This window comes from Parasteatoda tepidariorum, chromosome 12, assembly GCF_982258835.1.
Source record: "Parasteatoda tepidariorum strain Cologne lab strain chromosome 12, Ptep-v5.0, whole genome shotgun sequence".
Classification (NCBI taxonomy): domain Eukaryota; kingdom Metazoa; phylum Arthropoda; class Arachnida; order Araneae; family Theridiidae; genus Parasteatoda; species Parasteatoda tepidariorum.
Window position 1 is genome coordinate 9,550,559 of NC_141766.1, and position 288,358 is coordinate 9,838,916.

At 29.6% G+C, this 288,358-nt stretch overlaps 5 protein-coding genes, 2 long non-coding RNA genes and 2 other non-coding genes across 11 annotated transcripts; 4 read left to right on the forward strand and 5 right to left on the reverse strand.

Annotated features, from left to right (window-relative positions):
- Positions 1 to 17,014: 17,014 nt before the first annotated feature.
- On the forward strand, positions 17,015 to 38,743 carry Mgat2 (alpha-1,6-mannosyl-glycoprotein 2-beta-N-acetylglucosaminyltransferase). Its single transcript, XM_016069278.4, has 9 exons — positions 17,015 to 17,421; positions 20,315 to 20,808; positions 22,519 to 22,616; positions 24,871 to 24,970; positions 25,999 to 26,129; positions 28,507 to 28,582; positions 29,419 to 29,508; positions 31,505 to 31,629; positions 38,385 to 38,743. The coding sequence occupies exons 2-9, from the start codon at positions 20,326 to 20,328 to the stop codon at positions 38,605 to 38,607; spliced, it is 1,326 nt and encodes a 441-aa protein (XP_015924764.1). The 5' UTR covers positions 17,015 to 17,421; positions 20,315 to 20,325; the 3' UTR covers positions 38,608 to 38,743.
- A 22,649-nt stretch (positions 38,744 to 61,392) lies between these two features.
- On the reverse strand, positions 61,393 to 90,890 carry LOC107452696 (homeobox-containing protein 1). The gene is made up of 5 exons (XM_043040010.3): positions 90,007 to 90,890; positions 73,655 to 73,860; positions 69,099 to 69,296; positions 64,605 to 64,706; positions 61,393 to 62,060 (listed from the first exon to the last, which is right to left on the reverse strand). The coding sequence occupies exons 1-5, from the start codon at positions 90,582 to 90,584 to the stop codon at positions 61,789 to 61,791; spliced, it is 1,356 nt and encodes a 451-aa protein (XP_042895944.1). The 5' UTR covers positions 90,585 to 90,890; the 3' UTR covers positions 61,393 to 61,788.
- Positions 90,891 to 96,510: 5,620 nt separating this feature from the next.
- TRNAT-AGU (transfer RNA threonine (anticodon AGU)) lies at positions 96,511 to 96,584 on the forward strand. Its single transcript has one exon. It is a non-coding gene; the product is annotated as a tRNA-Thr (tRNA).
- A 3,611-nt stretch (positions 96,585 to 100,195) lies between these two features.
- Positions 100,196 to 100,269, forward strand: TRNAT-AGU (transfer RNA threonine (anticodon AGU)). The gene has a single exon. It is a non-coding gene; the product is annotated as a tRNA-Thr (tRNA).
- Positions 100,270 to 106,156: 5,887 nt separating this feature from the next.
- On the reverse strand, positions 106,157 to 188,401 carry LOC107452673 (ileal sodium/bile acid cotransporter). Of its 2 annotated transcripts, none has more exons than XM_043040012.3 (7): positions 188,246 to 188,401; positions 127,451 to 127,656; positions 125,562 to 125,766; positions 120,369 to 120,629; positions 109,458 to 109,590; positions 108,382 to 108,484; positions 106,157 to 106,591 (listed from the first exon to the last, which is right to left on the reverse strand). In XM_043040012.3, the coding sequence occupies exons 2-6, from the start codon at positions 127,612 to 127,614 to the stop codon at positions 108,399 to 108,401; spliced, it is 849 nt and encodes a 282-aa protein (XP_042895946.1). In that variant the 5' UTR covers positions 127,615 to 127,656; positions 188,246 to 188,401; the 3' UTR covers positions 106,157 to 106,591; positions 108,382 to 108,398. The 2 variants fall into 2 exon arrangements, with proteins under 2 accessions (XP_042895946.1, XP_015924712.1); XM_016069226.4 differs by lacking the exon at positions 188,246 to 188,401 and adding an exon at positions 180,240 to 180,529.
- LOC147800943 (uncharacterized) lies at positions 112,256 to 113,613 on the forward strand. Its single transcript, XR_015430866.1, has 2 exons — positions 112,256 to 112,453; positions 113,469 to 113,613. It is a non-coding gene; the product is annotated as an uncharacterized LOC147800943 (long non-coding RNA).
- A 3,860-nt stretch (positions 188,402 to 192,261) lies between the features above and the next one.
- Positions 192,262 to 199,107, reverse strand: LOC147800944 (uncharacterized). Its single transcript, XR_015430871.1, has 2 exons — positions 194,164 to 199,107; positions 192,262 to 194,100 (listed from the first exon to the last, which is right to left on the reverse strand). It is a non-coding gene; the product is annotated as an uncharacterized LOC147800944 (long non-coding RNA).
- Positions 199,108 to 205,867: 6,760 nt separating this feature from the next.
- On the reverse strand, positions 205,868 to 235,808 carry LOC107452664 (uncharacterized). 2 transcript variants are annotated; one of them, XR_015430870.1, is made up of 3 exons: positions 234,790 to 235,808; positions 228,082 to 228,336; positions 205,868 to 206,400 (listed from the first exon to the last, which is right to left on the reverse strand). XR_015430870.1 is itself a non-coding variant. In XM_087155989.1 (2 exons), the coding sequence occupies exons 1-2, from the start codon at positions 235,058 to 235,060 to the stop codon at positions 228,293 to 228,295; spliced, it is 315 nt and encodes a 104-aa protein (XP_087012115.1). In that variant the 5' UTR covers positions 235,061 to 235,808; the 3' UTR covers positions 227,939 to 228,292. The 2 variants fall into 2 exon arrangements, 1 of the variants encoding a protein (XP_087012115.1); XM_087155989.1 differs by lacking the exon at positions 205,868 to 206,400 and having other exon boundaries at positions 227,939 to 228,336.
- A 973-nt stretch (positions 235,809 to 236,781) lies between these two features.
- On the reverse strand, positions 236,782 to 241,650 carry LOC107456320 (uncharacterized protein K02A2.6). The gene is made up of 4 exons (XM_087156081.1): positions 241,434 to 241,650; positions 239,849 to 240,504; positions 238,176 to 239,129; positions 236,782 to 236,841 (listed from the first exon to the last, which is right to left on the reverse strand). Exons 1-4 carry the CDS (start codon positions 241,648 to 241,650, stop codon positions 236,782 to 236,784), a joined length of 1,887 nt encoding a protein of 628 aa, XP_087012207.1.
- Between the last annotated feature and the right edge of the window lie 46,708 nt (positions 241,651 to 288,358).

A 288,358-nucleotide genomic window follows, 5' to 3' on the forward strand; every position in this document is an offset into this window, starting at 1 on the left:
GAAAATCAATACAAAATTTTTCAAAAGTAGAATTTAAATGAAGTTAGACCCGGATAAGGTTCAGGCAATCCCATTAACAGATCAAGTTTATAAGAGAAAGAGTCAAATCCAACATAAAGTGACCAAACCACGGATTGACAATGAATAGTATCCGGATACACTCAAAATACATTCAAAATAAAAATAATAAAAGTAACAACTACCCGATGGTGACTAAGAAAACTATCTTGTTAAATACTAACACAGGTGGTACTTTAAAAATGAACCCAACAAATATTTTCGTAAAGTTATGTGTCCAAAAAGAAAAGAAAAAGATAAATGAAAACAAACAAAAAGTAATTTGCAAATTAACCTAACTTGCAATTCAAATTAAAAATAAGAAAAACAGCTAGGTCAGTTAAATTTTAAAAAACTGATTTGCCTAATACCATATTGAATTTGAAAGCTTTGTTTTGGATTTCAATTTTTAATAAATCGTGTTGAACGGGTTGTAATGTAAATTCTGAGAAGACTGATCACCTTTTCTGATTGTAAAAGCAATTTGTTCTCACACATTTTTTTTCCTGAAATCCTGGTTAATGTTTGCAATGAAAATAAAAAAAATTAAAAATAAAAGTAGATACAAAAGAAGAAAAAAATTCAAATCTAAGAAGAAAAAAAAGAAAGGAAGAAAATAAAAATTTGAACATAAAAAGGAATAGTAAAAATAAAAATGTAAACAAAGTGAGTTTAAAGAAAAATAAAACAAAAGATGGACTAAAAATAAAGATTCAAATAGCAAAACTGATATTAATTTTGAATTTTCAAATATTCTTGAGACTGAATGTGATAATGGTGCGTAACATTGTCAAAATTATGTTGATGGAATTATGCAAATTCAAGATCATGAAAAGAATTTCAAGCTTCAGGAATTTTCAGATATTTTTGCTAAAAATAAATAGTATATAGAGACAATAAAAATTTAATCTCAGAGGGTAAAATAACCATCAAGTTTACCAGTGTCAATATTTTTTTGTTTCATGAAAATAAAATTAAAAATACCAAATATGACATTAATACACATGGTTCAAAGGAACATGTGGTCCCCTTTTTTCTGGAAGATCCGACCTTTCAAATCTTCTTCAAGTTCAATGTTTACCCAATCTAAAAGGATATGGGGCGATGGTAGTTTTTCTCTGTGGTGAAAACCAAAAAAATAAATACTTATGCACCTTGTTGAATCTAGGATCTTCCAGCACATTATTGTTGAGACTATGGGACTGTTTTCCTCCTTTCGGGGAATACAGCCCCTAATCCAGCAAAACAATTTCCCCTAATAACACTGAAGTCTTAAACTTCAGATTAAGGACCAAGTGTCAAACTTTTTATTCTCTCATTGAAATAAAAATACTGAAGTCTTAAACTTCAGATTAAAGACCATTGTGTCAAACTTTTTTACATTTTATATTGAAATTTTTTTGATAAAAAGTGTCAATTTGTATTTTTATATCTCATATCACTTGCATTTTCATACTTTTTTCATCTTTCATGTTGTTGAATATGAATATTTACATCTTTTAGAAAAATTTTATAGATTTTCTTGTCTTAAGTGAAAAGTTTATTTTAATTGTGTTAGTATGAGGAATAACTTTATTTACTGTGATTATCAAGAAGGACTGAAAAAACTTAATCACAAAAAATTATTGAAAATGGAGATCTAACACTTCATTTTGATAGTAGCGCTACTTCAAATTTTTTTTCTTCCTCTAACACTGTATGAAAAAAATTTTTTACATAGTGTGCAAATGTGTTTTTTTTTTATAATTCATGTTACTTTATATCTTGTTGATATTACAAATATTATTATTATTATTATTATTTTAATTGTGTCATCATAAGGAAAGTTTTGCAAAGGGATAATTTTAAAAAATTTTTTTGATGTTTGTTAAAATTTTTCGGCGAGGGGGGATGCAACATAAAAATCTTCTATTAATCTTTTTATGTTAGTTTCTTTGCTATAAAACAACTCCTACTTTATTACTAATTAATTATTCTATTCGAAATACTTTCTCACACTTTTAAAAGCCACATCCTGTTCTTTAATCTATTTTTGGCTCAACTATGCATTTAATTAAGAGCAGGACATATTTCCCTTTGCTTTGTGTGGGAAACGCTCGATCTCTTTCATAAACCAATAGTAATCCTTGGGATTTCCCTTTTCCCCTCAAATATAATAAAATAGAGGGAAATTCCTTCGCTACTTTCCCTAAGATAAAAACTTAAGCACACAGTTTTTGAGTGCGAATTTGAGCTCCGCCTTTGCTAGAAAATGTCTTAAATATACTATGTGAAGCTAATAAAATATTTTTTGCCTTCCAACTGCTATCTGCGTGGCCTAACGACACTCACCATGACTGCTACCCTTACATATATATATATATATATATATATATATATATATATATATATATATATATATATATATATATATATATATATATATATATATATATATATATATATATATATATATATACAGTGAATTCGCGATAACTCGAATCTGATAGGACTGACGAAAAACTTCGACATATCGGAAGTTCGACTTACCGTTAGTTTAGGTTTTGGACTTTCAAAATATTGTCGGATTATTTAATTAATGCTTATTAATTACAAATCTTCTAAATGCTTACAGTATTTAAGATCATTTTTCTGACTAGCCATTTACGATAAGACTGTTTAAGCACTTTATGATTCCCTGGTCCATCGGCTGCAACTTTGCTGTTGTATTTGGCGGGAGAAACTGCAAGTTTACTGCTTTCAAATTAGGCAGATCACTATGAGCTGTGCATTTATCCATAAAGAGTATCACTTTTCTCTTTTTAACGAAGAATTTCCGACCCAATTTTCTTACATAGTCTTCAAATAAAACTGATGTCATCCAAAACTTTTTGTTAGACTTGTAATCCAAAGGATACGTTTTTACATTCTTGAAACATCGGGGATTTCGGTATTTTCCGATAACAAGTAAAGGCAATTTCTCTGTCCCAGACGCATTTCCTTCAACTAGGACAGTCAAACGTTTCTTGCTCATTTTACCCCCTGAGCAGTTTTCATCCTTAAACATCATAGTCTTATTTAAAAGACATATAAAAAATAAACCCATTTCATCAATATTGAAAACATCATTTTAACTGTATGCTTGAAGTAAATTTGGTAACGTTTCATTTAACCACTGTTCAGATACTTCAAGAAGGACAGCTTTAGCTTCTCCATGAAGAGCGCAAAAGACATTGTGTGTGTGTTGCAAAGGAAGGGGCAAGATATCAGCTCCTAGGTTTTTTTTCTTGCTTTAAAAGATCCAAAAAAAATCGAGTTAAAGGGAGTAAAATTCGAGTAATCGAGAATAATTAACATGAAATTGAAGATAAAAGGGTCGGGATCTCATAAAAAAATCGAGTTATAGTAATATTCGAGTCATCGTACTTCGAGTTATAGCGAATTGACTGTATATGGAGAGAGAGAGAGAATGAATTTCTGAGTAACGCACTATTGTATGCCCAAAAGTATAAAAGTATTTCACCTGTACAGAAGCTACTAACTAAACAAACTGCAGTCTAACAGTCAACATTTACAATCGTTAGCATGTACAATCTTTAACATCTATAATGTTTAACATTTACAATATTTGAAACTTACAGTAAATATTTAGCATTTACAATACAACTGTTGTAAAGTTTGAACCAAGCCTGTACCATGAAGATAGCCGTAGTGCTCCACCAGTCACGATGATTTTCTGTTAATAAATACTTTTTAGAATGCTCAGGTGAAAATGTGATCTCCTCCGATCTATTGGGTAGCCAACTAATTTTCCGTCATTTTTTTTAGATTTTAATATTCCGCATGCCATTAAATGTTTTGGCATGATGTTCTAGGTCATTCGAAAGAGGATGCTTTGTTCTATCGGAACACTTTCAGAAATAAAACTCTCACTTTTGACAATTCAGCTATCCTTAAACTGTATTTCGTTAAATTTGAAAAGCATTTTGCCATGAATTCACGCGATTTGTGACGAAACGTGAACTCAGAAAGATCTGACGAAAATGCTTCCTCTACTGGGAACTTCATCGCAGTTCATTGTGGGAGATTGTTCTACTGTATCATTTCCTACTTTTGTTACTTTTGGTACTGACCTCAAGTCAATAAAGTCCCGAGTTTGTATCCAGGCATGGTTGTTCTTTCCTTCCTCTATCTTTTCTTCTTATTGAGGGAGCAACAATGGCCCACCTAATACGGTATCCGTGAAAGATCAACGTAACTGCCGTTGTGATATCCGAAAGGCGGTTGGCAGTCTAAACGGTTGGGCATTATGAAAAATAAGTTTGCTACTTTTGACGAAATTCGTTTCCTCGAAGAAGTTTCCTCATTTTGACAAAATATTCACTTGGAGCATATAACCAAGAAACGGTTTGGTCAAAAACGAAGGAAGTTCCGTAAACATTGTGTGCAGATATTTTACAGAGAATCTTCGTTCTTTTTTTTTCTTTTTTACTTAATTTATGATTATTATTAGATTATAAAATGGAATGTCAAGTCCAGAAAAATTATTATTTTCGACACTTTACAACTAATTTAAACGATATTAAGGTGCAACATATAATTTTCTAACAAATAATAGAGTATTTTCCTATAGTATAGAGAAATGGAGAGGAAGAAAGCACTATTTAAAATCAGTAAATATACAAATATTGAGATATTTTTAAGTGAAAGAAATTCTAAAAGCATTGCGTGTTATTATTTTTCTCTATTTTCCAACAATTTAAGATAAGAAAAAGTGTGACAGATAACAAACATTGAACCAAGTAATCTTTTAAAGGGAACAATAGGAGAAATTGTATTTTGGAAGTGTATTTTATACTATATTTTTTTCTAATTTTTGAAGATTTTTGGAAAAAGCAATTTTTATTGCGTGTCTCTTAATTTCAAGCTATTATCAGAAATTGTTATCTAAATGACACAGAAAATCTTACGATATAAGTCAAGTGCTTTTCAAATTGAATTATACAATTCCATTGTTTTGTTACTTATCTCATAATACTTTCGTTTTTAAAAGATGTAAAATAAAAGTATATGAAACAAAATATTTAAAATGAAATGACAATGCAAAAATATTTTTAACGCATTTAAATTTCATTATCTTAATTTGTTATGCCGGCAGTAGTTTTTATTTACTTGTAGCAATTAAAGTTACAGGAAAATTTTACTTTTCATAATTAATTTACATAACGCGATGTATGCCGTACTGCTTGTCTAAGATAGGTACTCTGCCAGACATTCGTCTGGAGCTGTGGCAGTGACTATGGTAACGAGGTATGATTATTTTAAGTAGGGGTGCGGGGTCCCTCTTTAGGACTGGTTTCGGCGAGAGAAAAGGAGACCTCTTCATCGAAGCTACCCTCCCTAAAATGCCCTCTTCTTGTTTCCATAGCACCAGACTGCCGCAGACTTAGTGGCGGTCAGAGTACCTATCTTAGACAAAGAGTAGTAGTTCAGTGGTCAGAGAATCAGGCTCCAGTCAAGAATCACCAGGGTTCGATTCTCGACTGTGCTAAGACCTGCCAAGTACATGCAATATACGTGCTCGTAAAATCTGTGGAAGAGATCTGTAAAATCCGTGCTCGAAAGTCCTGTGGTCGGTCGCTGATCAGTACCATAGGTACAGTGATCTAGAAAAAACTTCCCGCCCCTTCAGATCTATGTCTAAATTAAGGAAGTGGCCTCACGAATGAGATCCTATGTTCAGATGAGTAAAATTGTGATTGTCTGTCTTCGAATCATCCCAGACCGTCGCCAATAGCCCATTGTCTAGCTCTAGTGTGACGCAAATAAAGTAAATACCGAAACTTTTGTTCTTGATACTGTTAATGTATAGTGATAGCTACGAATAAACAGTTAAATTACCACTTTCTTGACGTTTATCTTTTTTTTGCTCACATTCCCTCCTCACTCAACAGAATCAAAATATTTTGCAATTTTCTGCAACTGTAACTGCATGTCAATTTGAACAACATTATCGTGCAAATTAGTAGATTTTGAATCTTATTGCTTGATACTAAAGTTTATCTTGGATGGATCCATGGTTTATTATAACTCCTTATTAAGTTTGCAATATTTTGCATGATACTATGGTTCAAAGTACCTTGACCATAGTTTAGCGTTGAGCAAATTTTTCTGAGAGGGTACTTTTGAAGAAAATATTTTAAACGTATTTTTAAGTTCTCTTAAAGCACTTTGAAAGCAAATTCGAAAAACTTTATTTTAAAAAAAAGTAATAAATAGTGAATAAACTCGGAGAAAAAAATTCCAGTGAAAGTACTGTACTGAACAATAATGACATTTTTCGTAAAATAATAATAATTGTAATTTTGGTAAAAAAAAATTTACCTACGCTATTTAAACCAATAATTTGATAATATTTCCGTTCATATGCTTACGGTTTACCGGAAATTTTAATTTTATAAGTTACAATTCTTATATCACATATTTAGTAAAAAATACAAAACTACAAAGTAAAAGTAACCAAATAATCGGTTTTTACTCCCAGCTCTAAGGTATCTACCACATTTTCCAAATTTTATCACAGATTATAATACCATATTTTAATGTTAATTTTGCGAAAATCTTAATTAAAGCGATTCGTTTACAATTACTGAGCTTTTTGAAGTTTCCATAGACCAAGGAAACGGTAAATTGACCATATTCAGATAAATTCTTTACCATATTCTTTCACCATACTTTTTTTCTCAGTAAATAAATAAGTTCTCAGAACAAACTGAAGTCAATAAAAGGGTAGCATAATAGTAAAAAGACATTCACTTTCTATCTTAGAATATAACCCAAAAACTTTTATCAAGTTTACTGTAAATCAGCAAGCACGATATTATGACCCAAGTCATCAAAATCATAATTCAGAGTAGAGTAAAACTTTCTGAGAGAGTACTTTTCAGAAAACGTTTGAAATGTATAGTTTATTTTCTCTAATAGCACTCTAAAAGCAAATCTGGAAAACTATTTAGAAAGAAATAAAAATTTACACTGAGAAATGACTTATTTAATAAAAAATTACATTCAGTTAAAATTACCGAGCTTTATGGTGTTCCCATAGAGCCAGAAAACTGTAAATATACAATATTCTGATAAATTCATAGCCATATTCTGTCCTGGTCATATTCTTTGACCATACTTTTTTTCTCAGTGAATAAATTAGATCTTAGAACAAATAGAAGTCAATAAATGGGTAAAATACTAATAAAAAGACATTCACTTTCAGTTTTAGAATGTAACCCAAAACCCGTTATTAAGTTTACTGTAAATTAGTACGATATTATGGCCCAAGGCATCAAAATCTTACTTCAACGCATAGCAAAATTTTCTGAGTGTGTACTTTTCAGAGAACGATTAAAATTTATATTTTATTTTCTCTTATAGCACTCTAAAAGCAAATTCAGAAAGCAATTTTTTAAAAAAATGCTTTCGCAAAACAACCAGGAAGCAATCAATGGAGATCGCACTAAGAAAAAAGATTTAAACTTTCTGTTTGATGTCATAAATTCAGTCAGTAACAATAGTTTTTATGTATCTATTGACTATTACCATTTTTAACAATTGTACGAAAATATTAACCTTCATAAAATTTGAAATATTTTGTTATTATCAATAAGTTTTAAATTATATTTCTTCAAATAAAAATTAGACAGTTGAATTGAAGAACATTTCAAATATTTTTAGGCATAATTCCAGTATTTTGTATTTTTCCTCTGCTCTTTTTTCTGTGTATCTCTGTTCTCTGTTCAGAAAGAGCTTTTAGTGGTCAGTGAATTTTGCTTAAATTCCTGTTTAATGCTTTTATTTTTTTTTAAATTTAATTTAATTTATTGGCTTCATTAATATAAATTGAAACAATGTTAGTTTAATCAATAAAATTGATCCACCATCCAATGCTCGCTATCAATCATCAATCTCATGAACAGCTTTTGTTCTTATGCGTATATTTATGAACGCGAATAAAAGAAATTTGGAATGCTTCATACTACCCTGAAATTTTCAAGCGTGAAACCATAATATCATTCAAATTAGTGAGAACCTTAATACGGCGTCATAATTTGAACCATATAATCATATTCCTTAAACTTAATTACACAACAGTAAGGTTAAATTTGAACTGAAACACAGTTTAATTTAGCACGTTAATCAGCTTGCAGCGGATTTGTTAGATATCGTTTATTTCAGTGGTTCCTAAATGGTGTTCCATGGAACTTTAGGGATCCATGGAAGAGTTAAAGGGATTCCGTGAGTTAATACTTTTTATAACCAATTATGAGTTTTGAAACCTCTGATTATATTTAGATCCAACCTACAACTTATAATTTATTTAATCTCGCGATTGCTTGCATGAAATTATTTCAAATAAAATGCCAATGAAATAGAAATGGCATTTTCTTAAAGGAAAATATATTATTTCTAAAAACAATATCTTAAACAAATGAAAAAAAGGCATTTATTTATGAAATATTCTATAAGTACTTCTCCTATCGCTCTTTTCAAATTAAAATAATTAAATTCTTTAATAAAGAAATTTGCTTCCATTATAATCATTTTCTACGTTTATAGTAGTTCTTTTAAGTTTTCATTTCGAAGTAAATCTCAATTCGGCTTATTTGAATCATTTTCAGCTTATGTATATACACCCGTCATAAATTCACAACTAGACTAGGTATATCAGAAAGAATGCAAATTTACCTGTCGGACATAAAACCTAATTTAAGATTATTAATAATAAAACGATAAAATCTTCATTCCTCTAATTTTATTTTATTTCATTACCGTCGTTTAACAGCTGACCCCATTTTTGGGTATAAGACTACTAATGTTCAACTACGTACACTTGTAATTTTGAATCCAATCCAGAAGACAAGGGAACTCTTGGATCAAGTATTGGGAGAAATTTGCCTTCGTGGAGAACTTTTTGATGGAACTAACCCCCATTTGCGTTACATGGAGAGGAAGACCACGAGACCTCCCACGGTTAGCTTGACGGCAAGGGAACTCTAACCCATGATCCGTCTACCCCTGAGATTATTTCACGTCAGCACTGTGGTCAGTGCAAGCCGGATGCGGAATTCGTATCGACCAGCCATCGTCGGAATTTGAACCCAGTTCACCTCATAGGAAGGTGAACCCTCTATCTCCTGAGCCATCACGGCTCTCATTCCTCTAATTAGAAAAAATATTTCAAATACAGTCTTTTATAGGTTATAACCTTTACAATTAGTAGTCTTTTATAGGTTATACGCGACTCTCATTCCTCTTATTTTTACTTTATTTTATAACCGTCGTTGAACAGCCGACCCAATTTCATGATTTTATGACTACTAATGTTCAACTCCGTAGCCTTGTAATTTTGAACCAATCCAGAAGACAAGGAAACTCCTGGATCAGTAAACCCAGAGGTATTGTTTTGTTATGGGAACATGAAGGACTTTGAGACTCGTCAGATTTAACGTGATATCAGTCACCATTTACTACACGGGGAGTTTCGGCCGATGAGGAGCGAACCCACTACCTCTTGGACACGAGCCCAGCGCCCTACCGACCAGGCTATCCCTACCCTTCATTCCTTTAATTAAAAAAAAAAACATATATATATATATATATATATTTCAAATACATTCTTTTATAAATTATACGTTTACAATTACCTTAAACTTAATTTATAAAGTTGGGATTCTGCCGAATGAATGTTGATTATTTATTGTTCTGTAGCCAAAAAAAAAAAAAAAAAAAGGGAAGCGCTGGCTTATTGTACCGGTATTGTAGGTTAACGTGGAGCTGATGTTTATGAACGCATGGAAATAAAATTATTTAGCAATATTGGACACTCTATTTTGAGTCATTTAAAAAAAATGTTTTGATCTGACCACTGAAAATATCTATCTATCTATATATATATCTCTATATATATATTTGTAATAAAACAGTAATTTTACTCTTATAATGGTCTGATAATTCATCGAACTATATGCTTTCTAATCATAAAATATTCGTCATAAATAACTTTTTAGGATTTAAAATTTATTTCATACAATCAAGAAATAAAATATGCATTTTATTGCTTTTCATGAATAGTCATTTCATTATACTGATGCTTCCGCCGGATATGCAAATGTGAGTTTAAAAGGAAGTAGTTTTAATTTATTTATTTAAACCATTTCGTTTACGATGATAATAACTTTCAATTTTAGATCCTTCTTTCATTTTTATAAATATTCACAAACGTTTATGTCGTTGTTTGGGTGGGGTTCTCTTATTTATTTTCATATTTTAAACGAAAAATATGTCAAATATTAATTGAGTTGTCAGAACATCTCATTTCTTATTAAGTCATCAGCTATTTAAATATTTAATTTTTTATTTAGTTAAGGAAGCTTTTATATTATTTATTTTAAAATGTTTTTCTCGACAAAAGTTTAACAATAAAAATGTGTCTCTTTACAAAATTCTAGTGTAAAAAATATGTTTCATAATAAAAATATAATATTATATAAAAAAATATTTCATAGCAGAAATTTAAAGTTAAAACTATGCTTCTTTTCAAAATTTCATTATTAGAAATATGTTTCTAATAAATGTAAAATATATTTTTGAAAAAAAAATAACATCAGAACTTTTTATGAAGAAAAAAGAAGAAATAGTCAAGTTCTATCTAGGGGAAAGTTTGGTAACACTGGGTAACGAAGATTTGAAGGTTCTTAACTGATCAACCTAGAAACTGTCAGATTTATTGAAGATATTCATTGTTTCGTTGTGTCATTTCTGAAAAGTGTCATTTTTTTTCTAGAAAAAGTCAAATCACCCGGTCTTATCCTATTAGTGGGGCAAAACCAAGTACACATTTTACTTCTGCGGGAAATTTAAATATATTAGAATTTCAGGGAAAAAGTAGCAGACATTTCCATTTTATATGATAATTTATGAAAATTGTGTATACACGTGATGTAATCAAGTCGTATGTTAGAAATGAATGAAGCGGTGGACTGTATGGTTAAACAAGTAAAATTTATTTGATATAAGAAAACACAAAGTTCGACATAGAGTAGCGTTCTTGGCGAACAGAAGCGGTAGTCCAGCGTGTCCAGAGAGAAAGAATGGGAATAAGTTCTGTGATTCACCTTTGCGCATGATGAATGTCTCTCCAACCCACACATGATTTTTTTGAAGATCATGCGTGAGTGTTATGTATCTTTTTTCGAATTAAACATCTAATTTTGGCTTAAATATACCCCTCATTGAAATAATTTAAATTATTTCAATGGTAAACAAATGGTGGCTAAGGGGACAGAGAGTTCACCTCCCAGTGAGGTGAACCTTGTTCGAATCCCATCGATGGCTGGTCGATATGAATTCCGCACCCGTCTGGCACCGTCCACAGTGTTGGCGCAAAATATCCTCAGATGGACCAACGTTTAATACTCATTGTCGTCAGGCTAGCCGTGGGAGATTTTCATAATTTTCTTCTCCATGTAACACAAATGAGGGCTCCAATTACATTTTGAGCCAGGTTCGAAATTTAATTGGAGCTAATGCATTTTGCAATTGGCGTAATAAATAATTTATATCTGTAAATAATTTCGAATTTTTGCCCTTACAAACAAAAATCCGTTTTAAAGTGGCGATAAAGGCCTCTGTAGCCAAATCAGTAACAATATCAGGTAGTAAGATATATAAATATACATACATAAATTTTGTTTAAAGAACCCTTTCTTTGGCGTTTATACTCATTAAGAAACTTTTCTCTATGATCAACACTTGTACAATTAAGAAGAAAAGTTGTTGTAACTCTTTCATTGGGTAAGTTACCCATGGTTTGTGGTTTGTTTAATAAGTTTTGTTATTAAAACAAAGTAAATATCAATGAACTAATTTTCTACTCATGTTTCTGCCATTAATTGTTCAAGATTTTTTGCGGATTCAGTACAAAACCAGAGCTAGACTAAGGCAGGGGCATACGGGGCAATTGCCCAGGGCCCCCACCTTAGAGGGGGCCCCAAAATCGAATAGTTTATTTTACGTTTCCCTCTTTAATGAACTTTTTTTAAAAAATAAAATATCACTACAGTGTAAAATCCGTCAGTTTTATGTTGACTTCTTCATTAATCTATCGTATGAACACAATCTACATTTCGTAAATCCATGGATTTTTAGGGCGGAATTCTGCTAAACTTTCGAAATTAATGTGGCCAAGTTTGTCCAATCAAAAGCCTGTATTTTTACATATCGCAAAATGCGATATGTTTACTAAAATACGGGCTTCTGATTATCTTAATTGAGCCATCGTAACTTTGAAAATTCAGCTGAACTCCGCCCTAATGTCAGCAAGGATGCGAATTTTTCGCTGCTAGATAGTTAACGCTTTTTTTGCTGCTACCAAGCTAACAATCAGAAAACTGCATTCGGCATGATGGACATAGAATTGTCAGAAAATCAATAAAATGGACAGAACAATATTTCGTCTGAGCATTGAGGGCGGGGTGATACAGCTATGTTAGGTTTTAGTCAATCTTCTTGTTATCTATAATAAGGTGCAAAATTTGAATACCTCCACAATGTTCGGCTCTTCATTACTGAAGCAGAGGGGGGGCCCACAAAAAAGTTTTTGCCCAGGGCCCCAATTAGGCTAAGTCGGGCCCTGTACAAAAGTAATTGTGCACCAAGATGAAAATTCGTTTTATGATAATATTCAATAATAATATTAGTCAATTTAGTGTTTTTAGTAATACAATCGGAAAATTTTTGTTAACCGTTAAATTTGCATTTTACAGTCTTCCAGAAACTCCTAAAACTTCTTTGTCATCTAAAAATGGATTTAAATTTTTAAGTTCATCTGATGTATGATCCCCCCCTTTTTTTTTTTTACTTATCTCCTAGGCCAGAGGTCGCCAAAGTGGTCTATATAGACCCCCAGGGGTCTATTTAACAAAAGCGGGGGTCGATCTGAGCCAGGGGGTCGAATGGGGGTCGATCCGAATCGGAAAATTACACATACATCATTGAGTATGTAAAATTTGTGAATTTTTTTAATTGACTTAAAATCAGTTTCTTTATAAAACATAAATTAATAAACGTATCGGGTGAAACAAGTATTTACGTACCAGCGCGCAGTGGCACGAACTCAGCACAGTTTATAAGTCAGATGCATATGTGCGCTTGTCCAAATGTCACGTGTGACGAGCATTGACGTTACAAACGCAAACGGCAGTTTCAGCTATCTTTGCAAACTGTAAACAGTGTTGAATATTTGCAGTGTCATTCATAAAACTTTTATAGTTTTGGATAATTAGTTATTGTTTCCATAAAAACCATTCGTTTAGTTTAGATATCAATTTTAATTATCAATGCATGTAAAAAAAGAAGGTAAGCATTAATAATATGGATTAGTACAACCAGCGACAAAAGTATAGCACACTTTGTATTCTTTTACGAAAATTAAAATTGACCAATTTTGAACCGAATATAGCGAACCTTGCAAAAAACACCAGGGATACCCATCTCATTGATTAAGAAGCAATAAATCTGTAGTTACTTTACTTATTATTTCTACTTATTCATAATTACTTATTATTTAAGAAATATTAAGGTATTTAAATTTCAACATTAATATATTTTTCATAAAATTATTGTTACACAATGTACTATTACTTTAATAAATATTTAAAATCATAAAAAAAAACAGTATCCAATAAAGTTTTATTTTAATTAACAGAAAATTACTTTTATGGGGGTCGATGGAGATTTCGAAAAATTATGTAGGGGTCGATGATCAAAAAAGTTTGGCGACCCCTGTCCTAGGCGATTGATTTTTTCTGAACCATTTTGATTAACGCAGTTTCTGCTTCAGCAAACTCGATCCGTAATATTCCCTTGCGAAAGCTTACCATTAAATCTACAAGATTAGGATTTAAATTGGGGTCTGGCCATAAACATTCGTTAAGTGAAAGCTGTCCATTTTCATAAAAACAAGCATCAAACACAATGAGTAATTTGGCCGTTGTGCTTTCTTTCTTCAATACAGGCTGACGAGGAAGATAAAATGAATGTTGGAACTATTCGTATCACCGGTTCTACCACACCTTTCTCTAAATGTTCATTTAATGCTTCCTAATACTTTTAGTAGAGGCTATCGTTATTATGAAATCTTTTGACAAGACTTATAAATCTCCATTCAGCAAAATTGGATTTATCATGTAATTTAGGTGTATCGCATTTCCAGGGGAAATATACTTCATAACGATTATTTTTTAAATGTAATAGTTTCATTAAAAAATTTTTAACGCTAAATTCTCTTCCGGAGTATTTAAATCATCTTTTATCCCAATACTTTCAAGATCTTGGAATCTCTTTAATTTGTTTTTTTTTTCCGAATCCTGATTTCTTACTAAGCAACAAACTAAAGTATTTTCAGAAATGATTTCATTCATTACCTCTGTGGTTATCCATCCCAATTTACTTTCCACCAAAATAATATCAGTACCTCTAAATATGATTTGATTTGAGTCTAAGAATTCATTAAATAGTTCTGACTCAATTAATAAATCTATTTCACCTGGTTTATTAAAATTAGGATCAGGATGCGTTAAATGAGAAGAAACATTTATCTTAGAAATACCATAATATTTAAGCGGTGTTAAGTCCGAGATTTTTCGTCTAACTAAAAGATCAAAATTTCGCTGGAAGGCTTTTTTATGATTAAAAATAGAAGGGCATAGTTTTCTTTTAACTGTCAAATTTGAACCATTAATGCCAGAGATAGAAGAATTTGAATGGAGAGTATTCAGAGTGAATAAACGGAGAAATCTAGCAACAAATCGAACGGTCTGAAAGGGGCAGATTGAGGAAACCTTGGTCTGTTCTAGGCTGTAGTGCTGTTAAGGAGGAAGAAGTGTAATATCAAGTTTGATTCTACATATAACTTGATGTTACACCTCTTCTATAAAGTTTAACTAAGACTAAGAAATTGAAGTGTTAAATTAATTCTAGGGGTGGTGTAGAGTGAAAAAAGATGCATTGAGAATTGAAAAGAATATGTTAAGATAGTTTAGGCTTATAGAGAGGATGAAGGAAAAAAGATACACGAAAGTAGTATACAAGACAAGTGTCGATGATGAAAGAGTTGAATGAGGGCCTCAGCGAACAACAGGGCCTAGATCTCAGTGAACATACGACGATCAACTGGGAACGTTCTTAGAAAAAGTCAGCGTAATTGTGCCTAATTAAGTAAATAACAATATACCTACCTATATAAAGCAAGTTTAAAAAATGTGGCTAAGAGAGATTTCAATCATTGAATTGTTTAAAGTTAGCTCTGTTGACTAATGAGTTTACCGATCACTGTTCTAGTCCTTCGCTTGAAATGCGTGTTTAAAAATTATTCGTGTGAGAGATTGTTAAATTTATCGCAATCTGATGTATGCCCCCCCCCCAAAAAAAAAAGAAAAACAGATCACCTTCATGTAGTACCTAATAAAATAGTGAGAAAAAAGCGTCATCTGAGCAAAAGTTTTTAAAAAATGTTATTTCAACACTCATCTAAGGATATAAAGACGTCGGTGAAAGAGAAGAAGTAAATGTTTTTTAAAAGAATTGAAATATTATAATTGTTAAATTGTATAACCTGAGTGTTAACGTCTCACTAACGCTAAGTAATGGGCTATTGAGCAAATTTTGTAATAGCAGAATTTTATTCATGTCGCACCAGAGCTGCACAATGAGCTATAGGCTATAGTCTACGAAACATTCATAATAGGATCCGAAACATGCCATCCCAATTTTGATCTTCTATAAAGGGGTTCACTTTCCCGCTTTGCTAGGCCGAAGACCTGCTTACGAATTCGATCACTTTACAATAAAACAGTTTAACAAGGACCGATACCGCACGCTCACGGTCCTTTATCAGACGGATCAAAGTGGTTACCCACCCGCTCATGGACTGCAGCCAGTGATGCTTGACTTCGGTGATCTATTGGGAACCGTATTTTATGATCTGTCCACTGTGACAGATTGAGTAAAATTATGTTTACAAGAAAAACGAGCAGATTAGGTAACTATTAAATTCCTTTGCTGTTGTTTAAAGGGAATCTATTCTATCTTAAAGTGCTCGACTTCGTTCATGTTATCGGGCTACCAAAATGGGGAAGCTATCCCCATGCAGAGGATTGAAATTGTGATGACGTGTCTTCGAATTACCCTTGGCGGAGTTTTCCAGACCTTTGCCAATGGCCTATTGAGCCCCACAAGTGCGAAGTGAAAAAAGTACTACTACTAAAGTGAAATGTAAACTGTAAGGGAAACTGAATAACAACAGTGGAAGAATTTCATCCTGGATTCCTCTTTATTGCGTCCCGCAGTGGTCTGGTAGTTTAGACACGATTCCAGCAAATCACCGAAGTCAAGCATCACTGACTGCGGTCAGTGTGCGGGAGGGTGACCACTTGGATCAGTTTGCGTAGGGAGCGAGGGTGTGCGGTATTGGTTCTCGTTAAACTGTTCTACCGTAAAGTGCTCGACTTCGCGTGCAGGTCATCGGACTGTCGAAGCGGGGGTGCCATCCCCTCTGCAGAGGATCAAAATTCTGATGGCATGTCTTCGGATCATTCTCAGGAATGTTTCCCGAACCACTGCCAATAGCCCATTGCGCAGCTCTAGTGCGACGCAAATGAACTACAACAGCAACTCTTTATTGCATGTTTATTCCCACTGACCCACACTTCATTTTCGTATCGCAAGTGCGCTCTCGCGTGTGCGCAATCGTATAGAAATCTTGGTTGGTTTCATATTTTAAGAAATTTCAGTTTGTTTTCAAAATTTATGTTTTTTTGGGAATGCAAATGAAAAAAATTATTTTTTAAATGTTAGTTCTTTTTTATCTACATATAAATAGCAAGAAACATTGAAAAAAATATACAGTTTACTCTGTTAACTGTCTGTAGTATATAATCGTCGTCGGTGTAGAAAGAGTTGTAGATGGTAGATGTTTCGTTTTTCTGTTATTGAGTAACGTTTATGTGGTCGGTTGTGTTCCTTGTCGATTGTGTCTAAAATGTGCAAATAATGTAAATATTGCATGTAATTTAAATAATATTACTTGCAACGACATGCAAAGTATTGTAGCTTTTAAAATGATTTTAAGTAGGACTGTATTATCTACATTTGTTAATATATATTTTAATTTTAAAAAGTGAGAGATTAATTCATAACCTTTTTTAGTTTTAAAAAAGTATTGCAATCTATGAGCTGCCGCTGGTGTAATTCTGATTTCCAGCAAAATCGTTGCACAATTCTATTTTTATTATCTAATTTACAAAATGAGACAGTTTTTTTAAAGTTAAAAAGGTAAGTTTCAATGAATTGCTTTCTAGCAATCTCATTTTGTTTGTAAACTTAAATTAATCACGTACTTGTTGCACTAAAATAAACTTGTTATGCTATATATTTTTTTAAGTTATACACTTTAAAACATCTTATTCCTTGATAAAAATTACCGAAACCCACATTAATATGTAACATCAATTTTAATAACAAAAATTGTTGCTGATTTTCATAAAACGTTCTTGAGTTCCTATTACATTGCAAAAAATGCTCTACCTAAAGAAGCTTGAGTAATTTAGCTGTTGCGTTATTATTGTTTAAAAATGAAGTGCTTCACTGTAAATCATGTTTGTATTTTATTTATGGCTAACATGTTCAATTATTTTAGAAATTTGTTACAACCTGTTTATTTCATTTAAATATTTACCTATAATTATCTATGTTTTATTATATACTTCTTTATGTTCCAGATGTCGCATTTAAGTAGAAACAAGTATCTATTGATTAACTTTATAGAATAAAAAGGTTGAAATGAGATTTCACCCCCTCACACTATGCCTGATTTTTATATACGAACACATTATAAATCCCATAATTACTTCACTATTAACTATGAGTAATATTTTGTATAGCATGATTTTCAGAAGATAAAATTAAAATTGTAAAAAAAAATCACGAAAATTAAATACCGGTTAAAAAATGGTAAGAAAAAAAAATGTAAGAAACAGAGTTCTTTTTTTAAGATTGCACTGCAAAACTGACCTACTAAGTATAATTTTATTTGTAACGTGTCAGTAATTAACCAGGAGACAGTTATGATATTACAAGAAACATCAGGTTTGCTAGATAGCAGTTAGTTTCTAGTCTCAAACTGTGCTGCTACTTCGTAGTCACAGTTACAGAGCTCATTCTAGGCAGGGTAAACAGGGCGCAGCACCCTGTTGCCCTTTTAGTCAACAGAATCCACCCTATTGCCGTTTTAGTCAAAAGAATCCACCCTGATGTAATAGACTCTAAACCCTTTCTTTCCTCAATCCTTCTTTATTTTTTCTCTAAAGTGTACAATGGATTTCTTAAATTTTCAACAATTTTTATTTAGTTTGTCATTGCTGTCAATATATAGATTTATATGGGAAAAGAAAAATAGCCATCACACCCCCTTGTTGCACTTGTCTTAGAAAGTTTGCAGTTGCTTCCACTATCATTAAATCATAATTATTATTAATCAATTTAATTATTAAATCATAACTACAGACACTTAAAAACATACATTTATTATTTTATTAATATATGCAAGCATTTTAAATAAATTACTAAGTTAATTAGCTCAATAACTCGATATATATGTTAATTTATTAATAAAAATGAGTAAATATGATTGCTTTGCTACTGTTAGTAAAGTGAAAAAAATTTCTTTAACTTATTGACAATGTTTTTTCATAGAATGTGAAAAGCCCATAGAAAGAAATTATTGCCCTTTTAGAATAATAATGCCCTTTTTTTAAACGTTTGCACCCTGCCCTTTTTTCTGCCTAGAATGAGCTCTGACAGTTATACTGTTCAGGTTGACATTAAGTCAACACAGAAACCTGCCTTGATTTACTTCTAGAATGACACGACAGGTAAAAAAAAAGAGAGAGAGAACTGGTACGAATGATGGCAGTATTTATGATGAAGAATAGCTTACGTAGCCACAAAAATTATATTAAAATTAAACTGTTAGCAATTTATTTAGAACAGTTAAGAGATACCAATTGCAAAAAGTTTGCATTGCTCTAGACAACTCTGCCATCTACTATTGTGTTGAGAGATTACCTTGAAAAGATAAACTAAAAAAAATCAATGTCAGTAGATTTATATAATATCATTCTGTTGATCCCTAAATCAACAAAAAGTGACTTTCCTCAAGGTGACTACGAATTATGTCCAATGACTTTGTCCCCTTCGTGATTTTTTGTATATTGTTAGCTACTGCCTGTTTGCTTCCAAAATTCTGCAACCATTTGTAAAAAGTTGATGAATGAAACAGAAAATAGTAGAACAAGTAAGGTTTATTTTAGGTTTAACAAACACTTGTAGAGAACAGAATCTAGGATTTGACATAGAAAACACAGCTAATCACCTGCTAATAGGCAAATATTATAGAAACAGTTTATTGTATGGAAAGAGCATAGCTGCTTATCAGTTGCTATAGGCACATACAATATGAACAGTTCACTATAGAAAGAAGCAATCATGTGCGGCAACATCGGCGAGACACTATCTGAAAGTTTGAAGGAGTTCTACAACTCTGAGTTTTCACCACGAACTTTGTTCACAATCACTATTCAGCATGTCGACCATTTGTTCCCAGCTTTATAATAGCCAACAGTATGATCCATGTCTACTTCTCAGCTATACTAACATTGCCGTGCTAATGCTCTAGCTACAAACAACGCTGGTGAGAAGACATCGTAGCTGAAAGATTTCCATCATTTCAAAAAACCATCTGCTGGCAAATGCCAGTCAGCAAAGCACTGTCATCTGTTTTCAAGGAGAGAAAGAAAGACCCACAGCCGTATTTATCCTACCATCTAATTTATGTAACATTGATGCCTAAAACTTTATGTTTAAAAGTGATTAGGAATTAAAAATTACTTGAAATGGAAATATATTATGCTAATTACATGCTGATGATGTTTTAATATGACAGCTATGCTACCTGGTAAATCACCTTGTAACTATCAAAAGAGATGTGAATAAACATCCCCACATCTCCTAATATTTCAGTTTAATTTCATTTATTCATTAATAAATTTTAGTGTTTATATGGCTATTTTATTTTTAATTTATGTTTAATAAAAAATTTTTGCTTGTATTTTTTTTTTTTCTGTTTCTTAAATTCTCTCTTGTTAAATTAATTCTTTTATTTTTCTAGGTTATGACGGAATGGCAAGAGGATGGCCTCATCATGCCATGCTGAGAAGAGTGTCTTCATACGCTGTAAAAACAATTATTCTTTTATTTGTCATCTCATTTTTATGGCTTCAGTTACGAGTTGTAAATTTGAAGCCAGACCTTTTTATGCCTCTTAAAAGTCAATATAATGATCCTGAATTGACTTTTTTTGCCAATTATAGTGCCATTGTGAATTCTGTGAATGCCACTACTCCTGCAAATATTAAATTATTACTTGATACTATTGAAGAATTAAATGCTCTTCAAGATGTAAATAATGTGGATAAATTTGGACCTTTAAATGATAATGATGTTGTAATTGTGATACAAGTCCATAATAGGGCACAATACCTCTATGCACTAATAGAGTCTATGAAACAAGCACAAAATATTAACCAAACCCTCTTAGTATTTAGTCATGATTTGTTTGATCCTCACATCAATGCTCTTATACAAAGGATTGATTTTACCAAAGTAAGTGTGTAAAAGTACAATTTTGTTGTAGCTGAAATTTTAGATCTTTATTAGTATTTGTGCAGTTTATTTTTCAATAATATTTTTGTTCAGTTATTTTTTATTGCATTTATGAAATCAAGAGTTTACAATGGGTGTTCCTTAAAAGCTTGATTAAACTAGCTTGATAAAACAGGTCACTCTAAAATTTTGAAAATTTTTCTATATCACTCTATTGTAGATTCTTGAATAACATTAATTTTGCAAGTGACATCTTGAATAAGGATAGAAAATATGTTCCTTTCCAAGAACCAACTCTACCACTTCCATTATGTTTTACCTCTTCATAAGCTATATATAATTAGAATTTAAAGCTCTTATACTATTTAGCATACAATAACAGGGTGCGTTGCGTTTTTAAAAAAGTGCTTAAAGGTGCTTTTTTCATTGGGTGTGTTTAAAAAGTGCTTAAATTTTCTCTTTTTCAAAAGGTGATTTTTCCTTTACCATGTTGATTTTTGCTACGAATTATGCAAAAAGACGCAGTTCACATGGTTCTATTCAACGTTTTCACAATTAATTCAAACCCAATCAATATACTTCGGCTTATTGTCATTCCGTAGCGTATGAAAACGCCATTCGTTTTACATGATTTAAAATTTCATGGTTTTTGACAGTTGTCAAAAACAATGCCAAAAGTTGTTTTTCCTTTTTCAACATGACGGTTAAAGCTAGATAAAACCGTCAATTGTCAAAAACTTTCCAACCTTGCCTAATTATATTTTTTTAAGTGCTTAAAAGGTGCTTATTATTATATATATATTTTTTAATAATTATGCTACGCACCCTGCTGTAATTTTAGTTAAGTCATAGAGTTGCTGCATAAATTTATGAGGGTATTTCTTTGTAATAATATTAGAATTCATTAAAAACAATATTTAAAGTCACAAATGGTAAAATTTTTGTTAAATCTTTTACACATCTTTGTATGGAAATGGTACAGCTTAATCAGTAAGGTAAAAAACAGGAATGATCTCTCAGTCAAATTAAATCATCTCTGTTTTTACCATTCCTGTCTTTTATTCTACTGATAAAGATGTAACACTGAAACCTGTGCAGGTTTTAATAAAAATTTTACAATTTGTAATTTTATACGTTTTTGATGAATTTTAATTGTAATCAGTGAATTTTAATAGTTTAATTATAATTCTGAAAAAATTTTTAATTCTGTAAAAATTTGTATACTCTAAAATATTTTTTTATAAGATATAGATTTTTCCACTCATTATACAATCTGTTAGAAGATTGATATAAAGATATTTTGATGCCTCATTTTAAATGGATGTGACCTGTTTGTATAACAACACTTAGTCAGTTTTTAGCTGTTTTACATGCGATTTGTTATATCGTTGTGAACATTTAGGTATGTTTTACTTAAAACTCATATTTGTAAAATTTTAAAAAATAATAATCATTCCAATCTTGGTATTTTGCATTAAAAAAAAAATTGACACCTTAAAACTAAAAGGAACTATTATGCATGTTCATGATATGAATGCATTAGCAATGTCTATAAAATGGTTAATTTTAATGTTGTTAGAACGTTTTGCTAAATTTGTTCATTTATTTTATCATTACAAACACTAATAAAGATAAATTTTATTGGCTACCATGTTTTATTAGAGAGAAATTGCAACATAAACTTCTAATAATTGTTTTTCAATGTTATAGGTTATACAAATATTTTACCCAAATTCTATTCAGTTGCACCCAAATGAGTTCCCTGGTCATGATATTAATGATTGTCCTCGAAACATGAAGAAAGAAGAGTAAGTATTTTTAAAGTATATATATATACATATTGTATATATATATATATGCATGTATATACATAGTACTTGAAAAATTAAAATAGTTGCAGAATTAAGAAAAAAAAATTTTTTAATATGTTAGGGAGGTTAAATTAGAAAAAAAGGGCAGAACAAATTAGCCCATCTTATTCAGTTTAATATGTGTTTCGAATTCAAGAGCTAATTTATGTGTAAAAATAAAATTGCATAGTGTTAAAAACAAAATTAAACTAAGTAAGCCCACAACCTGAATGTTTCTTGAGTTCCTAGTTTGTTAAGCTATATTTTCCAAAACTATTACAATAAAAACTGTACAATCTGGAATTCAACTAACTGGCAAGCTCAAGTAACCAGAAATTTTGAAGACTTATCATTTTTTTCCAGCGATGAATTGGAATGTTTGAAAATACACAATAAAATACTAATCGGTTCTAATAAATATCTCCCTCTCTTTGAGTTTTGCTCAAATGTAAACAAGCATTCTGTTCGGAAAGAGTGTTATCCATTAGGGTTTTTTTTTCCCTAGAATAATTTTTATGGACTACTATTATAGTTTTTATTCCTTTATCAGCAACAATTGTGCTAATTGTTTTGTTTTTTATTTTGGTGGCATTTTTTTCCAGAAAATATGGTAATATTAAGAGATGAGTCTTTTGAATATGGAATTTCGACAAATGCGGAAATCGCCAATTCCCTTGCATTCTGGGTAGTCAAGCTTTTACAGTTATTTAAAATATTTAGTTGAAGTTATTTTATGAAATTCTAGCTTATTATCGTTACATATACTAATACAGAGTTATATCACTGGCAGTGCATATACATTTTCAACCTTCAGTGTTTTTTCTCCCAGTGTACCATATTTTAAAACATTTTTATTTAATTCTCTGAAAATATCAATTAATTAATATTGCCTTTTAAGATTGGTAATTGTGAAATTCTATACTATGCAACATAGATTCCTCTTATTTTTTTTTTGCAGTCAATTTGTGATAAATTGAATCTGATAAGAACTAGAAAAAGCTTCAACCTTACTTACTGTTGGTTATGGTTTTTATCTTTAAATTATTAAAAAATTGTCTTTCAATAGCAGCTTCTTCAATTCACATCAATAAAAATACTCTTTCAAGAAAATTATGAGAAAATTTATATTTTTTCTTTTGCCTAATATCAACAAAATAATATTCAGGAGAAATCAATTCTTCAACACAATATTTTATTTATGGTTGGATTGTTATCAACTTACACTTAACCTATTGTTCACTGTTTTTGACAATTCAATTCTTTTTGACAATTTAATTTAATTCTGCAACACAGTATTTTATTTATGGTTGGATTGTTCTCAACTTACACTTAACCTATTGTTCACAGTTTTTGACTTTTGCTTAGATATCTTCATCAATAAGCACTATTTCCACATAAATTGCTTCCATATATGATTGGCACAGCTCATACAAATACTTAATAGTGAGTTTAAAATAAATTAGATTTGAATTTCACATATCAACATTGAGTCTTTTCACTTCCAGTGTGTGGCAGCAGATTTTGTATGCTGACAGTGAAAATAAGAAGACAAGTTTACTTATTTTCCATTTATGTTATCCTATAATGTATATAGAATGCAAGAGAATGTAGTTCTAAGATACTTTTATGTTGTATGACATCATTTTTGTTATTTTACAGAGACTATATTAACTTAGTAATCATATTCACAATAACAGATTCCATTATTTATTCTCCATACTCATTAATAGTTCTTATCCAAACTGTACTATTTCTCTACAGTCTTTGTTCACATTGATGTCCCTGAGTTCTTTCCCACATCTAGCCCTTGTCTAGTCAGATAATAGAATTAAAAGTATGTATATCATTAAATAACAGTGTGAAGAAAAGAACATTTTTGTACTAAAAATTTTGTTTTCAATTAGTGTCAAATCGAGGTCTGACATTTACACTAAATAATAAAATACACTATTATTAATTGAATAATAAATTGTCATCTTAACGCAACAGACTGATTTTTATACTGAAAAATATATTTAGTTCATTTCATTTGGTTTTTTAAAAAACTGAAGAAGTCCTAACAAGTTTTTTAGGAATTTTTAAATACTAATCGAATAATACTTTTAATTCTTTTAAAATTTTGTTTTTTATCTATGCAAATGTATATCAATATATATTTTTTGTATCTATATAAGATTTTACTCATACCTTTGTTGCTATTTTTCTTATCCAGGGCTTTGAAGCGAAATTGTAACAATGCCAAACATCCTGATTTGTATGGACATTATCGTGAAGCAAAATTTACTCAAACTAAACATCACTGGTGGTGGAAAGTAAGTCTTTATTGTAACAACTTTCTTACTTCATTGATCTTTTTTGATTGGTTATTTTAGTTAGAGGTTTGATTGCTTACTCCTTAGGTTTTATGTTCAGAACATTCTTTAGTTTTCTTTTCCTCCTTTTCTTATAAAAAACAAATACAGCGAAAATTTCTTGTTTAGGTACAAAAAAACAATAGAATTACAGAAGAGATTTCACTTCATTGCAGTATTAAAAGACTGAAACTATTAACTAAGCAAATTTGAAATGAAGTACTTGCAAATTAAACCTTTTATAATTGAATGAATTTTTTTATTGCCTCTTTAATATTATAATATGTTAGAAATTCTTACTCCATTTGTCCCTATGTATCCTTTGTAAGGATGAATCTAAAAAAGCATAATAAACTGAGTTATGATATAAACTTGACAGAAATTACTTTTAACCCACTGACGGTTCTGCACTTGAAAAGTCAAATTTTTACCTGAAGCCTTCTCCCCATAGCAAAACAGGTTTTTCTATGTTATTAAATTGAGAAATAGTGTATTGGGAAGAAACATTCTCCCAATTTTGTCCATTTGGTAAACTGCCAGTGGGTTAAATGCTCTTTTACTTTAAATTTTATTAATGGCAATTAATAGCATGCATTTAGTTTTTAATGTGCATTTCTTATTTTCAAGTCCAATTTCGAAAATACCTTTTTGCAATGTTAAAGGAAAAAGTGTTAAGTTTAGTTTTTAATTGAAGAATAAGTTTGAATCTAGTGAATACAATTGTTAAAATATTTTATGAATTTAGATTTTGATTACTTTTTGAGATTTGACCAAAAGTTTTCAAACTAAACAAAAAGCTTTCCAATACAATATTTTTTTGTAATTTTCCAGTTCATTTCATGACATCTAATATTTAATATAAAAATATTATTGAAAAATTATAATATGGGAAATGGTTTGCTGTTTGAGTTTTCTCTTGGTTAGATATTTTATACAGATTTAAAGTTTAGATCAATTGAGCCAAATTTTATTTTTTTATATTATTTTAGGTTAATCACTTGATGGATGGTTTGCATATTACTCAAAATCATATAGGTCCAGTCCTATTTCTTGAAGAAGATCATTATGTAGCTCCTGATTTTCTATATATTCTAAGAATGATTGAAAATCTAAAAATAACGTATGTTGCTTTTTTATTTGTATTTCAAATAGAAATTCAACTTAATTATTTCATAAACTTTAAATTATCTTTATTTAAAAGTGAATTAATAAAATGGTAATGTTTTTATATCAACTACTCCATAATGATATTGACATATTTGCTATTCTTTATCATGTTTTGAATACAATATATTGAACTACAACAGAAAATTGAAATCTTATAGGAAATAGGTTTTAAATATGTGGTTTTGTATCACTTTAGTTATTTGTTCAAAGATGTTACCTCTGAAATTGATTTACCCACAAAAGGGCACTGTAATATGTTTTTTTATAAATTTAGGCATAGTTATGAAATTTTAATACTTTAATTTGTAATTTGAAGGGTTTAGAAATCCTTGGTTCATATTGCGTACTGCAAATTTATTGCCTCCATAATGCACGTGTATAGAGTTTCACACTTTCCTCCTGGGTTTAGAAGGCTTATAACAAGCAAAGTATTACCAATACATCAAGAAGTTTTATTTTACCTCATAAGAAAACAATACAAGTTTTTTTTTTCTCAAATGCATGATCTGTAAACCTTTAGTGATGCTGCAAATCTTGTCTGACCATATCCTATGTTTTATTACTGTCTATAAAATCTGATGTTTTGCTGTCACATTCTGTAAAATATTGTAAAAATATTTTTTCTTTCAAACAATTAAAAAAAAATGTTTCAATATATAAAAAAAATTTGTTTGTTTCATTAGTATTTTATGTATACAATCACACTTCCAAATCATGAACTTGAAGGGAGTCACTAAAAAATTCTTAGTATTAAAAATTTGGGATATTGAAAATTGAATAAACATTTTTTTTAACTATTCAATCAAAATAATAACTGTACTAACATTTTAAAGGTTATATAACATGCATGGAGTTGAAAAAAATTATTTCAAACTTTGTCAACATCCTTCCTTTTACATTTGAGTTTTTTTTTTTTTTAAAGTTCTGTTTTTGTCTCTTTTTACTTTTATGATGTATCTTCAAATGCCCTAATCCCTTTTATTTCTAATTCGTCCATATCTCTGCATACTGAAACATTATTGTTCTTATTAACTCTTTCATGAAAATTATTAGTTTTCTTTTTTTTGATTCATTAAATTGGCAAGTTTTTCCTATGTCATAAGCAGACATTATGCGTAATTATTTCACGCCTACTAGTCAAAAAATTGATGGTTAAGGCAACTTATTTTTAAACTTGTATCTTTCATACTATGGTTTCAAGAAATGATTCATATAATAATTCAAAGAAACAATTCAAATTCTTCAGGAAAAAAATTTGGTTATCAAAATTATTTTATGAAATCTATGGTAACTGAGAAATTTATTTGGCTAAAAGATTTTTTTAACAAACATAGCAAATGCATAGGGTATATATAATTTTTTGTGGTATTAAAAAATTAAAGTTCAACTGTACAGGGTAGTTAAGAACTTTTGTTCCAAAATCTATGTGTAAGTAGAACATAATAACAAGCAAGAATCATATAAAAATATATGGTCATATAAATGATGTATTCATATGATATACACATCTGTTTTATTTTGATGTTAGTGTTTAGCAGTTTGAAATGAAAGTTGAAAATGTTTCATACCTACTATGTTAACTTTCTATCACACTTTTAAAATTTTAGACTTGTGGTTAACTTGCATTCTGCCTATTTGTCTTTTTGAGCAAAAACTATCATAAATTGCTGTAAATAATTTTTCCTACTTAAGAGAAAAGAAAAAGAATATTTCTTAAAACATTAAGTCACCAAGGAAAATTTAAACTCTGGACTCTACCTCTGAGTTATTCTATCATTCAAATTATACCTAACATTTATCCAGAGAAAAGAATATTAGTTTCTTTTAAAATTAGGTTCTCAAAATGCATGAAAAACTACTTTAGTCTAAGCGTGGGTAGAAAATTGCTTTTATCTTTGTCTTTTTTTTTTTTTTTAAAAAAGAGAAAAACTTTTTTTATATTTCAAAATCTATATTTGTTTGTGATTGCTTCAAGAGTTCAAACTTCTAACTAGAAATACTATATTAATTAAGCTATTTATTTTTCTTAATGATCTTGTATTCATATAATCAAGTAGTAGTTAACTCATATTATTTATTGCATTGTCTTCTTTTAATGTAGAATTTGTTTCATTTGTTAATTTTTAAAGTTAAATGTTAGAAATCAATTAAAACAAAGTAAAAAAATATTTTCTATCTCTTACAGTGTGTGCTTTTTTGTGTAACTTTTTACTTATAGTTTTCTGGATTTCTGTAATGCATGCATAAATCTGAGACATATTATGCATGTAATTCTTAATTTTTTAATATGTTGGATGTTGCTGCATCATAAAATTATTCTGATATTTCAGGAAGTGCCCTCAGTGTAATATTCTATGTTTAGGAACATATGTTAAATCCTATAATTATGCAGCCTTCAGCAGAAAGGTAAGTTACACATAATCTATCTGTAAGTAATGTTTTTAAATAAATAAACATATTTTCCTGAAACTAAAAATAACAAATATGTCATGTACTCACAAGCCCGATCTTATGTTGCTTATGATATTGTTCAAGAAAGAGAAAGCCATGAGTGTCATTTGATATTCATGTTTTTGTCAGTTTTCTTCTTATAAAATCTCTTAAGACTTCACTCATTTGATTTTTTATATCATTTGTTGAATAATCTGGGTTTAAATCTGAATTTTTTCTGCAGCTTTTCATGCCTTAATTGGGATTTGTAATTCTCCACTGGGCTAGAACTCTACATAAACTTTTAGTGTTTTATTTAAATAAAGATTTCTGAGATAACTTCCTTTTCAAATTTTGACTGAAAATGTTTTCATGCATTAACTGATTTAACACAGGTATTGAATGAAATTTAAAAGAGGTACCAAGGATTCATAATAAAAGCTGAAATGTTGCAACTGTAGTATAATTTTATAGTGTTATTTGTGTAATATAGTACATTGGACTTAGTGTAATTTCTTAATCTGCATTTATCTATTACAATTTCTTTATCTGCATTTATCTTTTATAATTTCTTAATCTGCATTTATCAATTATAACTCAAATTTTTTTTTCCCACTTTGATTTTTTGACGACCGCTTTTTGCTTACATAATAATTTTTTTTCCTATCTGTTTATCATTCTTACAGTAAAACAATTGAGAGAACCATCTCTATTATAAAAAATTTTTGCGTGTGCCTAAGCTTTTGTGGTACACTGTATTAAGTTTTAACACATATGTGACATTAATGTTCTTATAATTTGTTCGCATTTAGATTGAGATTGTAAAATGGCTATCTAGCAAGTACAATATGGGAATGGTGATCAATAGGAACTTATGGGAACAAATAAAAAAGTGTGCCAAGGTATGATTTTTTAATATTTTTAGTTAGTCCTAAAACTATTTTAATAAAATATAAAAAGTTGTTTGGCAAATAAAATATTGGTTTTGAAACTCAACTCATAAAAATTAAATTCATTTATGCCTTTACTTTTTATACTTTGTTTAATTTTATCAAGCTGATTTTGTTCAAACTTTTTTTATGTAATTTCTGATAATTTTTTATTTTTGAAGCTACAACAACATATCAACCTGTTAAATATTTCTCAACACTAGTATGTTTCCTGTTGAAAAAAATTAGATATGAAATAGGGAAATATATACTGGGTGGGTCTGCAAAACTTCTATGAGAGGAAGGGCACATCATAAGGATTAAGAATTGTATAGGAACCCTTAATTGGAAATGTCATGCACTGATCAGGGTGCTTCCTTATTGTGAATTTCTTTTTGTGTGTCTGTGAATATGTACTTTTATTTATCTAATTTATTTTAATATCATGTTTTAGAAAATTATGAAACAACCCTCTATCTGTTTACTATTTCTATCCAATCTGCCACAGACTTAAAATAATGTTTAATTACAGTCTAATAACTTAATTAAACTTAAAAATAAGTGAAATAATATAATCTTTTTCTTTGAATTTTCGCACCTCTATTTTCAGCCAAAAAGAAATCTTGATTTGCTGTAAAGAGCTGCATAATCATTTCTAAGGTTATTTCAGTGATAAATAAAGTCTGAAGTTTTAATAATCTTACTTCCATTTCATATGCACTCTTCAAAGCGTACATTTAATTCACAAAATTTGTAACTAATAGTGTACAAAGAATGATCATACGATATAAGTGGCTTCAAAACTAATAGAGTATTGAAATAGGAGGAAGCATGTTTAAATTGAATTCTCTTATGCATACGAAGGAAGCATGTTTATGTTCAGCATGTGACGTTAAAACCAATCAAGGATCCTTTATGATTGCTTCATTTATATAGGCTTCTTAAGGCTATTTAGATGTTTAATAATTATATATACAAACAGTTGTAGGAAAAAACAATCAGATTTTTGGATTGAGGAACGAATTTTCACGAAGTTTGGGACTGAAAATATAAAGTTTCAAAAGATGCTGTAATTGTTCATTGTATTTGTATAATTTTTTTCAGGAAATTATTTATTTTCCATACTAATTGAGTATTGACCAAGTATTTTACATTTTTCAAAAGATAATGCAGAGCAGATATATCCAGCATCAGTTTCTGTTTGAAAACTAAATAAAGATCATTTAAAGCTTATTTAGTATTATAAACATTGAAAACTCCCTTTTCCCACTTGAGTTTGGTTGGGAGAAAAGAGGCTTTTTAAAAAACTTATTTGATGAGTAAGAAATTTTGGGAAAACATTACAGCTGAAAACATTTTACTTTGTGTTGCTTCATATACCTTGTTCAAATGTAACAATCAAAAGCACTGCGAAATGACCACATGTTCTACGATTATATCAAACTACTGCAATTTATGTTCCAAGCAGAAAACCCAACATTTTATTAATAATTTATTACATTTACTAAGTTTATCAGCATGTATAGTTTGTTGTAACAAATTTAAAAGCGCTATTCAAATCCAAGCATGTATTTTATAGTAAATAGTTGTTTTTGAATATATCTTATAATACAAAGTAATACATATTTATAATAAAACTTGGACAATTATTTAAAAGTTAGCTATGAAATGAAATGTAGGTAATTGAATTATGAATCATCTAGCTTATTTGAGTTTTAAATGCAAAATGACATTCTCTGTGCATTTTGGTCCAGAACTTCATCCAACATCTTAACTGTTTCTTCTAAATATATGAATTCTTATTCTTCCAAATTTTTCATTAACCAACTTTTTTTTTCGCGTCTCCCTGATAATCCAAACATTTTTAGATTTTATTATTGTAAATAATACTTTTATGTTTCTCATTTTTTAGCTGTAAATGATCTCACTTCTGTGTTTACAACATTTAAAAATATTAAATATTTAATAGGCATTTTGTTCCTTTGATGACTATAACTGGGACTGGTCATTACAGCATGTGAGTGCTACATGCTTACCCTCCCCATTAACTGCTATGGTAGCCATTGCTCCTCGTGTTTTTCATATTGGAGAGTGGTAAGTAATTATTTGAAAGAAGTTTGTTGTGTCTGGACTTTTTCTTTTGTATTCATCTCACATCAATGAAGGAATTTTTTGTACACATTTTTTCTAATTGTTCATATTTTTTAGACATGAGAGAGTTACAAAAGTATGAGGGTAATTCATTTAACTAACCTGTAATTTAATTGTGAAAAAAAAAATTTGTAGATTCAATAATTTTTTTTAGATACATGTGAAAACAGAAATTGTCTTCAACACAGCAAAAAAAACAGCACGTTGAATTACTTTTGATTTAATAATGAAAATTCTGTATCAATATCATTATAAGAACAAATTTTCATCATAACTGTTGAAAAAATAAAAATCTTTCTGATCGCATAAAATCAGACCTTGACCTAGATTTATTTTCACACTCAAAATTTTTGTGCCTAGGTAAAAAAGATCTCAATATTCTTATTTTCAGCATTCAATAATTTCCAGGATTTATTTTCGTTTGAAACCGCACTTTGACCTTCAAGAAAATATTTTATAATTTTAGTAGTCATAATTGCATTAGAAGTTAATTGATTGTGGGAAATGGTATATGCATTTCGAAACATGAGTCATTAAAAGAAACTGGAAGTTGATACATTTTCACATTAATTTTTTCTCTGACAACTGAATAAGTGAACACTATCTAAGGGTAATTTATGAAAAAATCTTTTATGCAACATGTCTTTGATTCGCTATTTATTAGGCAATTAATTTTACGACCATCAATATTTAAATCTATTGATTCTCTAAAAGAGTATTTTTACTTGCAATTTTGGTTCGTGTTTTTTTTTTAGACGAGGTAGCTTAATTTTGACCTTCCATTTTAAAATGCATATTACAGTTGCGTACAAAATGAGAATTAGATCCACATTAACATTTTTATAGTTAGGTATGCGATATTTTTCCTGTTGTGCACTTTTATCAAAAATTAGAGGGAAATATTCTGCGTATGTTTACTTCTCGTGTCTTTTTTTTGCATGTGTTTTCGGAATATTTTTTTGATGTCTGTGTTTCTTGAAAGGTTTTATCTTAGGCTGTAAAAATAAATATCTCAAGTTTTGGCAAGATCAATCTGTTTAAATTGGTTAACCATTTTTTTCCCAGTAGCTATCCCACCATACATATATATATACAGTGGTGGCCAAAAGTGTGGACACTTTTTGAAAGTTTCATGTTTTTCAACTTTGTGTGCTTGTAGAATACATTAATTTTCACTTAAGTACAAAAGTTTTTATATATCAAGTTGAAGGAAATTTAATGTAGAATTTAATAATGAATACAGTATTACAATATCTGTGTTACAAAAAAAGTTATGCAACTAATAGTAAGATCTATCTTAGATTTGCATTTTTTTAAAGTGATACTTACACAATCAATACTTAGTAGGATAACCCTTATATTTTAAGACAGCTACCCAGCTTCTTTTCATTGAGTGAACGACTGTTTGAAGTTCATCTTTCGTAATCATATGGTGCCAAGAATCAATTATAGCTTCAATAAGTTGTCTTTTATTGGATGGACGTTTTTTTCGTGCAAGAATTTTCAAACGTCGCCACAAATTTTCAATTGGATTGAGATCAGGACTGTTTCTTGGCCATGGTAATATATCTATACCTTTATTTTGAAACCAGGCTTTGCATACTTTTGCTGTGTGGCTTGGAGCTGAATCCTGCTGAAAAATAAATGGTGCGTTGTTGGGGAAGAGATCCCGGATGGAAGGTATCAATTTTGGTTTCAGGACAGTTTCGATGTATTTTTTGGCATTCAGGATGCCAAGAATCACTTGAATTAGGCCCACACCATCTGCAGACATACATGCCCAAATCATAACATTTGTTGGGTGTTTTGTAGTTGCTTCAATGCAATCAGGATGAAGTGCTTCACCTACTCTACGCCTCACTTATTTTCTATCATCACTACCAAAGAGCAATATTTTACTCTCATCGCTCCAGATTACTTGCTTCCATTGATTTTCTCTGACCATTTAATGTGTTCTTTTGCCCACTTAACTCGTTTTTCGCTTTGCTTTTGATTTAAATATGGTTTTTTCCTCAGAATTCTAGCTTGTAGTCCAAATCCTGATAACCCTCTTCTTATTGTTCTTGAACTTACTGCAATACCTGTTGCATTCATTTCACATCTAATGGCATCTGATTAAGTTTTTCTATCGGCGGCAGCACTTGTGCATTTTTTTCGGCCTGATTTGGCTTCATTTTCCACTGATTTCGTTTTTTCATAATGTAAACAGAACTTTCGTACACCAGAACAAGTCACTGAACCACTAACTTGTCTTGCAATTTCAGCATAAGAGAGGCCATTTTCTCTCAATATGACAATTCGGCTTCTTTTTGTAGATGTCCAATTAGTTCTTCTTGTTGATGACATTGTTTAAAATTAGTTTAATTAAAAGAAAGGACTTTAAAATTAAAAAACAGCAATACTCTATTTAATTGTACTAGTATGCATCATTCCGCAAAATATATCCACCACAATAACTCTTTTGCCATCCAAATAACCGAAACTATAGTTACAGACATTTGATTGGTCCTAAGAACAGTGTTTGTGATTGGCTAGTACGCTTTTATTACAAAACACGTCTTTATTCAAAATGATTTATGTTTGTTTGTTCTACTAAAATAGGCATAACTTTTTTTGTAATACAGATATTTTAATTCTGTTTTTGTTATTAAATTTCACATTAAATTACCTTCAATTTGATATATAAACTTTTGTATTTAAGTGAAAATTAATATATTCTACAAGCACACAAAGTTGAAAAACATGAAACTTTCAGAAAGTGTCCACACTTTTGGCCACCACCGTATATATACATACATTCAGGGGATAGAGAAAATAATGGAAACACTTCTATACTAATACATTTTTTCATATTTCTCAAGAAATACTTAAAGAATAATTATATAACTTCAGAAGTGTTTAGATCATGTTTTTTTACTCTTATCAATGCAGTTTAAATCTTTCAGAGGTTTGAAGGACCAACAATTAATTACAAACAGTAAATAGTATTTTTGAACATCCTATGCCGAAAAATGTATCAAATGTACCGAAAATTCGTAACTCGTAACAATTATATGTAATAATTGCACAAAATTTTGTAAACCTATCTTAAATATTTATAGAGATATAGACATTCTTTTAAAAAAAACTTTTTTTTTTGCCTTACTTTTCTGCTATTATTGCTTGAGAAAAAAAATTTTAAAACAGCACAAGATATGAGTAATTAAAGTAATTATTTTATACTCTGCAAGCATGAGAAAAATTTATATTTGTTTCTTTTGTAGTGAATCATATTTGGCTACTAATAAAAAAAATCTGATTTGAATATCTTGAAAATTAAAAGTTTTTACTATTAAATTAGTTTTATTAAAAATGACACAGGCATTGTTGGGGATCATTCTCCATAAAAGAGCCCTTTCTTTTGCATCTCTTCTTTCCTTATACGATCATATTTTGGTGTATGAACATTTATTGTAAGGTGTCATTTGTTATTGAAGTTTGTTGTATGATACAAAAAATTATTTGTAGAAAACCCGTTATCATTTTGAGTTTTTAAAGCACAAAAACTACTTACAGAAAATAGGTTTAAATTTTAAATTGCTCTAAATGCAGAAAAACGTCAGACAAAAAAATTATTTTTTTTATAAAAATGTTCATCTAGCGTTTATTTATACTCCAAACATGTTGAATACTTTATGGATGATAATACAATTCAACATCTTGCCTGGCTAAACCAAGAAAAAATTTTTGAGACACGTTGAAAAAAAAAGTTTGAAGTCTGTGTAACCAATGCATATAGTATTTTCTGGACATAAATGCACTCTGGAAACTTGTTGAAATGCCTTCATGAATATTGGCTAATATGATCCTTTAATATATTAATCTAAGGTTTTTATTTTCATTGGCCAGTGTGTATATTCATTTTCATTAGTTCAAAAATTACAACAACAAAATGCTTTTTATTTTGTATATCCAGTTTCATAACCCTGACTTTTATAAAGCTCTTTTTAAATAATTTAATTATTTAGAAAAATTAAAGAACTATAATTTGAAAAGAGGAAAAAAAACTTTAAAACTCACCAAACAATTGCAAACAAAGCTAATTAGCTTAGTTCAGTTCTCACCAAATTTGATGTCTTCCATCAGTGCAAAACAAGGGAACATGTTTCATCCATGCACACTACCCATTTATTGTCCTCAGATGTGTAGTTTCAGTTTTCCCAACATCACTGTAAACAAATGGTAGTATAGTTCGTCTAAGCTAAGAACTCCTCCCGCCACAAAGTCTGAAGCCATCTGGTGCTATGAAAACTAGAATGGCTCACTTTAGGGAGGGTAGCTTCACTCTAGGACTAATTACAATAGACCAAAGAAAGAGATTCCCTTCCCTTTTGCTTACCAACCTGAGCTGAAACCACTCCAAAACAACTTGAAATAGTCATACCTCGTTAACATAGTCACCACCGCAGTTCCAGACGAATGTCTGGGGGAGTTCTTATTTTAGACAAACTATATTTCAAGCAGAAATGGGATGTTTCCTTCAAAGGATTTGAATTTATAGTCCAATCCCCTGCAACTCATTGGACCATAGTTTCTGCCAAAATCAATTGGGAAGAGCTTTGTTGGAGAGATTTTGCAAACTCAAATACTGTGAAGTCTCTTTTCTGACATATAATTTGCAGAAGACAATGCCAAGCAGAATCTTGATGAGTTCTGTTACAACCATTGTCACGAAGAAATAACTGCAATTCTTAGTTCTGTTTTTAACTTTTGAAAACCTTTAATATGACTGCTTTTGAGAACCCAGCAAGTGATACGGTTTTCACAATCATGACTCCCGCCAAACAAGCACCAACAATAAGCCCTTCTTCAAATGGTTAATGATTATTCTACTATCTTTAGTGTTAAATGCATCCAAACACACTACTTATTATTGCAATTTACCTCGTGTTGTAAATAAGTTCGCATAATTTGCCACTAGTGAGCATTTATTAGAAAACCTCGCAGGTTTCAAATTTATTGACCAGTGTTTGTATATTTATATATTATGATAAACACTTTATGGTTTTAAAATATATTAATTAGTGCACATAATAGTTTATATTACTGTGGTATGTTAGAAACTATAAAAAAAGAAAAGTTGAACATAGCTTAAGACTATCCTACTATAAAATAAAACTGTTTTACAAAATACACAACCCTTTGATGAGAGTTAATTGAAAAGAAAAGGAATTAAATCAGTTTCTCAAGATTAGATTATTGAAGTCAATTGTGCTAGATGTAATTCAAAATATTTTACATATACAGTGCACAAGTACCGTGTTAAGGGCAATTTTAAACACGTTCAATTAATCAGTGTTAACCAATTTTTAAACAGAAAATTAAGTACAAAACATATGAGATTAGTATAAAGTGTACGAGCAAACTTAAAATTGGTAACATTCAGGGATGCCAACTTGCTCCGCTTTGTAAAATAGTGTTTTCTAGTGGTGACGAAATTTAAGTTATTTCAGTTTTGTATTTTTCACCACTAAATATCATATAAAATGCAACGTTAAAGCATCCATCTACTGGTTACTCTATTAAAAAGTAGGCGTGACCATCATTCTTTAAGGAATTTTACTTTATAATTTGCTAAAACTATACCAGAAAGCAGAGCAGTTGGCATCCCTGAACATTTTCTATCTTTTAACAACCAATCTGGTTGTGCTCCAAGCCATGAAGGTAGGGTATTTATAACCTAAAGATGAAGCTTTAGTGTCATATTGTGACAAAATATGAACAATAAAAAGCGTTTAGAAACAAAAGTTTGAGGTACAGTTTAAAAACATAACGGTACAATGTTTGATCAGATGTATGTTTTAGAAATACAATAAAAGACATCCAATCTAAACATTAATGAGCTAAACGCTGGAACTCACTGTAGAAATTTTTGTAAATGTAAAATTAAATAAACCTATGAAATGGAAGGGGTACAATATAAAACAAATCAGTCAATACTACTCTTACTCATAAATAAAATACAAAATATTTCTTAGTGCAGTACTGTAAAAACTCAATTTTAACACTTTTGGCATAATATGAGCAGTCAGCTATTACAACAAATTCCAATAATAATAAGACAAAAAGTGAATGTTTTTATCAAGTTGAACCTCCCACATATTCTGACTAGTAATTTACTATTCAACCAAGCAATATTGGACAAAAAGAGAGCAAAATGGAAGGTATTTTATTCATTGTGCAATATGTTGTTAATTTCTAGTATTATTGCTGCAAAAGAAAAAACAAACATCATTCCACCTTTATGTTTATAGAGTTTATGTGGGAGACTACTAACCTCTGTTATCTTCCTCTTTACCAAAGAAAAATTCTTTTATGTTTAAAAATCTTACTGCACGCTTAAAAAAAAAAGAGTCATTTGTTGCCCACAATGCCCCCTTTTTCTCTCGACAACTTACTATTGAATTTAGTGTCATCAATGACATCAAAAGCTATTGCACTTGTCATTTTCATGTAAAAACTACTCTAGATATTGATTTTATATCAAAATAAGGTAAAGAGGTAAATGTGTCTATTTCCTCATGGCTGTTTTAACATTAAATATTTATATTTGTTTATAATGATAATGCTGTCTTCTATTGTGAATTGTCGTTATAAAGTTAAATGTATTGACGCATCACCATCTTTTAGCAATGAAATATTTTAAAATATTTTTATAGCGGAGTTCATCACAGAGGAAAAGATTGTAGCAGTGATCGTGTTGTACACAAAGTTATGAAAGTGCTAAGTTCTTCCAGCTCCTATCTTTTCCCAGAAACACTCACAGTTCACCAAAGTTTTAGGAAACCATTCAAAGCACCAAAGGGAAATGGAGGTTGGGGAGACGTACGTGACCATGCTCTTTGTTGCAGTCAGGTTAAAAACTTCAGCTTTTATTGTTGATCTATGCAACTTCATCTAGTCTATGTGCAATCATTCCTTCACTATTGTATATTTCTTATACTCATATCCAAATTGCATTGGTGATAAATGCATTTCTGGATATAAAAATAAAGATTTTCTATGTATTCTATTAAAATTTGTGTTAAATTTATTTCTATCTATTACTTTATACAAAACTTCTCTAGCAATAAATGCTAGACTGGCACTTTCCATTATTCCCAGGAATTCGAAATTTGACCAGCGTCTTTGTCATGAGATAAATTATAAAATTGCTAATTTACTTTTACATAGATTTCATCGCTGACATAGTAAAATTACTTATTTAAGTGCTGCTAAAGACAAAATGTTTAAGTCATTTTTTTATATTACAACTTTTTAAAGTGTATGTTACCACTTCAAGATAAAATATTTATGTCCCAAAAAAAATCTAGTTTTTAAAATGTTTTTTTCTTTTTGGCGAGACTGAAATTTTTGTGCATTTTTATAAAATAAATAAACTATTTCTAAAAATAATTTTGTTTGAATATATAGCCACCTTTTTCAAAATCACATCATTCAAATTGGTAATTATAATTATACATATATGTTCAAAATATATTCGAAAAGACCAAAAAAATATTAGTTAAAGCATGTAATTTTGTAAAATTTTAATTTATAATGTATTCCTTAAAATTTTAATTACATTTTCACCAACAAAAAAAATTTTCAAGAAATTTTTTAAAACTCAATTGTACAAATATCTTTCATGTGTAAGAATATGCTTTAAAGACTAATTGAAAGATTGAAAACAATTTTTTTGTTAAAATTGTTTCTTTTTCTTTATTTAAAAAAGAAAAAATAAAGATTGAACTGCCATTTCTAGAAACAATTCCAGCGCAAGTCTGAAGTAAATAAGGAAATATTATATTACTTTCACATAATATGTCCACGGAGAGGGGGGCTGTGCACTATTTGAAAAATGTTTAAATAATAGCAACATATTAAAAAATTTGAAATCTGCCATTTTTAGAAACCATATACTGCTTTTCAATAAGCATGGCACAATTTTACAGGATAATTATTACATAAAATTTTGTACCAAAAATATCAGTTTTGTCCTGCAAACTAATAAATTTATTAACGAACTGCTCCTTATATTAAATTCCACTGTGATTTTAAAAAAAATTACTGCTGAGATCAATGTAGAGCATTATATTACAGAGTGCGTAGCCAAATTATTCAACCAAAAATAAGCACTTTTCAAGCACTCCAAAATATTTTTAGGCACTTTAAAAAAATATAACTAGGCAGGGTTGGAAAGTTTTGACAATTAACAGTTTTATCTTGTTTCAACCATCATGTAAACAAAAACAAAACATTTTGGCATTGTTTTTGACAATTGTCAAAAATCATGAAATTTTGAATCAAGTTAAACGAATGTTTTCATACGCTATGGACTGACAATACACTGAAATTGATTGGGGTTGAATTAATTGTGCAAACGTTGAATAGAGCAATGTTAACTGTGTCTTTTTGCATAATTCAAAGCGAAAATCAACATAGTAAAGGAAAAATCTCATTTTGAAAAAGATAAAATTAAGCACCTTTTGAAAACATCCAATGAAAAAAGCACTTTTAAGGGCTTTTAAAAATAAAAAATAAGCACTTTTTAAAAACACTACGCACCTTGGTATAAAATATTTATGTTTACAAATATATTCAATTTGTGGCCAAAATTTTAAAGATAAATTTCTAAAGTGCGCTTTTATATGGCAAAACTAGCAGGCACATTTGCATAGAAAATTTTGCTTGTCATTTATAAAAAAACTCAAATCAGTGGCATTAATAACACTCCTGCAAAACCCATGATGGGGTCACACAAAAATTTGAGAGTGAACTCACCAGAAAGAAATTATTTTATAACATAATTTTTTTAAATTCTTAATTAATAACCTTTAACTAAACTTTCAATATAATTATTGCTAGACAGGAAGTTATTTTCTCATATTAAGTTAAATTTCATTCCTATGTAGTGAGTGTATACAATTTTTCAATTTAATACCTTTTCTAAATTCCGTCTTTACATCGCTAATTACGATTTTCATAATTTAAATTAAAATAAATTATTATAAATACTCGAATATCTCTTTACATAATGCTTTTGTTTCATATTATAACTTTAAATGTTTTATAGAGAGTCTAAAAACGGGTGCACTTAAGTCTTCATGTGTACACCACTGCTCAAATCTTAAGTGTGTGGCATTCTTTTACAGAATACATATTGCTTATCAGACGATATAGCGTGGTGAAATTCTCCACAGCACTTTGTGTCAATGAAACAAATCAAGTACTCACAAAATGCACATTATCATCCTACTATTTTTGCAGAAAATATGTTGTTTCAGGAGAATGACATTATTTATTAAAATTAATTAACTGTAAAATTTAAAAACTAAAGTGGTTTGTGGCAAACTCAGCTTATGCACCCCTTGCATTATGGTGTGAGAATTACAGGGGCCTTTTCAGGACCACCTTTAAAATGATTATGTAAAACTCACCATGTTGAGGCATTGCAATGTTAAATTTTACATAGAATAAGTTAATTTTACATAGAATAGTTTAAATATAATTTTTTTTTAAAACAATATAACTTGATTACTTAATTTTTAATTCAGTTTAAAATTTAGCACTGTATGTTATTAATGTAGTTTCTATTCCAGTTAGATGTTTTTGATTGTGTTTACTGTTGTTTTATTGAATGATAAGCATTTATTCTAAGGGTATTTTTCATTCAATATATTGCCAATTTGTTATAAACAAAGCAAAGCAAACTATAATAGTAAATTGGCATCCTGCTCAATTTATTGATAAATCGGATAAAAACTTGAAAAAGTTATGATGCCCTTAATTTGCAAATTAAGCTGTTGATATTTAAAGAAGAAAAATCAGTTTATTCAGGAATTTACTTTCAATTATTTTTTATAAATTTTGCACCCCTCTAAAGCTGTGCCCAGACACAGGCATCCCCTCTTGCTCCCCCGATAGCATGAAGCACAATTTGACAGAAAGCATTTTCTTGAAAATATGTATGTTAAAAAAATAGTTGTTTTCAAGGTACATAACAAGCAAATTCATTTGTAAATTGCTCTTAGGAGTTATCTTAGTGAAATGATGGCTTTGAAGTGATAGTTTACCTCAATATATGTTTTTGTAAAAAAGTCATTGTCCTATAAATTTCATGCTGGGTGCTAACCAGTTAAATACAAAATAATGACACAGTTTTACCGGACGACTTGCCATAGTAAGTACTATTTATATCCAAAAATTACAGTATCACAGTACAAATTTCAGAAACCAAATTCTGACAAGTCCCTAATATTTTTAAAATTTACGTAATTCATATATATATATAACTACATTTTCATTAAAAAAAATTGAAACTAGACTGTTATTTTTCTAAAAAATTATTTCTCAAATTCAAAGTGTATAAATATATGTTACAAAATAACTTTCAAAGAAATCTTTAATGTTCAAGAAATATTTGTATTAAGCAATGTTAGACTGGCATTTTCCATCCTGTCTGGCTGGGTATTTGGACACATGTCTGTCCCATGTATCATAATACTGCACTTCAGCCCTCAGGGTAGTGTCCCCTTAAATTGCATGGCTAAAAACTTTTAACTATCTTTCAGTATTCTCTATTTGAGATTAAAATTAAACTAATATATTTTTTAAAAGTATTGATCACACATTTGTGTGGATAAAAAAATTGGCTTAGAGGGCAAGAAAAACCTTACCTTAAAATTCTCAAATGGTCTCAGAAATAGACTCTCTATATCTATTTAAATTCTTCTTTTTATACACTTATCATTTTTTTCAGTTTTGAATAAGGATAAAAGACCTATAGAAAATGTTTAGTCAAAGAATTAAGGATATGCAGGCATAAGATTTTTAAATTGAAGTATTGGAAAAATACTCTAAAAAAATTAAAATTATATTAAGTAATTTTTAATCATAATTTAAATATTTCTTTAATTTTTAATTATAAACTTTGCTTGAGTAATAATTGCTGTTTCTTCAAATCCAATAAATAGAGTTATAAAAATTTTACTGAAAATTTAGCACTGTGCGCCTTAACCAAAGTTAAATAAAGTGCTCTTACACCTAGAAAATTAGAAGAGATTCTGAATGTACAATGTTAACAGATAATAAAAATCAAAATAATCTGTGGAGAGATTTTTAAAAAAATCCATTTTGATCATTTTTGCGCACGGAGTATGATATTTTGGAAAATCTGGCGTTGTTTTATTTCAGTAGAAGGAAAAAAAATTATATAATAATGATTTTTCAGTTGTAATTCTATTAAACTTTTATTATTTAAACATTTTAATGCTGATAAAATATGAAAATGTAACATAATTTAATTATAATTACATCAATTTAAACATGTGAAGCATTATATCTACAAACAGCTCTCGAAAGGTGTTTAGAATAATCCGGGTGATTTGCAGCAACCTTATTAATTTCCCAGGAAGATTTCAAGAAATCAAAATGTATGGACTCCATCGCCTGCTCCCCAAAAAATGCTAATCCTTCACCGTTTTTGTCACAGTACTGTTCAATGTGAAAAAAAACTGCATGAACCTTTGGTATAACGCTGACACATAAGTCCATGTAGCTCTTTTTGAAAGCTTCTATACATGCTTTGAAATTTTGGTCAAGATTATTTCCGAAGCATGCAGAAATCACTTTTTTGAAGTAGTCAAATACTTTAACGTACTTCAGTATTGCTAGATTTTTAAACTGTTGAAGAAGTTCTTCTTTATCCAAAAGTGTTTTGCATGCATTTCCTTCAAACCCAGAACACCCTCGTCTGATTTCACGCTGAACATGACAAGCTTTTGTCCATGTCAGCGATTCATTTTCACACTCTTTCAACATATGCGTGAAAACAGTGTTAACAACACCAAGCATAAGGTGTAATTCTGGTGGTGGAACAATGTCTAGGAATGCTTTGCCTTCAACAGTTGCAATTAGCGGTGGATGGATGCAATTGAAATAATCTTTCGCTTTGTTTTTTTAGCCTTTTCCTTCAGTCAGCCAACTTGTATAATACGATGAAACATTTTCGGGGGGTCTCAATTCGTCACAGCTGCTTAGCTCATCTTTCTTGGCATAGCAATAAGTACATGGGTATGCGCTGCTGTGCGACATTATACCTGCTAAGATATTCGCTAACTTCAAATCGGTTGCAATTGTGCCGTGGAAAGGACTCATATTCAACGTTGAAATGAGTTGATCTACATTCTTATAATTTTCTTTTGCACTCGGAACGGCTGCTAGAATGAATAGTCGTTTAACTCCAGAATCCTTAAATTTCTTTGCAGCTATCCCCGCATCATACTTAGCACGCCTACAGCTGCACTCGAAGTCCAACTCATTTGATTGTACAGAAAGACATATTTTCAAAAATCCACCTCCTCCATTAATATCCATTTTTAGGTAAACATCCAGTACATCTCGTTTATTTCTCACATACTGAACAAAAGCAGGAACATCTTTGCTGTTAACTCCAAGCGCAGGAGCATTCGAGACTTCATCGCCTTTCATACAAACGAAAGAAAATTCCTTAAAATCAAAATAATCGTCGAAAGAATGAGCTGTGGTATTAAGTTTTGTTTTTTTAAATCTTGGTTCAATTGCTTTTCTACTTCGTGTACACACTCGAATGGAAACTGCCATTTTTAAGGTCACAGTGCTTGTGTAGCTAAAGTCGATTTAAGTTTTTATTATTTTATTTTTTTTAAATAGTGGTTCATCGACTATAATTAACAATTAAAAAAGTCCTAATAATTACAAAATTTGTTATAAACGATTATTATGAATATTTAATACAAATATGTTTTTTTTCTTTCTATTTATAAGTATAAAATGATGCTAACATTTTTGAAATATCGTACTTCGTGAGCAAAAATGTTCAAAGTGGATTTTTTTAAAAATCTCTCCACAGATTATTTTAATTTTTAGATTTTTATTATCTAAGAACATTGTAAATTCAGAATCTCTTCTAATTTTCTAGGTGTAAGAGCATTTTATTTAATTTTAGTTAAGGCGCACCGTGTTAGGTTTATAAAAGAATGTTAATTTTGGACTCACTTTCTTCATCAGGTAACACAAATTTTGCTTACAATTTGTAGTAACTAAATAAAACAGGATTTTATTAAAATGAAAAAATAAAGAGAAATATATAGGTATCTACTAAATAATAAAACTATGTTGATTACTTTGAGCTGCAAATTGTTTTTTAATTTCCAACTCAATTTCTGTCCTTCATTCTCCCCCATCACCACTTTCTGAGAACACTCTTTCTTCATTTTAAAATTTTTTTGATAATTTTACAGTTATGAATTTGATTTGGAGAAGAGAAATATATAATTTTAACAATTAAACTACTTCTGGTGGTGATGAAGGGTACAAAAGTCATATTGGGATTCAGAAGGTCATTTTGCATGAGGGTTCAGGTGTAGAAGACTATTTTTCAGGCAAGACAGGGATATTAACTTTAAGTAGTGTGCTTTAACATAAAACATACTTGAGTAAATTTTAACTTTTTTAAAGTCTGTTCATTCTACAAAGAAGAGAAATGATACATTTAAATTGATAACAATTTAATTTTTTATTTTGTATGGATAATCAATAAAACTTTAAGGGGTAAGAGTATTTTAATATCTTGATTACAAACAGATTTTCCAAAACAATTTTTTTTGAGAATTTTATGTTTTTCAAGGAGTAGTACTTTACTTACATCAGACTGGAGCTGCACAATGAACTATTGGTGATGGTTTAGAAAACAACTTGGAGGATGATCCGAAGATATGCCATCACAATTTTGATCTCTACAGAGATGGATGGCTCTCCTGCTTTAGTAGCTTGATCACCTGTGCACGAAGTCGAGCACTTTACCGCAGAACAGTCTAAAACCACTGTCGCACACCCTTCGTTTCTTAGCAGGCTGATCAAAGTGATCACCCACCTGTTCACAGACTGCAGCCAGTGATCTACTGGGAACCACGTCTTGTGATTGATCCACTGTGGGAATATCAGGGGTGCCACTTTAAAAAAATTTCAAGACTGAACTTATTTTTTGACCAAATAATATTGTCTAGCGTTGTTTACCAAACTTATAGAAATTTATAGCTCACTGACACCAAAATTTACCTTTCCTTGATAATAGCCTACATATTAACTCAATCATTCGATTAATTTTTTTTAAAAATATTTTTCATTATTTTATGTTTTTTTAGCAAACAAAACGAAAATAACAGCTAACCTTGTATATTTTTTCTACAACACTTACTGAGCAACCTGAAACCATTCATGTTTACTTTTCACTTCACCGTTACTTATTTTTTGTTCTAGCTCTATAATTTCTTTCTATTTTAAAGAAATAATCTTGATTTAACTTGGGCCAGCATGACAATAGGTAGGGGTGGGGGAAGCAAACTCAAGCAGATTTAGATTCAGCAATAATACAAAATTAATTACACAAGTAGATGAAGTTCAATCAATCCCATTTGTCAAGACTTTAAGAATAAGATTTAGTGAAGCTGACAAAAAGAATATAAATAAAAGTCCTGACATCATTACCATATCATATGTTTTCATTAAGATATATTATTTTTTTATTTTGATCAAAATTTCTTTTTAATTTCTAATGAGAAAAGAAATAAAATTTAATTAAATTGATAGAATTTATTAGTCCATTGATTTTTCTCAAGACTGATTTCAGTCCCCAGGACTGAAAAGTGGCACCCATGGGGACTATGCTTTTCAAATAATCATGTTAGAATAAGAAAAAAGTAATTATTTTACTCAATAAAATATATTGTAATTGAAACTGTATGGGTAGGGTTTTTCATTTTGTTGTTTTCATTGTAAATATTAGCCTCAAACTTTGTATCCAGGAATGATTTTCAACCAATTGAATTAAGTTGTGATTTCTGTTTGTCCATACAATAATACAGATGGTGATAAGGTCAGTAAACTTTGCTATGTCACAAAACTAAAAAATTACATGTTCATTGATCTATAATGTGAAGTGTGAAAATGTTGATTGTTGAAAGTTAAGAACAAAGGGCAAGATGAAAGTTTATAAATGATTTATTTTCCAACCTCCTTTCATGGATAAAGCTAAAAAAAATTACAAATCTTAATTCCATCATCTTTTTACCAAAAAAAAGTTTGATACATAACTGATTCAGTTTTTCTTCAAAACAGTAATATGTTTAATAATATTTTGTTCCCATAAATCAAGTCCCTTGCTTTTAATACCCTCTGATTTTCTAATAGATAACAATGATTTTTAATAATTTTCACTAATTACTAAATTATTTTTATTCACAAGTATATTATAGACAGTATAGTATTTTATGTTCAAATGTATTTGTGTAGAATAGTTAAATGATAGTATAGCAATTATCTCATTTCTTGCTCAAAAAAATAAAAGCTTTGCATTGCAAAATATAGACATAAATGAATGTTTATTATAACAAATGTATTTAAGCAATTATTTAACTTGAATAGCAAGAAAAAAAATTATAGTAATAATTTTGATGAATTACCAGGTGCAGAATTTTTAAATATTTATTTTTAATAGGAAAACTCAATTTTTATATGAAATGAATACAAAATATTTTCGTTACAAATATGACATTTTTATGTTTTTGTTGCTTTTATGAAATTGTTATGCTATATTTTAAAATTTATTGAAAGCCAATTAAGCTATATATGAACATGAAAATTAAAAATGAATTATGTATTAAGACTACATAAAATACATGCCCTTTCATACTGAGTTGTCTATAATAAATAGCTAATAAATTGTAGTTAATTATTAATAAAATTATTTAATAATAAAATAGTAAATTGTTCCTAGTAAAATAGTTATCTAGAAAAATGCTTAAATGGTAAAGTAATTAACAATAATTAATGTATAATAGTGAATGACTTGCTATTAGTTAATATTAATGCAACAGCAGACAGCTCTAATTTAACATTTTTGATGAACAGGTTTTTGGCATGATGGATAAAGCCATGATTTCCATCCTGTTTGCTTACTTTTGAGGTTAAAATATATTGAAACTATAGTTCATATCAAAAAGTACAATGTTAGTAGTTTTCAGATATATATTTACTTTTAAACAGATTTACAGAAAGAATATTGTAAAACTCTTTACAATTATGCATATTTCGTAAATTTGAACTCATTACTTACTTTGAGATTTTTATCAATAGCAACTCATATTTCCCCTCTAGATTTTAAATGTTATCTTAAATATATTTCTAGCAATATTAAAATTCTGGATTTTAACGTAGAATGAAATGATTAGAGGTTGAAATTGTTAGGAACATGAAAATTAATTTCTGTAAGAAAAGAAAAATTAATATTAAACAGTCTCAATTTAGTTCAAGAAAGTAATATTTTTGAAATAAATTCATAAATTACTTAATGTTTTGATAGTTTTCTAATCATTGAAAAAACATATTCTTAATGTATTATCCATTTAATTTTTTTGTAAACCTAGCAATTTTTTTGCATTTTATGATGCTGAATAAGTAATTTATTTTATTTTCCTTTGTTCCAATGTAAAGATTATGACTCTATCTCATAGACATTATGTTATTGAATTTCTAAAACTGATGCTGGTTAGTTACCCCATTTTTACTAGAACACTTCACAGTTCAGTATGCGTTCAGCACATTTCATTGAGACAATAGAGAAAAAAAACATTTTCTGCTCTTTCTTATGCAATTATAAAAGTTCAGTGCGTATTTTAAGTATAATATTGTGTTCATATGTTGTTCAAAGGTTGTGCAAACTTTTGACCAAGTCATATGGCCTAGTGTTCAAATGAATAAATGACTTTCAATTGGAAAATTAATAGTTTTGATAAGGTGTGAAAGTTAAAGTTGGGACACGTTTGTTAGGTGAAAAGGGGCAGTAATAATACACATCTGATGCAAAATTGCACTATGCGTTTTTCAATATTACTTAACAATTCAATTAACTCTAGTTTATGTTTGCCATTTTGTCTAGATAGTTTAATTTTATAAAAATGTAATTTACCTTAAATTCTCGGTAAAAATAAATCAATTTCCAACAGAATGTTTTCAAGTGTTAAAGGAGGAATTCTAGCTGTATGTCTCATACTTGATGTTTTGAACAAGTGTAAAATCAAATTTGAAAAATTAGAAAGAAGTTCAGGATAATAAATGATGTGGTGAACCTGTAATATTAGTATAATTGATGAAAACATTAAAAAAAACTGATTAAAATTTACAGGAAGACTAATATTTTAGTGTTATAATAGGTAAGACAAACTAAAAATATTATAATGCATATGACAAAATTTACACAAAAAATAATACCAAAAGCTTTGCATGCAAGCAAAAAAAAAAAAAAAAAAGAGGGGAAGCATCTGTTTAGACATAACAATCAATCAATTCACAGTGATTCCTGTCATTGGACATCACCATAACTTACTTTAATCACCATAATCATAATATACTTCAAGGATTTTTTACTGATTGCCTGAAATGAAAGTCATATTAAAGGAAAGAATTTCAGCATGTTGAAGAAGTTAAACAAAAAACGTCAGGCCTCCTCAAAAAGTGTTACTAAAAGCCTTTTGGCAAATCTTTGGATAATGGAAAACACATAAAAAGCAATCTATAGATAAACGAGGGTTGTGCGCTAAAGGAGATCAAATGAATGCTATAAGTTTTAACTCTAGCATATTTTTGTGCTCGGACTTAATTGTCATATTTGTACGTATGCATCTTGAAATATCTACAAAAATACAGTATCTTATATGAACAAACAAAATATAAATTTGTAATATTTATTTTCTGCTGTATTTCATAAATGTTAAGAATTCATATTGCACATGTAACAAGATTTTACAATTTGATTGAATATACAATATTAATACTTAGGACATTTAATATCACAGAATTAAATTTGATATTTTCAACATAGATAATATTTTTTTATATAAATGTACTGCTGCCAAATAAGTTTGAAAAAATTTACAATACCCCTCATAGGAATTAGTTTTCTATTCATTTTATGACAAAAACTTCTATATGTAATAAAAATTCACAGTATAAGTCATAGAAATTCAATTTCTATGGTAAATTTAACATACAGTGGTCTAAATAATATGTCCAGAGAGATTTCATACAATTCAAAAACTGACTTTACGAGACAAATAACATGTAATAACAATATTACGAATAAGAGATGCATACTTAATACAAAAAGTATGTTTTTTAAAATAGAGTAAATCAAAAAGTATCTAGAAAAACTTCATAAAAAAGGATTCTCTTATTTCTTTATCATTGAATTCATTTTACATCTAAAACTCAAATGGGAAATAAAACTGTATTTTTTTTAAACTTCGATCAACAAATGCTTAATTCTTCATAAATTCTATGACTTATAATTAGAATCAGATGTACACATTATCTTTAACAAAAAGTAAAGAAGTTAATAATAAGATTCAATCAAGATTTGTTGATTTTACAAAAGTTCCAAAAAGCTAAATCTTTTCAATGAAAGGTGTCCATTTTTCTAGTCTTTAAGTTTCAATGCTAATTTATATTCCTTACAGAAAGTTTACATGTATTATTATTTTTTTTTCTTTTGAGCACAGATTCATGTTTGTAATGATCCTTGGAACAATGGCATTTAATATGCTAATCTACAGATGTTATTCTCTGAATTTTACCTTTGTTTACACCTATTTCGGTGGCTGAATTGTGGATTGAAATGTCAGGAGGTAGAATTTGCATATCTTTTCATTTTAAAGTGAATTGTAATAGTTTATTTTTATTGACTTTATATTAGCATCAACTTTAAGTAAATTAAAATGGGGTATAAATATGCAAGTTAATCATGCTTGAATTGCTAATGCTAATTTGTTTTTGTATTGTATCGTTTAGTACACAAATTAGCTTTTTGATCTCTCATCATGCATTATTTCATCAAAATCGTGATCATCATGCTTTACACAGTTCTGCATAAGTGTATATTAATTCTAGAAAAGAAAACAATGATTCAAATCATGATTCATAGTAAAGAGAAAACAATCAGGAAAGGAGTAGTGCATAAGGTATACAGATGAAGGAATTAGTACTCGCGTAGCTATAGCTTAACATTCTTCAAAAAGCAAAGAACGATATATAGTTAACTGACCAAGTTTCAGAATATATAAAGAGAATAAATAACAAGTTTATTAAAGCTATGTGTGATAGATCAACTGATGTTGGATAGTATGTATAATAGAGCAGGTTTCTTAATGCCAAAAGAAAAAAAAAACAGGTTTATTGAATTTAAACATGAAATTCAGAATTGAAACAAAATGTAGACCTTCTGAGGGATAAATCAATTGTATACATCCTAGAAACTAGATTTCTGAATGTAGAAAAGGGAGAAAATATATTAATTTAATTGAACCTGAGCATGAAAAACCGTCTGAATATACGAAAAGAAATGATAAATTATGTCAATGAAAGATTCGTAATGTTTCAATTTCAAAATGTAGAAGAAAGAAAAATATCATTTAATCACTTAACTAATTATAGTCTTATTAGTCTCTAAAAAAACTATTAAAAAACTTAAAATCATTAGGCAGTTTCTACATTAATGAAAAAAAACAATTGCACCTGATACTTAAATTCAAGAAAAAAAACTGTAAAAATAAAATATCAAGTACATGTAATCAACTCAACATGACTCATCACAACATGTCAAAATTTGTTCTTATAGAGCGCATCTATCCTACCTTATTTATGTAATCGGCTACATGGTAAAAGACTGAAAATTAGTGAACACAAAGAACTTATTAATTTTAAAAAGAACGATCCAATGAATATTTTACAACTGAGTTAAGTGTTGAAGGTACAAACAATTGATGGCTTTCTACATATAAACATTGGTACACACTTATTAATTCCAAAATTTACATGCAACAAGCACTAATTTTATAAGAGCACTCTTGCACTACATCACCTAGTTCTAAGTTTTTAAAAATAGTCAGTTACCGGTCGAGACTTCATTAATGGGGCTTTCCCACATACTTCACATTGATGTCAAGTCTACTTACTTCTGATAATAACCAGGGGTGATTGTGACACAAAGTAAAAAACCCTGAAAATTTCATGTGCCGATAACAATAAAATATCAATTTATATACTATTCATATTTAATATAATTTTTTGAACTAAGATTCATAATTAAATTAACTACCAATAAAACACACTTTTATAGTAACTCATTAAAGAAAAAATTTAGTTCTTACAATAATCACGATATTGGATTTAAAAAATCGCATGAATATGAATAACGATATTGGATTTTAAGAACGTGAAAATGCAAATTGCCATACTGGATTACGGAATGCAATGATACAAATTGCGACACTGGAGTTTTGAAACGCATAAAAACGAATCACGATGCATGAGTTTTAGATCCCGTGAATGCAACTAGCATCATTGGATTTTAAATTGGAGTGAATATGAATTGGAATATTGATTTCAAAAACATGTAAATACAAATTGTGATATTGGATTTTTAAATCCCGTGAATACGAATAGAGATGAACGATTTTTAAATCGCCTGAATACGATTCACAATGAGCTTTTAAATTAGGTAAGTAGGAAAATTGATGTTTGATATTAAAATCACGTCAATAATGAATCGCGATATTAGCAGATTCCGGCATAGCTTCAAATATTAAAAATGATGAAAATCTGACAACAAAAAAAAAAAATAGAAATCGAAATTGCAGATGAGTCACTTGTTTCGTTAACGCAATTTAGCGAAGGTTTCAAAATTAACATTTTAGATTGTAGAACTTAATTTTTACTTTAAACTTTGGATAGAGGTGAAAATTTCGTTAGATGAAAAGATTTGATTAGCAGAGGACCGTGAATCAATAGCCTTAAGATACGCGGAATTCAGCAAAAATATCACATGCCTTGCTCCTAGTTTCTAGACCTGGAGAGATAATACGAAAAATCCGGAATACAATCATCCCTGAGTGACGCATGCTGTTCGATCTCGCTGGCTTATTTCACCGACTGTCAGAGGTCAAAACATATAACTATCCAGTATATTTGCAGAAAAAGATTTTCAACACACCTTGATATTACTTTGGTAAACAGTTGTATATTACACTGAACTGATAATTATCTATTACACTTATCTGATTTTCATAGAGATTACATCATTTACAGGTAGGTATTGAACCCCACCTACAGTGTTAAGTCACTAATACTTCATAGAAGTAATAAAGCAGTGATGAGAGACATGATATAGTACCTATAGTATTTATTTCTTAACATATATTATATAAAAATAAACTACTTGCAATAATTTACTTGCAAAAAATGTAAATACTATTTTATGCTGTTGCAAATGATAACTCTCTGACCCGGGATAAAACAATGTGACTACCAAAAGAAGTGTAAACAAAGGAATGATTTATCAAGCAACTACTGTTGATCAGAGCATTAGATACAGTGGATCTATGGGCTGTTCCAGGTTCAGGTTTAATAATTAATTGATCTTTGCTAAATTATTTCAAGAACAAATAAAGTTATATTATTATACTTCAAAGATTAAAATCATAATTTCAAATTTAATTAGCAGCAGACTTGAAATGACTGTGTCATTTTTCAGAAATAGAATAAATCCTGTTATTACAAAACAGTGGTGGCTAGTCAAAGAGATCCCAGGGCCCTCCCACTTGTTTAGTTTATGCCCTTGATTTTTAACTACATTTAACAAAATATTTACCTGTTACCAGTGTTAACCAGAGACTACTGACCTCATTATTTTGCACTTTTTTTTCCAATAACCTTCATAGATATATTGTTTTTATTTCGTCATCTCATATGCTTTCACTCCATTACCTGACAGCCCAGAAGCAGAGTTAAAAGCATGTTTCAAAGTCAAATATTATATACCACAGCACCTTTTGAAGATTAATGGGGTCGGGAAGTAAGAGACTTTTAAGAGGGTGACTTATTCCCAAAGAAGTTAATTTTTCTAAATAATTATGGAGGTTATTAATTTTTCTCTAAAAGATATCTTTACACCATATTGCAAAAGGTACAAAATAAATAGAAAATTCAAAAGGACAAAATTTCACTTGAAATAAACTTTTATAAACTAGAAATTTTTCTCCTTTGTGGCAAATCCCATTATAGACAACTGTTTCTTATTTTCTATTATTTTTAATTTCTGTGCAATCGATATAGTTATAAAAGGTTAAGTTAAGAAATATTTAATTATGGTTAATTTATTTATTAATGCCTTTTTCATTTTTAGATTACACTTTTTTTGTTGTCAATTGCAGCTTTTTAGTAAAAAATTATTACAGGTGAAGAAAGTTTCTCATTTGTTTTTGTTAAATAAATTCTCATTAATCTGGAACTAGTTGCCAGAATTTTAGTATAACTTTTGGAATAAAACAATATATTGTGCAAAATATATGCGATATTCTGCAAAATATACATTTTTATGTTTTTCCTAAATTACTAATAAAATAGCAGTTATCACTTTGGTTGTCATGTTTCAGTAATTATTCAACATCATTTTCTAAGTGGGAATTTGGATATTTTAAATTAAAAATCATGAAATCGGCTAAGTTATTTGATTAAAGAAACCCTTTTTTCCTGTCAGATATTTTTTTTTCTAACTCTCCTATTCTTTTTACTATTTTCTGAAAAATTTGGTCCCATTTCCTGATGAACAAAATTTAATGCAAAATTTATTTTCTATGAATAGAAATACTTCTTTTAATGGACTCAAATAAATGGTAGAAACAAGATAGAAAATATTGCACCTATAATTTAGTCAGTGGTTCAAAGTTTGCTTCTTGTAATACCAGTTTTATATTTTCTGTCATAATAGCACAAATCTATAATTTTTTAAAATTAGCTTATTTAAACTTAGTTTCACATTACCAAAAAATTTTTAAAGGATTTATTATAGCCTTAATATTTCACTTTTTAATTAGAAAAAAATATTTAAATAGAAAAGTCACAATATATTTACATAATTTATATTGCATATTTTTAGAATGAACCCCTTCACTTTTTTAATTTATGAGCCACCACTGTTGTATAATATTTTGATCAAAATTTAAGAACTTCTTTTCAACATTCAAGATTTCAAAAATCTCATAAACATTGAATGTTTTGGTGGTAACTCCATAAACATAACAAAGGTGGATAGAAAGGTTGATGACAGGTGAATATTCATATCTCTTGAAGCACCCAGTTTAAGAACATCATAAAGAATATTAATAAATTCTTCGTCAAAGATATAAAAAGCATCTACAACACTTTTACAACGATAAGCTGCAAGTAATAACAGTTCAATATTTAACATTTTACATACTGCAGCCTATCCGAGATTTAACATTTTTTATAGTTTCTCTCAAGAGATATTTTTAAAACAACTTCATTGGTTATATTTATTAAATTATTTGCAAAAAAAGGCATATTGAAATCAGCGACATAGATTAACCAAATTTGAAAATAATTACACAATATTTATTAACTTAGGGAGAAAAAGTATACAAGTTCAAAAAATTTTCAAAAAGAGTTATTATTTCTATTAATTATTAAAACATAACTTAATATCAATTAAACAGAAACATGATTCTAAAGAAATTCAATTTTCGAATTGTAATTAACAGAACCTATATGACAAGAAATAAATCTTCCAAGAACTTTTAAATACAGGAATCTCAGCACTAATATACAAGTTTAATGTGAAAAATGCTCACATTAAACAAATTTTGCTTTGCATATCAGTAATAAAAAAGTATGATTGCCATCATAACAAAATACAAATTCAATTAGATTCAAAGTTTGGCAAATTCAATATCTAATTTGAAACTAAACTTGAAAGAAATTTCCCCTAGATGCCCCTGTCTTTGCGAGCAATCATAATGAACAAGATGAAAACTTATAGAATCAAAAAGTAATATCTGTAGCTTGTTAAACTAATATACTTCTTTTCAAGATATATAAATATAAAAAGTCTCCGGAAAAGTTTAATCTAAATAAAGAATGAAAAACTAACTAAATCCATTTAAATCATTAAATGTTTCTAAGGAGAAATATGCTATATGAGCTTAAAACTATACTTAATAGCAGAATCAAATAAAAAAAAATTAAACAATGTGCCGAATCCAAAATTCTAAAACAACTTTAAAAAAATTCCTTCTCTGAACAATATTTCTTATTTGAAGATTACCTCACTAATATAAACTAATAAACAAGATTATCGTCAATAAGTTCTGTACAATAGCACCTATTAAATAGCTGTATAAAATTACTAGACTGAAAAATTAAACAAGAGTTATTTTTACTACTCAGACAAAGCTTTCCATGTGCACTTAAGTTAAACTACAATTTAAAAAATATCAAACATAGGTAAAAAATACTTTCAAAATTTTACTTTTGTTTTAGCATTCGTAGAATTTTTCCTTCATTGATTTTCTTTTATTTTGTGCTGCAATCTAAACTATATATTATCATTTATTTTTATGAATAAAAGAAAATCACAATATATATATATATATAACCATTTGGAACGTTGATAACTGATTGAAAAAATGATTTTCAGAAGTTATCAAAACTGTTTATTTATCCATTACACGGATCTACTAAGTTATGGGGTTTCAATTTTTAGGGAAAATCAAACTTGTAATTTATTAAATCTACTGATATTATTTAATAATCTTTATATTTGACAATAAGTTGCTTATTAGTTACTTATCCAACCAAATTTTAAATGTTTGATAAAAATTTAACTCTTAGTTGTATTATTACAACTTCATTATATATAAGACCTATATGGATTCAGTTATATTGTTATTAGCTATATTTACAAAAGAACTTTTTTAATAAATTAGTAAAATTTGATAATTAAAATAACAATATAGCAAAAATTGAAATTTTTGCTATCTTTAAGTTAATACAAAATTAACTTTTAAAACAATATGTTTATCAGCGTTGAAATAAAAATAAATTAAAATTATAGTTGGCTCTGGTGCCTCACTTGTTGGAAGAAAATCTTTTGCTAATCAGATCCCAATTATTCTGAATCATAATTGTTGTATATAAATTTGCAATTCTGGAACTTTATTAAATCTAGAAAGCTATGCCTTTATAGAAAATTTAAATAAGTTATAATAAAATTAATTGGTAACCATAATATCTCATGTAAGCTATGCTGTAAGATTTAGGAATAAATTTTATTAAAAGTAAAAAAATTTTGAATACTAATCCTTACCTTGCTTGCTTAACTCACAAATTTCTGTGTATTTACTGCAAAAATATTTACACTGTGCTTGAAAAAGACAAAGTAAAACTTTTCACTGACATTTTTCAATACTTAAAGTTATTTAATTTTTAAATAAAGACAGCATATGAAATAAATATTCACATATGTTAACTACAAACATTTAAGATATTTTTATCAGAAGTAAAATTTTAATTTCCAATAGTAACAAATGCTATAACAAAGATAAGTACAGAATTGGTACATCACAAAAAATTATTTAAGTAATCAATGTGTGCCAAAAGTGCTGAGTCTACCAAAAGTGGTTCCTCTGTGACTATTACTCTCTTTCATTTTTTTAATAGTGCTTTTAGCAGTGATGATAAGTGACAAAAAGGCTAGAAATGCAGCAATAAGTTAATAGAATAACAAGACAAACTGCAAACTAAAAATGTTAGACATTTTAAAACAAATAGTTTAGCAATATACTGTTAAACTATTAAGCTATTGCAAATAAAAATAACAAAATAGTTCAGCCTATTTGCATAAAACCATAATCAAATCAGGTTGTTTTAATAATTAACAGTGTATTAACAGATCTTTGAGGTGTACTAACAAGATATGTTGTCGTAGTCCATTTATGTCAAGTTTGGATACTATGTCTCCTTAAAGACATTTATCATTAACCATAATACTATGATTACTACAGCTGTTAACAAAATTATTTAAATACTGCAAAAAATAAATAAATCTACTGAATATTAACAGGAGCATAAGTTTTAGCAAAATTAAAAAGAAAAATTGTATATATGAAGTAGTGTGTGATTAATAATAAAGTAATTTAAATAAAATTTCTTTTTACACTAAGAAATAGCAGATTTGATGAAAAATAATCCTACACATTAAATGTCTTAATTATTCATAGAAAACAACCACATACTTTAAGAAAGTGGCAAAAAATATTGCACAAAATCTGCATTAGCAATTCAATCTAAAATTTTTGTGGGAGTTTTAAAAGCGCATGTTTAATTAAGCAAGAAGCTTCCATTGAAACAGATGTTATCAAGAGAGCAGTGAGAGCATTCATAAAGCTCTAAAATTTTAAGAAATGTTGGTGAAAACATTTCAGGACTGAATTTTGTTACCCGCCCATTTTTCATGCAGAAATTTAAGTTTATAATGCAGGAATTTAAGCTTTACTATAATCCATCATTTAATCAAGACAAGATAAATCTTGGTGAAACATGAACTTATGTATATCAAGCAAAAGCTAGACCATCACCAACAGAAAATGAATGAATGATAATTTAATTTTTACAAAGGATTTATTACAGCAGTAATATGTATTGATGTCTCATTTTAGGAAAAAATTATACATCCACATACCCTGTTAAGATTATTTCATTGTTTTCTGAATTAAAATTGCTACAAAAGTAAATCAATAAGTTTGAAAGCAGATCTACAATAAATTTTCTATATTAAAATGATCTGTCTCCAGAATCATTGATTCAATTATGTCTAAGTTTTTTTCTTTCATATTATATTAGAAATATTAAGAAAAAATATTTGTTCATGAAATTTTTTTTATAACAATTTACATTTTTTTTTTATTTCAAAATTTCGCAAACAATTTCTTTCCTTATAAGTAATTTGATTTTGCAAGGGATTTAGGGATAAAGCAAGAAAGGAAATCACCTGGAAATAAGGTAAATATTTTTGCTTTAATATATAAGATTTGCAATTTATTTATTTTTTTATATATGCAAACAGAGAAAATATGAAGAGCAAAGTTTTGAGATAGAAACTGTTTTTGATATAAAAATTTTAAGTACTTTTCCAAAAAAATTCAAGCTTTTATTGAAAAATGAAATAAATATGTACCAAAATCATTGCAGACAACTGCATTGCAAAATCACTGCAGTAACATTTAATAAAATAAGTTTATCTTTAATTACTTCAGAAAAATTGCCTTTGCTTAAAACATCAATCAAAAAGCAGCATAGCTGACCCCCAAGCTAGACCGGTAACATTGAACTAGATAAATCAAATTCAATTTCATAGGAATAATTCCTCCCAAAAGGCAGCATTGACTTTGAGCTCGTTCTGTCAAACTGGAGTAGGCATCAAAGAATTTAATATTAAACTCAACTGAAGTTACAAAATTTATCAGTGTTTAGGATTTTAAATTTCAATGAAAAACATAGTTAGTATAAAACTAATACATTTTAAAACTCACCAAAAAAAAAAAACATTAGATTTTGAAAAATAAATAACAAGAGGATGCTAACGAGCTAGCTACAAAATGTTATAATAAATTAAAAGTAATTGATCATTTCTAGCACTGCCTATTAATATTTTGGAATGAAAATTAGAAACATATATACATTATAACCACAAAAGTCTAGACTTTTAAAATTTTGAAAACTCAGAGGTCAGATCAATTCCTTGTGAAGAGAAAAAAAATTAGTTTACTAAATTTTAAACTAAAGTCAAGATATGAAAATTTATGTGATGTAATAACATATTTAAAAAAATAGATTTTAAAAACTACATCAAAATCTGTAACAATAACTTCTGAAAAAGTAATCAACAAAAATTTGGTTGAAATCATCATGAATTAAGCATATCAAAAAGTGATTACTCAAGAGAAAACGGGTGCAGTAAAAAAAAGAAGGAAAGATTACGTAATAGCACAATTAGAAATTTATGTTTAGTAATATTCTATTAAGATATAAAGATTTTATAAACCATGAGAAAATTCTCTAAATAACTGACGAAAGAATGGGTAAAACCACGTGGATTTAAAATAGATTATAATTTTGCCTTTAACTTACTATTGGTGTAAGTAAGATATCTAAAATCGAGAATTTTCCAAACCCTCAAACAGTCAGGATTTGTGAGGTTATACAGCATACACACACACACATATATATATATATATATATATATATATATATATATATATATATATATATATATATATATATATATATATATATATATATATATATATATATATCAAAATTTTTTCCATAAAATGCAATTTATCAAAGCCAATAAAATTACTCAATATTTTGAGCAACATAAATCTCTTCAAAAGAAATAATCATTTGGAAAATATTTCACACAAAGAACTTCACTGGTTTCCTTCTACCCACCTCTTTAACAGCAAACAAAAAACACAGAAATGTAAAAAAAAAAATCAAAATCTTCTTTAACAATAACTAAACCAAGGCTACAATTCCAACATAACATCACACTATGTCAGAATGAGGATGATTTTCTAGACTGGTAAACTTCAAAATCAATTTTATAAAGCATACATTAAAATACAACATAAATCACATTTCAAAATATAAAATAGAAATTTTGGCAGTTTCAAGTCGTATTATGCTGAGTATAACTTCTTTCCTGGCTGCATATTTGCTAGCCAGAGAGATTAATGCATGCAATCACTTTTAAACTTCACATAAACAAAATATCACAAGCAAAAGAAGATAAGACATCCAGAGAATTTTAGGCAGTGTTCAAAGGTATTTCTTTTTGATTCAAAAGCTACCATTAAAGTACAAATTTTAAATCACTGGCACAGAAACAAAACCTACTTGCCAACAAATACACAGTGTGTAATATAGAATATAGTGAAACATTTTTCTTGGTTCATTAGTTCTATGAAGATATTTTTAACATGAATAAAACTATGTATCAATAACAAACTTACTGAAAGAATATTAAATATTTGGAATATGCATTAAAAATTTTGAAAAATATGCTTAACATGTTAACTGCCACAATAACCAAGTGTGAATATCATACATTTAAAAATACAAACCAGAAGTAGCAGTGGTGAACCTCATGCTCCATAGATGTAAAAGTCATTAGACATATATATTAAAGTTTCGAGGTAAAATGTTTCTTAATACCAATAATTTTATCCAGAATATGCTATCTTATGTTCTGGAATACACTGAAATATTTTCTGAATTCACTTGTGCAGTAATTATACATCAGTAAAAACATTGTCTTTTTCTATTATTTACAAAACTCAATGGATTTTCAAAAAACATGATTTAGACAATATAACACTAATTATACTGGGAATTTTAAACATTTTAATTCCACAAAGCCATTTTTAATAATGCATGGTGGCACTTAACATGTTAAAACATTTTTTATAAAAAGAAAAAAGTAGAAAGATACTCAATTTTGAAACAAATGTTAACATGTGAGAAACCCTATTGTTTCGTTGATTGTTTATCAACAGGGGTTAAAATATTCAACATCTATTTATCTACAAAATAATATAAATCTTTCAAAACTTAGCCATTTACACAAATACTAGATTACAGGTGTTTCTTAGTACAATATGGACTTCTGTTAGATCTGTAGCTATTGATTTTTGAATTGATAGCATCATAATCACTCCTTAAATTTCTTAGTTCATATTTTTTCTCTAAGCAATTATACTCTGGAAAACTTTAACTGTCATTAGAGACTGAACACTTTCAAAGTTTATCTGAGCATCTTCAACTATAACAAAACAGCATAACATGAAAAACTTTTTTTCAGTTTTAGCACACTACTTACAGTATCAGGCACATGAAGATCCCAAAAATCTGAGACCTATTTTCGCAAAGCATGCAAATTTATCACAGCATGAATTCGTTTTCACCACCTGTAACCAAATATTTTCTGCCCTTGGTGTGATCACGAAAACGATATATAAAACTCATCACACTATTATGTATAAAGAAAAATCAACAATATCATTTCACATTTTAGATGCCTTTACATCAGATTTTTAAAGGAAAATATAACAACAACCATGCAAGTTTTAAAAATTATAACCTTTGAGCTTCAGGTTCATACGCTAAAATATGCTTCATATCACAAGATTCTTGTTCGGGTATGTTATTCTTAGAGTTTACATCATTCTCTATAATTCGTTCAGATGTTGATGAGCTATCACTTTCAGTTATTTCATTTGAAAAACCTTGATAATGATACGATGAGGATGAGGATGAAGACATGGATCGAGGAGACCATTTACCTGTGGGCACAACACTTGAAAAAGAAGCTTGATAAGATGACTGGACATTAATATTGGCTAAACCTGTAAAAAATATGTATAACTTGCAAGCTTTTAAGTGTAGTAATAGTAATCTATCTTTAAGAATTAAAAGTAAGCATCATACAGTAAAGTTTATACTAAACAATATTTTAGAATTATTTGATTGGGAAACTGAATTGATTGAAAATTTAAATATTTTTGAAGTTGTCAATCAATGCCTAAGTAAGATAATAGTTTCAGTACAATTTGAAAAGTCAACCTTCAAGTAACAAAAATTAGATATTTTTCAAAAAGAATTAAATATGTGTGTACAGAAGCTTAGAAAAAAGAATCTTATATTAATAGAGAATTTGATTTTCTCAATACAAATTAAATTTCTGGGTTAAACAATAAAATAAAAAAAATCATAAGCCATTTTCATTTGTACTTTTGTCAAGTAAGCTGAAGAAGCTAAAATTGAAATATTTACTATAATAGGAAAGACCTTAAATTTCAACAATTTCTCCAAGAGAGCCACAATGGCTCAGGAGATAGAGCTTTCATCTCCCAATGAGGTGACTCAAGTTGGAATCTGAGCCATAGCTGGTTGATATGAATTTTGTTCCAAGTTTGTACCACGCTGCATCATGGGTTAAAACCCCCTTGAAGTAGAGCTAACCATGGTAGGTTTTCCTCTACATGTAATGCAAATGCGGGTTTGGTTAGTTCCATCAAAAAAGTCCTCCACAAAAGCTACTTTGTCCCAATGCTTAATCCAGGAGTTCTTCTGTCATTTGGGTAGGGTTCAAAATTACAAGGATATGGAGTTGACATTGATAGTCATTAACTCAGAATTCAGTGGGCTGTTCAATGTCGATTATGAAATAAGATAAAATCTCCTTTTGAACATGAAAAATTTTTGACATATTTACAAATAATCACAACTTTAAGCAAGTCAGAGGCTTAAATTTCTTTAATGTTGAACTTACTGTGGCAACGAGATTATCGCCAAGCCAGAATTCTAAGTACAATCACAGTTCAGATAGACCGTATGATGAGCAGTATGTATGGAAATGGAAAATAAAGATTTGTTTTATTTGAAAAATTCAGTTATCCATATAAAGCTTGTTTAGAGAAATTAGATGAGTGGGTCAGGGTTCCCTGGCGGGTTGGTCTGAGACAACCAAATTCTGATCAACCAAAATCTAAATAAAATTCAGTGGTCCCCGCACCAACAATCACATATAAAAGGATGGTATGCTGATTTGGTTTTCTGTGCTGACAGTTTTGCACAATCATAGTCAAAAGAAGCTAGACTTTCAAGATTCTGGGAAATTGCTAACGTCTTTGTTGAAAGGAAATAAAGTGAGAAAGGCTAAGTTCATGACATCATTGTCAGTCAAAAAATTAAGAATTTCTTAATGCATAGTTTCTGTTTTAATTTGTGTGCTCAGTTCTTTTTCTTTGTGGAAACAAATTTCTTAGAGAAAAAGTATTTTTAATATATTATCCCAAGTTAATTGTAGAAGCTTAGCATTGGTACAGAATCACAAAAAAAAAAAAAAAAACTACAAACTGTAATAAGAATACAGACATTGAAATCTTTTAGCTACTGCAGGGGTCTGTCCAGACATTTTGTGAAAGGTCCTGTTTTTGTAAAATTGAGAAAAAACTATTCATAATTTGTGAACATAAAATAAGCGTTAAGTTACATTCTTTCAACCAGGGTCCTGCTTTTTTGAATTTGTGCAAATAGGGTCCTGCTATTGCAAAAATTGCTAAAAACCTTTTCAAGAAGTTTTTAAATTGTGAATAGATACAAGATTCTACTCAACAATTGCTGTTACTAAATTAGAGATGCAACATAGAAATATTTGGTATTTAGCCTATACTTCTCAACAAAGAATATTCATTTCGGATGAATAATGGAAACAAAATCACTCACATTTTTAATAATTTCAATTGACATATTTTAAATAACACAACTTTGTAATGTATGACTTTTAATGCGTTACGCATTAAGTAAATTTAAACAATTCTTAAATTTATACTATTTTATTTAAAAAATTGCCAAAAATTAATTTTTATTTACATAATATTCAATTAATTTTATGAATAAATATAAATTGATCAATTGTTTATTTCCAAAAAAAATTATGATTTAATATTAATAAGAATACGCACATGATGTTTGTAAAAGTAGAAATATTTTCTTAGAATACTACATTTGGAATTTAAACTTAGGGAAACTTAGTTTGTCCCGAACCGTCCTCCCCCCCCCCTCCCGGGGCAGGGTTTATTCAATTAACAAAACAATAATGAAGATAAACAAATTTGTGAAGGGTCCGATTAAAAAATAAATTATTTTGTGAAGAGTCTGTTTTCATGAAAAGATATTTTGTGAATGGTCCATTAACAGACCCAAATTTCTTCTAAACAGACCCCTGTACTGGTCAATAGAAACAGTAACTAAAGCTTTTAAGTTTATTTAGATTTTACGTGCATAAGCTTTAAGCCATTACTATGGATCCTGCAAGGGACAGATTATGTTATAGAGAGATAAAAAAATTTATTCATTAGTCTCATCCAATTAGCAAATTCGCATACCGTGTTTCAGACGCATTTGCTTCTTAGCATCTTTTCTCCGATTGTTGAACCAATTGTTTACAACAGGAAGAGTAACAGTGTCTCTATCGGATAAAGGCCACTCTAAACACAGAGAAAGAAAAACACAAAACATTACATACAAAAAATAGATAAAATGGCACCAAGCAAACTAATTAACTAAGCATAATTTTTTATACATTTAGAGCAGTAAAGAATAAAGAGTAACAGATCAAACATTTTACCAGATTTATTATTAATGTTACGTATTTTGTCAAAATAAAGAAAAAAAATTAGCAAGATTTTCTTTCATATTTCACATTTTTGGGGAATTTATAACGCATTATCTGCAATACTAAGAGTTCCCTGAGTTCTAATTAACCTGGCTTCCAAGGACCCAAACATGATTAAAAAAAAAAAAAATCGAAGTTTTTTAATGTTAAAAAATTGGTTTTGTTAAAGGTAGCAGGCATTGATATAAAGTTAGCACACTTATATAATTTTACTTTCGAATTATTAAAGCTTTATTTTATCTCAGTATTTGAAATTTGAACCTCAAAAATAATCCAAATTGAAGAGATGAGAAGTCATCAAAGTATTATAGAATTTTCTGAAAAATTTATTTCAAAACTTGCAAATAATTTTTCAACAACACTTTACTTACAACTTCTTCTCTCTTTCCCCATGAGTCACATTTCTTTTATTTTTGATTAAAAAAATAACCTGATTAAATCATTCTCTATAATGAAAAATGACTTTTTAATTCATTACTTATCAGTTTACATCTGTTTAAATGATATCAATTCTGTATTGTTATGTTTGACAAAAAAAAAAAAAAAAAAAAGCAGAGAAATTTTTTTTAAATTTCAAAATACATAAACAATTAGCTTAAATCAAACCTTATATTTCTTTACAGTTTTGTTTTTCTGGAAAGTACAGAATAATTGCATGATAAAGAGTTTCCTTTAATGAATTTTAAATCAGGGTTGGTATTTTGTACAGAAAAAATCTATTTCTTCCAAGTGGAAGAAATGAAAGAAACTAAAAATGACCTAATTGTTGAACAATGAATATTTAATGAATAGTTCAAATTAAAGACAAATAAAATTTAATATAGAATAAGGAAGCAAAATTTCTTACATTTAGTTTCAAAAAATAATTTTTACTTTCATTTCTGTTTTATACAGAATTTTAAAATCTCTAAAACCTCTTATAACAATTTACATTGAAACTGGAATAATGTCATCCTTATTTCCTTAAATAAAAGTGTAGATTTACATTTCAAACAATTATATGTACTTATATTTTACTGTTAAAAAAATTTATTATCAAAAAAAAAATATTCGTTAATAAAATATTGATTAAAAATTATTATTTTAAAATCATTACTTAGTTAATTTTCTTTTTCAACTGATAAAATTTTTTAAGCTAATGCATTTTTAGAAAAATCTTTTCACTTTAAAGTTATAATAGTGAATCCTAAGCAAAATAGCGCAAAGCAATCGAAATATAAAAAAACTTAATGAAACAATACTTAACTATAATATTTATATTCAAATAAAAATTAAATACTTTATAACAAAAAATGCACTTTAAAATGTTCCATGAACATTTTCATGATTTCCAGTTCAAATATTGCAAAAGTTTTAAAATTGTTTACCACTTTTACAACTTTTATGTAATTAATCAATGATTTGATAATGGAATTTGGTAATTACTGAATAAAAATTAAAAAGAATTTTGATTTATTTTATAAATTATAATTAACATATATTTTTAAAATCTCCATTAAAAATATCGATTGATAAAGACTTTTAGAATGCTAAATAACAGCATTTGATTACGAAAATTGAGTATGCTACTGCAGTTTTTCGTAATATACAATTAATCATTTTTTACAATGTTTAAAAAGTTCTTTATGTGATTATAAAATAAAGTTCTACTAAACTTTTTTTTACGAAAAACATTCATAAAAAAAAAAACTATATTTGTTTTAACTTCTTAAGATATTAAATAAATTCATTTTTCCCAATTTTTGGTTTTTTTACTTTCAATTATTTAAAAATGATTTATTAAATGACTTGGAAATTAATATTATTATTGAAACTAGATTGCAATTATAATTGATATCAACTTTAACACTTGATATTTCTTTACTAAAAAGAGTTTCTTTCACTTGGGCTGGAAGAAACCTATTTCTTCCAGGGCAGTTTTTTTCCATGGTTTTTTTTAACAATGGAAGAAGCTTGCCACCCCTGGCTTAAATCAAAACATCGTAGAAAATTACTTTCTTAATAGTTTCTCCTTATCTATATATTAATAGGCTAGCAATATTTTGTCTCGCTAAAAACTCCCAAACTACACAACAGAATTAAACAAATAAGGTGTCGTTTTAAAGGTATTGTTATGTAGATGTGCAATAAGGTCTTAAATTATGAAAATTTCCTTTAATTAATTAATAAAATTAATAATTTAGTTTCAACCAATGAGAATTCAGTAAATCATTTTTCGGGTGGTTCGCATAAGCATTGTTTCCGTAAGCATCGTTTGATTTAAAGCATTTCTGAATTAATAGATTGATAAACAAAAATAAGAGTGGATAAAAAAAAAACGGAACTGAATTTCTTAAAAAAAGAATTCAATATCTTTAGTTCCTTTGATAAATTGTTAGTTTCATGATAAATTTTTTGCTTCGTTACAATAGAATGGCAATGGCATCGTGCGAATATTCAAACCAAAACAAACGTGCGAATATTCAAACCAAAACAAACGTGCGAATATTCAAACCAAAGCAAACTTTCTACAAACAATTATTTTGATTTGAGATTTAAAACGATATCTTAGTTATTTAGTTCAATTTTTTTTATTTAGTGCCTGCTGCCTAAATAAAATGCCTGCTATCAGGCGTCGAAATATCTCTGGCAGACGTCAGAGAAATGAATGGCGGAATTCTAAACGGGAAAGCATTTCTTATTGAGATATATTCTCTGCTACAGCTCCAAATTTCTCAGCTACATGAATAAAAGATAATCAAATTGTGAAGGGGGCAGAGAAGTGTATAAATTTCATTAAGTAATTGATTTCAATATCTGGCATTTTTATTTTAAAATTTAAATTTGTTAAAATGTTTTTATAAGATTGCGAAGCAGGGGGCGGAGCCCCCTAGTTTCTATTGAAATGAAAAGATTTTATTCTACAATTCTCAACTGCATTTTTAACAAGGCTTCCGTTCTCTGCGCACAAAAAAAAGAAAAAAAAAATTTTATGAGAAATTCACAAGCATGATATTTTAATATTACTGCTATTTTATACAAAAGTTACATTACATACAACAACAAAAAAATTTCATAAAATTTTATTTATGGTTACAAATATAACCTATTTAAAAAGTCTCATAATAGTGCTCTAGCATTCCCTATAAAAGACAAATTTTTAATAATGTTTTGTGCTTTATAAACACAGAGTTTACTCATAACATTAGATAAGTCAGTTTGACTTGTTCGAATCAAAATATGAAATTATTCAAATTAGACAACTAAAGGGTTAAATGCTTTTTCTATCACTTTCGTTTTAAAGTTGCTCTTAAAAAATTTGAGTCTCTGAAAAGAAAATATCACTGTCAAAAAGATATGCGCAAATGAGCACACTACTGATATCTAGACAGGAAATTAGTATAGAATTCATTTATTTCTGGAGTGTGGGAGAAAAAATCTGAATCCTAAACAATAGCATTATTACTGAATGTATAAAAATATGACCAATGTGCTGTTTTTCTTTTTTGGCAGCTGAAGAACAAAAGCCAACTATCATTCAGCTGACAATGAAGAATGTATACGGAGTTGTTGCTACTACTCAGAGCTCTAGTCACACTACACAGTGGTGTCATCATATGTTCTCTCATCCCAAGTAGTTCAACAGTCAGTCCTCTGTTAGAAAAAGTAAAACTTACCATGTTCTTTGACTACCAGGGCCTGTATCTTATTGATTTTAAGAAACAAGGAAATCTCCATCATTGGAACATGTAACAACAAAACCTTGGAGAGATTAATACACACAATTAAAGTGAAACATCCAAGAAAACTGCAAAATTGGGTAAGTGTGCTTCATGATAATGCAGGTTCCAACATCAAAAATATTGTGACCTAGAAGTTGCAGACATTCAGCACCTGTCTAACAATCATGATCTCTTTTTATGTGATTTTCACATCCTCTATTTTTCAAACTAAGAAAATTTTCAACTTATCAAGCAGCAAAAATGGAGTTATACAGAAGCGTCACATTCAAGTTAGTGATACAGTGGGATAATTGCTCAAGCACAAAATTTTTTATCGCCTTGCATAAATTTTGATAAGTTTTAATGAAAATCAGAAGAAAATGATTTCTAAGTGATGAATTTACTAGTAATATTTTTGCAATCAATTTCTTTAACTTAGCACATCAACTAAAAGAGCAAAATGAAAACAAGTGTTAGCAAATAAAATAGAGAGATACAATTACCACATTTTTCAGCAGCTTTGTTGCATTGTTCAACAATCTGTTCTCGCACTTGAGTATCCGGGTAAGGATCTTGTTCATAATATTTTTCTAACACAGCAAGATGGGAGCCTTTGAATGTGAATCGTTCTCTTTTAAGAGGAATTAGATCACCAGATTCAGACACCATTCTTTTAATTCCAGAACTTGGACACATTTGTGCTTAAAAAAAAGTTTTCATCAATTGCGTTTACAAAAAAATAGAATTATTTAAAGAGTGGCTGAAAAAATTTATTCTATAAAACTTTTCAAATTTTTGTTACAAATAAGCAAAAATGAAAATGCAGTGAAAAATTTGACAGGTTGTGTATGAACCCTACTAACGAGATTTCATTGCACTCTGGGACAGCTGTAAATTAAAACCATACCTTTTATTATCTAATGATTGTTTACCAAAAAAAAAGTGTGGTGTAAAAAAAAAAAAAAATTAGTCCTAATACAAGGGAAAATCATTGAAGAAACTTGATAATGGCTCATATAATCAGGTATGTGTAATGTACGTGAAAGCATTTACGCTGTTTGCAGAAAATAGTCTAATATTACTAAAAAAACAGTATAAATTCCCTTATTCAAAGGTGCAGGTCAAGCTGGCAGAGATTGATATGAAAATTTTTTTTCTCTGCTTTGTGCAGCCCCACTTTTTCCGAGATTACCTTATTGCATATAACTCTCAGGCATACTGGTGTCAGGGATTAGTAGTTTTTGCTTTTTAAATTTTAGAAAAAAAAATTTTTTTTTTAAAAAAAACGCCTTTTAAACAAAAACACATTTTTTCAGAATTTCAGGAGGGGAAAATTTGTTTTAACATGATTTCCTCACAATGAGATTTAAAATTACCTTCGCAAATGAGATTTAAAATTACATTCACGATTTAAAATCAGATATTGTGATTCATGTTCACATAATTTAAAATCACACATTGCCATTCGCGTTTAGAGAATTTAAGATTGAGAGATAGTTTCATATTTTTCTGATTTTATATGAATCATCCCGTTTCGTATTCACTCGATTTAAATTCCACTATTATGACTTGTATTTAAGTTACTTAAAAATCATACATCAGAATTCATATTTACAAGATTTAAAATATAAACATTGAGATTCGATTTAAGCAATTTCAAAATTAAATATTGAGATTCATGTTCGCATGATTTAATAATCACACATTGAGATTCATATTGACACAATTTAAATAAATAAAATCTCACATTGATATTTTTATTAAAACATTGTTAACATTCTGTGGAAAAATGCTTCCTACCTACACTTTTTCTTGCTTGAATTTCAGGTATTTTTTCTTATTATTTGAAAAGTGCTTTTGCACAGAACATTTTTGGATTTCTATTACCAGCTTTTTGGGTTTTTTTACCAAACTCATCTCTGTGGAATGAATCAATATAGGGTTTTATAAAAATTAAAACATTTTTTAAAAAAATCCACGATTTTCAAACAAATATCTCCAAAATGAGATGGCGTCAAAAAAGGTTGAGACTTGTTACGAGAGTTAACCAATTACTTGCAAAAAGTTTTTTAATTGAGATTTCGTATTTGTAGAAAGCTTTTCATTTTTTTTTAAGTCTGCATGTAATGAAAGTCAATGACATAGATATTCAAACGATTGAACAAGGATACAAATTTACTGATTGTATTAGATGCTGATTGCACATCTTCACACTAATATGACCTATGTACAGGAAGATTTGGATTGGTTATCTATATGTCTATGGATAAAACAAATAGAAATCTACTGCACTAACTAACCATTTAAAAACTTAAATGATTTTTCAAACAAGAAAAAGATTCCTTTTTAAGAAACTTAATGATCTATTATGAAAACAATATGTGCAGAGTTGGATCACCTGTCAAAAGTCCCAACTGATACAACATTATTATGTAGGGATATCTAACAAATTGCCGGTTATATACCATAAATTATCTTTAATACACTTATAGTAACAAAGGCATAATATTTTATTGTAAGGCATGCAGTAAGATAAGTTTTAACTATGTTTTTATAAAAGGAAATACCATATTCAAATTTATGAGTATAAGTGAACTACATATTTATTAGGGTTGCAATATTTGATTATGTTTTCAGTGTGTGATGAAAGTGACACCAATAAAAATATGCCAAAATTAGTTGGCAAGAAAAAAAATCTCCAAACATTGAGAGCTGATGCCTGAAAAATTTGTTCCCATATTTCAACATAAAAAAAGGAGAGGAAATTTCTGTTTTTTGCCATTAAAAAAAATAAAAAGTGGCATCAAGTCATCTTGTATTTAAAGATTTTTTTTATCGAATAAAAACAAAGTTTCTTATTTTTTTTTATTATTTTCTTTACATGATGTCATATGATTCATCATAAAAATTGAGAAGATGTTTTTGCTTCTGGTCATTAAGAAAATAGAAAGGGGTCTTTAGCAATTCAAGATTTTTTTTATAAGTGAAATAACAAAGTTCCCCAATCTCAATTAAAACAAAAAATTCTGTTGATTTTTTTTATATTGCTCTGGTGCATAGCCAAATTTTTCAACAAAAAATAAGCACCTCTAAAGCCCTCAAAAAATATTTTTAAGCACTTTTTTTTTGGAAAAAAAAGAATCCTAATTAGGATATGTGCACTAATAAAATTTTTTCTTTCTACTGGTGAAAATTCTTACATCAACAAAATGTAAAAACATTTTCCAAGACTTTACATGATCATAATAAAATAAGTAGTTTCTGACAAAGGGCTCTTTTCTTGCTTTTATTAGCCACCACAATAACAATTTTGCACAATATTAAATATCTTCCGCATTGAGTCACTCATTCTATTTTTAAAACTAATAATAACTTTTTTTAATTATATAAAAAAAGTGAATTCCAATTTATTAGTTAAGCTATAATCTGGGTGTATTTTTTAGATTTAAATAAAACTTATTTATAAAATTCTATTCAGCAAAAAATTGCAAGATTAATATTATTGATCATACTGAATTTATAAAGTGTAACGAATTAAGGAAACTAAGAAAACCTGAATAAATTCATATTACAAATGTAAATTGGAGAAAAAACCCTTTTAAACTTTTATTAAAATTTTTAAATTGGTTCATTATTTCTTTAATCAAATGATGAATAAAATGTTCTATATTTTTGAAATGTAAATACAATGAGTATTGAAGCTAAAAATTTTTGTCAGAAGTAAATTATTATATGGTCCCTACACTCATAATATTAAACAAATCTGAGATTATTGAACCTTTTATTTCAATTGTTTTTAAATCAATTCAATTTAATTGTTGCTTTTTTATTTTCAACTTTTTTAACTTTCACTGGCATGGTAAATTTGGATAACATAAGATTTTTTACTGCATTTGCTAAAGGTTAAAATAGTGAAAAGCCCTCATTTCATACTTTTTTTAAAATCTTATCTCCAAATATAATTAAGTTTTTTCAGAAAATAACTTAAAAGCACTGAAAATTTTAAAAAGTAATAATCAAATAGTAAAAGTAATAAGTAAAAAAAATAATAAAGTACAGTTAAAAATTTTATGCAATTAGAAGACAGTGCCTCCAGAAAAAAAAATCCCATGATAAAAAATTTCACTTAATTCTTATCTTTCTTAAACTAAACAAATAAAACGGAGTTAAAAAAGTTTCTTTCATTTTTAGAAATTTAGGAAAAAAACTTTAAAATTTAAAAATCTTCCAGTAAAAAACACGAGTCAATTTATAAAATTGCAAAATAATACTAAGATCAAAAAGCAGAATCTTCAGCATAAATTTACTTGCCTTTAAAATAAAGATTGGAAAAAACATACCATCAATTCAAAAAAAAAAAAAAAAAAAAAAAAAAAAACTAACAAACATATTCTTTTAACCTTCCGTTAGTCGCGCATTTGTTTCCGACATGGTTAATCGCGTTGCACCTATGAGGTGTTTCTGATTTTTTGAAAGCCAAATGAAATTTAGTCTAGTTTAAATAGTTAATTGTTACCAATTTAAGACTCTTTAGAGAGATAAATATCAAAAAACTTATTTAGCGAAGTACCGAAGATAAATTTTTCTTGCTCCCGCGTCGGATCTCTTCCTCCATCACAAGATGTTCAACCAATTGACGCAAGAAGGTTCTGCGGTTTTTTACTCCGTAACCATTTTCTGTGTATATAACTTGACCATTTATACCTGCTACGTTGAGAAGGACAGAAAATGAGATAAAATATATATATTTAATTCATAAAAATATTATATCCATAATACTTGCGTCAATGGTCGCGCTGCACCAGAGGGGTGATTTGAGCGGTTCCAACTCTCCTTCGACATGTTCTAAGGTCGGTTTCACACGGACATTTGAGTAATCCAAAGTTAGGAAGATAACATTAGGCTCGACCCCCGGAAAAATCTATTCACGACAAAGGAGGTGGAAGTGCAGTAGGGATGCACCTGTGAGGTGCGCGCGACTAACGGAAGGTTAAAAGTGTGAATATTTGAATATTGTATATTTTAATAAAACACATTTTAAAATTAATACAAAACTCACCTAGTTTTAGGGGATTATTTTTACAAGTTAAATACCACATGAAAAAAACGTTTTTCGTGCGATCTGGCATATCTTGAATGTCTCCTCTAAAAAATCGACTAACATAAGGTTGGCTCATTTTAGTCATCTCAGCTATTAAAGTCTGTTTAATATTATAAGTCATCACAAAATTTCGAATTTCAGCAAGCACAGCCATGTCTCCTTTCCTGTAAAGAAAATAAAAATTAATAAACACAAGATACTAATTAAAATGCACGCAAGATATTTCTAAAGAAAAAGACATTTAAAAGTGCTGTAATTTGAATTTGTTGCAATTAGTGTGTAATTTAAACGACAATTTGAACTTTATGAACAGAAAGTTACTAATGGTGAAAACCCCAAATATCAAAATACTAATAATTATATACTAGTACGTAATTATAATAATTAAATACTAATAATTATATACAAAATACTAATAATATAAATATCAAAAATACTAATAATTATATAATAAATACGACATATTTTTTGATATGCCTTTAGTGAATAATTCAAGATTCAATTCCATAAAAATAACAGCTTACATTAAAAAAAAAAATCTTAACCACAGCTAATATTTGCTACTCTCAATTTTATAAGAAAATAACCTTTATTTGAACAGTGACTGACTTTTAAAGGATTTCAATACAGCCACAATTATATATATATATATATATATATATAAATGCATATACAGTACAGAACACGTAATCCGGAAATCAGAAAACCGGAAAACCAAAAAACCGAAACGAAATTCGATAAATTTTCCCGCCATTTTTAAAAAAAAAAAATTTTTCCTCATAAGATTTCAAGATTTTTGTTTCTTTTTTGAAAGATGTTTACCTTACCATCATTTTGGAAACAATCATAAGTGTATTACTTCATCGTTTTTTCTTCCTTTTAAGATTATTTCTAAATATATATATTTTTAGTTGAGTTTGACAATAAAAAAAAACGGCTTTTTGAAGCTATTCAGAAAACCAGAAAAATCAGTTATCTGGAATAGCGATGGTCCCGATCGTTTACTGTATATATATATATATATATAATTTAATGATTAACTTTAATGATATATATATATATATATACCATAGCTGCCAACACGAATAGGAAAAAATCAAGAAGATTTTACAAAATAATATAAATTTCATGATAATTTTTTCAAAATATACTATATACAGATAGTTTTAGGGATTTTTATAGTCATCAAAATAGAAAAACTGCAATATTTTCCAGTTATGATTTCATATTAAATGATCTTGAAATGTTATATATTATGTTTATTTATAATTTTGAATAGTAATAGGCATTTGATTCATCAAAGATAAATAACTGAATTTTGTTAGTGAGGCTCGCTTCCTTACATATTAGTAACAATTATTTAAATATTCAAACAAGCAATAATCTGCATAAAAAATTCTATTTCAATAGGGATTTTTTAAGGAAACTTACTCAATTTTAGAGAATTTCCTAAAATTAAAAAAAGCAAGGAGAATTTTTATTAAACCATTAGACCAGGAGAAACTGGAAAAATCCAGTAGTCTACTAGAAAATCCAGTAAAGTTGGCAACTATATATATATACACAGTTGGACCTACATTTAACAAAGCCGCTAAGTCCCAATAAAGAATTCCTTATATGGAAAAATCGTTAAATAGAAAATCCCTATTTGAAGAACTTAAACACAAAACTGGTTTGAAATTAATAACACTAGACATAATTAAAATAGCAATTGATACACCTTTATCTCGCAAATTATTATCTACTATCGAATTGTTTCAAATGATTTTAACATTTCATCATATGAAGGTTTGGTGATTTCATCATTTCTCTCTTTATCTTCCTCACAATTTATTGCTGGATTGTTTTTATTTTTCACACTGTCCAAAATATCCGATTCAGTTAATGTTTCTGAATGTTACTTTTACAGTTTTTGAAAAGTTTTCAAAATCGAATTATTCAAAATGTGTCAATGCATTAATGAGTAGAACAGTTATAAGGATGCCACTGATGTCCTACATCACATCAAATACCTACCTAGAAGTGGAAAAAAATGTTTGGGAAAATAAAACTACTATTAAGTTTGATATGAAGACAAATTGGACTTCATTTTCTCACATGATCAGTAAAGTGGTTCCGATGATTACTCAATCAATCATTCAATGCTGAAAAATCGACATATAAAAATATTACGAAATGATAGTCAATAAATAGTAAAGTGATATAATTTCGGAATACTGACGACTTAAAAATATGGCTAATCTCAAGGATTCACTTGGTAAAAAAGCATTGAAACAGCAATAACTAATCAAAATTCTATTAAATATAAGCAACAATGCATTGTACCAGAAAAAGTGATTTTAATTTGAATTGATATATGCAATTTTATATCTTAAAAAGCAGATCAAATAAATGAAAGGTTGTAGTGTCATGATATATATTTTTTTTTAAAAATGGACATAACTCTAATTTGAAACATGTGTAGTCTTGAATTGCGATATGGCATCAACACATGATCACTTATAGGTCTAATTTTAAAATTATCAGCATAGAATTGCATTATAGTGCCAAAAAGCAATCACTCTATACCCTATAATATACAATTTACTATAATTTTAAAAAAAGATTTGCAAAAGATTTTACTTTTACACTATTAAATGCACTATTTCAGTTTTATTACACAATTTGAAATATGAACAATTCAGTATCAAGACCAGTGAAATTTATTTTAGACTCTTTACAGCAAAACAATTTTTAACTCTCTGTTCAATACTAAACTATCATATTATAGCAGCTTTTATATATATATATATATATATATATACTGACGGGGGAAAAATCCAACACCAAGAATGAGTTGTGCTAAATAAACTAAATTTGGTAGGCTTGTTTATACAACTAAAAGATGTCTATTCAAATTTCACACTTGGCGCATAAGTTTGTAGCGCCACTGTGATCATGCTAATCAGAGTAACTTTAAATACATGTTCTATAGTTGTACCTCATCTGCATCAGAAATTAGAGTTGCAGTTGATACTACAGTGACATAACGAATTGTTACAAATTGACTATTTCAAGTACATCTCCGGGCGAGACTTACATTCCACTTACTCTGAAGCACTGCCGTTAACATCGTGAGTGATGTCAATTTAGAGCTTACTGGAGGAAAGAATGATCTATTGTGTTTTGTGGTGAAATTCTGTTCTGCCTTGATGCCAGTGATAGCCGTATATTGGTTAGAAAGAGGCCAAGTGAGCGTCTGCCAGTCCAGTCTACAGCCTTGACACACTGGACCTACATCTGGAGTTATGGTCTGGGGTACAATTTCCTGACAGTATGAGCACCCTCATAGTTATTCACGCACGTTGACTGCAAATTTGTATGTCAACCAGGTGATTCAATCTGTTTTGTTGCCATTCATGAGTAGCATTTAAGGAAGTATTTTCCAACAAGATAACACTCACCCTCATTCTGTGGTTGTAACCCAACATGCTCTACAGAATGTTGGCATGTTGCCAGGCCCGCTAGATCACCAGATCATCCACCAAACGAGCATGTATGGGAATTCATTGGATGACAACTTCAGCATCAGCTATAATCCCGTATTGACTGACCAAGTGCAAAAGGCATGTAACTCCATCCCACAAAATAGCATATGGCATCTGTATGACACAATGCATGCTTGTATTCAGAATTCTGATAGTTACACTGGTTATTAATGTACCACTATTTTATATTTGAAATGGTTTTTATCTTAATTGAATTAACCTGTAATCTTAACACTTTAATCAATTAAATATGTTACTCAGACAAACGCATTGTCAGAATTTCATTACTCTACAATAATTTTTCTTGTTTGTGGTGTTAGGATTTTTTTTCATCAGTGTATATATATATTAAATACATAATTTTTAGCTTTTATAAGGTCACAAAGAATTTTTAGGGTCCAATCTTTTATTCAGGATTAGTTATAAATGGTGGCTGATACCCTTTGTTCCAATTTACAAATCATACTCAGAGGCATTCCTGAGTTAACCATACAAGACGTTGAAGACTGTAAAGCTATTATTGATAACTATCAGAACAAAAAAGTGTAAAATCAGAATTTTCAGCAATTGCAATGGAAATAAAGAAAATTGATATTATGGAAACTACAATATAATTTTAATGTATTTTGTCATCTTGACAAAGGAATGAAGAAAAAAACTATCAAAGCAAACAAAAATTATTTAGGGGTAACTATATCCTTTAGTACAGAATATATTTCTTAGAAGATTAAAGAACAATAAGAAATTGTTTAACTTGTCAATTCTTAATGGATATTAACATTACACTCAGGTCCGAATTTTTAAAAAAAAAATTGGGAGAATAATTACCTTTCATCAAAGATCTGATAGCTATTGCAAGCCTTTGTCCAGGTGCTACCCCAAAATGAATGAGTGCATCATAATTTGAACGAATGTTTGGAAAGGGCTTTCATTTGGAGCAAATATTGAATGATTTCACTGTCTTTTCATATCCACCTACAATAGCCTTCTCTATCCTGTAATTTAATAAATATAAAGAGTGTAAAAGATTTCTGAAGAATTCAAAACAAATCAAATAAAAAAATGAGTATTAGTATAATATTTATAAATGTTACACCGGAGATTATGACTCAAAATTTTGCTAATAAATAAAGAGCGAGGCAAATTGATGTATTTCATTAATATTTAAGATTTCTTATTTTAATTATGAATTACTGAGTAAAGTAATAATCAAAGCATAAAACTGTTAGAATGGCTTTATGACCTGTAACAGGTACATAGCATTGACTTTTAGTGAAAGCTGTCATAATTATTTCTTGAGATTTTTATTAAAAATCATCATAAAGATAAACAAGCATAAAGGAAGGTTGGCTTACATTACTAAACAGATTAAAACATTTTACTTCGGAAATTTCAGTAAACTTCCCCTTCTTTTCAATTCAGTTAATACTTTTTTTTTCCTTCAAAAATGTTATTTTAAAATATTTCTTTCTTTTTTAGTTGATAGAATGGCTGTGACTGATTTTTCAAAATATTTATAGTGTTTCAACATTTGCACCATATGAATAATTTGGAAACTATACAATATCCAACAAAACATGCCCATCTCAAAAGCCAATGGGACAAGAAACAAAATTGACAAATTTTAAGATGGGCAGGTTTTTATAAGAAAGTGTTAAGAAAATGAATTATAAGTATTAAAACTAAATGTTACAGATGCATATTTTAAAAAGTAAAGATCAAATTTTACACAATCTATTTATAACATTCCACATTATTGAAGTTTTTAACATAAAACACATGATTTTCAATGCTTTTGCTCACCATTTTCTTCATCATCATACAAGCATTTTTTAAAAAGTTTCTTTTATGACACATTTGTCTATGCCAGTTTGTAATTACCTTTCATGATCTTGCTATTTCAAATTGTTTTTTATTGAGCCACTAATTTTAACAATGAAATTTTTAAAGTTTTCTCAATTTTTCCATAGAGTTGAAAAAATTATTATTAAATTAATTTTATTTAATTTATAATTATGCAAATTAAATTCCATCAATTATAGTATTTTTAAAAATGCTATTTTTTTTTCTTTAATTTTGTCATTTTCTTTGTCTTTAAAATTACAAACACATACTAAGTGTAACTATGTAATACTGATTATGCAATATTGTAAATTCATCATAAATTAGTTATCTTAATCAAATTATTCATTATAAATTAACTATTGATAAATGTTAAAACAGGAGTCAGTAGCTAAATAGAATTACATTTTATTATAGAATGATGATACAACTTTGACTAGCAGGTAAAATAATTCCATTTATTTTCAACAATTTCATCATAACAAATTAATTCATTATAATTTTAAAATACAAGTAGAGAGTGTGCTGAAGGTGGCGGCAAGCTTTTCTATTTGATGAGAGAAATATGTTTCAAAGTCAAAAATTCCATCTAAGTCCATAACTCTTTTCTAAAATAGTAATACTTTATTTACGTTGCACTAGAGTAGCACAACAGGCAACTCTAATAATGAAGGTCTGGTAAACATTCTTGAGGATGATCCAAAGGCATGCCATTACGATTTTGATCCTCTACAGAGGGGATGGCTCTCCTGCTTTGATTCCTTGACGATGTGTGTGAGACACTCTTTTTGAAAATAGGACTATTTTGTCATAACTGGTCAATAAAGAAGTCCAAGTCAGAAGCTGAACTAGATCAGTGTTCCACTATTATTCAACCAATTTCTGTTCATACTACTCCTATTGGACAATTTGTATTCCTATTAATTGCACCTGCAATTGTTTGATCATTGATGGATTTCCAGTGGATGGGTAGGTTAAGTGACGACAGCTTGGACATCTCTGTAAAGAGAATGAAAAGCTGGAGCAAATAAGTTCTTCTTCTTTTTGAAAGGCGTGAGACACATAACACTGCTTCTTACAGTGTGATACGAATTCTAGCAAAGATTGAGGTGCAGTACCAATGCTTATTAACTTGAATTGAGGTAAGTGTTTGGTCTACATGGATCCAACCTGACCCATCAAACCCCATAAACGTTTGAACAGTGTGGTATACCCAGAAAGAATGGAACAGGAAAACATCATTTGTTGGTGACAGGCGACACAGTAAGCTCAATCACAACATCTGAACCAGCATCGAATCTTCTAGCTTTAAACAGATAATTTACCAATCAGATTTATAAGCAGATAATTTTGAAAAATTTATCAATACAGCTAATGAAAACATGTATTTAACAATGATCAGGGGTTAAGATTTTACCAAAAAGTTTACTAACTGCACACTAAAGGACAGCAGATATTTTAAATTAATCCATGACATTCAAAACAAAATGCCCACTTGCCAAAGACAGAAAACAAAATATTCATTCAAAAAAATCTGCCATAACCTCATGAATGTATTTTATTCAAAGTGCACACAAATAACATTCTGTATTAGAGATGTGATTAAACTTAGCAATATAATTTCTATATTAGTGTTTTAATACTAATTTTAATTCTCTATAAACTTATTTTTGAAATTATTTTTTTCATCACTCAAGTTTTATTCATTTATTACAAATGAAAAGCTATTAGTACTATATTTTAAGCTTTGAGGTAACAGATACTATGCCTACTAATGCAACTTTAAACAACTTGGACTCTCAGGTTAAGAATCAGTTGTAATATCACACAGGAATAGTGAAATTTTACATTCACTGTTAACATTTTATAACTGTGTAAGCACTCAAGAGAATGATTTTAACCTTTTTTTTTTGCACTAAATATCACTTGGCTTTAATTCATGAATGATTGAAGAAAAAAATATAACTTTTTCTTTTATCAACAATGCAATATGAGACAACAATGCAATTGCAAATATTTAATAGTGTTTTGAAATAATGTGTATTAATAGTGTAATGAATCTGACAAATAACGTTTTCCGCTCTGCTGTGCTTCAAACTGAAGCAAAAGCTCAACTATCTTGAACTGTCAGAAAGCTCAAACCAGAATTTTCAAAAAAGTGTGGAAAGATTTTTTTTTAATATTTTATTTACTTATTTATTTTTGCACTAGATTAATCGGCATATTTGAAAATCCAAAGTAAAATACATAAGTCCATAAAAGTCTCCTTCTTTATTATCACCCAAACATCAAAGAGCGTTAAATTTAGCTCAGAAAGAGCACTACTACAAACCCACATCTCCTTATCATTAAACCATAATTGTATAAATTGAAACACACAGTGATGTCAAGGTCAGGTTTCAAGAGAATGTGAAATTTTCCCCTCTTCAGTAAGAGTAAAGGAGATGAATAAGAAAAAAATTAAGTAAAATTAAAAGGGAAATTTTCAGAAATTTAATTTATGGAGTTGAGTGTGGTTAAATTTGTTTGATCAATTTATGATATTTTGATGTTTCTTGAATTAAACTCATTACCATAGGATCACTGATATTCTGCAGGGGGAAAAAAATTTCTCTAAAAGAAATGTTAATAATTCTCAAATAAAACACAAATAATGAATATTAAGTAGATAGAAATTGCAAAGGATTTTTCTATTTTTATTTTCACTACTTAGCAATTTTATTTTCATACACTATTTTATATTAGCATTTACAGTACGGCGCTGCAATTTTTAATTTTCTAATTATTTTTTTATTTTTTGCTGCCAACACTTTTCCTGGAAGTGTGGTAATATGAAAAAATAAGATTTTCAGCAATAATGGCTTGGTTTTGAGAAATAAAAAAATATTTTTATTGGTATTTTTATTATGATTAGGGTTCACTCCAACAATGAAAATTTAGTGGTCCAATGGGACCACCTAGGTATTCATTTAGGGGTTCAAAAACTTAATATGGTAGACAAACATGAAAAAAAATTGAACTCTACAATTACATAATTCATGTTATATGGTACACATCAAAAATTATTAGTTGTCATCTATAATAGCCAAAATCTAATTAGGCTTATTGCCCCATAATGATTAAAGATTAGTATTTATTAAAAGTGGAAAAAATGCATAAACTTACAACTCGAAAAGGGTTATTTCTTTTTGGAAAATCTGAATCGATAAAAAATAAGAGTTCATATTTAAAATTTAAAAGATGCCCCCACCCCCACTATGCACCCAGGGGGAGGGTGGGGTGAAAATTGAGTTCGGTATCATTGGATAGCTTTTAAAAGATATTGAACCCGTGACTACTTTCACTATATTTCTCAAGATGAATTTTGTCTTAAGAATTAAGAACACTAGAAGTTAGTAATAAAGAACTTTATAGCTGTTAGTTAAAATCATGTTTTAAGCACTCAAAAAATATTAAGCACTATATACATTAACAAAATGCAAAATAATTTTCAAAGACTTTACATGATGATAAAATAACTAGTTTCTGATAAAGAACTCTTTTCTTGATTATACTCATTCCATTTTTTAATTATTACTTTAACTATGCAAAAATATGTCAATTCAAAATTATAATTAATTCAACTATTATTTAAAAAGGTTATCAAGTGTAGTTTTTAAATTTAAATAAAAGTTCTTTATAAAAGCATATTCAACAAAACACAAGATTAGTATTATTAATCACATCCAGAGCCGGATTATACCTTTCGTAGGCCCTAGGCACAGAGCCGGATTATACCTTTCGTGGGCCCTAGGCATAGCCGTTTTGGGCCCTCCCCTCCTTCTCCCACTCCTCCCCTCTTTTCAAAATATTGCTAACATTTTCTTGCACATTTTTTTTTTACATTTTTATTAATATGGATTTAAATTTACAAATTTGTTTATCGAACTTTATCTGCAATACCGACATACTGCCGATATTGCAGTTGATATTGATAATACCATTATGATTAGTTCGATCGATAACTATCTTAAAGATAAACCTGTGAATACTTTTCCTAACGCTCACATAGCATTAAGAATATATTTGTCGATTCTTGGATCAAATGCAGAAGGAGAAAGATCTTTCTCCAGATTAAAATTGATAAAAAATTATTTGCGTTCAACAATGAATCAAGATCGTTTGGCATCGCTCGCACTTATGTCTATTGAGTACGACATTTTATGTAGTTTGGAATTCGACAGCATAATACAAGATTTCACTGAATCCAAAAATCGCAAAAAAGTAACATATTAGATCATAAGATTCTGCAAAATAATTTATTACCGAAAAATATTATATTTTTTATTTGTATCTTTATAATTTTGTGCAAAATACGCTTGTTGTTTTTAAAGCTAAATTATTTTTGTCAGCAAATTTTTTTCTCTCAAATTTTTCGTAGGCCCTAGGCACGTGCCTATAGGTTAATCCGGCCCTGATCACATCGCACTTATAAAAATATGTAAAAAATCGAGCAAACTAAGAAAACTTTAGAAAATTCAGAATACAAATGAAAACTAGTGAATGGCCCCTAATAAATTTTGATTAAAATTTGTTACTCGGTTCAGTATTATTTTTAATGAAATTATTAAAAATACAGTCGAACCTGTTTATCTCGAATCTCACGAGAAAAGCGAAAAATTCGAGATAGAGAGGTTTCAAGTTATACAGGTACTATAAAGAAATTAAATTTAATTAAGAAATTTGATTAAAAGTGCTTTGTTTTTAGTAGAAAAATATAGACATTTCTTTAAATTAATTATACCACATACACCTATTTACATAAGTTTTTTAACGTATATTTAACATTGAAAATAATAAATAAGATTTTTGACTGATAACCTTATTTGTTTCAATTATTTTTTTGAGGTTAGAAAGATCGCAAATTCCTCATAGATCGTTTTCTACGGTTCACTTTAAAACTCTTAATTATCCTTTGATCCATTGGTTGCAATTTTGAGGTCAAAATGAATTTCTATTCTCAGCTTTCTTATCTATGTTGAAAAGCTAACCCCTGATGGTCACTACTCATTAACCCCTCCCTCACTGCCAGAATAATTGTATTCCTTTCTAGTTAAGGAAGTGCAGGGATAGTGATTGAAATTCCAAGAAACACCCCCAACCTGTTCATCCTTACTTCCTGTGGATTCACGAAATTCATCTCTGTCTATGAGTTCTGCTGATAAGGAAAGTTTTGACATTTTTGCTCTATTATTAGAAATTCGAGAAATGGAGGTTTTGAAGGGAAAAAAATCGACGTAAACATGGAAAATACATTTATTTTAGACAGTAAATGTAGGGAATTTTAAAAATTTCGAGATAAACAGGTTCAACTGTATTTAAATAATTTATAAATGTAAATACAATGAGAATTGAAGCTAAATATTTTTGCCAGAAGTAAATTACTATATGGTCCCTACACTCTGTAGGTCCCTAAAATCTGAGATAACTGAATTTTTTTACTTTTGTCTTTAAATCAAAAGATTAAGAGATAAATTAAAGATTTTTAGAATGAGAAATCTAAATGACATAAGATTTTTTGCTGCATTTAAAATAGTGCACCCTCCCCCCCTCTACTTCATACTTTTTTAAGATCTTTCCTCTAAATATTATTGAGTTTTTTCATTAAAGAAATGAGGAGTACAGAAAATTTTAAAAGCAATAATACAATGATAAGTAAAAAAAAGTAAAGCACAATAAAGTTAAAAAAATTTTATGCAATTAGTAGACAGTTCAAGTAAAAAAATCTTACGAATAAAAATCTTAATTAATTCTTATCTTTAATAAATCAAATGAATGAAAGGGAGATGGCCTTTGTAGGGGATGAAGCTTTGAGATTCTTGACTGCTCTGGAAATCAAAATGAAAATATGCAATCAAGTCAAGTTCAAGGATTATGGTATCTGTAAGCAGAAGGGCGAGAATTCATCAGCTTGCCAGTGGTAAAGACTATGACACTTAACCAACAAAGAAATTAAGAAGGAAATTAAGAAGAACATTAAGATTTTCCTTTTTTTTTGTCAGGGAAAAGTTTTTTGACAAAGTTTGGTTGGTCCCGGTGATCAGCAAAAATTCAAGAGATTTTTGAGTTCGATTTCAAAGGATATGTTTAGATGCATCTGCTTTGAAACTTGATACACTTCCATCAAGGTGCACATTTGGCTTTGTGGATTTTCTGTCCATTTTCTCATGCACTCAGCTCTACCAGAAGTCTGGTAAGAAAATTTATCAGATGAGTAGAAATTTATTACAAGTTTTCTTTGTTTCATCACAAACTTTGTTACTATACTGTCTCTTTTGTTTTGGTAGTAAGGTTACAGAGTATGTGTAGAACAGTACAATGTTTCCTTGAAAATACAGGTACTGCACGGTTGGCTTTTTTTAACAGGGTGTGAAGCCAAATCTTTCAACAAAAAATAAGCATCTTTTAAGCACTTTTTCAGCACTCAAAAAATATTTTTAAGCACTATATATATTAACAAAATGCAAAATAATTTTCAAAGACTACTTGATCATGATAAAATAAAAATTTAGTTTCTGAAAAAGAAATCTTTTCTTGATTATATTAGCCATTATAAAATGATCAAGAGATTTTTCGGTTTGATATCAGAAGCCTGAATTGGAAAATATCTTGCATGGAAAAATAGTTGCACATGAGAATGTAATAATCTCACCGAATCCGGCTCAATAAACGCACATGCGGGCTAGCAAGTATTTCATCAAACATGTAAAATGATTGGAGCTTTCATACACTATGGATCGAAGGCACGCCGAAATAGATTGTGGTTGAATGAATTGTGAAAACGTTGAATAGAACTATGTGAAAAGCACGGTTTTGTATGCTACGTGGCGGAAATCGACATGGCAAAGAAAAAAAATCTCATTTTTGAAAAGAGAAAATTAAGCACTTTTTTAAAACACAGAATGAAAAAAGCACCTTTAAGGGCTTTTAAAAAACGAAAATAAGCACTTCATAAAAACGCTACTCTAAGCACCAGGTTTAATAGCTTTCCCCAATGTCTAAGGAATATTATAAAGATAATATCCTTCCTGAACTTCCACTGCTTATATCAGTGCCTTTTATTTTTCCTTTGTCTTCTTTTTTTTTTTTTTTTTCAATTTATCTATTTCTCTCTTAAAGGTTTTTTTTTTTTTCAAAATACTGCTATTGTCATAAATTTTCGTTTTATATTCCTTATCTTTCTTCCTACAAACATCTCTTTTTTTTTGGAACATTCTAGTTCTATATTCTTTCAGCTGCTGTTTTCCCCATATTGATTATTCACTTAAAAAACTTTTAACTATAATACTAAACATACTATCAAATAAAAATGGCACAGCTTTGTATAAAAAGTGTGCTTTAATTGTGGAGGAACTGGTTTAAACTAGTTGAAACAGGATGCATTAGCACTTGTTTACATTTCTAGAGTTCCTTTTCAATGGTCATCCTATCAATTTTGTGTAACTGAGGGGAGATTTAGTCCTCTCTGTTAGATCCCCTCTGTTATATGAGAAACTTCAAAATTCTTAATTTTTTTTCTCAAAAATATTACTTAACATGATTGTACTAATAGACTTTATTGTAAAAACCAGTTATTAAGTTAAAAGGTTTTTTGTGTAACCAATAAAATAAACTTAAAAGAATAATTGTAACAGAGGGGACAAATATATATTTGAGATAATTTTTGATTTAAAAAAAGAATTTTTTAATGGAAATCACTGCATAATTAAGACTTAGAAACAATTTATTTTACAATATAAATTGAACTATATGTAAAATTGTAATATTTTTAATAACTTATTCTTCTTTAAAAATTTTTTTTTTTGGTAGAATAACTCAAAATCATGAATGCCCTCTATTTATGATGAATTTTACTATAATCATGCATAATTTCTGAATTAATAAATTACAACAAAGATCCTTTAAAATACCAAATACGAAGATATTGCTTAAACTTTAAAAATTCACTACTGGTTTCAGTTGGCATGGAATTCAACTACTACATGTGAAGTTCGAATCACAGATTCAAGAAATCCCTCTCTGACACGCTCGGTTTGCGCCGATATTCGCAATTTTTCAATTGTTCTTTCAACAGTTATTGCTAGACATTTTTACATTTTTTCAAAAAACAATCTCTGATGCTTTTTTAGACAATTTTATTGCAAGCGAAACTGAAATAACTTAGTAGATTGTTGATTTTTTTTTTACTTTTAGGCATCGCTTTTTTGACTTTTCATTGCTAGTGTATTATTTCAACAGGTTTTTTAAAAATTCTGGTTATTTCTCCGTTGATGTTATTTCTATACAAAAAAATTTGGATTGTGCATTTTATGCTGATAGTATCGTAATCCGTGTAGTGTTTAGATTGCATTTACAGCAGTTACGGATTTTGACTTTCAAGTGGTTTTAAAATATCCCAATACATTTCCGACAATATGGAAAATTCAAACCAAGAATTTAAATATTTAATTTTCAATGCAATCATTCTATCAATTTCTTCGGCTGTTAGTTTTTAATACTGATTTCCACATAGTTTTTAAAATCCGATATTATTTATTACTACAACCAAACCTTGAAAGAAACACACTTAGTAACCCTTCTTTGAAGAGCCAAATTGGCGCGACTTTTCCGGAATTTTAAATATTTGAATTTTTTAGCATGATGATGACTAACAAAATGCAAAAAAGGAAATTAATGTGTTTTACCCCCTACAAAATGTGACAATATCACACATAATATAGGAATAAAAAAATATTACATTCAATTAAAAAAAATTATATAAAATTTTATTTTATCGAAATAATTTGTTTTTTTTTGTAAACTTAACACTTTTGTTACTTTAAATTAGTAACATGTATATTTCTTATTATTAAAATTATCTTGCAGAAAGATATTAGTGCTAGAGAGGTTTGTCGCAGAAAGCCCGAAAAAATTCCGCCATAAGGCTTATCTTACAAGTTAAGTTTATCTTTCATGTTAAGCTTCAGACTATGAAGAAAAAAACTCTCAGTATCCAACTATGTTACTGGAGTTAAAGTTAACATTTCATATCTCTAGTTGGAAATTACATTGAACCGGAAAATAAAATAACTGAAATTAACTGATGAATTCATGAATATTTTCGTTGAATTGTCTAACACAATAAAAGCCTTAGAGCTTTTAATTACTAAGGAGACATAATAACCACCATCAATGATGGTAATTCAGTGTTTTCATCATAGAAAAAAAATGGGTGAGAATTTCTCACCCTTTCTCAAAAACAGGGTGAGATTTCAGAAAGTTAAGTGAGATTTCTAAAAACTAAAAAAACACAAATAGACCTGGAAAAAAAATCATTTCTTTTATTATAATACATTTTTAACGTCTTCTATTTTTTAAAGCATTGAATATTCTTGCTGCATCATCATAGAAGATTTTGCCTTTACTAGGTATTTGTCCATCTTACATTAGTGCATAAAAAATTTGAACGTCTTACATGAAAAAACCTTACCTACGGTAAACACGTGGTTGCAGAGAAATGTGTTCTGAAAGGGGTTCCGTGGTTCGGTTGTGTTCTGTTGTTCGAAAAGGTTCTGAACAATACTGGTAAATAGGGAAGCTAGATAACGGAGCAAATGTTGAAAATAATGAAGATCCAGGAAGAAAAGTGAAACGGATTTTATTCTAAATATCGTAATTCAAAGCTTCTTCCAAAATGCGAGAAATTCGCGAATTTTGAAATTGATTTATAGAATGCGCGAATTTCTCGCAGTAATAATTTTTTAATGCGAGAAAAGAAAAAAATATGCGAGATTCTCGCGTTCTCGCGCTGTAGTGAAAACACTGTAATTTGTATGTTTGCAAAAACTTAGATCCAAAATAAAGATACATTGGAAAAAATATTGAATTCATTCCCTTTTTTAAACTGCAAGATTCAATTACTATTAAAAAATAAGAAAGGGTGAGCAATGTACCTATTTTTTATCTTAAATTTTTACCACTTTTTGTAACAATAATTGATTCCTTTCAAGACCTTTGTGATATGAATTTACTTAGTTTTACCAACTAAGTTTAAGAATGATCACTTTTTGACATTGTGTTTAATATTCTACATTACAGCTTCTTAGCAGCAATTCTTTTGATGCCATATCGCGAGACATATTTGCACTACACAAGATTTTAAATATGCATTTTTCTAAAATTTTTAACAATATGAACATTGTAATTTAAACACTCTTAACAATTTTACCAATAAGGTAAGTAATCACCTTGACTACCAGATTAAAATAACCATGTTAATGAAAAGTTTAAAGGTTCTGTGCTAGAACCTTTACCCTTACCGTCTCTGTGAGTATGACTACAGAAAGGATAAATCATACTTTTAAAACATAGAATATACTTAATCAAAGAAAATTTGAACAAAATCAGAAAGGATGCTTAGAAAGATTCTCATATTTCATGCACCCCTTTGTAAACCTCTATATATTTTTTATATATTTAATAGTTTTGAAATTTTTTTTACACTTCACAGTCCTTCCTTTTTTATTAGAAAAAATTGCAACAAAATACTGCTGCAACAGAAAAATCCGATATCTCTATAGGATGACACTTCCGTTCGAATGTAGCAAACTTCTTTATCAATTGATCTTAACACATAGAATTGAAGTTATGTTATATGAACCTTATTTCCTCCCAAATGGAAATTTGCTTGTATTAATAACACAACTATATAAATACACTTCTTTAGAGGATTAGCACAAAACAAACATTTTTGATACTAGATAATTTATTAACAAAATCATAATTATTCTGACACTTATCAAAATGTTAGTTTGGTGGCATCAAACTACAATAACTTACCTGGGAACAGATTTTTACACCATATTCATAAGGTTTATTTATGTTTAAATATCAATCATTTCAAATTTAACTTATTCTACTCACTTTTTTAATTCTTGAAGCTCTGCAAGTTCTTCAGATTGCACCTCCATTGGATAAAATGAACAGTTAAATGAGCTGTTGTACGCACTTTGAGACATTGATTCTGAACAAGAAACAATAGATGAATCATTAACAGGAGTTAAAGCCAGTTCATTTTCCATTCTAGATGACATATCTGCAGTATTTACTGAACAATCCCCATTTAGTGCCAATGAATCAGAAACATCTTCACAGGTATTAGTACCATTGCGTTGTGACACTGGTTGAGAATTAAAATACTCATTAGGTTTGTATGACATTTGATGAGAACCACCGTTAACAGCAGGAACAGAAGCTGCGTGAATAGGAACACTTGAACCTGTTAAAACTGAAGCAGTGCAATTACTTCGAACAACAGCTGTACTACTAAAAGAAAATTCCATGTTGTGATTATGATACTGATCGCCATACGAGCATGTTCTGCCAAACTCAGATTCAAAACGCTCTAATTCTGTAAAAGCTAATAAAACTTGTTCTCTAGTAATTCCACTACTTCGTAGCCGACGTATCAGTTCAATTTGTTCTACTGTAAAAAGAGCCATTTATGATTTTAATCAATCTACATGTTTTACTTTCGTTATTCAGTATACCAAAAAAAAGTTGAAAAATTAAAAGACCTTCTGTCACCACTAAGAGAAGCCATCGTCAAAATTCGATGCTCATTGGGATTTTAATATCCCAAAACTACATCAAGTGTTTACTATACTTTCAAGTTATAACTGGTTTAACGCAAAGTGTGATTTTGGAAAGAATGCCGGCTTATATGGGTACATTAAATTACAGCAATTGTTTATCTGAATTAAAATTATGGATTCGCTTCACTTCAACAATTTTAAGCTGTAATAATCAGGGCTTTCTCACTTTTGTTTTTTGTCTAGCACAATCAGAAAGAAAAAAAAAACTGATGAATATAAAAAATTTAAAAACTAAATACAATAATCTTCTTAATCTTTGTTTAAAATATATACAAAATTAAAAAAAAGAAAGTCTAAAACATCTTTGAATTATTCTCATAAATTCAGCAATTATTACATTTTTGACGCTTTTGCGCAAGAAAGGGTCATTGGCGATCGAAATGGGCTGCAGGTGGCGTAGAGCAGAACTCTTTTCCTATGGCAACACTTCACATGCTTTCCTCATTAGCGTGTGGAAAGTCATAGAGGAAGGAAGTACGTTAGTTTCTCTCTTGATTTTCATATAGATTAAAATCTTTTAACTTGAAAAACTATATGGAACTGAAAACTACATTAAACATAGTTCTAAAGAAAAGTATCACGGAAATTTTAGAAAATATTTTTATTAAGTAGAAAGGAAAAATATTAAGAAAAGGGAAAATATCGTAGTATATTCCTATATAACTGAAAAGAGGAGGAGAGGGAAGGGAGAAGGGCTAAAGGCATGAAACCGGTCTCTCCCCAGATGGCGTATTCGAGTGTTGCGATCGCGAATTTCAACTTGAATGAAAAGCAAAAAAAAATAAAGAAAGAAATACATGAAATATTTGCATAGCAAATGAACTTAAAGAAATCAGCAGTTAATTATTTTCTTTCAAATAAGAAACCATGTTAGTTGGTTACAAACTTTGTTCAAGCAACCGCCTTAGGGACCATTTACATTTAATGCTTAAAATTGGCGTATAAGCGAATATGGAGATGCGACCGAAAAATTCGCAAATGAGGTTCTCGCTCACGTCTCCAAATTCATATTTGTGTTGTTGTTTTTTTCGCTTGTATGAGAATAGCATTTTAGAAACTATGTGAAATAAGATTGTAATAAAGATCGATAGCAATAACGGTCACTCTCACTGCATGTTGAAAATTATCATACAAAAGAAAGCCGGATTAACAAATTTTCGCAGGAGAATATTCGCGATCGCAACGCTTGAATACGCCATCTGAGGAGAAGACCGGTTCCATGTTTTGGCCCTCCCCCTTCTTCTCCACCGATTCTCAGTTCTATGGGAATGTTCAATGATATTTTCTCCCCTATCTTAATATTTTTCGTATTTAACAGTGAAAAATATTTCTATAATTTCCGCGATGGGTTAAGAAAAGGGAAAATATTGTAGTACATTCCTATACAACTGAAAAGAGGGAAGGGAGAAGGGCAAAAGGCATGAGGCCGGTTTCTTCCCAGATGGCGTATTCGAGTGTTGCGATCGCCATTAGGTAATTGCTACCTGTAGCCTATTTCGATCGTCAATATTTCACGAATCAAACTCTCATTTGTGCATAGATATCTAATATACAGTAAGAACCGTCTTTTGGCTTCCCAGACATGTCACCAATCGAAAAATTTGTGTTTGCGAATTCGTAGATGCAATTAGGAACTGATTGGTGAGAACTTACTTAACTGATTAGAAATACATTAATTACCCACGAAAAACTCGCCAATCTTGTCCTCGCTCGCATTTTTCGTTACACGTGATTATTTTGCGCTCAGTGACCTTTTGCAGAGCAATTCTTACTGCATCCAATTCATCGGGTGAATCGCATTCATGTATGATTGCACATGCGATTTAGAGGCAGCATTTCATAAGCGATTTGCCTAGAAGATAAATGCATATGCAAAATGTAAAATCTTTAGACAAGAAGTAAAAATAACATTAAGAAGTCCACACTTCCGGTCACTCACCTAATCAAACTATTGGGACAATACTTTCGAGAAAAAAAAGTATTTTGAGTATTTAAAATCAAAATTCGTAAAGAGAACGTTATCTTTATTCAAGAGAATTAAGTTTTTGTGACTGATTTTTTAACTTAAAATATCGTTTGCACAAACAAATTTTTTGAATATTTACTGTTAGGCTATCAAACAATAAAAAAAAAATTGAATGATGAAACACTGAAAGCACTATTCTCCTTTTGATATTTGCTGCTAGTCAGAACCTAATCACCAACCTCCACAACACTATTTTTAGTTAATTTATCTTTATGGAGAGAGTACTACCCCGGAATTTTGGATATAGTTGTAGTACATACTTGTAGATAAATGATATAACTTTCAGACTTAGAGCTACGTTTATCATGTTAACACTATCTTCACCATGTTAATCTTTCAATTTTCAGTCGTTCTACTGTCTTATTTAGAAAGAATACCATTTCATAAAGAAATCGGAGCATACACTATGATATTTCAAAGCAAATAATATACTTATAATTTTTTCGCAGAAGAAATATTAACGTTTCAAGTTTCTTTAAAGTATTTATGAGTAGTCGAAAGTAAGTAAACTTTTAGCTATTTTCCTGTAGACTTTGCAAACGGAGCATGAAGAGTGTTCCGTAATTACCATTCTTAATTTATATTTTTTGAGTCTATGTTAAGAAGGTATAAACATTCTGGGGTTCATATTTATATTCTGGCGAAGAAACTAATAGAAAAAAAAAATTCGAAAACTAAATCTAATCAATCACTACCGAGGAATGCGAGACTAAACATAAAAACCTGTTTGCGTGCGAAAGGTAACAAAGAGGAGTTGAAAAACTTGTCCTGGAAAAACCTCGAAGTTTCACCTGCCAACTAATATTTTTCATTCAATTTTTCTCTGAAGTGATTTCACAGATTTTGGTAGAGATTTTGCATTAATATTAATTTGCGACACGATTTTGACGTCATCATCTTTGAGGAGGAATGTTACGTGCTCCAAAAAATGTATTGTATGATAAGATAATCAAGTAATAAGTTATAAACTAGGTTTCTCAATCTTTCTCTCCCTTTTTCAAAAAAAGATCACTGGATGTTTCAGTGGACATGGAATCTCTGTGCTTACTCAAAGATGCCAAACTTCCCTGCTGAAGTTATTTAGTGTGAGAAGCAAGAAGGTAATTTTTTTCTTTTACTTAAATTTCAGCCACTTGCTGTACTTAGAAATAAAAAGCGAAAATTATTCTGATGGAAAATATGGCTGACAGAATGTAAACAATAACAAACTTTCTAAAACCGGAAGAAATTCAGAAAACTTCCGTTGTATCCCTCCGCTTATGTTATGTTCATGAGGTGATATGTGAACAGGCTTGATATTCTAGGAAGTTTTATTATTGTGATTTTTTTTAATCAAATTTAGGCAAAAGTTTTACCATTCATAAGAGTTGTCTGCAATTTATAAATTCTGACAGGTCAGGAGCCGAAAACAAATTTTAAGAAAATTAGTATCACAACATAAATAAAATGTAAGCTTTGATACGTTTCAAGTGTTATCCCTTATTTGGCTATAATTATATAAAATATCGCCGGTTGTCATGTTTTAGGTAGCATTTTAGTATGCTCGTAAAGTCTTCTAAATATCTTTGTTATTTGTTTCATTGAAAGTTAAATTGAAAGAAGCCATAATATTGTGATTACTACAGTATAATAATATTGAATAGCGGACTTTCTAAAGCTAATGAGTAAAAATCAATCGAAAGTAGTAACCCGGATGTATAACGGCGAATTTTAATCCCTAGCGCAACCTGTGCTTAGCTTTATAGACTCAGGGGATAGAGCGTACGTCTTCTAATGAGGTGAACACAATTCGAATCCCGGCGATGGCTGGTCGATACGTATTCCGCATCCAGCATGCACCAACCACAGTGCTGACGTGAAATATCCTCAGTCCTAATCGGATCATGGGTTAGTATCCCCTTGCAGTTAAGCTAACCGTGGGGTTCTTATGGTCTTCCTCTCCATGTAATGTAACGCAAATGCTGGTTAGTTCTATCAAAAAGTCCTCCACGATGTCAAATTTCTCTAAAATGGTTATCGCAACGCTCGAATGCGCCATCTGGGAAGAAGACCGGTTCTATGCCTTTGGTTCTTTCCCCTTCCCTCTCCTCCTCTTTTCAGTTGTATAGGAATGTACTACGATATTTTTTCTTTCCCTATTATTTTTCGTATTTAATTGTGAAAAATGTTTTTTAAAATTTCCATGACGCTTTCATTTATAACTGTGTTTAATGTAGTTTTCAGTTTCATATAGTTTCCTAACTTAAAAGATTTAAATCTATCTGAAAATCAAGACTGAAACTAACGTACTACTTCCTTTTTCCATGACTCTACACACGCTGATGGTGAAAGCATGCGAAGTGTTGCCATAGGTAGAGGGTTCTGCTGTAGCCCATTTCGCCACCTGTAGCCCATTTCGATCCCCAATAGGAATGTACTACGATATTTTTTCCTTTTCTTAATATTTTTCATTTTTTATTAATAAAAATATTTTTTAAAATTTCCATGGTGCTTTCTTTTAGAACTATGTTTAATGTAGTTTTCAGTTCTATATAGTTCCCCAACTTAAAAGATTTTAAGCAGTATGAAAATCAAGATAGAAACTAACGTACTTCCTTCTTCTATGACTCTCCGCACGTTAATGGTGAAAGCATGCGAAGTGTTGCCATAGGTAGACAGTTCTGCTCTACGTCACTTGTAGCCCATTTCGATCGCCAATACGTGATACAGGAGTTCCCTTGTCTTCTGGATTGGGTTCAAAATTACAAGACTACGTAGTTGAACATTATTAGTCGTGAAACCAAAGATTGGGTCGGCTGTTCAACGACGGTTATAAAATAAAATAAAATCATACTTTCTATAATGACCATCCTTGGGCCGCGGTGGTTCAAGAAATTAAGCGTTTATCTTCCAATGAGCTGCCTCAGGTTCGAATCTCAGCGGTTAATACCAATTTTGAAACCTGCTCGCTCCGACCACAATGTTGACGTAAATTATCCTTAGTGGTAGACGGACCAAGGGTTAGAATCTCCGAGCCATCGCGCTAAGCGTGGGAGGTTTTCGTAGTTTTCCTCTCCATATAACGCAAATGTGGATCAGTTCCATCAAAAAGTTCTCCAAGGTACCTAGTTTGTTAAAATGCTTGATCCAAGAGTTCTCTTGTCTTTAGGGTTGGATTCAAAATTATAAAGCTACGGAGTTGAATTGTGATAGTCGTAAACTCAGAACTGAGACTGCTGCTCAACGCTGGTTATAAAATAAAATAATGACTGTCTTTAAAATTTATTTTTAAAATCCTTGTCAAAAATATATACCTAAAAAGGTATGCCAATTAGGAATTGCAAGTCAAGATTTAAGCAAAGGAAAAAAACAAAACATTAAAATCTAAAGAATCAAGTGAGGAATATGTGTTTGAGAAAATCACAACCTGTCTGATTTGCGAATTAAACAGAGAGAAGCTGAAATGAGACTATTAAAAAGGATTTCAAGAACTTTGAGATAACTTGGTTTCGTTGTTTTTCATCTTGTCTTCGTCACTAGTGTTTCGATAGATTTCTATACCAATTATCCTAACGATTGTAATTTAATAAAATAAAAATTAAGCAGTTATCAGTTCTTAAAGTTTAGATTTCTTTGCTTTTTTAAAGATTGAAAAGAATAATTAAAAGTTTGACAAATGAGTATTTATTTCTCCAAAATAACAACTCAAAAGTTACTGTATGATAAAGTGATAAATAATATCTTAACTTTTCTGACACAAGTTTCCATGGCGCCGTGGCTTAGTTGGTTAAAGCGCCTGTCTAGTAAACAGGAGATCGTGAGTTCGAATCTCACCGGTGCCTATGATATTTATTGTTATTACTTTTTTAATATACAAGTTACTAATTTCGCATTTCCCCTTTCTTGTAGCTTTCCTGTAATGCTGTGGCATGAAGTAATTTTTTGATTCATTTTTTATAGTTTATTTATATATATGTACTGTCATGCAATTGAAAAAACAACATAAGTGCTCTACGATTGATTACAAGAATAGTGATTTGACAATTATTTTTCTTCTATTGCTATTTCTGTGATTGCTAATATAGATTTTCAAAAAACTGATTAAAAAAATTTATTTTAAAATTATTATCATTATTATTTTTTTTGCTGTATGTATCTTACCATAGAAAGATGCCAAATATATAAAAATCACAATTTTGAATTTCTTATCGCTTACGTTGATTTTTCATTGCATATCAGTGCATCTACCTATTTATCGATCTATATTATCTCTCTTTCTCTCTCTCTCTCTCTCTCTCTCTCTATATATATATATATATATATATATATATATATATATATATATATATATATATATATATATATATATATATATATATATATATATATATATATATATATATATATATATATATATATATATATATATATATATATATATATATATATATATATATATATATATATATATATATATATATATATATATATATCTGTTTCTATTCTATTCCATTTTATTTTTTTCTTAAATAAATGTTAATTTTTTGAAATTATTAATTGTCAACATCTTTAAATTATCCAGTATAACATTACCTTGCGCACATCCATTTTCGGGCCCCTCCTTGGTAACTAACAAATCAAGTGCACTTCAGTACTACAGTAAGAATGCACTTTAATACGAAACCCTTCTATTTAAGCTTTTTTCTATTACGCTTTTTTTACGCTTTACGCTTCAATTTGCGCTTTTGGTTTCATATTTTGCAATCTGGTAATCTTGTTTCGAAAATATTTTAAATCATTCTTGAAAAATTTCTCGTTCATGTAATTTCATTTGAATTCGCTGCTCGCTTTATGGATTTCATTTCATGTTTTATTCTGCTTTTTCTTTATGTTTTATTTTCTGTTTTTAAGTGATATTTTTACTTATTGTGTTCTATTTTATTTGTTGCAATTTTTTAGTGAAATTTTTTTTTTGTGTGTTTCTCACACTATTGTATTGATATATTTTGCTTTGGCTATATTGATACAATATTAGAAAGCCCTCCTTTTTGTGGATATAATCGTGTGAGCTGATGAAAAGATTATAACTTTTATTTTCCAGATTTTTATTCATTTTTTTCCGTATTATCTGAGTATTTTTCGGATTTTTTTCTCCAGTTTTCTCTACATTTTGAACTTTATATATATATATATATATATATATATATATATATATATATATATATATATATATATATATATATATATATATATATATATATATATATATATATATATATATATATATATATATATATATATATATATATATATATATATATATATATATATATATATATATATATATATATATATATATATATATATATATATATATATATACGTCTTAGTGTCTTAGCTTACGCTTATCTAATAATCAAGAGATCTAGCGGATTCAAATCTGACCACCCACCCTATGTTTAATTCTAAAATGCATGATACGTGGCAAGAACAGTGGCACTGTGGTTAAGTTGGTTTAAGCATCTGTTCAGAAAATAAGAGGTCTTGAGTTTGAATCTCACCAGTGGTTTTACGTTTTACTATTTTAAGTTGTTAAATTGTATACAAATTGTTTTTGTTTAAAAAAATATGATGATATTTAAGCGTCTGTCTCTTAAACACGAGATCGTGAGGCCAAACCTTAGACCTATGGGGCCTAAGGGATAACAATTTTTTTCTTGTAACTTTCCAGTAATGCTAATATGTAAAAGTAAATGTTTTTTTATATCTTAAAAAAATTATACGCTTTATTAATTATCTTTGGGAAGAGAGTACAACCCCCAAATTTTGGACATTATTCTAGCGTATTGCTGGTAAATGATTTAACTTTGAGATCTAGAGCTATGTTTACCATGTTTATACACCACTTGAATTTTAGTATTTTTTTCCTCATGCATTTCTATTTTCCATCGTTCTACTGGTTTATTTAGAATACCACTTGATCAAAAATTATGTCATATACTTTTAAATTTCCGAGTCAGGAATATGCTTTTAATTTTTTCACAGAAGAGATATTTGAGTTTCTAGTTTCGTTTAATTAGTTATGTATAGTCGAAAGCAAGAAAATTTTTAGCTACGTTTCCGTAGAATTTGAAAACAATTAAAAATTGTTAGCATCGAGAAGAGGCATCAGAAAACTAAATATAATGAATCACTATTGAGGAATGTGGGTCTGAAAATCTAAAAACCTGTTTAGTGCCAAAAATAACAAAGAGGGAATGGAAGTTTTTTTTCCATTAGAAACTTGATATCACTTGATCAAAAAAGTTTTAGTATGTACTGTTATATTTCCGAGCCACTAACATGCTAATAATTTTTTCACCGAAGAAATATTTACGTTTCTAGTTTCTTCAAAGTATTCATCGTTAGTCGAAAGTAAATAAACTTTCAGATTTTACGGACAATTATTCTATAGAATTAGTAAGGAGTTAAAAATTGTTTATTTCGGGAAGAGACATAAAGAGTGTTCCATAATAATCATTCTTAATCTATATATTTAGAATCTATTTTAAAAAGGCATAAACATTTAGGCGAGGGAAAGAAAAACAGAAAACTAAATATAATGTATCTCTACAGAGGAAAGTGGGTCTGAAAATATAAAATACTGGCGGAGTTCACAAAATAAGAATGAGGAAATGAAAGACTTATTATAAAAATCTCGAAGTTTCACCGGGCAATCAATCTTGTTTTATTCTTTTTAGCCCACCTTTTTTTATAGTGACTGAATAGATTTTGATAGCCTGATAGCGCTTTTGTATTAATATTAGTTTGATACCTCCTAAGTGCGCACATTTTTGACTTCTTTTTTGATGCAGATTTAAAAAATATATAAAAAGAAGTATATTAAGGGTGGTGATTATGAAACACGTCTATGATACACTACACTACACTTCTTTGTACATTATGCAAAATCATGACCAAACATCTTTATGAAATGATAGCTTTGTGATGGTTGTTGTGCAATTCCTCAAGTGAAGATTTAAGCAAGGAAAAAAAAAAAAACAGTAAAATCTAACAAATCACTAGTGTAAAAATGTGGGTTTGAAAAAATCAAAACCTGTTTGATTACTGGAAAAAACAGAGGAATTGAAAAGAGATTATTTGATACGCCTTAAGGAATCTTGAGATAATAGGTTTTGATGTTTTTCATTTTGTCTTCCTCACTAGTTTCTTGGCATAATTTCAAATTTCGATAGTAGTTTTCCAAGCAGCCGCAATTTTGTAAAATAAAAAGTAAACATAATTAACGATTCTTATATTTTAAACTAGTTAAATTTCTTTGCTTTCTTAAATATTGAAAATAAATGAAAAGTTTGACAAAAAAGAATGAATTTATCCAAAATATAAGTTTGAAAGTTATTGCGTGAATGGAATGATAAAAAATATCTTAATTTTGTTTCTTATCGGCTTCCGCGGCGCCGTGGCTTAGTTGGTTAAAGCGCCTGTCTAGTAAACAGGAGATCGTGAGTTCGAATCTCGCCGGTGCCTACGCTATTATTATTTTTTTTTCTATCATCCATTTCTTTTCTTGTAGCTTTCCTGCAATATTGGAGTATGGAAATATATTTTTTACGGTAAAATATGATAATAGGCGGCAGGAACAGATTCGTTTCTTTGCTTATGTCTATCAAATAATCAATTAATTGAGAATTCAAATCTCACAAGTGCCTCAGTGATTTCACCTCCCCCCCCCCTCCACAATACCTTATTCTAACATCCCCGTTCTTAAAAACGAAGTTTTCGTGTGATTTTCATGTATTGCTTCAGTTTCAACAGTTTTACAGTAGGATAACAATTTAACAAGCTTCCATTTACCGTATTTCGTGATTTAACGAAATTTTTTCTTCTATTTCAGGAAAAAAAATATTTATTTTATATATAATAATTAACCAATAATTTAAGCAGCAAAATATTATTGATAATATTAATAAATAATGAAAGAAAAAAAAGTTTTTCTTTAGTCTAATTAATTTACTTACTTATTTCAAAGAAATTATTATTTTTAAAAAATATATATTTTTCTTAGACTTTATCTTTAAGTATGTCTATGAAGATGCAAAGGAGAAAAATTCTTTTCTTAATTTTTTGACTCCCAAACATCTTCAAATTTGCAGTGTAATCTACGTAAAAATCAGGTTTTTAATTTTCATTGCTAATCACACAATAGAGGGCGTTAAACTCTAATTTAATCTATATATATATATATATATATATATATATATATATATATATATATATATATATATATATATATATATATTTAAAGTCGCAGACCAGGTGGCCGAGTGGTTAGCGTGCCTGACCAACACCTTCTAGAAAAGAGCAGGCTTCAGCACGGGTTACCATAAATATCCTTTAGTAGTCCAAACGTAATGACGTATTTTCAACTACTGCACAGCTTATTAGGACCCCGAACGTAATGACATCTCTTTTACTTTTCATCTACTGCGCAGTTAACTTCGTCACATCGGACTACTAAATTGATCCGTGCTGAGGCCTTCCTACTTCTAGAAGGTGTTGGTCTGACTGCGGAGCCATTGGCCGCGGGTTCGAATCCTGCTCAGGGCATGGATGTTTCTTTCTCTCTCTCTGTGTTCTATGTCCTTTCTCCTTTGTGTGAGTGTGACCCGCCCTATAAACGGGTTTGTGATTGTGTGACGTGGGCGGCGCTGCTCCAACGCCGTGGCTTCGCCACAAGTGCCCACTGGGTAACGAGAAAAGAGTCGCAGTTCTGGCATTCCTGTGGCCAATGGGACAATCCCCAAGTGCCCGCTATTAAAAAAAAATATCTGAAGTAAGTGACCCGAACATTGAAGTAGAAAAAGTGTTCTTAAAAATTTGATTCATGAGCGTGTCTTTTTTATTTAAAGATATCCTGCTTTGATCATTAATCCCTATAGAGATGTCTAAGCTGCCATTGTTTTATATACCTATTCACTGAAAATTCATCAATGATCTATCAGTTACAGAAGCAACCAATGGGAATGAGTTCTATTGGAATAGGACTAAGAATCGTCCAATAGCAACAGTGCAAACGGAAATTAAGTTGTGATCTGGTTGAAAATGTTGATCTGGTTCAGCCTCTGACTAGGACATCTTTATTGAGAGAATTTAGTTGAGTTTTTTATTTTTCAAGTAGCCCTGACACAAATTTTGAAATTTTTTCTATGACTGACTATTTTCGGTATGGTGAAATTATGGTAATCGAAAAAAATCGAAGTCAGAGACTCCAATTTAAAAGTAATAACTATCGCAACTCAACCGTCTTGCAGTGGTGGTCTATATAGCTCAAAAGAGTGCTGGCATTGTAATACTATGCTGTCAAAAAAAAAAAGTTAGATATGATGCAGTGTTAGGGTGCAGGAAGAATGTTGTTTCTTTAAAAGATATAATTTTTTTCTGTTTTCGTATGTCCATCTTGTGTCGACGCTGAATAAAGTTTTACGTTGCTTTAAGGGTTTGTTTTCATAAATTTAAAGGAAGCTCATATAGGGCGCAAGAGTTCTAAATATGGACATAGGTTCCCAATATGAGCATTGTCCATTATTTCAACTATCCAATATTTCTAGCTAAATTGCCATTCCCCCCCCCTGTAGCGCAACAGATTTTCAAATTTATGTACACTGAAGCAAAAATTAGAATTATTAAAATGCTTAGGGGCGTCCATATTTGATACTTTTAGGTTATTTTCTATGATTGCTAATAAATATGACCCATAATGACCACCGTTAATGTATGTAGTAGTAAAAAATTAAGTAAAAAGAAATATTTATTAATATCTAAGTAGGAAAATGCATATTTTAGTGTTAAAATCAAAAGACTTTCGTTTTAAAACTATGAAAAATTATTAAGCTGAGAAAGGAGAAGAACGAGTCCCGTAGTGGACTGATCGTTAAGACACGGTTCCCAGCAGATCACCGAAGTCAAGCATCACTGGCTACGGTCAGTGTGCGGGTGGGTGACCACTTGGATCAGTCTGCGTAGGGACCGAGGGTGTGCGGTATTGGTCCTCGTTAAACTGTGCTACCGTAAAGTGCTCGACTTCGCGCGCAGGTCGTCGGGCTACCGAAGAGGATCAAAATATCCCCTCCGCAGAGGATCAAAATTGTGATGGCATGTCCTCCGGGATGTTTCCCAGACCGTCGCCAATAGCCCATGGTGCAGTTCTAGTGCGACGTAAATTAACAACAACAACAACAATCAAAAAGGCCGAGAAGTTCTATAAAAAGTAAATTCTGTTTGCAGCAGCCTGATGTAAATCGTCCTAATTTTATATACCCAATTCTCTGAAAGTTAAGACATTGTGACTCTTACAGAAGTCACAGGTTCGGTACCGACCGATGCCAAAGGTTAGCATTTTATTTTGTTTTCCTCCTTACTGGCAATAAATATATATATATTTTTAATATTATTGCCATAATTCAACATTAGTACGATTTTCAAGTTTAGTTGTTAATAAACATTTTTAAACAAAACAGAAAATAATATGGTATTGATTACTCAAGAATTCTTCCATTTTTATTTTTTTAAATACTTTGTCCCAAAGTGAGATTGTTTCCTCAATTGGGACACTTGTGATCACAAGCGCGCTTTTTTTTCTTATGTTTTGGGCCCTGGTAGGCTGTGATTAGATAATCGGTCTCCGGTCTGAAAGGACCGGGATTAGATCCTTGACTCCGCTACGACCCACCGAGTACACGTGGAATCGAAAGTCCTGTGGTTGGTCGCCGAGCAATACCATTGGCACAGGCATCTGGAGAAAATTTCCTTCCCCTTCAGATCCATGTCTAAATTGAGGTAGTGGCCTCATAATTGCGATCCTGTCTGCAGAGGATCAATATTGTGATGGCATGTCTTCGGATAATCCCCAGGAAAGTTACCCAGACTATCCCCAATAATCCCTAGTGCGACGTAAATAAAATACCCAGCTGCCTTTGATATTTTTTTTTATCTTCTTTTAAGTATTTTGGATCACTTAGATTATAATAGGTTTAGATTATAATAGGATTATAATATGTCACTGAGAAATTATGCGGTTGAGATTATTAAAGCAAAATTTTATCACCAATTCTTCGCTACTTTTTGATGACTGTGCAACTCTCTTCAAAATAAACATTAAAAAAAATTTAAAGGATACTAATTTATGTGAAGTTAGGATCTCCTGTTTCACGTACGTGGTTATTGACGGTAAAGAAAATTGAATTGAATAGAGTTTGTTGGTATGGATACTACTGTGGGGCCAAGTATACTAGTTGATAAATTCAAAAAATAGGAAATTTAATAAATAAAGTTAAATTCAATCTTAAGAATGATTGTGGTTACAAGTATAAATTTTTTCAATAAATATGTTTAGATAAAGGGTAATAGAATTGTTATAGTATTTTTTAAAAGGTGCTCGACTTCGCATGCAGGTCGTCGGGCTACCAAAGCAGGGGTGCCATCCCCTCTGCAGAGGATCAAAATTGTGATGGCATGTCTTCGGATCATCCTCAGGGATGTTTCCCAGACCGTCGCCAATAGCCCATTGTGTAGCTCTAGTGTGACGTAAATGAACTACAAGAACATTTTTTAAAAGAAGTAGCTGGGAATTAAAAATTTGTAATGTTCTGTTGCAGCAAATATTTAGGAAAACTTTTATAGCAACAGCCAAAAATTTTGCTGCAATATCCAAAACGGCCGAAAGGTTCAACAAAAAGAAATCTATTTGTTAACTCTATATAAATCCTTCTAACTTTACATACTCTATTTTATGAGGTTAGGGCATTGCGGCTCTTAGTTCAGAGGTGTCAGGTTCGATCTGAAAATCGATAATAAAGGTGAACATTTTGTTTACCTTCCTCCTGCAATTAAATTGTTATGTGTCTACCACTACAAAAATACAATTCCAGTTCACTAGTAGGTATATAAGACGTGTTAAACCGATTCTATGATGAGGTACCTTTTCATAGATGACGGTTGACATGGTCGAGAGCTACCTGCCCCACATTGGTGACCCGGACTTGATATGAATATGCCTACCTTGACAGAAACTCCCACTTAAATCTGATCACGCCTTTCCTGACAGTAACGCCCACTTCGATTTGAACAGCCTTACTTTAATGGATGGTCCACATTGAACAGTTGACTTGCTATTTGTGACTGCGACGTTATCCACCTCCTCGCGCTGTTGCTACTCAGTCTCGATCACACGTCGGCTTGCATACACTCGACTGCTAATGGTAACACAGGAGCGACTACGACTGTGATCTTACTACAGCTCTCCCGGCTTCTCACAAAACAGCGATAAATCAACTAGTGGTATCTGTTCATCGAATTCTATCACAGATATAATTCTGGTGGGGGAGTACTGTAGTGTGTCTACCACTACAAAAATACAATTCCAATTCACTAGTATATAAGACGTGTTAACTCGATTCTATGATGGGGTACCTTTTCATAGATAAAGGTTGGCATGGTCTGTAACTTCTCTCCCCACAAAATAAAGAGAAGTTTCTTATCATTAGCGCCTAAAATCAACATTTAGTTCTAGCAATACCTCATGTAAGGGACAATTCTAAATAAAGGAACCGTCTATTTAAAGGATAATTATTACTATTTATGGCGAAGAAAAACTAGTAGATACGTAATGCGAAGCAGACTGCATAAAAAGTTAAAATCTGTGAGTCTGAATTTTCAATTGAATTACATAATTTAGTTTTTATGTACTTTCTGAATAACGGATGCCTCCATTTAAAGGACAAAACTTTTGGTCCCGAGAATGTATTAGTAGAAAGTATTACTGTATTTCCAAGTTTAGTGATAAATGAATATTTAAAGCATATCAAAACTTAAATAAATATCGTATTGATTGCACAGGACTCCTATTTTTTAAATGTTTTGTCCCAAAGTAGGGTTGCCCACCTTTATTTGGGACACATATTGAGATTACAAGTGTGTTTTTATAAGAGTTTTGCTTTGTTTAAAGTATTTCGAACCACTTAGGCTAATGAATAAAGCAAAGCAACGTGAATATATTTCTTTATAAAAAGGCAAAAATTAACATATTATAGATTCGATTCTATAAACAAGAACTTTCCTAAGAGTCAAAATAACAAAAAAAGTGTCGAAAAAAGTTCTTGTTTATAGAATCAAAAATATAGTTTGTCCATTTTGCGCATAAATTTGTGCTTATTCATAGATAGCACAAAGCTATCTTCATTTGGACATTTAACTTAATAGAATGTCAATGGGACATTACGTGATTTGATCACCAATTCTTTTTATGGTTGCTTCGTTTGTCATATTTCCTAGTATATGATTTTGACGGTAAAGAAAAATGAATATAAAGTTTACTGGCACTTATATAACTGTAAGGTCAAAAATATGAATTCAAAAGTACACAAGTATAAGAAATTTAATAAATACTTTCAGATCCAATTGAAAAAATGATTGAGGTTACAGAGTTACATTAGAGCTATTTACATAATACAAAATAAACGTATAATACAAAGTGTTATGAAAAAGGCACTTAATTTAAACGAAAAAATACTATCACATAACATCTATTGTGATGAATTGTAAACGTGTTACTCGTTAAAAGCATCACTATCTCATATGAAATGACAAATATGAAAGTGTAAACATATATGCACGATTACAATAACGAAATGAAGGAACACTTAGGTATAACTGAATAAAATTGTTAGCTTCAAATGAATAATATTTTGCTCTTTCTAGTTGATGGTATTCATCACATTCTTCATTTTCATTATGTGTTTCAAACTAATAATTTGGTTCCATTTTTCTGAGTATTGTTCTCATATCACCTGACCTGTAAAGATTAAAAATAATGAATATTTGAAAGTTTTAGAACGTTTATTTCCATCTTTATTATATATTTTTAGAATCTTTATAAAAGAAATGAAGTAAAAGATACTCAATATACTTATTCATTTAGCAAATGCCACAAGCTATTGCAAACAATAGCACCTATGCCGTTAATGCTCGTGTTCTCCAGTATTTTTCAATTGTGCAATTAAAATTCAGAAGTGCTGGCCACACGTTTAAATGTTCAGCAATCACAGGAAAACTGGAGTCAAGAAGAGAACTGTCAGGTGAATCGACTACGCAGATACGAAAGAGGTGAAACCTCAGACAGTCATGCCCAGCTAAAAGTCTAAAACCAGCCAAAGCTGCTTTTTTTGGGGCATTTCGAACATAGTTGGGGTTTTCATTAAAGATTGTCCAACTCTTATCCTTAGATGCGTCTGCCTTCCTAGCAACAATTATACCTTGGGCCCAAAATCGGCTCAATATGTGAACGTGCTCTGAGGGACCAATATTGGGATGTCTAGATTTTAAAATATTGGTCCTATACCGTGTCATTATCGGCCTATATAGGGCCAACATAGGTTTTATATTGGCTGAATAATGACTATAAAATATCGGGTGAATCTGACAATTCTATATAGGGCCGATGTTGGTTGTAAAGTGGCAATAAAATATCGGGTGAATAGTTCTATATGGGGGAATTCTATATGGGGTCCATATCGGAAAAAAATAGGCCCTTTGAACCCTTATTGAGCCAAGATTGGGGAATGTTGTTCCAATGAGGGTCCAAGTTATTTTGCTACTAGGGTTTTTATACACAATATATAAGGGAGAGGGAAATTTTTTTTTTCTAAAATTTGACGAATTATTATTAAGGTCAATCAAAGGAAAGATTGGCCATTGATAGCTCCACTGGAAAACAAGAACAATAGCACCCCCTCTGCCTAAACAGGCATACGTCAACAACAAAGGAAAGATTAAAATAATCAAAAACAAGTTTGTTTTCAGTATTAAACTAGAAGGTGGTTTCAGATGTGACTTTTCAGCTCCATTCGACAAATAAACTAGTTTTTGATGATTTTAATACTCCTTTTTTTACTTATCGATCTCGACAGTGGCTCGTTGGATTTTGAGGATGTTCTTTTGCCTTCATTAACTAATAATTTTGTGTTACACATAGTATATATTTTTGACTCTGTTTTTTTTTAGTAATCTCCTTTATAATTAAGGTTAATTAATGATCGTGGGACATCATGCAAATATATTTGATAGAACTTTCGAAGTTTTTAGTAAAAATATGATGGAAAAATTTAAGATTGTTGTCTCGATTTTTAAAATTCATTAATCTGACTTTAAGAAATCTATTCCATTACGTGACTTAAAAGTGTGACTTTTTTTATCATTTATTTTTCGGGATTTATTCAATCGATTTCGTTTAAAATTTGGATTTGGAAATTAAGGAACATTGTGGAAGGAGAGGTAAAAATTTGCATACCTAATAGCTCAAAATTTTTAGGATTATAAGGATAATAAATAGCAAATAGTGACTAAAAACAATTGAAAAAAACTTTTCCCAATCAATTTGCAAAATATATCAATGTGTGTTTTTCAATTGGGTATGATTTCAAATATTTTACAAATGTAAAATACGATTAATTTTTTGATTGCAATCATATAATGAAAACGATTTTTTTCTTTTTGTAATCGAAAGTTGAATTGCATTTTAAAATTATCGTTTGATTTCATTAGTTAAATTTTTTTATATATAGATCATAGAATGATTATACTAACCTTGTTGTTCTGGTTCATCACATTTTAGTAGAATCACCAACGTAGCCCTTGTTTGATTTCCCACCTTCTTCAGCATAACGTATTTCTGCAACTTCTCTTTCGGCTGAATGAAAACAATAAATTATTTTCAGTATTTCATTTAGAATATTTAAAAAAAATAATAACTGAAAAACATTTGAAATTATTAATTGCTAATTTATTCTACGAGGTAACAAATCTCTTTATTTGTTACTAGAATCTTGTTAAACCATTAGATAAAGTTTCTGTATTGTATTAAATAAAATTGTGTTGCAAGATATTAAAGATTTTTTTAAAAATATTTTTTGTAATTTTACTGAATTTTTCTTTAAAAAAACATTGTCAAGATTACATTGATTTTGATACACTTTATTTAGGGAGTGTTCCGTAAAGATGGCTCTTAATATGTATATTTAGAATCCTCATCAAAAATGAAAACAAAAAGTGTTCACATTGGGGAGCACAAATTCATATTTAATCGAGGAAAAAAGCAAAAACATTCGAAACCTGTCAAATCACGGTACAGGCAGGATTGAGTATTGGCAGGTTTGATTACAGGAGGAATTGAAAGATGATTATTTGTAACACTTTCAAGTTCCAACCTCCAATGAAACCTGTTTTGAAGTTTATTACATCTGCTCTCCGCTACTGATCAATGCTCAGAAACAACAATGCAAGTCATTAGTCAAAAATCTCGTTCTCGTTTTGTTTATGTGAATTGATAACCTGATTGATATCTTGATTATCTGATTGATAATTAATTCGTTTATCTGAAGATAATTTAAGAAGGAGAAATTTATAGCCTGTCACATAAATTTGTTTTCTTTTTTTTGCAATCTTTATCATCCTTTTTTTTTTTATAGTTTTTTGCAAACTGTTTAATTTAGGACACTTAGTAAACTTAATTATCATTCGAATTCTACATTATACTTTAATTACATGCATTGTATACATTATAATCTACTTGCAGATTTCATATAATAGCAGATAAACTACTTGCATACTCGCGAACTGTCATTATAACGTTAAAATAATATTGTTCAATATATTCAGCTTACCAGGAAGTGTTTCAACAGATTTAGATATATCACTGTAACGTACATAAATTTGGTATAATGCCGAAATTACAATACAGACACCAGTCATGGAGAAAGCATACAACCATGGGAAAAGAAGCACTTTGTCTAAATCCTAAAACAAAGAGAAATATCGTAGTTAAAAATGTGACATTTACAATGCTAAATTTTTAAACCAATTTTTATAAGGAAAATCTCAAAATTAACTCTTTTTCTGTCGGCGTCGCTTCTCATACGCGTTTTGTGCCTTGTATGGTCGGCGTCGCATGCCAGGCGATGAAGAAATTGCATCATTGAAATTGAATTCGTCGCTACTTACGCGTCTCTTAAAATCCCAGGATTATTTTTGTATTTCTGAATACTGCTAAGAGATGGCGCAACTAGTTCCCCTTTCTTCACAACTTTTGCAATGAGATTTTTTGCCTTGAATACGGCCTTAAATAAAACTAAAGGAGGGACAGTCCATAGAGGATCAAGGCTTATAGTGACCATCTCAGTTTTTTTGACCCAGGGTTTAGTCCCCAAGCCTGCCTGGTACTCATTTTATCGAGGCTGAGTCAATCTTGCCCGGCCAGAGGATCGAACCATGGACCGTTGTGCAGAAGAGCGCGAAGTCTCAGTCATCGGGAGTCACGACCTTAACCTCTTCGAGACAGTCAAATTTGCATTCTCAGGGTGGCGGCAATCAGGGTAAAAATAAATACATAAATCTGGTAGGCAAAATATTTTTATATCAGTTTATTTGGGAGGAGGAGCAATAATAGTTTGATTTACTTAATATATCACTACTTAATTCAAAGTAAAAATGATATATTTACACTTTGAACTAACATTAATTAGATATGTTAGAATTAAAGTGAAAGCAAAAATAAAACTGTTAAATTATAAAAAATAAGCATTCTCCAAACTTAAGCTACCGCTTTTTATTTTTTTCCATCCTGATTCTGGTTCCGTACGAACACATTTATGACTTCCTGAAAAGGTTAAATACATCTTGTAAAAATTTACATGCATAATTTTCTTAAATTGTCAAGTAAAATAGGAAGGTCTGTTACTTTTTCAGTGAAATTCTAGAATTCTAAATTTCCCATAGCGTTAATAAAAAGAGAATCCGATTTTACCTCACTACTGGGGTAAAATCGGATTCACTTTTGACGTTTAAACACCCCGGTCTTACCCCACTTCTGATCTTACCCCAAAAGTGGGGTAAGATCAGACGGTTTGACTTTTTTTAGAAAAAAAAAATCATTTATAAACAAAGTAGTACATCTATGACTTTTTAAGAATGATATAGTGTATACAACTAAACGGTGAATACTCGTATCTTGATTAAATCTAGCAGTTTCTAGGTTGAACAGTTTAGGTCCGACAGCCCTTCGAATCTTTACCCGGTTTTACCCTTAGGTTTTATCGCACTTTTCTCTATATACACTGCAGTAATTTGCGCCGCCTTTCAAAAATTCTCAAGATGCCTATGATTACTGGTACGAGCCTAATCACTGTATGCTTCTAAACACTGTGTTATACAATGTGTTCTAAATGTATTCTCAGTGTGTTATACAATGTGTTCTAAACAATGTGTTATAAAATGTGTTCTAAACACTCTGTTATACAATGTGCTCTAAACACTGTGTTATACAATGTGTTCTAAACACCGTGTTATACAATGTGTAACACTGTGATACATATTTCTAAGGAATGAAATATAGCACATCTTTTCAGCTATTCAATGGCTTGATTAGTCAACTCAATCACAAATGAAAATTTTTTTAAATGCTCTTATTTTTGATCTTTATTGCGTAATTTTTTTTTTTTTGGAAAAATATCAAAATTTAACCCGTAGCTTAAAAATATAGTATTTCTTTCTCAGAGTATAACGTCAGGAGTTTAGCGCTTTCTTTCTTTATGTAAAGAAAAATATAAGCCTAATTTATTGCCCAAATGATTTTTTTCAGCTTAAGACCAAGGTTAATTGAAATAGGCCAAAATAATTTGTTATTCCAATTACGAGACTTTTTTTCTTTCTAAATTTAAATTAGCGTTTGAAGAAGTAAATAAATATTTTTTTGTAACTTAAAAATAGACATGCTACTTTTACCAAACTATTTATTTCGCATTTATTCTTGACCAATCAAAATAACCGCACGTGGTCCCTTTAATTCATCATAACTAAATGTAGATTACAATGGAAGTTCATTATGTAAAAGGTTACTAGCTGGGGGGGGGGATTATTCAATTTTTTGATATTATTTCCTTTTCAAACTTGCGTATTATTTAATGTGACGTTGTCAAATTAACAAATATCAATGATGACTTAATTATGAATAATAAAGACGAAAGTTTTACTTTAAACTGTTCCTCAGTATTGTTTCCAGAGCGATATATTTCTTTGGAATTTTAGCGAGATAACAGCATAACACACAGAGACATTTACTACCTAAGTGAAAATCGTATTGTGCTTTATCAAAAACACTGCTCTGACCTGTGGCTTATTATTATATTGACTCAAGCATTTTGTATATATAATGCCTACACCAGCGGTTCCCAATTTTCTTCTTCTACGGAACCGTAAATAATGGCTATATCACACGAGAGAAAATATGTGCAACTGCAAGTGTAAGTGCAACTGTAAGTGAAATTTCTCCAAAAATTGCTCGTGTGATATAGAAATTACGGTTGCGCGAAATATCTGCAACCGTTCAGGCAATTTCTTTCATGAACCAATCAGATCGTTTGCTTTTTATGACGTTTCAATTTTATGTGATGACATATACAAATGTAAATAAAAATGGCGGCGACGTTAGGAAGAGGATGATCGGATGAAATTTTTTTATAGATGAGACGGAACAAGTTTTTAGTTTAATAATAACATTTCCTTTAAAATGAAAGCATTAAAAATACTTTCGCACTATGAGATGACCATCTCAATGCAGTTGATGTACTACCATAACAGGAACCTGCACACGATTTTAGTATCGGTGAGTATAGTACATTATTTTTGCGATAAATTTTCTTTTAAAATATTTATTTATTTTAAGCTAATAAAATTAAAACTTATTATAATTTGTTCCGATCAAAGTTTTAATTACTTTAAATAGAAATAATTTCTATTTTTATATATGTAAAGAATTATACTGGCGAAAAGCTTTACTTTGAAATATTCGCCAAGCAACTCGCCAAACTTTGTTTCAGTATTATAACATAAAATATAATAATGATTATATTTCTTTATTTTTAAATTTTAATCTTTGTTTCTGTTGATTGTAAAAGCATGTGTCCGATTATTTGAAAATTTTATAATTATTAGTGAAATAATTATTTTATTCTTCCCTAAGAATTCTTTTAATTTTTGAAAATCTCATTTTAAAACAAGTTAGAAAATATGTGTGGTAAATATTTACCTTGTTTCTCACAAAGTTACCCCATTTTCCAGTAATTATTGAAAAGTATTACAAGAAAGGTAGTATATTATATATAAAAAGTAATTATTAAAAATGCAAATTCCCAATCACCTTGTCTGTTTCTACATTCATCCCTTCTATTTTTTTTTTTTTTTGTGTATGATGATTTGCATAATATTTTGTTTATAATTATTCAAAGTTAACTAATGATACTTTACTTTTTATTTATACTTCACATTTATCTCTTGATACTTAGCTTTTCTATAATGACAGTAAGTATGTAAGTGTACCTTACTAATTTTTCAATATACTTACATTTTTAAGAGTCTTCGTTTATAAATACAATTTATTTTTCTTGAAACAAATTTCAATCCAAACATAAGAACTACAAAACTAAACACACCTGCCATCTTTCATTAGTGTATAGAATAATCTTAGAACTATAATCAAAATATCTGTCAAACTTAAAATAAGTTTAAAAGGGATACCTAAGGACTTAAATGATTTCAAATTAATGGCATTTAATCTTCCTTATTCTAATAATGTGTTGGTGAAATTTTATCATGAAAGTGATTTCTTTCTTTTATTTCAGATATTTCGTATAATCCTGTAAGGTTTATCTGGTAAAGAAGGAAAGAGATGTAATACTGTTTTTATGGAAGAAATTAAAAAATAAGAAATAAAAATGAATAATGTTCTAAATGTTTCACTTGACAATAAATGTTTTATTTTTTAAATTGATTCTTGTATTATTTAAAATGCAAAACAAAACACGTAAAAGGCTATAACAAAATAATATGATACATAAAAAGTATGTTCTTAATAAAATATTGTTTTTTTCTTAGTTATTAATAAATTTTAATCTATATACTGTATATTACAATAAATTTGTCCCAAAATAAATCCTATAATTTTTAATTAAATTATCTTATACCAATAATGAATGTTTTAAATTTTACAATAATAAAATGTAAGTATGACATTGAAAATCCTCTTATATTTAAAAGCAATTTTACTAAGAAAGTGGAAAAAATAATTTTCATAAAAGTGATATTCCTGATATGCAATGTGTAAATGAATCAAATTGATGATCCCTTCATGTAATGTAAATTAATTTGATGAAAATAAAATTCTGAGACATTGTAGTATAGACAAGTCTGACATTATTTATTATGTATTTTTTAGACTCAATTTAAAAAATAGAATTGATTTGATAGATCTAATAGTTTTGATGTTATAAATATTTTATGAGTGAAAGGTAATTCAAAAATTTTATATTTCATACATTAAACCATCATTTCTTCTACAGAATTATTTCAAAGGACTATGTTTTTGAATTAAGCTTAAAAATTAAATTTGAAGAAATGCCTTACTTGATTAGATAGCAATGTCAGTTGCATAAAGTGGTATAAGTCATAAAATTGTCCTTTCTACACATGAAACTTTTTATAAATTTTCGAATTGTTAAACTATTAAATCAGACAGCTTGTTTTCATTCTCATTCGATTTAGTGTTTACATAGATAATGATACCGCACTTGCCTAGCTAGCATGTTACATAGTAAATATATATAAATAAACTATGCTTTTACAGGGTGCGGAGCCAAATCTTTCAACAAAAAATAAGCAACTTTTAAGAACATTTTAGGCACTCAAAAAATATTTTAAAGCTCTAGGTAAATTGACAAAATGCAAAATAATTCTCAGACTTTACATGATCATGATAAAATAACTAGAATTTGACAAAGAACTGTTTTCTTGATTATATTAGCCATTAAAAAAATGATCAAGAGATTTTTCGGTTCGATTTCAGAGGGTGGAAAATAAAGCCTGAAATTGAGAATATCTTGCAAAATACAGCATGAGAGAGCAAGAATCTCACCGAACCCAGCTCACTAGACGCACATGCGGACTCGCAAGTATTTCACCAAACCTGTAAAATGATTGGCGCTTTCATACGCTATGGACAGACGGTGCGCTGAAATTGATCATGGTTGAATGAATTCTGCTGTTGTTAATTTACGTCGCACTAGAGCTGCACAATGGGCTATTGGCGACGGTCTGGGAAACATCCCGGAGGATGATCCGAAGACATGCCATCACAATTTTGATCCTATGCGGAGGGGATGGCACCCCCGCCTCGGTAGTCCGACGACCTGCGAACGAAGTTGAGCACTTTGCGGTAGCACAGTTTAACGAGGACCCATACCGCACACCCTCGGTCCCTACGCAGACTGATCCAAGTGGTCACCCACCCGCACACTGACCATAGCCAGTGATGCTTGACTACGGTGATATGCTGGGAACCGTGTCTTAACGATCAGTCCAGTGCGGGACGAATGAATTCTGAAAACGTGAAATAGAAAAATGTGAAAAGTACGAAAATCGACATTCCCTTTCATTAATCTCATTTTCGAAAAAGGAAAATAAGGCACTTTTTAAAAACACTTATTAAGAAAAGCACCTTTAAGGGCCTTTAAAAAATGAAAATCAAAAATAAGCACCTTTAAGCACTTTTTAAAAGCGCTACGCACCATGTTTTATACCTTAGTCACTCAAATCAAGATAAAAAAAAATCGTCAAAATTCTAGATAGTATTTAAGTCCATCCCCCTTTCACCCCCTTATCCTTTTAGGGACACAACATGAAATTCATTGATATCTTAATATCATTTTATATTATGAGGTAGAAATCATAATCCTTTTTATACTATGCTACTTCACTTAAAAAGCACTTTTTAAAAATGCTACGCACCATGTTTTATACATTAGTCACTCAAATCAACGTAAAAAAATCGTCAAAATTCTAGATAGTATTTAAGTCCATCCCCCTTTCACCCCCTTACCTTTTTAGGGACGCAGCATGAAATTCAATGATATCTTAATATTATCTCATATTATGAGGTAGAAATCATAATCCTTTTTATACTATGCTACTTCACTAATGGGGAAATAAAGTTTTCAGAATTTTAATTTGCTGCTGAAGAAAAGACTTAACACAAATACAAATGTAAAAAATTAAATCAAAATCAATCAATATTCTACAGCATCTTTACGAACATCGTTGAGAAACTATGATATAATAGAATCATATGATAAAATTAAATATGAGCCAAAAGTAAAGATAAATAACAAAATATGGTAACCCAATTACATGCAACCGTTCAGGCAATTAAGCAACCCTTTCGGCAACTCCGAACGGAGGAATTTCACTTACAGTTGCACTTACACTTGCAGTTGCACATATTTTTCTCTCGTGTGATAGAGGCATAATGAAACCCGATTGCTTAATTAAAGTAAATAAAGACAATTGTGTACTTATTAACCATTAAAAAACTACTTCATTTTGACATTTTAACTTTTTTTTATATTTCATAAGTTCCATAAGTATTATATTCCATGAATAAGTATTGTATTTCATAAGTATTATATACCATGAATAAGTATTGTATTCGATAAGAATTATATTCCAAGAATTAAATTTTTTAATCGTTTTATTATTAATTATCTTAAATTAGGTTTTATGTAAGACAGTTGAATTAGCTGTCTTTCAGATAAATATAGTAAAGCTAACGATTTGTATTTATATTGTTATAAAAAGAAAAGAACTGTTATCAGCGTTTAAAATTATTATTAGGGAAATATTTCTTTATTAAAGAATTAAGTTATTTTATCTTGATCTGATTAGCGCAATGTGAAATACTATTGCAATATTTTGTCCTTATATATTATAATATTGTCTTTATTATATATTCAGTTTCTTATTTATTTTTCTTTATAATTTCATAAAGGCAATCAAAATAAGAATTAAATAATGGATTATTGACTGGATCTAAATGCAATTACATATTTCAAAGATGTAAAAAAAAAAAAAAAAAAAAATTAAAGCATTATTAACCCTCGAAACCCTTTTAACTCTTCCACGGAACCATAGGATTCCGCGGAGCACCATTTGGAAACCGATGGTCTACACTAAAACAAAGTTATTGAAATTTGTCTGCTGGTCTATTCACGGTATTTAAAAGTTGAAAATACAAAAGTTTTTAGAAACTTTTACAAGATAGCGAACGTAAAAGGAAGGTTAATTGTATTTTATTAGAAAATTGGTAGGGCAGTACAATTTAGACCCTACCAAAGAGACACCCCTAGATAGTGAGGAAAAATTTCTCGAAATAAATCACTTTTCCGGGGAAAATTTATTAAATTCTTTTTCACTATTTGGCAACTGAGAAGAGTTTGAAAAAATTCTTCCGTTGATAACAGATTTTTCCAATGGTTGCTTAGCAACAGATTTGCTTGAGAAGATATAAAACATCGCAAAATACACCCTTGTAAGTCTACGATAGTTTTAAAATAATTAAAATACTCCAATTTTAATCTTATTCTTTTCTGTAAATTTAGATTGCAACGTTGGAGGGGTAGCATACCTATATTTTATTTAAATTTAATTAATACCTGCTTATTGTTTTGACTTGTTACTTATTAAAATGATTTCGAAACTTTTAACTCCTAAAGCATGGCAGACACTAGTTATGTTTTAGTCCACATATTATACGTATAAAGATTGTGTGTAAAGTGATTTAAAATAACTTTACAGACGTATAAAACCTGACGAGCATACCGTTCAATTATTCATAAGGATTAAAACAAACCTTGTGGATGTGAAGGAAACTAACCATATTTTTGCGTGACAAAGGCTATAACGCATCGATAACGATATCTAGTTTAAAAATAAATTTAGTGTAGTTACTGAGCGATATCAACATTTTCTTTGTTTCCGATAATTTATTAGTACAAAAACATTCACGATTTCCAAGAAAAAAATTCATTCAATTTGCATAAGTTAATTAATAATTGCTTTGGATGATAAATAACAATAAAGAAACGAATCGCATTCTTTGCGATTCCCACAAACCAAAGGTTCATACGTCGGATAAATTATTTCATAAACATCCTGTGTATGAAAATATTCTAAATTCATTAATGATTTAAAAAACATCTATCAATTCTTTTTGTGACGCTTTGCTGTTTGTTTTTTTTAAAAAAATGATCTATTGAAATATGTTAAAGTTAGGAAATTCTTTTTTCCAAATCTCATATAATTTCGTTAAGTTTCCTGCTTCTGATCATTAGTATTATTTACATAATTCATAAGGATTAAAATAAACCTTGTGGATGTGAAGGAAACCAGCCATCTTTTTGCGTGACAAAGGTTACAACGCATCGATAACGATATCTAGTATAAAAATAAATTTAGAGTAGTTACTGAGCGATATCAATATTTTCTTTATTTCGGATAATTTATTGGTACAAAAACTTTTACGATTTCTAACAAAACAATTTATTCAATTTACATAAGTTAAATAAATGATTGCTTTGGAAGAGAAATAACAATGATATAAATAATTGCTTACGTTCACAATGAGACAATTAATGTAACTGATTGTGAAATTATTCGCTTCAGCAGTTTTCTAAAGCGGACGAGCGACCACATTTTATTTCTGGTTTTCGCGTCTAAGTAATGAGTTTGCAACAATTTTCATATTCTTAATTTGTTTTTGTGGGAATCGTTATCAATGCAATTAAGACAGAACCTTGACACTTTTTCAAACAGATTAACAAACTAAACATTTTTAGAAAAAGAATGGAGTTTCTGCAATAGTTTTAAGACGATAAGAAAATTTAATTGTTTTACTGATATTGGGAAATGGGGAACGGTTGTGACTATTATTACCTTACGTGTTACTTACGAGTTTTCTTAGTTATAAAATTTGACATAATTTTAAAAACGCTTATATAGTTGCAGAGAAGTAATCGGAAGAGCATGTTAAGCGTCATTTTAAAACTCTTCAAAATTACGAGCTCAGGAGCATATGGTTGGTTACACTGTAAAATACACTCGCAAATATTACGAAACTTGCTTCGTTCCTGATGAAACCATTTCCTGGTATATGCTCCAAACAAACATTTTACCAAAGTGGTGAAATAATTGACAAAATTCATATCGGCAGTTCTTCAAGGAAAAGGAATTTCGTGAAAATGAAAGAAATATTTTGTCATTCTATTCTTTTCCAAAAAAATAGGGGGAAAAAAAACTCGTACAGTCTAAGGTATCTAACTTTTCTAATAACCACTTTATCGTGGGCACTGTATAAGGGAAACAGCATTGCCTAAACAACACGAGTAGGGCTGATAAAGAACTGAGATATAAATTACACACATGCCTTAAGCGGGATTCGAACCAGGTACGAGGCCAACTCCTTGACCACCATACAGCTGGTTGACTCGTTTCGTTACTTTATTATCGATTGTATAGACTTCATTCTAGTTTTGTCCAGAGTTGAAGAAACATTTTCGTCATATATTTGAGAGTTCGCGTTCTATCATATATCATGTGATTTCGTGACGAACTGACTCTCAAAATAGCGAAATTCAGCTTAAGGATTATTGAATCGTCAAAAGTGACAGTTTTATTTCTGAGAGTGTATAAGAATAAGGCATTAATATTATCCAGTAATGGCTGGTCGATACTAATTCCGCACCCGGCTCACACCGATGACAGTGCTGATGTAAAATATCCCCAATGGTAGGCGGATCATGGGTTAGAATCCCCTTGCTGTCAGGCTATCCGTGGGAGGTTTTCGTGATTTTCCTCACCATGTAAGGCTAATGCTGGTTAGTTCCATTAAAAAGTCCACCGCAAAGGCAAATTTCTCCCAATACTTTATCTAGGAGTTTCCTTGCCTTCTGGATTGGGTTCAAAATTATGAAATTAGTCTGTTAACATTGACATTTGCATTGTCGATTCATTTTTGTTGAGTATTTCAACCGCATACTTTTTAATGATGTTTATATTTCAATATGTGCCGGCCAGGTGGCCGAGCATTTAGCGCGCCTGACTGCGAAGCCAATGGCTGCGGGTTCGAATCCCGTTCTGGGCATGGATGTTTCTCTCTCTTGTGTTGTCTTCTGTTGTGTGTGATGTATGAATGTGGCCCACCCTATAAACGGGTTTGTGGCAGTGTGGCGTGGGCAGTGTTACTCGCCTCCGTGACTATGGTTCACAGGTGCCCACTGAGTAACGCGAAATGAGTAACAACTCTGGGATCTTCTAAGGTGAAACGAATAAAGTTCGATGCCTGCCATTGGGAAAAAAATTTCAATATGCTGATTAGGTGGCCGAGTGGTTAGCGTGCCTGACTGCGGAGCCGATGGTTGCGGGTTCGAATCCCGCTCAGGGCATGGATGTTTCTTTCTCTCTGTGTTCTCTTTCTTTCTCCTTTGTGTGATTGTGTGAATGTGACCCGCCCTATCAACGGGTTTGTGGTTGTGTGACGTGGGCGACGCTGCTCCACCACCGTGGCTTCGCCACAGGTGCCTACTGGGTAACGAAAAGAGAGCAGCAGTTCTGCCATTAAGAGGCCAATGGGACAATAAATCCCAAGTGCTCACCATTAAAAATAATAATTCAATATTAATGTGAATTTAACTTACATTAAAATCAAACGATAAGGATGCTACTGTTAGGGCCGTGCCAACATTCTGAACGCCACTTTCAATCGAAATCGTTCGTCTTACTTGAGGTTTCTGTCGACATACCCAAGCTGAGCTGTATCCAAGAGAAAACCCTAGACAGGGAAGAAGAACAACTGCAAGATAGAGCTGCCAGGGAACATTTCGAAAAATATCTGGAAAAATAAAAAATTCCATCGTCTGGCAAACAACAATTATCGCCAAGCCAGCATAGCTGCCAATCTGTAATAACAAATTGAGTATTTCAAAGGATTTTTTATTTCATTGCATGATTAATCATTGAATAAATATCATTGAATCATTATATTATCAAAATACATTTTATATTATAAAAATCATAGACAACAAACATATCATAGTATTATCAAAATGTAATTGATGTTATAAGAACCATAGACAGCAAAATTAATAAAATGCCATAGGATAACATAATAAGTTGATTTTAATAAAATTTTATCCCTAGAAAAAGATTTATGGAAACATTTCTACTTCTTTCGTTTTGTTATGGGAAATTAATAAAACATTTATATTTAATATAAATTGTTTTACTTATTTCCTATGAGCTGCACAATCAGTCTTCCCGGTGAGCAGACCTAGTGCGTTCTCTACTATAGAAGTGGTATCCACAATGGGTGAGATACCGTTGGCCCTGTTAATTTGGACGTCTAGTTTCTGCCACACTAGATGGCTGCACCGAGACTCTATTTGGATGCTAAAGTGCACTAGGAATTTAATTTCGCCAGAAATGCCAAAAGCCAATAAGGCACTCCAGGGGTTTTTTACATGCTGCATAATCATACGACATGGTCGCTGAGGATTTTCTGCATCCCGAAAATCCGGTGTCTGGGCCGGGGATCGAACCCGCAGACTTGGGCTCAGAAGGCCGACGACCAACCAACTGCGTAAACCAGCCACGAATAAATTGTTAAGTAGCAAATATTTTGAGTAGTAATACGACTTCACACGTAGATTACTTTTTTGTGAGAATGCATCGTGCAGATATAAATCAATTATACAATTGAATGTTTGCAAAATTAAAGATAATTTCCATCGAAATAATGGATGATTAATGATCAATTTCCAATGATGTTAAGTTTCTCCACTTTTACAAAATTTGAAAAATCAATATAATTAGTTATTTCGCCAAAATATATATTTTCTTTTATTTTACAAGGATTTTAACAACTCTAATTTCAGAAAATTTCTTGTGACACATAAAACTTTATAAGAATTTACAAACCTTTGCCACAGCAGAATAATTTGATCTAATACATCAATAAATCTAAAAAATAACAATCGTACCTACTTCTTTTATTTTACAAGGATTTTAACAACTCTAATTTCAGAAAATTTCTTGTGACACATAAAACTTTATAAGAATTTACAAACCTTTGCCACAGCAGAATAATTTGATCTAATACATCAATAAATCTAAAAAATAACAATCGTACCTACTTAATAATATCGCTGGTTCAAAACTAAAACGACATATCTGCAAACGTATTATGCCTGCAGATGTGTCGTTTCAGTTTTGAAGCAGCGATATACTCCTTTAAATTTAGGCCAAGACTAGGTTTACTGGAAAGTTCTGTTCAAACAAGTTTCAACACGATTGAATGCATACACAATTTAAAATATTCAAGGCTGCTTTACTGTATATGCTCTTTTTCATTGTTTTTCAATTGCCGGTCAACAAACATATATTTGACACGTTGAATGCCACGCTAATTTTACATGGCTTGCTCGTCTGGCCTCACGGTAAATTGCTACAAACTAAATTTGCAAATATAGACAGATTTTGCTAGTTTATAAAAGGTTTAGCATGACATATCTGAAAAAAGTAGTGGATTATACATGCCTACGAATTGTTTAGAAATAGTGGTGGATAAAAATCTACTAAATTGAATTTATTAAACCAAGAATCACAATAATTAAGTAAATTTTGAATACATTTTCTGCAATTCCATAAAAGAGTGTAAATTTTATAGTTCTATATCATGTTATACGTTGCCAGCCAGCTGTTTTTCGCGGCCTATGTGAAAGGTCAGCGTCAGCAAGCGGTGGCAGACGCAGCCTAAATGTAATTTGAGTGTCAGCCACCAGTGGTTGACGCAGCCTAAATGGAAAGTCCAGTGTCTGTCACAGATGGCTGACGCGGCGCTGAACGTGTTAAAAGAAATTGGGATTATATCAAATGTAAAAAGAGATCGTAACATTCTACCAAGGCGTAATTTTCAAATAAATTTATTCAAGCTAAGTATACTACCAGTGTAGATCAAAGCATAACTTTTTTTTCGTATAGATTCTTACATCTGAAATTCTATAAAAAAATTAATTTGTTGCAATTCTAGTTTAGAGTGCGAAGTTCTAACAGAATATTCTTCACTTTTGAAAGTGATAGAAAAATTATTATTAAATAAATTTCCGATCGGTAGAAGCTCAAGGTTAGTGGACAAATGTGCTACGGACTGCGACTGCTAGGAATTTCAATGACATTAGATGAAGACTGAAATTTGTAAGATGTCAACAGAGTTAAATATGACATTGGGTAAAATAAATTTAAAGTTTCGAGTTACTTTGCTGCGTATCAGAACTTGATCTCCCAAAAGTGATATAATGAATGAAATTACATACGTTAAAAGTTTATAACCGTGTTTTAGACACTTTAAACTTTAAAAATAGTTAATAAAAACAAATTTCAAACTTTTTAGAAAGCTTATTAATAGCTAATATGTACCAACTATGATTTTAAATTTTCAAAAGAAGGTGAATTTCGTTCGAGAAAAAAATGTTTGTCCATGAAATATGCGCTTAAGGCATTACATTTTGTATGAATTGCAATACAGATCACAGTGCAACAGAAGTGTATAAACATTTGGTAGACGTATTTAGCTTTTTTCAGAGCCTGCTGAATATGATTCGAAAAGTTTGAAATTGGTGATTTCGTTTTAAGTGACAAGTATTATGGTTCTAAAAAAAACCTCTCAGATCGATGTCTATAATGTTAAAAACATCGTATATCAAAACCGTATTGGATTTTGAACGACAAAAAATGCAATATAAATCAAACGCGATAAACCGTTCAGATCAGAAATGTGCGATCTATCATGGAAACGAATCATGCTTTCGGATAATGTATAATTTTATTTCCTTCAAAAACAGAACTTTCTGATAAACCTAATAATATGAACGGTTTCCAAATTCAAGTCACGTTAGTTAGACTGGTACTTTAAAAAAAATTATACCTTTTATGCAATCCTGTCTAGAATGTTCGTTAATTTGAGTATTGATTTTGGATGTCTTACTTACTTGAAAAATTTCCAAGAGAAAGTGAGTAGGCTAGTTGTTTTTAAAGCACTGTAGAACGTCAAATGTAAGAAGACTATTGAAGTTCAAATCATGGATTGTTGTTAATTTACGTTGCTGTTGTTTCTAGTGCGACTTGCTATATAAGCAAGCCTGCTTGGTTGAACCAAGCGAATTTTTAAAACAGAGGGTGAGTTTCTTGTTTTTCAGAGGCGCCATCTATGGCCAAGAATACAACTCCAGCTAAACACACCCGTCACAACTCGTTTTAAAGGGCGGACCCATTCCTACATCCACTGATCGTAATTTTGACCTGAACCAGAGAACGATCAATCTCCAATTCAGTACCCCCAGAGGTATCGATTTGTTATGGGAAGTTGGAGGACTTTGTGACCTAACAGATTTAACGTGCGCCAGTCACCATTTACTACACGAGGAGTCTTTCGATCGAACTCACCATCACTTAGACATGGACCAACGCCCTCTCAAACAGGTAATCCCAGCCATTTAATTTACGCAAAATTACATTTACATTTCAGAGAAATATTGCGAACAAAAACTGGAATCAACGATGGTAAGCGGGGTAAACTTTCACGTCAATGATGGTTCTAAAGCACAATGATATCCCTTTTCGAGTTTTCCGAATGCTAATAATCTTTTTTACGATGAACGCCTTCTACTATTGTATTTATTTTCGCATTGAAAATACAAATTTGAAGATAGAAATTGTACAACAGAGGGGAAATAAAAAGGATTTTTTGCATAAATTACTGCCTCTATATTATGTTTTTTAACTATGAGATCACTAAAACAAGAGAAATTTTAAGCCACTATTTTTATACATTTTATGCATGTTTAAAACTTATATTTTGACAGATGAACGTTCCGATTTTTGTCCGATAATTTCCATACACATATCAGTTTTCAGCGTCTGAAATTTCTTATGAAAATATATATTTTAGTTTTGAACGTTAAATTTTGCCCCAAATAAATTTTACATATCAAAAAATTAAACCCTAAACGCATATTAAAAATTTACAGAAATTTGATTAAATTTTAATTTCGGGCAATGACTGCTGCGGTCGGATTCCGTAATACCACTATTTCGGTTAAGCGGTATAATAAGTAGGTTTTTTTTTTTTTATGTAAAACTTATTTTAGTACCTTCAGAAAATATTAAATAAATAGCAAGAGATGATATATTTTTAAACATATTATTTACTTTTCTTGAAGATGAAAAAGTCCGAAAATATAAATGTTTTTCTCTACCCTGCCCAAGAGCAGATGAAATTTAAAAGCTGGAGTTGCTCAAAAATTTTAGGAAAATGCTTTTACAGAGATGAAAGTGGGAACAAAGTTGTAGAGTTGTGTCTGTCTCTGAGAAAAACTATATATTCGCGACAACCACAATTAACAAAAACTTGAAGAATAGATATATTGGAAAAAACCTAACCTACATATCAATTTTAAGAGAAAATATAGTCTAATATGAGAAAATTAAAATAATTTTCTTCAAACATGTATTAGTCATTACTTTTTTTTTCATTTACAACCACTGTTCTAATTCAGGAAATCAAAACTGTAACTTCAGAGTTAGTATATCAGATATAGAATATTAGCTAATATGAGAAAATTAAAATAATTCTCTTCAAATCTGTGTTAGTTATTACTTTTTTCGTAATTTAGAAACTCTGTTCTAATCTAGGAAGTCAAAACTGTGATTCCAGATTTAGTTTCTAGTTAAAAATCAAGTTTTATTAACTGATTTTATGCTTTATTTAACTGTTCTTTTATGTCTGAAGCAGAAGCATTAAATAAGAAATGAAGTTAAAGATATTATATTCCTACCTTTGTCAAAAAGCCTGCAACCCGAGACCATTTCCAGTGAACGAGCATACCTAACATGACTGGACATGTCACTGCAACTAGAGTCAAGGCCATTTTCCCGTATGGAATAGCAACATTCTCTTGATTTAAAGATTGCCCATACATGTAAAGATTGAGAGGCATCATACCTAAGGCTACAAGTGTACTACACGTAGTCATAGCTATACTATAAAAAATGAAAAATGATACATAAATTAAAAACATAAATAATAATTTACTGTTTAGTATACTCTCTTCGTAACAAAATGTTTGTCCCATTTGATTTTATTGTTCAAATAATCGAAATAAAAACATAAACTCCAGTATTGAAGATCATAACCATAAAGTTAACGTCAATCATACTTCTGTAAAAGTTCTTCAACTTCTTTAATTTAATAAAAAATCACAGGGAGTTCTGCCATTGACCTAAAATGTCATTGTCACGTACGTTACACTTATCCGTTACGAATACAAATTCGGAAATGCTTAGGTAGGTACTTTATTAAAGTTGCACTAGAGCTCCACAATGGGCTATTGGCGACGATATGGGAAACATTCCTGAGGATGATCCGAAGACAGGTCATTGCAATTTTAATCCTCAACAGAGGGAATGGCTCCTCTGCTTTGGTAGCCCGACGACCTGCGAGTGAAGTCGAGCACTTTACGGTAGAACAGTTTAACGAGGACCAATATCGCGCACCCTCGGTCCCTAGGCAGGCTGATCAAAATAGTCACCCAACCACTTACTGATCGCAGCCAGTGATGCTTGACTTCGGTGTTTTACGGGAAACCATGTCTTTACGATTAGTTTACTGTGGGACCGGAAATTTTTAAGCGGATCTTAACACTCTCATCTGTTAAAAAACGATAAAACTAGGAATTTGAAAGCGGACGAAATAAATGCAAGTTCGAATGCATTATTTAAAAGTTATTCTTCTTAGTTTATATTCTTAGTGATTGATGAATATTTAGGAATGACGTTAATGCATAGTAATTTAATTCATTAATTATAGAGCCGTGGTAGCCCAGTGGTTAGAGGATTGGCCTTTGGTCCTGAGGTCCGAACCCCAATTACGCTAAGACCCACCAAGTACATGTGATATACGCGCTCGTAAAATTTTTGGAGTCAAAGATTCTGTAGTTGGTTTCTGAGCAGTACCATGGGCGATCTAGAAAATTTTTTCTTCCCCTTTAGATCTTTGTCTAAATTGTGGAATGGGCCTTACAAATGCGGAAATACCCCTCTGCGGAGGATTAATATTGTAAGAACATGTCTCCGGATCACCTTCAGTCTGTTTCCCAGACTGTCTCCAATAGCCCATTTTTCATCTCTAGAGTTACGTAAATATAGTGCCTATCGTTAAATATATTCAAGCCTGTTTTTCTTTGTGTTGTTAACCAGAAGTAAAATCCTTAAATTATATTTCTTTTTAAATATAATCAAGATGAATGAGATTTTTCTGTATCAGACAATCATTGGAGTACAATTAAAACCCAAATTGTACCCAAATGTCACTAGGGTACAAATAAAAACCCAAATCGGACAGTCATAACGATACAGACAAAAACCCAAATTGGTGAATCACTGCTGTGCAAGTAAAAACTCAAATCGGACAGTCATAACGATACAAATAAACACCTAAATCGGAAAATCACTATGATGAAAATAAAAATTCAAACTAGTATCCAACATGACTTTATTTCACATCTAAATTTTGCACTCACTCTGTTAAAAGTAAACTCCCCCGAAAAAGACAATTATTTGGGTACAAATTAAAATTTAAACAGTACGATTATTACGATATAAATGGAAACCAAAATTGGACAATCATTTCGGTACAAAAGGAATCTAAAATTATTTGTAGTATTACCTGAGAGAAATATCCCCATCACAGAAATAGGTAAAAATATTTGACGTGACTCCACCTGGACTGCATGCCAAAAGTAAAAGTCCCGTTGCGTGAAGTATGCCCAAACCTAGTATTTTAATTAGTATGAAAGCTGATAGAGGTAGTAGAACAAACTGACTGCACATTCCAATGATTATACCAATTGGTCTTCGTATGTGGGTCCAGAGCTAAAAGAAAATAAAAAACAAGGTTAAGTTTTTATACACAAAAAAAGAGTGAAAAAATTAAAAAAAAAAGCTAAAAATGAAGAAAAAAGCTGAAAATGAGAAAATAAGCTAAAAATGAAAAAAAAAGCTGAAAATGAAAAAATAAACTAAAAATGAAAAAAAAAAGCTGAAAATGAAAAAATAAGCTAAAAATGAAAAAAAGAAGAAAGAAAAGCTAAAAAAAAGGTGGATCACAATTTTCATTAAGGTGAAAACGAAAAATAACTGTTAAAAATGTTAAAATGGCTATCAGAGGAGATATATTTCTGTATTGCAGAATTAAGTTATTTTATTTTGAATTAGTATTTGATGGGAAATACTAACGCAATATTTTATAAATGCACATCCTTTACATAATTAATCCAACATATTTTTATTAGAAAATAACTATGTATTATTTTTTTAAAATTTTGCTAGATCTTTTTCTCCGTAGCAGTTTTCTCAATAATTTCACAAAAACTTCTGAAATATTGCATAATGTAATATATAATTATTATAGTTACAGCATAATGGTGTAGAGGTAACATTTTCTTACATTGTCTAGTAGGTGAATTATGTACCCTTGTTCTTTTTCTAAAAGTCGTGAAAGTTCTTCATTCTATTCATAACTGTTTTTTTTCTTCTCCCTTTTTAAATCTTTTATTTGCCCAATTTTAAGACCAAAATTTATTTAAATATTTAAAACTAAAATTTCTTTTCTAAAATAAAAACTAAGCAGCAAGGATAAATATTGAAGGTAATAATATTTAATGAGGAATAAAAATTATATCTAAATCATTAAGAACTAATCTTTTTTTTTTTCGAATTTTTTTTTAATTATCTAATATAAAAATACATATATACAATCATCAATCATTATTTCATTCAAAAAGTTAAATACTAAATGCATTACGTAATACGTTTATTTTAGTGTGTAATATTCTAAAAAAATACTATTATTACAATTCAAATGTTTCAGTTATCAGATAAATTTATTACTATAAATATGAAAATAATTAATTTTTTTATTTAATTAGTTTCGCAGCTTAACTTGCGCCTACATACTTTTTAATTAGTCAATATATTTTACTTAAAATTTAGTTAATAACGATAAATGAAAATCATGAATTTGAGTTTTAAAACAATATGTTTATGTCTGCATAATGTTTAAAGTGTCAAAAATAATAAACCTAATTCCTAACCCTGCTTCATTCATTGTTCTTGTTAAACTCCTCTAAATTTGAGCCATCGATGTAAGTAAAAATTATTTTAGTTTTAAAGCAAAGTGTGATTGAGTTTTACATCTTCAAATGGCACTATTTCTGTCTATAAGTGATTATTTTATTTTATAACCGTCGTTGAGCAGCCGACAGAATTTTGATTTTACGACTACCAATATTCAACTCCGTAGTCTTGTAATTTTGAATCCAATCCAGAAGACAAGGGAACTCCTGGATCAAGTATTCAAAAAACTTTCCCTTATTGGAGGAACTTTTGATGAAACTAATCCTATATGCGTTACAAGGAGAGGAAAACCACAATAACTTCCCATGATTAGCCTGACGGCAAGGGGACTCTAACTCATAATCCGTCTCTCACTGAGGATATTTTACGTCAACACGGTCATTAGTGATAGCCAGTGCAGTATTCATATTGACCAGCCATCGCTGGGATTTGAACAAGGGTTCACCTCACTGGGTGGCTAGGGCTCTATTCACTGAGTCACTGTGACTCAGTCATTAGATTTAAGAAATTTTACAGCTTTGTTTCACAAAATGAGAAAAAAAAATTGAGTTGGCTTACTATTTAAATAATGCCTTTACACGCAAAGCATTTGAGTGTTCCTAAAAATAGTGCCATTTTTGCGTTACTCCAAGTACTACATAATAAAAAAAAGTACAAAAGTTGAAATATAAAATCATAAAAATACGTTGAAACCTTAGAAATTTGTTAAATTGAGAAACATTTCCATTTAAGATGAACCCAAGCATCGTATACTCAAGTTCAAAATGAGTTTAATTTGCACCATGATATTGCTCAAATTAGTTATTTTAACGTTATTAAAATTGCTATATTAAAGTTCAAGTTATTTGAGAGTTATTATTCATTATTGAAGTTTTGTACAAAAGTTATAGTAATTTGAATATTATTATTTAGTAGTGAAGTTGATATATTAAAGGTGTAGTAATTTAAAAATTTTTCTTCGTTATTGAAGTTTTATATTAGAATTCTAGTAATTTGAAGGTTGTTTTACATTAGTAATATTTGTTATATTAAAGTTTTAGTAATTTGAAGGCTGTAATTTATTAGTGAAGTTGTTATATTAAAGTTATAGTATATTGAAGGTTATTATTCAGTAGTTAGTTGTTATAAAGTTATAGTACATTGAAGGTTATTATTCAGTAGTTAGTTGTTATAAAGTTATAGTATATTGAAGGTTATTATTCAGTAGTTAGTTGTTATAAAGTTATAGTATATTGAAGGTTATTATTCAGTAGTGAAGTTGTTATATTGAAGTCGAAGTAATAAGAACGATAATTGGTTCAATACGATTCATTATTTTAACAATGTATCCAAACACGAAAAATATAGTAGTTGAGTTCTCAGTTAATGTTTGTGGTCTCCTGGAACTTTATCGAGCTTCCCATAAAATACCATTAAAAGTCGTTATAATTACTGAAAATTAAATTAAAAATATCATAATTAATATTCATTAAAAGCATATTTAAAAGAACAAACGCAATTTTACGTCAAAGTAATTGATTTATAAAGAAATAAATTTGTAGTTTAATGAGGAAAAAGAACCATCTGTTTCTATGAGTTTTAATTGTCTTATTTGGTATAAAAACATCTTAAATTGACTTTTAAGAACACGTGAGGCGTACGCACATGTTGTACGCTACTTAGAAAAATGGCAGCGGCGTATTCCAAAATAATCACATGGCTAAAAAAATAATCTTAATACCTTCTTTAAAGAGTTTACTTTGTAACAAATTTATGTTTAAAGTTGGAGGTCACATTTTTCTCAGTTATTATTATTTTTTTCGTTGTATAACCTCATAAATCGTATGGAATATGCCTCCCATAATTGCAATTAAATTTTGAAATAAGCTTCCTTTACCATAAAGCTTCCTTTACAACATAAACATTTGATTCCAACATTGCTGAGAATGTCTTAAAACACAAGATTATATAACACTATTATCTGATGGTTACTATTTATTTTGAAAAAATTAATAATCTGTCTCCTCATTTCCATTTAGACAATTCAGATTTCATCATTACTAAGAAATTTTTCAAAAAAATGCTGGGCCATCGAAAATAACGAATGCCGAATTATAAAACAACAACATTAACTTATGGTCGCTACTGTGCTTTTGCTTTTACAAAATTTTGCATTATGTCTCTTAAATTATTGTTCATAGCTTAATTATTAATGTGACATGTAACATTATAAAACATTATTAGAATTTATATTCTTAAAACATTATTAATGTCTCTATAACATTAATTATAACCCTTTGATTCCGCTGCTGAAAATTTCTAAGATAGCATAAACATTTGATTCTGAAGTTTTCTAAAAATCTAGCATAAGCATTTCAGAAAAAATACTGGATGCAGGATAATAATATTATCCTATGGCTGCAATTTCTAAAAAAAAAAAATTACCAATATGACTTTTTATAAGCTTTATTTACAGAATAAACATTTCGTTCAAAACATGCTTACTGCAATAAGACAACTTTATTCATTTATTTTTAGTATATTTAATGTGTATTAAAACGAAAAACACAGATTACAATATAACTGACAATAAAATAAACTTAATTAGCTTCTTAATTAAAATAGAAAAATTGTCCATATGTTTTGAGAGTGCGTAGACGACGATCTTTCTCAAGATGGTAACACGTGTCTCAAGATAACGTGTCGTCGTCTTGAGAAAGATATATTTAGATCGATTTTTTCTTTTTAATTATGAAGCTAATAAGATACTTTATGTTCAAGTATATTTTTTAAATCAGTGTTCATAGAAATTTTCGTGTCAGATATTTTGGGTCTAATTCAATCATTAAAAAATAGTTGTTTTTAATAATAGTTAAATTTGCGTCTCCTGTTCGCTCCCAATGAAACTTTAAAAAACATTTTGCACTTTTTTTTAAAGATAATTTAAAGTAACAACAATAAAAACAATTTTTCCACGGATAAGACTGTGCATACGATAATATTGTAGGTTATTTTGTCCATAGGTCAAAAATTGCGCTTCTAAGACATGGTTAAAAATGCGTATTTAAGAAAATGTAAAATGCGCAGAAAAAAAATAACTTTTGACCTAATGATCTGATTTTCACGTGCTAGGACGGGAACTTAAGGGTTCATAAAGGTGAATTGGATCTCAAATTTGCTAGTTAACTTGCATGGGCGATATTTTAAGTTACGAAATCAGACATAAAAACGTACTTTCTCTGAATAAACTTACCTTTGCTCCGACGTATTTGGATTTTTCACACTCAAAATATAAGGGGTAGCTGCTATCTGGGAAATTTTTGCCAAAATAGTTTAGTCAGAAGAGTGGTCCAAAGTACGTTAATTTTACTTTTTGCGTATTTTACTGTATCTCGAGAACTCTTTAAATGAATTATGTACAAAATTATAAAATTCGTATATCAAAAGATAATTCCATGCAAAAAAATTAGTTATTTTTTATTATAATATTTAATAATAGTAAAAAAAATGTTGAATTGTGAGGTATTTAATTTGTACACCATATTGAAAAATTTAATTTTAAATGGGAAAATGCAAAATTTGAACGAATAGTCTGCGAGAAATCGAATTTTAACCATACAACATTTTTAAAATTCGATTTTCCGTATTTAAACATATTTTTTTTCACAGATTATTTCGATTTAAAATTTATTTCGAGTCGATAACTCGATCAAATTTTGGATTTTGACATATAAAATTATATTCTTCAAATGATGTAAAAATTGTGTGCCTTGCAACTCAAAATTGTTTTGGCTATTATTAAATTAAATAATAAAAAATGAAAAGTAATTACTAAAATCTATTCATTGCATGGAATCTTCTTTAAATAAATGAGTTTTAAAATTGAGTGGAAATTTTTTTCAATTCGCTTGAAAAGTTCTTGAGATATGGTGAAATTATCATTGAATATGGTGAAGTAAAAATTATCATTAAGAGGTTCAAACTTTGGATCGCTCTTCTGACCAAATTTTCCAGACTTCAGCTATCTCCTATATTTTAAGAGTCAGAAATCTGAATCTGTCAACAAAAAAAAGGTATGTTTGTTCAAAAAAAGTACGTTTTTGATCTGATTTGATAACTTAAAAAATGATCTGGTCAAATTAGTTAGCATATTTAAGGCACCCCGTGAACCAATAGGTTTGAATCATAGAACATAAAATCAGATCATTAGGTCAAAAGTTATTCAGGGTGATTTCTTTTTTGTACAGTAGCCATTTCAAATAAGAGACATAATATTGTATTCCGATTTTCAAACTTCTTTCGTGGGTACTTCCTTTTTTTTTAAGAATTAAATAATAAATACAAATAAATTCGTAATGTTATGATGTTCACTTGCAAAAAGTATTTCGATTTTTTTAACTTCGTATTTTTTTTATTGTTCTCGTTGAAGGATCGTCTCGGTCCCTATAAATTTATAATTACGGTAGTTAACTTACACCCTTGTGCAAATTAATTGAAACAAACTTTTTTTTCGTGTTTTTTAAAGAAGATGTTTTGAGATTGTTTCGGTTACAATGGGGTTGGACCTTTGCAGCCTATTGACGGTATGATGCGTTCTTAGCAGTACATTACTATTCTGGGTAAAAAAAGTTGTTCCAGAGTTGAAGAAATGATACCCTGATGGAACAGGGATTTTTCAACGGGATTTAGCTCCTTGCCAAACGTTCAAAATTGTCAAGAAATTCATGTCTGAGAATCAAATTGAGACATTGGAATGGCCAGGGAACTCTCCGGATATCAACCCAATTGAGAATCTCTGGGCCATATGCAAGAATCGCCTATTAAATATGGACTGTACAACAATGGAGAAGCTAATCACGGCGTTAATTCATGTGTGGTACAAGGACACAAATATTATAAATGACTGTAAAAAATTAGTGGAATCCATGCCGAATCGTGTCCAAATGTTAATAAAGTGTCGTGGAGATCATATTATGTACTAAAAATTTTTGAGTTTGTATAAATTTAAATAAAATAGCATTTTCTTTTAGTTTTCTGATTTTATTGAGTTTGTTTCAATTAATTTGCACAAGGGTGTACCTTTAGAAATTCTGATTTTTAATTATTTTATTGTTTAGAGATTGGAATACGAAGAAATAGTCAGAATAATCGTATCTGTAATTTATCTAGCCCGACCGAGACTTTGCTCCGTAATAATTGTACCTAGTGTTTAAAAAAAACAAGCAAAATTTCTGGTTTAGTGGTGATGTGTCCATTTTCTTAAGTACGCATTTTGAACCGGGTCCATTTTCATAAAATATGCATTTCGAGCTATGCCCATTTTCTTAAATATACATTTTGAGGAATGTACTTTTAAAATACGCCTTTTGAGCTATGTGTTCATATCTACACCAAGGGAAAAGTATGGTAAAAACTACCAGAATATGGTAAAATGGTAACATTTAACGAGTTTCTAGCTTTATAGGAACATCAAAAAGCACGGAAATTTTTACCGAAGCACTGTGGTTATGAATTATTGTGAAATTAACAATAAAATATACTTGTAGTATTATTATCATGCTGTTTGGTAATAAATAGGTAATTTTGTAATGATACCGTAGAGATTTGCATTAAAACCACTCATTTAGTAAAATTTACCTTTTACTTTTGCATTTTTAATATATGTTTGGTAATAAGAATTTTGAAAGTTCCTAAAAAAACCATTTATTCAGTAAAATTTACTTTTTAGTTTTGCATTTTTAATATATGTTTGGTAATAAGAATTTTGAAAGTTTCTAAAAAAACCATTTTTTCAGTAAAATTTACTTTTTAGTTTTGTATTTTTAATGTATGTTTGGTAATAAGAATTTTGAAAGTTCCTAAAAAAACCATTTATTCACTAAAATTTACTTTTTAGTTTTGTATTTTTAATATATGTTTGGTAATAAGAATTTTGAAAGTTTCTAAAAAAATGGAAAAATAAAGGTGAAACAAAGCGTGAAAAACCACTGAAGCCGAGGGAAAAAAATGAAAAACGAAACGAAAAAAAATCACAGTGGCCGAGTAGCAAAACAGGTAAAATTAATTTCCATGCGTTATGGAGAGAAAGGGAGGAAATAATGTCGTTAACAAGGGAATCGGCATTCAAATAAATAAAGAGTAAGATTCCAGGGCATCAAGGTGAGCTGATGTAACAAGGTGAGCTGATGTAACATTTCAGCATTGTCGAAATAGAATTTATTCCGGCAAGTCTTGAATATGGGTGCTTATTTTTGATGCCCGCGAAACATGTCGACTGTTATTTCTTATTTGTTAATTTCTGAAGAGAATGAAATATTCAGTCTGGTAATATTTTACCTCTTTAGTTTATTGGAATTATTTATTCAATTATAGTCATGTTTCTCTCTTTCTCCCCTTCTAAGCGAAATATTATTTTTTATCGCTATATGAATAACGTCACGATCTTCAAAAAAAGATTTCACATCGAAATTGATGTACATAGAATAAATTGAAAACTGCCAAAAATATTTTTTAATGCTCTGATGCTTTACTCAAATGCAAGGGCATTTTTAGAATACTTTACGTATAATAATTTCAAAATGCACTAAATAAGTTCGATGAAATAAAATGATCTAATAAATATTTTTTTTAAGAAAAATTTCAGTTCAGCTACCTTCCTGTAACGTAGAAGACAGTCAATGACATATTTACAGACAGTCAACGACACAAAAATAGCCCATATTTGTTTTTCAAAAAAAATTATACAACATTTTAAGTTTCCGCTTTATTTATCCACATGCTGCGTACAGATTTATATCCATTCAACAGCATTTTGTAAGCGTTTAAAAGTCAAAAGACCTATAATTTTGTTTTAAACCAATAAACTGGAATATTTTTTCAAAACTATATTAATGAAAACTTTTATCAGTGGACAATATAAAAAAATTTTGAATTCGTTGAACAACTGTATCGTTAATATTTACTGTAACCTCAATTCATTTTATGTTATTTCATAACCGCCATTTAATAGCCGACCCTATTTTTGACTATGTTTAACTCGGTATCCTTGACATTTTGAATCCAACACAGAACACAAGACATTTCCTGAATCAAGCATTGGGACAAACTAGCTTTTGGGGAGGACTATTTAATGGGACTAACCCACATTTGAGTTACACGGGGAGGCAAATCACGAAAACCACCCATGGTTAACCTGACGGCAAGGGGATTCATGATCCGTTAACCACTGAGGATATTTTACGTCAGCCCTGTGGTCGGTGCGAGCCTGGTGCGGAATTCGTACGGATGACTACGATTTTTACTGAAGTTCTTTGTTAATGATTTTGGTAAAAGCATAAAAACGTTTATTTGGTTAAATTTATTTTTTAGATTTGTGTTTTTTTTACTAAATATGTAGCAATAAAAACTATAATTTTGAAAACCAGAATACATGGTAAACCGTTACCATTAAAACAGAAAAACCATCAAGCGAATGGCTTAAATACCGTATATTTTGGTTTTATTAACCGGAATTCCGTTTATTATTTTTTTTAAAACAAAAAATGGCATTACCATAGAGTACGGTAACTTTGCAATTATTTTTTTCTCCTTGATTATTGGCCAAGCCGCCATTTTTCAGTTCTACTTTGAACGAATAATTAAATGCCGTTAAATTAACAGGAAAATTAGTGAATAGAATTCGACAAGAGAACTTTTAATTTTCAATATAAATGTTGAAAAACTCTGTAAGTTATTTATGAAAAATGAGTACATAAATAAATAAATGAATAAATTTTAAAATTTAAAATGAGAGATTCTAAAGAATATAGTTTTATAGTTTTGAAAACCAGAATTTCCGGTAAACCAGAACCATATGAACTTACCAAATCATTGGTTTAAATACTGTATATTTTGGTTTTGTTAACTAGAGTTTTTTTTTTTTTTTAACCAAAAATTTTATTACCATGTAGTACGGTAATTCCACCAGAATTTTTTTCCTTGCAAATAATACTTCATAATACATATACATACGATGTTTTTTAATCACTATCCTTAATGTGTATTCTTAGAATCCTTCTTTAAAAAGAAGTAACAAAAATACACTAATTAAGTGGTTCTACTTAATATATATATATATATACGAGAAAAAAAATATTTAACTTGACGAACCATTAATGAAGAAAGCTGGATCAAAATCATAAAAATCTGTTTGGATTACCCGAGAAAACTGAAAGGAAATAAAATGCGACGCTTAGAAATCCTTTGAAGGCAATAAAGTTAGTTATGAGTTTTTTAATCCTGACTTTTTCCTAATTGATTCGTGATTCCTCTGGTTTTAGTAACGTTTTTGAATTTTTCTCACACAAAAAAATTTTTCGACCACTAATGTGTAGCAATTTTTTCTTCTTTTTAATAACTATACCAAAAATATGCATTAAGAACGGTGCTTACAAAACACCCTGTGTAATATTTTTTAAGCGCAAAAATCTTTACACATTCAAAAACGACAAATCTTTTTTAACAGAAGCAGTTTTCATATGATTGAAAAATTAATGAATTGGTTGTCATAATTAATGTAACTGATTTTATTGCACCGAAAAAAAGGCAAAAAAAGGAGAGAAAAAAATGAAACGACACTGACTGTTAATAATTCTAAATGCAACATTTAAAAGCAATAACCGGGGTTCAAAGACATGTTAATTAGACCGTTATAGCTTTTCCTCAAAGAAATTAGTTTTTTTCGACTGATTCATCGCTTAGAAAAGTATGAGGTAGCGTTGAGGAATATAACGTAAATGTATGAGGTAGATTTGAGGAGCGTAGCGTAAAAATATAAAGAAGATTTAATATAAGAACATATTTTATTGTTAATTTTACAAAAATCATTACCAAAGCATTTCGCTACAAATTACCAAGCTTTTTGGTATTCTCAATAAGCCAGAAATACCGTAAACTTTATCACATTATGGTAGTTTTGACCAAACTTTTTTTTTCAGCAGGTAATCAAGTATAAGAAGTACGAGTAATATAGTTTAATTTAGCACCATATTTATGTTACAGCAAATTTGAACAATATTATGGTTAATTTCTATCATGGTAGAAAGACTGTGGCTTCGATTTTATTTTTTGAGTTTCGCTTGTAATCTATGCATCAAATGATTTTTGATTCAAAAAGTTTACGTCTATTTATAAAAAGTGATTCATAGATATTTTACACGTAGAAAAAATTAAGTTACCAATAAAGCTTTGCAATTAAATTTTCATATTCATAAAAAAATTGAAATTATGAGATTGCAAACTTTTTGCATTTGTTATTTTTTTTTTGTTTCTTTCGTTATGCAGACAAATTTTTTTTATATCTAACCTCTCATCACGAAGATTACGGAATTATGATTAGAAATTGAGTTAAAATAGTGTTTAATTAATTTTTATTGGATTTAACTAATTCTTTAATTTAAAACTAAAAATGAAGTCTAAACCATTTATAAAAAAATTGAATAATCAACATGTCTGGAATTTGCTTCAGATATCTAATTTATCTCCTTTTTATTTAGAAAGTAGAAATAAAACAAGAAAAGGAATTACAAAAGCAAAGAAGAAATAAAAAAAGAAAGAGTAGCTACCGAAATATATAACATAAGCAAACAAAAGTACAAATTAAAACATAAGAAAAAATAAAACATATCAAGTAAAGATTCAGATGTTTATGAAATAATATTTGCGGATGATTTCAAAATAATTATCTTTGGCTCAATTAAAAATAATTTATAAACCAAAACAACATAAAATGTATAATCCTTTTTTTCTTTATGCATAAATCCAGGTTTAGGAATTTTAAAATTTAATCTTCATGACTTTTTCTAATAATAAATAAATTAGAAATTATTTTAAAATTACTCTTCCGCTGTTTTCGACAAAGATATGAGTTTTAGTTATTATTATTAAATTTTTTTAAATTACTTGTTGGCACTTTTAAAATGAATGTAAATTATTTTTCATTATATAACTTATTCAAATTGTTTTACTCACAAGACATTTTATATGTCTCGGAAAATGAAATGATCTAGAAAATAAACGAAATAAAAAATCAAGGTAATTCACATGTAAAAAACATACCTTAATTATCTAATTTATTGTATTCGTTTAAAAAAAACAATCACATATGAATAATACATAAAGTTTCTGCTTACATATCACGTATATTGTAGAAGGTTAAAGCTCATTCATTATTCTATATTTAGATCTAAATAATTTATAATTATCCCAATTACAATATTTATAAATTTTTTTCTCCAAAATATTCAATAGGACTAATTCTTTTTCAAATCAAAATATCTATTGAAATTAGACAAGAATAGAAACACCATGATAAAAAGTTAATAAATTATTGAAATATAAAAGTATAAATAGTAAGTAAAATTTTTTAGTTTTCGTTTTACTTCCTGCTTATGTTTCTGATTTATACGTGTGAATATTTATCAAGGGCAAAATTGTTTTTAATTTTTATATTTGTTAAACATTTATTTTCGTTTATTTAAATTTTACTTTCAACCTTCAATAAATAGAGAAATGATACCAATTAGATAAAGAGTTAAGGAACAGAAAGTTCCTAATTAATTACTTTCTGAGGATAATGTTAAGTCTAGTCACATTAACATTCAAATAAAGCGATAAAGTTGTGATTTTTGGTGCTTATTTACGTTAATTTGTTGATTATTTTCGTCTACTGTTAGAAATTCCTGGATATGTTGAACTATGGTGTTCTGAAACTTTGCTGAAATATTAATAATCTGTTAAGTAACACCTTATTATCAGCAACATTAAATCATCATAAACTGGATTACATAATTATTTGATTTAACATGATATGAAAAAAAATTCAGTTCAGCAACCCATTGAAAGTTCTGGTAAACTTAAATTATTTCATGAGCCAAACTTCACTATACGAAGCGAGGATGCCGGTAACATTTTCCGTAAAATCCATTTTTATAGGAGCATGCTACCGAACAAAAAATCTGTTATACCGTAAATTGTATAATAATAATAATTTGTGGCCGGGATAGCCTGGTTGGTAGGGCACTGGGCCCATGTCCAAGAGTTTGTGGGTTCGATCCCCGCCGGTCGATGACTCCCCGAGTTGTAAATGGTGAATGATGCACGTTAAATCTGTCTAGTCGCGAAGTCCTCCATGTTCCCATAATAAATCCGTAGATTCAGAACTTTCCTTGTCTTCTAGATTGATTCAAAATTATGAGGCTACAGAGTTGGACATTGGTAGTCGTAAACCCAAAATTGGGTCGGCTGTTCAACGAAGGATATAAGAAAAAAATAATAATAATTTTATAATTCCCTTGCGTTGGGAAGATTTCGAGGTTTTCCTCTCCATGTAAAGAAAATGCGGGTTAGTTCCATCAAAAAGTCCTTCACTAAGGCTAATTTCTTCCAATATTTGATCCAGGAGTTTCCTTGTCATCTGGATTGGGTTCAAAATTACAAGGCTACGCAGTTGCACTTTATTAGTCGTAATCCCAAAAATTGGGTCGGCTGTTCAACGACGGTTATAAAATGAAATAATAATTACCATAAAATCGCTGAATCACTCTCATTAAATAAATATTACTGTCAAAATTACGGTATAATATTCCACCGTAAAAATGTATTTTACGGTAAAATGTATTTTACGGATGATGCTCCCAAAGTACAGTTACTTTATACAGTAATTTGATCCAGAATATTTAACAGTGTAGCTTAGTGCCAAAAAATTATAATATACATTTCAGTTACTCTTACGCTGTTTGTTAGAAGCTTGTTTTGACTACATTATGAATAAAAAATGCTTCAATTGTATAAACATTGCTAGCATTAATTTGCTATACACCTTCATACTTTAAATTTTCCACCAAAATCATGCAAAATTGAAGGCAATATTCAAAAAACGGTTATTTATAAAGCAACCTCTATTAATTTTTGCATCAAACATTGGCTATAAAAAATATTCAGTACCGAGAAAAAAAGCGTGGTTAAAACTACCAAAATATGGTTAAAATTACCGTATTTTTGACTCTATGAGGGCACCAAAATCTCGGTAATTTTTACCGAAGAGCTTTGGTTATGATTTCGATAAAATTAACCATAAAATATAGTGTTTTTATGTGTGATAAAATTTGGGGAGAGCGGTAAAACTTGGTATTTTTACCATGATACCTCAGAACCTAGCGTAAAAGTTAATTGGTTAAAATTCGGTTAAATTTACTTTTCAGCTTTTTATTTTTTACTAAATGTATGTTAATATGAACTATAATTTTGAAAACCAGAACATCCGGTAAACGGTTACCATATGAACGGAAAAATTAATAAATGAATGGTTCATAAATAGCGTATATTTTAGTTTCGTTATCAGAATTATGTTTTTTTTTTACCAGAAATGTCATTATCATACAATCCGGTAACTTTACCAGTATTTTTTATCTCCGAGTGGCACGTTTAGCAATTACAAGTGAAAGATTATTAATTTTTGTTTATATAGCGATAGTGTACGAAACGTTGCACGAAACAAATCTAGGTGTAGCAAAAAACAAAAAGATTGATGTAGAAATATTTCAGACAAACGAAAACGAAACTAAAAGAACAGGCCAAGGTCACACGGAATCAACGACCCATCTAAGAATCTACTGTTATCTAGCATTAGATGCATGGTTGAGCAACTTGAAGCTTGCATGATAGTTCTTTCAAGTGATTATCGTTGCATCGAGTGTCTATAAAGATTTACATACATAATTATTTATTAATGAAAATGATTGATTTTTTATCCTTCTTGATAGATATATTATCAGTAAAGTGCGAAATGTAGTGTATGTTGACATTTTCCGGTGAATATTAAGATTAGTCGCTTTGAATGTCTGAAATATTTTTATATCTCACTCGAAATTAATTTAACTGATATTTTTATATGTATTTGATATTAATGATTTCCAATTAGGATAGATAATAAAAAAAAACCAATGTATGAAATCAATGGCCCTTATCTGTAAAAAAAAAAAAAAAAAAAAAACTCCATTATAAAGAATACTCAGCGACGACTTTTAACCTTTAAAACATCGCCGCAGTGAATACCGGGCAAGTGTACACTAAGTAATATCCTTTAAACATAAGAACATCAGTTGAAGGGTATACCGGACAACACCCCACACAATCCTGAAGGGATTATGATTAATCAGGTTATAAGTACAAATAACCAACAAGTATTAACAATATCTATGTCTGTTAGTCTATCCGAGATGAAATTCACATTTAATACATTGCCTGGTGTACATTTGTCCGGTATTCCTTACACGGTCGATTTTTTAAAATTATGGAATACACTAAATAATGATGAATAAGTATTCTGATCGTTCACCAAAGCTGAGGTGTGAATGTTGATATGAACTGGAGCTGAACGATTGACGCTGAACGATTCTGGGCTTAAAAACAGCTAACTTCGCATAAATGATTGCAATTTGTGAAATTTACTAAATTAAATGTGTACATATTTCAATTCTATTCTAAGATGACAGAGGAGGTAATTTAAAAAACAGTAAAATGTTCCTAATTTCTCCAAATGAAAAGGCAAGAAAAGAGGGAAAAGTGGGCCTATTTGTGATAATGATAACTCATAGTTTCTACCACAATGCTCACTTAAGTTATGAGGGTACTCGGCAATCTAAAACAATTTCAGGTAATTGTAGCTTCTATAATTTTCTATCATTTAAGTTCTTTTTTATCTACTAAAGATATTTTAAGGCATTTTAACAGTTATTAGGCTAGGTACAAGGTTCAAAAGCAAATACATTAATAAACTGAATTTGTTTTTTTGGTTTTCTTTTCTTAAAAAAAACCTCCACTTTTCTGGAACAGTGAGATGGTAATTTTGATGAAACAGTCGAGTTTATTAAAGCTTGCATTTTAGCATAAGAGCCATGTTGGCGTAGGACAGATGCCAAACTTTAAAAATTTTATTAATGATTTTTTTTCATATAAAACTTAAATATAGTTTTTACAGATAAATACTTTAATATTTTGATGGGATTTTAGTATATTTTCGCTAGAACTACAATGTTGAAATTAAACTTTTTATTACATATCACATGTTTTATTTAAAATAAAAACTAATTGATTTTATAGAGTTATGTTTTGTTATGAGATCCAATTATGAAAAACCAATGGATTGTACGGTATGATTTTATGGAAGAAATGGATTTTACGGTAAAAAGTACCGGTACTTTTTGATTCTGAATTTTTTACAGTAAACTGGAATATTCGACCATTAGAACAAAAGTTTTTAAAGTGATTCCTTTTCTTAAGCAGTACTTGCATTAGTTCACTTTTATAACAAATATATATAAATACTTAATTTAAGATATAAATTTATTTACTTTCTTCAAATTTTATTATACATTATTTTTGCGTGTATTTTTGGTTACCATTATTCTTGTAACCGTTAAAAGATTTTAAAAAGCGATGTCTACTATTTCGTAATTTGTTTTCTTCTGTTTAAAAAAAATAACTAAATGATAATATCAGTTTTAGTTTTGACTCATAATTTTATCAAATGCTGAAACAACAAAAAGAATAAGTGATTTCTAGATTGCATGAAGGCTTTAGAAACCAGTTAATAGCGTAAGCTTAAAAAATATCAGATTTAAACATAAAACTTTCCGAGAAACAAGCGTTGCGAATTAAATGTGACCTCATTTTAAGAATTTCTTTTTCTTTTTGACTTTAAATTGTTGTATTGCAAAAACTTGCTTTTGATTTTTTAAAACAACCGAAAAAAATAAATACCCATCTGTATTTTTTTTCGTATGGAAATACTAAAAGCTTATTTTTAGGTGATCGAAGTTTATTGTGAGAAAAATTTGTTTTTGAGAGATTATGAAAAAGTCATGATTTGGAGAAATTGTGTCGTAATTTCGAAAAAAATCACCAAAAGCAGTGGTTTGTTTAGATTGTTTAAGAAAGGTCTATTTTTGGGAAATTGTAAAAAATCTACCAATAATTTTGTGAATAAAAGATAAATAAGGATACATTATTTTGAAAGAAAAAAAAGAAAAACAATGTATTTCAAAGAGTTTTAGTTTATAATTGCGAATTACTTCATTGACTAAGCATTGACTTTATTTTTTATCTGAAAAGTTTTGTGAGAATCAGTTACTGTAATAAAATATTTTGTGAAAGCTTTGTTTTAATGATAAAAAGTTTTGTGAAGTGTCTGTTAATGAACTCAAATTGACTCCAGGTATTTAGTTTTAAAATAATGAATGTAGATAGACATATTTAAGAGAAATGAAATTAACATTTTTATTTACCATTTTCATTTGCTGTTCTACTTTTCGCAATTTTAATTACATTAAGACCATTAAAATAGGAAATAATCCTCATAGGCTTTATTAAAATGGGCATTATATGTAAATGTGCAACGCGTTTTTAAATGCTTGGTTATATATATATATATATATATATATATATGAAAGGAACATATGTTAGTTCGTTTCCGCTTTCAAGAAAATTTTTAATTGATTTATTTTAAATGAACCATGCACTTATTTAGGTTGAAATTAACAAACTATTCAATTTTGCGCAGTAATAATAATTTATACTATTATTATGGTTAAATTAAGAACTCCAAAATTGTTTCACTGATGAATCTAGGTTACTGTTTAACTTCACACTTAAATAGGATTTTTAAATTTGCTCGATATTAAGGCCCTGCACGAAGTGGTTTCTCTTTTTTTTAACAATATAATATAGTTTAATAGCTTAAAATTTATGGGCCCATTTTTCCTCCACTTAAAAAATTTTAAATTAGTAAAGAAAAATTTAGTTTCCAAAAAAGCTGAAATTTATTCACTTTCAATTGATGCATAATTACATAGGCAATACTGTAAATTTCTTAAAAGTAAGGCAACTCTCGTATTTCCTTAAAACATCACTTCCTTTTCCTGCTACATTTTCAAGATCAAAGGACGTCATTTTGTTGATCAAAAGGAAAAATAAGGGTCATTACCTTAGCTCTTCCTTTCTTGGTAGTTTTTTTAATGATACATTGTAGTTTTATCAATTAAATCAATCTTTTTTATCAATTTCGTGATTTGAAGAGCATTAGATTTTAAAAAGGATGCTGTCACTAATTTTACGGAAATGCTGTTAAAAAAACTGTGAAAAACTGCATTAAATGCTATTTTTAAAAATCGCCTAAATTTTTAATCTTTCATCGTCTAAATTTTTAATCAAATGCATTTTTTTAAACATTTTATTCTTATATACAGAAAAATTATTTTAGACGAAATTTAGTAGCTAAAAATACTGAAATATTGTAATGTATATAAAATTTATTATATAATATTCGTTTTCAATGCCTATATGGGTTGACGTTTCGTCAATTCAGGTGTTTATTATGTAATATAAATTCAGTGCTCAAAAAGGATTTAAATTTAATTTATATATATATATATATATATATATATATATATATATATATATATATATATATATATATATATATATATATATATATATATATATATGTAAAATTATAGGTAATATTTAAAGATGCTTATTGTTAACGTATCAATCGCACCATAAACAATATCAATTACATGCAATAATTAAAGATAGAACTGCAACTTTTTTCACTTTGATTTCATATTATATGAATAATTTAATAAGAAAAGTGAAGATAATTTTCAAATATTCTTAATGAATCTTATCATAAATAATAATAATTTGATCTAAAGAAATAAATAGATATACAGCAATTCCTTTTTAAGCGATAAATTCGAAAATTGAATGTTCAACATAAAAAAACTAATTAAATTTGCATAAAGTAATTGTTTTTTGAAAAAAAAGGGAATTCGTTTATTTTGTATATATTCCCTTTTAAAGAAAGAACAGGTTTCTCATATTTTCTAAAAAATAATAGTTACCTACAAACCAGGCGGCGAAATATTTAGTGACCGCATTCCCGATACACAAACCATCAATATCAATCTAATCTTTTGTTTGCAGTCCATTTAAAAGAACTGCATTTTATTTTTTATTTATTTTTTGAAAACACCTCTAAAGAAAATAAAACTTATTTGTGTTCAGTATTCCATTTAGTAATTTTTTAAATCATAACAGTAATATCACTGAATAAATAATAGTTTAAGTTAATTTTTAATAGGTTAAATGCATTTCATTTCATTTTTTTTCTTTCATTACGCTTCATTAAGTTCTAACTCTCTTATTTGCAAAAATTTAGTATTTTTACCTTTATATCTTTTTTATTTAAAACACAAAAACTTTACATGGCTATCTCGAAGGTAAGGGGATTCAAACCAATGATCTATCTACCACTGAGGATACTTTACGTTAACACCGTGGTTGGTGCGAGACGGGAGCAGAATTCGTATGAACCAGCCACCACTGGGATTCGAACCTGGGTCAGCTCATTGGGAGGTGTAGACACCGCTGCTCGATTTTTAAATCGATTATCAAATGTCATGAAATTAATAACTACTGAGCATAAACAGTTTCACCCAATAATTTTCTAGCAACAGAATTTTTATCAATATTTATCTATAAGTTTACAAACATTTAAAGCTAGATCAAAAAAATTTTATTGGGAGTATAACGAAAATTAAGGATTAAGTTTTTGGAACAAAAATTTATGCTCACGAGTATCAAAAATGAAAAAAACAATGAGGTAGATCATATTCATTTCTAAGTAAAACCTTATGCAACCAAAATGTTTTTCTTTTTCGAAAATATGTAGTCCCTTTTAATCACGATGAAAAACCTCAAGGTTGGTGATTCACGTTCTAAAACCATCTTCTAGTAAGATTTTTAATTCAAAATAGATGACGTTTTGTGCTCTTTTTTTTATGTTAAGGGATTAACCTAAATTCTGTTTGACATTAAATAACATTTATTTGCATATTTTGATGTATTATATTGCACCATTTTTCTTGACTGAACCACAAATGGTATAGATAAAAGATATGGGTTTCAAAAAGATTTTTTAAACAATTCCACACTTTTTTTTTATATCGATGCTAATTTGTTAATTGTAAACTGTTGTTGAAAAAAAAATCAGAGAGAGAAGTTTCAAGAATTACAATGAAATCTATTTGATAAAGGTTTGTGGGACCATTGAAAAAAACAAAATTTTTATGAGATCATCTAATAAACTGCTAAATTTGATTAAAATTTCTAGAATATCTACAGATGAGCTACTACAAGTACTGAACTTTAAAAAATATGCATTTCAATTTAAAAAAACCATAGTTGGAAGTGTCTGGAGGGAGTTTTCGAAGATCTTTATTTTGCATGCGTTTTCTTTAATTTTCGCTTGTGTGAGTTCCGTTCTCAAATATTGTAATTTGGAATTTTAAGAGCTTTTTAATTGTGTTGATAACAAACGGGTCGAAAGCTTCATCTAATTTTACTTAAATTTAATTAATTCTGTTTTTACTAGCTGAATTTTGATTAAATATTTTTGCTATTGCATGCAAAAATAAATTATTGAAATTATTTTGCTTTCGCCTACATGGGTACTTTTTTTCGATAAAAACCATTTCGAACTTTTCGTTAAAGATAATATAAAACTTTAAAAAGTTACTTTTTTTTACAAATCTAGCCAATTGAATGCTAAGCTAGGTAGTATTATCAGCTGCAACTAATCAAAATTAGCAAGGAATTTGACACAAATGGAAACCCTAAGCTTCTAAATCGTGTTTTCTAAACATAATTTTCTAACATTATATTAGGGGAACCTGAAATTAATGCTGTTTCGGCGCATTTGATATTTGTTATCAAGATTTTACTTTTAATTAATAATGTATTCATTCTCAGTTGCAACAGCCTTTCAATGCCGGATTGAAAATGAATCAAAATGGATTAAAAAAATGAATTGGTTTATAGACTAATGAATATTTAATGAGCTGAAACCACATTACTTTCCGGTCCCCCTAATATCTTCTACACTTCTTCACAAAATCATTTAAATTCAATTGTTTATTACAATTAATATCATTTTTATGTATTATTCTTTAAAAACTAAATTAAAGAGTTGCTTTTTATAAATTTAGCTAAAAAAAATCGAGAATTTTTTTTCTTTTCTTTCAATTTTAAATTATTAATAAGATAGCTGTGTTTCTCATAGTTGTTTAAAAATAAGAATTTTTCCCTAAAAGTGCATACTCACATAGTAACAAATAAAGTTGAATATTTAAAGTTCAATAAAATTTTTGTTAGCTCTGTACTAAATTATAAAAGAATTTTAGAGTTACATTTTAGTTGTATTTGGTGATAGTTTTAACAGTTTACTTACGTCACGATCTGAACTGAAAAGGAATTTTTTGTGGGACAATTTTAACAAATGTGCTCTCCCGTTGAATTCCAACATTCGATTTTTTACAGTTTTTCCGTAAATGATTGATAGTCATATGATTTACTCATTTTCAACGTTGTCAACTTCAAACGTTGTGCTTAATTTTTTCTTTTTAATCAATATCTGACTCAAAAGAGGTGACGCATCTAAAAATAAGGGCTGGTAGTTTTATAATATTTTTACTGTGATTAAAGATGACATACTTCTAAAGACGAATGCATTATGGGCAAGCTTAAATCCATACAAATGTAGTCTCCTAAATCAAGACTCTAATACGTAGCCCTCTTAGTGTAGTTATTTATCTTTTTTTAACAAATTAAATTTAATAATTTTATTTAAACCAAATAAAAGTAATTTTTACATATAATTTTAAATTTATTTAACGAATGTAAAAAAAATAATATTTTTACTTTTCTTTACTTTTTGGGAACAATATAGCTCCTGCCTGAGTTTTTGAATGTTATAAAACCTTTTATGAAATGATAAACATTAAATCATACTAATAATCTTTTTACTGTGATTAAAGATAATGACGAATGCATTATGAGTGAGCTTAAATCGCTTCAAATCAAGATCCCTAAATCAAGACGTAGACCCTTTAGTTAATTTTTTTTTCTTTTTAGCAAATTAAATTTAATGAATTCGTTTAAACCAAATAAAAGTCATTATAAGTTGCTCAATGCACTTTAAAAACTATTTCAGATTATTTTAAAATCATTTAACAAATCTAAAAAAAATATACTAATTTTATTTTTCTTTACTTTTTTGAAAAAATATAGCACCTTCTCGATTTTTTTAAATGTAATAAAACCTTTCATTGAATGATAAACATTAAATTAATAAAACCACAGGACTTTTTCTAAGTAATGAGTAGGATGTTCAAATTGTTTTGCTGAAGGTTTGGTTTTAGAGTTCAATACCTTACAATAAATTAGACATCTAAGCAATAAATATATCTAATCAGAGAAGTTTTCAAACCCTTGGCGAAAAATGGAAGGTTAAACCTTGGCGTAAATTACAGCTTAGTCGTGAAATAAACCGTAAAAATCATAAAAGTAGCAGGGGAACATGACCTAAAAATTTCTCTGTGCTATCTCTAACTTCACAATAAACAAACGAAGAATTTACCTTTCATTATAAAAAGCAAATCACCTTGAAAAAGTTGAGAGGGATCGCCTTGCAGATGATCAGAAGCTTCTTTTCAACATCGTGTTAAATTGAATGAGGCCTTCCTTTTCAAATTTAGGAAGGCCTCTCTTCAATAAGGTTAACAACCGCATTGACCTTCAGGTTCAATTACTTTCACTGTTTACTGTTAAAATGATTTTCGAATGGACATAGTATTTGTAAAAGCTCAATTATACAAGTACCGTATATTACAATTAGTCACCAACAAATTGCTTAAACTAAAGATACAAAAATTTTATGTTTACAAGGAGTTTTAGGAGGTAATATCAGCCTCTTATTCTTGCGACAAAATGTAATTTGAAGGAACTACATTTTTCTGATGTATGATTGAGATATATAAGGAAAAAAAAAGGTTAAAATAGATGACATTTTTATTTATTTTGGTACCAAAATTGAAAAGTGAAAAACAAACATCATTTCACCTCATTTCCATTTTACAATTTCATTTTATGCTTATAAAGCAAGGCTGCTTTCTTCGGTTTGGGGGAAATTTCTTCTAGAGGTAGCTAAGTTTAAGTTTCAATGCATGATTCTCGGTCTTGTAAATATAGTGGTATGGAAAAAACTTTTAATACACTTGAAAATTATTCAAAACTTCATATGAAAAGTCACTTTGTTCCAGCTCTCTCGTGTTGAGGCTTTTGAAATGTTGACAAAATTGCAAAAAAACTCTAAAAGTTTTAGTTTTTAATTGTCTACCATTGTTTAAAATATTTTACAAAAAGCATAGTAGTTGTCAGCTTTGATAAAGCAATAAAGTGTGGGTGGTTACTGGCATAGTTATGTTATTCCTTACAAAAAACACCTGCCCTCCGATATAAATTATAGTAGCATAGTGCGCGTATGCGCCATTGGGATCTTCGGATTTTCACTAAGATGAACCCCATCAGTCTATCACCAATGAACTATTAGTGTAGTTTTAGTGTAGCGTCAACATCAAATTCAATCCTTTCAACAAAACAAAAAAAGAATCATTTTGCTATTTTTTAAACCCTCTTGCACACTTTTACTTTATCCAGGGTTTTCCAAGCATATTTAGAAGCGATTCAAAAACAATAGTGGATCGGTTTTATTACCCAATGATCTGCTATGAAATTAAAACTACGAATTAATTATTGATTACTACGTATATTGCATTAAAACTTTGAGCCTTCAAAATGAGTTATTGATAGAATTTGAATAGGATAAAAATACACCCTAATTCTGGTTAATAAAAACAAAATATACAGTATTAAAACCATTAATTACGTAATTTTTCCGCTCATATGGCGATGGTTTACCGGAAATTCTGGTTTTAAAAATTTTAGTTCTTATTACTACACATATAATAAAAATACAAAACTGTCGAGTAAATTTAACAAAATAAATGTTTTTATGCCTAAGATATAATTAAATTACCAAATTTTACCACCTGTATCAAATTTTATCACATATTATGCAACCATATTTAATTATTAATTTTACCAAAATCATAGACAATAAGAACATTGGTAAAAATTACCGATATTTTTGCCATTCTCATAGAGCCAGAAAGACAGAAATTTTTTCTATATCCTGGAATTTTTTACCATACTTTTTCTCTGTGTAAGGTTTTCTAAAGAATTTAATTACAATATAACAATATAAGAGTCATCGATATTTTTATAAGTAATAACTAAATAAATGTCATAATATAATTCTGCACTTTAAGCAAGGTAAAAATTCAAGATTTAAAATAAAAACTAGGATTTAAAAACTAAATTTAATTATTTTAGTTATGATATATTCTGCCACCCAGGTTTGGGTTACGACCCATATGGTAAAAAGTTATCATATAACCTGTTCAAATTCTATAGCAGTATATATAGTATATGTCATTTTTTAAAAAATATATTTTATCTTTACATTTCTATTTTTGTCACTTCTCTTTTGGATATTACTTCCTCTCTCCAGCTCTTCAGCCCTTTTGGTTTTGACTTTCTCTACCCAGAATTCCAAAGCATTATGCCGTCTGCTTTTTTATCTCCAGCACTTGAGTTTCATAAACTTAAGGTCTTCTTCAAGCTAGCCCAGCCAGTTCAGTTTTTAAAATCTTGGGAGCATAAATTAATCTCTATCACAGCGTGCCGTAATTTAACTTACAAGAAATAAAGTGCTTTTGAGGTTAATTTGAGGTTGTTAGGTGTAACAGTTATTGGTGTAATACACCAAAAATAACCTCCTCAATAAACCTCAATTTCAACCTCATTTACACCTCATAAAATCACCTCACATGCAGCTCAGGAATACTTTTAGTTAAAATGGGATAAAATTATTCACACCAGAAACGTATGTACTTGCTTGAAGTGTAGAAAAAATAACCTGTGCACCTCAAAAACATCCTCTCTAAGATAGATTTCTATCAACCTCAAGTGTAAATAAAACTTCATATACCTTGATTATAATGTTTGGGAAGTTGATTTTTTAAGATTGTTTTTGCAGTCAACTTGAAATAAACCTCAAATCAAAGTTAACACCTCAAAAACACTTTATATTTTGTAAGGGATGTTCTTAAACCAGTGTTTTTGAGTGCTCCAAAAGTGTCTCATAACATGCTCTTCCACTACACTCTTCGCATGCGAAAAAAAAAAAATCTTCCACTATATATTCATCAACCTCTTTAAACGGCTTAATATTTTGGCATTTATTATTCTAATTTATTACTAATTTAGAAAAAAAACTAAGTTAAGTTATATAATATCTGCATAACGGGTCCTATTTCAAAGTTATTTTATTATTTTCTTTTTAAAAAAGAAAAGAAACAATGTTTAAATTTGAAACATTTGTTTACATGTAGGTTGTAGGTTTATGACTAACACATAAAATGTAATGATATCTTCGCACGTTATATCATTTTGTATATCGTGATATATTCGTGTTCAAAATACAAAAAAACTAGGCCTCAAGTTCATGTCATGTTCTACTTCGTAATTTTTCACTTTCTATACATCCCTGAAGCAGCATTCAAAGGACAGAAAAATCACGTGACCGGATTCGTGTTTCGTATTTGTAATTCTTTCAAAACATTTTGAACAAAACTGAAGTTTATTTACAAAAATTGTTTTTCTTAAATTAGAAAAAAAACATTTGGTTCAATTTTCTTGTTGATTTTAGCTACAGCTTTGACTTACGATTAAAATATTTTAACTCAAACTTTAAGTTTAGTAATAATTAGATTTGAAACTGCTTGGACATTGTATCATACTTTCTAAATATTTGAAAAACAATGAACCTATTTTCTTTCAAAAGTTGTTAGATTTTACCTAGATGAAAGCCAGGAAGTATTTATTGATGAGAAAATGTTAATTCCTTTTATGATAAATTCTATTAAAATGCTCAATCGAAAACTGCAAAATTTAAACTATACTGAAGAAAAATTAACTTTTGGAACACGTAAAAGAACGCAATTTTAATAAGATATTTCGATAAGTTCGTGCCTTAAAAATTAAAATGAAGAAAAATTTAGCCTTTCATGATGATAAATCCTCAAAAATTTTCAGACTTTTTTAAAATATAAATAATATACTTAAAATTACCTACAATGCAAAAACAGTATATTATTTTCGACGAATAAAATAAGTTCTTGCTTAAAATATTTTGCCTTTAATAATGTTTACCAATAATATTTTTAGCTTAAAAATACAACACCCCATTTTAATCTTTTAAATTTTTCTGTTCTTTTTTATTCAAGAGCAAGTAATCTACTAAAAGCATAAAGGTCTCCATTGCTGAAAACAGCGTACAGTGCAAATGCTAATATTATCCTTTTATTCAAGTGCAAGTGATCTACAAAAACTTTGAGATGAGACTTCGTGGCTAAAAACAACGTACAATGCAAATACTAACTTTATCCCTTTATTTAAGTGAGCCCGTGATCATATTATGGCTAAAAACAACGTACAGTGGAAATACTAATATTATCCTCTTATTCAAGTGCAAGTGATCTACTAAATACATCGAGATGAGACTCCATGGCTAAAAATAACGTACAGGGTAAATAGTAAAATTAGCCTTATATTTAAGTGAGCAAGTGATTCGATTATCGAGCTGTTAAGTCTCTGTAGCCACGTCAGCTCTCAGGTATCAATTCGACAATGAAGTCGAATCGTAAATTTATTTATACAGTATTCAAAACTATAAAATAAATAAAATAATTTCTGAAAAGTAAGAGCAAATGTAGAAAATAATAGTAAAATGATTAGAAAAAAGATAGTTTTCTTACAGAAAGCAAAACTGCATGGCAAAAACTAGAATTTGAATAGACAGTTTTAATTCGTTTATAAATAGAGAAAAACTGTTTTGTGAAAAATAGTTTAAAATCGTCAAATTTATGAAGAAAAACTTCCAAAAAGAGAAAAAAAAACGGAAATTTTTGTGTACAATTCTTAATAAACATATTCATACACTACATACTACAGTTTATAACAAAGCGTGGTATTTTTCACTTTATTCCTGAGATTTCTTTTATCTAAAATCCCATACATGTAAGAGTTTTTTTAAAGAGTTTCCTTAATGCATAGAGTTATTACTAAAAAATCCTATAATACTTAGTCAAAACTAATTGAAATTTATTTATACATTTTTGTGTTTGATTAGTTTTTTTTTAATGCAACTTTCAATTAAGATAATGATGAGTAGATTTCTCTTTAAAAACTCTAATCAGAAAATTTCTCTTTACCTATTAGCAAAAATTTAATTTAAATTTAATAAAATATTTAAAATTCTCAACCGTTACACATTTACATCAATAAAAATTACGTCTTTATAGATCCATTTAGGGTTAATGATTAAATAATTTCTCAGAAAAATCAGTTCCATGTTAGTATCGATTGAACCACATTAAACCATAATATCGATAGGTGTTAAAGTTTTATTCAATTTGAACCATATTATCGTGTAATGAGTTTTAAATAATGCGATTATATGGTTCAGCTTAACACCATATTAAAGTTGCATAAATTTTTTACGATATTATGGTATTATTAGTATCGGTTGAACCATATTGAACCATAATATCGATTGATGTTAGACTTAACCATGTTTTCTATTCAATTTGAACCATATTACCAGGTATTCAGTTTTAAATTATGCTTTTATGGTTTAACTTAACACCATATTAAGATTGCAGAAAAATTTTATGATATTATGGTTCACCGCTCATCAAAATTTCAAACAGTGTATATTTATGTCAATTTCATAAAAACTTAAAGTAAGTTAATTGCGTGCGCTTTAAATCTTTCAGTAATGTAAGTTAAAATAAAAAGAAGCAATGTCTATAGAATATAAATACATTATCTTGAGTTGCTAATTAATATTTTGCCTTGTCTTTTCCTCGCCATTCTTGATTTAAAGAATCAGGCCTCAAAATGAGGTAAGTGTATTGAATAGCTTTAGGCAAAAGATTTGGTCAAAACAAATGTAATCAATAAATTATGTCGATTGGAAATACCACCTACAAATTTGATCAGGGATTAGGATCTAAGTTAACGATGAAAGAAAATGATCAGATATTTAAATTGCTCTTGATGGAAGGAAAATAAACTTGATTTAGGAATTGGATTAACTAGGGTAATTCTCCACTTTTATTACGACAGATTGTTATCGGATCTATAGAGCTATAAGCGTGAGTGATCGAATAAGATCAAACTCGCGACACTCATTTGGAAGTATTTACTCGTAGATGATGTTGAAATTTGTCGTAGATTAAAGTAGTTATCCAAAAGGAAGTTAGTCTGACATTGGCATTGTCGAAAGCACGTGAACACGAATGAAAATAATCTTTCCGGTTATAGATTCAACGTATGCAAAATTTTTGATGTTTTTAAAATTAGTTTTATATTTGAATTATAATTAAAATGTAGTCTTAATAAAAAGTTCAAACAGTATTGATAATAACGTTTTTTAAAGATTAGTTTTAAAATAGGAAAGCGTTCTGATATATTCTGAAGCAGAGTCAGCAACCATATTTAGCAATATTTTTGTAAATTATGGATGAATATTTGGGGTTTGGATCACTTCCAGCTGCTTACTCATACAGAACTATAGAAGACAGTGAATGTTACATTCAAAACAACAAAATTACAATGGAATTTTTTTATTTTCTTATAAATTATAATTTTTAAAGTCTAACAACAAATTAACAAATTACAACTTTCAACTTATTTTACGCATGAATGATATCTAATGATCAAAAGGATGACAAAATTACTCTTTCACAATATTTTTATGGTTAAAGTAAAATGCCAAAGCTTTATTTGACCAAGTTTAGAATTAAAATATATAAACTAAATTTAATTTAAAAATAATTAAATTTATATAATTAAAATGAAAAAGGTTTTTTTTTAGATTTAAAAAAATATCTTAACAAAGAATTAAGGTGTGAAAAAAATCTTCGCAAAAAATGGATTGATAATGGATGTTTGTTTTTATATCAAACAACTGTTGTGTAAAAGAAATTATCAGATCGTACTTGAACAAATGTAAAGTTTCACCTTAATGGATCTGAGGAGTCCCAAAGCAATTGAGATAAAAATGGAAAAAAAGTGTCAATTTTTTATTTGAGTATTATTTATTTATCAACTTCACCTGACAAGCTTATTTCTGCCCGTTTTTACGAATTATAGTTCTCACAATTTTAAAATGATTCAACATAAAGTTTTATTACCATTTAACCATTTTATTGAAAAATGCATACACAGAATCCCTGCTATTTGTAATTTGAATTCTTATCAAAATTAAACTCATAACCAACTAAATCTTACACTAATGTATAACAGAGATATATTATTAAAATATGAATGTGCATATTGTTTGGTTTTAAGCAATTTAAAAGCAGTCTTTGGAATCTTAAACTTATTAAGGACATTTGTTGATCTAGGCTCCTCAATTGTTCTAACGAATGAAATATATAGGGGAGAGTCGGGTAGCCCCGCTCACTTAAGGAGTATTGCTTATATTTCTGTATAATATTGAGTAATAATCAATATTTTTGTATGTTTCTATTGTTTGACCATATAATTAAATAATGCAAAGAGAATAAACCAAAAAAGAATAGTTTAACTTAAAAAAATAGAAATTAAAAAAAACACGTTTTTCAGCTCTTTTCAAAATGCGTCGGGTAGCCCCGCCCAGTTACAAAAATTATGTTTTTTGGCTGTTTTTTCAGGAGTAAATGAAAGTGACCAATGTATTGACAATAGATAAACCTCATTTATCATTTTTATCAAAAAATTACTTTATTTATTACATATTTATGTACTTTCAGTGAATTCTATCATTTAATAACAATCATTTAATAACAACAATATTTGTTGTTAAAAATGCATATAACATTCAAATTTGAAGCAATAAAATAATAATCTTTGCAACCGTACATTTATCAACGAAATAAAATTGGGCGGTGATACCTGACATTCATGTGAGCGGGGCTACCCGAAATTCAATTTTTTTGTAAATTTGTAATTACTCGAACAATTTTTCAAAAATAAACTTCTTTCTTCGTGCAAATTAAACCTAAGACTACATACTTTAATGCTGTATGTATAGAAAAAATTATTTTATAAGTATTAAAATGAAGTTTAAACGAAACATTCAACCCATTTTTCTTAACTTCATGAATACTGTATTCAACATATTTTCAAAACTATTGTTTACCATGTTAACAGCTGCATAAATACTTGAAACTTTGAAAATAATCTCTTTTTAATATAACAATTAATGTCTGATGGCACATTGACTTGAGAAAATATTCTATACATATGAAATTGACGTTGGGCGGGGGTACCCGCTGGGCGGAGTTACCCGACTCTCCCCTATATATATTATATTCAGTGATTATTTTTTCTAAACAATCACTGAAAAAAAGTAGAGTCAAAACTACCAAAATATGGTAAAATGTACCGTGTTTCTGGTTATATGGGAGCACAAAAAAGCTCAGTAATTTTTACCGAAACGCTTCGGTAATGATTTTGGTAAAATTAACAATAAAATATGGTTTTATAATTTGTGATAAAATTTTGTGATTGTTTTTTAATTTGGCAATTTTTTTCATGATACCTTATAGAAAAAGGCATAAAAACCATTTATTTTATTAAAATTTACTTTTCAGTATTTTGCATTTTTTGCTAAATGTGTGATAATAAGAACTAAAATTTTAAAAATCAGAATTTCCGCAAAATCAGAAATTCCACCTGAACGAATAAATTACGAAATAAATTTCCTAAATACAGAATATTTTGGTTTTATTAACCAGAATTATCGTTTTTTTCTTCTTTTTCTTTTTTTCCTTCCTTTTTTTGTACAAGAAATATCTTTACCACACAGTACTGTAATTTTACAAGAATTTTTTCTTCGTAATTATTGCTCAAGTCGCAATTTTTCAATTCTCTTTTGAGTGATAATTAAATGTAGTGAAATCAACTGGAAAATTTACTGAAAAGAATTCGGTCAAGAAACTTTTAATTCTAATTGAATATGTTGAAAAGTTCTGACAGTTTAGAGACGTAAATCATGAAAAATAAGTACATAATTAAATAAATAAATTCTAAAATTTAAAATGAGAGATTCTGAGGAAAGAAAAACATTATTTTTCTCACTTAAATATTTTTTTGAATATAAATGAATAATAATTAACCAGGATCATTTTGGAATAGATATATAGGTCTTCAATGTGAAAACGGACCTCTCACAAATATTTTTTTATCACTAATACGGATTTTTCAAAAATTGTTTTACCCCCAAAACGGAACCTTCACACATTATTTCAGCAAGATAACGGAGTTGATTGCATCTTCAATTAATAATTTTAAACTCCCTGAAAAATACGTTTTTTGTGCTTTTTTCACCTGTCGAAACGTGATATTGTTCAAATTTGCAGCAAATTTAACATGGTAATAAGTTGAACAACAATATCGTATTTCTTAAAGTTTCAGCAAACTCGCTTCTATTATGGTTCAAGATACCGAAATTATGGCTCAACGCCAGTGGTTTTTAATTAAAAAACCGTTAGGAAGGATATGAGTTTTTTCACAAAATGTATTTTTCGATTTTCAAGTCACTTTGCTGAGAGCCAAATATAATTTTTGGGTTAAAAAACAAGCAGTGAAAAATATGCTCTTTTGATTGAAATGTAAACGACTTGCTTTTAATTTAACTAGAAACGTACTTGCTACCCATTTATTATCAGAACTCCGCTAACAAAATTAAGTATTTGGTACTGAGTAACCGTAATAGTTAATCAATTACATTTTCCCTGTGCTAGGTACACAGTAAAATATCCCTGATCAAATTATAGTATTAAGTTCCAATACTTTTTTTTTGCCATATAGAAAGTTACACGAAGTATGTTTTGCTTTGCATAAATGCATAGCTCGAAACCTGCCGGAAAAAATGATTCGGTTTCCACCGAAACCAAGAACTCAGACCCATTATGATATTATTAGTTTATTTCTTCAAAAATAAAAAATAACGAAAATTGTTAAATTCATTTTAAGTCTTTGCTTACGGTTTGGCTATGTTGTACCATCATATTGGTCCACATGTTGTGCCAGCCGTAAACAAAAAGTTAATGTCATTGTCAATAGTTATAGATAGAGAATCATATATGTTTCAAATGATCAAGCATAATTATACATATATCGAAATTATAATATTTATAAAGATTACGTTTTTAATTTTCACTGTAATTAAAAATAGGAATTTTACTTAGTTTAAACCTATTATTAATATTATGCGTTTTTTTAATATGAATTATTTATTTCAATAAATTATCTTTAAAAACATTTATTTTAGAGTTTTATGAAGTTATAATGAACCAAAATTACTTAATATCGATTTAACATTAGTAGAATGGAATAAAAAGATGGCTTTTAAAAAGTTCAAAATTTGTTAGATATGATGATATTGCAAAGAACATAGTTATATACAGGATTTTTTCGGATAGTTAATTTTTTAAAAATTATTAAAACACAAAATTGTTTTTTTAAAATATTATTTTTCCCAGCCTATTAGACTATTATGTAAACCTGTCTAAATTTCTTGCGCTTATAATTAAATTATCAGAAAAAGTTATATGATTACAAAAATATAATTAAAAAACCTAATTAAGAAAATAAATTTAAAAAAAAAAATATAACTTCTGGTAATTGTGAAGCTAGTTATTTTGAATTGTTAAATAAAAATGAACATTATTATAGCAAAAGCTGGAAAGCTGTAATTTCTGTAAGTAAGAGTTCGTAAATTTAAACTAGACAATTTTGATTTAAACTACAAAGCTTCCTTTTTCGATTTTATTCACGTTATAAAAATCACGTGACTAACTAAACGACAGGATGCCTGAGTCTATCAGATTAATGACGTTTTAAACATCAAAATAGTAAAACCTTATCCGCAGACATTGAAATGAATCGAAAATGAGAACTATGTTCATTAATTTACATTTAAACTCCATTATGAATCTGTTCTCGCGTTAATGACTTTAGTTTCGCCATTGACAACTTTTCAGCGCTTCATTCAAAATGCATTGAATTACTTTTCGTAAAAAGTGAAAGTGTTTGGGGCTAGAGGCCAACATGACCCACTGCCTTTGGCCATAAAAATGAAAATGGGGACAAACTCATCACATGAAACAATGCTCCCAAACACTGTCGAAACACCGGTATATTTGTTTTGACTGAACCTGTTAAGTTGTTAGCAATGAAAACCAAACATATTCATCATGTGGAATATGTGTTTTAACAAAAGAGTAACTGTAATTCTGCCATTTTTATGTCGAATCATTGTTACCGACATTGTTTTTTAAGCATGCAAATCGCTCTGAAAAAATTGGAATAAACACCGGAAATTTGACTTTTTTTTCTGTTGAAACTACAAGTGAAGAAACTGTAGCTATTAATTTTTTTTATTTGTAGTTTGTTCACTTTCTCAGTAGTGGGTGTACTATTTCTCAAATTTTCATCGATTATTTCAAAGACCGGTAGATTTGTCTTGACTGTGCTGGTCAAGTGTTTACCAATAAAAAGTGAACAAATTCTTCTTCTAGAATATGTTCCGTTAAAAAACTGTAATTCTTCCATTTTTATGGTGAATCCGAGTTACTGACATGGTTTTTAAAGCATGCAAATCATTCTGAAAAAAATTAAAATAAACACCGGAAATTTGACTTTTTTTACTGTTGAAACTAAAAGTGAAGAAACTGCAGCTATTAATTTTTTTTGCAGTTTGTTCACTTTCTCAGTATTGGGCGTACTATTTCTCAAATTTCCATCTATTATTTCAAAGACCGGTAGATTTGTCTTGACTGCGTTGGTCAAGTGATCATCAATAAAAAGTGAACAAATTCTTCTTCTAGAATATATTCCGTTAAAAAACTGTAATTCTTCCATTTTTATGGTGAATCCGAGTTACTGACATGGTTTCTAAAGCATGCGAATCACTCTAAAAAAAATTAGAATAAACGCCGGAACTTTTTTTCGATTGAAACTAAAAGTGAAGAAACTGCAGCTATTATTTGTTTATTTGTAGTTTGTTCACTTTCTCAGTATTGGGCGTATTACCACTGAGGATATTTTACGTCAGCACTGTGGTCGGTGCGAGCCAAGTGCGATATTCGTATCGAACCCGCTTCACCTCACTGAAAGGTGAACGCTCTATTCTCTGAGCCAATACGGGTCCTGATTAAAAAGAACTGTCTTAATATCTCAAGAAGACCTATCGAATGAGGCTAATTACCATTTTAAAGCCATGATTACGAAATCACCCCTCGCTGATTAAACATACATTTTCATATGGGCACGGTATCTTAACCCTCAAATTATGAGGGAATTCTCAAATTAGAAAATAGGACTTCAATAATTTAAGAAAAAAATCGATCAAACATTTGGATCTCTTAATGGTACTTTTAATATGACTTTTTTTGCGTTTTTCATTACTTCTATCAAATTTATTGTATAAATCAAAAATTTGTCGCCATACTTAATAAAGCTCGTTCACTGTAATTCAATCTTCAGCAAAAAACAATTGTTAAAATAGAGGTATTATTTTAATATTTAATTTGACAATAATAAATCAACTTTAGAATTGTAAAAATTAAAAATTGTTAAGCTACATAGTTTTAAATTTTAAAATTCAAAAGCTTTTTTTTGCAGAATTGTTCTACCTAATTGCAGCTTATTTTGTGAAATATATTTGTTTTTGTATCAAGGATACATTCTTAAAATTTGTCCAAATAATTTCGACTCAGACGGTATACTTAAAAGCTTAAAGAGATAAAAAGATTATCTTTAAATATAACAGTTTTTAAATGTCTGGTTACTCGAAAAGAATAAGGCTTTTAAAACTTTTACAGATGTACGAAATTGAAAAGAGAAACGTCATGACGACCAAGCTAATGTGCAAGCTTAATATAATTTTTACTAGGAGTTAATTCTTTGTTACGGTTCCTTCGAATGTGCGTAAATGCTTTAAATTGTTCCGAGACAGGCTAGACTGTTTTATGAAAGACTATAAACTTCATACATTCATTTAAAGAAGGCTGTTTGGTAATAAAGATAACCAAATCATTTTTTTATTATAACACAAAAAAAGAAATTAAAGTTGAATAAAGCGATTCGGATAAAAAAAGATTTATGGCTCTTGTATCAGTCTAAGGTATACACTAAAAGACGTCAGTTTCACAGCTTGAAGAACACGATTTCTGAGGCATTCAGAATATGTACCGATTGTTATATTAAATTTATCCCAAATATAAAAGAAAACTATTTGCATTGCAAGAAAATTTGTGATACCACACTTATGTATTCAGAAAAACTGTAGTCCATATTTTACTCTAAACGCGGTGATACTTTCTTTCTTTACTATATAAATGCAACCTACTACAAAGTTGGAGGATTTAGAACAACACAATGATGGGTTACACTTTTTCCAAAGGTGACATATTAACATCAAACTGTCTCTTTCAAGAAAATGGCCCCAGGGGTATTTTAAAATCTTGATATCAAACAAAAAATTTTTTCTCCAGATTTTAATGCGTTAAATTAAGATATATTTTAAAGCTATTTGAATAGTTTCTAAGTTATTCCCCAAATACTTTTATGTTGCATATCATTTAAAAAAAAAGGTTTCATTAAGTATCATGTCCAATTGGTGTAAAACGAAAACACATGTATCTAACATTAAGGGGAACAACACAGTAGAAACTTGTAAAAAAGAAGGATTTTTTAATGAATTCTGCAACGATTGAGATAAAGTATTATATGCTAAATATTATATTAATATTTTTTATATTATTGTACATTACGCCGAAAAACGGACCACCCTGAATAATTTTGATCTAAAGAATGGATCTTCACGTTCTAGGACTCAATCTTAACGGTTCGAGGAGGTGACCTCAAATATGCTAATTACCTAACAACAAAGCCAATGGCTGTGGAAACGTGGGAGGTTTTCGTGATTTCCCTCTCCATGTAACGCAAATGCCGGTTAATTCTATCAAAAAGTCCTCCAGGAAGGCCAGTTTGATCCAATGCTTGATTCAGGAGTTCCCTTGACTTCTGGGTTGGGTTCAAGACTACAAGGCAATAGAGTTGACCATTGATAGCCGTAAACTCACAATTGGATCGGCTACTCAACGCCGGTTATGAAATAAAATTCAAAGACAATAATGAAATGATTGGGGTACGTTGAGATTTAAAAGTTAAAAATGAACTTTAATAGGTGGCAGACTTATTACAGACAACAAAGGACTAGGAACAGAGTACCTTTTTAATGACTAATTTTGCCCTTTTTAATGACTAATTTTAATGACTAATTAAACAATTTGCCCTTTTTTGAGACGTGGTCAAATAATTAGGAAAATTTTGCATTTTAACCTCCAATGCACTGTGGTAAGGTCATTAAACCAACAGCAGTTGTTTTTCGTTAGCTTACATATTAGATCTACTCATTTTAAGAATATTAAAATTATTGATATTTTGCGATGCTATCCATCAAGCTATAATTATGCTTAAAAGAAAATTGGTTTTGAATTGAACTATTATAATGAATTAACATTTGAACTTTGATTTTTGTTAATTGAATGTTTTTTAAACCCGAACTTCCACCACGTAAAGAAAATGAAGTTTTTAAGAAAAAGACGAAAAACTTAAACAGGTAAGCGCAGACGACGAAACATCTTTCACCATTTGTTTCATTATCTTATGTTGTTAATTACTTAGATAAGATAACAATAATGTGATTAGCGAAATAGACGTCTAGAACTGCCTTTCTTGTTAGTTAATGTTTGTTAAAACTAAACAGTAATATAATTTATTCTGGTTAAAGATCTTTTAATCATTAAGTGTGGCTGTGTTAATTATGTTAAAAGATAATATTTTGTGCAAAAATTAAATCGTTTTGACTAGTTATGCTTAAAAAAAAGAAAGAAAATGTTTGAAGTAGTTTTCAGTTTTAGAAAACAGTTTTAACAACCAATAAAGTATTTCTTTATAGATTCATGAAATTTATAATAGATTAAATGTTAATAGATTTAAGAAATTTATTATATAAATAAGAATAGTTTTAACTAGTTAAGACAATAAAAAATGTTTTCTAAATCTCGTAAATTATTTTCCAAATTAGAAAACAATTCCAATTCCTAACAACCAACTTAAAATTTTATAATATTTTTAAATATTTATCACCGTGTAATTATTAAATAAATTTTAACTATTTTACTGGGAAAAATATTTATAATATATCTTGTCATATCCCAGTACAAATATTTATAATATATCAAATCTTTGCAATTTTTTAATTGTTTAATGCTCTTTTTTTTCTCTAAGGAATTAAGTACATCGAAAATACGTTCACTTCCTTTGAAATAACATCAATGTTTCGCGTGTGTGCATTCGCATGTGAATGTGTGACCAATGGCTAGTTTAAATATTAGTTATATGTGATTTTAAATACGTGATTTCTGATAACGCTCAGCTGCAGCCACAGGGTCATTTCATTGCATCCATTGATGGCATCGTGAAGATTTGTATCCATCAAATTCGAAAAATTAGCTGCGCTAGAATAGTGTTTCTTTACTAATTTAACGTTGAAAGTAGTTGCCAGAAATTGCTACAAACTATTTTTTTTCGCATCGCACTACTCACTGCACTACTTTAAAAAAATGTAGCACACTACACTACAAACTACGAAAAAAGTAGCGACTACATAGCGCGCTAGTTCCGACCACTGGAATAAAACAATTAGCTGCGTTATAATAGTGTTTCTTTTCTAATTTAACGTTGAAAGTAGTTGCCAGAAATTGCTACAAACTATTTTTTTTTGCATCGCACTACTCACTGCACTACTTTTAAAAAAATGTAGCACACTACACTACAAACTACGAAAAAAGTAGCGACTACATAGCGCGCTAGTTCCGACCACTGGAATAAAACAATTTCCTATTTTGATCGTTAAATTCGAAGATAATCGTCCTGACTACGAAGAAACGCATAATTTATGCTAGTTAAGACACACATAAATCATACAAATTAGTAAGAACCCTACAACTTAATTACCTACTTGTTAAAACGTATGATTTATACTAATGATCTAATTTGCTTCCAAGCATATTCATATTCAATTTGTTTTAAACTATTTATTGTTGCTTATTTTGATATCTCTGGGAACACTTTTGATTTTCATAAGAATTTAGATAAATTATTGAAAAGAGCGAGTCATAAAAACGAAACTCCTTAATAACTTTTACACTAATGATCAAATTTTTCCGTTTTGAAATGCAATGTTAATTGTTCGAGAAGCTAAGCATAACTATTCTAATTACTAAGTGCAGACGATATTTTAAATTATAAATTCAGAAACAAAAACGTACTTTCTCTGAATAAAGGTAATTTTTAACCAGATTTATGATCTTTAAATTATGAGAAGTAATCTAGAAATTATGTTCCCTGTAAGAGATTTACCTGTTTTTAAAATTTGTGGTACCGGTAAGTAGCCGGTAAAAACTGGATTTATTATCAACCGGATATTACAGCATTTATTAAAAGCAATATTTAAATCATGTTATTTTCCATCTAACTATTATTTTACAAGATACAATCAAAGTAAGTATGTATTTTGCAAGATACAATCAACGTAATAGATTTGAGAAAACTTTTCGAATATAGAATGACTAACGTCATACAAGTAGCTGCAATAGCATTTATTATTGTGACTTCTGATAAGAGTAGAATATATTTCAAGTATTTTAATAGAAGGAACAGTATATAGAATAAATGAGACTTTAACTATTATGATTTATTTTTTTTAAACTATCCAATAACTACAAACATTTTAAGCAGACGATTCATAAAGCGAATTTGCCCTTCTCAAAGTCAAACTTAGTATCGTTGTATTTTTTAAAGCAATCCTGAAAGTAAAGCAAATTCAGGATTAAAGATTTTATAACCGTCGTTGAACAGCCGATCTAATTTTGAGTTTAAGACTACCTTTGTTCAACTCCTTAGCTTGATTGTTCGAAGGGATAAGCTTAACTATGCTAATTACTAATCGGGCAGTGGTGGTTCAGGGAATAGAGCATTCGCCTTCCAATGAGGTTAACCAGGTTTGAATCGCACCAAAGGCAGGTTAATACGAATTCCGCACTCGGCTAGCACCAGCCACAGTGCTGACGTAAAATATTCTTAGTCGTAGACGGATCATGGGTGAGAGTCCCCTTGCAATCGGCTAACCATGGTTGGTTTTCGGGGTTTTCCTCTCCATGCTCCAAATGCTGGTGAATTCCATCAAGAAGTCTTCCACGAGGGCAAATTCCTCCCAATACTTGACCCAGGAGTTTCCTTGTCTTTTGGATTGAGTCCAACTCAAAACTTTTTCTCATAAGTAGGGGAAAGTGGGGTCAATTGTAACATTTTTTACTTAACTATTTTTAACTAACAAAAAATCCAATATATTATCAGTATTAATTGACAGACGAGTAAAGTAGACTATTCTCTACTAGAAAAAAAATAAATACCTTATTTTAAATGTTATTATATTAGTAATTAACAATTTTCGACAGTCGTGCACTTGTTACAATTGTCCCCACTTACGGGGTCAATTGTAACAGTTCATAAATTCAACTAAAACATAGTTAATTATACATATTATCATAGTTGTGATATATTTTTTTATTGATCAAAATAGTAGTGATATTTTAGGAGTAAAAATAATAATGAGCAAAGACCTAAAGGGTTAAACTTTTAACTTTAAGGGGTTAAAAATTTTAATTTATGCTGTGAAAGGTGACAAATAAAATAATGCACATGCAACATAATATAAATGATATAGGAAACTATTGGTGGTTCTTAAAGAGTTAAGTAATGGTTTGTAAGCATAAGATTATTTATTTTCAGCTGTTACAATCGTCCCTTTACTTATTGTTACAATTGTCCCCAAGACGCCATTTCAGCTTCATTTGTTAAAAACAATGCTAGTTAATTAACTAAACTAATCTTTTTTTCTGAAATGTTAATTAAGGTGTCCACTTACATATTCGGTTAATAATTTTTATTTATTTAAACAAAATTACTTTGTAGCAATATAATATTCTAATACCAAAAAAATTACTTGCGTAGCGTGAGGAAAGAATCTTTTGTGAGGAAAGAACATCTCCACTCTTCTTTAACGAAGAAAACTGATTAAACTTTTCAGTTTGTTTTAGAATGGCATCGTCAGAATAGTTTGCAGTGGACTTCAAAAGCTCTTTGTCGGGGAATTTGACCCAAATTTTCTAAGAAAATTGCAGTGTAAAAATTTAATAATTGCGCCCCTATTTTTGAAAGTGGAATAAGTCCATTTGGAGCTAAAAGTCTTTTTTTTTCCTTACGATTTAACAATTATTGTTGCATTTTGATGTTTAAACAAATAATAGTGTTAAAAACATTACTCAAATTAATAAACCTTTGGCAGTATTTTTAATTCCTTCTAATACTATCTTAAGAAAATCTTGATGATAAGAAAAATTAAAGAGGACTTATTCCACTTTTGAAAATAATGGAACAAGTAATAAATTATAGCTTTTCACTTTGCATAGTTTTAACTGTGATTTTATCGAGTATAAATTGAGTGTTGCCCGTCAATCAGTACCGGTGAAATTGGCTGGATCCGAGTACCTGGCAACGGGTAAAGAGAATAAATAGCTGGGACGCTAATTTACAATTCAGCGGCATTTAACGACTCTCTCTCTATTTTAGAAATTTTTATTTATTTTTTGTTGTTTTTTGGCTGTAGTTGGTCCAATTATAATACATGCCTTTATTTCTTTTAAAATTTGCTACCTGAATTTAAAAAAAGTTAAATAAACATTTCGTTTCATTTAAGAAAATACCAAACAGTAGAATGGGCCGTTAAAAACCGCTGGAATCTTGGGACCACAACCGAGACTTAGGAACACGGTATCGGATACTGAATTTGAAGAAAATTCAAAATTGCAGCAAAATTTCTACTAAGGAATAAAAAATTTAAAAATTTGACTTTTTTATAATTTTATTTTTCAGAAACTATGTGACCGATTATGCTGCTTTCGGATTCTGCCATTTAAAAAAAATAATAATAAGTGCAAAAATATCTATCTATACGAAAGTGTAAAAATAAGAACCAGATCATTAAAATCCTTTCTAAAGACGCATGCGATGTAGTTAAAAACTTTGAATTATTAGAAATTTTTTCTAATTATTTTAATTTTGAATAGATTCAACCTATTGCTGGTTAAAACAGGAGCGTATTTATTTAAAAAAAATGCAATTTAAAATTTCGAAAAATGAATTTTTAACTTCAGTTTTTAATTTTCATAATTACTTTAAAAAAACGTAAATATTTTAAAAATAGTATAAAATATTAAAATGATTTTAAATTTAAAAAGAAATTGAATTTTTTCAATCTGTTGTTTGCTATGACCGAAGTAGATTTATGATTTTTTCCCTTTGAAATATTTTCATCAATCACCCAAAGAATGAATAATCAATTATATTCTACACTCAGTTCTATTCAATTTATTCTCGTATGTCTATTATTTATTTTATTTTGATGGAAATTGTATTTTTGCGAAACAACAAAAATTGCTAAATTTTTACTGATTGCTGCAATTAATAGCCATTATGCATTAGTGTGAATCCTTTTAATTAAGATAACAATTTGTATATTTAATGGTGATGTATCATGTTTATTATAGAAGTTTATTTTATTGATGAATATTTATTACTCTTTAAATCAAAACACAATTTAAAATGTCATGTTTTGGAGACATTTTACGCGTAAAAAAATTGTTACACGATGCATCAATTTTAAAAATTGTCATAACAATTGAGTATTAAGATTTATGTCAGCATTTTCATAAATGAAAAAGACATAAATATATGTTTTAAATAACAATTGTTTCAACTAGTTAAAAATGTTTCATAAAATTTTTAAATCGTTTTCCAGTTTTAGAAAACAATTCTAATTCATAACAATCAAAATAGTATTTCGTAATATTTTTAAATAATTATCACCATATATTTATTAAATAAACTATTAACTATTTATGTGAAAAATAACTAATATTTTTTAAAAGCAAGCAAATTTAAATACTGATTAATGCTAACTAGTATGAATTAAAAACAAATGTTAGTGCATATTAAAATCGAATGTTATCAGTACATGTATTGAATAACAATTGATTCAACTATTTAAGTCATTAAAAATGTTTTCTAAAATTTTAAAAGTATTTTCAAATTTCGAATGGCAATTCTAATTCACAAAAACCAAAAACCTATTGCATAATATTTTTAAATAATTATTATCGTGTATTTATTATATAAGTTTTCAACTAATTTAGTGAAAAATGATATATGTTAATTAAAAGCAAATTTAAATACTAATTAATGTTAACTATTATGAATTTGTTAGTGTGCATTGAAATATTAGTGTACATACAAATGTTAGTGTACATTGATATCGAATGTTATCTGTACACGCTTTAAATTACAATTGCTTCATTGTATACGTTGAAAAAGAAATGCCTGTAGCAATTTCTACTTTTAAAAAACAGCTCTAAATTAAATAGTATACACGGAGAAAAAAATTCTGGTAAAATCCCCGTATTTGTATGATAATGAGATTTCTGATAAAAAAAAAATCCCCAACTTTGGTAACAAAACCAAATTATATGGTATTTCATAATTCATGAGTATGGTAACGGTTTATATGAAATTCTGATTTTCAGAATTATAGTACCTGTTACTCCACGCATTTAGTAAAAAAAAAAAAAAAAAAAAAAAAAAAACTGAAAAATTACTTTTTAACAAATAAATGGTTTCATGCTCTAAGGTATCATGATAAAACTACCACATTTACTACCAAACAGCATGGTAATAAAACCAAACTTTACTGTTAATTTTATCATAAATTATTACCAAATCGCTTCGGTAAAATTTACAGTGCTTTTTGGTGCTCCCATAGACCCATAAATACTGTAAATTTTACCATATTCTGGCAGTTTGATCATATTTTTTTTCTTAGTGTAATATTTCATAATAGTTTGGAGTATTTATCATCATGTATTTATTAAACAAAAATATTAACTTCAGAACGTAAATGACATATTACATTATTGGTGAAAAATAACAACGATTTCATAAAAAATAGTAGCATTAGTAAATAATAAAAATTCTAATAATGAATCTTTTAAAGATTTTTTTTAACTCTTGAAAAATGAGCATCAAAACAAAGAGCTTAATATCATCAAATCATAGCTTTCAAAAATAATTGCGAAAGTAGTATTTATACTTACGCAAATATACTCTTTTCATAGAAGCTCGATTAATTTTCAATTACACCAGACTCGTTTTTTTTTATTTGTGAAACCAAATTGCACAATAAACTTCTAAATTAATGATAGTTGCCTCTTTCTTTGAAAGACTAGCGGTATTTTTTTAGCAGACTATTGTTTGCACACAGCTTATTTTATTTTAAAATATAAAATTAAATAACACCACTCCCTGTAATTTTAGCTTTATGTTCACAGTTGTGTACAGTTATAATAATGATTACTGTTTTACGTATACATTAAACGCAACATAAAAAAAATGATTTGAATATAATCTATAACACAAGCCTGCGAAATTAAACTTTTTGAAAAATACAAGAGAAGTTATTGTTGATTTATATGTTATTTGATGTGCTGATTTTGAAAATGACCTTCATTTTCCCCAATCACATCAGGATTTTTTATAAAATCGATATTAATGTTTTTAGTAAAATCCTATTTGGAAAGGAATTCTCTCAAATAATTTTGCATGTACTATCCGGTAACTGTTCTCTTCATTCATTTTGATCTATGTAAAATTTAATATTGTGAAAGAAAATTGATTTTTGAGCTATCAACTGATTTTTTATAGGTTAAAATGAATAAAAAATACTGTTACCAGATAGCAGAAGTCACCTCTGGTCAAGAGAAAAGCAATAAGTTCTTTGTGTTCAAACTTTTTACATCAGTTTCAAGAAGAAAATCACCAACATACCATTTTAATTTCTTTTTATTGAGATAACTTACGCAAAATTGACGATTAACCAAGAATAACAAATATTGTGTATGTGTATATGAAAGTTTGAAACAAAAAACAAAACAAACAAAACAAGCAAAAAACAAAAGAGAAATGTTTCTATTTAAGTATATACTCGTTTTCCTCTGAAACTTATTTTTGATGATCTTTTTTCATGCTTAATCTCAGGTTTATCCCGAGCTATCATCCAACAGTAGTCAAAGAACATGTTCTTGTCCCATCTTCCTTGATATTTATGCTAAATATCTCTGATATCTTGATGGAACCTTTCCCCTTGTTCTTCGCTAACTGCTCCTACATTTTCAGGGAAAAAATCCACATCTGAGGGAATCATTTTGACCCTCATCGAGAAACCCAAAGTTTTAAATTTGTCCAGTATTTTCATTACGATTGCTTTAAAGTCAGTATCCTTGCAGTTATACAGAAATTTACTGACGACATCTTTGAAACAACCCAAGCTTCTTTTTCCGTTGTTGTCATTCTAGTCTCAAATTCTTTATCCTTCATGAGTTTGCGGATAGCTGGACCAACAAATATTCCTTCTTACAACTTAGCTTGGGATAAACCTGGAAACTTTTTGCACAGGTATTTAAAACAATTGCCATCTTTTGGAACAGCCTTGACAGACTGCTTCATTGCACCTAATTTTATATGTAGCGGAAGTAACAATACTTTTTCAGATCAACTAAGCTGTTTCGAATAACGTTCTTGGTGCCTGGGTCAAGATTTTGTCTTTTCGGCAATTATTTTTTGACCCAATGTTAAGTCTTGTCACGGCTGTCCCACTCACAAATGAAACATGGGTATTTTATAAATCCCCCTTGTTAACCAAGAAGCATGGAGATAACTTTCAAATCACTGCAAATGGTCCAACTGTGGTCGATATATTTTATTTTGTTCAGGACGAGAGCCAGGTTTAGATATTAGTCTTTGATTTTTTCTGTTATACCCGGTTATACTTTGATATATTCGGTTATACATAGCCTGTAATGCTCCCACGAACATGGCAGGAACAAAACTAACAATCATCAAAGTGGTTTTGGGGCTCTCTCCACGTCATAGGAATTCCAAATCGTAAAGCAGTCTTCTTTCCTTGAGGACATAAGAGTAGATCATTTGCGACACTGCACACAAACTTTATGAGGTGCCCAAGATTTGTCCTGATCTCCGAGTTTCATGTCAAAATATGCGAGATAAAGTTGTCTTACATAGTCTGTAATGCTCCTCATGCGATTTTTAACTAGACTATATTCGCCGCATGTATAACAAAAGTCATCTGGGAAATGTTCACAATGTCTTGAACTCAAAGCCATGTTTCACGAAACGCACAGAAAAAAGCAAACTTTAAAATTACTCCCTATAACGCTTAATAGTGTTTCTGAGAGGTCAGCGGACCTAGATAAGGATTCTTAAGACGCTATTGGTAGAGAGAGAGGGACGGTGACAGGAAGTAGTGATAGAGGGGTACTTTTGTAGATATGACCAAAGTAGAATGCTGGTCTATCAAAAAGGGAAGAAATTCAAAAATGAAATTTTTTTTATGGTAAATGTTCAAAAAAATTCCATTAAAATTGAATTTTTCTAAAAAACGTGACGTGATGGACATTTTTCATTATTATTTTCCATTTCAGCTCCAAAAAATACATTAAGTTCAGCTATCAGACCCCTTGTATTTTTTTCATCGCAGGCCTGTGTAATCAAAACACAATTAAGTTGGTGAAAAAGTTTTCTTCTGTATCCCAAGAATTTCGCTGCTAAATTTTTGAAAATATGCGAGAGAAGAGAATTTTCTAAATTATAAACGAGAAAAGAATTTTCCGAACTTATATCAGAGAGAAAAAGTTTCTACGTGTTCATTTTCATATTGTTCTATGTATGCATTAAACGTAGCACAAAATTTAAATGATTTGAATATAACTTACTATCAAAACACAATTAAGTTGGTGAAAAAGTTTTCTTCTGTATCCCCTGAATTTCGTTGCCTAAATTTTAAAAATATATAGGGAGAATTTTTTAAATTATACACAAGAGGATAATTTTCCAAATTATACAAGAGAGGAGAATTTTCCACATTATACACGAAAAGAGAATTTACATAACTTATATCGGAGAAAAAAAATTCTACGTGTTCATTATCATATTGATCTATAGGTTCATTTGACTTAACACAAAATTTAAATGATTTGAATAAAACTTACAATCAAAACACAATAAAGTTGGCGAAAAGGTTCTATTCGGCTTCCCTCAAATTCCGCTGCTTAAAATTTTAAAATATACGAGAGAGGTCAATTTTCCAAATTGTGCACAAGAAAGAGAATTTTCGAATTATAAACGAGAGGAGAATTTTTCATATTATACATGAGAGGAAAATTTTCCTCACTACATCAGAGAGAAAAATTTTCTACATGTTTATTATCATTTTATTCTACGTTTACAATTAACGCATTACAAAATTGAAATGATTTGAATATAACATATAATCAAAACACAGTTAAGTTAGTGAAAAAGTTTCTTCTGTATTCCTTGAGTTTCGCTGTCAAAATTTTTAAAATATACGAGACAGGAGAATGTTTCAAATTATACACGAGAGGAAAATTTTTCTAACTATACAGGAAAGAAACTTTTTCTACTTGTTCATTATCATATTGTTCTATGTATACATAGAACGCAATACAAAATTGAAATGATTTTAATATAACATATAATCAAAACACAATTAAGTTGGGGAAAAGGATTTCTTCTGTATCTCTTGAACTTCTCTGTCTAAATTTTTGAAATATACGAGAGACGAGAATTTTTTATAAATTATACCCGAGAAAATAATTTTTCTAACTAGATCGGGGAGGAGAAATTTCCTAACTATAAATGAGAGAATTTTTCAAATTATATCGGAGAGAAGAATTTCCCAAACAACACCAATATACAACAATACTAATCATTATTGACCTAAGTATACATTAAACATTGTGAAAAATGTAAAAGATTTGAATACAATAGATAATAAATGCACAAATAAGTTGGTGAAAAGTAATCCCTTGAAATTAGTACCAACTTTTTATACTATATCAGGAGAATTTCCTTAACTATTCCCTAGTTTAAGTCAAATGAGCGATGTTGGAATTTATAGCAATCCGCCAAGGCCTAATTTAATTTTCTCTTTTAATATTAAGTTACTTTTCTGTAATTGGAATAGAAGGTTGCACGTTCTGATTAACTCGAAACAGTAGCTAATTATTCGTGTAAAATATGGTAGCATCAATTCTGCTGCAATTTAAGCTGTTATGCTGATTAACTATTCATTTTGATAATTGTTTTAACTGAACTATAATAATGTAAATAATTTTGTTTAAAAATAAATGGTGTTTAAATATTTAAAGGCGAAAATACGTATTTGAGCTTGACTTCAACAAACATAATAGAAAATTTTCCTAATTGTGCAAATCTTCATCTACAGTATAAAATGGCACAAGACATCGTTAAATTTTCCCAACATTTAAATAGCAAAAAAATAATTAAAACTAAGAGCTTTCAGATTTTATTTGCTTTATGTACACTTTTAAAACTTTTTAAAGTGTTGAACCATAATATTCAAATTATGGTTCAACATATTATTTTAGTTATTTTAGTTGCAGCAAGCAACTAAAATAAGAGGCCAAGTTAGACAATATTATTATACAATTAAAACCATCTTAGACTTGATTAAGCGTTATTATGGATCAACTTTAATGAAAACGTAATTGAATTTTACTTCTTTTTTAGGTTTATCAAATTTACACAATTTTAGGGTTCAAGGTACCTTTAAGATGGCTCAACGTTGATATAATTATTTTTTGAGAGTTTACAGTGCGCAAAATATAAAAAGAAACACCTAAATAACTTAAAATCTAATAATTAGATTTTCCCGTACTAGGTTGTAATCTTATTGATTCGAAAGGTAGATTTTAAAAAAGTTAGTGAATTAGTACTGGTGATGCTTTAAGCTACGATATCAGTTACAAAAATGTAATTTTTTTAGGAATTCAGATTTTTGTATCTCAAAGTATGGAGGTTATTAGAAAATTAACTATTCCAATTAATTATTTTAAGTAAAATTTAAATACTTAAATTTTAATTTAATTGAATTTCGAATTTTTACCTTAGAAGCTATAAAAATTTTTGCATAAACTTTAACTAGGTAATTTTAAGTCATACAATCAGACAAATAGTTTCTGAGTATTAAAACTGGAAAAATATATTTAAACTGTCATTTCTTAAGAAATATTCAACAGATTCCATTCAATTTTTCATTTGTATATATTGCTATTGCATAGTATAATTAAAAAATACACAAAATAGAGAGGGGAAAAGTGTGGTGAAAGGGGACATCGCCTTATCTAGAGATGCCTATTATATTTACAAAGAGTATAATGGGTTTTTAATTATTAGAATATTTATTTCAAATTTATATCTATACCTACATGATGACTTTAAATTTTTTTTTATTTAGATTAGAATTAAATATTAATAAAAAACTATGGCAGTTAGTATTTTCGGAGCAGAATAATTGGGAGACTTAATAATATTTCGGAAATCGATTTAAAATTAAAAAAAAGTACCCAAAGAGAAAGTTTTTTTTTGAATGCATAAAAAATTGATAAAATGCATCGATATAAAACCCAATATTTAAAAAATAAATAAAATGTTAATAAATAAATCAATCAATCGGAATTTCCGGTCAACCGTTAGCACATGAACGCAAAAATGATCAAACATAGAGTTTAAATACCGTAAAGTTTAGTTTTACTAGCCAGAATAATGAATTTTTTTTGTGAGAGAAATGGTATTACCATACAGTATGGTAATTTTCCGAATCGGCTACACTAGTTACAAAATTTAACTTTAAAAATTGATTAACATGTTTTTAAAATTTAATTTTTTTGTTTTACTATGATTCGTACAAATAACAATATTTTCTAAAAAAATATAAAAACAAGATGTAGTTTACACAGAAATTTATTTATTTATTGAAAATTCGTGTAACTGGTAAAAGAAGGGAAAATCGAGCTGCTAAAATATAGAAAAATGTCGGCCAACATTAAAATGATGCAGCCAACTTCAACTCAGAAACTATGCACACATACAAGGTTTTTTTAATTAATTAATTATGTATGCTTTACGCATAAATCTAAACTATATTTTATTTAAAATTTTGCTTCAAATTTTTGATATACTATACTACATTAGTAGCAAAGTTTAATTTAAAAAATTGATTAACATGTTTCTTAAAATTTCATTTTTAATTTTATTATGATTCGTTCAATTAACAATAATTTCTAAAGAAAAAAATTATAAAAAACTCGAAAACACAAGATGCTATTTTTACAGAAATTCATTTATGTATTGAAAATGTGAAAATTCATGTAACCGGTCGAGGAAGGGAAAATCGAGATGATAAAATATAGAATGTTCGACCAACATCAGACCGATGCAGGAAAGTTAACTTCTAACTGGGACACAATGAACTATCCAGCTCGAAATAATTAAGTAATTGTGATGGAGAAAAAAATAACAAAAACAAAATCTGTCATTTCTACAAAAATTTACTTGTGTATTGAAAATGTAAAAATTTGTGTGTCTGGTAAAAGAAGGGAAAATCGAGATGCTAAAATATTAAGGAATGTTCAATTAGCATCAGAAAAATAACGAAAAGCTAACTTCCAACTCTGACACAATGCCAACAAAATAGTTAAATAAATTGTTTTTTTCTACACATAAATCTGAACTATATTTCATACAAAATAAACTTCACTTAAAAACATTTTCTTAATATTTTCGATATACTATGCTTCATTAGTTACAAAGTTTAGTTAAGAAAATTGAGTAACATGCTTTAAAAATTTTATTTTTAATTTTATTTTAATTCACTTAAATAACAATAATAAAGAAAAGAAACACGGGCTATAATTTCTACAGAAATTTGCTTATGTATTGAAAATTCAAAAGTTCGTGGGACTTGTAAAAAAAAGGAAAATCGTGATGCTAAAATATTTAGAATGTTCGGCCAACATCAAAATCATACAGGAAAGTCAACTTCCAACTCCAAACAAGGCTTTTTCAATTAATTGATTATATATGTTTTACACATAAATGTAAACTATATTTCATTTAAAATAAAGTTTACTTAACGTTTTGCGTTAAATTTTCAACATATTATACTACATAAGTTGCAAAACATAATTAAAAAATTTTATTTACAAATTTTTTAAAATTTCCTTTCTATATTATTATTTGTTCAAATAACAATCATTCCTGAAGAAAGAAATTACAAAAAACACAAGCTGAAATTTCTACAGAAATTTATTTATGTATTGAAGATGTGAAAATTCGTGTGGCAGGTTAATGAAGGAAAAATATAGATGCTAAAATATTTCAGAATGTTCGGCAAACATCAAACTGATGCAGGAAAGATGACTTCCAATTGGGACACACTCAACTATCCTACTCGAAATAATTAAGTAAGAGTGATGCAGAAAAAAATTATAAAAAACACAAGCTGTCATTTCTAAAGAAATTTATTTATGTGTTGAAAATATGAAAATTCGTGTGGCCGGTTAAGGAAGAAAAAAAATAGAGAAGCTAAAATATTTCAGAATGTTCGGCAAACATCAAACTGATGCAGCAAAGTTAACTTTCAACTGGGACACACTCAACTATCAACTAAGTAAGCGTGATGCAGAAAAAAATTATACAAAAGACAAGCTGTCATTTCTACAAAAAATTACTTGTGTATTGAAAATGTGAAAATTCGTGTCACTGGTAAAAGAAGGGAAAATCGAGGTGCTAAAATACTGAAGAATGCTTGGTAACATCAGAAGGATGCAGGAAAGCTAACTTCCAACTCAGACAAAAAAAAAAAAAAAAAAAAAAAAAAAAATCATCAGACTGATGCAGGAAAGTTAACATCCAACTGAGACACAATAAACAATCTGACTCAAAGTAATTAAGTGTGGTACTGGGGGAGGCGAGACATGAGGCATCTAGCCAAAGTGAACATCCGTTTGACCACTGAGGACACTAAAATATTATATCCATTATTATTATTGTTAACATGTAATTAATTTTTTTGACGGTTAAATATTTAACTGGAGCGAAATATTTTATGAAGAATAAACTGATATCCAAATAACTTTAAAAATAAAGTTTTCGTTTAAAAATAAGAATTCGATGTCCCTTTTATCTATTTTTTTTCTGACGCTTTAATTATTATTCATTAAATTATTTTTCATTATTTAACTGATGATTTTTTTATAATTGTTATTAATTATTAAGTATGAAAAACAGGTATTCAGGTATCAGTTATCAAGCATATATTTTTTAAGTATAAAAAAACAGTCTAATAATTACTAAAAAAATCTGTTAGATTATAGAATATATTTGTACTAAAAAATTAAATTTAAAGAAAAATAGTTTGAATTTTTTTTATTCATATCCGAAAATTTATCAATAATTGATTTCGTAAATTAAAGAAATTTCAATAACGAATAACTTTTTCATAGATCTAAATAAAAGCAAATAAGAAATATTTTATGACGAATAAACTGATTTCCAAATTTTTCTGTCACAATTTGGTCACTGATTGTCGGTCACAAATATTTAAGAATTCTTCATATTGAAGAAAACTTAAGATTGCTTAATCCTTTAACGCAGCTGAGACACCGATGTCTCTTTTATCTATTTCTGGCGCTCTAATTTCAAGCAAAATATGTTTTGGTATTTGTTAAGTATAAAGAATAATCTAATAGTTATTAAAAAAATCTGTCAGATTATAAAATTATATTTGTACTAAAATATAAAATCCAAGAAAAATAGTTTGAATTTTTTTTAAATTCATATCCGAAAATTTATCAATAATTGATTTTATGTGTTAACAAAATTTCATTGACGAATAACTGTTTTTCACAGAACTAAATAACTGCAAATAAGTTAAAATTGAAAAAAAAAATATTGTTTGGAAGTGAGTCACGTTTGGAACAGATTACCCTTAACGCAGAAAAAGACACCAGTGTTTCATGCAGTATTTCATAGCCATACGTTATTAAAATGCTAAATATGATATTTTTCACTTATTTTCACCTAAATTAATACAAAATAATGTAAAAAATTCTGAATAATATATTCAATAAAAATTCTTCGTCTAAGTAATAAATAATATAATTAGAAGTTATAAATTTTTTAACATAAAGAATTTTCTACATACCTTTACTTAAAAATATGTTTAAAAGGGGATTAGGATTTTTATAAATGCACATCTTCCCTACGTTCAAGTCTAATAAAGTTGACCACAAAATGAAAATATTTACTTTGAAGTAGTAACATTTAACGTTTAAACTTAAAAAGAAAAAACAATTGTTGATAATATTGCTCCTTTAATGCTTTTATAGTAGAAGATTGTATTAAATACCACTGTTAAAATCTTTAGCGATTCTACTAAACCGGAATAATTTATTTTTTTCATACAATTGCTTATATTTTATAGGGATTCGTTGTAATTATGAATGAAAGTGAAAAGAATTTAAAAAAGATAATAGTTTGTGCAGTTTTTCTTACATAAAATTTTTTTTTCTTGTGGTTCTTAAACTCATTGAAACAAACTTTGATTAAAAGCGATAAAAATTATATATTTTTTAATGTTGACCTAGATGCCCTCGTTACTGTCTTACCTTAATGCTTTAAAGTATTTAAGTTTAAGTATACCACTAATCATTTTTGTTAACACTTCTTATTTAGGAAATGAATAATAAAATAAAAAATTATGAAAATATTGAGCAATTTTGTTCGCAGGTAAAAATGTGTGCATTGTTTGAAAGTGTTATAAGAATAAAAAACACTCGTCAACACAATTTGAAAATGATTGCTCAATTTAAAAATCATAATGAATTTAAGCATGATTAATAAAATTGCTCTAAGCATTTTTAAATAAACTCAGCTCTTTTTAATTTTTAAAAAAATATTACCAATTTAAATAAATTTTATCATTTTCAAAATATTAAACGAAATAATTAAAAACATTTTCTAGAAACATCATATTCTAGAAATTAAAACACAAAAGACTAATTTGATTTACATGACAAACTAATTGAATTATCATTATACAAACAAATCATTAATTAACAAAAATAATAATTGTATTATTGACTTACGTCTTCCCAAGTAATATGGCACCCCATAGCGAACATCACAGCAACCAATAAAACAACCAATAAAATATCATGGACTGTTTTAAGAAGAGGTTGTATTACTATTTTCGACGGTCCCATAGTGGTATTATCACTACCGTTCATAAGGAAAGCGTTCTCCATGATTGTTGATCTTTTCTCTTGTTCCACTCTAAAAAAGTCGGATCGAAGCTTTTTATTCTACGGGCTTACGCAACCCCTTCCATTGCTCTCAAGCAGGAGTGTCAACTTCATCCAATAGAATTTAACCTCTCAATCTGACGAATTATATTATTTGCTCATTTACTTGTTCCCTTCAAGAGCGCGCAATGTGGTTTCGTTTTTCGATTTACGCGTTTTTTATTTTCTTCGTTAGTTTGCGAATTATGAGATTTCTCGTTTATTTTTTCAGTGACTCTGGGAATAAGTAATGTTTATCTTTTTAGTTGTTTTTTTCCCGTTGTATTTACTTTGTTTGATAATTTTTGAGTTCATCTAGATTGCGTTTCTAGAGTTTTACTTGGGGGGATTGTATTTATTATTATTATTAAACGATAAGTGAGATAAAAATAGGCTAGTTTTTCTCCCAAATATGTGCGATTTGTATTGATATATTAGGACAATGTATTTAATTTGTTGTTTTTTTAGTTAGTATTCCTCTTAATTATGTGAGTGAGGTAAAAATAGGCTAATTTTTCTCTCAAATATGCGCGATTTGTTATGATATATTCGGACAATGCATTTAATTTGCAGTTTTTTAAGCTAGTTTTACTCTCAATTATGTTAGTGAGGTAAAATACTCAGTGAGGTAAAAATAGGCTAATTTTTCTCTCAAATATGCGCGACTTGTTATGATATATTCGGACAATGTACTTAATTTGTTGTTTTTTTAGTTAGTTTTTCTCTCAATTATGAGAGTGAGGTAAAAATAGGCTAATTTTTTTTCTCAAATATGGGTGATTTGTTATGATATATTTGGACAATGTATTTAATTTGTTGTTTTTTTAGTTAGTTTTTCTCTCAATTATGTGAGTGAGGTAAAATACTCAGTGAGGTAAAAATAGTCTAATTTTTCTCTCAAATATGCGCGGTTTGTTATGATATATTCGGACAATGTATTTAATTTGTATTTTTTTAGATAGTTTTTCTCTCAAATATGAGCTATTTGTTATGATATTCTGACAATGTATTGTAAAACGGACATTCTTGATACTCGAAATTTAAATTTTGAAACAATGCTGTTTCTTTAATAGATTGGTGTATTGCACTGTTTATTTTAACTTAGGTGATCTTAAGCACACAATAAAATAAATAAAAATATGATTTAAAAATGTAAAGCTTTTTTTCTTGCTGTTAATAAAATTACATTATTACTTTTTATTTCTGAATGCACGTTTTTTAGAAATTTTGAGCGAGAGTTAGTATTTTTGCAAATTAATTGTATGCTAAAATGTAGCATGTTTTTTTTGGCTAGTTTCTCTTTCAAATATGCGCGATTTGTTATTATATTCTGACAATATATTGTAAAACGGATAACATATTGTTAACGCATTATAGAAATACTTGAATTAAAAGATTTTTTCTAAGTTCTTGATACTCGAAACCTTAACTTTGATAGAATGTTACTTCTTTAATAGATTTGTGTATTGCGCTGTTTATATTAACTTAAGTAACCTTAAATACACAATAAAATAAATAAAAATATGATTTAAAAATGTAAAGCTTTTTTTCTTGCTGTTAAAGAAAACACATTCTTTTTATTTTATTTTTTTAACGCACGTTTTTCAGAAATTTTGAGTGAGAGTTAGTATTTTTACAAATTAATTGCATGACCCTACTTTTAGGAAAAAATTCAAAAACGAAAGGTAAATTTAATCGAATAATTGGTATCATGCCATGCACTAAGGTATCATGATAAAAGTAAAAAATTTTACCACATTTACGAAATTTTATCACACATTATAAAACCATATTTTATAGTTAATTTAATCAAAATCATTACAAAATCGATAAAAGTTACCGAGATTTTTTCTGTTCGAAAAAAGTCAGAAACACGTTTAAATGTTACCATATTCTGCAACCATACATTTTTTCTTAGTGTATTCGAATGGTTAACAAAATATAATGCCATTCTTAATATTTAGTGTTAAAATGTGTGCATTAAAATTTTAAAATAATATAGCAGTTTTCATCGAAAAATAAAAAGCTTAATTTCCATGCATCTTTGCGGAAAATAATAAAAATGCATGGCGATTTTTAAAAAGGAAAATTCATCTAAATTCTTTTAAAAGTTACTTTCATTTGACACATTAATATCTGATTTTTTTATAATGTGATGACGTAGAATGTACAGTGTGCCAAAAATAAATAAAATAAAAAAACGGACCATCCTGAACAATTTTTGATCTAATGATCGGATCTTCACATTCTTGGATTCAATCTTAATGGTTCGTGAGGGTGACTTCAAATATGCTAAATAATTAATGGGACGATATTTCAAGTTACAAAATCAGACACAAAAATGTACTTTCTCTGAATAAACATACCTTTTTTTCAACGGATTCGGATTTCTGACTCCCAAAATATCAAGGGTAGCTGCGGAAATATGGTCCCCATAGTTTGGTCAGGAGAGCGATCCGAAGTTTGGAGCCCTTAATGCTAATTTTACTTTTTGCGTATTTCACCATATCTGGAATATTTTTTAAACGAATTTTTGAAAAACAATTATGAAAAACGCAATTACCAATATACACAATTATCCAAGTAAAAATTAAATTTTAATAAATATTATTATTTTAATAATAGTCGATACAAGTTTGAAGTGTAAGGTATAAAATTTTTTACATCATCTTCCAGTATGTAATTTCACATCACAAAATGCAACATTTGAACGAAATCGATCGAATAGTTCCAGAGAAATCGAATTTTAAAAAAGTCGTATATTTAAAATTCGATTTCTGGGGAATTATTCAATCGATTTTGCTCAAATTTTGTACTTTGCAATGTAAAATTATATACTTTGAAATGATTTAAAAAATTAATACCTCACGATTCAAAAATTTTTCGACTATTATTAAATGAAATGATATAAAAAAATAATAAATAGCTACTAAAATTATTTTTTTTTTGCATGAATTATCTCTGGATAAGGGAATTTTCTAATTGTGTGCAAAAATTTTGCAGTTCACTTTAAAAATTCTCTAGATATGGTGCAATACGCAAAGAGTAAAATTAACATTAAGGTGACCAAACTATTCAGACCACATTTCTCAGATTGCGGCTACCCCCTATATTTTGGGGGTAGAAATCTGAATCCGTTGAAAAAAAGGTATGTTTATTTAGAGAAAGTACATTTTGTGTCTGATTTCATAACTTAAAATATTGTTTGCACTAATTAATTAGCATATTTCAGGTTACCAACTTTAACCATTAAGATTGAGTCCTAGAACCTGAAGATCGGATCATTAGATCAAAAGTTATTCAGAGTGGTCCGTTTTCTATCTTTTCTTTCTTGGCGCACTGTACGCGAATAAATGAATAGTTCCTACTGTTACACTTTAACTTTACAAAGGCATGGTATCTTACACTTCAGATCCAAATATAAATCTTTATATTATTAATATTTTAAGATCATCAAAACTATTGTGTTTTTTTTTTCAACTACAAAAATAATAAAAATTCAAAAAAAGGAAATACTTGCACTACCACTTTTTTTTCCTTTGAGAATAATAAATCATTCCAATACCCCGTCACGCTAGTTACAAATCGGTTAAAAAAAAACTGTGTTAAAAAGAGTTTCACTATAGAAGATAACAAATAAGGAAAAAGAATACAAAAAAAGAAAAACTAAAAAAAGTAATCGCGCGTAAATTTGTCGGAAGTTCGAAAGTGCGGAGTCGGAAGTTCGCTACTTTTAATGAAACAAGAACGAACGAAAAAAAAAAATTATTTTTTAAAATCCAAATTGTAACTAATTGTTATTGATAATTTTCAGGACATTATCGGCTTGATATTTACCGTTGTCGATAATGATCACGATATTATCCTTATCTATAATTACCGAACATTCTATATTTATTATAAGACATGATATTCATAATTAATCACGAGAATACTTTCTAAAATATTATCGAGGTATACAAATAACATTGGTTTATCCCAAATCGTCCTATCTTTTGTTTCAAGTCAGTATTTAAATATATTTTAAAAAGACAAAATTGTCTTTTTGCTAAATTTTTTTTTTTACATTTTTTTAAATTTCTTTTTACATTTTCTTTTACATTTTTGATATACATATTTTTATTGGAATGCAGAAAATTAAAGCTTTATATCAGTTCTAAAATTGTAATCTTCACAAGGAACTTTTAATGTTTGTATTCCGATAACTTAAAGCAAATTTCAAATCGATTAATCAATTTAGTGCAGAAGGAATCTACATCAAAAGATAGTGTTTTAAAATTCGGTTGCTAACTTATAACATAATTCGGTTAAACTTATCAAATAAAAGTGTTTTATTTCTATTAAATAAAATGTTTTCACAACAGCCTAAAATTATAAAATAATGAATTTGATGGACATTTAACTCATACGTCTCCTGTAAAATTGCATGAAATATAAGAATATATGAAATATAAGAAGCATGACCATATATGTGCACACATTGAAGATTAATGACACCAGAAATTGTAAATGCCGTCATTTTTATTTCCCTTTTTATCAAGTAACTTGCACTGTTTAGGCATTAGTAAGAGGTCTATATTCAATATCCGCAATTGCAGGATACAAAGAAATAAATATTTGATCTTGCCATTGATTTGTTCAAAGAACAAATTATCTTTGTTGTATGTGTTTAAACATTTTAGTTTTATGTAGGATTCTAAGTTTTGCAATTGTTGTAGTAGCCTTTTCCTTCCGGGCAATTTTTCGCGAAAAGCTAGCAATTTAGAATTTCAACCACATAGAATCACTCGCTGAATGAATGTATTAAAGCTTTTAATGTAAGAAACGTGGCGAAATGATAGTTTTAATCAAATTGTGTTTGTTGCTTTATTTAATCTATAAGAACATGAACTTAAATTACACAAGACTTCAAAGTTTAATTTTTGGTTACGCGTGTACGTTACACTTCTAAAATATGTGTTATACTGATTTTAATCTAAAATGTTCTTCTATCAGCTATAGTTTTTTGTATGTTATGTTAATTTCAGATATAAAAAGTTTTTTTTCCATCATCTGAAATTTTTTATGCTATGCTAATTTCAAATATAAAAAGCTTTTTTCCTAGTTTTGCATATTACGCTGATTTCAAATATCAAAAGTTTTTTTTTTCTATCAGCAATAATAGTTTTGTCTGTTACGTTAATTTCAAACGTAGAATTTTTTTTCTATCAGCAATAGTTTTGTCTGTTACGTTAATTTCAAATATAAAAAGTTTTTTTTTCTATCAGCAAAAGTCTTGTCTGTTACGTTAATTTCAAATATAAAAAGTTCTTTTTTCTATCAGTTATAGTTTTGAACGTTACGCTGACTTCAAATATAAAATTACATTGTTTACAAATAGAATAAAAAGTTTTATTTCATCAACCATAATGCCAGGGAATAACCATAGCTAAATTCAGAAACATGTAAAATTCTTAGCTCCTTATTCTTAGAAAAATCAGTTCAACGTTGAACCATAATACCGTGCAAATTTGCTGTAACCTTCATAAGTTGTTTAATTGAACCATGTTTTCGTTTAAGTTGAACCATTGTGTAATTAACTTAAAATATATGACTATATAGTTTTAAATTGTATCATATTGAAGTCGCAATAAATTCAAACGATTTTATGGTTTAACACGCTTTAAAGTTTTTACCAGTGAAAAAAAAAAAAAACAACTCTACTCCCACTCTAGGAACAGAATAGTTGCTTTTTCCGAAAGTATTAAAGAATTTAATCTCTAGAAAAGAATGGCGATACTAGGGAGGGCAATAAATTTTGCAATCTGTAATTGGTTGTTTATTACCTTTTGTTTATTGGTCGGCGGATTCTTGCGTTTTAGCTATTTTGAATTTGCAATTCGTGGTGTGATTTTAAGGTAGAGCTTGAGATTTGTAATTTCTTGAGCGTGATTCATGGGCATGAAAATGTCTGAATATTTAAATACGAAATTTTTTTGGACTTGGGAATAAGTTCTTTTTTTGCTTCTTCCTGGTATGTTTGCGTGCACAATGATATATGAGCCGCTCCGAAGCCAATGCGGTTAAGTCCATTTTTTGATATTTTCTGATTTTTGGAAATTTTGATGAAATAAATAATAATCTTCTTAGTTATTAAAGGATTTACTCGTTGGTTACTTTTTTCTAGGTTAGACAGCAATTTTTTTAATAGCTTCTGAATATATTATATAATAATTTCAGAAGCCATTGAGAATAAGTCCACCTTTTATCAATATTTTTTTACATAAACTTTGAAATAAAAATTAAATTCTTCTTCTTCTTTCGATATTTGTTGGTAACACTGAAAAACAAGAAATTCATAGTAACCAGGGTTGCCAGACGTAGTATTTTTAATACTACGGTAGTATTTTTTCACCAAAAAATAAAAATATGGTATTTTTCGTAGTATTTTTTTAAAATGTGGTATTTTTTTTTTTTATAATTTTTTTTTCATTTCCTAAAACAAAGAAAAGTGCCACTTTAGTTTTGAAGTAAAAAACAATTTTTGAAATAATCCAACAGTTTATTTTCTATTAGTCACTGTATCTAGTGATGATTGAGAAAAATCGAAATTCGTTTATACTAGAAGACATAAATTTCCTATCTTTTTCAACTGCCAAAAGGTATAAGTCCTAAAATTTTGAAGATGCTGTCATTATTTCAATAAATACTTACGTTTTTATTTACACATCCTGTACATATCTTGTTTTTTTGCAGAGTTTACACCTCGAAAAAAGAGTTTATACACTTTTCTAATTAAATTAATAAACCAGGAATTTTAAAAACTAATGTATCAAAAAACATTAATTTTCTCAATGGTTGTGTTTTGGACTTAACCGCATTGGCTTCTGAGCGACTCATATATATATGTATTGGGGGAAGGGGATAGATTTTGGAATATTTTTCATTTTCAAGTAACCATTTTCTATATTTTTGCCTACGTCAATTCTTAGCGACTATCTTAAAAATGTCATTTCGGCGTTGGCAACAAGCGTCATTTTGGTATTGGTGATATTTTTCAAAATCTCGCCAAGCGTGTAACGTATACTAGGATTTTACCAGCTATGCTTCTTAAAGCCGTTACTGTTCTGTATTTAAGTATTCAACCCAAAATTGCTTTTTACATGTTTATTTGACCCGCAGTGGACTGATCGTTAAGACACGGTTCCCAGCAGATCACCGAAGTCAAGCATCACTGGCTGCGGTCAGTGTGACCACTTGGATCAGTCTGCGTAGGGACCGAGGGTGTGCGGTATTGGTCCTCGTTAAACTGTGCTACCGTAATGTGCTCGACTTCGCGCGCAGGTCGTCGGGCTACCGAAGCGGGGGTGCCATCCTCTCCGCAGAGGATCAAAACTGCAATGGCATGTCTTCGTATCATCCTCCGGGATGCTTCCCAGACCGTCGCCAATAGCCCACTGTGCAGCTCTAGTGCGACGTAAATTAACAACATGTTTATTTTAAATACTGCATTTCTATTAAATTAAATATTTATCAAAATACATTGTAATCTTGATAATTATATCTTTAGTTTCAGTTAAGAGAGCCTGAGACGGTAGTTTATCTGCTATGTATGAAGAATAATAAAATTATCCATAAATTATTTACTAAATTCTATTACATTGAATGGATTTTTAGCTAAGCTTTTTCTCAAAAGAAGTGCATTTTCCAGAATTAAACTATGCATTTTCTAAAATTAATCAGTGCATTTTTTTAAAATTAATCATAATAGATAATTAGATTATGAGTTTTAAATATATTTTTAATTATTAAATTATCGAAAAGTTGTTTACCTTGGTATCGACCGAAAGTTCATTTTTTTAGAAATTCATGGCTTCAGCGATGGACGTAACTCTTCAATAAGTTTGTTTGCCGAATATTTAGTATTACAATAAACTCATTTCTTTGCTGAATCAAAACATTTCGTTTGCATTACCCATTTGAAATTTTTATACGTCTTATTAATCATCATTTTTGAATTTTTTTACGATGACGGTTTGCTTGTTTATTGCTACATATGCACATGCAGACTCGTATGCTCACAGCAAAGGACGGCTTATGGTTTGTTTATCAATATACATACAAGCTTGTGTGCTCAATACAATGAAAGGCTTATAAATCCTCGTCAGAATGAAGACTAGCTCATTAGATTCATCCAACGTTATGGCTGGATTTGAACCAGTCACCTCCTCCAGCGATCAACGGACGGACCTAACTTCTCGACCACGAAGGCTAAAGATTTCCATAAGGTCACACTAGAGCTGCACAATGGGCTATTGGTGACGGTTTGGGAAACATCCCTGAGGATGATCCGAAGACATGTCATCACAATTTTAATTCTCTGCAGAGGGGATGGCACCCCAGCTTCAGTAACCCTACGACCTGCATGCGAAGTCGAGCACTTTGCGTTAGAGCAGTTTAACCGCACACCCTCGGTCCCTAAGCAGACAGATCCTAGTGGTCACCCACCCGCACACTGACCGCAGCCAGTAATACTTGAATTCGGTGATCTGGTGGGAACCGCGTCTTAACGATCTGTCCACTGCGGGACCGGCGGCTGTTTGGAAAGCATCCCTTAGGATGATAAGACATACCGTCACACTTTTGATCCTCTGCAGAGGGGATGACTCCTTCATTTTGGTAGCCTAACGATTAGCGCTCAAATTGGAGCCCTTTATAGTTGAACAAGAATCGATATCCTGCACTCTCAATCTCTTCGCAGGCTGATCAAAGTTGTCACCTCACTGACGACTGCCAGTGATGTTCGACTTCGATGTTCTACTGGAAACCCTAATCAGTCGCCGATGGGACGATGATTTCTACACAGAAATTATTAAGTTTGGCTGTTAATGTGACACAAGAGCTACACTAGTGAACTACTTGAAATAGTCTGAATTCTTTATTGATGGTCCAACGAATTTATTGGCTCAAGTGAATACTACACAGTGACAATTTTTTTCAGAGGAATGAAAGTGGTAGCAATCACCTGGAATTTGCTCCCCAACTGCTCAACAATACATGGACTTAAACGGCTTTCCAACCGCCGGGAACATTACATTAAAAAGGATTAAGAACCACTAGACACTACCTTAGAAAATGCAGTTCGATTAGACACCCAGCTTTTCGTAGAAGGAAATGAACCCGGCATCAAGCAGTGGAAAGTGAAGATTAAACCCTCAACACCAACTGGATGGTCGAATAAGAGATAGTCTCGTGATAGCTTAGGAATACATATGATAGTGGCTTCTGATCGTAGTTATCCCGCAGTGGACTGATCGTTAAAACACGGTTCCCAACAGATCACTGAAGTCGAGCATCACTGACTGCTGTTAGTGTGCGGGTGGGGGACCACTTAGATCAGTCTGCGTAGGGACCGAGGGTGTGCGGTATGGGTCCTCGTTAATCTGTGCTACCGTAAAGTGCTCGACTTCGCGTGCAGGTCGTCGGGCTACCGAAACGGGGGTGCCATTCCCTCTGCAGAGGATCAAAATAGTGATGGCAGGTCTTCGGATCATCCTCAGGGATGCTTCCCAGACCGTCGCCAATAGCCTATTGTGCAGCTCTAGAGCGACGTCAATGAACTACAACTACAACAACAATCTGATCGTAGTTTTGACTCCGTTACTATAAACGTAATAAGACGTCATCATACCACGTGGCAGACAAAAGTTCGAAAGTGAGATCAATGCTTTCATGTTAATACTACTGGATCGAATACGAGCGATAACTGATAGGTTCGTATGATATTCCCGGCTTGTATCAACCATAGAGATGATACCAAATATCGCTGGAGGTGGATGAATCATGGATTAGAAACCCCTTGTGGCCTTGTTAACAAAGAGATTTTTATAATTTTTTACTGCATGCAATGCAGATGTGGATAGTTCCACCCAGAAAATCTTCCAAGATTGCAAATTTGTTATAAAAGCTTGTCTTCGGTGTTGAGTTCAAAACCACAAACTTCCGGAGTTGCACATGTCCCGCAGTGGACTGATGATAAAGACACGGTTCCCAATAGAACACCGAAGTCAAGCATCACTGGCTGGAGTTCGTAAGCGGGTGACTGACTACTTTGATCAGCCTGAGTAGAGACCGAGGGTAAGCGGTATCGGTCCTCGTTAAATTGTTCTACCCCACGTGCTCGACTTCGTGCGTAGGTCATCGTGGTACCAAAGCAGAGGAGCTATCCCGTCTGCAGGGGATTAAAATTGCGATGTGGTGTCTTCGGATCATCCTCAGGGATGTTTCCCAGACAGTCGCCAATAGCCCATTATGCAGCTCTAGTGCGACATAAATAACGTACCTACCTGCCTTAGATCGATACCACAAATCTGGGATGAATAGTGACGTAGCCAGTAGAAGGCAAGATGGAACATCCACCTGCTTTCTCTGTCTAGAAGGGTGCAAAATTCATCAAAAGTCAATGAAAAAGAATTCCAAAATAAAATGTTGAGTTTTTTAAACATCCCTAGTTTTATTTGCTAACTACGGGACCCCATAACTTCGTCAAATTTTTATCGAATTCACTTAAGTAGTGTTCATTATTATTATTATGGTAGTTTGCTCCGCAAGTAATTAATTTTTAAAAATTTTGACATATTGCAAGAGGGCGCAAAAACTAAGTTCTTCCCTGGGCACTATAAATCATAGCTACGCCTCTGGTTATGAATCATCTGTTTAGCGCTGGTAATAAAATGAAGCAGAGGATATTAGTTCAGTTTGAAAGGTTTTTATTAGGCATTAGAGCATTCGCTTCGCCTCCCTGTTCGACAATTTAGGATCGAATATTAGCGATTTATCCCCCAATGCCCACTCGATTGACTCTCGTCATTCAGGTATTAGTAGGTCAGATTTGTTGGCCATCCTTTCTGGGGCACCATAAAAGATGGGCCCTCGTTGCTCCCATAGTAGGAACAGAAAGCACAGAGAATAAAAGAACATCCATGCCTTGTCTGGGTTTTGAACTGATGACCATTCTAATATCAGGTCACCTCCCTGACCACTACACAATCCACTCGGCTCGAATCTAAGCCATGACTAGTTAATCGCATGCTGTTCCTGGCTCATATTGACTCTATTACTGATACTAAGTATCCCTATTGGTAGAAGTATCATAAAATAGAATTTTCGTGTTTTAGAACCATGATGGGATTTCATAGTTTTCCTCTTCATGCATAGAAAATGTGGATTAGCTTCTTCTCGAATTCTTCCACATCGGCTAGTTCCATTTCGATTATCAAAATATGAATGTGTTACTATTTAGTTGAATGTTGTAAGAATATTTTAGCAAAATATCATTAAGTAATACAAATTTCACAAAAAACACCTCTAAATTTTAATCGAATTTACTTTTCAGAACCAATGAATATGATTTTTTTAAACATGAACTTTCTAACTCACTTATTTTTAAATCACCCTGGTGCTTAATAGTAAACATGTATTTAATGTTGCCCTTAAACTTTCCTTAAACAATAAAAGTTCAAGAACACTGGAGATCTGAAGAGCCATTAGTTAATTATCATTGAAATGATGAATCGGTCAGCGGCATCACAAAATATATTTAACCCCATTCCAGTACCAAAAAATAACAATAAAGAATTTCATTATTATTTCACTTTTGAGTTGAGGTAACTTTTTTCTTTTTGGCAGATTAACTTTCTCTTTCTATTGACATTAAGGGTAATGCGTGTCACGTGACTAATCTTTCAAAAAAATCGCTAACAAAGAAACATTTTTGTTGGTGTTAAGGGGAAATTTTTTCAAATAACTCACCAATTAAGGAAATTTTTAAAAAAAATTTTCAATCTAATTTCTTTTTTCTTTTAGGGCAACCGAAAAGGGTTCGGTAATTTTTTTTTTTGATTTCCATCAATATTTACTAAGTAATTGACATCTCCGAGAAATTTTTTTTCCTTAACACCGAAGAGGGCTTTCTTTTAAATTGGAATGGAAATTCACTGTTCAGTTGAAATTATGAAATAGATAAAAAATGGATATTATCAAAGAATTTGAAAATCTGAATTCATAGCAGAAAATTCATAGATTATTTCGTTGTGGTTTCTTATTATTTTATATAAAGAAAACGTATGCCTCAATTATTTTTATAACCCAATTTAAACAGAACTTCAAAATTACGTTCTGAGAGGTAGAAAAACAAAACCTGAAATTAAAACTTGTCAACAATATTGGGCTAATTGCATTGACTGAGAATTAAACTTATATTTCTATTTGTAATACTTGTCGAATTTAATAATTTACTGTTATACTGACAACTGAAATTATACTCATATATATCAGATGCAGCTTTGCAATGAAAAATGTGCAATAGAAAAAAATTCTGTTCAACCAATAACATTACAGAAAAAAAATAATATTAAAATTTTAATAATATGAGTTACCTTTTGTATAATTACGCTAAGTCTGTTATGCAAATATTTGATTGGAAAAGTTGGTTATTTGTAATAGAATTTGGCATTTCTGGTATAAAATGGACCAATTCAGTATTTCTCTACTTGAAAGGGAAACTCAAAACCCCCGATCAATCTGACAAATCTAGAAAAAAATGTCCTGGTGTGGCATAGTACCAAAATACATTAAAAACGTAGGTTTGAATTATCATCTTGGAGCATAGTTATTTATCGACAGTTATGTGACAAAAATAATATATAAACAGTATTCACTCATACTTCACTGAAAGTAAAACATTTTAGTAACGAATTAAAAAATTTAACAAAGAAAATATTTTCAAACAATATAAGTGTTCGTATTGCAGTAAAAAGAAAGCTTCTGTTTTCTCACATTCGTCTTCACACAATCTTCATGCGTGTTTTAGACTGAGTTTGGTGGCCGAGATAGCCTGGTTGGCAGGGAGCTAGAATCATGTTCGTGAGAACGGGAGCTCGAATTCAGCCAGCCGAAAACTCTCCGTGTAGTAAATCGAGAATGGTGCACGTTAAATCTGTCGGGTCACAAAGACTTCCATGTCTTCATAACAAATAAAATCTCTGGGAGTTGGAGATTGATTGGTTTCTGGTTCAGGTGAAAAATACGATCTGTGTATGAATGACTGCATGCATGAATGGGTACGCCCTGTAAGCTGGGGTGACATATGGGTGCGGCAGAATTATTGGTCAAAGGTAGCGAAACTAGAAAACAAGTACAATCGCATCCTGCCTTAATGGCTTACGACAACAACAACAGTGTTCTGTTGACCTCACAATCTCCATTAGATACAAAAGGGGTGTCGTATGTTAGGAAACTATAGTAAAACTTTATTACCATATTCACTCACATTTAACTGAAAGTAAAACATTTTAATTACGAATTTAAAAATTTTAATAAAGAAAATATTTTCAAACAATATCAATGCTCGTATTGCAGTCATTTGAAGACTTCTGTTTTCTCCCATTCGTCTTCACAAAATCTTCATATGTGGTTTAGATTGAGTCTACAATCTTCTTCGTATGTTAAGGAACTGTCGCGTGTAGGAACCTTTTGTCGGGGGTGTAGTAGTTGGGAAACTACAGTTAAAGTCCATTATAACCAGGGGTCTGTTTAGAAGAAATTTGGGTCCGTTAACGGACCCTTCACAAAATATCTTTTCATAAAAACGGACCCTTCACAAAATATTTTAACTTAAAAACGGACCCTTCACAAAATGATTTTTCTTTTAATCGGACCCTTCACAAAATGATTTTTCTTTTAATCGGACCCTTCACAAAATGATTTTTCTTTTAATCGGACCCTTCACAAATTTGTTTATCTTCATTATTATTTTATTAATCGAATAAACCCTTCCCAGGGCAGAAAACAAGAAAGATGGATGTAAACGAATTAAGTTTTGTCTTCGGCAGACGATTCTTCCATTATTCGTCCGAAATTAATATTCTGCGTTCAGCAGTATAGGCTAAATACCAAATATTTGTATGTTGCATCTCTAATTTAGAAGCAGCAATTGTTGTTTATTTTTTAAAATTTAATTTTTTAATTATAATTTTACAGTGTTGAGCATAATCTTGTATGTCTTTACAATTTAAAGAATCATTGAAAAATTTTTTTTCTTTGCAGTTTTTTTTTTACCCTATTTGCACAAATTCATAAAAGCGGACCCTGGTTGAAAGAATGTGAGTAATTTTTTCACAATTTCACGAAAAACGGACCTTTCACAAAATGTCTGGACAGACCCCTGATAACGGCAATCCATAAAAGTAGATGGAATTGTAGTTGTAAAGAGCTGGTCACTATAAACAGCTCCACAGATTTCATGTTAAAATGAAGGTTGGAGTGTAATAGTGTACAATACTTTGACATAATTGGTACCACTGAATATTAGATTTCAATAATTAGCTACCAAGAAGGTAAACTTGGTGCAATGGTAGATAACTAGCCAACAAAAGGTACAATGCGCAAAAAAAAAAAAAAAAAAACTAAAAAACAGTCCATCCCAAATAAGTTTTGAATTATATATCGGATTTCCAGGTATTTGAATTTAATCTTAACGTTTTAAGGATTCAATTAAGATTGAGTCCTAGAGTAAATCACCGATTCGGCGACATTTTTTCACATCGATGAAAATTATCAATACCGATGCCTTATTCTCATTTTTTGCAAATTTTTGTGAGACCATATAATGCAGCATTGGAGTAATTTTCTAAATGTTAAAAAAAATTTATCACAAGCACTTTTCATTTTCTCAAAACTGCTGCTTTTGTCCATATTGAAGTTTCGGCCATTTTCAGAATAAACAAAGAGAGCACTGGCTAAACTTGATTTAACAGTCATGTGTAACTGTTGCAAATTTACAGCAACTAAGAAAATAGCATATTATTCGTAAAAAAGCATCATTTAATGCGAAAACAAAGCCTTCGAAAAACAGCCTTAAAATGGTTATAATTTAGAGAATTCTAAACGGAATGCAGTTCGAAATAAAAGTTTATTTACCTGTTCTATACATTATTTTAAAAAAATTAAAAATTGCAAAACTTAGGAATTTTTAACGATTTTCCTCTGAAAAATCGAGGACATTTCAGGATATACATTAAGATTTAAAAAAAATTTTTTGCTTAAAGAGTTTGAAAGTTTTTAAGGACAATACAATAAATGAAATTCGAGGACTGTACTCTAAGACTTGAGGATGTCTTAACCTGAACTTACTTTTTCTGAACTTTAAATTTTAATTTACTAACTTAGATGAAACATAATTCGTCATGTAAAGCTGTTCTCGCGATAAAACGCCCCTTTAAATTGAGAGTTTTTTTATGATAACATGCAATTAGATTATGATCAAAGAGAAAAATTTAAAAACAATGAAACGGGAAATGATTGTGTAAACTTTATACTAATTTGTCCTGATACAAAGAAACATCAAATTTCGTGAATTATTTCTTCCTGAAATGTCATTCAGTGTAAGAAAATTTTACAAATTTGAGGTCAGTTTTAATAAGTAAGAAGTGTTTATCTATAAATTATATTTCCACTGCTCCTTTTTATTTATTTAATGCTTAGTTTAATATTGGTCTTTTAGCACTGTTTTTTTTTTAATGTTTTCGCCATTGATTTGAGTCTGTTTATTTTTTCATGTTACATCCTGGATTTTGGGAAATAAAATAAAAGGAATACGGAAAATAAAAGGAAGGAATAAAATAAAGAATAGTCTATTTTTGTAGACTATTCTCATTCTTCCCGTATTCTTGGATCGGGAAGAGCTTTTGCCTCCCTATGAGGTATAACAGGTTCAACTCCCAGCGGTGGCTAGTTTCTATGAATTCTGCTCCCGGCTAGCATCGGCCTCAGCAACGCAAAATATCCTTAGGGGTAGAATCTCGTTGCCATTGGGCTAACCGTGAGAGGTTTTGTGATTTTCCTCTCCGTGTAACGCAAATACGGACTAGTTCCATCAAAAATCATCCTCCACGAAAGCTAATTTGTTGCAATGTTTGATTCAAGAGTTCTCTTGCTTTTGGGTTGGGTTCAATATCACAAGGCAAAATTACACCTCATGGTGCATTATAGAACAATTTGGTGTGTAGTTACTATCATTTTTAGTATTGAGATAAACTAAATTCATTTTTAAAAACAGAACTGTAGTTATAGTGCAAAAAACTGCATACAATTGACAACCCCCCCCCCCAATTATTTAAAGGAATTAGTGAAAATACTCATTTTTAATAAAATTCGTTTTTAAAAATATTCGTTTTTTAAACAAAATGTTTTAGCAATAAAGCCATTAATTGATTCGAATGCGCACGAAAACATGTGTTTTCAGTATACAGACTAACAAAAAAGGAGCAATTAAAATTACAACAGGGAAAAAGTAAATAAGAAATGTGACTACACGCACAGTAAAAATTTTTTTGTTTACCTCAACACCAAAAATGGTACCAAAATGCTTTACAGAGTAGAAATAGGAATAAGTATATGTATTCTTATAGATAATTAATGCTCATTTATATATCGATGATGGATTGGACGACAATGCTTTACAGAATAGAAATAGTATAAGTATTAATAGGCATATAGATAATTAATGCTCATTTATATATCGATGATGGATTGGAGAACAATGCCTTACATAGTAGAAATAGGTTTAAGTATATATACGCCGCATATAGATAATTAATGCTCATTTATATACCGATGATGGATTGGAGGACAATGCTTTACAGAGTAGAAATGGTATAAGTATTTATAGGCATATAGATAATTAATGCTCATTTATATATCAATGATGGATTGGAGGACAATGCTTTACAGAGTAGAAATAGTATAAGTATTAATAGGCATATACATAATTAATGCTCATTTATATATCGATGATGGATTGGAGGACAATGCTTTACAGAGTAGAAATGGTATAAGTATTTATAGGCATATAGATAATTAATGCTCATTTATATATCAATGATGGATTGGAGGACAATGCTTTACAGAGTAGAAATAGTATAAGTATTAATAGGCATATAGATAATTAATGCTCATTTATATATCGATGATGGATTGGAGAACAATGCCTTACATAGTAGAAATAGGTTTAAGTATATATACGCATATAAATAATTAATGCTCATTTATATACCGATGATGGATTGGAGGACAATGCTTTACAGAGTAGAAATAGTATAAGTATTTATAGGCATATAGATAATTAATGCTCATTTATATATCGATGATGGATTGGAGGACTATGCTTTACAGAGTAGAAATAGGTATGAGTATTTATACGCATATAGATAATTAATGCTCATTTATATATCGATGATTTATTGGAGGAAATGATATCACTAAATTAAATTTTAACAAATACAGTATGAAAGATCAAAAAATAAGCTGTGGAAAAATAATTAAAGTTATTTGAAGTTAAAATTTGTTATATTTGACATCGCTTGAAGTAAACAATGTTAACAAGAATAACATATAAGCTTAGTAGAAAAGACTATATGTATGGAAGAATGATAAGTATCAATTTAGTAATTACGGCATTTCATTTCTTTTACAACTATAACTATTATCGAACAATACAATGAAATTGTTCTTTGAGTTTCCTGCCGCTCGGTATGAAATTCCCAAACCAAACTCTTGTGAAATAACCGAACATTACAAGAGTGGTATCATCCGCAATTATAGTGCGATTTCCAAATAAATAATTGAATATTTTTTTTAGAAAAATAGAATAAAAAAAAGTCTGAAAAGGAATAATAAATCATAGTATTCTCGGAAAATTGTTGTTTACCTCGAATTTAACTATTATAATAAAAGTATTGATGAAATGGCATGTGAAATATGGGATTTTCACAATATTCAGATGCAATAAAATTACCTTTTATTGCGTCACCCATAAATGAATTGGATGGGGAAATTGTTATGAAATTTTGAAAAACTAAAATCAAGATCTCAGAATATTTAAATTTGGGTCCAATCTACGCAAAACAAATTTTAACTTAAATTATGAAATCAATGAATTTATTTAACTAGTTGTCTGACCTCTCTGTGTTTTATTATCATATGATAAATTTATGGAATCTAAAAAAAATATGGATTTTCATAGCATTATAGTCCTTATAGTTACTCAGAAGACAATTGGTTTATTAGTAATCAGATCCTTTGGTTTATTACGTCTAGTGGATTTACGGCATCGAATTACTCCAACTTTGACCAATACTCAGAAAACAAAGACATATTGGTTCATAAATAAGCACCCTTAGTTTTACCATTCTCTAGTGGATTTTAAACATCCATTAAGGATTTCCATAACTTTGAATATAACTCAGAAGACAAAAACACATTGGTTTATTAATAAGCATCCGTCATCTAGTAGATTTACAGCATCTAATAAGGATCTTCGTAGCCTTGACCATTACTCAGAAGACAAAGACATGTCAGTTTATCAATGATTACCCTTCCTTTTATTACCCATGAGTGGATTTACGGCAACTAATAAAAAATGTAGGAGCCTTGTAATTTTGGCCATTACTTGGAAAACAAATACGTGTCCATTTATAATTGATCAGGCAGGCCTGATTCAGGCCCTACCTGATCGGACCTAAAATTATTTTTTCTTCTGAAAATTTTCAGGTAGTTCAAAAATTATTTGAACCCTTTATTTTCCGACGATATTGTAGAGTATCATTCGCTGCTTCAAAAAGTCAGAAAATAGCAAACATTTATTAACAATTGTCTTAAAAGTTCAAGATCTCAATAAAATACCTTATTTAAAATATTACTAATAAAAATAAATTGAAAGAATATTTTTAATTCAAGAATTATAAGATAAAATGAACTTAGATTATAATTTAACATATGTGTAAATAGAAAAATTGCATTTTTTATGATTTTGATGCAACTAAATTATTAAAATAACCCCATAGTACATAAATAAATATTTGGGGGAAAAAAAGTAATGCTGCTATTTTACATCAAATTCAAAATATAACAAGTTTTTAATTTTCACCAATGATATAATCATTCTGGTTGTCAATAATTTTAGTATGCAAATTTTCAACGCAGTATCGATAAAAAAAATTGGTTAAAATTAAAAGGCAAAAAACAAATATTATGTATTGGGTAAATCTAGACTAGATGAGCATAGTTTTTTTTCAAATCGAAATAAAATGAAGAGAACAAGAAACGTTCATGCATATTCTAAATTCTCACACAGGTACTCAACATATTTTAAACAAAAAATAATGGAATATTGAGAACAAAATATAAAAAGAATTGTTTGCAATTAAATTAATAATCTGTCTTTAATGTCGAGGTGAGATGGCCATCTAAGAAAATGCGGTGTTAAAATATAGAAAATAACACATTTTACAGAGTTAACCATGAAAAACGTACATTTCGCTTCAAGAAATGAATTTTAACTTGAATGCTAAGTTTAAAAAAAAAAAATGCTACGGCAATGGACTTATCAATAATAAAACGCGTACAAAAATGAAAGGACCACTGAGCATAACTTTTGATCTAATAATCGAATTTTCACGTTCAAGGACTCAGTCTTAATGGTTCGAAGGGGTAACGACAAATATACTAATTAATTAGTGCAGACGATATTTTAAGTTAAAAATTTAAATCAGACACAAAAATGTACTTTCTCTAAAGAAATTTTTTTTCCCACACAGATTTTCGACCCCCAAAATTTAGGGAGTAGCCGCAATCTGGGAGATATGGAGAAAATAATTTGGTCAGGACAGCAGTCAAAAGTTTAGATCCCTTAATAATTAAAAACATGACTTTTTCAAAATTAAATTTCTCAGGAAATATTGGACCAATTTCGCTCAAATTTTGTTTATTGCCATGTAAAATTGCATTCTTTGAAATGATGTAAGAGATTGTATACCTTACAATTAGAAACTTTACGATTATTATTAAATAAAATTATTAAAGATAATAAATATTTACTAAAGGTTATTTATTGCATGACATTATCTTTGAATAAACAAATTTCATAATTACGTGCAAAGATTTTTTCAATTAACTTAAAACGTTCTCAAGATATACAAAATACACAAAAATAAAATTAACATTATGAATTCCAAACTTTTGGAACCATATTGCAGCATTTTGTGTCTGATTTCCTAACGTAAAATGACGATTGCACTAATTAATTATCATATTTGAGGTCACCCTTTTGAGCCCTTAGGATTGAGACCTAGAACGCGAAAATCTGATCATTAAAATCAAAAATTATTTAGAGTGGTCCGATTTTTTTGGAGCACTGAACATCCATAATTTTCTTCATTTACTTTCAAAAAATGCAAAATTCGATTGTGAAATAATTCAGGATAGTATACCCACCTCGATTAAAATAAATAGATTTAAAAAAGATATATTCATGAATTTGCACAAAAATTCATATGAGCAATTTACAATATATTAAAGATAAAAACCAAAATTAATGAGACAATTCTCTTGAGACTAACAATTACCTATATTGAAACTTTGTGACATAGAATATTCATCTATACTACTCTATTACACAAAAATTCATGTGAGTTTACACTAAAATTCACAAGAGCAATTCACAATTTTCCTTTACAATATATTAAAGATAAAAACCAAAATTAATAAGACAATTCTCTCGAGACTAACAATTACCTATATTGAAACTTTGTGACATAGAATATTCATCTATACTACTCTATTACACAAAAATTCATGTGAGTTTACACTAAAATTCACAAGAGCAATTCACAATTTTCCTTTACAATATATTAAAGATAAAAACCAAAATTAATAAGACAATTCTCTCGAGACTAACAATTACCTATATTGAAACTTTGTGACATAGAATGCTCTTCACGGACAAATGTAGCAATCATTTCTGTAACAATGGTTAAAATTGTCTAGCTGAAAGTGAAAACCCGTCATCAAGAAATCTAATCAATTCTTATGACTGATAGGTGGTTTATATCAATATTTTGCGGTTTAATATTTACTTTTTTGTATGCGTTTTCGATTTGTCCTTGAATGAAAGTTGTCACAAGGTTATGAAAATCTTTCAGCCACCATTTTCATGTTTAGTTTCTTTGTACCACAAACTAACTTCCGGAATGCTTCGTGTTTAGGTCAAAAAACTCAATTTGAATGCAAATTAGTTTAGTAAGGATTCGAGCAAAAATAAACGCGTCAACACGATGACGTTTTACAAGAAATATAACATTTAATAAGTATCAGACCAATCATGTAGTAAGTATCTCAATTTAAATTAATCTGCTTACCCTTCAAAGAAAGTTAATTGTCAATGGAAAATTAGTTAGCAGAAAATCGTACTAGAATTTCCGGAAAGTAGCGGTACCTGTTGTAAATGTTAACTTCGGAAGAATTACAAAAAAGTTAAGAAATTCACTTGACTGCCAAGTAGTTTAGTCAAAATTATGCGTCAGAAATAAATGCTTCAAATTTTGATCATAACAAATATTTGTGTTAGAAATCTGAATGCTAAATGCATAGTTCCAGTTCAATTAAACTCTTTAAAGAAAGTTAATTGTCAACAGAAAATCAGTTAGCTGAAAATCGTACTAGATTCTCCGGAAAGTAGGGTTCCTGTTGAAAATGTTAACTTCGGAAATACTACAAAAAAGTCAAGAGATTCACTTGAATGCAAAGTAGTACAGTCAAAATTATTCGTCAGAAGTAAATGCTTCAAATTTTGATCACAACAAATGTTTGGGTTAGAAATCTGAATGTTAAATGCATATTAGTTTCAGTTTAATTATACTTTTCAAAGAAAGTTAACTGTCAACAGAAAATCAGTTAGCTGAAAATCATACTAGATTTTCCGGAAAGTAGTATTCCTGTTGTAAATGTTAACTAATTTAAAATTTCTTTTATATATAGCAATAAAACTAACTCAGTGGCGCGACAGCCCATTAAGAGGGCCAAGGCCGACTGTGCCCATCTCAGTTTTCTTGACCTTGGGCTCTGGGGTGCAGGAGCATATGTTCCGGTCAGGTGGTCAGCCGAACGCGGAACCCCCAGTGTTAGTTCCCAAGCATGCTTGGTACTCATTTTATCGACCCACTGAAGGGATGAAAGGCTGAGTCGGCCTTGCCCGGCCCAAGGATCGAACCAAGGACCTGTGGCACGACAGCGCGAAGCGCTACCGCTCAGCCACCGGGCATATATAGCAATGTTTAATAAAATAATGCAATTTTTGGTAAATACATTTTTTATTATAAAGAATATACTTTAATTTTAATTAAAAAAATTTTCTTTTTTGCAATATTGTTATTTTGCTCAAAATTATTTTTTTATATCTTATTTAAGAATAACACATTATTTTGCATAATTATGAATCAGCCTTTTTATTTTCAAATTTCTATTGATTTTCCTTAATTTTTTGATGTTACAATTTCTAAAAATAAATGAGTGCAAAAATTTCAGTTGTTTTTGACCAATTAAAAATTCGTGTTTTGAAACATTTTTTTCGAACCATGGATATGCGAAAAAAATAAACAAAAATATTTTGTGCTACTAATTTCAAAAAGAAAAAAAAATAATGCTAATTTCTTTTTTTTTCGTTACCCAGGAATTTTGACTTCATTGCAAAATTAACTAAATTAATCAAATTTAACCACAGAATCGATTACCACTAAATTCAGCATAAAATCGAATTATGAATTTTTTTTGTTTAAGTAAACAAATTTGCTATTTATATAAAAATTTGTTATTTAATTTATTTATTTAAACAAAATTTATTATTTATTGAAATAAAATGCCATGTTTATTTAAATAAAAAGTTTTGTTTATTTAAACAATAGACATTTTTTTTTTAATTTTCAATCCACTTCTTATTATAGTAAACCTAACAACCTTGATATCATGTCATATCAGGACTCCAATAAATCAATAGTTATTAATCATAAACTATTTTTACAAATAGAAAGTCATTACCCTCAAATTCATAACAATAGGCATTAAATATACTATATGTGTAAAGTACATTCGACACTTTACTTAAAACCAACAACAACAATGATATGGTTCTAATGGAAAGTAATAATTTTTGATAATATCCTTGTAGGTGAGGTTAAAAATCAGTGTCAGATCTTAAGAAAAAGTATGTTACAATTACAGTAGCTCACTGTAAGAAAAAGCGGTAGAAATGTGGATAAGGTAATGGCCGACCTTGGCCTGCTATAGAGGGAGAAAGGAACAGACTTTGGCATTTCTTTATTAAATTCATTTCATGTTGAGGTGTTTCGTCATGAAGAAATGGTATAAATAAATAATTATGGAAACAAAACGCTTTCTGTTTCCTTTTGAATTTAGTCATTCATTACGAAATTAACGTAGTATTTTGTTGTTTGAATTTTCATCAGGTTTAGGTGAGAATGTTTACAATTTGAGTCAGGAGAGATGTTTCAGAACATCGGAAACTCGTGGAGTATGTTAAAAGGTGATAAACTTCAAGCATTAGCAGTTTGTAATTAGGTTGTTCCAAATGTAAGGAGACAAGAATCGAAACAGTTATACTGCGTCAAACTTAAAAAATGCACATCACTTTGTTCTCACGATGGTAGAAAATATAATACAATGCAAAAATAAGAGGGAATAAAAAACATCAGGAAAACGAAACAAAATAGTATAAATAAACAATTACGGATTCAAAACACTTCCTGCTTTCTTTTGAATATTGTTATTTATTAAGAAATTAATGTAGTATTTTGTTGCTTGAATTTTCACCAGGTTTAGGTGAGAATGTTTACAATTTGAGTCAGGTGAGATGTTTCAGAACATCGGAAACTCGTGGAGTATGTTAAAAGGTGATAAACTTCAAGCGTTAGCCTTTTATAACTGGGTTGGTTTAAATGTAAGGAGACAAGAATCGATACAATTTTACTGCGTTAAACTTAAAGTTCAAAATTTACAAGACCATGCTATTCCGATGCTAGAAAATATGCAATAAAATGCAGAAACAAGAAGGTATAAAAAGCAGGAAAAAAGAAACAAAATAGTATAAATAAATAATTACGGATACATAACACTTTCTGTCTTTTGAATTCGGTCATTCATAACGAAATTATCGTAGTATTTTGTTATTTGAATTTATATCAGGTTTAGGTGAGAATGTTTACAATGTGACTCAAGTAAGATGTTTCAGAGCATCGACAACTCAGGAAGTGTGTTAAAAGTTGGTAAACTTCAAACATTTGCAATTTGCAACTGGGATGGAATGCAGGGGTTGAAATTAAAAAAAAATTTAGTAGCTGGTTCAAAGGATCTGTAAAATTAAAAATATTAGTTCGCAACACTAGTCAGTTTAAGTGCCTTTCTTAGACTTTTTCTTGTAAAAAAAAGTTCATAAAATGAAAAAATACAATACAGAGAATGTAAATGATCACAATTATGAAGAAATATACTATGTTACAAAAAACACGAAACCGAAAGGAAAATAATAAGTCAAAACCATCTCTTTACACATATCGCTGGTCTAATAAGGGACCACTGAAAATTTATTTTATTGCGGTCCGAGTAAAATTTCAATGGTCTCGGACCAACGTTTACTACGAGTCTCGTATAATGTAAGGACTTAACGTAAGGACAAACTTAGAATAAAAAATAGACACCATTGATGACTGAAAATACGTATAACGCAAAAATAAAAGAAAAACAAGACAAAAGAGAGAAAAAGAGGGAGAGAGAGAGAGAGAGGAGGAAAGGTGCAATTACGTGCGTTATTAAATTGTCTTTGTTCGACTTCAGTTAAAGGTTTTAAGGGCTTTGGGTTACTATAAATCTGTTCGATTTTTTGGGCTTCACACATAATCATCTCAATAAATATTTTAGAAGCATCCTCCCCTCTATAGACGACAGGATCTTGATAGTATTGCCCATCACTAGTTATATAATAACAAAAACTTACGGGAACATGCTTTTGATAAGCATTCGTAAAGGATGATTTAGGATCAGGGGTACAGCTATCCAATTTCATAGTCACACATTCAAAATCGGCATATACTACAAAAGGTATTTTCAAACAATGATTAAAATTTCTGAAACTCAAAAACTTACCTTCTGCGGATGGCATTACTACTCTCGCTGGACTTCTATCATCACAAATTTCCTTGTGAAGTTGGAGTTTGCTATCTAGTTGAAACCCTGTTAGACACCTTCTACAAATATGTGTCTTGTGTTGATACTTACTTAATTGTTTCGAAACAAGACGTGTGAAACATAGCTGGATGTTTTGTTCGCATGGTTAATGGAGGGGTATAGAGTAGAAAGAATGGCCCACCTGAAGCATTGGGCGTCATCTTTGTTGATAACATTGATGATTACTTTGGTTTCGGCAAACTGCTTCAGCAACTCGATGAAAGAGGAAGATCCTCGGAATGGGGAATAACGATTCGTTCTTACTTCCAATCTTAAAATTTCGTCAAGTGCCCAGCCAGAGTCTTCGTCTTCGAAGTCTTCACTTTCCGTCACTATTTTTTCCGACATGCTATCATATAAAATATCGAGGTTCGTTTCCTGAAATACTTCATTATTTGGAGTTTTAAACTCCACGTTCTTAATTTGTTTTCCAGAATCGGTTTCCTTAGCATAAATACAGTGTATCCATTTGCTAACTTTCAAAGCTTTATGGATTCTACGCTCATTTTGAAAAATTATTATACTTTCTACTTTTTTTAAGAGTAAAAACTCTTTTATACCCAGGGATCTATCGTCGTTCATGAGTTCGAAAGTTTTGTACGCTTTTTTGAAAGCGCTTTTAGTCTCTTTCGGAAGAGCAATTACATTTTCAGAATTATCTAAGATTTCATCACATGTTGTAGGGAAAGAAACACTATTAGTCTCTTTTGGAAGTATGAGAAGAACGTTTTTAACAGATGAACTTCCACAGTCCGTTTTAGGAACATCAGCAGATGTAGATGGATCTGTTTTTTTTTCTCTAGCTGGAGATAATTACGTCCTCACGATATTTTCTACTGATTTAATGGCAATTCATCTAAAAAAAAAAACAAAAATAAAATTTTTAAAACCAATACAGGTGGGGATGGCAATTTTAGACCTTTCAAAAGTACTGATGTATTCCTTCCACTATGAGCATATGAAGCAACTTTATGGCTCAAAAGTAAAACTTTTGTACACTGATACTGATTCCTTCATATATGAAATAAAGACAGATGATTTTTATAACGATATGAAAGATAACTTAAACTTATATGATACTTCAGGCTATGATGTAAATAATATTTATAATTTACCAATTGTTAAAAAAAAAGTAGTAGGAAAAATGAAGGATGAAAACAGCGGAAACATTATGACCGAATTTATCGGGTTAAAGTCTAAAATGTACATATATAAAACAAAGCAAAACATAGTTAAGGGATTAAAGGGAATCAAAAAGCAAGCTATAAAAAATAAAATTTCTTTCGAAGATTATAAAGACTGTTTGTTCAATAGAAAACTAAAATATACCGGCATGAACTTAATTCGATCCAAATGTCACACACTTCATTCAATAAAACTTAACAAACTTGCCTTATCATTTCATGATGATAAACGTTTTGTTAACAATGATGGTATTACTACTCTTGCACACGGACATTGGTCTCTAACAGATCTGAATCTATTTAATGATTCCGAGGAATTGAAAATTTAATTGAATTTTAATATGATATGTTGTCTGTGGTATGATAATAATTGTGTGTAATGTAAAATGTTTTATGAATAAATATACTTTACTTTGTATCTGACAGCTGTGTTTGTGTAATCATAATATTCAAATTAAATTTAAAAATACTATTAAAATAAAACAATATAAATGTGTTCTAATGAAATATGAAATTAAAAAATAAAGAAAATAAAAAGATTTTCTAACAATAGTAATCTACAAAATTTAATTAATATGTTCTAAAAATATAAATATTAAAATTAAAAATTTTTTTTATATGTATAAATACTTCTAATTCCAAGAAAATCATCAATAGATAATGTAACTAAGATTTCACTCGTCTCAGAGGTTAAAATTTTTAAAATCGTAAGTTTTTCTTTGAATTCCATGCGTTCATAGCATACTGGTTAGCATGGTCAACAAATCAGTATGCTATGGAAGCATTTTGTCCTGGAGGTTGTTGGTTCAAATCCTGAATGAAAATAAATGTATATTTAAAACTAAATATATTTTTAAAAATAATTATTTATTTTCAAACATTTCCTACTTCCAATTTTAAAACGAAGTTATTATTTGGAATACTAGATGGCGCCACTATTATCAAACATTTATAATGTGCGAAAATATCGCTGGTTCAAACCCCAAGTCGAAAAAAACTATATATATATAATTTTATTATTAAATATTATTTTTAAACATTTATTATTTGCAAATTATACATAATTATGATTATTAAACCTAGATGGCGCCACCACTATCAAACATCTATAATGTGTAAAAATTGATAATTGTTTTAATCACTAGATGGAGCCACGAGTAGGAATTTGCTTGGAAATCGAAACTGCTCCGCCTGCATATTATGTAAACAGATTGGGTGTTGCCATCTTTTAATAACAAATCTAAATTAATGCGCGTTGCCAACGCTAATAAATAATAATGAAATCAAAACTAAAAATAAGAAATTCAAGCGGGTAGAAATAAGCAAGGGGGCAGAAATAAGAAATTATACAGTGTTGCCACCGGAAGTTAACAATTTTTGAAACCGAAACCAAAACTTACCCAAGTGTTGCCACCGGAAGTTAACAATTCTGGTAAACGAAACCAAAACTAAATCAGGAGACAAACAACTCAACTCAGCAACAAGAGGGAAACAACACAACTCAACCTCCGCCTGTGCCGCAGAATTCGAATATTTAAATAACCGTAACTGAACATATGCTTAATAATATACATACCTACACCTTTGTGCAAATTAATTGAAACAAACTTTTTTTTTCGTGTTTTTTAAAGATGTTTTGGGGTTGTTTTGGTTACAATGGGGTTGGACCTTTGCAGCCTATTGATGGTATGATGCGTTCTGAGCAGTACATTACTATTCTGGGTAAAAAAGTTGTTCCAGAGTTGAAGAAACGATACCCTGATGGAACAGGGATTTTTCAACAGGATTTAGCTCCTTGCCATACGTCCAAAATTGTCAAGAAATTCATGTCTGAGAATCAAATTGAGACATTGGAATGGCCAGGGAACTCACCGGATATCAACCCAATTGAGAATCTCTGGGCCATATGCAAGAATCGCCTATTAAATATGGACTGTACAATTATGGAGAAGCTAATCACGGCGTTAATTCATGTGTGGTACAAGGACACAAATATTATAAATGACTGTAAAAAATTAGTGGAATCTATGCCGAATCGTGTCCAAATGTTAATAAAGTGTCGTGGAGATCATATTATGTACTAAAAATTTTTGAGTTTGTATAAATTTAAATAAAATAGCATTTTCTCTTAGTTTTCTGAATTTATTGAGTTTGTTTCAATTAATTTGCACAAGGGTGTACTTAAAAAAGTGCTTGCCATAATCATATTTAATTCAAAAAACTCAGCTAACTCCCAATTTATTTATTTAATGGCGATGTGCATATTTTAATCTAATAGGACAAAGCTTATTATAGAATTCCGCTATATAATTGTAAGACAGTTTAATCATCTCTTTGGAGAAAAAGGTCTGGCTAAGTCAAGCGTAAAAATATACCCTTTTCATCAAACGGAATTTTATTTATTTGTTTTTCGTGAATTCTCGCATAGCTTGAAGTGTCCGAGTGGGTGACTATTTATTTTTCTTTTTATAATTGTTATTGAAATTTCAAAAGATTTTTGTTTTTTCTTTGAGTGGCATATAATTTCGATGGCGCAAGGATGTCATCTAGAGATTTCTCAAGATTGAGTTTTTTGCGCATTATTTCACCCGGAATTCATGACTTTTTCACAGTAAATCCGGTTTCCTTTTTCGTGTGAGATGTGTCATTTTCTTTTCAATTTGTCTCATAAATGATAAGATTCATAATTACTTTTCGTTGTAATGGAAAAACTAGTAGTTGTAACTAAATGGTGTTGAAAAGTTTTCTTAAAATGGGTGGAGGAAAATTGGACAAAAATGGGTCCTCATTTTTTCCTAAATAGATACTTGTATGAAAACTACTTAAATTTGTATTTAAATGATAAATTAGTCATTTAGTTATAAAAAAAATATACAACTTAATGTTAGTATATATATATGTGCGTGTGTAAATCAGGGATGTGATTGACAAAAACACAAAAAAGAGGAAGTTTATAACTGTAGCATTAAACGTGCAAAAGAAAAAATTATATGAATTCAATAGCCAATCTGATAATGATTACATTATTATCTATTCAAATAAATATAAATAAATGGTAATTATGTTCTTAAATAAAATCTTGATTAAAAAAATTTTTTTTTTAATAATTTAGATAACTTTGAGTAATTATGCATAAGCAGGATTTTATGTATCACATTATTTTAAAAAACATTTCTTTAATGGTCAAAGGACCTTTATGGACTTTCTCATCAGTTCTTTGTTTTTTCGATGGTCTTTTATTAACATGACTGATCTGTAGACTGCGTTTTGCAGACTTTTGATCATCAGTGTTGATAGGACAAGAAAGTTCATTTCTCACACAATTTTTAGAGGCCTTAGGTTAAGAATCGCGATGTTAGATTTCAAAATCACGTGAATAAGAATCGCGATGCCGGATTTTAAAATCGCGTGAATAAGGCGATATCGGATTTTAAAATTGCGATGTTGGATTTTAAGATTGCGTGAATAAGAATCGCGATGTTCGATTTTAAGATAGGGTGAATAAGAATCGCGATGTTCGATTTTAAAATAGGGTGAATAAGAATCGCGATGTTGGATTTTAAAATCGCTTGAATAAGAATCGCGATGTTGGATTTTAAAATCGGTTGAATAAGAATCGCGATGTTTGATTTTAAAATCGCGTGAAAAAGAATCGCGATGCCGGATTTTAAAATCGCGTGAATAAGGCGATATCGGATTTTAAAATCGCGATGTTGGATTTTAAGATTGCGTGAATAAGAATCGCGATGTTCGATTTTAAAATAGGGTGAATAAGAATCGGGATGTTAGATTTTAAGAGTGCGTGAATAAGAATCGCGATGTTCGATTTTAAAATACGGTGAATAAGAATCGCGATGTTCGATTTTAAAATCGCTTAAATAAGAATCGCGATGTTGGATTTTAAAATCGCTTGAATAAGAATCACGATATTGAATTTTAAAAGCACGAAAATACAAATAGCGGTATTGAATTTTTAAATCGCGTAAATAAGAATCACGATGCATAATTTTTTAGAGTCCGTGAATACTTATCGCAACGAGTAATGTTTAAATCGCGTATAAATTCGAATATCGATGTTTGATATTACAACCGCGTGATAACGAATCGCAATATTGAAATTTAAAAATATATATGAATACGAATCGCGACATTGGATTTTAAACTTGCGGGAATATGAATCGCGATATTGGGTTTTAAAAACGTTTAAATACAAATCGCGATATTGGGTTTTAAAAACGCTTAAATACAAATCGTGATATTGAATTTTTAAATTGCGTGAATGGGAATTGATTTTCAACAAAAGAAAAAAATTTTCAACAAAATATCATTTACTGCATGAAAATTTTTTCCGCGCGGAAATTTATGAAAAAAGAGCGGAAGATATGGAAAAATCTGAAAAAAGCGGAAATCAGCGGATCCGCGGAAGAATCACATCCCTGGTAAATATATTAGAGGGTAAATTATTTTTTGGAAGTATGCCAGTACCTCGTTTTATCCAACTAAGTCGCCGGATATGTATAGAAATAATGAAAAAAAATTTTTTTTTCCTACTAAAATATTTATTTATAGTAACAAATTAATACAATGACATTCCTACACCGAGAAAGTTAATGGAATTTAAAAATCAACGATCATAAGCAATTTTGAATTTAATATGTTTGGAACTTGTCGCTACTTAATCAGATTTATAAACAGAAAAACGCAAATAAAACTATATTATGTTCCTCTGCAGCGCTGCTACAAGCTTCATGTACCCTACCTTCCAGGGATTTCGAGTATTACGATGTTGTTGTAGTTCGTTCACTAGAGCTGCACAATGGGCAATTGGCGACGGTCTGGGAAACATCCCTGAGGATGATCCGAAGACATGCCATCACAATTCTGATCCTCTGCAGAGGGGATAGTACCACCACTTCGGTAGTCCAACGACCTCACGCGAAGTCGATCACTTTACGGTAGCACAGTTTAACGAGGACCAATACCGCACACTTTCGGTCTCTACGCAGACTGATCCAAGTGGTCACCCACCCGCACACTGACCGCAGCCAGTGATGCTCGACTTAGGTGATCTGCTGGGAACCATGTCTCAACGATCAATCCACTGCGGGACTGGAGTATTAAGAATATTATTACTCGGTCATGCCAGACTGACGGAGAGCAAGAAATCATAAGTTCGATCCTGTCAACTGACAAAACAAACTGCATGTATACGCAACTAAGAGATAAATTAGTCGAGTCTAAAAATCTTTTCGTTGGCTGTGACGTGAAATTTTGTAGGAGTACCAGATCAAGCGATGTCCAAGTCGTCTGACTGGGGTGAAAATTACGCGATATTCCTACTCATGCCGTGAAAAGATATAGCTCTAGCAAATGAGGCTAGGTGCTTGGCCATGGTTGGGTTATGTAATGTATCTTATGTATTGGGTGAACTGACAAGGTCCAGATTTTACTCGACACCGCTTAACATAAAAGACTACACATTTTAAACTTAGTGTAAGAGTTTTTTTTTATCATATGTTGAACTTAAGTAAAATAAATCTTCAAGTCATTCGAAAGAACTGAGTCAAATTAGTAAAGTAAAAAATAATTTTCCTATTGAATTTCTCAAAACACTGCCGTCGACTAGCAATGCGAATGAAGATGAAAGGGGCATATATGTCGAATGAAAGTTGTATGACGAATTCGGAATGGCCCTTGTAAGACACGAAGCTTGTGACACCCTTGACCGATTAAAAAGTGGTAATCATGCCCAATCTATAGAAACTTTCTAAGATAGTTTTAGCTAAATCTTCCTATCTAAGACTTTCCAGAGAAGTGAATTCCAAGAAATCTTCTCTCACAACAGGTATATTTTCCATTTCATCAAGATACCTGACGCATACATTTGTGGCGAATGACTTCACAGTGTTGACTTCACCAACACTATTCTTTTGAATGATTTCTCCGCAAGTACCAATGAATTCATTTTGTATTATTGGACTTACATATGTGACATTTAAGAAAACATTTTCAAACTGAGATTTCAAGTTTTCATCCCTTAACGTCATTCTCTACGCAAGAGAGACGCCATTTTTCTCAGGTTCTTCGTCATCCACTCGGATACTGACTGAATTGTCACTTCCTCTTAACCAGTTGACGTAGATCGTAGATGGGACACCGGTGTCCCTTATGTACATATTTTTCTGACGCTCGAATTACAAGTAAAAATATAAAAAGCTGTTTAATAGTTACCAAAAAAATTTGTAGATTATCGGAATTATATTCCTACTAAAATATTAAAAAAAAAATAGTTCTAATTTTTTTTTTTTATTCATGATCAGAAATTTATCAATAATTGATTTTGTAAATTAAAGAAATTTCAATGATGAATAACTGTTTCTCTTAGATCTGAATAACTGTACATAAGTGAAAATCTGAAAAAAAGTATTGTTTGGAAAAGAACCGTATTTGGAAGGTTTTTAACCTTTAACGCAGAAGAAGGCAACGATGTTTTATGCTGCATTTCATAACCATAAATTATTAAACAGGGTTGCCACTCTAATCTGGAAAAATTCCTTGTGTTTTCCCACATTATGCACACTATATTAAGAGGAAATACAAGACAATTACTGTGATCTTGTATCAGCTATATTGGGCTAGATATACTAATTTTAGTTGAGAGAAAAACTTAGAGGAAAAAAATAACAGCTGCACATACTTAAATAATGCTATAGTAAATGAAATAGTTTAGTATAACTGAAATATCATCCTTAAATATCCCATAGATTACGCTTTGAGTGGTCACTATTTTTTAAAAGACGAAAATAAGAAACAAATATCCCTGTATTTTCTCAGTTTGTAAAGAAAATATAAAAATTCCCTGTTATTTCAGGTGATTTTTAAATTCCCTGTGGAGTAGCAACCCTGATAAAATGCTAAATATAATATTTTTCACTTATTTTGACCTAAATTAATACAAAATAATAAAAAAAAATTATGGAAAATATGTTTAATAAAATTCACCGTCTAAGATAAATGCTAATTCCTGACTACCACGTACAATGGCGGTATTAATAATTGAAAAAAAAAATCCGATTTTCTGCGATTTGCTCTTTTTCTGCAGCAGGCTTAATTGGTAAATTTTTTTGCAACTCCACAATAAACTTTTTTGAAATGTTTCTGCATGCAGAACACATGTTACGTGATATTTGTTTGCTTCATGATTTTTGAAACATTAAATTCTATCCTTCTATTTGATGAAAGGTTAGCTAACCAACGATTTTAGCTTTTAAAGATCGTCTTACCTAGCATTCGTTTTTTTAAAAAAGAACGCAATATTTGCTAAGTGCTTCTTGTTCTCCTATTTTGGTACATACTAACTATGAAAACCTTTTCATCCAATTATTCTTAAACTTCTGGCGCCTGCTATAAAAGGAAAATTTTCCTCTAGAAGCCATGGTTTCGTTGACAGAGTATATGTTACTTAATCAGGTATGTGTTCAATATTCAGAAATGAACCTAAATCCCATTCGAGAATATTCTCATCCCCTATTTCGTTTTCATTATTGCACAAATTTAAATTATCGGAATTTTCAATAGGAATTTCGGTTGCTGATTTTTCATCCTCATTAACTTCGTCTCGTTTGAAGCTAAAACTAAGCAATGACGACCTCTCTGGTTTTCGCCACAAACTTGTAATTTTTATTCTTTAAATTCTGTTTGTTTTAGGAACTCAAATAAATTATGACCTTCCCAGCCTGAAATAAAACAAGAATAAATTATGTTTACACGAACTCGAATGAATTATAATTTACTTAAGGCACAAACAAAATCTACCCCACTATTTCATTAGCGCTTGAGGCAGATCAATATACGTTTGAAAGAGTTTCCAGTTTTACACACCTTGGTTCAATTATCATTGATACTAACAATATATCAGAATACAAAAAGAAAATAAATATTTTTACTTATAGCAATACTTATTCAAGAACTAACTTCTTACTAAGGAAACCAAGTTAAAGATCTATAAAACAGTTATCAGACCTATAGTTATGCATGGCAGTGAAACTTGGACTCAAATAAAGATGAATCTAACCTACTAATCTTCGAAAGAAAATTTCGATAAGAATTTTCGGACCAATTGAAGTAAATAATACATAGTAGAGAATAAGAAACAAAAATAAACTTCACCATTTAACCAAGAGGAAGATCAAAAAAGAGATGGTTGGGCAATAGCACCAAAGATCTTGTCACCCTGAATGTGAAAAACTGGCAGTTAAAGCCAAAAATAGGAAGGTTTGGAATGATATTGTTCAGTAGGCCAAGGCTGACAGCGGGCTGTAGAGTTGTATAAGTAAGTAAATTATATTTAGACCGTTAAAAGTTATTAATCAGCTTAAAAGTTTTAATTTAATTATTCTGTGCCAAATGTAGTGTTATAAAATTTATTTATTTCAATCAAATGGTGGCTCAGGGGACAGAGCACTTGCCTTCCAATGAGCTGATTCAGGTTCATATCCTAGACACGGCTGATTGATACAAATTCTGCTGACATAAAATATCCTCAGTGGTATCATGGGTTAGAGTCCCTTTTGCCCTTTGTTGATTTCCTCTCCATGTAACACAAATGCGGGTTAGTTCCATTAAAAACTAATCCACAAAGGCAAATCCCTCCCATTTCTTAAAATAAGACAATGGCTACAATCCTAATGAGGAAGACCAGGTGGCTCCTTCCAATGAGGTGATCCGATCCGGATTCAAAACCCAGCAGTAACAGGTTGATACGAATTCCGCAACTGGCTTCCATCGACAACAATGCTGATGTAAAATATCCTCAATAGTAGATGGATCAGGGGTTGGAATCCCCTTATAGTTGGGCGAACCGTGGAAAGTTATCTTCTCTGTGTAACGCAAATGTGGGTTAGTTCTATGAAAAAGTCTTCCATAAATGCTAGTTTGTCCCAATGCTTGATCCAGGAGTTCTCTTGTTTTCTGGATTGGGTTCAAAATTAGAAGGCTGCTGAGTGAAACATTGGTCGTAAATTCAAAATTGGGTAGGCTGTTCAAGACGGTTATAAAAATCAGAGTAAGTTAAAAGTTTAAGCTGGCTAGAAAAGAAGCTTTGTTTTTATTTCATCAATAGAAATATTTTGGTTCAAATTCTCTACATAGTATTATCTCCCCCATTTTTTTTTTCTTAACTAGGATAATTTTAGTCTTAAAAATTAAAACTTCAATTACAAAGTATTAACATAAAATACTATTTTTTTAAATAAACTATTTTGTTGATTGAAATTTCTAAAATATTATAGTTAACTTTTCGAAATCATTTAGAATAAATAGTTTATACTAGTAGACCATATTTAAAAAATAAAATGAAAAGTAAAATTTTTAAAAAAAATTTTATCAATTGAAGTGCATGAAAGTTGTTTTCTCATAAAGATAATATGAAAAAAAATATACTTGTTATTAATACAAAATTTAAGAAATAATTAAGTATAATATTTCAAAATAAATATGAAATGATGGTTAATTTTTCATTTTTATAAAAATATAATTATTATAATTTTGAAGAATGAAGACTAATTTTTTGGGGAAACTTTTTATCCTGCCAAAAAGTGTGTTGTGCTTTCACAATATTGATGACTTTTTCAGATTTTATAATGGAATGAAAATTTTTTCAAATAGATATTAATTTTGCTTAAAAATTCTGGAAGTATTCATAATTTGTTGATAATTAGTGAATAAAAGTATCAAGTCTTAAGCAGGAGTTAAATTCATGCATGAGTAACAAATTGGTTTTTAATCATTCTGTGTTTTAAGTTAAAAATTTTAAATGTTAAAAATTATCAGAAGTAAGATGACTCTTCCCCCCCTTTTTTTTGTAAGTCGAAAATAAAGAAAAAGTTTTAAAATTAAAAAGATGTAATTAAGAATCAGGCAAGAGTAATGATTTTACTGACAAATGAATTTTGAAAACTGTTAAAAATTTATTTTATAACAAAAATATTTCTTAAAATAGAAAATTCGTAAAATAGACAGATTTTCATAAATATTTCTAAAACAAAATTATATATTTTTAATAAGTTGTTTCTATGTAATAGTAAAATAAATATAATTCCATTAAAGCGACCCTACAAAATAACTAATGAATTAAACGGTTCGTAATTGATAAACTTGAAAAAACTCACTGCTTTATATTATTTAGTAAAATACTTGAGAAAATTTATTAAATGATATGCACTAACTTTCAAACTAACTAAGCAAACTCTCCACTTCTCTACAAGCTGTTTAGAGGAAAGAGAAACTGACAAGCTAAATGATGAAAATTCTAGTCATTCAGAATTCTCCTTATAGCAAGAATCTCTCATTTGAATAAAGGGAAATTCTTAATAAAGGGAATTCCAGGATTTCTAAGAATAAAGGGAAACATCCCCCCCTCACTAGTCTCTAAGGGAAAAAAAAAAGTATGGGTCGTGTCCCTATACATGAAATGGACAAACAGAAAGACAAATGTTGGAATGTTCTGAAAAGGACAAGAATTTCAGAATGAATGAATTGGACTGTTCTGAATCTTGCTTAAGGGTGTCTTATTTGTTTTTTTCCTGAGGGAGACTGCTTTTTGAAGTAAATTATAAACCTTTTATCATAACTGATATAATTTTTTTTATGTAGGAACAACAAATAATAATAATTTAAAAAAATAAACAATAAGACTTACTTCAGACAATAAGATTACTTCAGAATACCTTAAGAAAATTTTTTTCTCTCTATTATAAAATGAAAAAAAAAATTTTTTTTTTTGAGGGGAAAGGTTTAATCTCTATATCCCACACTCTGTTTATAGCCATCAGTGAAACCAACTTGTTGCCACGGGGCTCACCATGCACTGTGTTGCCAAGCTCACTGAAGTCCAAGGCAACTTGTAGTTCAGCTGCAGAGGAATTGAGCTAGACGAAAAACACTTGCAGCCAAACACCAAGGATGTGCTAGCACATGAGAGGTGTCTGGCGTCCCTTTCTGTTGTGCTATTGAGTGCCCCACAGCCAGGTTTTTTTCCTTGTTTGTTTCTCTTGTCCATTTCTTCTAAACATTTATCCTTGTTGTGGCATTGCAAGTCATGCAAGTTGGGTAGGTTTTAAGCTACGGTTGGGAATCGAACCCCAGTTCTACATTTTGCTATTTAAGAGACTTAACCATTGAATCATTGTGGAGCAAGTCATTATGTCAAATATTATTTTGGTAATTGTTTGGTATGTAATTAAAACTGTTTTTGCTTTTACTATTTGTCTAGTGACTTTTAAAACATTTCTAACTTTATTTTTTGTTCTTCTAAAGAATATTGTTATAAATACTATTGAGTAAAGAATAAATTAAACAAATAGGCCAAAAAGGGGTTATCTTCATTTTCAAATCACCATCATACAAATCGTACATGACAAGAGTATTCAACACTATATCTAAAATATTAAATGCGGTTGAGATCTCATTTAAAATCCACTATTAACTTTTTCAATGAAGTTATATTTATAACCATACCAATACCAGCCATTTTACTTGCTTTTATAATTATCACTATATTTTTAGTACATTTAGCACTTCTGTGAACTCTAATGAGAAGAATAACAGTCAATGTTTTGAAAAATTAGTAAATTGAATACTCCAAATTCTAGAGACATGAAGAAGACTTTTCTTTCCAAAGAAATGGACAATATTAAAAACTTTTGCAACCAATGCTAAGTTTACTTAAAATTTCCATAAAACCACATAAAACTAGGATGTCTATGATTTCAGTGATTAAATTGAAGAAAAAAAAGTTGATAAATAAGCAGCAATTAAAATAAATAGTCATGCGCTGAAAAATATTTTTAGTAGCAAAAATAAAAGATCTATGTAAAATAATAAAATAATTTAAAATATTTTTTGTTTGTTTGTAGAATACTATAAGATACCCAGTTAATGCATTTCTTCAGAGCCAAATCAAGGAAAATTCTTATAGTCGACAGTCAAAACAGATGGTTCATAACTGGCTGCTGTTATCCAATGAATCGCGAACATGTACAGATGGCTAATACAAACTCCAACCGTTGGGGCCGAATAGTCAGCTGCTACCCCTCAGCGTCACCACTGGGCATCAGTTTCCACACATGGATAAGAACAACACAAAGAGAAATTCATTTTATCAGTAGAATTTTTTTAGGAGGTCGTTGGTTTGAGCGTCTCAGTTTTTTTAAAACATTGTTCAATTGAATTTTGATTAAGTATGGCAGGGGCTAAACGTAAATTGAATGTTCTCTCCATTGAAGAAAAAATGAAAATTTTAACATTCTTGGACGGAAATCCATTAATGAAAAAAAACGAAGTTGCAGTGAAGTTCGGTTTACCAGCAAGCACTCTTTCTACAATTATTAAGAATCGAGAAGCTGTGGAGCAAAAATTTCATAGCAGCAACAAGAATGCGAAAAAAAGCCGAAAATGCACTTTTCCGGATGTGGATTAATGTGTTTTAAAATGGTTTACACAATCCAGGAGCAGCGGTACTCCTATCAGTGGACAAATAATGCAACAAAAAGCTGAGGATTTTGCTAAAGAGCTTGGCCATGAAGATAATTTTAAAGGCAGTAGTGGGTGGCTAGAAAGTTTTAAAAGTAGGCACTGTATTATTTTTCGAAAACTTTGTGGTGAAAGTGCATCTGTTCCGGAAAGTGCATGCGAAGACTGGATTAAAAACATTCCTGATTTAGTGAAAGGCTATGAGCCAAAGAATATTTTCAATGCTGACGAGACAGGACTGTTTTATCAATGTTTGCCAGACAAAACTGCTATGTTTAAAGATGAAGCATGCAGGGGAGGAAAACAAAATAAAGCTCGTTTGACATTGCTCTTAGCTGCAAAACAGGCACAGAGAAACTTCCTCCTCTCATGATCGGACGCTCAGAAAAGCCTAGATGCTTTTCTAAAGTAAAATCCTTCCCTTTTCCATACAAAGCAAATAAAAAATCTTGGATGACGAGTGAAATCTTTGGAAATTGGTTAAAGTTCTTAGACAAATCCATGCGATTAAAAAAAAGAAAAATTATTCTTTTTATAGACAACTGTAGTGCGCATAACAATCTGCCTGAACTGAAAAATGTTTGTATTAAGTATTTTCCCACAAACACCACCTCAAAGCTTTAATCTATGGATCAGGGAGTAATCAGAAGTTTTAAAGTTAACTACAGAAAACAGTTGATCCGCAAACTTGTAGATGCAATTGATGAAGGAAGTACCCTTCCCAAGATAAATGTACTGGATTCTATCAGAATGACAGACCACACATGGAGAAATGTAACACAGAAGACCATTCAAAATGGTTTTAAAAAAGCTGGGTTTAAGAATGAGTGTGAAGAAGAGATGGGGATTATTGAAGAAGAGACTGAAATTTCCGAAAAGGAAGATGAAGAAACTTATATCACTGATGAAGAAATGATCGAAATAAATTCACAAGATTGGAATGCAATAAAATCTGGATTTCCTTTGAAGAATTTTTGCAAGTGGATGACGCCTTGGCCACATGTGGAACTTTGACAGATTCGGAAATCGTCGATAATGTCAGATACATTTCCGAAGACGAAAATGAAGTAGACGAAGAGCATATAGAAGCAACGAAAGTGACAGTAAAGGAAGCTGAAAAAGCTGTGGAATGTTTAACAAACTTTCTTGAATGTCAAGAAAACGTTGGACACGAGGGGTTCGCTGCTCTCTCTAACATTCGAAAAATTATGGAATCAAAGAAAATCCAACGTCAGAAATCATTAAAAGACTACCTATGAGGTGCGTATGACTGTTAAAAACTTTTATTAGATTTAATTAATATGTAATCATAATTAAATTCTTTAAAACATAAATGATTTAAAGTTTCTTTTAAATAAACATTGCTGCTCGAATTTCATTTTTTAAACTTACCTGTAAATCTCGAAACCTCTCTATCTCAAATTTGTTTCCCTTTCCCGCAAGATTCGAGATAGGCAGGTTCGACTGTATATATATATAAACATAAATGTGTGATTATCGCACAATGCTGTTTTAAAGTTCTGGTAAAACATAATTGCTTGTAATTTGAATACTGTAATCTCTTCACTGCTGCTTGCAAAGATCATCCTCAGAAGAAGATAAAGTCAGGAAATAAAATATACCGTATATTCCGGCGTATAACGTGCACTTTTAATACAAAAAATTAACATTGGAATGTACGGGTGCGCGGTATACACCGAATATAAAAAATTATAGATTAAAATATGGAATAATACACATTATAGATTAAATGTAAATATGGAAAAATACTTTTATTTTAAAGAAATAACATACCTTTACCTATATACTTTATTGATTTTCGTTATTGCATAAATAGTTCATTATATTCGTCTTCCGTTATTTCTTCAGGCACGTCATCACAATCTGCTTCGTCCTCATCATCTGTGTTACCCTCATCCATAAATAAACAGTCATCTTCTGATCCGTCCAGATTATTTGAAATGCTGCATTTTTTGAATGATTTTCTAACCATCTCAGGCTTAATTTCATCCCATGCTTTAAATATCCATTCGCACACTGTTTCCAAACTTGCATGGCGCATATGTCCTCCTTTCGTAAAGTCTTTCTCATCCGCCAACATCCAAGTGTTCCACTGTTTTTTTAAATTGACTTTAAATGGTTTGTTTAAGCAGATGTCCAATGGCTGAAGAAATGGTGTCAATCCGCCTGGAGTAACTGCTATATCGGTGTTACATTCTTTCAACAATTTTTTGCATTATCTGTAAGGTGGGACCAAAACATGTCCCACACTAAAAGGCTTTCTGGTTTTCTATAGATAATAGACGAGATATTGCACATGTACAATTGAAATTTTCGTGCACGTTATACGAAGAGTATAATTTAAAATTTAAAAAAAAGTTATAGAAATTACGGGTGCGCATTATACGCCGGGGTACGTTATGCGCCGGAATATACGGTAATCATGCTTGATATGAGCCACACACCATTTGTTGCAATTTTAGACTACATAAATAATGGTCTGAAAAATTAGAATATGAATATTAATTACTCCACTATAACATGGAAATGTGTATCTGCTTTAATTGCAAATAACTTATATTGGTGACGAAATATAAATTGAATGATAATCTTTAACAAATTTTTAATAATAAGTCCATTAATTTAATAAATAGTTGTGAGGTGTTGTATCAATTTTTACCTTTTTAGAAATAGATGCATTTATTATCATTTACAATGTGTAGTCGGATCTTCATGGCATGTGACCTTGATCAGCACATTCAAAGAGAGCATACCATTATTTATTGTTATTCTTCTATTTAAAAAAAAATGTATTCAAAACCTATAACGAAAACAATAGGATACATAAAATAAGCTGTAAACAAAATATTGTTTCTAACTATTATTTAATTTAAATTGATATATGTATGTCACAATAAATCTGTCTTAAAATAAGTCCTGTAATTTTTAACTGGAAATTGTTATACCACAATAATGAATGTTTAAAATTGAAAAATATTAAGATGTAAGTATGACATTTTTTAATTGAAAAACAAATTTTTTAAAAATGGTATTTTATAAAAGTATTTCTAACTTTAAAATTGGTATTTTTAAATTAATTGCATTTTGTGACAATTTTAATTATTTGTCATTGTTATATAGACAAGTCCAACATCTTATTTCTTGTGTATATTTAAGACTAAATTTGAAATAAAAAATCAAAATTGATTTGATAGATCTAATAGTTTTGATGCTATAAGTATGTGGTGAAATCAACAATCTAGGATCAAGTACCAAAGTTAGTGACCTGGGGAAACTGTAAACTACTGTGTATCTCCATAATCTTCTTCCTGAAGTATAACGAACTGAATTAAATTTAAAGTGAATGAAATGTATAGATTCCATTGTAAAATTTTATGAGTAAATGTTATGTCAAAAACTGTGTATTTCATACATGAAACCTTTATTCTTTTTAAACTATTCTTAAATAAACTTAATATTAGTTTTATCGGATTTAGCATGATACATTAGATTAGAAGCAATGCCTTACATGTCTAGATAGCAATATTTGGTACACAGATAGATATAAGTCAAAAATTATACTTTGTAGACATGAAGCCTTCATAACCCTTTTAACTTCTAAACTATTAGATCAAATGACTTCATTTTAGTCACATTCGATTAAGCGTAATAATACGCATGGGTACTAATACCTTATTTGCCCAGATTGCAATGTGAGAGATGTAAGCAAAAACCTGCACTTTATATGCACAAAACCTACATAACTTCTAAAATAGTAGCCGTATAGTTTTGGGATTGGTATGATTTAGTGTAAAAAATAATCAGAAAAACAGGAGCCATTTAAGTCTATCCTCCTTTTTCACCCTACAGTATAATCTTTTTAGAGAAGGAATATGAAATGCTTCAATATCTTAAAATCGTTTTCATGTCCAGTGTTAATAGTGGGGCAAACTTATTTATTATACAATTTCGTATCATGTTGTTCCATTAATCTGCAAGTGAATTGTTTAGCATTTTTAATTGCAGCTGAATAAAACTTTTAAAATGCAAAAATTTAAATGGATATCAATCAATAAGCAGAATAGCAGAGATAATTTATGAAATAACCTCAAACTTTTTTTTAAAAAAAAATTATGTTAGCCAGAAGTTGAGATAACAAAAAAAAAAAAAAAGGATAACCTATTATGAGCAATCTTTCGAGCTATTAAGTAACTCTATAGGAAATTCCCAACTACAAAATTGCTTATAAAGAATTAGTGGAGGTTGAGCTTACAGTTGCTCAGAATTTTCTAACTTGTGATAATGGTATTACGGACAGCACACAAAGGTAACATAAGATTTTTTAATTCTGAATTGTAACAACAACAAAGAAACACCTTTAAAATTAAATAAAATTATTTGAATCATAAGTATAGAAGCAAGGCTAAAATAGCAAATCATCAGTATAAACAGGAAAACCATTGCTTGAACAAAATTTTAGCTACAAGTAAAAAACTGCAAAACCGGGAAGTTCTAATTAATCGAAATTCTTTCTAATCAAATAATGAAACTAATTTTTTAAAAAAAGTAAGTAATATTTAAGATAATATAAATCAAAATAGAAAAGCGCTTAAAGCAGCTAAATTCAAATTTGTTTTATTTTAATTTATAAAGTCAGATAAACAATTTTAGCAGAAAACAACAAAAATTATAAAAATTTTTAATAAAAATATTGCTAACACACATATCTTAAATTTTTATAATTTTTGTTTGTTTTCTGCTAAAATTGTTTTTCTAACTTTATAAAATCCAAATTCTTTCAGCTTCACTTCAGTTTTATCTAAAAAATTACATCTTTTACATTTATTGGATAAAGCAAACAGAAAATTATCTCAGTAAATAATATTCTAGAAACATCCTATAAAATTATAAATTAATATACCCCATTAAAGGCTGCTATATAAATATACAGTTGCATAATATTTACTTCTCTATTCATACATAAGTTAAAATTTCAAAAATATTTTCTTTCTGGTGCCTTATGAGGTTAAAGACTTCTACAATTACTTTTAAGTGATAATTAAGATGCATTTATTTTGTTTCATAATAAAGTAAAATATACAATTACGAAATTAAATAGAAAAGTCCATACTCTCCAACATTAAATGTTTCTATGAAATATCTTTCAGTGGTAACAAGCTGAAGTAAAACATTTTATGAATATAGAATTTTTTTAAAAATTTTAAAAGAACTTAAGAGCTATAATTATTTATACTATATATCTGTCATAATTATTTATATATCAAGGTGGGCTAAATTTTCTTAATCCATTAAAATATTATTATTAACTCTTCTACCACTAGGAGGAATAATTTCTGAAACTATGGAATTTCCGTAGTAGTTGGAGTGCACATAAGTTTTATAGGCTAATATTATATTATCCTTTACCAAATAAAGAAAAAGAAAATGAAGGAAATAAAAATATGACCACCGAAGCCGACGTCTTCAGGGGGTACTGGCCCTGGTAGCCATAAAAACAAAACCATTTCTAATTGAGGGAGAAGCAAATGCTTAAATTAACTCCCTCAGTACCCCGATGGTTTTGCATAGAAGTCCAGAAAAAAAATGCAATATAAATAACAAATTAAGAAAAGAAACTCAAACAAAATCATCAGAAAAATAAAAACTCACATATTCACAGGTCAGACATCAATTTCTCAAGCAAGCCGAATGAAAAGAAAAAACTAAAACCTAAAGAAAACAACGCCCTCTAATTATAGAGGTCGTTGGTACTGAGGGAGTTAATTTAAGCATTTGCTTCTCCTTCAATTAGAAATGGTTTTGTTTTTATGGCTACAGGGGCCGGTACCCCCTGAAGACGTCGGCTTCGGTGGTCATATTTTCATTTTTATTTCCTTCATTTTCTTTTTCTTCATTGCTACTTTTTTCTGAAATTTCTGCTGCTTTTTAGCGCTTTTTTTTCAAAGAAGTTTTTTCTATTTTGAATTAAAAATATTTGTGTTTTCTTTTAGTATCCTTTACCAAAATAAGTGAAAAATTAATTTTTGGGTAAAAGTCATCAATAAAGGAGGTAAGACTCTTATAGCTTCATAGAAATTCCTAATAGGACTAGTTTTTACACATTTAAGAAACAATTACTGTTTAATGAATTATTACTAAAATAAATTATTCAGATAATTAACACATATCAATTGAAAAAACGTGAGTTTATCTTTAATCTACAAACAAATAATTTGGTTGGGAGCAAAAAAAAAAAAAAAGATCAACCATGCAATATTGTTCAGATCTTGATCTGACTCCACACTGTCCCATATATAAATATATATATTTAACCTATAAAGAAATAAGGATTTAATAGTGCAATTTAAATGATAAATAAAAATAAAAAAGTGAAAAATCGAGACAATGCATTTTAACTTCTAATTTCATTTAAAATAATGTCCTAATGGTAATTCTTTAATCTAATATAATAATGATTGTCAATGTCTAAATTATTGTACTAATCTCTTTTTGGTAGTAGGAATACAAGATCCTTATACTTAAACTTATCATTGACTTTGCATTTTAATTTATTTTGCTGAAAACATGGGGAAAGGTTGCTAAAATGCTGAAAACTTAAATATATAAAATAAAAAGGTAGTACTGAGTGTGAAATTCTTAAATAAATAAAAAAAGGTGATTGATTAAACTTTATCATTAGATAAAGAGAATAGTTTACTTTTCAAAATGTGATGCAAATAATATTATAAAACCTAATTTTTTCTCTCCATTTTTAAGCTGTTTTTCACTTAATCATTTTAAAAAATTCGAAAAAAAAAAAAATAATATTTTAGCAAAGTGAATATCATTTTATTTAAGATATATGCACAATTCAATATAAAAAAAGGGGAATATTTCGCTATTGCTGTTGCCTTAGTTACAGCCATCGCGAAAATAATTCAACTAAAGCCCTATTTAGTATATTTTATATTATTTAACTGTTACTCTTAAAAATTTTTTTTCTTGTTCTGTCTTATTTAATTCTAAAAGCTTATTAAAATAACAAAATCCATCAAAATATTGAAAACTTTCATTCTTGGTTGAAAACACAAAATATACACTACCAGTCAAAAGTTTGCAAAAATTTTGAAATCTACGAAGAAAAGGTCTAAATTCAAATGTTCATAGAACTGTGAGAAATCATTCAAATTGCATGAAAATTTGATATGTTCTAAAGTGAACCCTCTACAATTAGTTACATATGATCAAATTGCAATACTTTGTTTTTTTTGTGAACTGAATCCAGCTTTTCATCATGGGTTGTTTTTATGGTTAAAACATAAGTTTGAACACTTGCCAAAAATTTTTTTTGTACTTTCTGTTAATGGAAAATAGTTATTTGAACCGTTCTATGTAAGCCCTCAAATTTTCAGATCGATTTGATTTTTTTTGATGAAATTATAGAATTTTGAAAAACATGTGTACTTTTCTCGATTTTTGAGCATTCTGCATATGCAGTCTTTTGATCTATTCATCTTCTACCAAAGAACTTTTTCATTTTAATGTTTTCTATATTTTCAAATAATTAATATTTATTATAAAACAAATATTCTTATTCATTATTGTAATTATTGTTATTACAAGGAATTTATTATGAATATAAGTAAAACAATATCTCATAGATGTCATAGTACACGATTGTACACAATGCGCTGGTTCATTGAATACTAGAAGTTTAACAAACAATACTTTATTTAACAATTGTAAATAATCAAACCAAAATCATTACACTATTGCAATGGTAGCCACGACTGGCTCAAACAAGAGTTCAAGAGCAACTGACTAGCTCGAAACAATTACAACAGATGGCGTTTCGCTTAAGACCGAACAATCACATTTCATCGAAAATTTGTTTGTTCTTGCAAATGAAGCGATGTTTATTGCTAATTTGAAGAATGTACTATAAAATTTCATCAACTAACATTTTTACCATTAAATTATTTTATTTGAAGCAACGTTATAAATATGTCTTGGACACTGACAGTTTGTTTCTTAATTAATTTGTAAAGTTTACACACTATGTGCCTCACAGGATCTGCCTTCTGAAATTGTTAAAATCTAACGCTGATACTAGACAAAGACAGCATAATATGTTTTAGGGATAAATAAATAAAAAAAAATATGCATGATGTCATTCAAATATTCAGCAGAAAAGACAAACCATATTTTTAAAAACCTTAATTAGAGGACATTTCTTAGGATTTAAAAGAATCTTATTATAAAATCAATGTTTTACTTATAACTATCTGGATCATAATATTTTTGCATGCATGGAAAATATAATATTACAGAGACTTATGTCTCAGTTGCTTTTGAATAGAAGTAGTTAAGTGAGCATATGGTTACTACAATATTTACACCAAATATTTAAATACAACAATTATTAGTTAATAACAAATTTTAATGAGAATGCCTGATGTTTATTAGGGAAACACATTTAAATCACTTTGAGAAATTGACTGAATTACACTGAAATTAGAATGATTACATATATCAAGATATATATAAACTTAATGCAAGAGAAAAGAGCATACATACATTAATTATTATATGAATAATTATTATATGAATTAATTATAATGAAACTAAAACCAAAAGAAATCTTATACTAATTATAAAATACAAATAATAAAATACCAATTTAATTCAATTTTAATAAAGGGGGTATATTATTTCTATATATAGTGTATATTAATAGAATGCATTAAGGTATTTGAAACATTAAATTCATGCCAAATAATTACAGAAGAAAAAGTGCTAAATTACTAAAGTAAAAAACTTACCAGAAAGAGCTGAACAAGACCCACAAATCAATAACTGAGGAGGTTGGACAGGTACACATGGAACAAGCTAACTGTAGTATGAGATGAAAGCAGAGATAATAGACAGCAAGGGGAAGTTGGCATACGAAGTGCCACTACTGACCCATCCACCTTTCGTTTGCTTTTTTGCTGAAGTCCCATCATCAATAGAATATAAGCCCACATACCAGTCTCAAGGATAAATCTTTTGGTACTTTTCAGCACTCAAATGATTCCCTAGAAGCATAATGTTTAAGCAATTAAAACACAACATATGAAAGGCATACAATTATAAAACATTGATGTATCAATTACAGACATGAAATTCATCAAATATTCTATACAAAGCTTATTCAAATATGGAGCACCTGGACCATGTATAAGTTCAAGCTCTCCGCTGGAGAAGTTTTCCTCAAAATTTGCTATGTAGTGTCCTTGTTGGGCCACAATCAATAAAATTGCTTGCCTTCCTTCTATAATCAAACTGCTGGAACTATTTTCACTTTTATAATCTCATCTGAAATTTGGACTACAGAAAAAGAGAATACTTCTACAAGTTAAAAAAAAAAAAAAAACTTGTAATATTTATTATTTGTAAAATTAGATATTTATTATTTTTCAGGTGGAAAGATCTTTCACAAAATATTTAATGATGAAACCACAAAATCATGAATCAAATTTTTCCAAATTCTGGAAATCAGGACATTTCACATAAAGTCTGCAATAACGCAAACAAAATGATGCCTGACTTCTTTGTGTTTTAAGTTTGTATGAAAATTATGCCTTTTTTTAAAGGTTTAATTACAATGGCACATACCACAAAAAAATAATAAATTAGGAAGGCACTAAGCTCCCAAAATAAACAAACCAACAAGGCAATTTCTTTGGTGGCTTCACTAGACAACTACACATTCTGTATTGGTTGTCGAAAGCGCACTATTTTTTGACTGGTGGTTCATGTCACCACAAGAATACAAACACACCAGTTCTAGATTTTTCAATGATCACAGTACCTATATCTCTAAATGCTAAAAGTTCATTTATTCGAAGATTTGCTTGGCAATGACAAAGCATGGTTTAAAATTCATATATTTAGACACTCACTTTTTAGACAATGTTGGGATATTTTTATAGTCAAACAAAAGGATCTCTACAAATAATGATAGTTTATTACTTCAAATCTATTACTTCATATTTTATAACTAACTTTTGTAACAATTACGAAAATACTGCAGTAGTTTATAGGGCATGGTTAAGGGTGTTTGTATATCCCAAGCAAAATACATCATAATTTCAAAAAATGGTTTTTATAATCTATAATTTTATAAGCTTAATCTTTTCACTTGTTGCAATTAAAAGTATCATGAGTTCATAAAAGTATCGTAATAAAAAGTTCTTATGAAATAATAACTCATTGTAAAATTAGTGCAATTATACTTACTTAAGGTAAAATGTTCAATTTTTCCTTTTTATTAGTAAAAATTTAATGAATTAGGATCCCATTTGATAAAAAAAAAAATCAAAATTTACACAAAAAAATGTTGCGGTAAAAATTCAGTTAAACAAATTTTTACATTTTATTTTAAGTTTTCAGCAACTTTAATTTTTGTATCATTTATGCATTGTTATTTTGCCTATTATTGCAAACTATAATTACTCTAATTACTTGTACATTATTGATAAAATAAATATTCTATATGATGGACATCACAATGTGCTTACTCCATGCCAAAATTTGTAACTCTAGCTTAAATAGATTTTGTAATAATTGAATGTTTATGCTTTTTGACCAGAAATTACCCAGGGTGACTCAAATGAGGTCTGTAAAAGCCATCATCAAACGCCCTCAAAATTGCGATAGAATTGTCATGAATTAAAATTTATCAAATAGTGATAACGCAAATTGAAATTCGCACATCGTAAAATGATTGTATTAAAAATATTGAAAGTCCACGTGAAAAAAACTGAAAAACGACAGCTTTAAAAAAAATTATCGTGAAATGAGGGCAGGGCGGAATCTTTTATTCAAAGGGCAAACAGGGCACCCCACCTGGAATGAACCCTGATTTAGAATAATACTAATTTTTTAACAAACAAGATTCAAAACAAATATTTTGATATATAATATATATCTAATAATATTCTAATACAAATATTGTAATATACAAGATTAAGAATGGCCTTTTTCAGTTTGGTTTATGCTCAGGAATCTTGCTCTTCAGTGTGTATAATACTATGCTTATTCAAGCCCAATTCCTATACTAAGACTTTTAGCTCATTAAAAACTGTGAGCACCATATTTTTTTTCATATTTTATACACATTTGTTTTAGACTTAAGAAGTAAGTTTTATGCATAATTAGAAGTAATCTAGCATTAGAGGTAATCTGTTTAAGTAAAACATATCATTCTTTTACGGAACTGAAAGATGAAAAAGTGAGATATGTTCAATAAGAAATAATAGCACTTGCGGGAATTTTATCTAGCGATTCATTAGCATATTACAAAATGGAAAATACACATCAGAAATTCATACATTTGTTTCAATTAACACATTTTTGAAAGCGACAATAAACTTATCATTACACTCACAATGCTGAGTTACCTCGTAATCCATCAAATATCTCTCCCAAAGCCTCTTATCAGTAAATAATAATGCACTAATGCCTCATGTAACTTTGACTTACATTACATTATGTAATGTAACATCACCTAACATTGGCGTAAAAAACATTGGCTTAGCCACTCCTGTTGAGTTTTAGCTTTTAAATTATTTTATTTTAATGAGTTGGGTCTTAATCACATCTCTGCAACCCAAGATTTCAATTAAAAATTGTTACATAGAATTGTATTCACTAGACCAAATTTATAAAATTAAAAATTTTGATATGCATCTTTTTTATTTACAATCTGAATAAGTATTGAATTTAATACATAGATTATAACTCTTTTACTGTTATTACTTGGTTCTAGTACAAAAGTTAGAAAATGTTATGCGGTTCACACCAACATTTTGCATAAAATTATATTTCACTTACAGAACAAAGGTATTAAAAGGCTAAAATTATAAAGATAGAAAATTAAAAACGTATATATAATAAAATTCAATTATTCTTTGAAGAATACATATATTTAACAATGATTCAGCTAAAATCAAAATAGCCATTTCTAATAGACTAAATTTTATATTTAGTCCATTAGAAATAGCTATTTTGATAAAATTTAGTTAAAATTTTTCATTAAAACGATTGAATTATGTATTTAGACCTCTAATTTATGTAAATTCACTACTGCCAGCTATCTAGGCATTTTGGAAAAATTCCTTCTTGTGGTAGATAAGTTTATGTTTTAATGCATGATTCTTTGTTTTATGAATTTGATTTAAAGTTATTTTCAATACCACTACATGTAAATGATTTAAAAGTTTACATGAAAAGTCACTTTGCTACACCTCTCACCTAACAAGGCTTTCAAAATGGTAGCAAAATTGCCAAAAATTCTGAAAGTTTCAGTTTTTGATTGTCTACCACTCTATAAAATAATTTGCAAAAGCGTAGTAGTTGGCAGCACTTACATCTATGTCATAGCGAAAGAGTGAATAAGTTATACTTTCGATAACATAGCAGTTTTAAATTATGATGCATTTTTTCAATAACAAATGCTTTCTAACATTAACTAGGGAATATTCAGGTATTGAACATTATTCATTAAACTTCAAAAAATAGAATTTGATCAAAACTATTTTTCTTAAATAAATAAATATTACATCATTAAATGTAAAAAATACATTAAAAAACCTAGACTTTTTCTTATTTCCATAACTTCAAGTTTTGATGCTTCAATATACTTTAGTTAAAGGTTTCAACCTTGACAAATAAATTTAAGCTAAAAAAACAAGGAATCATAATAAATAAATAAAAAGCTTACATTATGGTTTAAGTCTAAAATTGGAAACAATAAAAAACAATTATTGTTCTAATTAAAATGCCCTTATTTTTTACAAATGAATAAAATCATTGATGCTTGCCTTTTGAACTCAAACAATAGTTTATTTTTAAGAACATCACAATAAGAATGCTTTATAGGTAACAACTTATAGGTATTGAACAATTAAATCATCTCAATGTACTGATATTAACAGAAAATATAATCTTGCATTTTTTGCAATAAAAAAATAATAGTAAACTAATGAAAATAATAATTTATTATTAAATATTTCATCAAGCAGTGAAGATATTCAATGAGTATGTGTTGGTACTTATAATTAACCGGTTATTAAAATGTCACAAATTTAAAATCATAAATATCTTTGAAAACATTGAAATCTCAGGAAGATAAACTGTTTTATTTATTTCACTATATAATTTTTTTAATCTTCTTTTATATAAAAACTAATTTTGTTAAATAAAATAATTTCAGCTCTACATTTAATACATTATTTTTGTTTATTAATAGTGATTGTCTTGTTTAATTTTAATGAAATTCTCAACTTAATGCTTTATTATCTTACAAATAACATGCAACTGAATAAATTCTTTAGTAACGTAGTTCACTATTTTTTTTTTTTTTGAAACGAAGATTGACATTTCTAGAGTTAAGAAAAATACATTGTTAATTCGATAATATTAATGACAAATGGTCGTGAAGAAAGAAAGAAAAAAAAAAAAACAGCATTTAAAACTCAGTAAAAATGAATTTTTTTAGGAAACAATGTAACTTTAAAGCTAATAAGGTTTTTTTTATGAAATTTCATACTTAACCAGTGATAAGAATATTCTAAAAAAATTATTTTTTACTTTAAATGACTATTTGGCCTATCTTTTATCATTTACTTAATCGCTAACATTTTACGCTTAGAATGTGAGAAATACCTGTGTACCACAATAAGTGAATAACTCCTCTCTGCATAATCCTAAAGGGTAAACAGAGAGAAAGATAGCAATATACAGAACGTTGACAGAGATTTGTCTTATATAGAAATAACATTACAATTTCCGTTCTCTGGACACAAAGTTGGCAAACCTAGTCAAGATGGCAAGAAAGGTCAAAAATAATCTATGAGGATTATGAAGAATGTCATCTTTTCTCTTTTTTGCGCTGTGATTTACTAGTTCTTCACTTTAGTTAACAATTGGAGGGTATTTCTAAAGCGATAATCTTTAGATTAAGATAGCAACATTATCAAAAACAGTGTTAACATGACTAGAAGGAAAAAAATACGAAATTTAAAAAAAATAAATAATAATTACGAAAAAGTTATCGTCAAACGACCTGAAATTACGATGGCAGTGTCACAAATCGAACACTTCAAAAAAGTGATAGCTCAAGTTCAAAATATGGATTTCATAATTAAGTATTAAATATATCAGAATTTGAAAAACCATAGGGAAATGGTCGGAGGAAAAAAAACTAATTAATTATGGACAAAACACAATTTTTTTCTGCCCAAAAAAATTGATCAGAAAAACATGTGGATTCAACAAAAAATTGGTGTGAACAGCCCATTATTTTACCTATTAATATGTTGGGGAGCATATTCAGATTCATAGGCAGGCAGGGCACAATTTTTTATTCAAAGGTCAAATGTGGCAACCGCCTAGAAGGAACCCTGCTTTAGAATAATACATATTTTAACAAACAAGATTCAATACAAATATTCAGATATATATTTGATATATAATATATATCTAATAATGTTCTAATACAAATATTCTAATATGCAAGATTAAGAATGGCTTTTTTTTAAAGTTTGGTCTATGTTCAGGAATCTTGCTCTTCTTGTGAATAACACTATGCTTAGTTAAGTAACTCTTATGAGTAAAAGCCCTATTACAAACGCTACAAGAATAAGGCATTTCACCAGTATGAATATGAATATGTCTTCTTAAAGCTCCCTTATCAGCAAAAGCTTTGTGACACAGAATACAGGAAAAAGGTTTTGCACCAGTATGACAGAGATAGTGCCTTTGCAAATTTTTCTTTGCAACAAAAGTCATTTTACAAACATTGCAATAAAAAGGTTTTTCTTTATTATGAAGAAGATAATGTCTCCTTAGGTTCGATTTATCTGTATAAGCTTCGTCACACAAATTGCATTTGTAAGGGTTTACTCCAGCATGAGTGAAGTAATGGTTTTTAAAAATCTGACTATTAAAAAATGTTCTACCACATATTTTGCATTTGTAAGGCTTTTCTTTAGCATGAGTCAAAAAATGGTGTTGTAAACGCTGATAACTAGAAAATGTTTTACCACATGCATTACAAAAATTTGGATTTCTAGAATGAACAACAGCAATGTGTTCTTTTAAATCATAATTTTGATAAAAATTCTTAGTACAGATATTACAAGAAAAAGGCTTTTCAACAGTATGAGTACGAAAATGATCCTGCAATCTCAATTTTGTCATAAAAGTCTTATTACAGATACTACAGGAAAATTGTTTTTCATCAGTATGAATAAGAGAATGAATCTTTAAACCCCTTTTAACTTTTTCTTTAGCATGAGCATTAGAATGGACTTTTAAACTATGACTATTAGCAAATGTTTTACAACATACACTACAAGAAAAAAGCTTCTCTGTATGAATAATATAGTGTTGATTTAATTCTTCTTCCATAACAAAATTCTTATCACAAACACTACAGGAAAAAGGCATATCACAAATAGAACATGCCACTAAAATTTTCTTACCAATAAAAGATTTATCACATGTACTATCAGTATAAGTTTTCTTAGAGTGAATCACATAATGTCTATCTAAGGTAGCTTTTTGAATGAAAACTTTTTTACATACATCACAAGAAAACAATTTCACCCCAGTATGCATATAATTATGCCTAGATAAACTAGGTAGATCTTTAAATGCTTTATTGCACAAACTACACGAATAAAGATTTTTTCCAGCAAGGAGAACATAATGTTTATCTAAGTTTTCTTTAGAATCAAATATTTCATCACACATATTGCAAACATATATCTCCTCTGAAACAGCATTTAAATGCTGTTCTAATTGAGCTTTTTGCTTAAAGGTTTCCCCACATGCACCACAAGAAAAGTACTACTCGTTATGGAGAAGAGAGTACTGGTTTAATGCCACTTTGTCATTAAAAGTTTTACTACATATACTGCATGAATATGATTTCTTTCTACTATGAATCTTAGAATGTTGACTTAATTTACTTTCATCCGAAAAATTTTCTCCACATATATTACATAAAAGAATTATGCTTTCAACATGAGCACAAGAATGTCGTTTTAAAGAATCTTCATATGAGAATACTTTATCGCACACAGTGTACGAATGTTTTTCTTTAGTTTGAAAATTTAAATGTTCATTTAACTCACGTTTATTTTTTAACGTATTCTCACACATACTGTACTGAAATATTTAAATATTTTCAGCAGTTTTTCCGATCAAATGTTTTATTTTACTATACACGTAATTTTCTAGTGGTGATTTGATGCTTTGTTATTCATATAACTCATCTATCTGATAGCAATCAAAGAGAAAATTGTAATACTTTCTTACACATTAATTATTTTAAAGAATTAAATTTATCTCTTCCTAAATATTAGGCATTAAATTCCTTAAATGCTTAATAGATGCATGATTCTATTACTTAATATTTTACATTATTTAAAATGCCCACCGATGCCCACATAGCACACAAAACAATAGGCTGTTTTAACGGTTTATTTCTGCCCGGCTATATAATGATTTACTAACCGCTGCTCTTTAGGGTAATTGAAGATGACGTTGTTATCACGTGTGATTGTAATGAATATAAAACATGAACATTCAGATTTCCCCTCTGTGCTTTTTTTTGTAATGAAAATGGAATTTCCACAACAAGAATATACATAAATTTGCTTATTATTTCTAGTGTACAGTTGTCGTTTTTTTATAGACGATTTGTTGCGATTTTTTCAGCGATTTGTTTTGTTTTTAATTGTTAAGTTATTATTGTTGTTGTTGTTAATTTACGTCACACTAGAGCTGTACAATGGGCTATTGGCGACTGTCTGGGAAACATCCCGGAGGATGATTCGAAGACATGCCATCGCAATTTTGATCCTCTGCGGAGGGGATGGCACACCCGCTTCGGTAACCCGACGACCTCAAGCGAAGTCGATCACTTTACGGTAGCACAGTTTAACGAGGACCAATACCGCACACTCTCAGTCCCAACGCAGACTGATCCAAGTGGTCACCCACCCTCACACTGACCGCAGCCAGTGATGCTTGACTTCGGTGATCTGCTGGGAACCGTGTCTTGACGATCAGTCCACTGCGGGACTTGTTAAGTTATAAATTGTATTTCGTAAACATGGAAAGCAGGTCATAATTTAAGTGGCAGAGTTAAAATTTCTCCTATGTGCCAATGCATGAAGCACTTGGATCCTTAGCCGATATCTCACAGAATTTCACGATCACTTTATTAGTAGTTAGAATTTTTTTAAGATGTGCAAAATATCAAAATGTTTTTATATTTAGCCGATCGATATTTCAAATAAAATAACAATCGAACATCGATATTTTGTTCAGGGAAATATCGCAAACTAATTTCGTACCGCGTGTTCCAAAATGTCCAAAGTTTTCAAAAATCAATTAAAAAGAAACGGAAAGAGACGGAAATGTAATTCTGTTAAAATTTAATTCATTCTGTTTACTGAAATTGAAATTTATTCTCTCCACGTCTTAGAAATATTATTAGGCACGAATTCTGTTAATAGATGGTACTGCTAATGGAGATAAAAATGTAACAATTTATTTAAAACAATAATCATTTGCAACAACAACTGAGGACAAAATTGACATAGGTCTCTGGCCCAATAATTTAGTTGAAATTGTCTGACATTAGAAAACATTGTTTTGCAAGTTTTTCTGTATGAAACCCCTCTTTTGACGAACATTAGTTTCGAAATTTTGGGACAGTAAATTGGTTGTATCCGGAGCAGAACGAAGCAACTCGTACAGTTCTCTCTCTCTTTCTCTTTTTCTGAAATGAAATTTTTAAATTATCGACCTTTTTCGGAACAAACAGCAAATTTAGAGAAATTGACAATAATAATTCCTGAGAAGTCACCGAATGAAGCAATGGAAAATTGATTTAAAAAAAAAATTTTTTTCCGTATAATTTAAATTAATTGATGGGTCGACCGATTTAAAATAAAGTTTAAAAAATTAGGATACACTTTTGAAAATGGGGTTACAGCCGCTACTGGGAAAAGACTATCCTAAATTAATTTCTTCGTTTCACCCTAATGTTCACATTGGGAGTAATTTTATCGTATATTTTGAAGTCTACTGAAAGTTCGATATTCTACATAAAGTTTAAGGTGTCGGCCTACATCTACTGTGGTGTTATTGATTATGCCGATGATTAAAATTTTCTTTTGGTATTTTTCTTTAATAATATTCTATATAAAATAACGTTTGTTCTATTCTGACTAACTCTGCAATAAACGAAGTACTTAAAATAACCTTTTTTCTCGCATGCGTAAAATATGGAAATATTTTAGCTTGCATGTTCTAATTTAAAGAAAAAATTTCACAATAAAAACTTTTTATAAAAATATATCGGTTAAATTTTTTTCAAGTACCAAACATAGAACACTACATAAACGCTTTTTAAACGAAAGATCTCAAAATTAGAGCTACGATCTGTTTGTGTAGACTTTGTACGTAACAGGAATACAGGATTAATGATCAGCAGACATTTTTTAGAACACTCATTTTTTTTATTATTTTTTGATCTGTTGCCGTTCGCAACTCTCATAAAAATAATATGAATAGACATGTGACATATGATGTTCCTACAATACTCCCTCACCAGTAACTAAGTTACGATGCTAGGCAAGTATGTCAAATTTGTCATATAATGATAATATAACAGCATATATACAGTTCAAAAATTATACTACATAATGACTCATCATAATACGAAAACATATATACAAGATATTAATATAACATATATACAAATTATACCATTCTAGTTTCAATGCAATAAAAAATATATATAAAATAAATGTATATGTATCTAATTAATACAGTTTTGTTCTAAAAAGCGAACAGGCTTTTTAATTTTTCTGCCAAAGCTAGACATTTTAACAGTTTGCTCGGGATTGACTGCATTTTCTTGTAATTTATTTGATGTTAAACATTCGTTAGGTTTTGCAGCTTTTAGGTTTTCATCGTAATCTGGATTCTCATTTTCAGAATTCAGTAGATAAGCTGGTTTAAGCCTGTCTATTGAAATGCTTACGTTTTTTCCTTTATAACTAATTACAAAATACTTTTCTGTCTTATCCATCACTTTATAGGGTCCTTGATAAGGAGACTCTAATGGCTTCCTGACTCTATCAATCCGCATAAAAACATGTGAACATGAACTTAAATCTTTGTGCGCAAATACTTTGTTCCTTTTGAAATATTTTGACTCTAAAGGTTTTAATGTTTCCATTTGATGTTGAAGATTGCTAATAAAGTTTTCCGTGGATGTTGTCACTTTTGAGTTATCAAAAAATTCACCGGGAAGTTTAATGCATTTACCATAAACCATCTGAGATATTGAATAGTTGGTGTCATCGCGTAGAGCAGCTCTGAGACCAAGTAAGACAGTAAGAAGAGTTTCAGACCATTTAATAGAGTTGTGTGCCTTTATTGCAGTTTTCAATGTACGATGTTGACGTTCAATTTTGCCATTGCACTGAGGATGATATGCAGTTGTTCTGTTGATTTTTACTCCACATAAGTTGGTAAGAGATTTAAACGTTTCAGAATCGAACTGTGATCCTCTATCGGTAATTACTCTGTATGGCACTCCAAATCTAACTATCCAATTTTCATAGAAACATCTAGCGACTGTTTCAGCTTTGATATCAGGTATAGGAACTACTTCTATCCAGCTTGTAAAACGGTCAATACAAGTCAAACAGTATTTGTTTCCATTGGATGGGGGTAACGGTCCAATTAGGTCAATATGTATCTCGTTAAATCTTTCATCGGGTTGTTGATATTCTCCAAACTGGGATTTAGTATGTTTTTAAATTTTGTTTTTTTTGGCAATCAATACAGGATTGTGCCCAAATTCGAACATCTTTTCGAATTCCAGGCCAAATAAATCTTGACGCTATCTGTTTGATAGTTGATCTGATTCCTGGATGAGATAAACTGATTCCTGGATGAGATCTTGAAAATAATCAAGAATGATTATTTTCAAGCAGCCATGTATCTGCTTGAAAATAATCATTCTTGAATTTTTAGGTACATATGGTCTAATCACACCATAGAAATTTACCAGACTGCAGTGGTTGTTGTTTAAATTTTAAGGTTGTGTCTGATTGCATTAGTTGTTTTAATTCTTCATCACTACTTTGATCATCAGCAATTTTGTCATAATCTACACTAGTTACTTCTTGAATTCGAGATAACGCGTCTGCGACGATATTATTTTTGCCAATAATAAGTTGAAGGTTAGTCGAAAACTGGGATATGTACTGGAGATGTCTATTTTGTCTTGGAGATGCTTTTTCATTTTTTTGTTTGAAGGCAAAAGCCAGTGGCTTATGGTCTGTAAATATAGTAAATTCTCGACCTTCTAATAGATGTTTGAAATGCTTTAGAGAAAGATATATCCCTAATAATTCTCTGTCGTAGGTACTATATGATTTCTGTGCATCATTTAATTTTTTTTGAATAGAAAGCTATCGGCTTCCAAGCACCATTTTCGTATTGTTCCAATACAGATCCGATTGCGAAATCTGAAGCATCTGAGCAAAGGCATAGAGGTAATTCAAACTTCGGATATGTTAGCAAGGCTACATTGGATAAGTCTTGTTTGCATTTTTCAAACATGTCAATAGCTTGTTCAGTCCACATTATTTTTCTTTCGTCATTTTTATGAGCTCCTTTCAAATATTCGTGGAGAATTGCTTGTGTTTTAGCAGCGTCTTTGATGTATCGTCTATAATAGTTTATTAGACCAGGAAAAGTTCTCAGTTCACGTATAGTTTCTGGCAACTTGTAATTATGGATTGCTTCTACTTTTTGGGAAAGGGGCTTAGATCCTTCCGAACTGATTTCATATCCCAAAAACTCCAATTTCTCCACAGCAATGACTGACTTGGAGATATTGATTCTGAGGCCATATTTATCTAATTTATCAAAAAGTTGTTTTAAATGAGATTGATGCTCTTCTTTGTTTCGAGATGCCACTAATATATTGTCTAGATAAGGAAAAACGAAATCAAGTCCACACAGAACTTCATTTATGAAGCGTTGAAACGTTGAAGGTGCATTTCTGAGGCCGAAACTCATAACGTTGAATTCAAAGAGTCCGAAAGGGGTAATTATTGCAGTTTTTTGCTTTTCTTCTTCATTTATAGGAAGTTGATAATAAGCTTTAAATAAATCGAATTTAGAAAATACTTTGGCGTCTTTCAAAATATGATGGAAATCTTCGATTCTTGGTATTGGATATCGGTCTCGTATTGTTTGGTCGTTTAGTCTTCTATAATCTCCACATGGTCTGTAAGACCCATCCTTCTTTTTAACCATATGTAAGGGACTTGCCCAGGGCGATTTTGAAGATCTAATAATCCCGTTGCCTAGCATGAATTGAAATTCTTCTTTGGCTATTTTCAATTTTTTTGGATCTAATTGTCGTGCCTTAGAAAACACAGGTTTTCCCGTTGTGGCGATAAAATGTCGAATTTCATGTTTAGTATCACTAATTAATAAGTTTGGCTTAGTTAAATTTGGATATGAAGAGAATAATTCAGAAAACTTAGAATTTTTATCCATAATGGAAATTGTTTCCGTCATGCATATTGGAGAAATTTCTCCTTTAACAATTAAATTGGTTACTCCATCAATTAATCTTTTTTCTTTAATGTCAATTAATAAATTAAACTTATTAAGGAAATCGGCCCCTATTATTCCTTTATTAATTTTGGTGATAATAAATGGGAAATTAAATGAGCGGCGAAGTCCTAAATCAACAGTTAATACTTTGATTCCATAGGTTGTAATCTCGGATCCATTTGCTGCATATAGTTTATAATCGCTTGCATTTTGATAACTTTTATTGGCGGGTAATGGTAATAAACTGACATCGGCTCCACTGTCGATAAGGAAGTTTATTCCAGTATTCCTACCTCGAACATACAATCGAAATTTGCGGGAATCATTTATTTCCTCAGCAGCAGAATCTGCCGCAAAGTCTACTGCTTTTCCCTGTTTTCCGCATCAGAATCATAAGAACATGGTTGGCGACATTTACCAGGTAAACATTTTGAACCAAATTTAAAATGGTAGTAACAATATTTACCTTTCCTATTGAATGCTTTAATTGAATGACTGCGACTTCGAGATGTATTTCGGTAATTATTTCTAAATTTAGATTTACTACGGTCATTTATTTTCAGTGAATCAATTTTCTGTTCTAATGCTGCTTTTCGTGCAATTAAAGCATCATTGTAGGTAACATTTGGTGAAACAGTACATATTTCTTCCCCAGTTTTCATTTCGTGAATTTTATCCGCCATCGTAGACAGTTTATCTAAACTTTCTTCACTGACAAGCAGAATATTTCGTATAAAATTCGGCGTTTTATCAAGCCATAAAGATTTTAACACTTTTTCTGAAAAATCGTCTGCTCCTAAATTTTTCATTTTTTGCAAATGTTGGCTTGGCTTGTAATCTCCAAGTTCTAATCCTGTAACTAAGCGCTGAATTCACTTGTTTTCGCTTTCCTTAAACGTATTTAAAAGTCTTTCTTTCGCCAAGGTATATTTGTTAGGCTTAGTGTCTTTAATAATGTCCCAAATATTTTCTAAATACTTCGGTTCCAGTTGGGATATCAAATAATTAAATTTGGTTTCTTCAGTTGTGATCTTATTTATTTGAAACTGTGCTTCTACTTGGTAAAACCAAATGTCGGGTTTCTCTCTCCAAAAGGGTGGAATTTTAATGCTTACTTTATTAGCTTCGGCGTCCATGACGATCGTTGCTTCGATCTTTTCACTGTTTTCTGTAGTCATGTCAAAAATCCGGGTCACCAGTTGTACGTAACAGGAATACAGGATTAATGATCAGCAGACATTTTTTGGAACACTCATTTTTTAAAATTATTTTTTGATCTGTTGCCATTCGCAACTCTCATAAAAATAATATGAATAGACATGTGACATATGATGTTCCTACAACTTAAGCTATGTAAGTCTTTTTTATTTTTATTATTATTATATTTTTTTTTCAGAACTGTAAACAGATGACAGTCCCGAATATGTCTGGGATCTAATAAGTTATTTTTTCTATCAGCTTTGAGATTCTAATCTTAATATTAAGGTAACAGTGAAGAAATTATGTTTTAAGAAAATAAATCCTCTGTCTTTCTCAACAACCTTTCATCACTTAATAAGTTATTTGAAAACGTTTTTTTGAGTAGTTTTAAAAATAATTTTACTTTTTAACGGTTTTTGTTTTTAAAAAAATATTTTCCTCTACCTCAATACCTACATTTTTTCGAAAATAACTTGATCAGAAAAAAAGGGGTCAAGAAATAAGGGTAGCGAGAAATGGAGGGATCACGAAATATCAGGATACATAAAATATTAAAATATTTTTTAACTTTCATGTTGTTTTTCGTAGAAAAAAATTCAAAAAGTTTACTGCTTAAGAAAAGAACAAGTGACAACAGACAAATAAAAATTTTTCTAGTACAGAATATAGAACATTATGTAAGCAGTTTTTAAACAAAAATCTCAAAATTTTTTGGTTTAAGCTTTAACTGAATGAAGCATGCTTTATATAAAGCATTTTGAACAGATAACAGTGAAAATTTAGCTTTTTTTTCTGACAGTTTTGAAATTATAACATTAACATTACGGCAGCAACGAAAAAAAACTAGCTTTTTGAGAAAATAAGTACCCAGTCTTTATCTCAACAACCCCTTGTAAGTTATTTGAAAATGTTTCATGAAAATTAATTTTGAAAATGAATTCAATTATTAGAAGCTTCTGATTTAAAAAATTCTTTCTCTCAGCATCAAAACTCATTCTCAAATTTGAAAAATTTCTGGAAATAACTTGATTAGAAAACAAGGTGATAAGGAATAAAGGGATCAGAAAATAATAGGATCAGGAAATAAAAGGATCTGGAAGTAAAAGGATCTGGAAATAAGTGTATGAGAAATAAAGAGATCTAGAAAGAACGGGGTCAGGAAATATGGGAATCGTGAAATAAGGTTATCAGAAAAAGAAGAGAGCAGGAAATATGGGGACCAGGAAAGATCAGGAAATAAAAGGATAAGGAAATAAGGGCATAATGAAATAAGGTTATTAGAAAATGAAGGGAGCATGAAATACGGGGATCAGTAAATAAATACACCAGGAAATAAGGATGCCAGGAAATAAAAGGATAAGGATATAAGGCATGAGGAAATAAAGGATTCAGGAAATAATTAGATCAGAAAGGAAGGGTATCAGGAAATACGGGAAATAGGAAACAAGGTGATCAGAAAACAAGGGTATCAGGAAATACAGGGAATAAGAAATAAGGTGATCAGAAAGAGAAGTGATCAAAAAATATGGGGATACATAAAGTATTAAAATATATTTTGGCTTTCATTTTTGTATTTGAAGTTGATTTTGAAAACTTAACAAATTTACTGTTTAAAAAAAAATGCTTAATTTTTTTTTTTCTAGTACCGAATATAGAACTTTGTGTAAACAGTTTTGAAATAAAAAAATCTTATAATTAGGGAATCGTTTGTCAATGTTTTAACAGAATGAGGCATGCCTTATTTAAAGCTATATAAACAGATCACAGTTACATTTTAGCTTTTCAGCTTTTTCCAAATTTATTTTTAGCTCTTTAGCTTTCTTTTTTTTTACTTTTAGCTTTTTAGCTTTTTCCAAATTTTAGCCATTTAGCTTTTTCCGAATGTCAGCAGTTGTTAATTTCGTTGAGATCTCGCTAAAAGCGTATTGTTTTGCAAGATATCTCTGTCCTTTGAAATTTCCATGGTAATGAGCCGGCAGCACACACTGTAAAAAAAAAAAAATTAAAAAAAAGAAAGAAATCTCTTTTCTTGTATGAAGGCTACACCCCTATTAATTATTGAACAAATTATAAATCCGAGGCACAATGATGAACTTGAGCTAAAACAGAAACCAGATATGGATGAAACAATTATCTTCTAGATATACCTGTCAAACCTTGATGGGAGACAGTGTCCGCTTTTCGTTTATTTACCGGGCATGACTGCCTTGCTGTCCATCTCTATTGCATTAATTGGTATACTTACGGAGGCTGATTGCTCCCTGCGTTACAAAAGAAACGAGCTTATAGATAAATATCACCTGCGTACCTGAAAAGCACTCCACGGAGGCAGGGCCTGATCTAGAAATGCGGGGGCCCTTGGCACAGGACAGTCAGGGCCCCCCGGTCGTTATCTTAAACTGAATTTACATGTTGTTTAATTATGAAGTGTTTTGAAATTATTTATAACACAAGTAAATTGCGATATATATTAGTAAAATGAGCTTATATTTGTCTCAATTTTTGCAAACTCGTAACTCTAATAGACAAATCTTAAGGAAAAACAAAAAAAGGAATGATTTGTAACATTTTGGGGTCCCTAGAAATGTGGGGGCTGTAGGTTTGGGCCTCTCAGGCCTAATGATAAATCAGGCACTGTAAGGAGGTACGGAATCATAAAGAAGTTGTGAAGCGAATGGACTTACGTGTGGTTATCTCATGAACGAGTCAATGGTATTGCTGCAGTTGATTTCTTTTTTTTTTTTTTTTTAACTTTTCTCTTTCCTATACTACCAGCTATTGGAAAAAAAAAATATTGCGGGAACTACAAAGAAATTATCTTTATAGGAAAATAAATAATCTCGTTTTCAAATTCCTCACCAGTTACTTACATTTTTTTTTTTAGAAATTGATTTCGAAAATAAATTTGATTTTCAAAGAATTCTGATTAAAAAGAAACTTAGTTTAACTTTAAAGTTAAACTAAGTTTTTAAAGTTAACTAACTTAGTTAACTTTAGAAACTAAGAACACCTCCTTACATTTTAAAATTTTCCAGTAAATAACTTAATCAAGAAATGAAGGTATTTCTGAATGAGAATAGGTATTATATAAATAAAGAGATCAGGACTCACCGACCTAGTTGTCATGTAAATTGTTTAAAAACGCATTGGCAGAACAACTTGGGTATGCGGCCGTCTTTAGAACATTTTTCATGTTGAACATTTTCATGAACATTTTTCACATTGGATATTCAAAGACAAACCAATTGTTAGAAGATTAGAGGATACCCAAAACTTTGAAGCCTGAACTCTCTCAATGGCTGTATAATGCTTTAGATGGAAAATTTCATATATATATATATATATATATATATATATATATATCCTTTTTTTTTCGAATGACGATTCTTGCTCCTTGAAATGACAGGTTTTCAAATGCCAATTTTTATAACGATTCTTTTTTTAAGCACAAATAATAAATCAGGTAACATCGTCTTACCTTGTCAACAATATACCAACTTCAAATTTGAACCTAAACGATAATTTGTAAAATGAACTTAATCTCACTGCTCGAACAACATGTTAACTCTAACATATGATGGTGCACGGCTTGTAACAAGAACAAGCAGAAATAAGAAGTTATAAGAGGTCAAATCGAGACTGCAAAAAAGAAAAAAAAAGAGTTCTTTCTAAATTTAGCAACCATGTCATTTTTTTTAACAATACATCTATGTTGTTGTTCCTAATGCTACTTGCCACACGGGCAAGCCTGCTTGGTGATACCGAGCAAATTTAAGGCAGAGTGTGCGTTTCTTGTTTTTCAGTGGCGCCATCTATGACCAAGAATTCGACTTCTGACAGACCATACGCCGCACCCGTTTATAGGGCGGACTCATTCATACACCCATCCATTCATTCATCCATCTGACCTGAATCAGAGAACGATCGATCTCTAATCCAGTACCTCAAGAGGTATTGATTTGTTATGGGAACAGGGAGGACTTTTGCGACTAGACAGATTTTACGTGCATCAGTCACTTTACTACACGGGAGTCTTCGGCCGGCGGAGTTCGAACCCACGAACTCTCGAACATGAGCCCAGCGCCCTACCGATCAGGCTATCCCGGCACAATAGATCTACAAATAACTAAAGCAAGTTTTCACATCAAACTCAATAGAATTACTTAATCATTAATATCTTACTTAATCATTAATAATCATTAATATCCTATGAAATACAGCAGATTTGAGCTAAGAAATTATGTAATTTATTTCTTAAATTAAAAACAAAATTATCTGTTTAAAAATATAGCCTAGCAGAATAAGTAGCTGTATACTTTTTAACCGGAAGTAGAGCAGGTCAACAGCTTGAGATTCTTGTTTACATTTATATTTAAAACACCATCCATCCCAGCACTTGACTATGGTACCTTTTAAACTTGAGCTTTCAGATAGAATTTGTTTTGAAAAATACACCCAACGATTTGAAAAATACAGAGCAATAATGATAATAATAATTAAAAAGAATTTGGTATAAAAATTTTGGTATTATTTCTTAATAAAAAAAGAATTCTATGATGCTCAGAGGAAATCCATCATTGAAGATTATATATTTATATAAACGTGTGTAAAAGTTTATTTAAATATTTTAATCTTTGATCATTTTGTTTGACCTGTCTTTTCGAAATTCTTTACAAAAATCGTTTCATCATTGGTTGATTAAATATATATTTACTTTTGATGTGTCGTTAGAAATAAATTTTCCCATCGCTTTCAATTAATTTCAAACTTATTCACTAGATGGCACAGCTATGCAAAATAAATTAATAGCTTTGGTGAAGGTTGAAGAAATTAAGCAGAAGAGAAGTTGTTTTTGATTTACTCAAGATATTTTTAAACTATTTATTTCAAACTGATCGTCGTTATAACTGCAAAAATGCTCACTTTAGATATTTATTAATCCTTTCAATAGTTAATAGAATTAAAATACAGAAATTACAATATAAAAGTTAAGAAAAAACAATAATTTTGAAGTTTTCATGTTTTTCGGTAACTGTTATTAATTTTTTTTTAAAAAATAGCATAACCCTGCTTCCTGCTTTTATATTTTTTTGTGAGAAATATGTTAAAAAGAATGCATATTTTTTGAAATAAAATATCTGCTTACATATTTTTATTCAACATAAAACAATATTTTAAATTGGGTTATTACGTTTCAAGTTTTATTTAGTTTTATTTAATAACCAAACAATATTTATAATGTAACTCAGACCCAGAATGTAACATATAACAATTGTTTTAAGTAGAATTATAACCAAATTTATTGGCTTTTGACCACAAAATTTTATTCATTGTTATAAGTTGGGTAATAACGCAATTAAATGTATGTAATTTTGTGAACGAAAATGTGTCTTGATATGTTTTATTTTATCAATCATTAAATCTTAAAATTCGAAAAAAAAAATGAACACTCAGTGGAAAAGGCTTTAAATGACCGATTTAAAATATTTAGAGATTTTAGAAAATTTCGCAAAAGCAGAAATCTGTTTATGAAAAAAAAATTTCCTTTTAAACTCACTTTAATATTTGACAAAATAATTAACATCTTATAATAATGATTAAATCTAACATTTCGTGTGTTTAGGAAACGACACTTGGAGAATTCTTTGACTATGGTTTTTAACTTTAAAAACATTTCTTTCTGATATCGTTGTTAAACAATTTTTTTCTTTTTCTTTTCATAAAAGAATTATTTTTGAATTTAAACTAGATATTATGGTATTCTTTGTATTGCAAAGCATTTTATAGTACGAAAATTACAAAGCATTTTATAGTTCGAAAATTACAAAGCATTTTATTACAAAGCATTTTACAAATCATTTTACAAAATTACAAAGCATTTTATAGTACAAAGCATTTTATAGTACGTATTTGCAAAATTACGAATTATAATGTTAATATTTAGTGTAAAAATTTATCACAGATACAATTTCGTATATTTTTCTCACAGAAATAATAGGACTTATTAAAATGTTTTTTGGGTTACAAAGTATTCTAAAGTTATAATTTTGCAAAATTAAAAATAATTATATCAATGTTTAGTGTAAAATTTATTATTGATGATAGATTTTAGTAATTAATTAATTAATTTATGTATTTCTTATATTTTACTCATCGAATTACTAAGGCATAATCAAGATATTCATTTGGTTATAAAGTATTCTATGTTTATTGTTGAGGAAAATTAAAAATTACAGTGTGTTAAGTGAGAAAGTTTTCAATGATACATACTAATTATCATTAAACTACTTAGGCATATCAAGATTTTCTTTTGGTGTTATTGTTAGGGAAAACGAAATTGCAGTGTGTTAAGTGTGAAAAGTTATAATGTGTAAAGTTATCAATGGCACGATTTATCATTCAATTACTTAGGTATATCAAGATATTCTTTTGGTTACAAAGTACTCAACAGTTATTGCTATGTAAAGCTAAATATAACAGTGTGTTAAGTGTGGAAATTATCAATCATATGAATTATCATTGAATTACTTAAGCGTATGAAAATATTCTATATTCTTTGGATTACAATCTACAATTACAATTTTACAAAATATGTATCATGTGTGAAAAATACAAAGGTACACATTTTCAATGGTACAAATTCTTCAATTTTTCAACATTAAAAATTTCAATATGCTTAAGTATAAAATTTATCACAGAAACAATTTCTTTTATTTTTCTCATTGAATTGTCAATGCGTATCAAGATATTCTTTGAATTACAAAGTATTCTATAGTTATAGTTTTGTGAAATTAAAAATTGCAGTGCTTTTTGTACGAAAAGGTATCAATGTCAGTGATACGAAATCATATTGAATTACTTCGCCTTTCTAGATATTTTTTGGGATTACAAAGTATTCTACCATTACAATTTTATAAAATATTGATCAAGATTAAGGAAAATTAAGCGTACGAATTTTCATTGGTACAAATTCTTTAATTTTGCAGAATTAAAAATTGCAATAACGATCTTAAGTGTAAAATTTATCACAGATACAATTTCTTTTATTTTTCTCATTGAATTACTAATGCGTATTAGGAAAGAAGTTAAATTACAAAATATTCTATAGTTACAGTTTTGCAAAATTAAAACTTTCAGTGCTTTTAGTATGAAAAGGCATGAATGTCAGAGATACGAAAGCTTATTGAATTACCTCGCATTTTTAGATATTTTTTGGATTACATAGTATCTCGCAGTTACAATTTTGCAAAATAAAAAATTACAATATCGATGTTTAATGTAAAATTAATCGTCGATGATAAGTTGTTACATTTATGAATTTCTCACATTCTCATTGAATTACTAAGGCACATCAAAAAATATTTTTGGATACAAAGTATTATGTAGTTATTGCTATGGAATACTAAAAATTACAGTGTGTTAAGTGTGAAAGTTATCAATGATACGAATTACCATTGAATCACTTAAGCATATCAATATATTCTTTGGATTATGAAGAACTATAATAACAATTTTACAAAATATAAATCACGTGAGAAAATTACCAAGGTACCAATTCTCAGTGGTACAAATCGTGCAATTTTGCAAAATTAAAAATTACAATATCGGTGTTAAGGGTAATATTTATCACAAATAAAATTTCTTTTATTTTTCACATTGAAATACTAATGCATATCAAATTATTCTTTGAATTACAAAGTACTCGATACTTACAGTTTTACAAAATTAAAAATCACAGTGCTTTTGGAATACGAAATCTCATTGATTTATTTCGCATTTGTAGATATTCTTCGGATTACAAAGTATTCTATAATTAGAGTCTAACAGACATGTATCAAGTGTGGAAATACCAAGGTCCAAATTTTTAATGGACAAAAACGCACTTCGAGATATTTTTCGAGTTATAAACAATAGTCCTGTCTTCTTTTTAATGTTGCTCTAGAGAAAGTTATAAGAGATGCTGAAATCAATATCAGAGGCAGCATATTTTCGAAATCTTAATGTTGCTCTAGAGAAAGTTATAAGAGATGCTGAAATCAATATCAGAGGCAGCATATTTTCGAAATCTATTCAAATATTGGCGTATGCGGATGATTTAGACATCATTGCAAGAACTGTTCCTGCATTAAAAGAAGCTTTCCTTTCTTTGGAGCTTGCTGCTAGGGATATGGGACTAATCATCAATACCGATAAGACCAAATACATGCCTGTACTTGCTAAATTAAATTCTAGTGAATCCTATCTGGAGATTGGTTCCCACAGATTTCAGATTGTTCAGAATTTTACTTACCTTGGTTCAATAGCTACTGCCGACAATAACATAGACAATGAGATTCGGAGTCGTCTAATTTGTTCAAATAAAGCTTTTCATGGTTTAAAACGTTTTTTCAAATCATCTCTTTTATCAAAAAATACAAAACTTTTACTCTATAAAACATTAATTAGGCCAATACTTACCTATGGCTCTGAGACCTGGAACCTAACTCAAGCTGGTGAAATAAAATTGCTATTTTTGAGAGAAAAGTTTTGAGGGCTATCCTTGGTGGGATAAAAATAAATAATTCCTGGAGAAGACGATATAATACTGAACTGTATAAAATCTACAGAGAGCCAGATATTGTGAAATTCATTAAAATAAATCGAATGAACTGGGCAGCTCACATTTTCAGAAGGAATGATGACTCAAATTTAAAGAAAATCCTATTACACAAACCCCTAACGAACAGGAAAAGAGATAGACCCAGGCTGAGATAGCTGGATTTAGTTGAGACTGATTTCCTTACTCTAAAGGAGAAAAACTGGCGAACAAGTGTCAAAGGTAGAGAGAAGTGGATTCGAATTCAAAGGAAGGCACTGGCCCACCCTGGGCTGTCTAGCCAGATATGATGATGATGATAAACAATAGTCGGAAAACTACATTATTCTTGTTGTTAGCTATATCTAAAACTACTTTATTACAAATGTAAGTATCTACAACTACTTTTCTTAAATGTGGTGACTATAAACTACTTTCGAAATGCAGTAATTGCTTGACCATTTTTAGGAGACGAATTTTGCTGGGGAATGTAATTTATACTCATGTCAAAAATGTTTTTGCATATACAAGCAAGATTGGCTTATTTAAAAATGAGGTATTATTAAGAAATATTTATTAACGTTTACACTAACCAGTTAGTTATTCGCCGGCCGAAGACTCCCCGTGTAGTAAAGTGACTGATGCACGTTAAATCTGTCAAGTCGCAAAAGTCCTCCATGCTCCCATAACAAATCAATACCTCTGGGATTACTGGATTGGAGATCGATCGTTCTCTGATTCAGGTCAAAATTACGATCTGTGGATGAATGAATGGATGTATGAATGGGTCCGCCCTATGAACGGGTGCGACGTATGGTGTGGCAGAAGTAGAATTCTTGGCCGTAGATGGCGCCACTGAAAAAAAGAAACGCACACTCTGCCTTAAATTTGCTCGATTTCACCCAGCTGGCTTTCCCGTGTGGTAAGTGGCATTAGAAACAACAACAACAGTTTGTTATTAAGAACTATTTTGTACGAATTTGTTCTTTTAACCTTAAACTTTTTATGCCTTCTCGGCAGCGAATATTTAATTCAAGAAATGTATAGAAATTATCAAATATTTGCAGAAATATTGCTTAATACTCTTTTATTTCCTCTAAGAAATAAAGTATATCGAGAAATACAGAGAAAATATGTTTTCCATTAAAGTAGCATCAATGTTTTATGAGAAAGTGTGGAAAAAGTGATAAATTAGCTTTTATTTTCAGTGTCTAGTTTAAATATTAGTCGTACGCAATTCTAAATATGTAATTTATATTAATACTCGGCTTTGGGGCATTCTCATTGAGTTCGTTTACGATCCCACGAATATTGGCACCAATCAGACTAGAAAAATTCGATAAACGTCGTTGAACAACCGACCGAATATTGAGTTTACGACTACCAATGTTCAATTCCGTAGCCTTGTACCTTTGAACCCAATCCCAAGGGAATTTCTGGATCAAGTATTGGGAGAAAATTGCCTTCGAGGAGGACTTTTTAATGGAACTAATTCGCATTTGCGTTACAAAAATATGTAAACCATGAAAATATCCCATGGTTACCCATGATTCGTCTACCACTGAGAATATTTTACGTTAGCACTGTGGTCGGTGAGAATCGGGTGTCGAATTCGTATTGACCAGTCAGCGTTGGGATTCGAACCAGGGACACCTCATTGGGAGGCGAGCACTCCATCCACTAAGCCACCATGACTCGAATCGAAAAATTAATTACGTTTCAACATCTTTCTTTTCTAAACTAACCTTAAAAGTAGTTCTCAGGAATCACTTCAAGCAACTACTTCTTTTCATTGTACTACTCATTACGCTGTTTTCTCAAGAGCAGCGCATTACACTACAAACTACGAAAAAAAGTTGTGACTACTGTAGTTTTGATACTTTTAGGGCACTACTTCAGTCTACTGGTTATAAAATATTTTACAATAATAGAAATACCTAATTAAAAATTATTAATGTTAATATTAATTGGGAATCTATCATGTTCTTTATTTTCGTTTATTAACTTGAAACAGGAAAATGATGCAGGACTAAATAGCGCATAAAAAATGATTTTGATTTAAATTTAAAAATTGCTTGACAATCTGTTGAAGATAGGAAATTTATCTAAATGCAAGGAGACTCGAAAAAGGAGAAGTAGTTTGAGGAAAGATTTATAAGCTAAAAAAATTTCGTGAAAATGAAAAAAAAAAAGTTTTCAGAATGAAATATGTGACTTCAAAAATACACTATGATGGAACTGAACTGTGCTTTGTTTCAGATTTCTGATACAGCACATAAAATATAACTTTTTAAACTTTCTGAAATGTTTCAAACAGTTTGAACATTACTCAATCTCCGCTTTTGTTTTACTAGTTTTCCTCCTCTCCTCTTTTGTTTTACTAGTCTTTATATTTATGCATTAAAAAAGTTTACAGATTGGGCAATTTTCCAATTTTGGGAACATGTCTTTTTTTTGTTTAAAAAAAGACGAATAGTGGTAACTTAATTATTTCATTCTTAATATATATTTGCATATGCACTGCAATGTCTCAGGGGAGAGAATATTCGTTTTCCAAAGAGGTGAACCGGGTTCGAATCCCAGTGATGTCTGGAAGATACGAATCCGCATCTGGCTTGGACCAACCATAGTGCTGACGTGAAATATCCTCAGTGGTAGACGGATCATGGGTAAGAGTCCCTTTGCAGTCAGGCTAACCATGGGAGGTTCTCGTGGTCTTCCTCTCCATGAAATGCAAATGCTGGTTAGTTCCATCAAAAAGTCCTCCCCGGAGACAAATTTCTCCCACTACTTGATCCAGGAATTCCCTTGTCTTCTGGATTGGGTTCAAAATTACATGGCGACGAAGTTGAACATTAATAGTCGTAAACCAAAAGAACATTGGGTAGGCTGTTCAACGACGGTTATAAAATATAAAACATATTTTCATATTTAAGACATTCGTATCCACCATTTTTATTGATGTAAACATCTTTGCATCAATCTAATGTAGATACTTTATTTACGTCACACTATAGCTGCACAATGGGCTATTGGCTACTGTCTGGGAAACATCCTTGAGGCTGATCCAAGACATGCCAACGCATTTTGATCCTTTGCAGAGGGGATGGTTCCCTAGCTTTGGTAGCCCGACAACCTGCGTGTGAAGACAAGCACTTAATGGTAGAGCAGTTCAACAAGGACTGATACCGTGCATCCTCGATCCCTATGCAGGATGATCTACTGGGAAGCGTGTCCTTACGATCAGTTCACTGCGGGGCTGCATCGATCTAAAATCATAAAAATGGTAGCTAATAAATGAAATTAATCACTTTGTTTAAGCATAAATGTCCTACCACTCTTTTCATAAAAATAGTTTTTTGGTCGCTGCTAAATGCTTCTTTCACGCTTATATCGGCTGGGAACGCCTTATATGCTTTGATGAAAGCTTTTTATGTAAAATGTTTCACTATAGACTCGAAAATAATCAATTGTCACTCGCCGCATAGTGATTTAAGAAAAAAATTCTTAGTAAAAAAATGCTTGAGTTGATACGTTTTTCCTTTTTGAAAAGAAGAATCGTGTTTTTAGAAGGACTCCAAATATTAGAGATAGAAAAAATATACTATCTTACGGGTTTTAACACCCTGTGGCTGAATGGTAGCACTTCGATCTCCCGTACCACAGGTCCTGGGTTCGATTCTCGGACCGGGCAAGGTTGATTCAGCCTTTCATCGCTTCAGTGGGTCGATAAATGAGTACCAAGCATGCTTGAGAACTAAACACTGGGGGTTCCGCGTTCGGCTGACCACCTGACCAGAACATCTGCTCCTGCACCCCAGAGCTCATGGTCTAGAAAACTGAGATGGGCACAGTAGGCTTTGGCCCTCTATGGGCTGTCGCGCCACTGAGTTCAGTTTAGTTTAGTCTTATGGGTTTTATTTGAGGAAATCAACTGAAATTTTTTTTGAAGTACTTAATTTTTGTATTAATAGTTTAAAACATTCCACCAAAAGCGTGGTTTGCTATATTGTCACATCTAGATAACTGTTATTTAAAATGAAAAACAAATCCTAAAAAAGAAACGCTTGTGCTATCACTTTTTTTTACTTTTTATTTTTGACAAAAAGGAACCGTCTTCTTAAATAGATGCTTGGCATGAATTAGTTGACCCTATATTATCAATTTCACTCTTAATAATGATCTTACTAGAGACAGGAAAAATACATTATCTCCTAGGTTAGATAGGAGGAAAATAAACCGAAAAATTCGTTTTTTGAAGTATTTTGTATTAGTAGTTTTAAACATTCCACAAAACGCGTGGTTAGAAATATTGTTAACTCTACCCAACCATTATTTTAAGAGAAAAAAAGTCACTAAAGCAATCTTCGACCAAACCCAAAAAAGCATGACGTAATTTAATCGGACAACGACGCAAACTTAAGCTTTAAAAGGATACGTAAAACAAAATGAAAAAGAATAAAATTCTTTCGCAGGAAACCGGAATGAACCGCAAGTTTCTAAAGCAATAAAAATAAATAAAAAAAAAACGCAGACGTTTCTTCTGATTAAATTTCACAATTTGTGGCTTTTTTGCAGAAACTGATTTGATATTTTTAAAACGTAAATAATTCTAGTTAGAGAAATTAAAAAAATGCTTATTTTTTAATATTATTCATTTTAAAAAAAGAATGTCGATAAACAAGTTATTAAGTAAGAAAAAGCTAATGTAGGAAAATAAAACACATTTTCATGTTTTTGTATTCATTTAATTTATATTCAGTTAAGGAAAAAAAAATTTCCGTCAGAATTGAAATCATGAAAAAATTATTATTTAGCACTTTTGAAATAATTTTAATTCCTTTTTCTTTCCACGACATCTTTTTATATTAATTTCAATCAAAATTTGAGAAGCATTTTAGTTATTTTTTCTATTACTATTTCAACTATAAAAATAAAATTTTAAAATTAAAAACAATTTAACAGTAACATATTATAAAGAGTATTTTCCGAAACAATAGAAACATGTAGCAATACGCGATTCCATTATTATTCATACAACAAAACTTATAATTAGGACTGGGCTATAAATCGATGTATCGAGACATATCGATTTAACGCATTTATCGGCAAGACGATACAGCGACTTTCATTCAAGGCGATGCATCAGAAATCTGATTTAAGCAGTCGAGTAAAGACAGCGAGCGCAATACGATATAGCGATATAAGACACGCAAGGAAAGAAGAAAACGATATAGCGATATAAGACTCTTCTCTTACGTTCCGATTTCGACCCGCGCTGTGGAAGATGATGTTCGTTTCGTTATGTTGAAATGGCCTTGATTGGTGAGCTGTTGAATCAGAATCAGAGTTTTGAGAACATATATCGTTATATCGCATGTTCCTTTTCGCACCTCTTAGCTTTTATTTTCTTTGTCGCGACTTTTCTTGTAGATTATTTTCAGTGGGACTAACTTCGTGATCGCCAATGTTACCTTGTTCTGAAGGCAATCTATTATTGAAAAGAATATATAAAGAAGAGTTTTTTTTTAAAAAAAACTTCTTTTTAATTGTGAAAATTATCGGCAATTTAATTTAGGCGCCCATAAAGAATTGAATTTGTTAGGTTATTTTTTTACTTTCTTTTAATTTATTAAAAACTTTTCGGATGAAACTTCTAATAATTTAATGAGTTTCTGTCGAGCTATTGATGATGATGATGCCATGAGATGATTGATGATGATGATACCCTAACGTGAAGTAAGGGGCTCAAAATGTGATTTGACAGTTACTATTGTTAAAACCGCTTGCTTCAAACTTTTCTCTTCATCTTTCATTTAGTGCGTAAAAAACTGCACTTTTGATTCATATCTTTATAAGAAATACTTTTTTAGTAACTAAAAAGTGTAGCCTAACGTTGCAATCTTTAAAAATCTACTAGAAAGGAAAACAGTAAATGAACTTTTATTGAGTTCAATAGAGTTTAGTAAATTAATAGAAACTCATATTTAATCAAATACTTATAATGCGAGTCATATATTACAGTTCAAACAAAACTGTCGTAGCTCAGATTAATTACGATATAAACTAATCACGTTTCTTGCAAAATCTGCAAGCAAGACTTTGGTTGATTTCGAATATTGACAGTATAAGAATAAATTTTGCATATTTCAGCCATCGAGTGGTAAAGGGACTATGCAGATTAATGGATTTAGAAAAAATTATGTATCTTTTTTGTTGGTCAAATGAACAGCATTTAATGTTAAAAATCATTTTGTTGTATAATATAATTATGTCAGTAGATAAAATTTGCTCAAAAGGAGGTCTGTCAGTTAATATTGCTAAAATCACTTGCTTCAAACTTATCTCATCATCTTTTGCACATTACGCTAAAAACTGCAATTTCGTTACAAATATTTAAAAAATTTTTTTGTAATTCAAAAGTTTTATCAAATATAGCAATCTGCAAAACTGGACAGCAGCACAATAAATTAACTTTATCAGCAGACATGTTTATTTCGGAGAATTTTGTTTATATATATATATATATATATATATATATATATATATATATATATATATATATATATATATATATATATATATATATATATATATATATATATATATATATATATATATATATATATATATATATATATATATATATATATATATATATATATATATATATATATATATATATATATATACACTCTTTAACAACAAAAAAAATCGACGCACCAAGAAGGAGTTGTCTGATTGAAACGAAAATTGGTGGATAGGAAGACAATGTACAGAATGTAAATGATTTAAATTTCAGAACAATTGAATAATTTATTGTAGAGTTACAGTAACAAGTTCAATAAGGTGTTGACCCGCCTCTAGCCTGGATACAAGCTGCAACACGGCCTGGCATAGACCGATAAAGTTCCCGGATGGTCTCTTGCGGTATTTCCTTCCAAATTCGATCCAATTGTCGAACGAAGCCATCAACATACCGTGCCAGATGCAATCGCCTTCCCACCATATCCCAGACATGCTCGATGGGAGAGAGATCTGGTGATCTGGCAGGCCAAGGAAGAGTTTGACAAGCTTGCAGACAGTTCATAGCAACACGTGCCGTATGTGGTCTGGCATTGTCCTGCTGAAAAACCAGCCCAGGGCGCTGCAAAAGGAACGGTAGCAAAACAGGCCTTAGGATATCGTCGACGTACCGCTGTGCAGTAAGTGTACTTCTAATGACGACCGAAGGGGTCCGGCAGTCAAAGGAAATGGCACCCCGGACCATAATGCCTTGTTGAAGGCCGGTGTGGCGTGCAATAGTGAAGGCAGGATCCCGCCTCTGCCCTGTGCGTCTCCAAACACGTTTTCGATGATCGTCAGGACACAGTTGGAAGCGGGATTCGTCGCTAAAGACTATACGTCCCCAGTCGGCACCATTCCAGCCATATCTGTTTAAAACAATCATGCATACAAAATTTCAAAGCAATCGGATGATTGCTTCTTGGTGCGACGATTTTTTGTTATAGAATACATATATATATATATATATATATATATATATATATATATATATATATATATATATATATATATATATATATATATATATATATATATATATATATATATATATATATATATATATATATATATATAACATTCTGTTATATAATAGAGTGATAGTGATATATTGCATACAAAACAAAACTGGTGTTACTCAGTTACTCACTGAATCCCTAATTACGCTGTACAACTTTAGTTGCACTTTAGAACTTACAAAATCTGCTTGAGAGGAGCAGCGGTCTATTTTGAAATTGAATAGTACAACAGTAAATATTGTACATTTAAACCATCTAGTGGTTAAGGAATTAGGCAGGTCAAAGTATTTTGGAAAATCAGTTTCGTTTTTTGCTTAAAAGTACGTAAAGGGTTATGAGTAGAAAAAAATAGTACCTTAGTACTCATTGAAATCCGAATTTTTCTTAGCTCTTTGCAATCCACTGCATCAGTTTAGAAACCTTTGAAAATTTTTTTGGTAGATACATTTTTCAAGTTGATCGAACTTATAACGTAGCGAAATCAATACGGTTTGAGTTAATAGTTTATCAGTAAAAAGTTTATAAGTTAGGAGTTTACTCTTCAATTACGATAAGCAACTTTTGTCGCTTACAATATCAGCAAGATCGACCCAGCGATTTATTTTGAAATTGGATATTATAACAGTAAATATTGCATACTTCAACGATTTGCTTAAATGTACCCAAAACAGTATGAGTAGAAAAGTATTTAAGTACTCATCGAAATCTGAATCTTTCTTAACTTTTCAAAATCCATTGCATCCATCCAGAATCCTTCAAAAACATTTTTCTTGAAGATACATTTTTCAAGTTTGCCGAACTTATAACTTAGCGAGATCTTTACGGTTTGAGTTAAAATTTTATTAGTATAACAAGCATTACATTTACTAAGGGAGTAGGTTTGTTCTTTTTTTTATTTTTATTATAGCCAATTTTATGTCGATTTTTTTTTTTGAGGAGATCGAATTATTTTTTCTAAAAAGAAAGTAGAAGAAGTAGAAGCATCGTACGTATAACTTTAGTAAATATATTCTCATATATCATCAAAAAATATTTTTCTGTCTAATCAGGTGTTGCTATTTTGGCCTTTTACTTTTCGAAGGGAAAGGCTGCGAAGGAAAACCGCACAGCTGCCATTTTTTATCATTTTGGAAAAACTAATTAAACTTGATTAATTGTGTCATTAAAAGCTCTTTTTCTTCAGAATTTTGATTTATTTTATTTCCTTGCTGTAAAATATTTAAAATATGTTTAAGTTTTCTTTTGAAATTGCAGACTAATCCCTTAATACAAAACTATGGGATATACCAAATATAAATCTATTGGACCTCACCACCGCAACATTCAAACTCAGCCTTTTAATCAAGGATATATCTGTTAATGACTGGAATGGTAGGAATTTCTAGGGATTATTAAACGAAGTGGTCGCCTCCTTCTTTTAACTTCTTCATTGTATTAACAAGAGAATTTTCAACAACGACAGCGTTTATTGAATAACTGTTGAAATTCGACTGGCTGTTCGTGCACTAAGATTGAAACCATGACAACTAGCTTTCAATCAGAGGTGTGAATCGTGCTCAAACTAATTGCAAAATTGAAAATTAGTTCTAAAGTTCATTAAGCAGCTGCAAGCGAAATTTAATTTTAGAAATCCCTCAAAGTTTGCAAAATTAAAAATTAAGCAATACATCACGTCAAATCCAGGGTAAATGATCCCATAATAAATTTTATGAAAAACTTACAACCAAGATATTTTTTTAGAAAGTGAGCAAGTAAATGATTCAGTAAATTTAATGAAAAACTTGCTGCCAAGATTTTTTGAAGCAAGCAAACACAGGTACATGTATATATAAAAACCTGTTTTCTTATTATTTTTTTCAACCGAAGATAAAGTAAATAATAATGAATAGTTTATAATTAAAATGGTAAGAGCTTTAACACCGATCGGCCTGTGAAGGGGGCAGGGAACTGTCCTTGCATCAGAAATGTCCTGGGCTCGAATCCCGGCCAAGGCGTGGATGTTTCTTTCTCTCTCTTTGTGTTCTATGTCCTTTCTCCTGTGTGTGTGAATGTGACCCGCCCTATAAACGGGTTGTGGTTGTGTGAATTCCTGGTGTGGCAGAAGTTGAATTCCTGGCCATAGATGGCGCCACTGAAAGACAGGAACAATCGTACCCCCACTGCATAAACAGGCATGCGCCAAAAAAAAGAGCTTTAACTTCTCCCAAAAACTAGCTATAAACGAAATGGCTTGCTACCAGTTTCTCATCTTTTCCATTTTACTTTCAGCCCCTCTTCAAATGCTTGAAAAATGATTAAGATAAAGCTCTTAGATCAACTGCTTCGTGTTCTTGTATTCAATTCTAGAATGTCTAGAACTAGTCTGGACTGCGAAGTCTAGACCAATGTCTAGACTTCGTAGAGAAAAAAGGGCTAGTATTTGTCCAGTTAATTGTTTATGCAAATTCAAGGCTATTGTTAACGCAGTTTCAACGCAATTATTAAGGCAATTTTAACGTAATTGTTAAAGCAATTGTTTATGCAATTTCAACACAATTGTTAACGCAATTTCAAGTGATCTTTCACGTAAATCAACGCTCACCGCCCAAGTCACGTATTACTTATTAAGTCTGGAATTATGTAATAATTGCTTTCGCGCAGCGATCCCTCAAACACACTCCGCAATATAAAATGCGTAGCAATTCCATTGATAATATTAAGGAAACATACCACTTAACATTACTTTTATTGAAATTTCGATTATTGATAGTCGGTGGCAATTTTTTATTTTACATAACGAGTATACACGTCATACGCAACGCATTAGAGATTTGGCCCGACGAGTATATACGTCATGCACGCTTAACTGGTTAAATTTTGGGATGAAATTGTTCAAGTTTTCAATGATTTAGGGAAAAATGTACTTTTTTAGAATGATTTATAGTAGAAACTAAAAATGCATTATTTAAGTTTTCAACGATTTATGTAAAAATTGTCTATTTAAAAATGGTTCATAATAGAAGCTCAAAACGTATTTGTTAGCAAAAACTTAAAATGAATGCATTTAAAATTTTATACATGAAGCTTCGATAAATAAATTTCGCTAAGATAGCGCTAGAGAATTTTTTAAATAATACTTACAGTTTAGGGATTCGATATATTTTTTTTAAGAAAAACTCATTACTTGGATAGAAGCAATTTTTTAAATATTAAACTGAAGTTTTATTTTGATGTTTTCGTCATATCCGATTAACTTAAAAAGTTAAGAGGATTTAAATTTGCTTCTCAAAAGCGAGGACATCATGTTATTTTTAATTAGCTATATGATTGAAATAATCAGAAAATTAGAAATTTTTAAAATTTTGAGGTTTTAGGACATTAGGATTTTATAAGAAGATTTAAGTGAATAAGCCGTTCAGTAATTACATTACCGAAAATAAAACATTAGAAATTCTTGATTAGACTTTTTTTAAACCTTTTTTTTACTAGTAATCGTATTACGACAATAGTGCTTTCATACTTTTTACGTGAAAACCCCTTTTGGCAAAATACAGTTTTCAAGGTTAGTGTCATCCGTGTGAGCAGATTAAATTTCTTAAAAAAATCCCTATTCTGTCAAAATCAGTAATTAGTTCTTAAAGTATAAGAAAATCGAAATTTTTAAATTGTTCTTTTTTTGCTGTAGTTTAAATTAAAAGTATTATAAGATTTATATTCAAATATTTACATAGCTACATAAGACTAGGAAATTTTTATTAAAATATAAAGGTATAAATCTGGAAAATTATTAGATATTTTTTATATGACAAAGGAATTTCCGTACCAAATTAACTAAATTTAATAAACCATCGTTACCTATAATAAATATACTACTCCTAATTAAAAAATAGTTTGTATAATTTAGCATACAGGTGATCATCACTTTTCATGTATATATTTAAAATATTGGTAAAAAATTAAATGAAAAATTATGTTCGAAAGGGAAATTTTGCTAGATTTTATACTCTAGACTAATACATAGACTATAAAAATTAAAACAGAAGCACTAAAATATTTTGATAATTCCATTTTTCAGGTTTTCTAGTTTGCGAATATTTTTTTCCAAATTTCGTAAAGAATATAGGAGAAAATATAATCATTAGTAAGTATTTTTCAAAAAAACATGAAGCTTTAATTCTAATTTAGTAAATTATCAAAATAAAATTACAATTTTAATGGAAAATTATCAAAAACAATGTTCTAAATGTACTCAACTTTCAGTACATTTATAAATTTAACTTAAGTTTTAATTTTCAATATTAAATTTTAAAAATATGATTAGTTAAAAACAATTAAATTGAAGCTTAACTTTATAGCTTAAGAATTTTTATTATTGTATAATTAGACGAGAAATATTCTCAATAAATAGGTAAATTGTTTTCGTCATAAATAAATGCAATTCTTAAAATAAATAAGTAATATACATCTCATTTTCTTAAATAAATTGACAAAATGCATAAGGCTTTAACATTTATCTAAGTCTTCAAAATGATATATTTTTATTTATTCAAATTTGCTGAAAAAGTACTTATTTCCTAGAGAAAACACCTTATTTTAATGATGTTATAAGCAAACGTTATTTTCTACAAGAGAAAGTATTGTTTAATGATCAGTAAAAAATTTTTTTAACAAATAAAAGCAGCTAAAAATTTTCTGTTACTTAATCATGCCTCATTTCAATTCTAAGCCATTTTCATTATTTGAGCGAAGTCGACTTTTTTATTCATCGCCAACGTTTGAGTTAAGCTTTTTGATTTAAATGGGCCTTGGAACACGCTTACTCAAAATGTTACGGATTGATAGATAATTAATTTTGGTGTTACGTTGAAATTAAAAGATTTGTTGCTGCTATTTTTTAACAGATCATTTGAAATTGCTTTAACACTTTTCTTGATTAGGTCAATTAAATGAAGCTGATTTGAGAGAATTTAATCTACGAAACATTAAGCCTAGTTTCATATGGGACGTCTAGACTCTCTTGCAATCTCTACTCTATTATTCTACTCATTTAGGTAAATTAAAGCTTTCAATAGACTCGAATTACTAAAATTATTTTGAATGCTTGTTTACAGTTCTTATCTTATGTAGATATTTAAAATGAGTTGGAAGTGGGAATTAAATAAGGAATCTTTCTTTTAAAGCCAAAAACTACAGTAAACTTTTTTCCTTGGCTTTCAACGGTTTCTAATATTTATATAAATGCATCAGCGATAAAATTTCAAAATTTCTGATTCCCTCTAGAAATAAGTCATGGACAAAAAATATTTAACTTATTATACTAATTGAGAAGAGTATGAAATGAAATATAAATTTAATTATAAAATGACACAAAATAAGTTATGCATTTTTTGGCATGACAGTGATTTTTAGAAAAAAATTAGGTAATTAACAGTTTAAAAAGTTGTTTAGGTTAAATTTAGTGACGTATGTGTAGTGCATTGCAATGCAACACAGCACAACACAGCAAAACGCAGTACAGCACAATGCAATACAATACATTACCACACAATACAATAAAGCATAACACAATGCAATACTATACAATATAACACAATAAAATACAGCATAGCACTACCCAACAGAATACAACATAGTACAACAGAACAATACAAAGTAAAATAAAATGAAAGACAGAATTTAAGGGAAGAGTATCTCAATTTTTCTAAATTGATTACAAAAAATTTTTGAATGTTAGCTATAATTTGTTAAACAACTTAAGACATTAATTCAGAATTTTATGAAAAGTAATGAAAAGGAAAAATTAATAAGAGATTTTTTTTCAAACACTAATAACGAAAAATGCTTCACGCAAATTTAAATATGGACCTTTTGATTAAAAAAATGAAACATAATACGATACAATTCCAAATAAAATAAATAGAGAATTTAAGAGACGTGTGTTTCAAATTTTCTAAATCGATTATAATAAACTTGTGAATCCTATATAGTAAAAATTTGTTAAACAGCATAAGATATTTTAGAATTTTATTAAAAAATGACGAAAAGGAAAAAGTAATTAAGGATTTTTTTTATTCTTTTTTAACACTAATAACAAAACATGATTAAGACAAATTTAATTATGGATCTTTTGATTAATATAATAATAAAAAAATATATTGAAGCAAAAAATTTTCCATTTTATCAAAAAAATAAAAAATAATTTTAACATTAAAATGTTAATTTTTCTTTTGAAAATGATTTACGTGATTTTTTCCCCCAGCATTTCCTATAACGTACACCAGTATGAAGAAATTCAAAACCAAACAACGCATTTTTTAAAATTTTCACAAATGTAATCTTCATCTCTTTAAATTACAAAATTTTAATCTAAGTAACTTTCTTCTTTTCTCAACTCATAAAATAAATAAAAAGGTATATTGTGTAAATTGAAAATACTTAATCAAAATGAAATATTTTAAAATGAAGCTTATAAACTTAAGAGTAATTTATAAGATACAATATTACGCTAAAAGATAATAAGCCTCCTTTTAATGCAAATTTTCTTATGGTAACATTACCAACGATAACAGTTAACTTATTTGCAAATTTAATCCCATCCTTATGCTGTCATCAGAGTAGGCTTAAATTTATTAGTCTTTTTGGCACGCATACTTTAAAGTGAGAAACGCTGATTCATTTGCTTTAATCCCTTTGAGAAATTGCAGAGGGAAGGAAAGGCTGATACCTTTATGTTTCGAAAAGAGCTAAAAGCTGTTTTCGAATATTTATGATATTAGTTACTTTAGAAATTAGGCTTATCAATATTTTATCAGATGTAGAAATTTACTAGCTATTTATTCCTCTCATTCCAAGGTTTCATTTCAATTTAAGATCCAAATTTCAAAAATATATTGTCTTAACGACTTGTACTAGTTAAACTGAATTTTATTGAGTTGAAAAACATAATAATAACAAGAAAACGTGAAATTTTAAAGGAAAAGAAATATAATTCTGAAATAAATTGAAAATTATTTTTGGAATTATTGAAGAATTTTTTTAAAGATTTAGCTTACAATTATTATTATTTTCTATTTTTTTTGCTACTACTGTTATTGGAGTAGCCTAGTATGCGAATTAGCGAAATAACATAGAAAAAAACTAGACTATAAACTGTAAGATGTGTATTATTTTAATATAATGTTATCCTTTCAAATCACTATTAAACTATTAAAACTGCGGTAACTGTAAAAACTGTGGTGTAATAGCTCTCTGAATTCAATGTATAACAACCCAAAAAATTTAGTGAAGGAGAACACTTTATTTCAAAGTGTACCTAAGTTCTGCTAAGCCTAATTTGAATTTGTCTTAATATTCTTTTTCCTATGCGTATGTTTGATTCACAAACTAATTTTATTTTCAGAATTAGCTTACCGTTCTTACGTTAATTTGCAGTCCCGCAGTGGACTGATCGCTAAGACACGGTTCCCAGCAGATCACCGAAGTCAAGCATCACTGGCTGCGGTCAGTGTGCGGGTGGGTGACCCACTTGGATCAGTCTGCGTAGGGACCGAGGATGTGCGGTATTGGTTCTCGTTAAACTGTGCTACCGTAAAGTGCTCGACTTCGCGTGCAGGTCGTTGGGCTACAGAAGCGGGAGTGCCCTCCCCTCTGCAGAGGATAAAAATTGTGATGGCTTGTCTTCGGATCATCCTCAGTGATGTTTCCCAGACCGTCGCCAATAGCCCATTGTGCAGCTCTAGTGCGACGTAAATGAACTAAAACAACAACGTTAATTTGTATTGAAAAATAACTTTACTGATTGTGATGAGTCGCATATCATATTGTAATTCTAAATTTTAGTGTTACTATATAACAAACAGGGTGATTGGCGGCTGATATTTTATACTCAGTACTGTAAAAGAACAGAAGTTTGCCGTTAAAAATATATGCATGTTTTTAGTTTTGTGTTAAGGATGTTCTACTAAGCCTAATTCGAATTTGTCTTAATATTCTCTTTCCTATACGTATGTTTGATTTACAAACAACTTTTATTTTCAGAATTTGTGCAACTGTTCTTTAATTTGTGTTGAAAAATAACTTTACTGATTCTTATTAGTATCATATCTGACTGTAATTATAAATTTTAGTGCTGCTATGTGACAAACATGGTGATTGATGGTGGTTGCTTTACATCAAGTTGTGTAAAAGAACATTCTAGGTTTTTCACAGCAACAGAAAACTATCCTTGCGTTTCGGAGTAGTGGAATACTAATTCTTGTAAAGTAGTTGATCCCATTTATGTTGAAATTTACGAAACTGTTTAGAGTGTAACAAAAATAATTTAATCAATCAACTTTTTAAAAGTGTACAATCAAGCACACGAAACTTTTTAAAGTGAATGTCAGTTTTCGTTCTAAATGGTTGATGTCTATCATATCGTATTGTTATTATATATTTTAGTGCTTAGTGTTAACATCAAAAATGGAGGCGATTACTTTGCACCAAAAGAAATGAAAAAAGAACATTTATGGTGTTTCACTAAACCACTTTCGATGTAAAATAGTAGCTCCATTTTTGGTGTTAAAATACATTCGAATTTTTTACATTGTATTTAATACAGCTTATATTAAAAGTAGGAGAAACGTACAAAATTCCTTTCAAATCTTCACAATGATCTTTGATTTAAAAAATTAATTTTTCAAATAGCTTCACCTGAAGAACAAATGCAAGTAATTTTAACTTAAATATAAAAGCTTTATTTTATTTTGTTACGGAAGCAAAGGATATAAATCAATGCACTTAAGATAATTGCATAAATATTTCAACTTCTTCTCAAAACCATTTATAACTATCTACTGAGCTTGTTTAACTGAAATTTATTTTCTTTTGCAGGAATGTTAACTTCATTAAAAGTATTAACGTAATTTTTGGTGTTTAGATACACTATAATGTTTTAGATTGTATTTAATACAGTGTATATTAAAAGTAGGTGAGACGTAAAAAATTCCATTCAAATCTTCACCTTGATCTTTGATTTAGAAACTTGCTTTTTCACTTGAAGAACAAATGCAAATAATTTTAACTTAAATATAAAAGCTTTATTTTATTTTGTTACAAAAGTAAATGATATAAATCAATGCACTTAAGGTAATTGTATAAATATTCCAACTTCAACTCAAAACCAATTATAACTATCTAAGGAGCTTGTTTATTTTAAATTTATTTTCTTTTTGCAGAAATGTTAACTTCATTAGATTAGGCGATGACGTGACAAAAGGAAAGGAAGAATCAAGAAGCGGGAAATGAGATTCAAGTTTAGCTAACAAAATGACGACAGCAACGAACAGAGTAACGACAAGTTTTCAGGAAGCCAAATAAATTCGACAGAGTATATTTTTCACTTATCTATTTTCTTTTTTAGAATAGAACTGCTTTGCACGCTATTTTTTAGAAAAATCGTTTCATATGGTAGTCGTTACTTCGAAGTTTCCAAGAGTTTTGACTGACTGGTAATTTAATGCAATTTAAAAGAAAACTAATGTAAAATTTACAAAGTAATATTTTCATTTTATTTTTGCCTAGTTTCATTTTGTTTATAGCACTGTAAAAACTTGAATAATCTTTACCCAATTATGGGGTTTTCACGTGATCGTGATTAGAGGGTAGACTTATAGGTATTAATCAATGATTGTTGACGATATTTTAAGTCATAAAATTGATCACAAAAAGTTTTTCCTCTCTAGATAAGCGCCTCTTCTTTTTGCAAGATTTGGGTTTTGACTTTCATAATATGGGGGAAGTCGCTATTTGAAAAATAATGGTTCGAACATTTTCATCGGAAAAACGTTCTGAAGTCTTGTGTTCGTTCATGTTAATATATAATTTTGTTATCGAGCATGCAATACCTTTGGAACTATTTAAGCAAAAAAATCCTATTTATACAAAAATAATTTAGAAATAAACAAACACTTTTTTAAAATATTTATTATTATTTTTTAATTATTTATCCAATGTGTAAACTAATATAAAATTCACGAAAACATTTTTCATTTAATTTTTATATAGTTTCATTTTATTTATAGCACTGAAAAAACATGGACAATCTTTAGTTCTGGGGTTTACACGTAATCCTGATTGGAAGGATGATTTATAAGTATTAATCAATAATTTTTGACGATATTTTAGGTTATGAAATCAATCTCAAAAATGTGTTTTTTTTTCAAGATAAATTTGTCTCTTTTTTGACGGATTTGGAATTTTGACTTTTATAAGATGGAGGAAGTCGTTATCTGATAAAAAATATTGTTCAAACATTTTAGCCAGGAAAACATACAAAATTTTTATTTTCCATTTCTTCTGGAATGCATATGATCCATCTTCTGGATTGCATGTAATCCATAAGCCAAGAGTTAGTGGTGTTATACTGCACCACTTATGTGTGAAGTACATTTTTAGTGTTGAAATACACTAAACTTTTTGCAGAGTGAATAATGAAGTAAATTTTTGTGTTTGATTTTGTTGCTTAAAGTGGTAAGAAATTCATAGTTGCGCTTACTAAAACAGTCAACTAAAACTCAATATTTGTGTGATGGAATGTTTTATTTTTTAAACTGCTGTGATAATTGTCAGCCAACGTGTGCAGCACGTCATTGGTGATTTTGAGACAAAAGCATCATGACTTGCGGGGCACGTCTTTTAGCACAAGTAGTAAAACTACCACCTGGTCTAAATTCATAAGCATATATAGGATCTATTATCCAGCTGTAAAAAGACTCCAAATTTAAATCCAATTATTAAAATCCAGTCATTAGATCGTAAGTTATTTTAGGTGTTTTGATTTTTATTTTTGCGCACTGTACACTGTCAAAAAAAAAAGAAAACAAAAGGATTGTTACAACTTTGAAACAAAATATCAGAAACTTTAACCATGAAACAATGCTAACTTGTTAAACCTTAAATTGGTAAAATTGAACTATATTTTCATTTAAGTTGAGACAGAGTAACACATAATCTAGTTTAAAATAGTTACTATATTAGAGAGATTCTGCTCAGCGTCATGATTTCCTCTAACTCTAAGCATAATGCTATTTGAGCTTTACAGCGCATGCGTGAAGATTTCCTTTCAAATCTCATTTTATTGTCAAGAAACAGGGTAGAAAATAAGGCTGTGATTACGAGGACAAACCTTATGCGAAATCTATAATAAAGTTTAACTTGGAGCCTTAATAAGGTTGCAATAAATTTAAATAATCTCATCCATCATCATGTACCATTATTTTTATCAGTAATATTCAGAGAACTACATAAAAAGCTTCCACCATTAAGCTAAATCATAAAAAAAGACGAAGCATTAAAAATTTTTTTTTTTGTCTATGCATGCAAAAATGGCAACAGTCTGACCCAAACGGTTTCAGCGCCACACTACGATTAAAAAATTAACTATCAGTTAGGTTGATGAATTAATGAGTTAATCATTTTCTTTTATAATCTATGAAATGCTAATCGTTAAGGATATTGTTTGTGAATGAGGAGAAAAATAGATTTTTCAAAGTGAATTACAATTTATGTAATATATTTTAGTTTCTCATCACTTTTCTTCGTTTTTAAATTTATTTCAATCTTCAATAAATTGCATAATGAATGGACAGTATGAAAAAATTTCAGAAAACTAGCATAAATTCACGCAATCCATCCTTAATTCAATAATTCATCAACCATATCCTTCATTTTAATCAAAATAGATTAAAATGAAGGATAAAAGCTCAATTTTAAAACAATAAATCATAAAGAATTATTATTCATTTCTTTATGCTAAATGTTTAATCATATTTTATTTTATTTTATTTCATAACCGTCGTTGAACAGCCGACCCAATTTCATGGGTTTACGACTACTTACGTTCAACTCTGTAGCCTTGTAATTTTGAACCAATCCAGAAGACAAGGAAACTCCCCCAGAGGTATTGATTTGTTGTGGGAACATGGAGGACTTTGAGACTCGACAGATTTAACGTGCATCAGTCACCATTTACTACACGGGGAGTCTTCGGCCGGCGAGGATCGAACTCACGACCTCTTAGATATGGGCCCAGCGCCCTACCGAATGACGGAGACACTACATAATATACAGTTGAAAACTGGGCGATATACAAATAATTGAAGCAGGTTTTCATGAGCGGAAAAAATAATTTTTTTTTCTTCATAATATTTTAGTGAAACGAATTGGGCAATTAATAAGAAAAGTTCGATTTGAATATCTTAAAAATTAAAAAAAGTTTCAAGCAATTTTCTAAACAGTTTTTGTACTTTTAAAAAGAAACTCGAAATGATAAGGGGTTTCCTACAAATATTATTTTGTATCACAAGACATTAAATAACGAATGATAATACCTTTCAATAAACGTTTATACACAGAAATATGATTGTATAAGAAAACATGCCGAAAAAATGATTCTTTTTTGGGGGATGATCCCCAACAATACCGGTGTCATTTTTAATAAATCTTGTTTAGTGGTAAAAATTATATTTGTGGAAAACCCCTTATAATTTTTAGATTTCTTTTAAAAAGTGTGAAAACTACTTAGAAAATTACTTTAAACTTTTTAAATTTCTAAGATATTCAAATTAGGTTTTTTTTGATAGCTGCCAAATACGATTCACTACAAAATTAAGAAGAAAAAAAAATAATATTTCCGCACATGCGAAATATCAAAGAACTACTTTAATTACTCATATCCTGCGCAGTTTTGAACAAATTTTTCTCAAATGTTAAAGTGAACGTTTTGTATAATGTTTTGTTAATTTTAAATTGCACCAAAAATTTTGTTTAATTTTATTGAATGTTTTTAATGTTATCGTAATAAAACATAAGATAAAAAATAAGTTTTTTTTATATAAAATTGTCTATATTTTCATAAATATTTAAGCTAGGTTGGTGAAATTTTGCGTAATTATCGCATATAATAACAGAAATAATTGTTACAAGTTGCAAATTTATTGCTAAAATTTTTCGCATAGGGTGTTCCAAAACACTATTTTCCGTTTGTAATTTATTGTCGATCCTTCAAACCTCTAAAAGCTGTAAACTTCATTGATAAGTATGAGAAGTCGCATAGACTAAACACTTTTGAATTTATATAATGATTCTCTATGCTATATCCAGTTGGGTCAGATGAAACTTTAAGAAACGCGTCGTTATGACATCAGAGAGGATGGTTTATGGCTACAACTATGGCACGCTAACTATTTTTTAATTTTTTTGTTTTTTGCTAATTAAGTCAGAAATTTTTTTCTTCTACATAGTTTTGTATTTGTTTAATACTATGCATGGTCTAAAATTTAAAGATGATACAAAATTGATTTAATGCCATTATTAAATTAAAATTGTTATATGAAATATGTTTTTAAAATTTGCATACAACTGCATTTTAAAAAAGAATATGTTGTGCAAAAAGAAATGAAATCTATTTTGTTACGGATAAATGATCTTAAGTGCTCTGATATGAAGTGTATTGTTTCGAAATCAATTTATCAATGTCAAGTATAATTTATTTTTATCAGTATTAAAATATTCATTTTAACTTTTTCCTTAAGAGTAAAAATAAAAAGGTTTTGTTGCTAATAAAATTAAAGTGAAAGAAAATGAAAAGTTTTGTATTACGTATTACTCCCAATAATTTAATAATGAAGTTCCTTCTTCTTTGTAGTTCCGTCTTCTTGTTCCCTTCTGTGTTTTATTTCAATGGTAGAAACAGAACTAAAAATGTATGTTTCTGAAAATTTATCAAAAGATGAAACAAAAGTGATATATTATTGATTTATTTATTTCTTAAACCTCTACAAAAACGTGACTTTTTTAAAGCAGGAAGAAAGATTTTTATAAAGTCAGATTGCCACAAGCTTTTTTCGAAATAATTGTTGCAATCTGATGTTAAAGCACAGCAGTCAGGTATTAAAAAAACGGTAAATGGTAGAAAATAAAACACTCATTAAAACACTGACCATATTGTGAATATAATTCCTTAATTTTTAAAAACTTCCTTTTCTGTTTTGTTTTACTTGTTGCGGTACATATTGTTGCTTGTGGAATTTTCAACGTTGAAGCTTTATTTAATTTATGTTTTGTTGATGCTTTATAAAGTAATTTTTTTGACGAAAAGGTTTATTTAAGTTTTAAACTATAATTTTAAAAGTCAAAACTTACAATTTTACAATAAATAAGTAAATAATTCTACATTTGAATATTTTAAAAGAAAGAGAATTAAAAAAAATTTTTTTTTTCTTCTTGAAAATAGATTCTACAATCTTTGAGAAAAACTACCTCAAAATTATTCCTTTCAGAACGGGTTTATTAGGAATATCTGTAAAACTTTAAGAAGGAAATCTATTATCTTTATGAATTAGATCTAAGTTAAGAATATAGGTGAATTGAACTATAATACGATATAAATTTGCTGTAACTGCAATAAGGTGTTAGATAGAACCATAGTTTTTCTCTTCTTATGTTGAACCATGTCACAGTGTGATCAAGTTTAAAAAGTACAACAAATTCATTCTAAGTTGAATAAGAATATTATTGCATTGATCCATAATACGGTATAAATCTGCTTGAACCTTAAAAATGTGTTAAATTGAACCATGTTTTTTCTCAGGTTGAACTATAGTACAGTGTAATTAAGTTTAAATAAGTAGAGCAATATGGTTCAGTTTAATACAATACTAAAGCTGTAGCAAATTTGATTAATTTTATGGTTTAATCATTTTTTAAATATCTAAAAGTGCAGTGTTTGAACGTTGAAAGATTACGAAATATTAGAAAAGTCAATTATTAAATTAAAAATTAAAAGCTTAGTTTATTTTTAAAAAAAGTCAAGCATAATGAAAAACTATATTGTTTAAATATATTTTTCAACTATATTATTAGAAAAATCAATTATTAAATTAAAAATTAAAAGCTTAGTTTATTTTTAAAAAAAGTCAAGCATAATGAAAAACTATATTGTTTAAGTATATTTTTCAACTATATTTCATCCCTATTAATCTGCTTTTTTTCACTGAATTTAAAGCAGTTTACTTTAATTTCGCTCATTTGAGTATATTACAAGGAAGTTTTTTATATAGATTAAATAACATTAATCATTCATAGATTTACCAAGAAAAATAAAATGATACAATCGAATATTCTACGCATAACTATTGCTTTATATAGCTGTTGACAATCTAAGATTTATTCCATGTCAAGTTTATTGAAGCATAGATTCAAATTTATGGTTCTAACACTTGTAATGAGGAAACGAAACATAATATTCGAATCGAAATTACATCCCGCTGCTTGAATACGTAACAATACTACACTATAAAATTAGTATGGATAACTATGATAATCCTTTTCACCTTTGTGATTTAACTGTCTCTATGTGCTCGATTCAGCATTGTTGAATTTGTTATAGTACAGTCGAACCTCTGGTGGCTTAAGATTTATATGCCCGTAAGTTTTCTATAATCTTACAGATAAATAAGGAAATGGAGTTGATCTGACACATTCTTGTGGCTTTAGGTTTGCATTGTTGTAATTGTATGTTCAATGGATAGGAAACAGTATTTCTGAGCATATATGAAGTAATAAATGTGCCTTGAAAGAAATACTTTTTCAATTTTCAAGCTGCACTTTTTCATTATTATTTTGTTTCTTTTATTACTAAATATGACAATATTAATTAAAGAATTTCTTAAAATTATCTTACTTGAAAATTTATCCTTAGTGAAATTTTTTTGTTTCATTTGGAAAAGTAAATTTTAGAAACGTATTAAAAATTTTGATATGACGCATTCTTGTGGCTTCAAGTTTGCATTGTTGTAATTGCATGTTCGAGGGATTGGAAACTAAGTATTTGTGAGTATATATGAAGTAATAAATGTGCCTTATAATAAATTCTTTCTTAATTTTCAAGCTGCAATTTTCATTATTATTTTTTTCTTTAATTATTAAATATATCAATATTAATTAACGAATTTCTTAAAATAATCTTGCTTGAAAAATTATCCTTAATGAAATTTTTCTGTTTCATTTAGAAAATTACATTTTGGAAACCTATTCAAAATGTTGATATGACTCATTCTTGCGGCTTTCGGTTTGCATTGTTGTAATTGCATGTTCTAGGGATAGGAAACTAAGTATTTTTGAGTAGATATGTATAATAAATGCGCATTTTAATAAATCCTTTTTTAATTTTCAAGCTGCAATTTTTCATTTAATTAAAGAATTTCTTAAAATTATCTTACTTGAAAAATTATCCTTAATGAAATTTTTTTTGTTTCATTTCGAAAAGTAAATTTTAGAAACGTATTTAAAATGCCAACAAATTATTAAAATCTAAGTAACGTATTTTTGTTCACTATCTCAACTCTGCGATTCGCTGTTTAAAATATGAATAATAGATTAGAGAAACTACATTTTTATAGTTTTAAATACATGATATGATAAAATATAAATCCATCACACTGTTTATCAATTAGATATAAGAGAAAATAAAATATTTTGAAGTTTCTCACAAAAAGTACCGATATTTTTAGAAAGAATTCATTTCTCCCCTGAGAGTTTTTAGCTTCATTTTTTGTAATTACGTGGTTAAGTAATGCTAACAGATACTTTTACATCAAAATAATCCCTAGTATTGTTTTCAGATACATATTTCAAATGGGAATTTCACAAGTTTACAAAGTTTACAATAGATGGCAGCACAATACATAGAAATCGTTTACCTAAATACGCTCTCAGGAGTAATTTGAAAAATCTTGAATATTATTTTATTTCTCAGGAGAATATTTCTTATGAAGATATTTTTGTTTTAAAAATTATTTCGAATACCTTCAACGTATTTATTGGAATGCAAAGACTTCGTGAAATAGGGTCATATAATGTATTTAAACTGTTTTATTTTCTTTAATAAATAACTTTCACTGTATTTAATTCAAAATAAGTTTTTAAATATTTCATATATGGGTCATTCTCACGAAAACTGTCATTTTTCAGTTCATAAAATCCCAAAAAAGTAAAGTGAATAAAAAGCTCTGAAACTTTTTATATTAATAGAAATATGTAATGGCAATATAAAGAAAGTATATATCCTATAAATTATACTTAATATTTAAATTAATTAATTTTTTAAATAATTAATTTATAATTAATTAATTTATAATAATTATTAATTAATTAATTAATTTGATAAATTAATTAATTAATTTAATAAATTAATTTATTAATTTTTTAATTTATTTTTCAAATTAATTAATAAGTAAATTAATTATTTTCACTATTTAAAAAGTGAGGGAATGACACTAATAGTGAGGGAATGATATTTTATTTTAATGCATGTTTTTATCTAAGTTACATCTACCTAAAGTTTGAAAATGATAACATACTAAGTATATCTAATATTTATTATAATTTAGTCTTATATATTTAATAGTTTTTACAGGTTTGGGAAATAAAATTGGCTGGCACTATTGAACAAAAAAAAATTTAATAATATACTCATCTTGAATCATTCCCTCACTTCAGCGTCATTCCCTCACTTTATACACTAGTGAGGGAATGACGAATTCAATAAAATTTAAAAATAACAGTTAGGCCTAATTAATTTCTGAAGTCAATCGCATACAATTATATTCATACAAGAAAGCAACATATAATTATCCACTTTCTCGATGAAGTTGTATTTTATTTTACTCTAAAAAATGACATGAGGGAATGACAAATGTGAAAAATTTTACCTGGTTTCATTCATTCAAATTTATTCCACAGCAAAGCTTCTTTAAGTTGAAGATGGAAACATACTGCAATTTTGTTCTATGATGCCAGTTGTTAACTTCTGAAGTTTTTATTAAAATATTTTTATTCTAAGAAGATTGCAGGTGATAAGAACATTGTTGTGAGGGAATGACGCGAAACACTGGGGACAACGTTTAAAATAGTGCTGTGTTAATATTTTTATCAGAAATTAAATTTAAAATTGATTTTCTGAAATCTATATTTCAGTATTCTGAAATAAAAAACACGAATTTGTAAAAAAAAATTTTTTATTTCAGAAACAATTTTTTTCTTTTTTTATATCATCAGTGGGGACAAGTGAGGGAATGACATACAGGTATATTTTAATTACCTAAAATAAATAAAATATAAAAATTGATAATTTTATTTTTATTCTTTTGTTAGCTTGCATTCTGAAGGACACTTTCCCTGAATATTTTTTTTTCGTAAGCTGTAAAACAAACATAAAATATACTGGGGACATGAAAATGACTGTTTTTGTGAGAATGACCCATATGAGTTATTTTATACACTATTATTATTCGAATTGATGTGTCAGCCAGTAGCAATGTTGAATTTTCTATTTTAACCAATAAAAGGTTTTTCCTTCATTTTCACAACAATGCAGTACATTAAATATCAACTACAGAAAATACACTACTATACTTAGAAATATCTTACCAAATTAAATATAAATTAAGCACTCTATTAATGAATTAGATACGAAACCATGTCCTGATGATAGTAAAAGCAAAATTGCACGTTTTTTTAAGAGTAAAAAGAGTTTATATCACAGAGAGATTTCAACATAATCTTTAACAGTTACTTTTAATGGTATAATCCATTAGCTCTAAAAGAAATGTTTACCTCTAACTGTTATTTAGTATTGTTTTTAGATATTCCTGGTAACATACAAGTTTTCAAAATTTCCGCTACAGCAGCAGTGAGCCGCGATGGCTCAGATGGATAGAGGATTCGCCTTCCAATGAGTCGTACCGGGTTCGAATCCCAGTCAATACGAATTCCACATCCGGCTTATACCGACCACAGTGCTGATGTGAAATATCCTCAGTGGTAGACTGATCATGGATTAGAGTCCCCTTGCCGTCAGGCTAACCATGGCAGGTTCTTATGATCTTCCTCTCCATTTCCCTCTATTCCTCCTTTCCCTCCATCTTCTCCCCTTCCTCCATTTCACGAAGGCAAATTTCTCCCAATACATGATCCAGGAGTTCTCTTATCTTCTGGATTGGGTTCAAAATTACGAGGCTACGAAGTTGAACATTAGTAGTCATAAGCCCATGAAATTGGGTCGGCTGTTCAACGACGGTTATAATATAAAATGAAATATATAGCAGCAGTATACACAGAAACATCTTATTGCTTGCTTAGGAAATATTAGATTTTTCCCCATAAACGCTTTCCGGAACGATTTGAAAATTTTGAATTTATATTTTATTCGCCTAGAGAGTATTTCTTATGAAGATAATTTTGTTTTTAAAATTTATCTCAAGGACCTTCTTCATATTTCTGGGAATGTACTTTATGACACGCGGTTGCATGATGTATTTAGTTTTTTTTTGTAATAAATAACATTAAATATATTAAGCGTATTTAATTTAAAATATATTTAAGGGAGGTTACAATATTTTACTAATAAGTTATTTGATATCTATATATCGACACTATCAAAATAACTGATATGCTAGTTAATAGCAATGATTTTTTTTCATCAATAAAATTGCTTCATACTAATGCATGATGATGAGTCATCAATTACGGAAATATGAGTCATCAATTATAGAAACTACATTACTATGTTTTTAAACATCGAACCAGATGAAATCTAAATCAAGCACTCTATTTATCAATTAATTCGATACAATGCCACGTCCTGGTGATAACAAGAAAGTATCACATATTTTTTTCTGTCGTATGCCTGTTTAGGCAGTGGGGGTGCGATTGTTCCTGTTTTTCAGTGGCGCCATCTATGGCCAAGAATTCGACTTCTGCCACGCCATTCACACAATCACAACCCGTTTATAGGGCGGGTCACATAGAAAACACAGAGAGAAAGAAACATCCACGCCTTGCCCGGGATTCGAACCCAGGACTTTTCTGATGCAAGGACAGTTCCCGGACGCCTACACAGGCCGGTCGGTGTATCACATGTTGTGACAGTAAAAAGAGTTCATACTTTCTAAGAGAGATTTCAACTTGATCTTTTACAGTTACTCCTAATGATATGTCTTAATACGATTAAAAGAACTCTTATTGTTTCTTAATATTGTTTCCAGACATTCCAAATAGGTTACTTACAAGTTTTAAAATTTTCTGCCAGATGGCAGTACCACAAACATAAACATCTTAAATTTACTTAAAAATATTGGGTTTTCCTCCATAATCAACATATTTATTGAAATGCAAGAACTTGATAAATCACGCTCACCTAATGTATTTATACTGTTTTAATTCTTTTTAATAAATATTCTTCAGTATATTAAGGATACTTTATTTACATTAAGTTTAAACGACGTTAAAATACTTCATATTACACGAACTGACTCATATTACACGTCTATTACACGAACTGATTAGTCAGTCAGTAGCAATGAAGTATTTTTATTTTCATCAATTAAAGGTTTTTTTCATTCATTTTCACAACAATACATCACTCTGTATATAAAATACGAGTCATCAACTACAAAAACTACATTACTCTACTTTTAAATACCTAACCAGATAAAATCTAAATCAAGCACTCTATCAATTAGATACGAAGCCACGTCCTGGTGATAGCAAAAAAGTATCACATGTTCTAGTGAGAATAAAAAGAGTTTATACCTCCTAAGAGAGAATTCAAGTTCATCTTTTATAGTTACTCTTAATGGCATGGTTAAGTAGCGTTAAAAGAGCACTAGTTTATCAAGTGCTTGCTATCCTTTTTATTTCTATGATGGAGGATTTTTATTAGGTTTTTGTTATGAAGATTTTAGTATCCCTCAGGCGTGAAGGATTTTAACGCTGACACAGAAGTAGAAAGAGAATATTTAATAAGGATGTTACTTCAAAGGTAACGTGGTCATTATATGGTTATCGTATATGTTGAAAATGAATCGTAGATTTATTTTGAAGGTGAACTAAAAATAGAAACATGAATGTTTGAATTAAGGAGTTGTAGTTTTTTTCTAGAAGCATTAAATACTTGTAACTTCACCTCTACCATAAGGTAAGTCAGTTATGTTTTTAAAAAGTTACAGGAACTTTGTAAAAAAATCTATGAAATGAGGCAGGAGAAAATTAAAGAAAACCGGGTATTTAAGCTTTCTTCTTTTTTTTAAGTTTCATTTGAATGATAAATTAGCCCTTTAGTTCAAAAATAAATATTTAGAACGAAAAAGGCTCCATTTTAAGCTGAAAGTTAAATTATTATTTTTGAAATTATGCTTGCACCTTGTCTGGTCAGATAAAACCGGGTATATATATGGAAATAATTTTTAAAAAAAAACGTTTTGTAATGAAATATTTATTTGTAGAAACTGACATTTCTAGATAGGGGAATTGTACAAGGGGATTTACAAATCAAAGAATATACGTAATTTTAAAGTTAATATATTTATATCTTTTATTAAATTAAATTAATAAATCCGATTTAACATGTTCACGTCGGGCGTTGCGCCTGAAAGCGGGACGGAAAAGAGAAAATACTGGTAGAAGAACTATTTCAATATTAGATAATATTCGGGAGGAGTTAATCTATTCTCAACAATAACAATTCACTGTAAGGAAATGTATCATGGCGAAGAAGCAATTCAATATAAAAATTGCATCTTTTAAAAACATTTGGTAGTTATGGATTTTTATTATTCCCAGAAAAAAAACAAAAAAAATGAAATTTATTTGTTACCAGTTTTTATTCCGGTGCTCCGCCCGATGAGACAATCCAGCGTGACCCACCGGTGGGTCACCTCGGCGTGAACGTGTTAAAAGAAAAAATCCCAAATAAATCTTTCATGATGCTACTTGTTTCATTTTCCCATCTTTAAAGTTGAGGCACTGTATTCAACTTTTTTAGGATTTTGGCTACATTGTAAGAAAATGTTCTCAAAATTGAGCAAAAATGTGTCAAAATAGCCCTGAAACGAATGATAGTCTAACTTGAAAACCCCTTGTATTCAAAATTGAAACAGAATATACTCAGTTTTGAGAAAAATGATATGGTAGAAGAAATGTGTGAGAGGATCGACAAAGAAGATTTTATTATATTAAAAAAGCAGTTTTTGTTAATGAATCGTTATAATTTTCTAAAAAAATCAAAGCTTTGTGAAAGGAAGTTATCAAGAAATCTCAATTATGTAATATTCCTTGCGTCGATATTAACTCGCGTAGGGTTAGACCGCGTGTTTTTTATTTTATTTTACGAGGCGCGTTTTGTAAACAAAAAGATTGCGACAAATATAACTCTATTAACTTCCTCAAACTGTCAATACTTTTTGGAAACAAGTTATTGTTTTTATAAAAAATCTCGATGACATAATATTTCTGTCAAAGTTATACTACATTAGGGAATGTAACATTTATAAAGTTTAAATTGAATTTAGTTAGCTTCCTGCTGTTTATTAGATTCATAGGAAATTATCTGATTGGGCAAACGAACACCAACTTTCATTTAGAAAAATAAAAAAGAAGGTAAAAGTGAAACCGAAAATAGAAGGCCAACTCTAAGTGATTAATCATATAAATTGGGATTCGGGCTATAGTTTAGTTCGTATCACGAGAAAATTCAAGAGCAGCTGCAATTGTTATTATGATTTCTTTAATATCGTCGTTATTCTGAAATAAAAACCCCACTCTGTTTTGATAGGTAATTAGAGAAGCTTTGTTTAAGAGCTTTAACGTCAGATCGCTGGCTCGGTCACGTGTTTTGTCTGCTTATGTACGGAGAAGTGGTTAAAAAGTGTTATATTGAAAAAAGTAGTGTAAAAATTGAGCATGCGCTTAAAAGCAGAAGCGCTACAGATAATTTTCAGAGGGTGATTTTGAGTAGTAGTGGAATCTACTTAATTTACGTCGCACTAGAGTTACACAAAGGGCTATTAATGACGGTGTGGGTAAAATCCCTGAGGCATGGCAACACAATTTATATGCTTCACAGAAGGGAAGCTTCCTTCTTTTTGGTAGCCCGATGGCCTGCGAGCACTTTGCGATAGTTTAATGAGGACCAATACCGTACACTCTTTGGCTCTTCGCAGGCTGATCAATGTGGTCCCACACTGGTTCCCCAGGATACTTGACATCAGTGATTTATTAAGAACCATGTCTCAAGATCAGTCTACAGTGGGATTGTGATTTTCAAGTGATGGGATTTAAATGAAGTGGAAATGATTCTTTTGCAGTTAGCCTTATGGAAAACAATAGTTTAAATGATCCTGTGGGTTAACGTTCACTCTCGAGATAGTAAACTAACGGCAAAAATGAATGCCGTTTCACTAAAAAGAAATTAAAAATTCAAATTTACCTTCGATTACATTGGAAATTTCGTACTTTGGACAAACCAACTTATCCCATTAGCAAATATGATCGTAGACAGTACATTCTAAGTACAGAAACATAGTTCAACTCAATATTACATAAATAGTAATGGTTTCTACAAGAGGATGGAAAGTTTAGAGCTAAAATTGCTTGACATTTCTACATTATGAAAACTGTGGAGCTCCGAGTATGATATTGAAAATATGATATAAAAACTCCGAATATGATATTGAAAAACCCGAAAAATTATGTAAAGCAACACATTATTCCAGGTTAACCCAAATTCCAGACTTCATATGCGATTTAAAGAGTGTAAATTTAAATCAAAACACTTAAAATTGATTAATCTTACACCAAAATCTTATGCTTTCCCACCATACGAGACTTATTTTCACTCCCAAAAGCATTAATGTTGGCGAACGTTGAAGGTCCAAAATTCAAGAAATGTAAAGTAGAATATCGCGAGTAGTTTGTTTACAATCTGGAATGACGTGACGAGATTTTGTTGTTGTTTTCAACACTGTTATTCATTAACACAAGCAGAAATTGCCGTAAATATATTAGTATATTTTTAGTTGTGTAATAACGATAATTATATTTTAATTTTTAAATCTCAGAGAACTGTATTGACTGATTTTATAATGTGTAATTTCTATCCGCTTCCGTTTTGTTAAGCCTAGTTCGAATATGTTTTAACATTACTCTGTTCTACGTGTATGTTTGATTTGCAAACTAATTATCTTTATTTTATGAATTAATGTATCTATGCATTATAAATTAGGGATTCTTACTTTAGGTGAACTCTGAAAACTGTATTAACTGATTTTATAATGTGCAATTCTTATCCGCTTCCGTTCCGTTAGGCCTAGTTTGAATTTATTTTAATAGCCGCGATGAGTCGCGATGGCTCAGGGGATAGAGCGTTCGCCTTCCAACGCAGTGAACCGGGTTCGAATCCCAGTCGAAACGAATTCCGCATCCGGCTTGCACCGACCACAGTGCTGACGTGAAATATCCTCAGTGGTAGACAGATCATGGGTTAGAGTCTCCTTGCAGTCAGGCTAACAGTGGGAGGTTCTCGTGGTCTTCCTCTCCATATAACGTAAATGCGGGTTAGCTCCATCAAAAAGTCCTCCACGAAGGCAAATTTATTCGAATACTTGATCCAGGAGTTCCCTTGTCTTCTGGATTGGGTTCAAAATTACAAGGCTACGGAGTTGAACATTAGTAGTCGTAAACCCATGAAATTGGGTCGGCTGTTCAACGACGGTTATGAAATAAAATAAAATATTCTCTCTATGCTGCATTCATGTTTGATTTACAAACTAACTTTATTTTAAGAATTAATGTATCTATGCATTCTAAATGGAGGATTCTTACTTTATATTCTGCTGCAAAAATATTATTACTGACTCTTATATGCATATTATCTTATTGTAATTATAAATTTAGCCGTTATTAAATAAAACAAATGTTAGCGGCTACATCACACCAAATAGTATAAAGGAAAGTAGGTGCAATGGTATACTAGAAAAAAGATTATGGCGTTTTACTACAACAATTTAGTGTAGAGTAATTGCCAAAATTTTTGTTGTTAAGATACATTAAAATTTTTCAGAGTAGTGGTGTGTATTACATTTGAAAAAAGTAGTCCTAGAATATGCATACGGCTTCTGAAAGAATTATGAAATATAAATTGTGTTTTGCTTCTGTTCCTTATATTTAATAATGAACTAAAAATTTGTTTTTCGTTCTTTAATCCGTAAGAATTAGTAAGGGCTGTGGATAAATGAAAAATATCATGAAACAGGAAAAACATCTTTTACCGTTGAAACTTCATTTAACGAATGTTCAATGCGTTTTAGTAGTTGACTATGGCATGTTCTTTAACCGGAAAACAAACTGTTTTTAAAAATTTACTAAGCATGTTCTTCTATTAAGTTCTTCAAGTATCAAGAATTATGCTATCTCAGTTATTGTTTCATTTGTTCAAGGAATCGATATTACTATGAAATAAATAAAATGATAGAGGAGTCATGGGACAAATAATTCCCATTCTCATTTCGAGAGAAAGAATGAATGAAAGAAAAATATTTTTGATCTTAAGAAGAAAGAAAAGATAACCATGTTTGTATAAAGGCATAAAGACATATTGGCATATTGATCTTCCGAAAGAATAACGCTGCAACTTTAATGGCTTTTATGACAATTTGGATATTTGCCGTTTAATGTTTTTAATATCTAAAAATGACCTATAGTTCGATGATTTGGTTGAATTAATTATTATTTTTTTACCAATGTAAACGTATATTTTTAGATATTATGTGTTTAAATAAATGAATCGTACATACACTATAAAAACAATGCTTTGTTTTAAGTTAAATTGAGTGTTCATAAATAATTTGAAGAGAATGTAAGATGCAAATGCTTACACAAAACTCACACACTTATTTACCATTCATGAAATATTCTCGCATCCTAACACGCCAAATTTGGCATACTTTGAATATCGTCAACAGATTGTTTACATTCGAGTTCAAATTGATGTGTATTTGTCCTTGTCTTGCACTCTGCTGGCAAAAACAGAACAAAAGTTCGCAGTCACAAAATGAATTAACTATTTTATTTGCATTTGTATTTTGTAAGTTATAATTTTATACTATTTGATTTCTATTACTGCTGTTCTGTTAAGCCTATTTCGAGTTCATCTTAATTTTTTCTTGATATGTTTAATTTATCAACCATTTTTATTTTAATAAATAGTAGGTGAATAATCCTGAACAAACTGTTCTTACTTTTAATTGTACAATGTAACTAATTTTGGTGCATAGTTGCCACCTTTATTGATAGTGAAGAAAATTCAATGCATTTTTTAGTATAGAATTGTAGTTATCGGGCAAAAATTTATATAAAATTGTCAAAATAACAATTGTTTAATGAATTAGTGCAAATATATTACTAAAAATGTGCTTGCTTTTTAACGAAATATTTATGCAATGAAAACAAAAATTAATTCTAGTGTGCATGAAAATATGTGTTGTCAGTAAAAAATGAATAATTTAAACTATAACAATGAAAAGTTTAAGAAAAAAGTGACTTCATGCACTGCAATAAAATTTTGGTTACTTCAACATAAAAAATGGTGGCAACTGCACGCCCTAACTTTTTACTGTGTGCAATTCAAAGGGTGTGTGAAAGCTTTAAGCACAGAAAATGCAAATTTTTACATCAAGATCACTCTCTTGTACACCATACGTAAAATATTTTCGCTTATGAAAACTCCAATGTTGGTGTGTTTTAATTTAGTTTGTAATAGTTAACAATCTATAAAGAGTTGGCAAGTACTTGCTGCTATTTTCAATGTTGGTTTTCATTTCCTTGGTTTTCATTTCGATTGTAGTCTTATCTATCTCTGTTATAGTCTTATCTATTTATTTATTCATTTTTTGCTTATTCCTTTACCGGCAACACGTATTGTCACGTGAATTAGTATTAACTTAATGGCTTCAATGCAAAAAAAATTCGTTTAAAAACAAGCTGGTTTTTAGTAATATATTCGCACTAATTCTTTTACCCAATCATTATTTTGTCATTTTTATCCAATTTTTTGCACCGAGGAAATCGATCGCGGTCAGCGTGCCTGACTGTGAAGCCAATGGCAATCGGGTTCGAATCCCACCCCGGGCATGAATGTTTCTCTCTCTCTGTTCTCTGTTGTATGATGTGTAAATGGGGCCCACCTTATAAACGGGTATCTGTGGCAGTGTGGTGCGGGTAATATTATTCACCTCCGTGATTTTGATTTACAGGTGCCCTTTGAGCAACGATAAATGAGCAACACTTCCGGTGTCTTCCGAGGGGAAGAACGAAACTTCAGTGCCTGCAGTAAAAAAAAAAATTTTCTTTTGGAACAATTACTGTAATTCTGTACTTAAAAATGTATTTAGTTTACCTCAATACCAGAAATTGCTAGATACACCAAAACTTTTTACAGTGTATGATTTTAGTTGTGTGATGAAGACATTTATAACTAAATTTTCAGTCTCTGTAAGCTGTTTAAATAATTTTAGAATGTATGATTTCAATACGCTCTTACTCTATTAAGCCTAGTTTGAATTCCTCTTAACATTCTCTCTGCTACGCATATGTTTTGATTTACTAACTCATGTCACAAACTCTTACTATAATTATAAATTTCTGTGTTAATAAATAGCAAATATAGTGGTTGCTAACTTTATTCAAAGTAGTGTAAAAGAACATTCGACGTGGTCACAGCACCAGGAACTATCCTTGGGTTTTGGTCTCGTTGAACACCACTTAGGTGCCAGATAGTTGTCATTATTTTGGCGTAACTATAAATGAAAATTTTTTACAGCTTGTAATCATTCTTCATTCTAAATGGCTGATATTATGAAGGTGTTTAGTGTGCTTGAAAGGCTTAATCTTCTAGCTAAGTTATTCATTTTCAAAAAGACTAAGAACGATATACACAACAAAGTTGATATCAATTATTAACTGCAGAAGCTTTTAATCTATATATAATATTTATAAAAGATAAATAATTTTTATCATTAAAACAATAATTTTACTTTTCAATAATTTAGTGATGATTTCATCAAAAATTAGCACATTGAATTGATTAGAATTATGTATTAAGTTCTTATAAGTCTAATTACACTAGCTTGCAAGCAAAAAAAGTGGTTTGGATCCAATATCTGAATCAGATAGATTTTTGAGAGCTAATTTGATGGGTTAATTTAAAAATTAATGGATTCGAATATTTCTAAAAAAATTTTGAAAATGTTTCGATACATTAAAAAAATTTACTTTCATTTTTTCTTTTGAAAACGCATTCTAATGCACAAAAATATATTTAGATTTGCAAAATTTAACACAAAACGACCGAAAAAAAAATTTAATTTACTCAATAAACTGTCGAAATATCGAAACCAACCTTTAATTTGCAATGCATTCTTTAGGGCAAATAAAAATACATTTTATTTCAACTCCCACACATTCCATAAAATTCGATGCATATTATTAGATAATCATTTCCAACAAAGAAAATAAATTAAATCGTATTAGTATGCATCATTAGTATTCCTTCCTTTACTATTTATTGTACCGTATTCTTTTTATGAATATTTTTGCAATGAATTTTCATGAGCAATATATAAAAGAAAATATTCCAATATACCGATGATATTAAAGCAATGCAAATCATCACAGTTAATAAACAGAATACATAACAAGCTTATTCTTTTTGTATATTAGAGTAGCCAATGCAATTTTTCTTATTTTAAGTCAACAGTTATTATTGAAATAAATTACTGAATATTGATAGATTGGACCTTTACTTTGTCGGGAAATATCAAGAGAAGATAATTTCATTTCATAATAAGACAGCATTTAATCGTCCATTTCATTACTAATATTTTATTTTAATAACAACGCCTTGCAGGAGAAACAACAAGGGTGGCTGTCAGATGTATACCAGGGTTAATCCATCTCGGATAGAATCATAAGAAAAAATGGTTTCTCGAATGTTTTAACCATAGCAACATTAGACTAGTTTTGAGAAATATAGATTTTAGTGACATTAATGGTGTTTACGACAGTCAAAAATGGTCATTTTATTGATGGGGTATAAAAAAGTCAGCTTAATTTATTGTCTTAGAAGCTTCTATCTAGACTTTAAATTTTTTTTTCATTTGTTGCCCTGTAAAGTTCAATTGAAATGATAATCTTCATGTCAGTTGTAGCAAAAATGAGAATTTAAGATTTCAATGTTTGTTCAGACGAGTAATTTTGATAGTTTAATTGAGTTTCTCCTTATGATCAGCATTATTTTGTAAAACTCTGAGATCTAAATAATTGCAAATAAGTGCAAAGTAAAAAAATTATTATTCGGAAGGGAGTCATTTTTGGAATATTTTACATTTAACGCAAAAAAAAACCAAAAACAAAACATCGATGCTTCATGCTGTATTTCATAACCATATACTATTAAAATGCTAAATATAACATTTTCACTTATTTTGATCTACATTAATCTAAAATAATGTCAAAAAGTATGAAAAATGTGCTTAATAAAAGTTCTACATCAAAGAGTTAAACAATTTCAGAAGATATTTCGAAACGTGTAAAAATTTCAGTCAAGTTTTTTCTTCTGAAAGCAGATTCTACCTCTTTAAGCAAAAAATATATTTCGACTTGTTGAATTTAGCAAAACGACAAAAAAATTTACTCAATAAACAGTTGAAATATCGAAATTAAATTTTAAGTAACATTATGTGATTTAGTACATATAAACTTACATTTATTTCAAGTAACATACATTCTACAAAATTCAATATTTATCGTAAGATAATCATCCCAAACAAAGAGAATAAATTAAAGTATATTAGTATGCATCATTAGTATTCCTTCCTCTATTATTTATTGTATCGTATTCGTTCTATGAATACTTTTGCAATTTATTTTCATGCGCAATATATGAAAGGAAATATAACAATATACCGATAAAATTAATACAATGCAAATCATCGGAATTAATAAATAGAATATATAATTAGCTTATTCTATTTTTATATTAGAATAGCCATTGTAACTTTTCTCATTATAAGTCAACTGTTATTATTGAACTAAATTACTGAATATTGATAGATTGGACCTTTACTTTGTCGGGAAATAGCAAGAGAAATTCATTTTATTTCATAATAAAACCGCATCTAA

Coding starts and splice junctions, on each gene's coding strand:
- Mgat2 (XM_016069278.4), top strand. CDS start 20,326: ATGGCAAGAGGATGGCCTCATCATGCCATGCTGAGAAGAGTGTCTTCA. Junction 24,971..25,998: donor AACATCACTGGTGGTGGAAA/GTAAGTCTTTAT, acceptor ATATTATTTTAG/GTTAATCACTTGATGGATGG. Junction 31,630..38,384: donor GTTTTTCATATTGGAGAGTG/GTAAGTAATTAT, acceptor ATATTTTTATAG/CGGAGTTCATCACAGAGGAA.
- LOC107452696 (XM_043040010.3), bottom strand. CDS start 90,584: ATGGCTCTTTTTACAGTAGAACAAATTGAACTGATACGTCGGCTACGA. Junction 69,297..73,654: donor AAATAATCCCCTAAAACTAG/GTGAGTTTTGTA, acceptor CTTTTTTTTAAG/CACAAATGTGTCCAAGTTCT. Junction 64,707..69,098: donor CAAAGCTGCTGAAAAATGTG/GTAATTGTATCT, acceptor CTCTGTGTTTAG/AGTGGCCTTTATCCGATAGA.
- LOC107452673 (XM_016069226.4), bottom strand. CDS start 180,398: ATGGAGAACGCTTTCCTTATGAACGGTAGTGATAATACCACTATGGGA. Junction 127,657..180,239: donor GCCATATTACTTGGGAAGAC/GTAAGTCAATAA, acceptor ATTTTCTTTTAG/CTCTGGACCCACATACGAAG. Junction 120,630..125,561: donor TTGCAGGCTTTTTGACAAAG/GTAGGAATATAA, acceptor TTGTTATTACAG/ATTGGCAGCTATGCTGGCTT.
- LOC107452664 (XM_087155989.1), bottom strand. CDS start 235,060: ATGTGTGATGAAATATTTGATTCTAAAGAAAACTTAGATAAACATTAT. Junction 228,337..234,789: donor ATGTGATAAATCTTTTATTG/GTAAGAAAATTT, acceptor TTATGCTTCTAG/GGAATCATTTGAGTGCTGAA.
- LOC107456320 (XM_087156081.1), bottom strand. CDS start 241,650: ATGGCGGATAAAATTCACGAAATGAAAACTGGGGAAGAAATATGTACT. Junction 240,505..241,433: donor TAAAGCATTCAATAGGAAAG/GTAAATATTGTT, acceptor ATTTATTTAAAG/CTTATTATCAACTTCCTATA. Junction 239,130..239,848: donor CAGATTTCGCAATCGGATCT/GTATTGGAACAA, acceptor ACTAAATCCCAG/TTTGGAGAATATCAACAACC.